Source organism: Bos mutus, chromosome 27, assembly GCF_027580195.1.
Source record: "Bos mutus isolate GX-2022 chromosome 27, NWIPB_WYAK_1.1, whole genome shotgun sequence".
NCBI classification, from domain to species: Eukaryota; Metazoa; Chordata; class Mammalia; order Artiodactyla; family Bovidae; genus Bos; species Bos mutus.
In genome coordinates, this window is record NC_091643.1 from 19,630,011 (window position 1) to 19,918,368 (window position 288,358).

At 44.7% G+C, this 288,358-nt stretch overlaps 2 protein-coding genes, 1 long non-coding RNA gene, 1 other non-coding gene and 1 pseudogene across 6 annotated transcripts in view; 1 reads left to right on the plus strand and 4 right to left on the minus strand.

Annotated features, from left to right (window-relative positions):
- Window positions 1-110,782: 110,782 nt before the first annotated feature.
- LOC138985931 (uncharacterized) lies at window positions 110,783-222,466 on the minus strand. 2 transcript variants are annotated; one of them, XR_011462858.1, is made up of 4 exons: window positions 222,332-222,466; window positions 185,235-185,555; window positions 183,332-183,398; window positions 110,783-111,257 (listed from the first exon to the last, which is right to left on the minus strand). It is a non-coding gene; the product is annotated as an uncharacterized lncRNA (long non-coding RNA). The 2 variants fall into 2 exon arrangements; XR_011462859.1 differs by lacking the exon at window positions 222,332-222,466 and adding an exon at window positions 213,681-213,727.
- On the minus strand, window positions 149,599-149,671 carry TRNAE-UUC (transfer RNA glutamic acid (anticodon UUC)). The gene has a single exon. It is a non-coding gene; the product is annotated as a tRNA-Glu (tRNA).
- On the plus strand, window positions 218,380-238,979 carry DUSP4 (dual specificity phosphatase 4). The gene is made up of 4 exons (XM_070364145.1): window positions 218,380-222,838; window positions 232,836-232,981; window positions 233,956-234,175; window positions 234,809-238,979. The coding sequence occupies exons 1-4, from the start codon at window positions 222,406-222,408 to the stop codon at window positions 235,192-235,194; spliced, it is 1,185 nt and encodes a 394-aa protein (XP_070220246.1). The 5' UTR covers window positions 218,380-222,405; the 3' UTR covers window positions 235,195-238,979.
- A 9,219-nt stretch (window positions 238,980-248,198) lies between these two features.
- On the minus strand, window positions 248,199-251,062 carry LOC102277932 (ubiquitin carboxyl-terminal hydrolase 11 pseudogene; annotated as a pseudogene).
- Window positions 251,063-261,322: 10,260 nt separating this feature from the next.
- Window positions 261,323-288,358, minus strand: part of TNKS (tankyrase) — a 157,025-nt gene continuing 129,989 nt past the window's right edge. The window contains exons 18-28 of one of the 2 annotated variants that reach the window (XM_070364361.1): window positions 287,690-287,878; window positions 285,308-285,545; window positions 284,230-284,312; window positions 277,511-277,631; window positions 275,728-275,825; window positions 273,832-273,906; window positions 273,039-273,144; window positions 272,307-272,493; window positions 270,326-270,482; window positions 263,655-263,754; window positions 261,323-263,045 (exon numbers count right to left, since the gene is read on the minus strand). In XM_070364361.1, the coding sequence (XP_070220462.1) occupies window positions 263,668-263,754; window positions 270,326-270,482; window positions 272,307-272,493; window positions 273,039-273,144; window positions 273,832-273,906; window positions 275,728-275,825; window positions 277,511-277,631; window positions 284,230-284,312; window positions 285,308-285,545; window positions 287,690-287,878 (1,341 nt within the window). In that variant the 3' untranslated portion in view covers window positions 261,323-263,045; window positions 263,655-263,667. Of the gene's footprint in view, window positions 263,755-270,325; window positions 270,483-272,306; window positions 272,494-273,038; window positions 273,145-273,831; window positions 273,907-275,727; window positions 275,826-277,510; window positions 277,632-284,229; window positions 284,313-285,307; window positions 285,546-287,689; window positions 287,879-288,358 lie in introns of both variants that reach the window. The other variant, XM_005907917.3, reaches the window with a different exon arrangement.

Consider the following 288,358-nt stretch of genomic DNA (forward strand, 5'->3'; position numbering starts at 1 on the left):
AAGGTTAGAAGTCCGAGATGAAGACGCTGACAGCATCGGCTTCTCCTGAAACTTCTCTTCTTGCCTTGTAGAGCGCCTCTGTCTGCCCATGTCTTCACATGGTCTTTCCTCCATACATGTCTGTGTCCTAGCTCCTCTCCCCATAAGCACACTGGTCATATCAGATTAGGGCCCACCCTAATGACTTCCCTTTAACTTGTTAATAATTATCTCTTTAAAGACCATATCTCCAAATAAAGTCACATTCAGAGGTACTGGGGGTTAGGACGTCAGCCTATGAAATTGTGGGGAGGGGAGGGGGAACTGTTCAGCCCATAACAGAAGGCCTCAATATAATTTTTCTAAAAATCTTCAGTTTTTCAAATGTTCTTAATTAAAGGCAAGTTAGGACACTCACTTGGCTTTGAATGGAAAACCATTTGCGAGTCTTCTAAAGACAAATGACTGCTTTTTCAAAAATGTCATTGCCAAAAAAAAAAAAATGGCATTATCAATAGGGATATTATACAATGGCTTTTATTTTGGAGTCTCTGAAGTGTCACACTTCCCCACTGCCAAATGCTCTTCACTGTACATACAGTATAGTGACAGTCATGCTCGCCAGGATCCTTTTCTCCGCCAAAGGCCAGGTCCAAGATGGAAAACAGCTCAAGCAGCAGAGAGGCTGGATGGAGGTGGGGATGTGTTTACGTGGGGACAATGCTTCTTCCTTTTAGTTTTGGAAACAGGAGCGAGACACAGGTATGCTGCTGGGCGTCCAGGCGGACTCTTAGGTTACAGATGATGGTGCTGTGACTTTAGTAAAATAGGTTGTTTGTCTCTCTGGGGTTGACTGACTGCAACTGAAGTCCCCGATTAATGGTTCCCTGTAGCTGCACCTTTTGCTTTCTGACCTCAGAGTTTCACTCTGAACCGGTCAGCCTGTGATTTGTTCTGGCCAAAAGGATGCAGCAGAAGTGGCAGAAAGCCTGTTTCAAGTCCAGACCTTAAGAGGCCTTGTGCACTTCCTTTTGTTCTCTTGAACCATTGGGCTGGGTTGCATCTGAACTTTGGCCTTACCATACAAAGGAAGCCCAGTTCTCATGCTGGAAGGATATGAAAGAAACTCAGTGAGTTTGTGTGTTTCATATCCTTGATATGAAAGGATACTCAGTGAGATGTGTGAAGGAGAGTCAATCCGCCCAGCCAGATAATCTCCCAAAATGGAGCCACCTAACTCACCCTCAACAGACCACAGATGAATGGGTGAGACCAGCTGCAAGTGCTGATCTGGAGAATCATGACCTTGAAAAGCAACTCAGTTTGGGGAAGGTTTGTTACGCAGCAACAGGTACATGAAACAAAAGCAGTGTGTGTGAATGAAGTACTACAGTAACAAAATCCTAAAATATGTGTCTTTGACTTAGGGCCCAGACAATAAACAGAAAACTGAAAACTATAGAGATCTCAAAAAATGATGACCCATGTTAAATAGTGCAAAACAATTAGTAAAGCCATTGGCTGTGGAAGACAGTACTTTGTGAACTTTCAGGTTTGAGCAATGAAATTTCCAGGCAGAACTTGAACATGTCTACTGCTGGTTAGTTTGTAAGCTGATTTGAGAGGGAACATAGAGGGTACAGAACAGGCTAGGATGGAAAAGAAAACTTTCTTATCTCCAGTGAATCAAACCAGTAAAAGATAAAACTTGGGCCACTGCCAGTAAGATAGAAGCTTAGAATAAAACACAAATCAAGTTTATAGTTATAAGACCCTTGAAGGAATTAAAGCAATGCCTAGAATACTCTCTTGGCTGGACAAAAGGGCTTCTAGGAGCTTTAAAGATGCTATCCCATAGCAGCCTGAGTGCCAGAAGTAGCTGAGAAAAGGTCTATAGAGTTGGGCATGTCTCAAAAAGATCTGGTCAAATAGAGTGGATTTCAATCAGATCCAAAGTAACCCCAAGAAAATTTGTCAAGGAATTGGGAGGTGAAATTGCCATCAGCCTGAACTAATAGGTCCTAAATCAAAGTTGTTCAGAATTGAAAAAGACCTCTGAATCCCCAAAACTTTACAGCAGGCAAAAGGCCAAGGGTTTTGCACATTTTCCTGCACGCTCATCAGAAGTGGGGAAGGAGGGTGATGGGAAAGGAAGATGTCCCAGAAGGTGGAGCCAAAAGCCAGTGCTCCCATCCCCGTGGATGGGAGAGCCAGTGCCTTGACCAGGACTTTTGCCTGGCCCCAGAGTGTGGGAACGGGGCAGCGTGCATGCTGAACGAATTCAGAATTGTCGGGGGCTGTGCCATCCAGCCTTTCCCCTCTTTAGATGTCCGTGTTCACTGTGGTTATCCTGTGCTTGTTTCTTCACTGTGTATTCAGTGCTTGGGAGGCAGATAGCTTGTACTTTTAGTTCATAAGCCTTTGGATCAAAAGGAACCCCATTTGGATCTGTTGTTAGTCCCAAGATCCTGGACATGGAACAGCATCTGATGCCATAGTTACATGCAATTTTTGCAGGTCTTTGGGAGGAGAGTGAGCATTATTCCTGTGAACATTTGTGGGCAGACTGTGCTGTACTGATTGCGAAACCTACACCAGTTCTCTGCCCATCCCTGTATCCAGTGCGAGCCTGGCAGCTCCATGCAGAAGACGTAGGGTCCAGCTCCGCAACCCTTGAGGCCAGGTTGTCACCACACCTGGGACTTTGTGCTTCTGGCTCGTTCCTCTGTTGGGTGGAGGTGCTGGGGCCAATCGGTTCGACAGCCATTTTCTAAGGACTTAAAGCCACACTTAAGGTCCCTGTTGTTCCTGGTGACACCTCACTGGTGTGAGACCGTGCCCTCTCACTCTACTGAACCAAGGTGAGGTGGGTTGTCCCAAGAGGGACAGAGTGTGGTAAGGAAGCTGAGGATATGAGGAGGCAACTAAGGCTGTGTGTGTGTGCGTGCTCATTCGCTTAGTCATGTCCGGGCAACTCATGGACTGTAGCCCGCCAGGCTCCTCTGTCCATGGGGATCCTCCAGGCAAGAATGCTGCAGTGGGTTACCATTTCCTTCTCCAGAGGATCTTCCTGACCGAGGGATCAAACTCAGGTCTCCTGCATTGCAAGTGGATTCTTTACCACTGAGCCACCTGGGAAACCCACTGAAAAACTCTACCGTGCGATTACCCTGGCAACCCCCATGGTGTTCCTAAACCAGATGCTTCTCTTATTTTGCCGAATAAGAGAAGGCAGAGCCATTCCTTATTAGCAGCATCATGTGCTGCTCTGCTCGGATCTCCACCCGGCTCCAAGGGACACCCTGGTCTGTGCAGAGCCTTTGACTGTGGGCCCTCACTCAGTACTGTGCCTGCCCTCCTCCCTGTCCTTTCTCTACCTTTGCTCAAAACTCTTCCCACGGCTAGACTCTCCTTGTCCTACTCCTCCCGGCAAACCCCCACTCTGATGAGCGTCAGCTGCCACCACCAGCTCCTTCCTCTGAACTGTGCCACCTTCTAAGACATGCCAAGACAGATGTCACTTTTCTGCTGCCATTTCTGTCTCTACCCCCATACTGGCAGCTCCAGAAAGACAGGAACTGTTTCTTTTTTTTTTTTTTAATCCCCAGAGCCTATCGGCGTGTCTAAGATTGAGATGGAACTTATCCAAATTCACAAACCAACTAAAACAGACAGTTCAGTTCAGGATTTCCTGCTAAGTCTCAATCACGCTAATCTCATCCTGCGGCTCTGACTCTCAACATGAATGGTCTAGTGCTTCCCAATAATATATTCTCTGTGACATGGAAATGGACTTTCGAATAGGAAGCAAAATTCAGAAGGGGCACACTTTTCTTCATAACTTCCCCATAACTACCAGCGTTGTAGGGAGAATTGCAGGTTGTATAGTAAACAGGAAGGTGAACATGCATTTGGTGCGTTTAAAACCTAGTTGAAAAGCGGAAAGCACTTACATGCCATTATAATACCGAGAACCTAACACAGCATCGTGCGTCTGTTAGTCATGTGGCCCTTTGCAGTTTACTGTGCTTTAACTTATGTTCTTCTCACCTGATGAGAAAACAGTGAAAGCAGAATTCATCAAAAGGGAAACCATCTGAGTGGGCCTGATGTAATCAGAGGAGCTCATTAAATCTGGGTTGAGAGACTCAGACAGAGGTTGGACACATGAAAAGGATTCAGTACAATGGAGCGTCTCCACTGCTGGCTTTGAATGGAGGTCGCCTGTTGGGAGCTTAGAGTGTCATCCTGTTGCGAGCCAACAAGAAACCTCAGTCCAACAATCTCCAGGAATTGAATTCTTGATAACCCACATGAGCTTAGAAAAAGACCCTGCACTCCAGATAAGACTGCAGCATAGACTATGCTTTGATTTTGGTCTTGTGAGACCCTGAGCAGAGAACCCGGACTTCTGCCCTAGAGAACTGTCAGCTAAAAAATGGGCATTGTTTTAAGCTTCTAAGTTTGTGATAAACTGTTATAGAGTGATGGAAAACCAATTTAGGACATTTCACCACAAATTCAGATTTGACTCATGTTTGAGCATCTTTGAGGCGCTAGGGGTGGTGTTGGGAAAGTTTGTCTATGTTAAATTAGCTAATCCTCTCTTTACTCCTTCATGGAGCATAAAGCAGTTGTACTGTTTGGATGGTATCCTCAAGACAGACAGTCTCAATCAAACAACAATTCCATGCCTCTTGTTATGGTGTGTCGACTAAAAAAATGCGCAACATGAGAGTTGTGAGTTAAGTTTTATTTGGGGCCATATGAGGACTGCAGCCCAGGAGATGGCACCTCAGAGCTCTGAGAGACTATTCCAAAGAGGCAACAAGCAAAGGTCAGTATATAATGTGATTTTGTTAAAGGGGGGAATACATTCAATCAGGCACATATTTTCCCAAAAGGTTTCTACTCGTCTCATGAAGCTTCTGTTAGTCACGAGAAACAGTCATCGCCACGAAGGATTTCAGTGCTTTTCTAAATATGAGGAGATATAAGATTTGGGCTCATAAAATCAGCTGCTGAGAATATCTAACTATCTGAAGATGTCTCCTGCCCGTATTTGGCCGAGTGGAGAGTGCTTCATTTCTGCTCTCCAGCTGAACTCCTTCAGCGTCTGCACCAGCAGATGATCTAATCCCTGTGGAGGAAGACGGCAAGCACCCATGGCAGGTGCCAATTTTTAGTTGACAGGTGGTTTGTGTAGAGAAAGATGTGTGACCCAGGCTTAGAATAATTAGTGCACGGCATTCACCCAGCTGAATGACGGTTCAGAAGTGAGCGTATGAAGTCAGTCAGTCTAGTCCGAGCCCAGCGTGTGTTAGTCACTTAGTCATGTCCAACTGTTTGCGACTCCGTGGACTGCAGCCCGCCAGGCTCCTCTGTCCATGGGATTCTCCAGGCAAGAATACTGGAGTCAGAGTCAGAGTCCACCGATTTTTTTCAGCGATTGGGTAAGAGAAGTTCTTTCTTATTCTGGGCAACAGGATGTGTAAACTGGGAGGCCTGGGACTTTTGCTGCCATTTTTCTCCTGGGACAAAAGCAAATGATAGTAAGAGACTCCAAGAGAAATACATCTGGACCCTTGATCAAACCATACCTGAAGCTTTGGCCACTAACCTAGATAGCATATTCAAAAGCAGAGATATTACTTTGCCAACAAAGGTTCGTCTAGTCAAGGCTATGGTTTTTCCTGTGGTCATGTATGGATGTGAGAGTTGGACTGTGAAGAAGGCTGAGCGCCGAAGAATTGATGCTTTTGAACTGTGGTGTTGGAGAAGACTCTTGAGAGTCCCTTGGACTGCAAGGAGATCTAACCAGTCCATTCTAAAGGAGATCAGCCCTGGGATTTCTTTGGAAAGAGTGATGCTAAAGCTGAAAGTCCAGTACTTTGGCCACCTCATGCGAAGAGTTGACTCATTGGAAAAGACTCTGATGCTGGGAAGGGATTGGGGGCAGGAGGAGAAGGGGACGACAGAGGATGAGATGGCTGGATGGCATCACTGACTCGATGGACGTGAGTCTGAGTGAACTCCAGGAGTTGGTGATGGACAGGGAGGCCTGGCGTGCTGTGATTCATGGGGTTGCAAAGAGTTGGACACGACTGAGCGACCGATCTGATCTGATACTTTCTAGGAGCCATGAGCTAAATTATTTCTTCCAATTGTTTAAGCCATTTTGAATTGGGTTTTCAGTTCTTTGGAAGTAAAGCCATCCTAATACATTACTATTTCTATTGGATGGATGACAAAATGAAACTCAAGAAAGTTATTCCCTGAGGTCACAGAGCTAGTAAGTGGCAGGATTGAGATTTAAGACTCAATCCTTTAGCTCATTTCATTATACAAACCTCATTTCATTATACAAATGCCTCATCCAACTCACCTTTGTCCCATCATAATGGGTAGAATACCTTTACTTCTCTAGGAAAAACCATGCTCATCTTAAGGATTCTGGCTTCTCCTCATTCCTGGAAAGAGACTCCCAGCTTCACAATCTGAATGCTTCTACATCTCCATTTCCAGAACCATCCTATGTCCCAGTCTTCCCAACCACAATTTAAATCCAATAAAAGCAGAACTCTTTTTTTTTTTTTTTTCCCACTCACTGCTTTTTCCTTTATTGGGTCACAACCCTGCCATCATATGGAAATAGGCATATGAGACCTTTCCATTTAGGTGGAGAATGGGGCTTAGACCAGCACAGCAGGTGAGGAAAAGCGCTTTCCTGGTCTCTAAATACCCCATCAGAGCTGGTGTCAGTCCCTGAGGAATGTCTCAGGAGGTGGGCAGTGAGTAAACAAAAGAGAAAGCCCGGACATAAATGAGAAGTCGCACTCTTTAGCAAGAAAATGTCCCATTAATCACTGTCAAGACACCCCCACCTCCCACAGGATGGCATCTGAAAGAAAATTAAGTAACCAAATACAAGGTCCTTCCTGTCAGTGGAAGGCAATATTATTAGCAAATTAGCAAACATATCCATCAGTGGTAAAAGAAAATCAATGGGTTTTGGAGTTTTACAAAAAACAGGAAAAAGCCTAGGAGAAGAGATACATCCATTCTAGAGCTTGGTGTTTCTTTCACAGGGATTAAAGCGGCCTCACAGACCACCCCCTGCTTCCTCCTCAACCCCTTTCGGGGGAGAGGGCCTCACTGCGTTCACCGTCGGCATACCGGCCAAAAGAGCCCCTCACCCTGGAGTTGGGGGTGCATTTTGGGAGCCATCATTTTAAAGTTGTTCTGGAATATGTGCTTGGGGGAGGAAAGACAGTGTGGATCTGAAGGTGCCTGGCGATATCATTTTCCAGCATTTTCCCGGCTGAGCAGTGAGTGGCTGGGCAGCCAAGCAAGAGCCTTCAGATGACTCAAGGAGCAGGAAGGGACATGAGAAGGTGTCCTGTGTTTAGAAAGGCAGGCGGACGTTTGGACCGTACAGAGAATGGCCGCCACGCAGCCCCACGCAGTCCTGAGAGAGTCCTCAGAAACTGAGACTAGCTGGATGGATATTTAGAGACAAGGTAGCAGTCCATGGGGTCGCTAAGAGTCAGGTACAACTGAGCGACTTCACTTTCACTTTTCACTTTCATGCATTGGAGAAGGAAATGGCAACCCACTCCAGTGTTCTTGCCTGGAGAATCCCAGGGACAGAGGAGCCTGGTGGGCTGCCGTCTATGGGGTCGCACAGAGTCGGACACGACTGAAGCGACTTAGCAGCAGCAGCAGCACTTTGCTTTGCCTGCTATGTTGGTCTAAGCCCAGTTCTTCACCTAACCAGAAAGGTCTTTGCTTATTTCCATATGACAGAAGGGTTGATGGCCTAATGTAGCCCCTGACCTCCATGGTATCCTGGGAGAGAGGCTCTTGCTTTATTCATGTCTTCTGTTTATTCTTGTTTTTTTTTTTCTTTTTAAGAGTCTAAAAAGAAGTGAAACAAATGAACTTATTTATAAAACAGAAACAGATTCACAGACTCAGAGAATGAATTTATGGTTGGGGGTGAGGGGTGGGAAGAATGGGGGAAGAGATAGGGAGTTTAGGACTTCCTGTAGATCACAGGGAACTCTGCTCAATGTGATGTGGCAGCTGTGGATAGGAAGGGAGTTTGGGGGAGAATGGATACATGTATATGTATGGCTGAGTTCCTTTGCTGTCCACCTGAAACTATCAACATTGTTAATTGGCTATCAGTTCAGTTCAATCGCTCAGCTCAGTCGTGTTGGACTCTTTGCGACCCCATGAACCTAATTGGCTATACGCCAATACAAAAGGAAGTTTTTGTTTTTGTTTAAAGAATTTGATAATAATTACAGACCCTATTGTTTAAAAAAAAAAAACAAACTATTTTCTGGAGATTCACACATACTTTAGGGGCTGGTTACTCCAAAGAACTCCTGTCTTAAGAAAAATCACCCTTCTCTGGAGACAGGCCCACCTGGCACTCTTCTTGATGAAGTGTGGCTAAGGGCATGAACCTGGCATTCTGCATCAGGGCGGCCCAGGTTGCTTTGAACTAACAAAGGGGCCTTAAATCATGGAAGGAGCATAGCCTCCTTCCGACATCTGGAATTTTAATGAGGTGGGATCAGGCAGACAGAGCCAGAAAGAGCAATTTCGCATCCATTGAAAAGCTTTTTTTTTTATAAGCATCTTGGTTGATTTTTCAAACATGCAACAGGCACTTTAATAAAGATTTCTGTGAATTAGTTTGTCTTGTTGAATAAATGACCATTGCTAAAATGCCTCTACCTCACCCGCCCCCTGCCACTGCAACACCAGTTTGGCTTTATTTATTTATTTGCCACTTTTAAAGCTCAGCTTAGGTTTCTGGTGTGCACATAACTCTCAGAGGCTGGCTGGCTCCCTCCACTTCCTGGGGTGTGGCTGACACAGGTTAGAGGGCCACCTGGAGCTGAGAACTGCCAGCCACTCACTTCCTCCCCTCCACATCCACCTGCGTTTCCAGAATCTTGTCTGACAGAGGGGACAAGTCGGAAGCAGGCCACTTGCCCTGATGCAGCCCCGATCCACCATGATAGAGGGGAGACGGCAAAGACGTGTATGAACCTGTCTTTTCCATCTTCAGCACTAGCGCTCACAAGGCAAGGCCCTCATACACCCAGGTCACTCTCTCTCCCACTGCCTGCCGGTGTCCCAGGCTCTGAGTGCTGTGGACTGCCTCTGCGGCAGCAGCGCCCAGAAACGGGCTCTGCTCGGTTTCCCCATATAGAACCACCTCTCTGCTCAGAACAGGCTCTTCTCTCCCCTACAGCCCAGTTGGTTCAATCCTCCCTCCAGGTCTCCTCATCCTTAGGGACTGGGGCGAGGAGAAGGAGAGCTAGCTGGAAGGGCAGTGGGCAACCCACTGGCTACTGCTCCCGGCTACCCAGGGATTCAGGAGCGGGAGCACCTTCCCCACATCCCCTCCAGGGGGCGCCCATCCCCGGTTCAACAGCGCACATCCTCTGAGCAGCGCACAACCCTGTGCCAGGGGTGAGTCAGGAGAGCTCATCGCCTTGCCTCCCCGACGGTTGGGTGTTCTGGGGACCTTTCTGTCCCTTCCCAGGTATGGGCTTCCCCACCGCAAGATTTGCACCCATTCCAGGAGTGATGACACGAAGTTTAGATAGACCTAAGACCATAGGAATCTGAAAATAACTCCAGAAGTTATCTCCCTCAAGGTCTTTATTTGAGAGATGAGGAAACTGAGGCCCAGAGTAGTTAGGAAAGTAAGTATATTTGCAACACGTTTCATAACCACTCACCTGACGTTCACGTGCTTCCCAACTGTAGGCTGCATTGCTGCATCTGAGTCTGTCCATTTTAAAAAATGTTTATAATAAGTCCATCTGCTGAAAGGACTAAGGGTTTAGATGGAGCAGTGTTAAAAATGATCTCGTATAGAGACCGGCCCAGAGTGAGAGGAGACTTCTGTCTCTCTACCACAGATACAACATGGTGGACAAAAGCAGGTTATAATTGAGAGCAGTTTAAGAATAGCCAATTAAGCTAATTCTTGCTTCAGAGACTCTGTCTGCCAGTGGAGTGTATTATATCTTTTGTATGACTAAACTGAAATCAGTGTTCTGGACAGTCACGATGAATGTAGATATTTTTTAAATAGAAATGATAACCCTTAATGTGAATAAGAACTGAATGAGCAGGGAAACTAGTTCATTCCAACAAAGATAATGTAGGTGATTGTGTCCTTTTGGGAGCTGGTAAAATCCCCAGATGAGTCAAACTAGTTCTAATATACCAGTTAAATGTTAAAAAGAAGTTTTTTTAAAAAAAAAAACTTGTGTTCAGTCACTCAGTCATGGCCGACTCTGCGACCCCGTGGACTGTAGCCCACCAGGCTCCTCTGTCCATGGAATTTTCCAGGCAAGAATACTGGAGTGGGTTGACATTTCCTTCTCCAGGGGGAGTGGGGGGGAACCACTGGAGATTTAGCTAATAGAACAATCTAATCAAGAACACAAAAGGCTCCTGAGAGCTTTCCTTTATTCCTAAGAGAGTCAGGGTCACCAAACCCACCCAGCAGCAAAGTACATTCTCCATGTCTCCACAAAGATAGTTCATCTTTTTCTTCTCACTTTCTTACCCACAAACGTGTGTCTGATTCCAGAATTTTCAGATAACTTTTCATTTTGGTCTGCACCAAGAGAAACCACCAGAAGGGAAAGGGAAGTTGGTTCTCGCTGTCCAACCCCTCAGGACACAGCTTGGGACAGTCGGGCTTCTCCACAGGGAGGATCATGGGCTTTGGGACACACTGAGGGGAAGCCTGCAGTTTCCATCCTTGACCAGCTTGGTAGTGAAGAGATGCATGGAGAGAGCGCCTCTTTCTGGCAGCCATGTGCCCCCAAGGATAGTGACGCTCGCTCACCTGACTAGGTTCGCATCTCATCACCTTGAAAGCCAACCCTAAGGTTTTTATGAACATTGCCTTTTATAAACGAGAGGCGTCAAAAGTCATCTGAAGAATAAAATGGGGTTTGCATGCTTTTGAGACATCATTAGGAGAGCTGTAGGCTAATGTTAATGCCACTCACTGATTTTATCAAGTATCAGCACCTGTCTAATACCTGCCCTGTACCAGGCACTGTGTCCGGGTCCATGAGATGGACAAAGTTCCTGTTTCCTGAGAGTTTGCAATCTAGTGGGGAAGACGGCTAGACAAGCCTGCCTTTGCAGCCTATTACAAAGGCTAGAATAAAGGATAAACAAACAACATAGGTGGTGGTTTAGTCGCTAAGTCATGTCCAACTCTTGAAACCCCATGGACTGTAGCCTGCCAGGCTCCTCTGTCCATGGGATTCTCCAGGCAAGAATACTGGAGTGGGTTGCCATTTCCTTCTCCAACATAGGAACACAGAGCAAAGACCTTCTAAGCCTGCTCTGGGTGTGGGAGCTTCTGAAGGGGATGACACTTGTCCCTGGAATGAAAAGGATGACTGAGAGTTTAGCAGACAGAGGTGTTGGGGGTGTGGGTACAGCAGGACGGGGAGGGCACTCCAAGACAAGGACACGGCACAGCTAACCCACAGACACGTAACACCGCACCACAGCAAGCTAGAACATTTTAAAAATACTAAGCCAAGTACTTACAGAGTCCCTCCCCAAAAGGAAAGCCTTTATTTAGAATTCAAAGTGAAAAGTGAGTGGTAATCTTGGAACACTGAAACATATCCATTATGAGGAAATAATGCCATTGCAGGAGTTTTCATGACTGGCCAGGAATACTGAGAAAGAGGTGCAGAACCATGGGCATTTGTTGGACTGACTTCCAGTGTTGCTGAGAGAGGACCCCCTTCCTTCTGGTCTACACTCCATCTAGTGTAATCGGGTGTATCAAGCAGTCATGACATGAACAACGTCTCACTTTACTCAGCTCTGTCTATCCACAGGGCAGCGTTCTGATATTGATTTGGCTTCTCAGATATGTTTCCGTATTAAAAAAAACAAATTGCCAATGGAAGCTTTTAAGTACCTCCTCTCGAGATCTCTTTCTCAATGAAAATGGATGATTTGTCGTTTTGGTCTTTAGGCAACAATGTCTTGGAAGTTGAGTATGAATGAACCAGGCCAGCATGAACAGATAGACTCTCGTTGAGTGAGCTGACAAAAACTTCTGCATCTTTTGATGCCACCAGGAAGCAGGTCTCCGGGGAAGCCAGCCTTGACACACTTCCTCACTGCAACACCAAGTTTCCAGTGACCGTGGGATGAATGGATGCTTGGCAGGATGTACATTCCAATGTATTTTCCCTGAGAGGAAGTGCATTTTCTGGAACATTATCCAAGAGGATAATTGGAAAAAAAACCAAACTCTTTATGGATAGGAAAGATAACACCCAACTCACGATGCTTTTTGTGAGCTATTGTTGTTTAGTCACCAAGTTGTATCCAACTCTTTTGTGACCCCATGGACTGTAGCCCACCAGGCTCCGCTGTCTATGAGATTTCGCAGGCAAGAATACTGGAGTGGGTAGCCATTTCCTTCTCTAAGGGATCTTCCCAACCCAGGGATCAGACCCATGTCTCCTACATTGCAGGCAGATTCTTTACCACTGAACCACCAGGGAAGCCCATAGTTTTCGTGACTAGCAATAGAGGATGAAGTGATAGCAATCACCTTGGAAAGCATTCACTGCTGCTGCTGCTGCTAAGTCGCTTCAGTCGTGTCCGACTCTGTGTGACCCCATAGATGGCGGCCCACCAGGCTCCCCCGTCCCTGGGATTCTCCAGGCAAGAACACTGGAGTGGGTTGCCATTTCCTTCTCCAATGCATGAAAGTGAAAAGTGAAAGTGAAGTCGCTCAGTCGGGTCCGACCCTCAGTGACCCCATGGACTGCAGCCTTCTAGGTTCCTCAGTCCATGGGGTTTTCCAGGCAAGAGTAATGGAGTGGGGTGCCATTGCCTTCTCCGAAGCATTCACTAGATAGTTACAAAGTGCCTGCCATGCACAAGAGAGTGTGAGGGCTACCAAGCAGAGACAGGCACGGCTTTCCTGCCAGGCACTTTCACTCTAGAAAAAGAAGAAAATGTGTGTAATAGAAAGTAGAAACTGATATGAACTATAGAAGATATCTCTGAAATGCTATTAGTAGCTCAGAAGAAGAAATACTCTTTATTTTATGTAAACACTTCTGTAACCCTTACTATGTACCAGGTACTGTTTTAAGCACTTGAATGTGTAATAGCTTATTGAATGTGCCTAGTACTTCGCTTTCACTTTTCACTTTCATGCATTGGAGAAGGAGGTGGAGCCTGGTGGGCTGCCGTCTATGGGGTTGCACAGAGTTGGACACGACTGAAGCGATGCAGCAGCAGCAGTAATTTTTGAAGAAGTTACTATTATTATCCTCATTTTACAGACGGAAAAAATAGGACACAGTGAGAAATTTTAAGAAAATCCTGTGGCTAGAAAGTGACCGAGCTGGGATTTGAACTGGGGTGGTGGTTTGGTCCCAGAATCTTTGTTCTCATCCAGCCCCCTGAGATCTTCTAACTGGCAGCTGGAGAACCCCAAGGAAGCGTTCATGAACGTGAAGATGTTTATCCAGAGCCTTGAAGAGGGTGGGCGGCTTTGGGCTATGCAGACATGGAAGGAAGCACGTGCCAGGCAAAGTAAACAGTGCTAGGGAGGGCAGGGAGGCTGGCATGCCTGGGACTATTGTTTCCTAGTCAGCCAACAATCACCCTACTGCCTCAGCACAAGTTCAGGTTCAGAAAGAATAACTTGTCAGAATAAAGGGCCTGAGTAAAGGGTCAAGTATGAGGGCCAAACAATGGTGGAAAATCTAGCCTTTGAACTTCAGTTTCCACAATTTCCATTCATTCTCCCGGCCTCAATCATTAGTTGAGTGACTCAAAAAAAAAGGCGTGGGTTTGATAGGAGCAAACCAACAGTAAGGTACCATAAGGAGAGCAGTTCAAATCTTATCCTGACATGGCATGGACCCAAAGGCAGGGTTAGCCATCGCCCTGAAGCCTCAAGGTTTGGTATTTCCTGATCTACAGGGAGGGGTAAGCAGACCTCATTTTATTTTCATATATCCCACAACAGAGGAGAAGACAATGCTGGGAGAGCTGGGGTAATGTTCTCTTTCTCAAGAAAAATCCAACCTTATTTTAAAGGCAAGATCTCTTCTCTTGCTGCAAGGATGCCTCATGAGGCTTTAAAAGTAACCAAATCATAATGGTAGCATCCTTCACAAGCAATGAAGTTCCTCCCCAAGTGTCGGCGCTGAGTACTGAGTTTAAGAAAGTGCATGATATTTCTTTGAACTAATTCCTGATTTCCTTCATCTCCATCTCCTGGACTGAAATTGTGATTAATAACCAGGAAGACTGAAGGGCAGGTCTGTGATCACGCAAAAGCTGAGTCAGGGCAAGGGGATGAGTGTGCCAAGGTCTTGGCCCTTGTCTTCCAGAATGACGTAGAAGAGGCTTCTTCTGATGCAGACACCAGCCTCTGGCACATGCCCATGGGCTCTGGTGGAGGCAGCAGCACAGTTAGAGTGGTTATCTGCAAGTAATTCACGTTTGAATAAAACACAGTCCAAAAATTGGATCCTCGGATTCACCCTCCCCATCCCAAGGAGCTGCCTGGGCAAGAGGAAGAGGTTGTAAGATTTGGCTCCAGGGAGACATCAGTGTAAATACTTGCTATGTAAACACATGCTAGTTGGGAGGAATTCACCCAACTTCAATGAATCTCAGTTTGCTCATGTGGGAAATGGAGATTACCACATTATATTTAAAGGGATATTTGGAAGAATCAAATACCATGATATAAAGCACTTATCATAGTGCCTGATACATAAAAGATGCTCAGAAAGAGCATCCTCCTAAGAGACCCTCAGTTCATCCACATCCTTGTAACAGCATACATTCTGAGTACACACTATTATAACCATTCTTCCTCCAGTTCAGCAAGAAGGCAACCCTGAAAATCAGGGACTCAATCCTTGTAAAAGAGAAAAGAACTGGCATGAAGTGCTAAGAGTAGAAGCAACATCAGAGCTGGTTGGAGACCATGACAGGAAACAGACAAGAGCAAGGCATTAATTTTAAAGGGTGTCATGAAGTCAGGAGAGACAAGTATTCAGGCCTCCTAAAGTCCACTGTCTGCTGAAGCAGTCATTCATGCCTCTGGCTGATGTCACTAACAAGATCCTCCCACGTGGACCTGGAGCATCAGCACCAATCAAGAAGGATGGGTTGCCTGATTCAAAAGGAGAGGAACTGGCTACTGACCACACAACTCCTAAGAAATATACGAGGTTCCAGGGTGGTTACAAGTGAGAAGAAGGCATTCCCAGGCATCTGTATCATATCAATATCTCCAAGGATTTGCTTGCCCCGTGCCCAACGCAATTGTTGCAGCCTTGCCTAGGTCTCAGGCGTGCCCTCAGAAGATGAGGCATGAGTGTAGAGGCTAGTGTGTGGCAGAACCTCCCTAATGGCCACACTAACCCCGAGGCTTTTCCATTAGACAGAGAAATAGCGCTCTGGGAGGAGAAATACCGCAGGGTTGGACCTCCTTTTCAGAAGAGGCAGCGCCCTGTGAGGAGAAAGTCAATGTTCCAGCTGACTTTTTCCAGACAAAGGGACAGAGCTGGATGGGGAGAAATGCTGGCTGTCAAGCCCTCCAGCTCAGACTAAGGATCAGCCCTCTATGAAGAAACATTACGGAGGGAAAGCCCATCTTCTCACATAGAGACAGTGCTCAGTGAAGATAAACTCTGAATGGCCGGCCTTTTTCAGACAGAGAGAAAACCCTCTGAGGAGAAATGCTGGATGTCCGGCTTGCTTTGTCAGACAGGGAGAAAGCTCTTTATAAGGAGAAATGCCAGTGGGTCGAACCTCCCCCTCCAACACAGAGACAGAGCTCTGGAGAGAGAAATACAGCATGGTCAGTGAGGAGAAACACTCTCTGTTAAACTGGCAGATAGCTCCCTATAAGGAGGAATGGCTGAGGTTCAGCCTACTCCTTAGACAGAGAGAGAGCCTCTAGGGGGAGCAATGCCCGATGGCCAGCCCTCCATCTCATAGAAACAGAGCCCTCAGAGGAAAAAGACAGGAGTTGGGAGCCCACATCTACTCAGGGACAGCGCTCTAGACTCTGGGAGGAGAGATGCTAGCGAGCCAGCCTTCCTCTTCAGGCAGAGATGCACCCTCTGAGGAGCCATTCCCAGCTCACTTTCTGGACAGAGAGATAAAGCTCTCTGATGAGAAGTGCCTGATGGGTGACCTTCTCCAACTCAGACAGAGAGACAGCACTCTAATGAGAAAGAGAGACAGATCTTTATGAGGAGAAATTCTGAATGTCAGCCTCTTTTTCAGTCATAGAAAGGGCTCTGAGAAGAAAAGGCAGATGTCCAGCTCTCTTTTTCAGACAGGCCAACAATTCTCCATAACGTGAAATGAGAGAAGATGCTGCAACGGAGATACAGCGCTGGAAGAGGAGAAATGTTTTCTGGTCGGCATGCTTTCTCAAACAGATAGACAGCCCTCCACAAGGAGAAATGCCTGATGACAGACAAGCAGACAGATAAATAGCACCTCAGACAGAGAGCGCTCTGAGGAGAAAGGCTGGTGGTAGGGTCTTCATCTCAAAAAGAGACACGGTGCCCTGTGAGGAGAAATGCCAGATGGTCTGTGCTCCATCTGAGAGAGAGAGAGCTCCCTGAGGAGATATGCCAGATGCCCAGGCCTCCTGGACCTGCACAGTGACAGAGCTCCATGAGGAGAAATGCTTGGAGGGGTGACCCTCCTTTTTTGACAGAGAAACAAAGAGACAGTGCAGGAAGAGAAGAAATGCTTGCTGGTTGGCATGATTTCTCAAACTGAAAGACAGCCTTCCACAAGGAGAAATGTCCTACAACAAACAACACCTCAGACTGGAAGATGGCGCTCTAGAGGTACGTGACCAAGACGTGTTCCATCAGCCCTTACTTCTGGACAAAGAGACTGTGTTCTCTGAGGAGACATGCTTGGTGTCAGACTCTCTAAAAAGAATAGGAAAGAATCAGATGTACTCTATGACAAAGATTATATATATATATATATATATATATATATATATATATATATATAAAATAGTTAAACAGGGCTTCCCAGGTGATGCTAGTGGTAAAGAATCCACTTGCCCATGCAGGTTGGATCCCTGGGTTGGGAAGATCCCCTGGGGAAGGGCTCGGCAACCCACTCCAGTATTCTTGCCTGGAGAATCGCACGGGCAGAGGAGCCTGGCGGGCTACAGTCCATAGGGTCGCAAAGAGTCAGACACAACTGAATCAACTTCACACAGCACATTGTTAAACAAAAGAAGCAAGCAGCAGGAAAATAGACACAGAGTCGTCCCATTTTGTTTAGATTATACACACAAATAAAGTGTCTGTCTACATGTGTTTGTATGTTTTTACAAGTCTAGAAAGATACACACAAAGCTAGTTGACAGTGTGTATCTCTGGGAAGGAAGGTAGGATTTGGTGGGGTGAGAGGAGAAAGGCAACTTCTGCCATAAATAGATAACATTGTTCAAGTTTTCTATATCTGCTGAGTTTTTGTTCATTTGTTCTATCGATTATTGACAGGAATATTGAACAAAGATTTTTCTTTTGATAGTTGTGGATTTGTCTACTCTTCCTTTCAACTGGATCACATTTTGCCTCATGTATTTTGAGGCTTCACTGTTTCACCTTCAACAAGAAGATATAAAATCCTTAGTAGGAACGTACCTAACAAGAGAGCTTTAACATACATACCTTCTTAGTGAACTGACCTCTTTACATTACATTAAGTAATGTCCCTGTTTATCTCTAACAATATTCTTCATTCTGAAATCTACCTTGTGATAATTAATATAACTATTGCAGCTTTTTTTGATTAGTGTGATGGTGCATCTTATTCAGAAAGGCTGGGAAAGGCACTTGTCACTGGTGTCAGAAGTGGAGATTGCTACAAGGACTCAAATGCAGACCTTACTGGTTTCACTGTTGTCTGAGACTTCTGCACGCCTCCCAGGACCCCTTATCATACCTTACTGAAGGAAGTTCACACCTCTGAGGATCTGCTGGATAACTTGAGGTAAGAGCCCACAGCGGTCTTTGGTGCCAGAAAATCCTGGCCACTTCTTCAGAGGTGTGAGCCTCGAGGTCATTGCACTACCGTGGAAATCACAAAATCTGATTCAAAAGAAAGGCATGAAGGAATTCAGTAATGCACATAAAATCCCCAGTCCAGCCTTGTCCTTCTCTACTGCATTAAGGCGGCGGGAGTGAAGGGCTTACTTGATGCTTACGTGGATGTGGAGATTCTTGAGTGAATCCAGGCACCAAGGCTCTGTGCAGATGTCTGTTTCCCTCCTTTGCAATTCCTAGGACTGTGAACCCAAGTAATTAGCGTGGGGTCAGCCTGGAGTGATTCTGCAATGATAAAGGGGTATTCAGTTCAGTTCAGTCGCTCAGTCGTGTCCAACTCTTTGCAACCCCATGAACCGCAGCACGCCAGGCCTCCCTGTCCATCACCAACTCCCGGAGTTCACTCAGACTCACGTCCATCGAGTCAGTGATGCCACCCAGCCATCTCATCCTCTGTCGTCCCCTTCTCCTCCTGCCCCCAATCCCTCCCAGCATCAGAATCTTTTTCAATGAGTCAACTCTTCGCATGAGGTGGCCAAAGTACTGGAGTTTCAGCTTTAGCATCATTCCTTCCAAAGAAATCCCAGGGCTGATCTCCTTCAGAATGGACTGGTTGGATCTCCTTGCAGTCCAAGAGACTCTCAAGAGTCTTCTCCAACACCACAGTTCAAAAGCATCAGTTCTTCGGTGCTCAGCTTTCTTCACAGTCCAACTCTCACATCCATACATGACCACTGGAAAAACCATAGCCTTGACTAGATGGACCTTTGTTAGCAAAGTAATGTCTCTGCTTTTGAATATGCTATCTAGGTTGGTCATAACTTTCCTTCCAAGGAGTAGGCATCTTTTAATTTCATGGCTGCAGTCACCATCTTCAGTGATTTTGGAGCCCCAAAAAATAAAGTCTGACACTGTTTCCATTGTTTCCCCATCTATTTCCCATGAAGTGATGGGACCAGATGCCATGATCTTCGTTTTCTGAATGTTGAGCTTTAAGCCAACTTTTTCACTCTCCACTTTCACTTTCATCGAGAGTATTAGAAATGTCTATTGTTAGGGCTTCCCTGGATAAGAATCCACCTGCCAATCAGGAGACCCGGGTTCAATCCTTGATCGGGGAAGATCTCACATGCCCAGAGCAACTAGGGCCATGCACCACAACTATTGAGCCTGTGCTCTAGAGACCAGGAACCACAACTACTGAGCCCACGTGCCACAACCACTGAAGCATGGGCGCCCCAGAGCTGGTGTTCCACAACGAGGGAAGCCACGGCAATAAGAAGCCCACGCACAACTGCAGAGTAGACCAGAGTAGCTCGTCACAACTAAAGAAAAGCCTGTGTAGCAACAAAGACTCAGCACAGAAATTAATTGATTGATTAGCTATATAAATATAAATGGGCTTCCCTGGTAGCTCAGCTGGTAAAGAATCCGCCCGCAATGCAGGAGACCCCGGTTCGATTCCTGTGTCGGGAAGATCCACTGGAGAAGGGATAGGCTACCCACTCCCTGGTGGCTCAGATGGTAAAGAATCTGCCTGCCATGTGGGAGACCTGGGTTTGATCCCGGGGTTGGGAAGATCCCCTGAAGGAGGGCATAGCAACCCACTCCAGTATTCTTGCTTGGAGAATTCCCATGGACAGAAGAGCCTGGCAGGCTACACTCCATGGGACAGCAAAGAGTCAGACATGACTGAGCGACTAAGCACAGCACAATTATATAAATAAATAAATTGTATAAAATTTTATATAAATAAAATTACATAAAAATAAATAAATAAAATTATATATTTTTTATTTATTTTAATTAATTTTATTTTATTTTTTAAACTTTACATAATTGTATTAGTTTTGCCAAATATTATATTTTAAAAGAAATGCCTATTGTTAGAAGAATCATATTCAGCCCCTAAAAGTTTAAGATATACAAATAATATTTAGCATTAACATACAAAGAGTTACACATTCATTTGAAAATAGACTTCTTTGAGTAGTTTTTAATAGCAAAATATGATTTTTGAGAGATTTAGTTTCATAAACCATCTTAAAATATAGGTTTTTAAATAGTATTCATTTAAAATTTCAAGTGGATATTTCATTCAGAATATGCTTCTTAAATATAATAAATATTTCCTTTTAATTAAATAAAAATTCTAATCTTAAAAAAAGGGAATGCCTATTATTTTTGCCACTTCCATTGTTACCTAACATGAATAAACTATGATAAAGACCTTATGGGGGACTTCCCACCACTTGGCCTTCAAATTCAGCAGGTGCACATTTGACCCCTGGTCAGGGAGCTAAGAACACTCATGCCTCAGGGCCAAAAACCCAAAACATAAAACAGAAGCAATATTGTAACAAATACAATAAAGACAAATGGTTCACATTAAAAAAAAAAATCTTAAAAAAAAAACACAACATTATGGACTGGGTGGGAAAAGTCTTGAATCCCACCTCCATACTTCTGTCTTAACTTCCCATGCTACCCAGAAGAACAGGGCAGAACCTCTCTCTGCTATAATAACACCAGACGGAAATGACTAAATGGAGAGAGAACACACTTGGGGTCAGGCAGTTCCTGCCTCTGACCCGTCCTGGTCTTGTTGATGATGGTGGCACCAAAGTGTACTCATAAAGAGCCGTCACCGCAGCTGCCCTCTGTGTGATGCCATCCCTTGTCCAGTTCAGTCGCTCAGTCGTGTCCGACTCTTTGCGACCCCATGAATCGCCTGTAGCAAATGATCATGAACACCATCCCCATCTTCTCTCCTCATGACTTTTATGATGGACGGTATCATTAACACAAAGACTAATTGTACTCAAAGAGGAGAATCACCAGGGATGCTGGATGAAATTGTAGAGACAGCTTGTCTCATTTGGTGTCTAACGTTCTATTATTAATAGAATGTTAGCCCACTGGGGGCAACGTGTGCCTTGGTGACCTCCCTGTGTTGTGACTGGTCCAGCAGAGAAGGGGCCAGAAGGAGGATCAGAAGGACGCCTCCGTGCAGAGGAGGGACGCCTCATAGTGGCGGCCAGAGGGCGAGACCTTGGTTGACATGGTGACTTGGGTACAGAGGAGCAGGTAGTGAGGCCACAAAAGAGAACCACAAGCCAGGGGAAATAACAAAAAAAGCAGCAGACTCACAGATGTGGACAGCAAGTTGGTGGTTATCAGTGGGGAGAAGGAGAGGAGGGACAACACAGCGGGTGTGGAAGGTGCAAGATAGATAGGCTCAAGGATGCATTGTACAACCTGGGGAATAGCGTCAATAATGTCATAATAACTGCAAATGGAAAGTAACCTTTAAAAATAAAAATAAAAAATATGTGATAGCTACTAAATTCTAGCACCATGTTAAGAATAAAGTATCGTTTGTATGCAGCTTCAAAAACACAACCCTGGCTCCAGCCAGAAGTTCAACCGAGTATGCCTTTCACTCCTATGGGGCTGGTCTGACCACTTGTTTACACTCTTTACAGGAAAAGAGAGTTTAAGCCTGTAAAAGTGTGTGCTGGTCACTCAGTCATGTCCAACTGTTTGAGACCCCATGGACTGTAGCCCGCCAGCCTCCTCTGTCCATGGGATTCTCCAGGCAAGAATACTGGAGTGGGTTATCATTTCCTTCTCCAGGGGATCTTCCCCACCCAGGGATAGGACCCTGGGTCTCCTGCATTGCAGGCGGATTCTTTACTGTCTGAGCCACCAGGGAAGCCCTTAAGCCTGTAAGCGCCACATATAAATGCTCCGCTTTATAACTTGCCTGTGAAATGAGTTTGCAATAAAGTCCCTGTTGTGTTATTCCCTAAGTTCAACAATAGGGGGCCTGAATGTGAAGAGAGACAAACCCTCACATTTTTCTCTCAGAATGGAAACCATCCACACTGGACAGTCACACACACCCTTCCCCCGCTGCCCATAAACCAAAATGTCATGTGAAGTTGGGCCACCTCTTTCTGACACGGTTTCTTCAGAAGTCGAGCCCCAAAGCGAGAATCTATCCGATGACAAAACTGGATGCAAGAGGAGGCAAAGACCACAAATCTCAGTGCTCTCAGTGTGCAGAGAATCCGGGGCCCCATCACTGGCTGGTCTCTCACTTCTGCTCCCCTGGCAGAGAGCATCTCCTTCCAGGTACCAAGGAGTGACTTTTGGACACGTGGAGGATATTGGACATTTTCAAGCACTTAGGAGGTGGTCTGGTGGCTCAGCTGGTAAAGAATCCACCTGCAATGCACGAGACCTGGCCCATCCCGGGTTGGGAAGATCCCCTGGCGAGGGGAATGGCAACCCCCTCTAGCATGCTTGCCTAGAAAATTCCATGGACGGAGGAGCCTGGTAGGCTACAGTCCATGGGGTCACAAAGAGTCGGACACAACTGAGCGACTTCATTTTCTTTTTGTTGAAAAATGACTTTTGCCTTTTACATACAGCAGCCACCTCTAGGCCCAAAGTGGGAACTGTCCTGAGAGCGGATTGCGAGGAAGAGGCTGAAATGGAAAGAAAAACTCAGGCCTTCTGAAATGGAAAATGGAACACAGAATAAACTAAGCCTCCTCAACAAGCAAATGGTTTTTTCCTGCACTGTGGCCCAAAGGCCTGCCCGCATTTGGCCACTTCTCTGGGGGGCAGGCCCAGTGACGGCCCCTGTGAGCCCTTCAGGAGAACAGCTAGAGCCAATCCAGCCTGGGTAGGTGTGGAGACACCCCATCCAGGTTGATCACACCCTCTAGGCTGGGATTCTGGAATTGCCAACAGAAGTTAGCCTTATAGACAACCAGGAGGCCAGAGAAAGGGGCCAGCTAACTTGCAGGAGAGAGGAGGAGACTGACCAGAAGACATGCCACTCAGGTGCAGCACCAAGGGTTTTCTAGTTCCTGGACCCGGGTCTTGCCATAACATGCATTCTGTAAATCACCCCGGACCCTTATAATGCCCTGTTTTAGTCATATACTTAAAAAAATAATAACAAATAACCCTTGTTCAGTATTAAAGGAAATTTTACCTGGGCTTCCATTAACTGCCACGAAAAGGATCTAAACTAAGATAGAGGGCTTCCCCAGTGGTCCAATGGTTAAGAATCCACCTTGCAATGTAGGGGACAGTGGTTTGATCCCTTGTTGGTGAGGATCCCACATGCCACAGGGCAACTAAGCCCGTGTGCCAACTACTGAGTCCCAGCTCCGTAACAAGAGAAGCCACTGCAGTGAGAAGGCCAAGCACCGTAACTAGAGGGCAGCCCCCGCTCACTGCAAGTAGGATAAGTCTGTGAGCAGCAACAAAGACAGTGCACGCTAGTGAAGTAATGCTTAAAATGCTCCAAGCCAGGCTTCAGCAATACGTGAACTGTGAACTTCCAGATGTTCAAGCTGGTTTTAGAAAAGGCAGAGGAACCAGAGATCAAATTGCCAACATCCGCTGGATCATCGAAAAAGCAAGAGAGTTCCAGAAAAACATCTATTTCTGCTTTATTGACTATGCCAAAGCCTTTGACTGTGTGGATCACAGTAAACTGTGGAAAATTCTTCAAGAGACGGGAATACCACTGACCTGCCTCTTGAGAAACCTGTATGCAGGTCAGGAAGCAACAGTTAGAACTGGACATGGAACAATAGACTGGTTTCAAATAGGAAAAGGAGTACATCAAGGCTGTATATTGTCACCTTGCTTATTTAACTTATATGCAGAGTGCATCATGAGAAATGCTGGACTAGAGGAAGCACAAGCTGGAATCAAGATTGCTGGGAGAAATATCAATAAACTCAGATATGCAGATGACACCACCCTTATGGCAGAAAGTGAAGAACTAAAGAGCCTCTTGATGAAAGTGAAAGAGGAGAGTGAAAAAGTTGGCTTAAAGCTCAACATTCAGATAACTAAGATCATGGCATTTGGTCCCATCACTTCATGGGAAATAGATGGGGAAACAGTGGAAACAGTGGCTGACTTTATTTTTCTGGGCTCCAAAATCACTGCAGATGGTGACTGCAGCCATGAAATTACAAGACGCTTACTCCTTGGAAGGAAAGTTATGACCAACCTAGATAGCATATTGAAAAGCAGAGACATTACTTTGCCAACAAAGGTCCGTCTAGTCAAGGCTATGGTTTTTCCAGTGGTCATGTATGGATGTGAGAGTTGGACTGTGAAGAAAGCTGAGAGCCAAAGAATTGATGCTTTTGAACCATGGTGTTGGAGAAGACTCTTGAGAGTCCCTTGGACTACAAGGAGATCCATCCAGTCCATCCTAAAGCAGATCAGTCCTGGGTGTTCATTGGAAGGACTGATGTTGAAGCTGAAACTCCAATACTTTGGCCACCTGATGTGAAGAGCTGACTCATTGGAAAAGACCCTGATGCTGGGAGGGATTTGGGGCAGGAGGAGAAGGGGACGACAGAGGAGGAGATGGTTGAATGGCATCACCGACTCAATGGACATGGGTTTGGGTGGACTTCGGGAGTTGGTGATGGACAGGGAGGCCTGGCGTGCTGCGGTTCATGGGGTCGCAAAGAATCGGGCATGACTGAGCGACTGAACTGAACTGTAAAATAATAAATAAAAGTGTGAATAGAAAAAATAGAAGAGAAAGTTCTTCTTCTCTGCACTTTATCTCACCCATGGGTGTCTGACTCCATTTCCTTTGTATTCGACATTGACCACCTCCACCTGCCACTTCCACATTTTGATGATGGAGGTTCCTCACATGTGAGTCACCTCTGTGTGACCTTTTGAAGGCTGCCTGGCCTCTCCGTGTCTGAGCTGCTCATCTGTAAGACTGCAGATGGTTCAGCCACCACACGACGCTGGTGGGAACCCTTGGTGAGACCTCAGGATCCTTGAAACCCATTTTCCACAGGCAGGATTGTTGCACGAATGAACCCAGTGCTTATTAAATTAGCTGCAGACTGTTCTTTCAGCCCCGCATGTTTGGGACTCTCTGTAATTCGGTTCCTTTCTCAGCACCCTGGCCCAGCTCAACAAAAGCGTCCTTGTAGGAGGGAGGTCTCGTGATCGGAGGAGTAGGTGGAAGGTCCTGCCCTCTTTGGTGGCAGGGAGCCCATTTCCAGGAGTGCTGGAGTTGAAAGAGAAGGGGGTTTGGGGTCAGGAATCCTGGATTTCAGAGCTGGCTCCAGCATTTGCTAGAAATCTGGCCTTGGGTGAGCCTGTCAAATTCGCTGAGTTTTAGTTTCCAGATCTGTAAATTCAGGGTAGAAATGATCTCCCCTGTTGTGGCATTGTTGAGAAGATTCAAGGGAACAATATTTGAAAGTGCTTTGTACGCCACAAAATCCCTTCCAGACCGTGTTGTTATTAAGTGTCATGATAGCAAATTTTTTTCACACTATGTTCAGATGTTGCAAAATAGATATAAAATCTTATTTTTCATAACTGACCTAGCTGTCCCCAGCAGTGCCACCTCTCTGGGGAACAACAGTCCCAGCAAGGACATGGATTACAGTTTGTCAGATACCAAATGCTTTCTACGTGCCCTTTATCTAATTCTCCCAGCAACCCTATGAAGTAGGTGCCAATATCCACTGCACTTGAAAGAAAGGAGACTCAGAGCGGCTTGTTAACACTGAGTCTTCTCTTATTTCCTTGTGTTTGCAGAGGTGGTCACTGATGCCCGCGGTGCCCTGGTACCTCTGTCCTTGTGCTTCTGTCCTGTGGGCCATAGCGCCCCCTGTCTGCCTGATGCTGCCAGTGCTGTGGCCCCTCTCGGTCAACCAAGCCCAGGGTCTCCGCTGCCGACTCAGCCCCCTCGGGCTCTCACTGGAGCTGAGTGTCCCCCTGACCCTGGTTGAGGACACTATGGCGCTTCCAGCCCACAGGGTCCTTCTGGAAGCCTCTAGTGTGGCAACACCTCACACAAGGCCACCATCCAGCCCTCCCCACTTGGCCAAGTCCCCCTGCAGGGCTCATGGAAATTCCTGGACGTCTTCCAAACCACATGGGGGAGCTCTGTCCGGGAGCTACGTCCCATCCATTTTACTCTGATGTAGTCACTCCCAAAATATTTACCGAGCACCTACTGTGTTCGGGGCACTGTTCTAGATAAGGGGGATCGGTGAACAAAAACAAAGATCCCTGCCTTAGCGGAGCCTACATTCCAGCAACTCCATGACAGCAGAGCAGGTGTCTGCCTAGGGGTCTCCTCCCAGAGTCCCGAGATGGGGAGCAAAAGTCCGTCTCGTCTTGGCCCCCCTCTCAACGAACATTGCCCCTCTGCTGGGGAGAGGCATACTCATCTCAACCCACTCTCCGTTCCACATTCCAGAGAGCCAGAAGGCATTTCACGTTATCGTTCTCGTTGGCAGTGACTCCCTTTGCCCTCATTCACCCCCTTCTGGGCAGTGAACAGGGAAAGGTTGAAGGGGTGTCTGCTGTCTCCTCCACTCTCTGATACAGATCCAGCTGCTTTCGGCTCTTAACAAGCCAAAGGGAAATACTTGGGATTTAGAAAAAGTCCCCTCTTTCTACAAAACCTGACTTCCACAAGTATTATCCTGATAAACAGGCAAAGAAAGTCAACTTTGAGATTCAAAGTCAAGTGGGGACCTGCCCTGCACTTCCTTGGGTGTGTCCAGCCTCGAGGTTTCAAGTCAAAGGTACAGTGTTGATAGGGAACCAAAGATTTCAGGGGAAAGTGAAAATACATGAGCAACCTCAGGGACTAACCAGGACAGAAATATCATCAAACTCATCTCACATTCTGACATATATGCTGAAGGTCAGTAACTTCGTCATGTGCTCCCTGCAACTTTCACTGTGTTGGTGGGGACTGTAAAGAGGTTCACACTCAGGAAATCTTTCCCTGAATGAACAAATGATCTATTAGAGAGCATACTTCATGTTTTTCATATCTAGGGATAAAGTCTGAGGACCCTAGACTGCAGTCAATTCACAAAACATTGTATTTCACTTCTATTTAACACGCAACAGGGAGGAGAAACACCAAGACAGTTCTTGCCTGTGAGAAGGAAAACTAGCACATGTGAGGCAATGACTGACCTATTCATTCAGGGAAGAGAGAGGCGAGTGGGGGTGGAATTCTCCAAGGTTCTTCCTAGAAGAATTTGAGATGGAGGTCATCAGAGGAAAGGAGGCAGAGGACAGGAGGAGCGGCAGGCTCGGGGCAGGAGGCAGGCTGACACAGACCTGGGTGACCAGAGCGGAGGGCAGAGGAGGCAACGGTAGAAAATGAAGCCAGATAGGGAAAGGGGTAACAGTGAGAGCCCCGAAAAATCATATAGAGGATCTTGGACTTCAAATGGTTGACACATTTGGGTCAATATTTAGTTGACCCAAATATTTTCAAGCACAAAACGAGCTTCTTCTTTTTTAAAAAATTTATATTGGATGGCTGATTCATGTCAATGTATGGCAAAAACCACTGCCGACGCTGCTGCTGCTAAGTCGCTTCAGTCGTGTCCGACTCTGTGAGACCCCATAGACGGCGGCCCACCAGGCTCCCCTGTCCCTGGGATTCTCCAGGCAAGAACACTGGAGTGGGTTGCCATTTCCTTCTCCAATGTGTGAAAGTGAAACGTGAAAGTGAAGTCGCTCAGTTGTGTCCGACTCTTAGCGACCCCATGGACTGCAGCCTACCAGGCTCCTCCATCCATGGGATTTTCCAGGCAAGAGTACTGGAGTGGGGTGCCATTGCCTTCTCCAGGCAAAAACCACTACAATATTGTAATTAGCCTCCAATTAAATAAATTAATTTAAAAATGTATATTGGAGTATAGCCAATTAGCAATGTTGTGATCCTTTCTGGTGAAGAGCCAAGAGACTCAGCCATACATATCCATGTATCCATTCTCCCCCAAACCCACCCCCCACCCCCACCATCCAAGCTGCCACATAACACTGAGCAGAGTTCCCTGTGCTATACAGTAAGATCGGAACAAGCTTATTTCTTGCTGCTATGGCTGGAAGTCCAGTCTCGTTGGTGGTGACTCTCCTCCTCAGGGTAATTCAGGGCCTGGGTATCTTCCATTTCTAAGGCTGCCATCACCCAAGCCTCCTTGCTGTCTTCTTCTAGCTGGTGCTCTGTTAATGTGTTGGTCCTTCTGTGCAGATTCCCCTGCTTGGAACTCAGTGGTTTGCTACATTTAAATACATGGGATGCTGGTAAAAGTGGGCCAGCCATGTTGCCTGGGAGAGAAAATGGATTTTTGGTGCAAGTGGAGAGGCCTCTGCTGCATGTTCTTGACCCAGTCCATTGTTTCATCACCCAAGCACATCTCAGGGAGGTTTGGGGAAATACCAGCTGAGGATCGATAGCTTGGAGATCATATGTGATGTTATGATGGCCCAGAGCTGTCTGAGGACAGTAGTATGCAGAAGAAAAGAAGGTTGAAGTAAGAACACTGGAATTGGGGAGGAGGGATCAGGATTGATATTAGGAAATGAGTAAAAGAGTGCTCAGTGAATTCACTAAATCCAAGTGGACTACAGAGTCTGTGACCTCAGGACCAGACAGGGATGGTACATGTGGCAGAAATGTGGATGATCGGTGCCAGGTTGAGGGAGCCAGTCTGGGGGAGGAGAGGGAATGAGGGGAGAAACCAAATGTCTTGCAAAAGCAATAAGAGGAGATTCAAGGAGAGAGATGCAGGCTAACTGACCTCCAACCTTCTGATTGAAACCAAGTCCCCAAGCCCGAGGACCATGGCTTCCTGTCCCCAGATGATAAAGTGAGAGGTTGTGGGTCCACAGATCTTCAAGGGCTGTTCCCAGATAAACTGGCATCACCCTGACCTTCAGACTGGCCCTCACCTGTTTTAGACAGAGAAGGTACTCATGCTTTTTCTGAAAAACGTTCCAGAAAAATAGATGCTTCTTTCACTGTGAAGTCTAACACCAGCATCCCTCTAGCTGCGTGCTTTATCTTCTGCCCATGTGCCCTTTTCAAAGGCAACTGAATTATCAAGCAGCCGTGGGGCAACACACACAGTTACACATATGGTAGACCCTCATGGATGCTTACTGATGGGCTTTCATGAATCTAAATGATCCAGCATTTATTCTCACACTATACTCGATAAACAGCCCCCTCAGGTGGTAGGTCCCCCTGCCTTCTTGGGTCTCTTCTCAGATCCCCACCATGCCCCACCCCCCTATACACATGCCCCTCGCAGAGAGGGCGTCCTCTCCCCAGGGTTCAATGACTAATGCTTGATTCAGCTGTACTCTTTGCTTGAATGTCATTTTTTTCCTCCCAGTACATCCACCCATCCTTTTCACCCCAGGTCCACCTGCGAAGATGACTCACCTGCTATTAACTATGGCCTGGCCCCTCCAACCTCCTGACTCCCCTCAACGGCTGATGGGGCTGCAGTGAGGAGCAGCGGGAAGAACATAAGAGGGGACAAGCTCCCTAAGATTCATGCAGCCCAAGCTGGACCCTCAGCAAAGAGAGAGATGAGCCTGGTGCAGGATGAGTGGCTGGGGAGGGTCTGGGAGAGGAAGGGAAGGGTCCTCAAGGGGGAGAGTTTGAGAAGAGCCAAGGTAAGAAGGGGGTGGCAGCCTGACGAAAGGCCCGAGTCCATGAGATGGGAGGAGTGTCCCTCAGCGCCCACCAGGGCCCCTTCACAACACCCAGAACATCCCAGAAGGCTCTGGACGTGATGCACGGTGTGTGTTCCCTGGATGGGTGGCGTTGAGAAGATCCGGAACAAAGGGAGAACGTTCTAACACAGCCCAGTAGGTTGACTTGGCTGCAGGAAGTTACAGGAAGGTGCAACAGAAGTCAGAATCACATGAGAGACAAAAGGCAATCAGAGCTCCGGTGTCACCTGCCTGCAAGTAAACCCGCTCCCCAGACTCAGATGCACAGGAGAAATATGGCGGCTCACCTGGGCGGGATTGCTCCGCCTCTTCAGGAAACAGCCCGCACCTGTCCTTGGAGCGCCTGGAGATTTAGCTCAATATGCTCGATAACGCAGTTTCTTTGAGTGCTTAGGACACACCAGGCGCAGAGCTGGAAGAAAACTTGGGCACCATGTCCTCTACATCAACTTATGGTGACCCGGCCAGAAGTCCTGTTCCTACTTGCTGTATCTTCACGTGACATCCACTCTGTCCCACCTTCTCCCAGGAAACTATTATATAATAAAAGAAACATGCTTTCCCAAGAAACCTCAAGATAGAAAACAGCAGAGACAAGAGGGCCAGCCATGCAGGTTGGCCATGCCCGTGGGGGAGAAGCCAGGCATTCCTGGATCTGACATTTCATTTCTCATTAAACCTAGCAGCCTCCCCCATCACTTCCTCAATTCTGCTGCAACACCACCTCCTACCCAAATTGACTGGTGTCCCCAGAATCAGGCAGCCTCCCCCACCTACTTGTCCCTTAAAGTTCAACAACCAGGGAAGGAGGAGGAGGAGGAGAATAAGCACCAGAGGGCCCCCACGTGCCCCCACGTGTCCCCACACGCTCCCACCTGTGAACTGGCCCAGTCGCAAAGGCCCAAGAAACACAGTCTCTGGATTTTCCTCTAAAGGCAATGCTCTAAGTAAGGTCTCCTGTGACCCCCAGAAGTCACCCTTGTCCTCTCTGGGTTCCTTTACCTACAAGATCTAATCAGGAGAAGACTGGAGACCCCAAGAAGGAAGCGTCTCTGCCTGAATCCTGTCCCCGTGTCTGCCAGCAGCCACGTCCCTGAGAAGACACAGATGGCTCCAAGCTCACCCGAGGACCACAAGGGTGTGGCTGTGTCCCTCTGAGGATGTGGCATTGTGTTTTTCAGATACGACTTGTGATGGGTAACATTACTTGTCAACATGACTGGGTCTGAGGGGGCCCAGATATTTGGTCCAACGCCTTTCTGGGTGTGTCTGGGAGGGATCCCACAGCCAGGCCCCTCCCTCAGTGGCAGTTAGGTCAGCCTCCAGGCCAACTTACCTGACTCCCTTAGGGGCACGAGGCTGAACAGATGCCTGGCACCCGGAAAATGGGACAACTTTCTGGGACAACATCACTGTTTCAGCCGCTGCTCAGTGACAGTTCTCTGCAGGGTTCAGGACACGCGACTGAGGTTGGTCCTCCCAGATTTGCTTTTTTTTTTTTTTAAGGGACAGGGAAGAATATTCCTCCTTTATTTATGTGTTTCTTTATTTGTCCACTCCTTGCGGCATATGTAACTTCCTTGACCAGGGACCCGCACTCACTGCAGTGGAATCACCTGGAGTCTTAACCACTGGGACCCCCAGGGAAGCCCCCAACTTCACTTTTAAGACTCCTGCTTGCCTTAGACTCCTGTCCATCCTCTGACCCTGGAATCTTCCAGAGTACACCTTCCACCATGGAATGCGGAAAGAGAAAGGTCATTTACCTCCCTATTGTAGGCCAGTTTTTATGTCCCAGTTGGAACAGTGTGACCTTCCAAACCAGGGAGACAAAGTTAGAGACAAGAGGAGGCAGACAGAAGGAAGCGGAGAGAGCTAAGAGCCAGAGAGATGAACTCAGCTCGTGCAGATGTGGGGGTCTGCCCTTTGCCAGCTCTGCTTACACAGAAGGAAAAGTGATAAACCTGCCCAGCCCTGCCCTTGGGGCCCTTGGACTCTGGTGGGGATTTGGACGTGCAGATAAACATAGTCAAACAGAACGTGCACTAGGTAAGCCCAGGAGAGTCACAAAGGCAGCAGCAAGGGATGGGGCCCGGCCGGCTCAGGGCTCCAGAGCAGGCTGCAGAGAGGGTTGACACTGAGCTAAGTTCTAAAACTCTGGCAGGTGCCTTTTCTCACTCTCTCCTTTGTAGTTTTAATGCAACAAACATTGTCTTGAGCCCTGGCTGTTGGCCAGGCACTGTTCTGTACTCTTCACTTATTAGACATCATTTAATTGTCACCCAGCTTATTTAACATATGCAGAGTACATCATGTGAAATGCTGGGCTGGATGAAGCACAAGCTGAAATCAAGATTGCTGAGAAAAATATCAATAACCTCAGCTATGCAGATGACACCACCCTTATGGCAGAAAGCAAAGAAAAACTAAAGAGCCTCTTGATGAAAGTGAAAGAGGAGAGTGAAAAAGTTGGCTTAAAACTCAACATTCAGAAAACTAAGATCATGGCATCTGGTCCCATCACTTCATGGCAAATGATTTTTTAAAAGGTATCATAGATTCAATTTTTGAACACAGAAGACTGTGGATAGATGGCATAGATAGCAAATAGATGGGGAAACAATGGAAACAGATTTTATTTTGGGGGGCTCCAAAATTACTGCAGATGGTGACTTCAGCCATGAAATTAAAAGATAATTGCTCCTTGGAAGAAAAGCTATGACCAACCTAGATAGCATATTAAAAAGCAGAGACATTACTTTGCCAACAAAGCTATGGTTTTCCAGTAGTCATGTATGGATGTGAGAGTTGGACTATAAAGAAAACTGAGAGCCAAAGAATTGATGCTTTGAACTATGGTGTTGGAGAAGATTCTTGAGAATCCCTTGGACTGCAAGGAGATCCAACTAGTCCACCCTAAAGGAAATCAGTCCTGAATATTCATTGGAAAGACTGATGCTGAAGCTGAAACGCCAATACTTTGGTCACCTGATAAGAAGAACTGACTCATTGGAAAAGACCCTGATGCTGGGAAAGATTGAAGGTGGGAGGAGAAGGGGATGACAGAGGATGAGATGGTTGGATGGCATCATTGACTCGATGGACATGAGTAAGCTCCAGGAGTTGGTGACAGACAGGGAAGCCTAGCGTGCTGCAGTCCATGAGTTTGCAAAGAGTTGAACATGACTGAGTAACTGAACTGAACTGAATCAGCAACAAGACTTCATGGTTGATATTCTTATCATGCCCATTCTACAGATGAGAAAACTGAGGCAAGGAGCCATGATTGGCCAAGAACACGGGGTTGATAAATCATAGCCAGAATTTGAACTCAGGCATTTGGGCTCCCAGGCTTTTGTTGAAGCCATTGCTCTACTCTTTTTCTGGACATCACAGGAGAGTAAGGCTGAAAGGGTCTTGAGATACCACCTACGTTTGTTTCCCACACCCTGATCCCTTCGACCACAGCAGCACCTATCACAAACAGAGATGCCCAGGTCTGTTCACGGAGAGTCAGAGTCAGGTAGTCTGTCATGAGGCCCCGAGAACAGGTTTTTTTTTAACCAATGGCCTGAATGATTTCTCTACCATTGGCCTGAATGATTTTTCTGACCAGACACTGACCTAATTTCACCTGATTTACTGCTAACTTTTATAGGTGACAAAAGCAACTTGGAGGAATTAAGAGAAGGGATCACCTGGCCAGTTGGGGCTGAGCCAACCCCAGGAGTGGTGACCCTGGCTCTTTCAGCCTCCTCCTTGCCCATCATCCTGCCAGCTGTTTGAGAGTAGCCTTCTTTAGAAGGAGCTCGAGTGAACATTGCTTTTGCTGGCTCTGACTTCCAAGGTAAAGCTGAAGAACCTCTGTAGATCCAAACAAATTAATTCCCTTTCTGGGTTGGTCCTGAGTTTGTTGGTCTACTGGTGCAGCCGGTGGTCAAACACATTCTGTGGTTTGAGGGCCTCTAAGGGACACTCGGTCACTGCCCAGTCCACCATGGTTCTGAAATTCCCGCCATTAGAGTCAAGAAGGCTCTGAAATGCAAATGGGTTACTTAGGAATGCAGGATGCCCATGGCTGCTAGGACGTTTGTTCATCCACAGATCCAAACTTTAAAGGATTGAGGTTAAGGACAAGCTATATTTTGATAGAAAGTGACAAGAAGAAGGGCCTTCCCTGGTGGCTCAGTGGTAAAGAAAGAGAGAGAAGTCGCTCAGTTGTGTCTGACTCTTTGTAACCCCATGGACTGTAGCCTACCAGGCTCCTCTGCCCATGGAATTTTCCAGGCAAGAGTCCTGGAGTGGGTTGCCGTTTCCTTCTCCAGAGGGTCATCCCGACCCAGGGATTGAACCTGCGTCTTCCGCATTGCAGGCAGACGCTTTACCGTTTGAGCCACCAGGGAAGCCCCTAGTGGTAAAGAGTCTTCCTGCCAGTACAGAGACATGGAGCCGATCATGCCATGGAGCAACAGAGTCCATGAGCCACAACTACTGAGCCTGTGCTCTAGAGCCCGGGAGCTGCAACTACTGGGCCCACGTGCTGTAACTATCGAAGCCCACGTGCCTAGAACCTGGGCTCCGCATCAAGGGAAGTCATGGCAATGCGAAGCCCATGCAGCGCCACTAGCGAGTAGCCCCCGATCTCTGCAGCTAGAGAAAAGAGACCACCCAGCAATGAAGGCCGAGCACAGCCAAAAAGAAAGAGAAAGAAGGTGAAAGTTTGAAGTCTGAGTGTTGCCCCAGAGGCAGAGCCAGATGGAAACTAGGTTTCAGGGGTTGGGAGGAAGCCACCAAAGATCGGTTACCACAAAGCATCAGAGTATAGCTTGGGACCTTACTAGCAGCAGAGTGCTAGTAACTGGTGTGTTTTCTGGTACTCGAGAAATAAATTCCCTTGGATGGAGACAGTACTGATGTATCTACTATATAATTCTCTATTGGAGTAGCTCACGCTAGAGATTTCCTTGAACAACACACAGACTCTGGGAAAGACTGACTTCAGGTTGTATATATTTTTAAGCTGAGAACTTGAGAACAATTCCAAATAACGCTTGCCTCACACGTGGGTGACAAACAGATTCAAGGGATTAGATCTGATAGACAGAGTGCCTGAAGAACTATGGACAGAGGTTTGTGACATTGTACAGGAGGCAGTGATCAAGACCATCCCCAAGAAAAAGAAATGCAAAAAAGGCAAAATGATTGTCTGATGAGGCCTTATGAACAGCTGAGAAAAGAAGAGAAGCTAAAGGCAGAGGAGAAAAGGAAAGATATACCCATTTGAATGCAGAGTTCCAAAGAATAGCAAGGAGGGATAAGAAAGTCTTCCTCAGTGATCAATACAAAGAAATAGAGGAAAACAATAGAATGGGAAAGGCTAGAGATCTCGTCAAGAAAATTAGAGATACCAAGGGAACATTTCTTGCAAAGATGGGCTCAATAAAAGACAGAAATGGTATGGACCTAACAGAAGCAGAAGATATTAAGAAGCGGTGGCAAGAATACACAGAAGAACTATACAAAAAATATCTTCATGACCCAGATAACCATGATGGTGTGATCACTCACCTAGAGCCAGACATCCTGGAATGCGAAGTCAAGTGGGCCTTGGGAAGCATCACTATGAACAAAGCTAGTGGAGGTGATGGAATTCCAGTTGAGTTATTTCAAATCCTGAAAGATGATGCTGTGAAAGTGCTGCTCTCAATACGCTAGCAAATTTGGAAAACTCAGCAGTGGCCACAGGACTGGAACAGGTCAGTTTTCATTCCAATCCCAAAGAAAGGCAATGCCAAAGAATGCTCAAACTACCGCACAATTGCACTCATCTCACACGCTAGCACAGTAATGCTCAAAATTCTCCAAGCCAGGCTTCAGCAATACGTGAACTGTGAACTTCCAGATGTTCAAGCTGGATTTAGAACAGGCAGAGGAACCAGAGATCAAATGGCCAACATCTGCTGGATCATTGAAAAAGCAAGAAAGCTCCAGAAAAACATCTACTTTTGCTTTATTGACCATGCCAAAGCTTTTGACTATGTGTATCACAACAACCTGTGAAAAATTCTGAAAGAGATGGGAATACCAGACCACCTGACCTGCCTCCTGAGAAATTTGTATGCCGGTCAAGAAGCAACATTTAGAACTGGACATGGAACAACAGACTGGTTCCAAATCGGGAAAGGAGTAGGTCAAGGCTGTATATTGTCACCCTGCTTATTTAAGTTACATGCAGAGTACATCATGCAAAATGCCAGCTGGATGAAGTGGCAAGCTGAAATCAAGATTGCCGGGAGAAATGTCAATAACCTCAGATACGCAGATGACACCACCCTAATGGCAGAAAGCGAAGAAGAACTAAAGAGCCTCTTGATGAAAGTGAAAGAGGAGAGTGAAAAAGCTGGCTTAAAACTCAACATTTAGAAAACTAAGATCATGGCATCCAGTTCCATCACTTCATGGGAAATAGATGGAGAAACAATGGAAACAGTGACAGATTTATTTTTTTGAACTCCAAAATCACTGCAGATGGTGACTGTAGCCATGAAATTAAAAAGACACTTGCTCTTTGGAAGAAAAGCTATGACCAACCTAGACAGCATATTAAAAAGCCGAGACATTTGCCAACAAAGGTCCGTCTAGTCAAAGCTATGGTTTTTCCAGCTGTCATATGTGGATGTGAGAGTTGGACCATAAAGAAAGTTGAATGCTGAAGAATTGATGCTTTGGAACTGTGGTGTTGGAGAAGACTCTTGAGAGTCCCTTGGACTGCAAGGAGATCCAACCAGTCCATCCTGAAGGAAATCAGTCCTGAATATTCATTGGAAGGAGTGATGCTGAAGCTGAAACTCCAATACTTTGGCCACCTGATGCAAAGAACGGACTCATTGGAAAAGACCCTGATGCTGGGAAAGATTGAAGGTGGGAGGAGAAGGGGATGACAGAGGACGAGATGGTTGGATGGCATCACTGACTCAGTGGACATGAGTTTGGGTAAACTCTGGAAATTGGTGATAGACAGGGAGGCAGTCCGTGGGGTCACAAAGAGTCGGACACGACTGAGCGACCGAACTGAACTGAACACACAAGGATAATAGTGACCCAACGATATAACATCCCTGCCACAGGCCTGTGTTTATTTCTTCTGTTCAGCAAGGCAGGCCCTTCTCACCCACAGTCCCCAGTGTAGTCATACCTTCCTACCCTCTGGAAGGGGTGGCTGAAACCCAGGCAGGAGATGCTCTTTCATGCCTTCATGAAAAATCACTGAGTTCCCAGTTCTGAAAAGTCATCCTGGTATATATTTTAGGAAGAAATTTCCTTCATCCTCCATATAAAATCAACCAAACTATTCAAAAGACTTATAGATTGCATCACCTCAAAGTATTCTCCAAAGGATTTGGGTTTTTGACACCTCCCTCCCCAATCCCCTTGGGCTTCCCTGATGGCTCAGTGGGTAAAGAATCTGCCCACAATGAAGAAGATACAGGAGACATTGATTTGATCCCCGGATCGGGAAAAGCCCCTGGAGTAGGAAATGACAACCCACTCCAGTATTCTTACTTGGAAAATCCCATGGGCAGAGAAGCCTGGTGGGTTACAGTCCATGGGGTCACAAAGAGTCGGACACAGCTGTGCTGCTGAGCACACACACATCCATCCCTGTGCTAGAATGCTAGTGTGACACAAGCTCAGATGCTCACAGGAGGCAAATTGGTAAAGTCATGAGCAACACAAGCCAGGTAGAGGCCATTGTGACTGAGAGTTCATTTCACATCCAAGGAAATAAAATGAAAAAACAAAATAATTTTTTTTAAAGATACATGCCCTCTGACTCCAAATCTTTTTCCTTAGGCCGGATGTATTCATTTCCTAGAGCTGCCCTAGCAAACTTCCACAGATCACAGGCTAAAAGCTACAGGTATTTATTATCTCACAGGTCTGAGGCCAGGGGTTTGAGATTTAGGTGTTGGCAGGGCCGCACTCACTCTGAAGTCTCTCCGAGAGAAAGTTTCTCGCCGCTTCCAGCTTCTGGTGGCTCAGGCATTCCCTGGCCTATGGCTGTTTAACGCCAATCTCTGCCTCCATCTTCTTTTTAACTTTTTTTCCCTCCATTTTTAAAAACTTCCTTTTTAATTGGAGGGTAATTGCTTTACAGTGTTGCATTGGTTTCTGCTGTACAGCAACATGAATCAGCTCTAAGTAGACATATTCTGCCTCCCTCTTGACCCTCCCGCCCCTGCCCCATCCCACCCCTCTAGGTTGTCACAGAGCACTGAGCTGAGCTCCTTGTGTTAAACGGCAGGTTCCCACCAGCTACCTAGTTTACATGTGGTAGTGGGTATACATCAGTGCTACCCTCTTCGTTCATCCCACCTTCTTCCCCCTCTGTGTCCACATGTCTGTTCTATGCGTCTGCATCTCTATTCCTGCCCTGATAATAGGCTCATCAGTACCGTTTTTCTAGATTCCACACGTATGCATTAATATACAATATCTGTTTTTTTACTTACTTCATTCTGTGTAACAGGCTCTAGATTCAGCATGGCTGTGTAGCTCCGGTCTCTGCCTCCATCTTCTTCTTTCTCAGGCTCCTGCTTCTCATCTCCTTCTCTGTGTGTCTCTCTCCTCTTCTGTGTCTCATGATGACAGTTCCTTGGACTCAGGGCTCACCTACATAATCAAGGATGATCTTAGCTGGAGGTCCTTAATTTGATTACATCTGCAAAGACTCTTTTTCTAATAAGGTTGCATTCACAGGTTCTGGAGGTTAGGACATGGGTTTGGCTTTTGAGGGCCACCATTCAGCCCATAACAGACCAGAGTAGAGGGGAAAGAATAAATGAGCCACCCTCCATTTGCACGTGGATCTCAGCCATGTAATTCCCTTTCTCTAATTTCTAAGAGTAATTTGCATGCACATTTGTTCTTTTACTCTTATTGGCCACATCTCTCCTTAAAACTTCTGCATCGACATCTGTGGTCAGTATATGCAAACTAAGGATTCAAGATACCTTGAGCGCTAAAGTCCTTTTTAAAAAATATTTGCTTATTTCTTTGGCTGTACCGATTCTTAGCTGAAGCATATGGGATCTTCATTGCAATATGCAAAATCTTTAATTGTGGCATGTGGGATCTAGTTCCCTGACTAGGCATCGAACCTGGGCCCCCTGCATTGTTAGCTTGGAATCTTAGCCACTGGACCAGCAGACAAATCCTAGGAAGCTATAGTCTTGACCCACAATAGAAGAAACTACAGTCTTCTGCATTGATCCTGGCATCCCTCATCACTTTTCATGTGTATGGAGCAGAACATCTTTCTGCCTTTGAGTCCATTCTCTACTCTTTCCTCCCCCCAAACTCTCCCCCAACCATTAATACCAGGACTGTCTCGTCCTCATTCCAGAAGGGCTCCTAACACACTGTAGCCAGCATCAGAATTATCAGGTGAATCTGTTCAAGCACAGATGACTGGCCTCGACTCCCAAAGTTCCCGATTCAGCAGACCTGGGGCGGGGCTGAGTGTTTGCATTTTTCCCAGGTGGTGCTGATGCTGCTGGTCACCATGCCAAGCCCTGCTCTAGCTCTGCACCATTCTCCTCTCCCTTCTGGTCATGTGCACTTATCACATCACCCCATAGGAAGTGGGTGATCCCACCCGCCATCCTCTGCTCCCTAAGGTCACTTCTTCAAACCCATCTTTTGGAGTTACCTCCACACAACTGGGCTTCCTAGGTATGCAGTGGTGAAGAATCTGCCTGTCATTGCAGGAGACACCAGGTTTGATCTCTGGGTCAGAAAGATCCCCTGGAGGAGGAAATGGCAACCTTCTGCAGTATTCTGGCCTGGGAAATCCAAGTAAAGAGGGACCTGGCGGGCTACCGTCCACAGAGTTGCAAAGAGTCAGACACAGCACAGCACACAACTGGAGCCATAATGGATCTGGCTTGCGTCCTCCACCAAGGGACTCCCACCTAACCATTTCACAGCTTCAGTGTCGATCAAAACCCTTTCCTCTCTTTCTCCACCCTCTTACTTCTTCAAGTCAAAGCTGAAGAAACCCACATATGTAACTTGGATGTATGATCGGAAAACAGGAAAATCTGGTTCCCAGCAGGGAAGGTGGCAGCCTTGGTGATAAACCTGACTTTGTTGTTGCTATTCAGTCGCTAAGTCGTGTCTGACTCTTTGCGACCCCATGGACTGCAGCACGCCAGGCTTCTCTGTTCTCCCTCTCTCCTGGAGTTTGATCAAATTCATGTCCATTGAGTCGGCGATGCTGTCTAACCATCTCATCCTCTGCTGCCCCCTTCTCCTTTTGCCCTCAATCTTTCCCAGCATTGGGGTTAGATACTCTCAATGGACTAAGCAAGTGGGCAGTCTGGGGCTGGCTCCAGCCCAGTCTGGAACAATTACAGAGAAAACATCCAACTCCATGTCCACCCCCTCTTCCACCCATGCTCCCTCTGTCCTCACCAGACCCACGTGCCCCAGAGGGCTGCAACCCGTCTCCAGGGTGAGCGTCCAGATGCCAGGAGACCGTCTTCCCAGGATGTTGAGCAACACTTGGTGAAGTATTTCCAGCATTCATGCACTCCCCCAATGGCCTGCAAGACATTTTCTCGAAGGAATTTCAACACACATAACTGGCGCTTTGTTCCAATGTGAATGAGGGTTTGTCCGGGTGCCAGTGTTTCACCATACAGGAGATTAGCAAACATGAGCTGAAGCCTCTTAGCAGCCACGTTACAGGCTTAACAATCTTTCTTCATATTATGCACAAATGTCAGATCGGTCTAGAAAAAAAGTCAAGGGTGTTGGGGGGTGGGAAGGTGTCAGTCCTTTTCAGAGAGCTCATTAATCTAGACAATCTGCTGTTATAGACCTTTTTAATGTCAAGTGCCGACCGTCAGTCAGTTTTGCTAAAGATGGTTTGAGCTAAGTGTGAACTGTGTACTTTGGTCTGAATCCTGCTAACAGTGTGTTGATCTGAAGCTCATCACACTTTCCCCTTCTGGCCACATAAGTGAAATTAAAAAAAAATAAGAAGTCAAGTGGTAATGGATCTAGTTTACATATAGCTCTCATGTGCCGAGTAGACAGTTGACTTCTTGGTGAATGGAGACCCAAGTGGAAGGGAAGCTCTAACTTGGGGCTGGGTCGATGGAGTATAAGGGACCCTGGGAGGGTGGGTTGGAGATCTGAGACAGGGCTCTCACATATAGAAGTTCCTTGTCCTGAGTTAGAAAGCTTTATTGAGGGATCTATAGTAGTTTGGTAGGGCTTCCCTGGTGGCTCAGACTATAAAGAATCCACCTGCGATGTGGTAGACCTGGGTTTGATCCCTGGGTTGGAAAGATCCCCTGGAGGAAGGCATGGTAATCCACTCCAGTATTCTTGCCTGGAGAATCCCACTGACAGAGGAGCCTGGCGGGCTACAGTCCACAGGGTCACAAAGAGTCTGACATGACTGAGCGACTAAGAACAGCACAGCATAGTAGTTTGGTAGGGCTGCCATAACAAAGTACCACAGACTAGGTGGATTAAACAGCAGGAAATTATTTTCACAGTGTTCTGGAGGCTCAAAGTTCAAGATCAAGGTTATTTCTTCAGAGGGTTCTCTCCCAGGCTCACAGGTGTCTCTGTGTCCTAGCCGTCTCTTCATATAGAGACCCCATTCATATTGGCTTAGTGTACATTCCTATGATGTAATTTTACTTAATTACCTCTTTAAAGACCTTATCTCTAAATATAGTCACATTCTGAGGACTAGGGGTTTAAATTTCAACATACTAGTTTTGGGAGGACACACTTCATCCCATAAGTGTATGATTCATTTAAAACATTTACCACACTTCATTGATTGTATGATGTATTTTGTTTCACATTTTAACATCTGGGAAATCAGGCCACATCTAACAATCCTGGTGCTCAGATATTGGTGGATATTTTTCTGTATTAGTGGTGCATGAAGTAAAGTGAAAGTGAAGTCACTCAGTCATGTCCGACGCTTTGCGACCCCATGGACCGTAGCCTATCAGGTTCCTCTGTCCATGGGATTTTCCAGGCAAGAGTGCTGGAGTGGATTGCCATTTCCTTCTCCAGGGGATCTTCCCAACCCAGGAACCGAACCTGGGTCTCCCGCATTGCAGGCAGATGCTTTACTGTCTGAGCCACCAGGGAAGCCCATGAAGGAAAGGTACACCTTCCAATGGATGACATCTTGGATTTGATGAAGTATAATAGTCCTCACAACACACCACTAAATTAGCTACTATTTTTACCCCCATTTTATAAATTAGGAGAGTGAGGTGTACAGGTTAAGCAAGTTCCCCAAGGACACCTCACCCAAATCCTAAACATTCATTCCTAATTCATTCCTGATTTCTCTTCCCTCCTCAACCCTTCTGTCTCATCTCACTCTCGGCTGATGACCTTGCTTCTTATTTCCTGAGAAGACTTCGTGTGCAGGAGAGGACCGCAGACCCTACCAACCCATCTACCTCCTCCCACATCTGCACTAAGTACCTTGCCTCCTATCTGGTGTGGATGAAGTGTGACTGGGGAGTGGGTGGCTGAGCTGGAGGAGAGGAGGTCACAGGACTGGAAAGGCCAGGGTGGGGGAAAGACCATGTATGTACAGGAACCCAGAAATCACCAAACATTCAGATGAGAGAAAGATCAAAAAGAGTAACAGCAAACCAGGAGCTAAGAAACCTAAGATATAAGCGGGAAGTGGCCCCCTTCATCCAAGTCAGCAACGATGAAGGGTGCTGAGCGACACAAGCTGATATGAAAGTCAAAGCTGGTGATCTGTAGCGAGGGGAGGAAGAAAAGGGCCTTAAGGGTCCTGGGGCATCACAGCAAACACTGAACTCTCCTCTAGAGCCGGGGCTACAAAGACTACAGGAGAAAAATAGTCAGTTCTTGAGGGGCTCCTGGGGAAGCCCATCCTCAGGGGACATTCAGGCAAAGAGGAGAGATGATGGTATGTGGGATTTTGCTGATGATGGACAAGAAATTGCGGAGACACGGTAGAAGTTTCAAGAGTTAGGAAGCTGAAAGAGACAGAGAGAGAATAGTGGGTACTCAGAACCTATAGGGATTAGAGTGTGGGAGATGGGGGATGACCTGAGAGGCTGAGGCTTCTTAGGATAACCTGGGATGCAGGGCAGGCTGAGATTAATCCTACTGGACTCAAGACAAATAGACGAAGTCCCCTACATACGAACAAGTTTCGTTCACTCCGAGAGCACATCTTAAGTCCAATTTGAAAGTCCATCAAAGTTAGCTTAGGTACCCAACTAGCACAGTCAGTTATGCAGTACTTCTTGTAATAGGTTTGGGCTTCCCGGGTGGCACTAGGGGTGAAGAACACATCTGCCAATGCAGGAGATGCAAGAGACACAGTTTCCATCCCTGAATCAGGAAGACCCCAGGAGGAGGGCAACCTGTTCCAGATTTTGCCTGCAGAATCCCATGGACAGAGGAGCCTGGTGGGCCACTGTCCATGGGGTCACCATGAGTCAGACACAACTGAAGCGACTTAGCACATAATAGATTTATAATACTTTTCACGAAAATAACACATACATAAAAACAAACCAAAAATAGAGAAAACATTTTTGGTCTTATGGTATAATACCTTAAAAGTACAGTAGTACAGTACAACAGCTGGCATACTGGGGCTGGCATGCACAGTTACATCTTTGAAAGTTTGCAACTTGAAGGTTCATATGTAGGAAATTCATTTATTGGTGATGAAGCTGTAAATATTGAATGGTGAGGAGGGGTGAGGCCATCAGGCCCCCTCTGGAGCCCCAGGATGGTGGAATAGAAGGCTTAGGGAGGCCAGGTCTTAATTCCTGAGCTTGGGGATCATTCTTAATACCTGTAAGTGACTCTGAGTTTGTATATGAAGTTCTGGACATTTGGAGAAGCCATGTTACTCCAAGACCAAGTCTTCTCTTTACCTCTGTCAGTAGAGAATGGAAGATTTGTTGTGTTTGTTTTTTTAATGAATTTTGCAAATAGTATTAACCTCATTATATCTGATGGAATCAAAAATAATAAGAATGTTGAAGGTCCTTGTAAGAAGAGGTGGAATTTCCAATGAAATTAATATAGAAATAAGAATATTAACAGTGGTGAGAAAATGTCAAATGTTGGTGGTTTGGAGACACTTTGAACTTGCAAACAACTAGATCTAAGAAGGACCTGAAAACCAAAGTGAAATAGTGGTTTTCAGGGCATGCGGGGGAGGGAGAAATGGGGAGTTGTTAAGCAACAGGCGTAGTAAAGTTTCAGTTAAACAAGGTGAATAAGTTCTCGAGATCTGGCGTGCAACATTAATTTACAGTCAACAAGATTGTTTTGCTCCCTTGGTGGTTCAGATGGTAAGGAATCTGCCTTCAATGAGGAAGACCCAGGTTCAATCCTTGGGTCGGGAAGATCCCCTGCAGAAGGAAATGGCAACCCACTCCAGTATTCTTGCCTGGAGAATCCAGTGGACAGAGGAGCCTGGTGGGTTACAGTCCGTGAGATCACACAGAACTGGACACAAATGAAGCGACTTAGCATGCACATACCATAATAAAATGAAATTCTAACAAAAGAATAACATTATAAATCTAACCTGTTCATAAGTAAAGAAACTTCAGTACACTCTGTATGTTCACTGGTCAATATTTTGACATAATACCTCCTGCATGCAAGATGCAGATAATAGAACTTAGCTATGATTGCAAGCCAACTTTAATTCCATATAACTTGCTTCTCTACATTGCTTTCTGATGTAAATGCAATAAGAAGAAGAGAATAAAACCTGTTTAGACGATAAAACTCTGACCTCCAAGCACTTATTGTCAGAATCCTACAGTGATGAATCAAAAATCAGGATCTAAGGAAATCAGCTAATCCAATGGCCTCATTCTTCCATTTCAGAGGAGAGTTTATACTCACAGGATACTTGTATATCATTTTGTGAGAGGGCTTGCCAGGTGGTGCTAGTGGTACAGAACCTGCCTGCCCCTGCAAGAGACATAAGAGACTGAGGTTTGATCCTTAGGTCAGGAAGATCCCCTGGAGGAGGGCATGGCAGTTCACTACAGTATTCTTGCCTGAAGAATCCCATGGGCAGAGGAGCCTGGCTGACTACAGTCCATAGGGTAGCACAGAGTCAGATACAACTGAAGTGACTTAGCATTTTGTGAGATCTTAGTTGTCTTTTGTTTAAATTGCAAGTACCTTCCTCTTGTTTTCTTAAGAAAGTGTTAGTTGCCCAGTCGTGTCTGACTCTTTGCAGCCCCATAGACTGTATTCTGCCAGGCTCCTCTGTCCATGGGATTCTCCAGGCAAGAATACTGGCATGGGTTGCCATGCCCTCCTCCAGGGGATCTTCCTGACCCAGGAACTGAACATGTGTCTCCCACACTGTGGATAGGTTCTTTACCATCTGAGCCACCAGGGAAGCCCCCTGACTCTGTGACACCTGTTTAGACATCCCAAGACAAAATAGCTCTCTGGTTTACATATCTCATAATAACAGTGATTAAAAATTAATTGTGTCCTGGTTGCTTTAGTTATAAACCTATAATTTTTCCCTGATAAGCTAAGGAGACGTGGGTATTACTCATATGTCTATCCCTAGCTCTTTGCCTAGTGTACAGCACATATTAGGGCTAAAAAAGAAAAAAATGCCTGTTGGCCTGAACTCGAGATTTCACAAGTAGAAGCCCAAGTAAATAAGGTCAGAACTACGTAGTGCGACTTTAGGAGGCTGCAAGTTTTCCTCCCAAGGATTCTGGGGCAAGATTTCAATACCCACTACTCGATTTATTCAGAGTATCAGCGCCAATAATACAGTTCCCCAGGAGCAGCCCAGTCTATGGGCAGGAAGGAAGGGCAGAGGCAAAGACGGTTCAACCAGAGGGAAACTTCGGAGGAAGGAAATGGGCTACAGAGAAAATAAGAGAACAACCTTGTAACTGTATTATTAACTTGCAAGTCATCTTACACCATCCTCCCCCCCGCCCCACCCAATTCTGTTGTTTAAGTCTGTTGCCCCATAATTTAGAAAATGAAATCACTTCTCACCTTGCAGTGCATTTAACACACATTTAGAGGAGGGATGTCAGGCTCTTTCATGCCAACTCTCCTTTCACAACCTGGAGATAAAAATCAGAACTCATCTCACCTTTGACTGACTTGTGCCGGTTGCTTTGAACAGGAGGCTGCCACCCCAGCGACAAAGTGACGCCCACCTCTTAACAGGAACGAGCAAAATGAAGTTCTCTGCTGTTCACATCAAGGCCAGTGTCATCGGTGCTGCATGCAGATGGATGCACCTTTCAAATAGAGGCTCCAGGGGCGATTCAAGACGTGCTAATGTCTCTGTGAGGACGGATGGCTCCCCTCACCCGGTCGCGGCTGATATTGATAACTTGGTACAAGGCTGGGCTTTTCCTTGACAGCATTGTCTGCTGTGAGAATCTAGGGCTGCAAATAAAACACCAGAATAGTTATGGGTATCTTTCCAGTTGTTTTATGTGTCCTCAAGCCTGTGTCTTCTAGACTGTGTGATACAGACTGTGGCCTCTAAAATATGTCCTCCAGCCTAGGTCCTTGAGGTTGAGACCAGACACCCACCCTTATTCCCTCTCCTGTTCTTTTCCTTCTTCCTTTCCCCCACCTAGCACCTTAATGTTTGACAAGGTTAAGAGATGAACAGTCCTCAGGTCAATCTAGTTAATTCACTTGGTGATCTTCAGACTGTGCACCTTGGCAGTCTGAAGACTAGGACCTAGGACAGCCAAGACAGTTTGCAGGAGTTTCCCATGAAATATTTTCCATCAGATGAAGATACGATTGTCCAGTAAACTCTGTTAAAAGCCATTTCCTGAGTCAAGATTCTGCCTAAGATTTCCTTTGAAAAAGAGTTGTCTACCACTAAAACATTTTTAATCCACTGTTCTAGTTACAAACTGCTGCACTAAAAATAAACGTGACACTCAATTATGGTTAAGGAACAACTCTTTAAAAAAAAGGAACAACTCTGAAGCCAGGACTATGAGGCTCTTTGCTTTATAGACAGAGGACTCACAGTTACCAATGGCATAGATTTTTAGGGATATTGATAACCTGCAGTAAGCCCCACGCTGGGCAGTGTGCTGAGAACACAAAGATAAATCTTATTTATTCCTGATGTAAGGAGCTTGCAGTCTAGTATTTTATACTTGAAGTTAAAGTTGTATTAACATTTTTTCACAATGCTTAATAAAGGTGCTCTGTAAAAAGAGCTCTAGGTTCATCATGAGGTGTTCTGAGTTCTAGGCCAACCTCTCTGTGTCCTGTCAAACCTCAGTTTCTCATTGGTGATGAGTGAGTGAGTGAAGTTGCTCAGTCGTGTCCGACTCTTTGCAACCCCATGGACCGTAGCCCACCAGGCTCCTCCATCTATGGGATTTTCCAGGCAAGAGTACTGGAGTGGGTTGCCATTTCCTTCTCCAGGAGATCTTCCTGACCCAGGGACTGAACCCAGGTCTCCCACATTGTAGGCAGATGCTTTACTGTCTGAGCCACCATGGAAGTCCTCATTGGTGATATGTGGCTAGTAACTCACTAAGTTACTGTGAAGAGCCAGTGAAACACTGATGTAAAATTACTCTGTAAGTTCAAGTGCTACGCAAGTCTAAAGCATGCTGTTGGGGACCTTCCTGGTGGTCCAGCTGTTAAGAATCCCCCTTCCAATGCAGGGGACATGGGTCCGAACCCTGGTTGGGGAGCTAGGATCCCACATGCCACAGGGCAACCAGGCCCGAGCACCACAACTAGAGAAGCCTTGGTGCCTCGTCTACTGAGCCCTTGGACTCTAGGTCCCATGAGCAGCAACTAAAGAAGCCTCCCCACATGCAGCTTGAAGACCCAGCGCAGGTAAAGACATTTTTTTTTTTTTTTACTTTACTTTAAATAAGCATTGTTTATTGTATCTTGAATTTTTCTCAGAAGACCTCAGAGTGAGGAAGCCCAGAAGGGCCTGGTTCATCCTGACTCACCCTGAGCCCAGCAGCTACCTGACCATAGGACGATGGCAACAGCAGAGGTCTCGACAGAACTCCTACCTCAGGCTCTACCCTGTACAAGCTGTGTGACCTCAAGCAAGTGATTCCCCCTCACTAAGTCTCAACTTCCTCGTCACTAAAGTGAAGTGAAAGTCATTCAGTCGTGTCCAACTCTTTGTGACCGCATGGACTATATAGTCCATGGAATTCTCCAGGCCCAAATACTGGAGTGGGTAGCCTTTCCCTTCTCCGGGGGATCTTCCCAACCCAGGGATTGAACCCAGGTCTCCCGCATTGCAGGCAGATTCTTTACCAGCTGAGCCACCAGGGAAGCCCATCACTAAACCAGGGCCTCATTTCCTCCTTAGGACACTGCTATGCAGATAAAGTGAATAATACATGTAACATGCCTGGTTCAGGGCCTGGCGCATGGGAGCTCCTGGAAGGAAATGCTGTCTGTCAGCCTCCCCAGCTCCTGGCACTCTGCCATATGGCTCCCTTCCATCCAACCTTCTACATGGTCATCCACTGCTTGGGAGCAACATCGAAAGAAGGCATCTAGGCTCTGCAGTCCAGGTTCACTGGAGCTTCTCTTAAGCCAAACTTACCACCACATGAGAATGTTTTCAAGCAGGTAAGCGATCCAGAAGATGTTCTGTGTACCCAGTTCCCTCAACAGATACTTATCAATTGCCCCCTGTGAGCCGCTCACAGGCACTCCTGGAGTGAGATCCACTTTGGGGAAGAATTGGTCATTTATTTCTTTGGCAAGAGCTTTGGAGCTCTGAGAATAGTCTGTTCCTGATAAGCCTGTCAGAAGACAGCTGTTTCCAGGGCCAAGTGGTGAGGAACAAAAGGGCACCTCAAGTCTGAGCCAGGGGCCACTGGCAGCCTCCCGGGCAGCAGAAGAATCCTGCCGGTTTAGCATTGACACAAGCAGGAAGCCAGCCCAAGCCACCGGACCACACTTAGGGTTCTTCGCGTGCCAAGAACATGGGGCATTCAATGAAATCCAGCCGTGCACCTGGACGGCAGAGGGTGACAGCACTGTGGCCGTGGCCACTGTCCCCAGGCCCCTAGCGTCCTCCATGTCTTTTATATTTAAAAGGTTTAGGGCTATTCACTCCAGGATGCTTGCCTGGGAAATCCCATGGACAGAGGAGCCTCGTGGAGCTACAGTCCATGGGGCCGAAAACAGTCAGACACCACTGAGCGACTAACACTTTCACTTTCCAAGCTAGCTGTAGGCTGTGAGAAATACTATGTAATCACCTCGGAGAAGGAAGGGGAAGCCGCCCATGTGCCTAAGAAGAATGCTGCCAGGCACTTGCTTTGAAACTGAAAGTGGACGCCTGTCAAGAGTCGTTCATCCTGGAAGCTCATCCATGCCACCACGGGGTAGACCCTGCCTGTTCTCTGTGGCCAATCCTTGAGCTCTCCAGGCCACAAACAAAGGTTATGTGATAACAGACACCAGTCTGAACACTCAGTCAGACCTCACAGCTGATTCCTTGGTCAACGAAGACCTCAGGGAGGCAGCTGGACAACCTACAAGTTCAGTGACTTAACTCAGGAAGTGACTTGAGCATCTCACTTAAAAAAAAAAGATTGGAATCAAATGAAAAGACGTTCATTCAGAATTTCTAGGAAGTTTGGATCCCTAAACTCTTATGTTAGCAGTAATGGCTTCAATAACTCAAGAAGTTACCAATTCTTAAAAAGTTGTTGTTTAGTTGCGAAGTTGTGTCTGACTCTTTGTGACCCCAGGGACTGTAACCCACCAGGCTCCTCTGTCCATGGGATTTCCCAGGCAAGAATACTGGATGGGTTGCCATTTCCTTTTCCAGGGGATACTCCCGACCCAGGCATTGAACTTGCATCTCCTGCTTTGGCTGGTGGGTTCTTTACCACTGAGCCATCAGGGAAGCCCAGTTCTTAAAAAGAACTGAGTGCAAATACAGCTAAACCGAATAATCCCTGATGACAGCTCTTATCTTGGTTTTAACCCATGTAAGTTTATTTAACGTACATGCAGAGTACATCATGCGAAATGCCAGGCTGGATGAAGCACAAGCTGGAATCAAAACTGCCGGGAGAAATATCAATAACCTCAGATACACAGATGATACCACCTTTACGGCAGAAAGTGAAGAGGAACTAAAGAGCCTCTTGATAAAAGTGAAAGAAAAGAGTGAAAAAGCTAACTTAAAACTCAAGATTCAAAGAACTAAAATCACAGCATCTGGTCCCATCACTTCATGGCAAATGGGTGGAGAAACATATATTTTTGGGCTCCAAAATCACTGCAGATGGTGACTGCAGCTATGAAATTAAAAGACACTTGCTCCTTGGAAGAAAAGCTATGACCAACCTAGACAGCATATTAAAAAGCAGAGACATTACTTTGCCAACAAAGGTCTGTATAGTCAAAGCTATGATTTTTCCAGTAGTCATATATGGATGTGAGAGTTGGACCATAAAGAAAGTTGAACGCCGAAGAATTGATGCTTTGGAACTGTGGTGTTGGAGAAGACTCTTGGGAGTCCCTTAGACTGCAAGGAAATCCAAACCAGTCCATCCTAAAGGAAATCAATCCTGAATATTCATTGGAAGGACGGATGCTGAAGCTGAAAGTCCAGTACTTTGGCCACCTGTTGGGAAGAACTGACTCACTGGAAAAGACCCTAATGCTGGGAAAGATTGAAGGCTAGAGGAGAAGGGGACGACAGAGGATGAGATGGGTAGCTGACATCACAGACTCGATGGACATGAGTTTGAGCAAGCTCTGGGAGCTGGTGATGGACAGGGAAGCCTGGCATGCTGCAGTCCATGGGGTCACAATGAGTCAGACACGATTGAGAGACTGAACTAAATTTGACACAGACAGGTTAAAACCCTCTCTTGGCCACATGGGAACCAAAATATTATTAGGTATTTCTCAGTACAATTCTACATCAACTAAGTTTTGTAAAAACCTGTGCAAAATTAATGCAGAAACCTTCATTAAAGTGCAAGAAGGAGAGAAAAATGTCATGGGTGGTGGAGATTGGGTTTGGGAGATTGAATTGTGGAACAGGATTTATTGGTGCAGATGAAGTCCTAACAAACAGTAAATTGTTCTCTTCTCCCCATTTTCTCTGAATCTCAAACTCTAGAAGGCAGCGGAGTTCCAGGCACCAGTTGCTGTATCAGGCAATCCACAACACACAGGAAGCACCCACATACCTGTGCAAGATTGATTCCACTACCTGGCAAGTGGATGTTAAGCAGTGAGTGGAGAGGTTTGCATTATTTCGAAGTGTAATCAGCTAGTGAGTGTGAATGACGTCATAAATTCTGCTGTCTCATCATCCTTTTTGTCTATGTAAAGTCTTCTCAAAATCCTCCCCCAAGGATCTCAGAGTCCCATGAGAATGTCTTTGATGTCTCTGAACAATTCTGGGCTTGTTCTTCCCCCACTGGGCATCCACCTGATCTCCACCGGGGAAAGGCTGTGCTCCCTGCCCAGGATCTGTCTTCCCATGTCTCCACACCTGCCCTGCCTCCCAGTGCTTCACACAAGAGTTGCGTTACTCTGGCCCTCACCATCTGAGAGCCAGGCTGGTCCCTGTGGAAAACAGAGATGAGGAGAAGGATGACTTTCCTCTCCCAATGACACCCCTCCATTGTCACCATCTCTTCCTTTGGTTCCCTGGGTGTCTTAGCACCTAAAACTTTCTAGGCAAGGATCCCATTCTGGGTCCTGCTTCCAGGAAAAACAACTCACCTAAGGACACCTTGAGTTTAAGCTCATCCAGGACCACTCTGCTCTAAGAAACCCAGGAAGTCCACAAGGTAAGGCAGACTTTTGAGAGGAAGTTGGCAAAGGAGATGAGACTCGAACAGGATTCTGAGGCAGAGGAGCCAAATAGGCAGAAAAGAGGATGGAAGGTGTAACAAGAACTCCAGAACTCATGTCTGTCTAGTTATTGAGAAGAGGAAAGAGGAAATGATATTGGGAACCAATAGTTCCACGGAGCCCAGCCCTGGACAAGTTCTTTCCACACGTGTCATTTCATTGACTCTACAAACAACTTTATCAGTTCCCGGTATTCATATTCTACAGAGGAGAAAACCAAATCTTTGACAGAGCAAATAATGGTCTTTGTTACACCATGGATTATACTCTGGGAAGCGCTCCTCAGAGGAGTTCTCCATGGAGGAGTCAGCGTTCTGGAAAACTCACAGGGTAGCTCCAAGCATCTCTTCTCTATGGCTAATGGGTGACTGTGGGCTGGGAGAATGGGGGCAGGTGTCTTCCTGGTGTCCCGCACACTGACCTTGGTCCACACCACACGGCTCCTTTGGGTACAGCCGAGCCTGCAAGGTCATCGTTGTTCCTTCTCAGCTCAAGAGAGGTACAAGGTGCCAAACCCTAGAGACGGAGCTTGGTGTTGGAAATATTTGACCTTCTCATTTTTCTATGAGCAGAGGTGCATGGGAGGGAAATAAAGCTACTAATGACTCCGCTTCTCAATAGAACTATTTTATGCCTCCATTGGAGCAGGTTCATAGGAGACCCCCTTCCGTGGCTTAGTTTGGATTGGTATATCTAAATTCAGACTGACAGGATTATTCAAAGCTACTTAAAGTCCTCAATTATGACTGGGAATGGAATCCTGGAATGGCAATGTACCAGTAGGTTGTGGGGGTCCTTAGCCATTCATGCAGACAACCATGTACTGAGTGTCTTCTATGGGCAGGGCCTTTCTAGGTGCTGGGCCAAGGGCAGGGGGGAGATGAGAAGATAAATAACTCAGGATCTTTCATACATTGCTGGTAGGAATATAAGGTAGCACAGACACCCTGAAAAATAATTTGGTAGTTTTCTTTAAAAACTAAACACACACTTACCATATGATCCAGCAATCACACGCTTGGGCATTTACCCCAGAAAAATGAAAACGTATATACACACAAAAATGTGTACATGATTGTTCATACCCGCTTTGTTTATAACAGCCCCCCAAATAGGACAACCAAAATGTCCTCCAACAGGTAAGTGATTAAACAAACTGTGGAACCTCCATACTATGGCATACTATATCAGCAATAAAAAGAAATGAACAATGGATAACACACCACCGCTTGGATGGATTTCAAGGATATTAAGCTGAGTGATAAAAGCCCTTCTCAAAAGGTCACATACTGTATAATTCTATTTATCTAACATTTTCAAAATTAGAGTGATGGAAAACATTTGTGGTTTGGGGAAAGTAGGTGGGTTTTAACTATAAAGAGCTTGCACAAGGGAGATTTTTGTGGTTGAAGGAACAGTTCTGCACCTTGTGTATTAGATGCATAGTCTGGCATGTGCTAGAAAGATCTAGCATACACACATTATACCAATGCCGATTTCTTGGTTTTGATGTGTTATATTTATGCCACAAGTAACTACTAGAGCACACTCTTAAAAGTTACATAGGACTTCTCCATACTATCTTTGCAACTTCCTGTAAATATCTATTTCAAAGTAAAAAGTTTTTTAAAAAACCTCAGGGTCCCTACCATCAAGTGAAAATCAGTCTTTACTTCTGTCTCCTCAAAAGAGCTTTGTTCCTGCCTCCATAAACAAAGCTTATCAAGTGACATCGTCAGAGTATCTTTCCCTCTGGAAACACTCAGCCCGCAACATTTTTCAGACTCACCCACAACTCCACTCCTATAGTCAAGTTTTAAAGGACAGGTGTACCACTGGGTTAAAAAAAAAAAAATGCCAGTGATGAAACAAGGAAATACTCAGCTGTACTTTGCAAATCCCAAGCACAGTTTTCTCTGTATCCAAATGAACACGGAAGCGTGGATGGAAACAAAGATGACCCTGTAATCCAATCCTCTCTGTGCAAATAAGAGCATGTGAGCGGGGTGGTGTGCTCTGGACCGAAACCTTTGTTTGGGAGAGTCAGGGTCGAGCCTTGGCCTTTGACAGCCGTTTTTGTTGGAGGTCAGCAGCATCTCCAGACCTGAGGAGAAGAACAAACTACTAGAAAAGAACATTACAAATGCAGGATCAAAATCAAGGCTGCTTTTTTGTGTGTGACAGTAAGTGAGAAACACCGGACCAGGGGTCAGAAGATTTGAATTTCAATCACAGCTCTGTAGCTCACTGGCTGTGAATTCCCAGGCAATGCATATAAACTCTTTGAGCCTCAGTTTTCCTATATTTAAATGAGAAGTGAGGATATTAATACCAGCCTGATGATCACAGAGCAGTACTGAGATTCTAAATATAAAATATATTGGGAACTATGCTGTAAGCTGCTTACTGCATCACAGATGTAAGAGAGTCCCATTGATATTGGTATAATATTCTCCAGAACAATATATATATTTAAAAAATTCAAGAAATTTTTTTTAATTCATGTAATTTTGATTCTGTTTGCTTCCTGCCATTTCCCTCTATTGAAGGGAAAAGTAGCTACCTGCTGAACAGAAGACATGCCCAACAGAGATGGGCAATTATTCCTGAATTCTATTAAGACTCTAACTATCCTACTTGGACAGTATCTTATGCTTATGAAATAAGTCAGAAAGAGAAAGACCAGTATTGTAAGATTTAACTTCTATGTGGAGAAGGCAATGGCACCCCACTCCAGTACTCTTGCCTGGAAAATCCCATGGACGGAGGAGCCTGGTAGGCTTCAGTCCATGCAGTCATGAAGAGTCGGACTCGACTGAGTGACTTCACTTTCACTTTTCACTTTCATGCATTGGAGAAGGAAATGGCACCCCACTCCAGTACTCTTGCCTGGGGAATCCCAGGGACGGGGGAGCCTGGTGGGCTGCCGTCTATGGGGTCGCACAGAGTCGGACACGACTGACACGACTTAGCAGCAGTAGCAACTTCTATGTGGAATCTAAAAAATAAAACAAACTAGTGAATATACTGCTATATATAAAATGGATAACCAACAAGGACCTACTGTACAGCACGTGAAACTCTGTTCAATGTTAAGTGGCAGCCTGGATGGAAGGGGAGCTTGGGGGAGAATGGATACATGTCTATGTATGGCTGAGTCCCTTCTCTGTTCACCTGAAACTATCCCAGCGTTGTTTGTCAATCAGCTATGCCGCTGCTGCTGCTGCTAATTTGCTTCAGTCATGTCCGACTGTGTGATCCCATAGACGGCAGCCCGCCAGACTCCTTCGTCCATGGGATTTTCCAGGCAAGAGTACTGGAGTGGGCTGCCATTGCCTTCTCCAAATCAGCTATACCCCAATACAAAATAAAAAGTTAGAAAATAAAATAAACTAGTGAATGTGACAAGACAGAAACAGACTCGCCGAGAAGCAGCTAGTGGTTACCAGTGGGGAAAGGGAAGTCGGGAGGGGCAAAATCAGGCTAGGGGATTAAGAAGAACAAACCATTATGCATAAAATAGGGACTTCCCTGACAGTCCAGTGGTTGGGACTTCAACTTCTAATGCAGGGGGTATGGGTTCGATTCCTGGTCGGGGAGCTAAGATTCCACGTGCCTGCGGTTAAAAAACCAAAACATAAGACAGAAGCAATATTGTAATACAGTCAATAAAGATTTTAAAAATAGTTCACATCAAAAAAACTTTAAAAAATAAAAAAAAAACTATGAGGATATATTGTATAGCACAGAGAATATGACATATATTTTATAAAATATAAAGTACAACAAAAATACAGAGTACAACCCTTAAAAATTGTGAATCATTATGCTGTATACCTGAAACTTACATAATATTGTAAATCAACATGTGTGATCAGTCACTCGATCGTGTCCAACTCTTCGCAACCTCATGGACTGTATGTAGCCTGCCAGGCTCCTCTGTCCATGGAGTTTACCAGGCAAGAATACTGGCATGGGTGGCCATGTCCTTCTCCAGGGGAATCTTCCTGACCCAGGGATCGAACCTGAATCTTCTACTTCGCAGGTGGATTCACTACCTCTGTACCCCTGGGAAGCCCAAGTCAACCATACTTCAATGTAAAAAAACACTACAAAAAATTTTTTAAATGATCATATTAACTCAATTTTAGAAAGGGAGAAATGAATCAGAAAGATGATAGAAAGTTGTAGGTTCAAATACGAGTTCAAATATTTTTCCTCTTGTATTTTCACTGTAATGATTATAGTATTTTATTTTAAAAAAGGAAACTTCTGAGAGGAGAAAGCAATATTGGTCCAGTTATAATAATTAGTATATAAATAAAATAAATTTAAAAAATAAAAATTTCTGATGTTTAAAAAAATTTAATCACCCTGCTTCCACTCAGTGTCATATTTATTGCTGTTGTTCAGTCCCTAAGTTGTGTCTAACTCTTTGTGACCCCCATGGACTGCAGCACTCCAGGCTCCCCTGTCCTTCACCGTCTCCTGGAGTTTCCTCAAACTCATGCTCATTGAGTTGGTGATTGCATCCAACCCGCTCATCCTCTGTCGACTCTTTGTTCTCCTGCCTTCAATCTTTCCCAGCATCAAGGTCTTTTCCAGTGAGTTGGCTCTTCACATCAGGTGGCGAAAGTATTGGAGCTTCTACCTACTTATCTATGTGTCTGTACATACATACAGATATGTATCTATCACCTATCAATCTTTACATATATAAAAATAACCATATGGGAGAAAGCTATTCCAAGTTTCAGGAACCCACTGACTTAAATTGTATCTGAGGCCGTAGACGTTTATTTATTGACTCTAATAGCCACATGAACTTATTCAAATGCAAAATATAATTGTTCAGATGTTACATATATGCTTTCAATATGGGCAGAAGAGCTCTTAGTAACATTATCTTCTCTTAGATTCACTATTTCTTGTTCAGAAAAGTTTAATTTTTAAGCTATCTTTAAAAATCATTCTGACGTTCTGTGATCTCCACTCACCTCCTAATTCTCCAACACCTATCTGTTATTCACAAACAGTTTTGTGTCACTTCTCGGCAGGTTGGATGTCCTCATTCTGTCTTGGTTTTAACTCCCAGTGAGTTTGTGTCCACTTGCAGATGGTCAGGTAGCTACAGTCCACCCCCAGGATGTGCGGATTCTCCGGTCGCAGCCACACTCTGCTTTTGGCTCCAACTCCAAACACCTTCTCTAATCCATTGTCTCATCCTTTCAATTGCAGATACACACTCAAATGCCTCCTGAGTATTTGCTGTAAATAATGCCTTCGGTTGGTCACCTCCCTAGCTGAGTTCTGAGTCCCCTTATCTCTTGATTTGTGATACAATTTTTTGCTGATGCAACCTTGGGTGCCTTGACTGTGTCTTTGGTCTGTGACTTTCACCTGTACTGCTGCGTTTCATTGCCTTTGTTATCAGAATCCTACTTCCCTTCAGAGCCCAGCATCCCTCTTCCTCTGAGAAGCTTTCCCTGGCCACTCACAGGCATTTGGACTCCCAGCCTGGATTTTGCTTCTACCCGGGCTTCCCTGGTGGATCAGATAGTAAAGAATCCACCTGCAATGCAGGAGACCCCAGTTTGATCCCTGGGTTGGGAAGATTCTGGGTTGGGAAGATCCTGGGTTGGGAAGATCCTGGGTTGGGAAGATCCCCTGGAGAACGAAATGGCAACCCACTCCAGTATTCTTGCTTGGAGAATCCCATGGACAGAGGAGCCGGGCTGGCTTCATTCCATAGAGTCACACAGAGTCGGACATGGCTGAAGGGACACACGCACCCACGCTCGTGCTTCTAACTGTTGTTATCTTTTCTATCTATACTATCTTTTCTCCAATAAGATGACAACGCCTGGAAGGCAAGGACTGTCCATCTCTACAAGGCACGTTGCTCTTGGTGAGCATCTCGCTGCTCATTCATAGATAACACAGGAGTCCTGTAAGACTGAGCCACTGAAATGAGCTACCCAGAGCATCCGTTGTGAGCATGCACTCTCCCATGCCTGCCTTGGTGGAAAATATTATTTCTGGAGTCCCAGAAGAGCCCTAACCACAGAATCCTTGGCTAGAAAGCTCTAAAAACCACTCCATCCTTTGGACAAACGAAGAAACTAAATCCAAGATAAGGCTTCCAGTTCACATTTGTACAGCTAGTTAACACCCAAGCTGAAACTAGAATAAAATAAGAAGCTACAACAATCTAGAACAAGTAGTATAGAGTTCGCTTCCTTACCCAAGTGTTTGGAGGGTCGAAGAACATCTTCTGTAGTATCAGTGATCACTGTCACCAATATTTACTGAGCACCTTCCAAAGTTGGGCTTCCCCGGTGGCTCAGACGGTAAAGCGCCTGCCTGCAATGCAGGAGACCCGGCTTCGATTCCTGGGTCGGGAAGATCCCCTGGAGAAGGAAATGGCAATCCACTCCAGCACTCTTGCCTGGAAAATCCCATGGACAGAGGAGCCTGATAGGCTACAGTCCATGGAGTCCCAAAGAGTCGGACACGACTGAGCAACTTCACTTCACTTTTATGACGTTTCCAAAGTCAAGGCTCTCTCCCTCTTAGAGAGAGGGCATACTGGACAGATACGGTCAAAAGGTACAAAGTTCCAGTTATAAGATGAATGAGTTCTAGGGATGTAATATACAACATGGGCAATAAAATCTACACTCCCACATATTATATATGAAAGTTGTTAAAAGACTAAATCCTGAGATTTCTCATCTCAAGGAGACATATTTTTTCCATTTCTTTAATGCTGCATCTATATGAGGCAATGAGTGTTCACTAGACTGTGATAATCATTTAATGGACTATGTAGGTCAAGTCATAATGCTGTACACCTTAAACTTCTACAGGGCTGTGTGTCAATTATATCTCAATAAAACTGGAAGAAAAATTGACATCTTTTTAAAAAGACTCTTCTGAGTCCAGGTAATGAAGGGGAGAGAGATTGGTCAGGCAAATCCATCGCTACTTCAGCAAGAGAAACAGAGAGAAGTCAACGTGCAAGGGGCTTCTAGAGCCCAGCTGAGGCAGATGTGCCTGGGGAAGGGGTGAGGGCCCATGGGAAGAGAGCTAGGTTGTCATTCGGGATTTGGTCCAAACCAGCTGTGCCATCTTGGTTTAGTCCTTCAACCACCCTGAACATTGGCTTTCTTATCTGCAGGGTGACTCTGACTGTGCTTTCTAGTTCGCATGTTCTGAAATGGCTTCTCCTTTAGTATATGAGTGTGTTTGTGTGTGTGTATGTGTGTGTGTGCACGCGCATGCATTAAGTTGCCTCAGTCATGTCCCACTCTTTGCAACCTCATGGACTGTGGTCCGCCAGGCTTCTTAGTCCATGGGATTTCCCAAGCAAGAATACTGGACTGGGTTACCATTTCCTCCTCTAGGGGATCTTCCCAGCCCAGGGTCAAACATGCATCTCTTATGTCTCCTGCATTGGCAGGCAGATTCCTTACCACCAGCACCACTTGGGAAGCCCCAGTATAGGGATGATGAGGCCTTATCCTCCGGCAAAACTTAAACTCCTGGTGGGGCGGATCTACATGTAGCTGTGTTTACAGGAAAGCCCCTCAATTCTAGGTCCAAATAAAACCCCTGAATGTGAGGAAGGAGGCAGTCACTCCTGCCTTCCTTACCCTTCCATGTTTTGCCTTAACCTCATCTATTTTTCCCTTGTCCTGGCTCTTATTCTTTCTAAGGCAGAGGGGAGATACTCAAGTGCAAAGGTCAAGTTCATTATATTTCTCAGCTCACATATATCACCATCACTGGGCCTTCATGAATCCCCTCTCCTGTCTTAGGTATTTATTCATTGCCTTTTAGCCCTGCTTCCCACTCTCATTCTGTACCCCAAGAGAAACCATTATAAGGGGCTTAATATATGTCATGTTGCTTGAATGTGCTCCTGTAAAGTGTGGACTTTTGCTTTGTGAGTATTTTTAAACTTCTGTAAATGTTATTAGGTTGTGGACCGGATGTCTATTTTGCTGGTAAAGTTGGTAAAAGAGTTCCCAACCCCAAGCCTCTTCCTCTCCATCACAGAGGATGTCTTCAAGCAGAGGAGATCTGCTAATACTACACTCCTCTCAGTGTGAAAGAGCTCATATTATTCATCTTTTCAACAAAGAAAGAGAGACAATACAGCATAGTGATTAAGCACATAGACTCTCTCAAGTCAAATGCACATGAGCCTGAATCCTGTTTTCCCACGTGTATGTGACTTTAGGCAAATTACTCAGCCTCTCAAAAATTTCCATTTCTGTCTGTAAGACAGGACAAGAGTAAATCATGAGGTTATTGTGAGGATTAAATAATATATGCTTAGAGCAATGGGGACTGGCATAAAGTCTAAATAGATGACAGCTTATTATTAATTATAATAATTATCAATAATTATTCATTTTAATTAATTATTAATAAACACATATTAGTGGGCTCACAGGTGCCAGACCCACATGTCTTACGCAGGGGAGTAAGTTTAGGATGAAAGACAGAACCTTAAGAACTTTAAAGACACAATCTGAAAACAAAGTAAATTGCATAACTAAAACTTTGAGAACCCTCCAAATCCCTGGGAACAACAGTTCCAATGTGGATGCTTACAAGTGTCCTAGCTGATAGCTTTTTACACCAGCACGAAGAAACAAAAGGAAAAGAGTCACCTTACATGAGTGGAACATTTAAAGGTTTTTTTAAAGGTTAAAATAAGTACTTTGAGGCACATGCTTTGTCTCCACCCCACTTTCCCCACCCGCAGTGAGAGTCTCCCACACATGTAAATTGCCACCTGTCTGGCATCAGCTTGGTCAAGAGTGTTGTATAAGGGCAATCTTTATTCTGAGATCTACTCTACATAGCAGCTCAGAGCCACACGGAGCTGGTCAGAGCCTGGGAGATCCTTAGTGGTCGTGTGCCCTATCCTCCTTTACACAGGAGGAACTTGAATAGATTAAGTCTCCATCCCATCACATGGTGTTGTGTAATGTGTTCCAACAGACACGTGGTGATCATACGAATAACCGCTGCAACCGAGAGTTAGCAAATTCTGTTCTTACCTCCAAGTTCGTGGACATCAGCATGGGGACGGGGTAGGGGGTGAGGGGATGATGCCTAACCTCTCCTTAGAACCAAGAAGCATTCCAGAATGATCTCTGGAACAGATTCTTCTAGGGAAGAACGCAGCCTAAATATAGCCAGTCACATGTTCCTGAGCCTCTCCCCACCGATTTAACCTTTAAAGGCCATGCCCTGGGAAACAATGATCTCAGTCAGTGCCCTTCAGCAGACTGAACTCTGGACCCTTTGTCTAAAGCAGCCCAAACCAGGTGAGTCACATAAGTGACGCCTAAAGCCACAGAGATGGTAACGCGATTACGAAAACCCCACCCTGGGGGCTTAGCTCAGGGAAGCACGTTGAGTACTTCCTCAAAGACATGTCTTTCAACGAGCCTAATGATTCATGAGTTCAGAAAATATGTTACGCTTCTATTCATACTTTCCAAACGAGCTGAACTGCCATTGTCAACTGCCATGTGCTGTTAGCACCCAGGTAAAGTATCCATTGAGTTTTAGCAGAAGGATAGATTAAGTTTCTCTCTTGCCCATTTCTCAGTGCAATGATTATGTTGCTGCTTTCAAGAACCTTCTTTTAAGTGCGCTACCAGCTTCCACAGGCATCCACCCATCAAGTTGAAACTGTACGCATAGCTAAGGCTAAATAGCCAGCGATGTCAGTGATGGACACTAACTGTCAGTGGGCTGTAGTCACAACTGGCATCAAAAGTATAAGAAAGGATGGTTTGACTTTATACTGCGTGTGTTTTGGTTTTGTCTTTTTCCCTTTTGGTTGTGCTGGGTCTTTGTTGTTTTGCGAGGGCTTTCTCTAGTTGCAGCAAACAGGGGCTACTCTCTAGCTGTCTCGCACAGGGTTCTCATTTCAGTGGCTTCTCTTGTTGAGGAGCACAGTCTAGGTCTGTGGGCTCAGTAGTTGCAGTTCCTGGCTCTAGAGCACAGGCTCGATAGTTGTGGCTCACGGGCTTAGTTGTCCCAGGGCACGTGGGATCTTCCCCAACCAGAGATTGAACCTGTGTCTTCTGCATTGGCAGGTAAATTCTTATCCACTTCGCCACCAGGGAAGTCCTTATACTATGCATGTTAAGGTGACCAGAAAGAACAAATATGTGGAATCTTGTGATTCCAGAAGACTTTTGAAAGAGGTGTGTTTTAGAGTTATATGTACTAGAAACACTCTTCCTATTTCTAGATATATGTAGAAAGTGCCCAAAATTTATCATATTTTTTCTGATGAGTTTAGGTGTTATAAACTTCTATCAAACAAACTGCATTTATTAAGACATAATTAACCTATTTTTACATTTTAATCATCTAAGACATATATAACTGCAATCACAGCTTCAAATTAGCATGATAATCAATGTTATCAAACTGAATTAATTTAATGCTAATCAAAAGCAAAAATACCATGACATTCTACTTAATTCATGCAGTTTTATTTAGGGAAATGTGCAGTTTCTGTTGGACCTTTTGAAATTAATGAAAACCACTCAAAAATCCTTCTTATTTCCTTCAAAGACCCCCTAAAGGCTCAGGTACCCCAGAGGGTGAAGCACTGACTTACAGCTTCATAAAGGGCCTAGTCAAAGTGTTAGTCACTCAGTTGTATCTGACTCTTTGCAACCCCATGGACTGTATAGCATCCAGGTTCCTCTGTCCGTGGAATTCTCCAGGCAAGAATCCTGGAGTGGGTTGCCATTCCCTTCTCCAGGGGATCTTCCCAACACAGGGATCAATTCCAGGTCTCCCACATTGCAGACAGAGTCTTTACCATCTGAGTGACCAGGGAAGCCCCAAAGAGCCCAGTAGTAGAGGTTATATAGCCTTGAATTAGAGGATGACTTACCTTTTATTTCTGTCTTGGTTTCCCCTCAAAAGGTGTGTGTAACCAAGACATAAGCACAATGCTTACCGCTTCAGTCTTTCAATTTCCCCATCTGTACCTTGATAGAAAATGGGTCTTTTTAAAAGTACACGAATTTCTCTAGAACAAATTTACTGAGACCTAAGCTAATAGTCTAGAGTAGCAGGAATGAAGAATGAAGTCAATTTCTAATGAAGCTGATCTAACAGACCAATTACTACATTCCTTTGTCTGGTCTCTTGAATTTATAGGAAGGTAAGAGTAACAATTAACTTCCAGAAATGAATGCAACAACTTCACGAAGCTTTCCAGTGTGTATGCAGGGTCCTGAAGTGACGGTTTCTGTGGGGTTACCATCATACTGAGCAATACAGTTGATATTGCTTACCCGAATGCCGGTGAGAGAAAGCCAGAAAGAATGGCGACCTCTTACAGCAAAGGGGTCTTGTTTGCTGTACACAGTAGTGATTTCCTGTTAGGAGTTTACAGAGTATGCACATTAAGAGCAGTTCCAAATTTAGGAACTAAAATCTTATTCAAAATCCCTATTTCAAATTGACCCTGGGAAAAAAAAAAAAACAGCAAAAAGCTCTTTCCTATCATGCAACATGCTTCCAAAAGATTTGTGTTTGTCATCCTGAAGCAAATTTACTGACTTAAAATCAGGAGCTGCGTCTCACTCCTTACACCAGTTCCATTTATGGTAACAGTGCATCAGATTCACATCAGGGGGCTGTTTGTTGCTTAAGCAGCCTAGTGAGTGAGTGAAGTTGCTCAGTTGCGTCTGACTCTTTGCGACCCTATGGACCGTAGACCACCAGGATCCTCCATCCATGGGATTTCCCAGGCAAGAATACTGGAGTGGGTTGTCACTTCCTTCTCCAAGGGATCTTCTGACTCAGGGATTGAACCCATGTCTCCTGCATTGGCAGGCAGGTTCTTTACTTCTGAGCCATCTGAGTCTGTAAATCCTTAGTCTGCACCCTTATAATTTTGATTCAGGAAGATTAAGGCAGGACCCAGAAATCTGCATTATTTTAAGAACTCCAAGTGATTCTGCTGTTTGAGGTTCTTAGCCACATTTTTTAAAATGCTGCCTTAAAAGAATACTCTTATTTTGGCTCACATGAAGCTAAAAAAACCTACCCTCTGCCACTTTGAGGCTAACTGGAGGAGCAGCAGAGATTCCGTCTAATTTAGAAGGATCTGTGCCGCAGCGTTCCATTACCTCCCATTTTATTCATGTGTCATTTCATGCTCGCTAAAAGAGCTTTTCAGGGTGAATATAGTAGCAACGGTACTGTCACTTGGACAAAGGACCTCCAAAAAGCTCAGATATTGGTGCCACTGAGTTACTTCGGAAGTAGAGTTAATGACTGAAAATGTAATTGTTTAAAAAGAAGTTAGAAGTTTACCTCTGGTACATTAGATTAAGCTCAAACTAAACCTGCTCCATCCCAGATAATAACTATTGGGGTGGGAAGATCCCCTGGTAAGGGAAAGGTTACCCACTCCAGTATTCTGGCCTGGAGAATTCCATGGACTACAATCCATGGGGTCACAAAGAGTCGGACACGACTGAGCGACTTTCACTTCAACTCACAGAGCAACATTTATAAAAAGCAAAAACAAAACCCATCTGAAGGCAGCATGCAGTGAACAAAAGCAGGCAGATTCTAGAGAGGGCAGGTGACATTTGGAAAAGGGGGCTGGAACAGGTTGACAAGGTGAGATTCCCCCCACATTTTTCCCCCTTAGATGCAAGGAAGTTGATCACAGGGCACAGCTGAAACTCCAATAGGAAACCTGCAGTGTTTCCAGCTTTGAAGAACCAGCAGAGTTCAGGCAACCACGGCCAGTGGAAAGTGAAGTCACCATATTGGGAAGGTCGAGGTCCATGATGAGGAGCCGTAGATTATGCGTGTAAACTCTGAATGTCTGAGTGACTCTCAGGCTACCCAGGCACAGGGAGAACTGCCAACAGCACAGCTAAAGGGACATGAAACAAAGGAAAATTCGAGCCGCCAACCAAAATTAAAGTTTTCAACTAGAATGCAACCAAGGGCTTACTAAGACAAATCAATGGGAAAAGACAGTATTCCTCCCGATTATCTACAGCACAACACTCCCAATGTCTAGAATATAATCCAAAATGATTCAACATCCAAAGAAACAGGAAAATGTGACTCACACTCAAGAGAAAAAGTAATCATAGAAACTGACCTTGACATGACCCAAATGTTTACAGTAGCAAACAAGGACTTTAAAACATCTATTATAACTATAGTGAATAAAGTAGAAGAAAATATACCTGTCATGAATGAAAGGTGGAAAATCTCAGCATATTGGAAGCTTTTTCTTTTTTTAACTTAAAACTGACTACAATTGAACAACATGGGTTTGAATCGAGCAGATCCACGTGTGCATAGATTCTTTTCAATAGTAAATACAGCAGTCCTACCTGATCTGGGGTTGGTTGAATCCCTGATGGGGAAGCACTGGATGAAGCAACTGTGTGATGGGAGGATCAGCTCTTAAGTTTCATTCAGATTGGTTGATGATACCAACCCCCGTGTTGTTCAAGGGTCAACTGGAGTGTATCTGAAATAAAACATTTCGTGGGGAGGCTAGGTAACAGAGGATGGTGATAACAAGGGAAAGCGTCTGTCAGCAAGAAGAGATCAATAGAAAGAAATTAAGTGTAAAGAGCAGAAAAAGCCCAAACAAAGTTAAGATCCCTACCGTTGTTCAACTCTGCCCAATGACTTCCCCTCCTCTACCCCAAGAGAAGACCAAAGAGGATAAAACAGGCTAAGTCTCTAGAAAGGGTAAAAAGTGGCGGGGGTGGGGAGCTTCCTCTGGATTGAGAGATTAGGCACAGTTCTGGGTGGTAGGTGGCACAAGACTGAAACCAAAATGATGAAGTAGAAATTTACAAACGGAGCATGGAAATGTTCCCCCAAACACGCCCCAGCTGCACTCCAGCTCTCTCGCTGAGAATGTTAGCAGCCAGGCTTCAGTTTTACACTTTCCAACAGAACGCTAGAGTGTCCTACATTAGGGAGACTTACCAACCCAGGAGAAAAGTCCCAAAGGTGTGACAGCCAAGGTTCTTTTCTCCAGCAAAGCCACCCAGCGAATTCCTATCTAGGAGAATATATTCCTGGATGGCTGCATTCGTTAAGAAAGAGAGCTGTGTGCGGCGTCCTTCCATCACTCAGCATGCAAACGTTCATAGAACAACCCTGTTTGCAGCTCCACCCTCAGCTGTTCCAAACATCCCTGCCAACGTGGTGAACTGGGTGTCTGAGGAATGAGGGCGACAAAGAGGCTTACTTCTACCTGTGTTCTCTTTTCTTCATAATTTTGAATTTTTAACATGAGCATGTATTATTCAATAAAAAATAAATAAAACATGAACTTTTTTAAGTGCTCGGTAAAGAGATCGACAGATAAATTGGAGGAAATAACCCCAAAGGAGCAACAAAAGGAAAAGAGAAGAAAAATAGTACAAAATTTAGAGAATCAATTTATGTAGTCTGACATCAACTGACAGTGGTTCTAAGAAAAGGATGAAGAAAACGTAGCAGAGGAAATTGTCAAAGAATAATAGAAAACTTCCCAGAACTAGACAATATGAGACTTTGGACTGAAAATAGCCACCACGTGCTCAGCACAATGCATAATAAACAATGAAGAGAGTAGGCCGGCATAAAAAGGAAGACGCTAGGAGCATTTAGAAAGAACAAAAACGGTCACACACAAAAGACACGAACTAGAAAGGCATCAGAAGGCTTGGGAGCATGAAGACAGCAAACCAATACGAACTTCAAAATTCTGGAGGAAATTGTTTTCAATCTAGAAAGAACTCTGCAACCAGCCAAATGAGGGATCAAGCGTAAGGCCAGAGGAAAGACATTTTCAGATATTCAGGGAGTCAAGCATTTTACCTGCGAAGCACACTTTTAAAATATGCTTCCAGAGGCTGTGTTTCAGAAAAGTAATCGAGTAAAATAGTATGAAGATGGAGAACACAGGAAAGGTGTAAGGAAAACCTGGGATGCAGCCGACCAACCAGCCTAATGTACAGCCACGCCCAGACTGAAGGAAGTGGATGAAGGGCTCAGAGAGGGGAGCCTTTGGGGTACAGTGGAATCAACTGCTTATCCAAGAGAGTTGATAGTTTGAAATGAAACAGGAGATGTCTGACTGACCTGAATGATCAAGTGTGTGTGTATGAGGGGCGGGGAGGGTGGGGGGAGCGGGGGAGAGGAATTAAAGAGATAAGGAAATGAAAAAGTAAGGCAATTAATTATCTCCAATAAAGGCAAAAATTTCCAAAACAAAATAAAATGCAATTTTGGCACATCACTTGGCTCAGGGGTCAACAATATATACACAATCATAATAAAGTAAATATAAAATATGATTTAAGCATAATTTGGTAGAATTGGAGAAAGAAAAGGGGAAGAGTTCAAAAGCTAAACTTGACTGCTGCAATAGAGATTCATAGGTAATGTCTATAGTTGATAAATCAAGAAATAGCAGTATTGATAACTCAAGAAGTAACATCCTTACTTAAGGAAGTACATAGCAAAGTAATCAGCTAAAAGAATAGATGAGAAGTGACTGCCTCTGGAGGCAAGATCACAGATTAATTGTAGAGATGGGGAAGCCTGATTTTCATGATTACTCTTTAAGTACAATTTGATTTTTATATATAGCTTTGATAATACGAAAAGCAGTATAAATAAATACAATAAAGGCTGAATCACCAATCTTCAGGAATATTCTAGCGAGTGAGTCTAGAAAGTGACAATAATGATGAGACTTAGATTCTGCTTACTATCTGCTATTGCTTTTCTAAGCATGTAATATATATTAATTCATTAAATCTCATAACATATTTATATTATGTTCCCATTTTGTTGTCGAAGAAACTGAGGCAGAGTGAAATTAAATAACTTGTCCTGGGTTCACATAACTGTTAAGTGGTTGAGTTAGGATTTGGAAGAAGCTTCCAAAATCTGGGCAATTTACTTTTAATTGCCCCTTTAATGCAAATATGGCAACAGACTGCCAAAATTTCTTCTAATTCTCCTCCCCGTTCCTTCTGTTTTATGCTGTATTTAGCTTCGATGATCACAGTACATATGAAATATACTAAAATAAGTTTCAATTTCCAAAAATATTCAAAAGTATTTTATTTGCAAGAATTTTTAAAAGTAAACATTTTGATGCCTACGAATTGCATACATTATAAAATGATTGCCCATTGCATAAGATTTATTTTTAAAAATCAGAAAAATAGAAAGGACAGATTACTCCTTGCTCCAAAGATTTAAGTTTAGCAGATCTCTGAAGTTGGGCAGAGAGGTTTGAAGATTACTGAAACAAAGAGCCTGGATTGTTAAAGAGCTTCGATCCTTTGAAACTGTTTCAGTGGGAAGTTATTTAATTCTTGAAACATCATCACCTGTGCCAGGTCACAATTTCATATCAACATCCTCGGCAAAGCAGGCTAGTTGTGGTACCCCGACAGACAAGTTTGAAAATAGATGCATAGCCCCCTCAAGCTCAAGTACGCTAGATTGGTTTGTTAAAAACCATGACCCTTTTTTTCAGGTTCCATATATAAGGTCACATTTTCTTTGCCTCATAGGTCAGCTGCCAACATAGCATTCTCAGTAAGAGACCTGAACTCTGAGAAGGCTCATGAATTATTGTGGCCGGCTTTCTCGCACTGTATTCCATATAACAAGTACCTTCAGGAAAAATACCTTAATGCTCACACAAATCCACTTGCCATTATACAATAAGCATGGCGAACAGTACTGTTATCCTTACTTTGCAATGAGAAGACTGAGATTCAGAGAGGTTACGCAACTCGCCTGTAGTCACACGGTGGAACCCAAATATGTGGCATCCAAATCCAGCCGAATTAACAGATTCCTTTGTTGCTCACACTGTTCTCAGTTTCTCTTATCTACAAAAATAAAGCTATAATATACTTAGGTGATTCAAACCTGTACAATATTTTTCAAATGTCAGACGTTCCTCCTTCACATGTCAGAGCAAGGGACTTGACAAGAGATCATTACCTTAAAGAATGGTTTGAGATGTGTTCAGGAGCAGGGAACGCCTTGGTTTTCATTAAAATCATGTATGCTAAAGGTCAGTCTAATGTTATGAGCTTTGTCTTGGGTTGGGAGGAGGTATTAGAGAAGGAGGGAAGAGGGTAGTGCTTAAATCATTTAAATTACCTCTTAAGTTTTCCTTAGTTTCATCATAATTCCTTATAAGTTGATAGCACATCCAGCTTTGAAGACGTTTTGCATATATTTGATGTTCTGCAACTTCCCCTTCCTTTGAAAGAAACATTAGTTATCTTCCAGAGAGCTCTGGTAACATTTCAGAGATCTAAGTATCTTTGGGGGGAAATGGTTTCTAACATAAAACATTGTCTTAAGCATTTAAAGCTGGCTCTGTTAATCTTCCATTTTTTAAAAAATTAGGACATCACAGTGACATTATAAGAGAGCAGTTGTCTATAATTTGCCTGGCTAAATTTGGTTTCCGGATTGTCAAATATGCAAGCGTATTGTTTGGAATAATAGTTAATAATAGTTTCCAAGCAAGTCGGAAATGGAGCCACTATCATTGAAAAGCTGGAGCCAAAGTGCTACTGCCTCTCCAGCAAGATAATGAGTTAATGAGGAAGACCTCTTTCCAACTGACAAACACCACCATCATTCAGAGTTATCTGGGCACCCACTACCTTGAACTCCAAGTCACTAACCCATGACAATGTGCTCACTAAGAATAGCCCCCATTACCGCCTCCTCAGCCAGGGCTTGAGCTAAACAGCTGGCACTTATATCTGGGTTCTGCAGGAAATGATGACTCCAAAAAGAATAAGGTCCTGGGTTTATAGAGCTGCTGTTAAGAACCAGGACAAAGCCGTTGGATTACAAAAAGGAGTGGATTTAAAACTCTGAGATTCTAGGGCACCTGGAATAGCTCCTTTGATGTACTGCCCAGAAAAGCCTTCCCAGATCCCCCTCGCCCAGGTTTTGCACTGACCTTGTCCATTTTTCCTTCCAAATCCATGCGCTGTGCCTTTCCATCCTGTCCTGTACCCCAGGCTGCTGACCTCTGGGGACTGAGCCCACACAGTTCTCAGGCCCCTAAGCTTCCTCTTGGTTTGGGTTAATAGGAGAAACCAGCAACTGACTGGAGGATGTGGGGACAGGGAGAAAGAGGTATGTATTCCTGGACCTGAGGCTCCGCACACTGGTTCTGGCACCCGTCTCCTTCCCCTTGCCCCTCCAGCTTGGGGCAGTGGCTTCCTGCTTTTCTGGTCCTGGTGCTTCGCCATCCCCTCTTGTTTTTCTCTGAGCCTGATCCACCTTTGTCAACGGGCCCTCCTCCACGGAACGCCCTTCTGTTACCCCTTTTGAATGTGTTGTCTGTCTCTAGTAGGACTCTGATGCTGTGTCCTTTTTTTCTCTTTGCTTACAGCTAGTTGAGGCTGGTTCTCATGAGGGAAAGATTTCAGCTTTTGATGAATACAGAGATTGGTAAGATGTACAGTCTCTGTGTCGAATGGGATTGGTTCCAGAACAGCCCGCAGATTCCAAAATCTGTACCTGCTCAAGTCCCATGTATAAAATGGCCCAGTATTTGGATAAAGCCTATGCATCTCCTCCATGTACACTTTAAATCATCTCTGGATTACTTCTAATTCCTAATACAATGTAAATGCTATGTAAATAGTCGGCAGCACTGTAAATTTAAATCTGACTTTTTGGAATTTTATGGAATTTTTTTGAATATTTTTGATTCACAGTTGGCTAAATCCTGAGCTGCTAAACCCACAGAGAGGCAAGGCCAACTGTGTAACTGGGCAGGATGCCTCACACTTGATTGTACTTTATTATTATAGCTCTCCATGCAAACTCAAGCAAGTCATGAAAACTTCACTGCCTGGTTTTTTAAAGCTCTGGATATTGAGACCCCTCCCAACTAGACATTCAACTTCCCATCCTCTAGTTCTCCTCCCTGCAGTTGGGACCTTCCTAGAACCATGCTGCCCTCACAGTCACGACACCCCGTCTCTCTCTGAATGCCTCACCTCACCAACAACATGATACCCTCTTTGCTAGTAGATGTTCTATCTCATTCTTATTTTGTTTCCATTAAAATGCAGAACACAATTCTTAGGCCATAAGAAAACTTCTCAGTACTTGTAACTAGAACACTGGGGATCAACTCAATATATATCGCTTTATATAAATTACAAAATCCGCTTATCCATGTAACCAATTTGCCTGCATGTTCTGTAGACTGTTGTCTTTTTTCTAAGGGCTTTGGCAGAGTCTAACAGGTAACGACAGCACATCCCAATAGGTATGTATGTATGTGTGTATATGTGTGTGTGTGTGTATGTATATAGATGTATCTGTGTATGTATGTATATAGATATATCTGCAGATCTATATCCATGCTTAGTCACTCAGTCATCTCCGACTCTTTGCGACACCATGAACTGTAGCCTGCCAGGCTCCTCTGTCCATGGGGATTCTCCAGGCAAGAATACTGGAGTGGGTTGCCATTCCCTCTTCCAGAGGATCTTCCCAACCCAGGGATCAAACCCAGGTCTCCAACATTGCAGGAGGATTCTTTACCGTCTGAGCCACCAGAGAAACCCAATCTATAGATATCTATATCTATGGATATATAAATTGTTAATATTTGCCTAGATGTGAGGTGCAGAAGGTGCTATATAAATAAGATGTAAATAGGATAGACTCTAAAATAAAACAGCTCTGGGTTTCATCCAGCTCCTGTCACCTTGAGCCACTTGCTTAGACTCTCAGATCCTATTTCCTCTTCTGTAAAAATGGTGATAATCCCTTCTCCATTGTAGTTATTTTGAGGATTAAATTATTTATTTTATGTGAAGTGCTTGACACTTACAAGACTCTTAACAAGTGTTTACTTCCTTCCTCCCAGAATTATGGTTTATAAACAAAGGAAACCCTGAAATTCCATGGAACTTCTGTTCCTTTTTTCCAAGAATCCTTAATCCTTTGAGTCAACCTGCTCAGAATCAGAAGCTCTGGCACTAGGAGGTTTACAGGCTGACAAAAATAAGCTCTTTGCTACAAATACCTTCAAATTAATCTTCCCAAAGTCCCTTGAGTCCAAATGTTTAATTGTTAGAAATTTAGATGATTAATAAGGCATGGTAGTGGCTGTGTTATGCTGTTAACTTACGCTGTGTTACCTGCCTCCTGGTAAGTAGAAACTCTGCATGCATGCTAGGTGGCTTCAGCCATGTCTGACTCCGCAACCCTGTGGACTGTAGCCCACCAGGCTCCTCTGTCCATGGGATTCTCCAGGCAAGAATATTGGAGTGGGTTGCCATGCCCTCCTCCAGGGGATCTTCCTGACCCAGGGATCAAACCCATATCTCCTGCGGCTCCTGCATTGCAGGCAGATTCTTTACCCCTGAGCCACCAGGGAAGCCCCAAGAAACTGCAGGAACCTCAGAGAAATATCCACAAGGATGTAAATCAGCATGACGTTAGATGTGTTCAGCCCAACTCAGTAGTCTGTTTTAACTTGAAAGTGAAAGTTAGTCACTTAGTCATGCCGACTCTTTGTGACCCCATGCACTGAAGCTCCTCTGTCCATGGACTTCTCCAGGGAAGAATACTGGAGTGGGTTGCCATTTCCTTCTCCAGGGGATCTTCCCGACCCAGGGATCAAACCCAGGTCTCCTGCATTGAGAGTGGACCCTTTACCAACAGAGCCACCAGGAAAGCCAGAAGCCACTTGTTTTAATTTAGTAGCTAATAAAAACATACAAAGGCAGGAGGCAACTTTGGAGAACAATGCCTGTGCTCACTATCTTGATTATAGTGATGATCCATGGATGTACATACACACACATGTATGCTGCTTATTATTCTATGCCAATCGTGCCTCATTAGGACTGCTTTTAAAAGTCACACAAGAAAAAATAAACTTCAAGAAGAAAAAAAATTCATTCACCTGTCCACTTAGCTTCTGTACATTTGATGGCATATGTTACACTTCAGTAAAGTACTATTTGCACAAAAAAATCAAGTTGTCAAGTAGTAAATATTCTTGCTGTCTTTTGTAGAAGAAATACAGAGCAGATTTAAGAACAAATGCCTTTATGTGTTGTTATCTAAGAGGGTTAGAAACCTAAGAATCTAATGGCAATTATCCATCCCTGTGGCCCAGAGAGAGGAAGATGCGGACAGAGGGAATAATGCTTCTCCATGCTTACCTTTGAATATCATCCTGCTCTTTGAAAATTCTGCAAAATACATAACCTCTAAAGAAAGATGAGTTACCAGGTAATTGGGGTGGGGAGTTGAAACAGGCAAGAGAAAAGGCAAATGAGCATCTTCTAAAATCAGAAATACCCTGAACATACAAACACGAGGAGCCCGAACTGGGAGATTCGCAAAGCTCAGCGACCACACCAGTCTGAGGTCACCGAGTAGATGGGCATCCACTTGTCATGTGACTTATCTCCTGCCTGGAAGTGTAAAGGTACTGCTGCTGCTGCTAAGTCGCTTCAGTTGTGTCCGATTCTGTGCAACCCCATAGACGGCAGCCCACCAGGCTCCCCCGTCCCTGGGATTCTCCAGGCAAGAACACTGCTACACTCTAAATAGGTTTGCCAGAAATACTTAAAATTAAACAAACCCACTCCACCCTAGGCTGCACTACTGCTGTGATACCAAATCACCCAACTAGTCAATACAGATTGAGAAGCCAGTACATGCCATGCACAGCCCTGGCACTGACAGGAGCCCAGAGAAAGATCGCTGTAAGACGAGGTTTATTCCCTGAGGTCTTTAGGTCCCATCACAGTTGAAATCGCAGCATGCAATTATTGTCTGCTGAATGAAGAGGTGCAAGTTCAAAGGGAATGAGACCAACCAGAGGTGGCATCAGAGATTTCATTGCTGCTGCTGCTAAGTCGCTTCAGTCGTGTCTGACTCTGTGAGACCCCATAGACATTTCTAGGCATTAATTCTTTGCTGCCCTCACCCAGGCCCCCAGTGGCTTGAAAGGAAATGAGCTTGGTTTCTGATAAGCTGGAAATCGGCCCACACGTTGCTTTGCTGTTCTCCTTGCTCACCTCTAGGCAGCACCAGGTAAGCCTCATGTGGGCTCCCCTCCCCACTTCCTTTTCTGGCTCCAACTCCAGACCCTAGCTTCAACTCCAGATCCTGGCTTCTCCCACCTCAGCTTCCTGGGTTCCAGCTAACAAGTCTCATTTGTATTTTCCTAAGGCTGCAGTAAGGCTCCCTGGTGGCTCAGACAGGAAAGAATCCGCCTGCAATGCGGAAGACCTGGGTTCAATCCCTGGGTTGGGAAGATCCCTTGGAGGAGGAAATGACAACCCGTTTCAGTATTCTTGCCTGGAGAATTCCTTGGGCTACAGTCCATGGCGTCGAAGAGTCGGACACAATTGAGTGACTCACACACACACACACACATACACACACACACACATGAGGCTGCTGTAACCAAGTACAACAAGCCTGGTGGCTTAAAACAGCAGTCCCCAACCTTTCTGGCACCAGGGACAGGTTTCATGAAAGACAATTTTTCCATTGAGCAGGGGCTGGGGGATGGTTTCAGGATGATTTGAGTGCATTACATTCTATTATTATTACATCAGCCCCACCTCAGATCCTCAGGCATAATGTTCCGGAGGTTGGGGACCCCTGGCTTAGAACATAGGATCATTGGTTTCTCACAGTTCTAGAGAATACAAGTTCAACATCAAGGTGTCAGCAGAAATCTCTAGGAGGAGGGTCCATTTTATGCTTTCCAGCTTCCAGTGGTCCCAGGCATCCTTGGCTTCTGGCAGCATAACTCCTATCTCTGCCTCCATCTTCACAGTGTTCTCCTCTGTGTGTGTTTATTCTGTGTCTTCTGTCTTCTTACAAGCACAACAGTCATAGAGGATTAAGGGCCCTGCCTACCCTCTGCTGCTGCTGCTGCTGCTGCTAAGTCGCTTCAGTCGTGTCCGACTCTGTGCGACCCCATAGACGGCAGCCCACCAGGCTCCCCCGTCCCTGGGATTCTCCAGGCAAGAACACTGGAGTGGGTTGCCATTTCCTTCTCCAATGCATGAAAGTGAAAAGTAAAAGGGAAGTCGCTCAGTCGTGTCCGACTCTTAGCAACCCCATGGACTGCAGCCTAACAGGCTCCTCCACCATGGGATTCTCCAGGCAAGAGCACCCCTCTACCAAAGAACATCACATTCACAGGGTTAGGACTTCAGTATGGTGGCACTGGTGGTAAAGAACCCGCCTGCCAATGCAAGAGACATAAGAGATGAGGGTTCAATCCTTGGGTTGGGAAGATGCCCTGGAGAAGGGCGCGGCAACCCACTCTGGTCCACTTCTTGCCTGGAGAAACCCATGCATAGAGGAGCCTGGTGGGCTACAGTCCATGGGGTCCGCAAAGAGTCAGACACAACTGAAGTGACTTAGCACACAGTGCATATATGTATTTGGGGGCGGGGGAGACAATTTAACCCACAGGGCCCCATATCTCCACATTATACGGAGAAGGATCTCTACTCTACAAACAAGTCTTCTTTGTTGTCGGGATGGTATCTCATAGCAAAACTTTGATGGGTGATTATGTTAAAAGCCTCCCTCCCCACAGCAGGGGAGAATGGAGATGAGCGAAGAGTGAAGAGGCGGAAACCCACTTCCTTCCACCTTGGGGAGGATGTGCAAAGACCCAGTGGGGAGGAGGGCAGCGCTCTCTGGAGCCCTGCTGACTCAAAGGATGGGGACAGCAGGGCAACACGAGCCTTCTAACCCTGGCCCCACCACCTCTGATAAGCTGCTTAGCCTTTTGATCCCTGCTTCTCTGGCTGTAAAATGAAGGAGATGAAGTATTAAAACGTGGCCCGGGTCCTTTTTGTGCTTGCAAATATCCTGATTTTACGGTGACATCTGGGGCGTTCCCGCCATCATGGCCTGTGGGTAACCAGACTGGGGTGTGCACTGCAACAGGCCCGGGCTGGAAGGCAGGAGCCTGGATTGGCAACGAGGAAGGGGCAGCCCCAGAACAGGGAGTAAGACAGCTCTGCAGGGCGCAGACCCAGCTCCTTTCACTCCCCAGGTGGGAAGTCATTCGGGTTCGTTCCTTCGACTCCTCCTCTTCTGCCAGCCCCTTTCCAGGCTCAGAGGGCCCTCTGTCAGAGCAGGGAAAGGGACATTGACTAAAAGTAGTCTGGGGCTTCCCTGGCGGCTCGGTGGTAAAGAATCTGCCTGCTAATGCAGGAGACACGGGTTCAATCCCTGGTCTGGGAAGATCCCACATGCCGCGGAGCAGCTAAGCCCTGGAGCCACAACTACTAAGCCTGTGCTCTGGAACCCACACACCGCAACTGCTGAAGCCCCCTACCCTAGAGCTGTGCTCTGCAGCAAGAGAAGCGACTGCCATGAGATGCCTGTGCACAGCAACTAGAGAGCAGCTCCTGCTCCCCAACTAGAGAAAAACCAGCACAGCAATGAAGCCCCTGAACAGCCAAAAATAAATGATAAATGGCTAACTAGATTTCCTGCCTATGAGCATCTGACTTAGAAGAACGTGGGCTTCCTTGGTAGCTCAGCTGGTAGAGAACCCACCTGCAATGCAGCAGACCTTGGTTCGATTCCTGGGTTTCCTAGGTGGGGAAGATCCCCTGGAGAAGGGTTAGGCTACCCACTCCAGTATTCTTGCCTAGAGAATTCCATGGACAGAGGAGCCTGGTGGGCTACAGTCCACGGGGTCGCAAAGAGTCAGACATGACTGAGCGACTTTCACACTAGAAGAACTTAGACAAGGCCTTGGATTTCCTGAGACAGGGCCTTCCAGTATCACCCCTCCCCAGCACCCCAGCCCTGCACACCACTGCCCCCGCCTCCTTCACGTGCCCTGTTGCTCCCCTGTGCCATCTGGTGCTGCTCTCAGCCCCACAGGCATGCATTCGTGCATTCAATCAGCAAACCGCTTTGCAGCATCTGCAGTGTGGATAAGACACCCTGCCTGCCCCCAGGGAGCTCACAGCACAGTAAGAGGAATTGGTCTCTCTTCTGTCTGGGCCTGCCTGTGAGGGCACGAAGAGGACAGGACTGGGGCAGAGGACACAACAGATACTGTGCCCTGCAGGCTGGGGTTGGAACTCAGATCACTGAGCTTTTCGGCCTTCGGCTTTGGGAAGAGGGGGACAGGATGTAGCAGCGTGTACGGCAAGTCCCTAGAGCCGACGGAAGGGTCCTATTCCTTAGGCCCCATCTTTGTCTCCCATGCTCCTGAATATCCAGCCACTGGATGAAAGTGTATCCATCTGTATCTCTGCCTCTCTGCTCCAGGGACCTTTTTCCTCTTGGTGTCCCCATTCTTCCACCCTCCAGTAACCCCCCAGGGGTCAGAATCGGTCCAATCCTTTGCCTCCTCCATAGTCAGGGCTGACAGACAGGGCTTACGATCACCATTGTTTCATTCCGATTACAAAATTTTTTTCCATGTTGCAACACAAACCTCTACTTAAGATTGATCCCTTCCCTCCACGGCTTCCATTTCTCAAGTCTTGTTTTTACATTGATTTCATCCCAGCAGCTTCATTTCAAGTGAATCCAAGCACATTTCCGCTTTTAACTCAATTTAGTCTTAAGGAAAACTGGTCTTCAAGTGTGTTAAAAAAGCTATTGACCCTTGTAAGTACAGAGAATACACTTTCTCCTTATTTTTTGCCTTAGTGGCCTCTGACACAATTCCACGACTCCTGTGCATTCTGGCCCGTGTTTTCAGAGTCCTCTGGGATTCCCTGGTGGCTCAGAGGGTAAAGCATCTGCCTGCAGTGTGGCAGACCTGAGTTTGATCCCTGAGTCAGGAAGATCCCCTGGAGAAGAAAATGGCAACCCACTCCAGTATGCTTGCCTGGAAAATCCCATGGACGGAGGAGGAGCCTGGCAGGCTACAGTCCGTAGGGTTGCAAAGGGTCTGACATGAATGAGCGACTTCACTTTTTCTCCACTTTTGGGAGTTCTCTACCCAGAATCTATAGGTCGAGGATGACAAGGTCACAGGATGCCTGGGATCCTGCCTGGCCCACCTGTGGCCCACTGCTCTCACGGTACTTCATAGTACCACCCACCAGCCCCTATTGCTCTAGTTACGTACTTCTAGGAGCCAACCCTCCAAAACCTAGGTGATTAAAACAGCAATCATTTGTTCATCTCTCGAGTGTATAATTTGAGCAGGACTTACAGGAAAGGTTCATGTCTGCATCACACAATATCAACTGAGGTGACTCAACTGGGGATTGAAGGATCACTTCCAAGACACACGGAACGCTGGTGCTGGTTAGAGGTCACGGCGGAGGGCCAGGGGCCTCAGTTCCTCTCCACGTGGACTTCAGCCTAAATTACTTGATGCAGTGGCAGCATGGTAGATGGGTTCCAAGAGCAAGTGACTCAAGAGAACCTGGCACTTTTATGACCTCAGAAGTCACATAGTGTCCCTTCCACCATACCCTATAGGTACAGACAGTCATAAAGGCCTACAAAGGTCTGAGGAAAAGAGACACAGACCCTACCACTGCATGGGAGGAATGTCAAAGTTACACGGCCAAAGCATGCGGAGGGCTTCCCTGGTGGTCCAGTGGTTAAGAATCCGCCTTGGAATGCAAGGGACAGCCGTTCGATCCCTGGTCCCAGAAGATCCCACTTGCCTCGGAGCACAGCTGCTGAAGGCTGCACACTCTAGAGACTGTGCTCCACAACAAGAAAAGCTACTGTAACGAGAAGCCTGTGCACTGCAGTGAAAAAAAGCTTGCGTGCAGCAGTGAAGACCCATCACAGCCCCAAAATAAATGTCTTTAAAAATAAATAAATATTTAATTAAAAAAAAAAAAGCACGTGGAATGGGTCATACTGTAGTGGATGTCTTTGGGAAATATGATCTGTCATGACACATTGTTCTCTGGCCACAACAACTCACATCTGTCCCACTTAGAAAATATACTCAACGCCTCTGTTAAAGTCCCCAAATCTTATCCCATGATGGCATCCTCCTGGGAGTCCAGGGCTTTATTTTCTAAATCCAATCCAGGTGCAGATGAGGCTCAGTTCTTTGAGAATAGATCCTTAAAACTGTTTATTTCTGCCCAAAGACCCATGAAGACCCATGTACTAAAAAGATAAATTTTCTGCTTCCTCCATCACCACCACCTACACAACCAACATGCAATAGCGGGATAGACCTGGGATAACCACTATAGACTCTCATTCAAGAAGAGGAGAGGGACTTCCCAGGCAGCCCAGTGGTAAGACTCAGGGCTTCCAATGCAGGGGGCCCAGGCTCAATCCCTGGTCAGGGGAGCTAGATCCTTATGCCGCAACTGAGTCTGCGTGAGGCAAGGGAGACCCCACGTGCTGCGATGAAGACTGGGTACAGCCGAATTAAAAAAAAAAAAAATTTAAAGATGATGAGAATTGGAGGCACACAGCATTCTCTGGAATCTGTGAAATCAGCCAGGTGTATGCTGCTGGCTCCTTGACTAGGGCTCAGAACTACTGCCTGGGAATTGTTCACTGTGGCTTTTGGCTCAGCCTTCTGGATACTTAGTTCTTCCCTGTTGATCATCCTTTTTTCCAAAAAAACAGTAAGCCTCTGCAGCTGAGTGGTTTTTCCCAACCTGTTCCTTACAAATACAAACTTGAGGACTCAAAGACAGCTTTTAATTTTGTGCTCCCTACCCCTTTTGGTTCAAGCTGGTGTAATTCACATTGTATGTAGGTCAGTTTATCAATCCACACCAGATAAAGGCCACATCCACAAATCTCTTTGAAATGAGTTCTTCTCTACTTCAGACTCCTGATGTGGCTGGTGTGGGACAACACCTTCAAGTTTTTAGAAGTTTGACTTCTTAAATGAATTGGACCTGTAAAACCTGACCCTAGGACCCTTCCAAAGGCTTTTGTCCACCTGAAAATTTTCATGAGGCATTGCCTCAAATCTTTCCAATGTCTTAACAAAGATATCTTAGAGATCCACCGTGAATCTGATATTTACCCAAAATTCATTTGTTTATTTGAGTACTCTGGAGTATTGAATACTCCGGAGATGCATTTGAGGTTGAAAAACGTAGCCCAAGTTACACAGAGGCAGCACATTTAGCTGAATCATAGGGGCCAGCAAGTCCTCCCGGTATTTGATGACACACACAGGTTTATGTCAAAGTTTGATCACAACTGGTCCAGGTCTACACTTGAGGTTTCTTAGCGCAGGTAACAGTGTTTTCAAAAGTCCTTTCCTTCCACTTAATTAGTCGTGGCTTTGCCATGCCATACCCTCCAATGTCCTGTTGGTTTGTGCCAATAACTTAATTGCTTCTGTTCTACAGACAGCCTAACTCGAGGTTTGGCTAGTTCTTAAATATTTATCATTTCACTGGTTTTATGAAGGGAAGAAGAAAGTTCAGAACCAATTAAGGCATCAAAGACAAGCTCATTATCCATGATCCGAAGGCAAAAATGAAAGGGCCAGCTGAGGACCTCATCCCTCCTCTGGCCCCCTTACAATGACAAGGCCAGGGCTTTGTGTCAACACCCCCTGCGCGCTGGGCGGATTTTCATGATGTTCTCAGTATTAAGAGCAGCTGTCCTGTGATTTGCTGGCGTCTCCAGGGAGTTGGAGCTGAATTGCTGGACAAACTGCAGCTGATGAGTCTAAAGCTCAGATGTAAAGAGAGAAAGAGACCCGGCTCTCGGAGCTAAATAATGAAGTGGATCCACTGCACTCGGACCTAATCCAAGTGAGTTCACCACTGATCCATGTCCTCAAGGGTTAATAGCTTCAAGGTTACTGGGACTTCTGGCCACAAGGAAAGCTGCCAAGAAGCGACTCTCTTCCTAACCTAAGCCCCCACCCGGTTCTTTTAATACACAACTTCCTCCAACACTTCCTCTGGCTTGAAGAAGGAGGATGCAAATTTGTCTAACCTCTAAAAAAAAAAAAAAAAACTTGTGGTATGTGCAGTGAGTGTTTCAGGCAGAAAGAAAAGCAGAGAGACCTGAGGCTGTTTCCGCCCACACGCCTCAGCTCAGCTTCCAGAGAACACCATGTGCTTTGCAGAAGCCTCGCAGAGTCTCCTGCAGATGCTGTTGGAAAAAATTTTTAAAAAACCTGGGCAGCAAATGTCATAACCCAGACCCGCACGTGGTCCAGCGGCGGCGGAGGCGCAGACACACAGCATTCACAGAACCAGACAGGTGCCAAGGCCTGAGCCCAGACTTCTGCTTGCTGTCACATCCTCTCTCTGACTCTCGCGGGGACTTCACTCCGAGGAAAGGAGGGGGTGTCTTTGGGCCCACCACACGAAGCTGCGTGGGTGGGAAGCCGAGAAATGACTGATAGTCCCTGGGCCTGTTAGAGCCACAAGCGTGCTAGCGACTCTTGTCACAGGGGTCTTTGATGAGAAAGAAAACCACTCCTGGCAGCTTTAGCCCAGTCAGCTATTTATGCCGATGGGAACTAGGGGCCTGGAGGTCAGAACACACCATTAGCCCATCTTGGCAGTGACTGCTTATTTCAGGACCCTGAAACGGTCCTCCTTTATTACTTGAGAGTTTCACTTTATTAAGAATGAACTGGCTGGTTCCACTGTAAGGCATCTGACTTCAGCCCATCTATTTAAGACGGATTTTGTCTCCTGCCTTCTCTCCCGCCTGGCTAACCCCCAGATCCACCCTGAGTGCTACCTGGCCCAGGTGAGACCACCCAGTGGGAAAGGCTGTACCCGAGGGTGGCCAGGGCGGTTTCAGACGTCCTTCCAGGCAGGAATGGGACCGGTTGTGCCGCCATCTTTGGTCGGAGGATGGGCTACATTAGCATCCCCAGAGAGCTGTGAAAATGCAGATCCCCAGGCCCCATCCCTCTCCAACTAAACTGTCTTGTCTTGAGAGGCATCTCAGAACCTTTATCATAAGCAAGCTCCTCAGGTATTTCTCACAGAACTTTGTGAAAGACTCTGTTACTACTTTAGGAATTCAAGAGATGCTTGTTGAGTGAAGAAAAGGCAACAAACGCCTGCTAATCAATCTCTCCTGACAAAGAGTAGCATTTATTTATTTATTATCTTATCACAGTATTTATTTATTACTTAATTATTTGGCTATGCCAGGCCTTAGTTGCGGCCTGTGGGATCTAGTTCCCTGACCAGGGATGGAACCCGGACTCCCTGCGTTAGGAGCGTGGAGTCTTAGCCACTGGACCCCCAGGAAGTCCCAAGAGTGGCAGTTTAAAAAAAAAATCCTGACAATTTCAAAACTGAAAATAAAACGGTGGAACCTCAGGGTGGCAGCCCCCCACACATCCCCTCAGATTGTCACGTAGGCCCTGACTTGTAGACTCACAGTTCCGCAGAGACAGACACTGCTGGTGTTGTGTGCTGACAATTTTCTCATCACCTATCTACCAGGGAGGGCTTCCCAGGTGGCTCAGTGGTAAAAAACCTACCTGCCAACGCAGAAGACACGGGTTTGATCCCTGGGTTGGGAAGACCCCCTGGAGGACAATAATGGCAACCCACTCCAGTATTTCTTGCCTGGAAAATTCCATGGACAGAGGAGCCTGGTGGGCTGCAGTCCATGGAGTCGCAAAGAGTTGAGAAGACTGACCAACGAAGCACCCACGCACCTACCAGGCACTCACCAGGCGCTTTACAAACACTACCTAAAATTTCCATCAAAGTGCAAGGTACAATCCCAATCTCTTGACAAGGAAACTGAGGCTCAGAAAGGCTACAGAATATGTACTCGCTGATATGGTTACTGGGCTTCCCAGATGGCTCATTGGATAAAGAATTCACCTGCGATGCACGAGACACAGGTTTGATCCTTGGGTCAAGAAGATCCCCTGGAGGAGGAAAAGAGAAACCCAATCCAGTAATTCTTGCTTGAAAAACCCCATGAACAGAGGAGCCTGGCAGGCTACAGTCCAAAGGATTGAAAAGAGTCAGACACAAGTGAGTGACTACGCACGCACATATGGCTATTAGGAATCAAGGCACAGATTGAAACTCATTCAGGTCATGCCACACCCACTAGAATCTATTTCATAAAGCTCAAAGGGCATCAGAGAACCATGAACTATCAGGATCCTGCATGCTGAAAGGAAGACCCAACACAGTCAAATAAATAAAATATATTTTTAAAAAAGCAACAGACATTGATTCTTCATTTTGAGAACAGTACATCTGTTCATCAACTGTAGAAAAACCCTCATGACTCAATAGTACCATAATGTGATGTCATTTTGTGCTATCGTGAACAATTAAAAGACTTTTTTTGAAACCAAAAAAAAAAAAAAGCAATAGACATCTTCCAAAATATAGAACTGCTCTGTCTGCCAGCCACATGTGGCTCGTAAGCACTGGAAATGTGGTTAGTCTGAATTAAAATGTATTGATGCTTTTGAACTGTGGTGTTGGAGAAGACTCTTGAGAGTTCCTTGGACTGCAAGGAGATCCAACCAGTCCATTCTGAAGGAGATCAGCCCTGGGATTTCTTTGGAAGGAATGATGCTAAAGCTGAAACTCCAGTACTTTAGCCACCTCATGCAAAGAGTTGACTCATTGGAAAAGACTCTGATGCTGGGAGGGATTGGGGGCAGGAAGAGAAGGGGACGACAGAGGATGAGATGGCTGGATGGCATCACTGACTCGATGGACATGAGTCTGAGTGAACTCTGGGAGTTGGTGATGGACAGGGAGGCCTGGCGTGCTGCGATTCATGGGGTCACAAAGAGTCAGACACGACTGAGCGACTGATCTGATCTGATAAGTATAAAATACATAGCAGATTTTTAAAGACTTGGCATGAATGATAAGAATGTAAAATGTCTCATTAATTTTTATATTGATTTTACCTTGAAGTGATGCTATTTCAGATATATTAGTTCAATAAAATATATTCAACAAATTTTGTTCATTTCTCTTTATTCTTTTAATGGGACTCCTAGAACATTTAAGATTACATGTGTAGTTCACATTTTATTTCTATTGGACACCATTGATAAAGAAGAAAAATTGAGGCACAGGAATATTTTTAAGTGACTTGCTCCAGATTCCACAGAGAGTTTGAACTAAAGTCAATGTCTGACAGCCTGGGTGGGAGTATACTCATCTCACCAGTTCAGTAGGACTGGTAGGGCTTCCTGGTGGCACAGTGGTAAAGAATCCATCCGCCACTGCAGGAGACAAGGGTTTGATCCCTGGGTTCGGAAGATCCCCTGGAGAAAGAAATGGCAATCCACTCCAGTATTCTTGCCTGGAGAATCCCATGGACAGAGGAGCCTGGCGGGCTACAGTCCATGGGGGTCACAAAAGAGTTGGACATGATTTAGGGACTAAAAAACAATAGCTGTTTGGCATGATTCTTTGAAAATATTTCTCTAATATCAAAATTAAAAAAAAAACTTTTTATTTTGTATTGGAGTATAGTTGATTAATAATGTTGTGATAGTTTCAGGTGGACAGTAGAATGACTCAGCAATACATGTATCCATTCTCCTCCAAACTCCCTTCTCATCTAGGCTGCCACATAACATTGAGAAGCATTCCGTGTGTTACAGTAGGTCCTTATTGGTTATCCATTCTAAATATAGCAGAGTGTACACATTGACCCCAAATCCCTAACTATCCCTTCCCCCAGTCCTTCCCACCATCTGCCCCCCCTCCCATCGATAACCATGAGTTCATTCTCTCTAAGTCTATGAATCTGTTTCTGTTTTGTAAATAAGTTCATTTGTATCCTTTCTTTTTAGATTCCACATAGAAGGGATGTCATATGATATTTCTCCTTCTTTGTCTGACTTATTTCACTCAGTATGACAATCTCTAGGTCCATCCCTGTTACTGCAAATGACATTATTTCATTCTTTTTAATGGCTGTAACACTGAGATCTTCATCCACCACTTCGTGTCTCTTGAGAAGGAAGCATGGGAAGACAAAGCCAGCCCAAAAGATAAACCAAAAGATGAAGCCAGCCCCATTCTCTATGAGTCTTGAAGGGTAAACTGAATGATCTAAGAATTTTCCATCCTTCTGTCTAGAGCACTCATCAGAGTCTTCTTTACTCCCACCACCACATCAGAACACATGTGACTCAGAAAAATAGTGAGACTTAGATGACAAATATTTTCAGTTATCTCTTCTTCATCAGCAGGAGTGTGGTCCCTCACCAAATCCCCAAATGATGTCTTCTAAGGTACTGAAAGGATTGTTATCTTGAAGAGCGACTTACCCGGGTAGAAGCATAGCATATACGTGAAAATATGAAGCAAAAATAGGCATCTTAACTGGATCATTCTCAGCTTTGAGGAGGGAAAGGTCACGTGTAAAAACAACCCACATCCGGAATGTCAAATTTCACTGAGTTTAGGGACCAAGCTCCAAGCAGAAAGGGCCTTCTCTTACCCAGATTTTGCCTGTGCCCTTAAACCCTCAAACTAGCCAGAGCCATTCAGGGAAGACCTCTGGCTCACCCTCTCAGAGTCTAAAATACCTTCCTTATCTGGAGGTTACTGTGAGACAGGCAGGAACCTTTTTACAAGAATAAAACAAAAACAGGTCTGAGAACAGTCAACAGAGCTATCAGTTAAGTTCATAAGAATCTGATTAGGTTCTTTCCAGAGCTTATTTATTCTGACTTTATAGATAAATATAACAAAGCAATTTATTAGTTTCAGTAGAAACGAGAGGGAAGAAGAACAAAAAAAAAGAAGGAAGTATTTCTTCAGTTAGACTCCAAAACGATGTGCAAGCAGGAAGAAAGATTACGATGATGAAAGACAGGCTTACAAACTAAAAGCGCAGTGCCTCGGAGCTGGTTGGTATACCTCTGCCAGTTTCAAGAGAGAATTCATAACATCAAAATAAAAGAATAGTTATAATAATTACATTCATTATACGCAGAAAATGATATCCGTATTAATGACCCAAAGGCATATAATTTGGTCTGTTTTCTACTTTCAGAGTCATTAAGATGTGATACTTAGACAAAGTCTGATTAATTTGTCTTGAATGTTGCATCACCTGCAGGGGTGAGTTTCAGTGAGCCTTCACTCTCCCAACAAAAGAGGCTTTGTTAGAGAAAGGATATACTTAGGATGTTCACGGAACATATGTCCCGGTAATCCCAGGACAGAAGTCAGTTGTCTTATGCTCAGAAAGGGCCCCTAACTAACCTCCCTGCACTCAGAGCCTGTCATTTGCTCAGTGGCCACGTGGGCCAGCATCCTGGCAAAGGCGACGCTGAGGGTAGTGGCTTCCTGCCTGCAGCCGGCACTCCTCTCCCCCAGCAGATGGGCCAGCCCTCAGGGAAAGGAAGCCCTTCTGAGATCCTCCTGCCTTCATTCTTCCCAAATGGGCTTTGCTATAAAAAGCAAATTAAACACCCATTGTTCCTTCCCTCCATGAAGCTGGCAGACCAACATCCTGTCCAATACCCAAGGCTCCCGGATGCTGGCTGCCCGGCTGCTGACGCCGGCTACTTAACTGCTTAAAGCAATAAGAAAAAATACACCTTCCACTGGCAATAGGATTTTCCTTAGGCTCCAAGCCTTCCTTTTTCATTGGGTCATTTTTTTTTTTTTGCAATGACATATTATACACAGCAGAAAAGGGCTTTCTTTTCATCGCTGGAGTTCTTCGCCATCCTCGGAGAAGTGCTTCCCTGGCTGTTCAAATAGATGAGGGTCGGCACTGGAGGTGAGCCTGAAACACTGGCCCTTAAATCTTTCCCTGCCTATCAACCTGAGATAGTTCTCAGTGAAAGACTTACTTCAGTGTTTTCAGGAGTTCTAAAATAGCAAGTAGTCAAAAAAAAAAAAGCTATGTGAAGTGATAGGGATGTGCTAATTAACTTGATTATGGCAAATGTTTGACAACATATATGTATATTAACTTATCATGTACACTTTACATATATAAAACGTTATTCGTCAATTACACTTTGATAAAGCTGGAGGTAAAAAATAAAATTGTTGCTGTTGTTTAGTTGCTAAGTCATGTTCGACTCTTTTGTGACCCTGGGGACTGTAGCCCGCCAGGGTCCTCTGTCCATAGGATTTCCCAGGCAAAAATACTGGAGTGGGTTACCATTTCCTTCTCCAGGGAATCTTCCTGACCCAGAGATCAAACCCATGTTTCCTGCATTGGCAGTCAGATTCTTTACCACTGAGCCACCAGGGAAGCCCCCAAAATAAAATATTCCATACCAAATCTAAAATAGAACACAAAATATAACCAATATTTTATAATAACTATAAATGGAATATAACCTTTAAAAACTGTGACTCACTATACTGTACACCTGGAACTTATATAATATGGTGCAGCAACTACACTTCAATTAAAAAAGAAATCAGAGAAATAAGTTTGAAAAAAATCCAACTCACATAACTTAAAAAAAATAAAGTAGAAAACAAAATATTTTCTAAAAAAAAAAAAAACCCAACAGCTGAGATGAAGAGGCTAGATATACACTGAGAGTACCTACAAAGCAGAGCCCTGGGGTGGGAGTGAGGGGGGAAATGAAACAGATCAGCAACAGCTCTTGGTCTCTGCAGAGAAAAGAAAAACTGAGCAGAAGGAAATAGGGAGAGAAACTGGAAGACAGAGAGAAAGGAGAAGCAGTCTGTATTTCTCCTATGGCAGCATTTATCAGACTGTGATGTGATTGCTTGTGTAATTCTCTCTCTCCTTACTATATATACTCCAGGATTTACATTTTAAGCTTCTACTTTCTGGTTAACTTCATCTCAAATTTGACTTTCCCTGCAATCTAACATTTATCAACAGCTCACTGAAAGCTCTGACATCCTAAAAAGGCCCACTGGCTCGTCCACGTGGGAGAGCGTCTCTGAGGCTTCTCCGTGGACCATATGAAGATGTTTGGCACTGTCTGAGGTCGTATGACTGGGTAACTTGAGAGCCCTGTTTTCACAGATTTATATGATCCTAGGAGTGCCATTAACCACGGCTCTCTCTAGCTTTGTAATTAATAACTTAGAACAAACAATTCAAACATCTGATTCATTGCACTTCAGAAACCCTAAGGCAGAAATTCAACATTTCCAATAAACCTTAAGTTGTTGATACAAGATCCTCAACACGGATGGTTCTATCAAAGGCGTTCCCGGGAATAAAAATACACCTTTAAAACCTAAGCAGGCTTTCAACCAAGAGGCTAAAATTATTCAAAAGCCATCTTTGATCCTTTAGAGTGAAGACTAGAATAGGTATTTAAAACCTAATTTCTGAAAAGCCCAGTGTACCATTCACTGGGACATTTCATGCAAACCAGTTCTCTAAACCATTACTAAACTGGGGGGTCTGTGAGGTTTCCAACGTCACCTCATATATGAAGATTTTCAAAATGAAACCTTGATACGTGTTTCCTGAACGGCGTCTCTCTGCATGGTCAAGTGGACTTGTTCTCAGAAAGTGAGAGACGCTTCTGGTAAATAAAGGACCAAAACAGGAAGTGAAGCCGCGACAATAAGCAGTGGGGAGATGCTGTGGAGGGATGAGGAAGGTTTGTGAGGAGGCTGTTTAGGGATGAGGAAGGTTCTACAGGGGTGTGGCTCAGACTTCTCCAGACAGCTCCCCTGGGGCATGGTCTTCCTCCCTTACCTCTTAGGAACAGCTGCCCAGACACGAGAGTCCTGTGGAAGCCACAAACCCATATCCTTGCAGGGGCTCATTTTCAGACTCATGGTCTATCTGCTGCTGCACTACTGACCAAGCTAGTGTTTTGAGTGATGCAAATTGTACTAGATGCCTATGGCTGCTGTGACAAATCACCATAGACTTAGCGGCTGAAGCAATATAATGTATTATCTTACGGTTCTGGAGGTCGGAGATCTGACACAGGTCTTACCAGGCTGAAATCAAGGTGTCAGTACGTCTGTGTTCCTTCTGGAGGCTCCAGGGGAGGATCGCTTTCCCCACCTTTTCCAGCTTTTAGAAACCACCCACAGTCCTTGGCTCATGGCCCCTTCACTCCATCTTCAAAGCCAGCAAAGACAGACGGAGAGTTTCTCACATCCGACCACTCTGACCTGCTCTTCTGGGTCCCTCTCCACTTCTAGGACCTCATGTTGACACAGTGCCCATGCAGATCCTCCAGGATAATCTCTGTTTTAAGGTCAGATGATGAACAACCTTAATCCCATACAACTTTAATTCCCCTTTGCCGCGTAATGAAATGTTCACAGATTCTGGGGGTTAGTGTGTTTAGCCTCTTTCAGGGACAGTTGTTCTGCCTACCACATGGCACTCTGGTGGTTGTAAAGGCAGGGGTGTAAAGAACCCGCTTGCCAATGCAGGAAATGTAAGAGACCAGGGTTCAATTCCTGGTTGGGAAGATCCCCTGGAAGAGGAAATGACAAGTCACTCCAGCATTCTTCCCTGGAGAATCCCATGGATGGTGGAGCCTGGCAAGCTACAGTCCATGGGGTCAAAAAGAGTTGGACACGACTGAAGTGATTTAGCACAGCACACAATACAGGGGCCATTGTTCTGCCTACCACACAAGTAAACCAAAATTCAGTTCAGTTCAGTCTCTCAGTCGTGTCCGACTCTTTGTGACCCCATGAATCACAGCACGCCAGGCCTCCCTGTCCATCACCAACTCCCGGAGTTCACTCAGACTCACATCCATCGAGTCAGTGATGCCATCCAGCCATCTCATCCTCTGTCGTCCCCTTCTCCTCCTGCCCCCAATCCCTCCCAGCATCAGATTCTTTTCCAATGAGTCAGGGATATAAAGTGGGGGATCACACCCTCTACATCAGCACACATGAAAATATCTTGAAAATGCTAGAAAATAAATGCAAAGTAATAGATCGGTAGTGAAGAAATAAAATACAACATCAATCTGGGGTCAGAAAGCTCACCATTTATCACCACTGAAATCAAAGCAGAATAAAGCACCCAGGAGATTTTTACTCTATGAGAACTGGTGGGACCCTCAAGAAGTCATATGGCTGCATTGCTGAGCATTCTCATACAGTAGTTCATGCTCAAAGATTTTCACAGTCAGACGTATGAATGCAACAGATGAAGATGTCAAAAGAAGTAATCTAACACTAAGCAGGTTGTCCATCATTGCATCATTTTGTGTTGTCTTTAAAAGTGTCCATGGGTTTCACACTATTTGCTTGATTCCTGCCCCCACCCCTTTCAACTCTGAGTCACTGTTGAAAAGAAGTGTTTATAGTCCTGACAGCTCGGAAAGCAAAACTCTCACATTCACCAGTTAAATAAAACACCTTTTTTTTGACAAGAGATTTCACATAAAAAATTGAAGCCCCATTAGCCTACATGTTGAACTGGATGTTGAAAAATCAAATAAATTAGCGTAAAGAAATTCCAGGAGAGCTGAAATGGAAATGCGGACAAAAATACCCCCACCATATTAGTAAACAAAGGATGTTGCAGCCAGGAAACCATCACCTACTGCAGCTGCTCCAGCTGTGCACCCCGAGGGGATTCACGATGAAAAAAGCAGGATTCTGGCCCCAGATAGCGAAGGTGCGCATCAAAGGTACGATTTTGAGGCCGCGCCATTGCTTCTTCCCTTACACAGAAAAGCGCTAAATTCATTAGTTCAGGATGCCTGGTTTTCTTTAATTAGCAGTATTATTTTGAAGTTCGACTCCCTGGGTTTTTTGGTTTGAACTCATATCTCCTGGCTCCTCCCTTACCTCTGAAGAACAGATCCTCAGAGCTACCTGAGAAGCTGCATCCCAGGTTTAAATTCTCAGCAAGTCCACCCAATAGAACATCAGTCTCAGTTTTTAGGTTGTAAACTCAACATTCAGAAAACTAAGATCATGGCATCTGGTCCCATCACTTCATGACAAATAGACGGGAAACAGTGGAAACAGTGACAGACTTTATTTTTGGGGGCTCCAAAATCACTGCAGATGGTGACTGCAGCCATGAAATTAAAAGATACTTGCTCCTTGGAAGAAAAGTTATGACCAACCTAGACAGCATATTAAAAAGCAGAGACATTACTTTGCCAACAAACTTCTGTATAGTCAAAGCTGCGGTTTTTTCCAGGGGTCATGTATGGATGTGAGAGTTGGACTGTGAAGAAGGCTGAGCACTGAAGAATTGATGCTTTTGAACTGTGGTGTTGGAGAAGACTCTTGAGAGTCCCTTGGACTGCAAGGAGATCCAACCAGTCCATCCTAAAGGAAATCAGTCCTGAATATTCATTGGAAGGACTGATGCTGAAGGTGAAACTCCAATACTTTGGCCACCTGATGGGAAGAGCAGACTCATTTGAAAAGACCCTGATGCTGGGAAATATTGAAGGCAGGAGGAGAAGGGCGACAGAGAATGAGATGGTTGGGTGGCATCACCGACTCATTGGACATGAGTTTGAGTAAACTCTGGGAGTTGGTGATGGACAGGGAGGCCTGGCGTGCCGCGGACAATAGGGTGGCAAAGAGTCGGACACGACTGAGCGATTGAACTGAACTGAGCACGTCTGATCCACTCCTAAGTCGGACTTTTTCTACTGTATTTGACTGTTGCTCATCTGATCATCCCTGGTGGCTCTGTTCTTCCTATAACATTACAGAGAAGATGTATTTCCTGGCTATTGTATTATAAACAGTATGCATGTTATCTGGATATGCAAGTTAGCGTCAGTAAATATCTCTTTCTGTCCCTCCTGTAAATTTTTCCAAACACTGAATTTCATTATTTTTAGGCTTTTTAAAATGAAATATTGCATCTATAAAACTCTGTCTCTCTGTCTCTGTCTCTCAATCTCTCCCCCTCTCCCTTCCCTTCCTTTAGAAATTCACTCCAACGTGTCACAAGCATTTTTTGTCATCAGGAAAAGACGAGTTCTCTTCCGTCATAGATCTTTGTGTAGTTCCTCATCTGGAACCACCTCATTCATTTGGCTCTGCTGCTATCTGGCCCATCAGTCTCGGGTTGGACGTACGTCTCCTTTCTCTTTTATTTTTAAATAAGAGTATAATTGCTTTATAATGTTTTTTAATAGGAGTATAATTGCTTTACAATGTTGTGTTGGTTTCTGCTGTCAACAACATGAATCAGCCATAAGTATACGTATATCCCTTCCTTCTGAAGCCTCCCTCCCTCATCCTCTCCATCCCACACTTGCCCTTTCTAATATCACTTATTCTTAGTCTCATTCCAAACCACTGGTCCCCCACCACCAATTCAAGTCCCCCTGCCCTACTGAGCTCTGCCTTTTGCTTCTTCATTTGTTGATTTCATCCACATTTTTAAGGTCCTATGCAACATGTTCCCATCGGAAGGTGTTTTTACCCACCCAGCCACCCAGTCCCCACTTCCCCTTCCCCATCTGGTAAATTCCTCTCATCTTGCAAAATTTCCATCTGTCCTACAACATTGTCCCAAGTATCCTGTTTTAATAAAGGCACATTTTCCTCTAGGGTGGCGGGGTATGTGAATAATACCAGGTAGCAGCTTTTTAAAATAAGATCCAGAGAGAAGAGGTCTGCCATTATCATTCATGAATGTAAATTCATGCAAGGAGGAAAATGCATTCATCAATGGAAGCTCCGCCTCTCTTCCTCAGAGGGATTTTCTACTCTGTCAAAGGAAAGAAAACAGGTCTTCTCAAGAGACCGAGCCACTCTTCATTCAGCTGCAGAGATTTGTAACACCTCCTAGGTGAGAGTTTTTGCAAAGGAGGAGCTTTGTTCAAAAGGCTGCTGTGCTGGAAAAAAAAAATCCCCAGGGTTCAGAAGAGCAAGTAGAAGAAGCTGTGTTGCTGAAGCCAGGCAGGGAGAGGCGGGAGCTGATCCTTCTCCCTGGTGAGGCAGACAGGTGAGGGAGGAAAGGGTTTTGTAAAGATCAGAGGAGACGGGAGGCAGTGCCTGGCTAGCACGGAAATCCCAGATTGTCTTTTGTACAGAGAGCAGGGAAAACCATCCAGGCAGTCTGTCCCTGAAACTTTATAGACTGCTTTAAACTGAGGGGTTTTATTCCATTATCTGGCCATACCAGAAGGGGTTACTGTCCAGAAGGACAAAACTATTTTGCTTCCATCTTTGCTTGGGGAAAAAATACCAAATAGGGGGCTTCCCTGGTAGTCCAGTGGTTAAGAATCCACCTGCCAAAGCAGGGGACACAGGTTCAATCCCTGGTCCAAGAAGATTCCACATGCTGTGGGGCAAATAAGCCCATGTGCTGCAATTACTGAACCCCGCACGCCCTAGAGCCCATGCTCTGCAACAAGTGAAGGCCAAGCATCCCAAGTAGAGAGTAGACCCCACTCACTGCAACTAGAGAAAGCCTGCACTCAGAAACCAAGACCCAGTGCAGCCAAATAAATAATTTTTTAAATAATAATAATCTTTAAAAAAATACCCAATGGGAAAACTGGAAAAAAAAATTGAAACAGAATCCAGGAGGGGCAAGAGCTTTACTCATTAGTTTGGTGACCAGCTCCCTGAGAAGAAAGAACAGCTCCGGAGTGTTAGAACCACACAGAAATGCTAGGCTTTTCATTATACCCAGGAGGAGAATATCTAGCATATATTTAGCAACTATGATACACCAGACATGATCTATAGTTTTAAAAATTATTATAATCCTGAAATAAAAATATTTTATGCCCATTTTACAGTTGTAGAACCTAAGGTTTTGCCAACAAAGAAGTTGGTAGAGCCAGGACTTGAAGCCAACTAAACCTTGATACCAAAACTGATGTTCTTTCCTTATTGGTGAGAATGAGAGTATTCACTGTGACTTAATATTTCCAGTAGGAAGCCCACTTATTCTAATCTTTAGGAATTAACGTGCATGACAGTCCTGATTCAAAGACTTTGCTCCATAGTCCCTTTAAGGACTGAAATTATTTTTCTTGATATTTAGACAGTCAATGCAGATGTTTCAACATTGTTAATACTCAGAATAAGAACCTCAGTGGCCAACACAGAAGAAAGGATCCTTCCAGAGAGAAATGCTCAACTGACAATTTCTGATAAGACTTCTAAAAATCACTAGTGTTCATAGTTAACCATCCTGGTAGCTCATTAGAATCATGTGGGAGAACTTTTTAAAATAAATGCCCAGGGGACTTCCCAGGCAGTCTAATGAATGGTTAAGACTTCACCTTCCAATGCAGCTGGTGAGGGTTCGATCCCCGGTCTGGAAGCTAAGATCCCACATGCCTTGTAGCCACAAAACCAAAACACTGAAAAACAACAGAAGCAATAGTGTAACAAATTCAGTAAGTACTTTTAAAATGATCCACATAAAAAAAAAGTCTTTTTAAAAATTAAATTAAAAAAATAAATGTTCAGGGATTCTGTCCCTGTCATAGGTCTAGGGCAGAGCTAGACAACCTGCACTTTAAAAATATCTGTCAGATGATAATCTGAGATTAATCTACCATAGGGGCTAGGACTCACAGAAGCATGGTGCAAACAGGCTTCAAATTTCCTCTGTATCCTGTCACTTGCAAATGCAATCACAATGCAATCAAAGAGTCACAAATCCTTAATCCAGAAAGGCTTCCAAAGCACCACAAAGCAATCACAGAATAGTTGAGTTTTTTTTTTTTTATAAGTGAAGGCCAAAACTAAGCATAACTGGAGCAGGAAACCACCAGATGTGAATATATTAAGCTTTATTTTAAGAGATGGCGATTGGAAATTTGTTTAAATACTAGAGAGTGCTGGGAGCTGACAGATGGCAAGCGAGATGGAGGAGGAAGGCAGCCTGGTCCAGCCAGCTCTACCTTAATCTCGCCCCACCTCTCCCGACACCATCACGGGAGATTCTGTATTGTGTCTTTGACATGACTGCTCTCTGGCTGTACCTGAACCGTTCCCATTTTAATTCAAACTTGATCCTTTAAAATAAAATAGGCAAGGTCCATAGAGAACAGACTTATGGACACGGGGCAGGCAGGGGGGCGGGGAAGAGATGGTGAGAAGTATGGAGAGAGTAACATGGAAATTTATATTACCATATGTAAAATAGATAGCTAATGGGTATTTGCTGTATGGCTCAGAGAACTCAAACAGAGTCTCTGTACCAATCTGGAAGCGTGGGATGGGGAGGGAGATGGGAGGAAGATTTAAGAGGGAAGGGACATATGTATACCTATGGCTGATTCATGTTGAGATTTGACAGAAAACAACAAAATTCTGTTAAAAAAATTATCTTTTAATTAAAAAATAGGCAAGGTCCAAAATACCATAATTTTAAAACTATAATTTCAATAGTAATACCCCCAAAGCATGCTATTAATTTGTCCCACATACAGTAACTCATCATTATCCCTATCATGACCACTCGACATAAAAGCATGTTTTGTTTTTTAAATTCAATATTTATTGGAGTATAGTTGCTTTGTTGAGTTAGTTCTGCTGGACAGCAAAGTGAGTCAGCTATTGTACACACGTACCCTCTTTTATGGATTTCCTTCCCATTTAGGTCACCGCAGAGCATCGAGTAGAGTTCCCTGAGCTATACAGTGGTTCTCATTATCTATTTTATGCATAGTATCAATGGTGTATATACATAATTCCCGATCTCCCAATTCATCCAACCCCCTTCCTTTCCCCCTGGGTCTCCATACGTTTGTTCTCTATGTCTGTGTCTTCATTTCAAAAGCATGAGTTTTAAACCCAAGTGCACAGACTGCTGGAAGAACAATGGGAGCATTTCCCATGGCCATGACATGTCAGGGATAACTACACGATTCCTGTCTCCTTCACTTGCTACAGTAAGTAGTAAGGACTGTGCTTCTGCACCAATCAGGCAAAGACCCAGTGGTGTGCTGGCTAATATTTGCAAATGCTTATTCCTCCCACTCCCAAGGAAGCCCTTTGCAGCACCTGCTGATTTCCATAGTATAAATAGTCTCACTATGCCCAAGTTCAAGATACTGCTGTGACATCTCTGAATGTGAAGTTGGGAAGAGATGGGCAGGATCAGCTTTCTTAAGCCAGTGTGAGTCACTGTACACACCCATCAGAGCTAAAATAAAGGACTTCCCTGGTGGTCTCCTGGTTAACAGTTTGCCTGCCAATGCAGGAGACAGGGTTCGATCGCTAATTTGGGAAGATCTCACATATCATGGAGCAACTAAGTCTATGCACCTCAACTACTGAAGCACCAAGCTCTAGGGCCCATAAGCTGTAACTCCTGAAGCCCGCACATCCTAGAGCCTGTGGTCTGCAACAAGAGAAGCCATCGCAATGAGAAGAAGCCTGTGCGCCACAATAAAGACCCAGTACAGCCAAAAATCAATAAATATTTCTAAACTGAAATAAATACCTAAATAAATAGCCCTATAGCCAAATCCAAACCATCCTGGCCCATCAGGCCACCCCAAGGGGCCTCTACTCTCATAGGCGTTTCCTTCAAAAGCCCTAGAAGAAAACAATTCTGTTTAGTGCCTGAGACCATGGAAGACTTTACCGAAAGTTGAGTTAGACTCCTTATTGGATACTTTTGCACCTGTTCTCTAAAACAGAGATCAGCCCCTTCCAGCCCTCGGGCCAAATTTGGTCAGTTGCCTACTTTTTAAGGTCTGCCAGCTAAGGATAATTTTTATGTTTTTAAAACAGTAGCATTTTCAATAGTTACAGAAGTACTTACATGATAGCCTTCATTGTTTCCCTTGCCACACAATCCCCAAAGCCTGAAATATTTACCATCTGGCTCTTTCAGATAACGTTCGCTGGCTCCTGCTCTAAAGGGTCTGGAAGACAAAGCCAGTTCCACCTCCTAGAACCTTGTCAGCAGCATGGATAACAAGTATTTTTTCCCGCCTCACCCAGGCCATCTCCAGCCTCCTGACTGGGCAGGACCCAATCAGAAAGAGCCACATTAGGAGACCACATGGAATTCTCAGGCTCCTCAGCTTCACTTGGTCCATCTGAGGCTGACCCTGTTCATCTCCTGCTGCTCTCTCCGCCACTGTGTTTGGCTGAAGCTCCAAACCACCAGATGTGAGCTCTGAGTTTCCCGGGAGCTGGGATGTGCAACCTGCAAGCATAGGGCTCCACTTCCCAGCGGACGAACCTTGACCTATGGAAACAAAAGACAGAAGAGAGCCAACAGATAAATGGCCGCTCTGTTCCGCCCACCAGTGGACTATTCTGAGCGTGATATTTCTGTGGAGCCTGTCTAGAACCATTCCAGAGAGCCGAGCAATTAGCTGTGTCCTTCACAAAGTAGCAGCCAGGTCGGCGAGGCTCCTTCTCTGCTCCAGTCTTCTGTCCTTCATTCTGGTTGCCCTGGGATTCTACCTTGTGATAGATATTAGCACTGAAGTGTGCATTAGGCTCTTTTACCTAGAGAATCTGACTAAGATATCAGATGATAAGGTGCTATTTTTGACAACCCAGCTCTATCCCTAAATAAATAAAAAAGTACAGGCATCCCTTGAAGATACTACGAGTTCATTTCCAGGCAATTCCATTACAATAAAGTGAGTATTGTGAGCAAGTGAGTCCCATGAATATTTTGGTTTCCCAGAGCATATGAAAGTTACATATAGCACATACTGTAGTCATTAAGTGTGCAATAGCACTGTGTCTAAAAAAAAATGAACTCATCTTAATTTAAAAATAATACTGTGGGAAAAACAGCATGTGCTCGATGTAAGGTTGCCGCAAAACTTCAATTTGTAGAAAATGCAGTATATGCAAAATGAGATAAAGTGAAGCACAATAAGATGAAGTCTGCTTGTAGGTTATCATGTCTTACTTCCTGAATAACTGCAAATGGCATAAAATTTTTTCTTCTAAGGAACTTTTCAGAAAACTATAGAAGACCAAAGTATCGAGTGATGCCATTGTTAAAGCTATAATATACATTCAACAGAAGAGCCTAAATAGTGTAGGAGAAACTGGAGCCTATTATACAGAGTGAAGTAAGCCAGAAGGAAAAACATAAATACAGTATACTAACGCATATATATGGAATTTAGAAAGATGGTAACAATAACCTGGTGTATGAGACAGCAAAAGAGACACTGATGTATAGAACAGTCTTATGGACTCTGTGGGAGAGGGAGAGGGTGGGAAGATTTGGGAGAATGGCATTGAAACATGTAAAATATCATGTAGGAAACGAGTTGCCAGTCCAGGTTCGATGCAAGATGCTGGATGCTTGGGACTGGTGCACTGGGACGGCCCAGAGGGATGGTATGGGGAGGGAGGAGGGAGGAGGGTTCGGGATGGGGAACACATGTATACCTGTGGCGGATTCATTTTGATATTTGGCAAAACTAATACAATTATGTAAAGTTTAAAAATAAAATAAAATTAGAAAAAAAAAAAAAAACTAAGATCACAGCATCTTATACCATCACGTCATGCCAAATAGATGGGGAAAAAAAAAAACAAAAACAAAACAGTAACAACTAAAAGAATGGTCGGAGACAATGACCCCAGGGAGAAACTAATTCAGGGAAATGTCTCAGTGGAGAATGAGAAGCTCTCACCTGGGCTACAGTCTGACGTCTAGCCAGTATGGATCTTGTTTATTAACCAGGGAAACTGAGGAAGGAGCTTTATCTGGGACTGACATGAAAGGAAAATGCAAACCCCAGGATGTTAAGAGAAATCAATTGTGGGAAAGCGGTGAAGGTGTTCAGGAGTGTCGAGTGGGATGTCAGTGATGAGACCCTGCTTGTATCTCCATACATGCTTAAGAGACATCGCCTAAGAAGGACACCATACTTTGGAGCCTGGGAGCAGCAGATTCCCAGCAATAGATTCTTAAGGGTAGAAGAAGCTCTGAGTCTATTAGCCATACTCTTTAAAAATTTTTTTTAATTATTTATTTTTTAAAATTGAGGAATGATTGCTTTACAACGTTGTGTTAATTTCTGCTGTACATCATGAATCAGCTGTAAGTATACATATATCCTCTCCCTCTTGAGCCTCCCTCCTATCCTGCTCCCATCCCACCCCTCTCGGTCATCATGGAGCACTGAGCTGAGCTCCCTGTGCTCTATAGCAGCTTCCCACAAGCTGTCTGTTTCACACATGGTAGCGTATACATGTCCGTACTCCTCTCTCAATTCTTCCCACCCTCTCCTGTGTGCGCAAGTCCATCTCTATGTCTGCGTCTCTATTCCTGCCCTGCAAATAGGTTTATTGGTTACCATTTTTCTAGATTCCATACATATGCATTAAAATACAACTCTTTCTGAATTACTTCACTCTGTGGGACAGACTCTAGGTTCATCCACATCGCTACAAATGACCCAGTTTCGTTCCTCTTTATGCATTAGTCATATTCTTTTCCATATCTTTTAGCCTTTTCCATTACTTCCCATCAAGCATTGTTTCCCTTGACCCTAGACGGATGTTGTAGAACTCAATTTGTTCTCCAAGAACATCTCTCAACTAGATGTATCAGCAGCAACATGGCAGCAACAGAACCAGCTCCCCACACTGTGGACCCACAATAAAACTTGTTCAGGAAATGACTGGATGCACGACCAGCCCTCCAATGCCCCTTTGTCCTTCTCCAGAGTGGGAAGCACGGAACGCTCTGTTGTTGCATACCTAGGCATTTTCAATGGCCTTTCCAGAGAGCCGAATAGTTTCTTCCCTTGAGAAAAAAAGTGGTGAAGAGGCTTACATATCCACCGCACTCTAGCACATGATGTAAAATTCCACCATTTGGAAAGAGTTAGTCGCTCAGCCATGTTGCCAAGATGCTAAAAAATACCTGAGACAGGAGACTCCTTGACTGCCCCTTTGCCTAGATAACCACTTGATAGGTCTTAAAATTTAAGTGAAATAAGGCTTATCAAGCATTTAGCACAATGCCCGGCACATGCTGTGCTGCTGCTGCTAAGTCGCTTCAGTTGTATCTGATTCTTTGTGACCCCATGGACTATAGCCCGTCAGGCTCCTCTGTCCATGGAATTCTCCAGGTAAGAATACTGGAGCAGGTAGCCATTCCCTTCTCCAGGGGATCTTTCTGATCCAGGGATCAAACACGGGTCTGCTGCATTGTAGATGGATTCTTTACCGTCTGAGCCACTAGGGAAGCCCTTTGATTGGCTAAATGAATGTTAGTTGTGCTGCTGAATTTTACTACTATTGTTGCTGTGGTTGTTCCTTACAGGTTAACTCCTCAGGTGTAGTAGTTCAATTAGCCCTCCCATCTTGGCCTTTTAATACATACCATCAAAGTGAAAACCTTTATAATAATCCTTTATCCAGATCTGCAGAGGCTTTCCTGAGGTGGTTTCCAAACACAATCACACAATTAAAGCTTTTAAAAATGTGCAGGATTTAGGAAGGCTTTCTATGCAACAAAAGGATTTTAGGATTTTACAGGAAATTCTTTTTAAATAAATAAATAAACCTTCCCTGAGCCCCGTACAGGGTTGAATTTTCCTAGAGAAGAGTAAACATTTGTCCACGAATGACTTGCACACCTAGAGTTCAGGAAAGAAAGACCCTCCACCGAGCCCAGTGCCCCCAACTCCTATAATCGCTTCGCCCCTCAAAACCAAACAGGGTGGAACCTACCACTATTCACAAACACTTACAAAGTCCCGTATCCAACCTCAGACTGCTCCTGGATACAAAGACTATCTTAAAACCATGCAGAGAGAGCTTAGATAGGGTCCTGACATTTTGGTCTTATTTACAGGGTGCAGCCATGAACTGGCTAAGGTTTCAGCATTCAAACACCAGAATAAAGTTTGGGATTTCCATCATGGCTGCCAATATCTGGGTCCAGAATAGGTAGTTTGCAAATATTGCATCGTTACCTCCCCAGAGGATATGCACTATCTTACTTGATACTGTCAGTCTAAGTTGATGTATGTAGGACAAGTTCAGGTAAACCCAGTGGAACTCTGCCACAGATTCTTTTTTTTTTTAACTGAAAAGATTTGACATAAAACATTGTATAAATTTAAAGTGTGCAATACATCACTTTGAAATATTTGAATATTGTCATGTAATTGCCCTTGTAGCAATATCATATTTTATAATTATAGTACATATAGTCTATATTCATTACATTGTGCATTAGATCTCTATGGCTTATTTGCTACTTGTTGCAAATTTGTACCTTGAAATAATATTACTTTCTTCAAGGTAGAATCCATGGTTTTTCTCCTCCTGTGCCTCCTCTGAAAAGAACAACAGACGTTTTCCTCTCTGGCAAAAAAAGAAAGCAAGTAAGGACTTCTCTGCAAGTCCAGTGGCTAAGCCTCCGTGCTTCCAATGCAGTGGACATGGGTTCAATCCCTGGTTGGGAAGCTAAGATCCCACATGCAGCCAAAATAAAAAAAAAAAAAAAAGAAGAAGAAAGCAAAAAGATTCCTGGCCACCTGGGCCTGAAATGAAACTCCCTTTTCTGTTGCCATCTGCTTTAATGAACACACACACACAAGACCCCCGTGGCCTCGTGCCTCACTGACATCTGAGAAGGGTAATACTATCCTTACATTGACTCTCTACTATGCTTTTGCCTTTAAGAGTCCAGCGAACCGGAGAATTCCCTCATGCCTGACTCTGCAATATTATTTCTTCCCCTCTTTTCTCCTTTTCTGAGAAGAAAGGAACTTAACTCAGCTGCAAATTCACCTGCTCAGAGGCACTGGTGGCTTCCATAAGCCAAAGAGCAACTGTCCGTCAATGGACAGGGCTCTATGAGCGGGGGTGGCCAGGGCAGCAGTTACATTGCACAATGGTAATGGTGGGGAGCTTTCTGGAGGAGAAAAGTTGTTCACCACCCTTCCACAGACCTCTGATCCTCAGCTGTCTTTCTCTGAAAGTAAAATCTGAAGCATATGCTTCATAAAGCTACTGAGAAACACAGACAATGTTTCCGACAGTTTTGCTCAGAGTGTGAGGTTCCTGGCTTCCACAGCCCATGCATGGCATCTCCTTCCCCTGCACTCTGAGAGCATCATCACCAAGGTTCATTAGTGCTTTGGAAAGAGTCAGGAGGCTTGCTTCTAAATCATCCATCTCTTCATCTCTATGTAGTCTGGGAAAAACCATCTTTAAAGGAAACAGACTAAATGTCTCTAAGGACCTTTCTAGACCAGGGACTATTCTAACATTGAATGACTGAGGGAGAGTGCCTTGGACTCTGCTTACGACCCAGATGATCATTATGGTGTGATCACTCACCTAGAGCCAGACATCCTGGAATGTGAAGTCAAGTGGGCCTTAGAAAGCATCACTACAAACAAAGCTAGTGGAGGTGATGGAATTCCAGTTGAGCTATTTAAAATCCTGAAAGATTATGCTGTGAAAGTGCTGCACTCAATATGCCAGCAAATTTGGAAAACTCAGCAGTGGCCACAGGACTGGAAAAGGTCAGTTTTCATTCCAATCCCAAAGAAAGGAAATGCCAAAGAATGCTCAAACTACCGCACAATTGCAACCCACTCCAGTTTCTTGCCTGGAGAATCCCAGGAACGGGGGAGCCTGGTGGGCTGCTGTCTATGGGGTCCCACAGAGTCAGACATGACTGAAGCAACTTAGCAGCAGTAGCAGCACACGCCAGTAAAGTAATGCTCAAAATTCTCCAAGCCAGGCTTCAGCAATACATAAACTGTGAACTTCCAGATGTTCAAGCTGGTTTTAGAAAAGGCAGAGGAACCAGAGATCAAATGGCCAACATCCGCTGGATCATAGAAAAAGCAAGAGAGTTCCAGAAAAACATCTATTTCTGCCTTATTGACTATGCCAAAGCCTTTGACTGTGTGGATCACAAGAAACTGTGGAGAATTCTGAAAGAGATGGGAATACCAGACCACCTGACCTGCCTCTTGAAAAACCTATATGCAGGTCAGGAAGCAACAGTTAGAACTGGACATGGAACAACAGACTGGTTCCAAATAGGAAAAGGAGTACGTCAAGGCTGTATATTGTCACCCTGCTTATTTAACTTCTATGCAGAGTACATCATGAGAAATGCTGGGCTGGAAGAAGCACAAGCTGGAATCAAGATTGCTGGGAAGAATATCAATAACCTCAGACATGCAGATGACATCACCCTTATGGCAGAAAGTGAAGAGGAACTAAAAAGCTTCTTGATGAAAGTGAAACAGGAGAGTGAAAAAGTTGGCTTAAAGCTCAACATTCAGAAAACTAAGATCATGGCATCCGGTCCCATCACTTCATGGCAAATAGATGGGGAAACATTGGAAATAGTGTCATACTTTATTTTTTGGGCTCCAAAATCACTGCAGATGGTGATTGTAGCCATGAAATTACAAGACGCTTACTCCTTGGAAGGAAAGTTATGTCCAACCTAGATAGCATATTCAAAAACAGAGACATTACTTTGCCAACAAAGGTCCGGCTAGTCAAGGCTATGGTTTTTCCAGTGGTCATGTATGGATGTGAGAGTTGGACTATAAAGAAAGCTGAGCACTGAAGAATTGATGCTTTTGAACTGTGGTGTTGGAGAAGACTCTTGAGAGTCCCTTGGACTGCAAGGAGATCCAACTAGTTCATCCTAAAGGAGATCAGCCCTGGGTGTTCATTGGAAGGACTGATGCTGAAGCTGAAACTCCAGTACTTTGGCCACCTCATGCGAAGAGTTGACTCATTGGAAAAGACCCTGATGCTGGGAGGGATTGGGGGCAGGAGGAGAAGGGGACAACAGAGGATGAGATGGCTGCATGGCATCACCGACTTGATGCACATGAGTTTGAGTGGATTCTGGGAGTTGGTGAAGAACAGGAGGCCTAATGTGCTGCAATTCATGGGGTCGCAAAGAGTTGGCATGACTGAGTGACTGAACTGAACTGAACTGATGCATCCTTGGGTGCCTGACCTAGATTGAGACAGCAAGACTAGAAGAAACCAATACCATGGAGACCAGGAAATAGAGGGACATGGTGACTCCATGATAGTTTCAGTTCTGTTCAGGATTTTCAGTCAATATTGAAGAAGCTCCTGGAAAAGTGAATGCATTTATTTAGTCAACCAAAACTTAATAAATAGAAAAGGGAAGGAAGATGCTAAAAACTTACTCCATCATTTTCTAGAAATGTCCTGTTCAATGGAGACTGGAGGGAAAAGGTTAGCACCAAAGGCATTGAGATCCCTGGTTAGCTCCCAGGCTTGAGATCTTCTGGATGAGCAGTGGGAGACCAAGTCTCTGTAACCACCTCTATTCCTCTATTGACTTTTCAGCTGACTCTTCAGAAGTGCTCCAGCTGTCCACCCTCCTTCCAGGCCTGGACACAGCCTCTCCCTACCTCATGGGACACACCTTGGAGCACACATCAGGGAAAAGACAACAGAAGTAGTGTTCAAATCATTCAGGGAGTGTTACGGACTACTTGTTGGTGCCCACTCCCCATTCATATTTTGAAGCCTTCATCTCCATTGTGATGGCACTAATAATTAGATTTAGATGGGGTCATGAGCTTGGGCTTCTCCAAATGGAATTACTATCTTTATAAGATAGGATATCAGAGAATCTGTTCTTTCTCTTTCCACCATGTGAGGACACAGCAAGAAGGCAGCCGTCCACAAGTCCAAAATAGAGCCCTCGAGAACCCAGCCATGCTGACACCCTGATCTTGGACTTCTCAGCCCCAGAACTTGGGAAATAAATGTCTGTTTCGGTTTCTGGTACTTGGTACCCCCAGTCTATGTTATTTTGTTATAAGCAGCCCACGCTGACCAAGACAGGGGAAACCTCTAAATAAAACAGAAGTGGGTCCGATGACCTTTGGAATGTTCTCTAAACCCTAGCAAAACAACAGCTGCCTTGTTCTGATCCAATCTAATCTTTCAGAATTTATGTTCCTAATTCTTCTACTTGGCCTCAGTACAGACAAAGGAAGTAGCATGACCTTTGCCAGATCAGCTCCCACTGCCTTGCCAAGGCTCGGGCCTGACGCAAAAGCCTGAAAGCCTATATTCCTTCAGGCAGCTATCCTATTACATACCTAGGTGTGTGGGATCCAGAGACCAGGTAGGTGAAAAGTGAGGCTGACTGGGAAGGTGGGCTTCTGAGGGTCTAGGGGGTGGGGGTGGGGTAAGTTCTCTTCTTGGGAGTCACCTGGATCCCAGAGATTGGCTCTAATGTCTTTCCTAGAATCAAAACACACAGACCATTCAATGCTCCCCAGAATACGCTATACCATGGCTACAGGAAGGTACTTTTCAGGCTTGATACAAGCTCGTGTCAGAGCGAAGCGAGAAGGATATGCTCACTTCTGGGGGCCAAACTGAACTCCAGCATCAGCCATAAAGTCTCTCCAAGAACGGGCACAGAATTAAGCAAGGTAGACCCTCATGAGCCCACTTGAAAGAGCTTGTGACCTGAAAAGGCTGCGGGTTGTGATCGGGTATAAAGTAACCCAGGCCAGAAGCAGGCAATAAACACACAATCTGCTTGGATCCAGAGCTGATTTTGAACAACTCACATCAAAGTAACCGTTCTGTGTCTGCTGCGTCTGCTCCTTGTGGCTTTGGTGAGCCCTCTGGGCCACTCAAGGCACCTGAGACCTCAAGTGCTTGGAGCAAAACTCCAGAGTTTTAGTTGGTGAGGAAATAAATAGAGCAAATTATCTCTTCTGAAGGCCCAGTCTTCTGCAATAACAGGAATTCACTTAGTAAGATGAGCACTTAATAAATGAGCACAAAATGGAACACTTTTCTTTTCTTTTTTGGTTGAGCTGAGCCTTCCTTATTGCATGGGCTTTTCTCTAGTTGCGGCGAGTGGGGGCTACTCTCTAATCGTGGTATGTGGGCTTCTCATTGCGGTAGCTTCTCTTGTTGCCGAGCATGGGCTCTAGGGTGAGCAGGCTTCAGTCATTGGGGTTTGTGGGCCCTGGAGCACAATAGTTGTGACACACGGGCTTAGTTGCACCATGGCATGTGGAGTCTTCCTGGTCTAAGGATCGAACTCATGACTCCTGCATTGGCAGGCAGATTCTGTACCACCCAGCCACCCAGGAATCCCAGGGAACACTTTTCTACATCCTTCACTGTGAAAGTGAAAGTGTTAGTCACTCAGTTCAGTTCAGTCGCTCAGTCGTGTCCGACTCTTTGCCACCCCATGAGCTGCGGCACACCAGGCCTCCCTGTCCAACACCAATTCCCCGAACCCACCCAAACTCATGTCCATTGAGTCAGTGATGCCATCCAACCATCTCATCCTCTGTCGTCCCCTTCTCCTCCTGCCCCCAATCCCTCCCAACATCAGGGTCTTTTCAAATGAGTCAGCTCTTTGCATCAGGTGGCCAAAGTATTGGAGTTTCAGCTTTAACATCAGACCTTCCAATGAACACCCAGGACTGATCTCCTTTAGGATGGACTGATTGGACCTCCTTGCAGTCCAAGGAACTCTCAAGAGTCTTTTTCAACACCACAGTTCAAAAGCATCAATTCTTCGGTGCTCAGCTTTCTTTATAGTCCAACTCTCACATCCATACATGACTACTGGAAAAACCATAGCCTTGACTAGATAGGCCTTTGTCGGCAAAGTAATGTCTCTGCTTTTGAATATGCTGTCTAGGTTGGTCATAACTTTCCTTCCAAGGAGTAAGTGTCTTGTAATTTCATGGCTGCAATCACCATCTGCAGTGATTTTGGAGCCCAAAATAAAGTCTGTCACTGTTTCCACTATTTCCCCATCTATTTCCCATGAAGTGATGGGACCAGATTTCATGATCTTAGTTTTCTAAATGTTGAGCGTTAAGCCAACTTTTTCCACTCTCCTGTTTCACTTTCATCAAGAGGCTTTTTAGTTCCTCTTCACTTTCTGCCATAAGGGTGGTGTCATCTGCATATCTGAGGTTACTGATATTTCTCCCGGCAATCTTGATTCCAGCTTGTGCTTCCTCCAGCCCAGAGTTCCTCATGATGTACTCTACATAGAAGTTAAATAAGCAGGGTGACAATATACAGCCTTGATGTACTCCTTTTCCTATTTGGAACCAGTCTGTTGTTCCATGTCCAGTTCTAACTCTTACTTCCTGACCTGCATATAGGTTTTTCAAGAGGCAGGTCAGGTGGTCTGGTATTCCCATCTCTTTCAGAATTTTCCACAGTTTCTTGTGATCCACACAGTCAAAGGCTTTGGCATAGTCAATAAGGCAGAAATAGATGTTTTTCTGGAACTCTCTTGGTTTTTCGATGATCCAACAGATGTTGGCCATTTGATCTCTGGAAGTTCAAATGGTTGGCCATTTGATCTCTGGAACACCTGGAAGTTCATGGTTCACGTATTGCTGAAGCCTGGCTTGGAGAATTTTGAGCATTACTTTATTAGCGTGTGAGATGAGTGCAATTGTGTGGTAGTTTGAGCATTCTTTGGCATTGCCTTTCTTTGGGATTGGAATGAAAACTGACCTTTTCCAGTCCTGTGGCCGCTGCTGAGTTTTCCAAATTTGCAGGCATATTGAGTGCAGCACTCTCACAGCATCATCTTTCAGGATTTGAAATAGCTCAACTGGAATTCCATCACCTCCACTAGCTAGTTAGTCACTCAGTCATGCCCAGCTCTTTGCAACCCCATGGACTGCAGCCCACCAGCCTCCTCTGTCCATGTTATTTTCCAGACAAGGATACTGGAGTGGGTTGCCATTTCTTTCTTCAGGGGGATCTTCTCGACCCAGGTATTGAACCTGGGTCTCCTGCACTGCAGGCAGTTTCTTTACTGATTGAGCAACAAGGGAATCCTTCATAATTGTATAAGAACGATCATGTGTCAACACCACACAGGTGCTTCAGAGATCTGGAAAAAGCCATGGTTTTTACCTGTAGTTTTCTGAGATAAGCATATATGGCTCTCCCATTTGGAGAAGCAATGGTCCCCACTCATGAAAACCAGCCTGACTCCCTCCTGTTAAGAAGGAGCCGATGGACGTCTGCCCCAGCCGCCTTCCCTGGTTCTGAGTTTTGTGGTGGTCATACTCTTTGCAGGGGAGGGAAACAGAATTGAGGATTGAATATTTTCTCTTCCCCTCTGGTAACTACTCAAGAGGAGTTAGAGGGTCTGTTATATTTGGGAAGGGATTTGAGAAAAGCAGGATGACAATGTGAAGGAAAGGCAATCCATCACACAGGGAAGATGCAGACATTGTTCTGAGACACAAGGGAAACCAATACCCAGATAAAGGGAAAGGAGGCAAAATACCAGCAAGTAGCAGTGAATCTCATGGGCTGGGAATCAGAAAGAAAAGGATTGGTTTTTCCTGTATGAGACATGACAGGAGGGGTCTGGCTCCCTTCTTTATTTAATATCAAATATTTTCACACTATAATGCCCTAGAATATACATTAACACATAAATACAGAAATATTTAATTTACAAGTGATACAATAAAGATACAGAGTCCAAAAATTACTTGCTCAACGTAACCCAGTAGAGATGTAATCCCAGAGCTAGTACAGGACTCTCTAAATATCCAAGACAGTGGGACAGAAATTCGAGTCATCTGCTTGGATCAGGTGAGTTCACCTGGATGTTGGTGTCCACTCACATGAGCAAACACCAATCAGATTTGCCAGATCAAATACAAGACACCTTGATACATTTGGATTTCGGATAAATAACCAATAATTTCTAGTATAAGTATCTTCCCGATATTATATGTGTCAAGTATGAGACAAAATTATATTAAAAATGCATTAATTGCCTGAAATTCAAGTTTACTGGGGCATCTTGTATTTTTATCTGCTAAAGTTTACCACCCTAACATCCAGGGCCTCTTCTTCCCTGTCCAGTGTGTTCTTCCTGCTAGAAATGTTATCCCTTGTCCTTGCCCTTATTTAAATCATGCCCATCCCATAAGGCTGAGGTCACACCTTGTCTACTCTGAAGTCTTCTCCTGACTAGTCCCACCCAAGCCATTTGTCTCCCTCCTGTGAATACCTATAATGTATTCAGATGGGAGCCTGGGAGCCAGCCTGGGGTATGCCGCTGTCCCATTCGCAAACATTTTCATAAGCTTTCACTGCCTCTCTGCATCAAGGTTTCAAGTTGTTTTGAGCAAATCATGCCTCACTCCCACTTTGCATCCTCTGTTACATCTAGCATGTGCTCAGTCGCTTCAGTGGTGTCCGACTCTTTGCAACCCCATGGACTGTAGCCCGCCAGGCTCCTCTGCCCATGGGGATTCTCCAGGTGAGAATACTGGAGTGGGTTGCCATTGCCTTCTCCAACATCTGCCATAGGACTAGGCTAAATAGTCAATAACTGATGGAAAATCATTTGCTTTTATTTTTTTTTTAATATAAATTTACTTATTTTAATTGGAGGTTAATTACTTTACAATATTGTATTGGTTTTGCCATACATCAACATGAATCCGCCACGGGTATACACGTGCTCCCCATCCTGAACCCCCTCCCACCTCCCTCCCCATACCTGGTGCACTGGGACGACCCAGAGGAATCATTTGCTTTTAGAGCACAGAGAGAAGCTGACCAAGAGAGACTGTGATATCTTTTTCTCTCTCATTTCTTTCAGGTCTAAAAAACGGCAAAAGGATGGAGAAGGAAGGTCTAGAATGCCCAAAAGATGATTTGCCCGTAAACTGAAGACAACACTTGTGCATAAGATAAGAAGGCACAAGCAAATTATGAATTAGGACAATTATAAGAGCAGTAGATTTGCATCTATGGAAATGTGCCTCCCCATATAAAGTCTCTGAAAACACTGTTCCACACCCTAAGACCTGGCAAGATCTTAGCCATTACCTGGATCAGACTATCATCATATAGGAAAAGAAACTTAGAACAGGAGAGGAAAGTCACTAATCCTTGGTCATGTAGCGGGTTAGTGACAGTCTCCTGGTCCCTGGGCCAAGGCTCCTGCAGTTTGTGGAGCTGAATCTCCAGTTTCAGGGAGAAAGCCTCCTGCCAGGGAACAGGTTTTCAGCTCCACTAATCTTTTAAAATATTATTTGCTGTATTTCTCTATCTGTATGAGGCATTTTCTTTTAGTGGAAAATCAAGAAGATACAGAAACTCAGAAAAAAGAAAGTTTAAGTTACCCACCACCCAGAAAAAAAATTATGAATATTTGATACGTTTGTTATTGATGCTTTTTCCTATACATACTAAACTATTAAGTCTGTGGCAGGAACTGAATTAATCTCATTCAACTCTACACCTTCAGCCCTTAGCACAGTGTCTGATACATAAAATGCACTTGATCCATGCTTACTGAATAAATGACAACATAAATACACATGTTTATATACCTGTGCATATAATTATGTTTATGTAATTAAAAAATTGAAGCCATACCATTATACACTTGGGTTTTTTTTTTCACTTAATATCATAATGTAAATATTTTCCCATGTCTGTAAATATCCTCCTAGAATAATGTTTTTAATAGTATGTTTAAACCATAATTTATTGACCTATCTCCAAACAACGCACATTTACATCATTTTCAAACTATTTTGAATTATAAATAGTACTATGATAAATATCTCTTGGACATGAATCTCTGAGAATCAGTCCGTGGGAAAATGGAATCTACCTTCACTAATGAAAGAAATTCAGGCAGGAAAGTGATAGTCAACAGTCTGGGGTCATCTTATCAGCTCTGTGCAGGTCATTTGACTCAGCTTCCTTCACAAATCACAAGCCTCAGGTCAGAGCTGCCAGTCTCTGACGGCAAGCATCAGATGATCAATTTAAATTTTATCTCAGTCACATCTTACATGCAAAAGTCATCCCATGTGGGTAAGATAAAAGTTATCAATCAAAGGGCATTTTAGAATTGATTTTATCAGTCCCATGCTTAGCCAAAGAGACTAACATATAAATAAAGTGCCCTGCTTTCCCCAAACAAGTTCAAAATACAATTCCACTGGGAAAGTGACTTTAAATTCAAGAAAAATAGAACAGATGGCCCACATCCAAACCTAAGCAACAAATCTCTTTTTAATGAAATCTGTGCACATAGTTCCCAGCATGACCCACACTGGGTTGAACTTTTTTTTTTTTTTTTTAACAATAGTATATTACATCCACTGACATTCAACAACCTATGAGTTCAAGCTGCCTTGTTATTTACCCTTTTGTCTGAGGCAAAGCCCATCCTTCTTCAATGGCTAGAACTTCCTGTGGTGGTGGCAGTGGTTTGGTTGCTAAGTCGTGTCCAACTCTTGCAATCCCAATGGACTGAAGCCTGTCAGGCTCCTCTGTCCATGGGATTCTCCAGGTGAGAATACTGGAGTGGGTTGCCATTTCCTTCTCCAGAGGATCTTCCTGACCCAGGAATAGAACCCAGGTCTCCTGCATTGTAGGCAGATTCTTTACCGACTGAGCTATGAAGGTAGTCCGAGAAGTTCCTGTGCGAAGATGCATAAGAGATCTTGATGGTACCATTTTATGTTCTTCTCTGAACACCAAGGTAGGAGAAAGTGCTTTTCTTCCAGGGAAGAAGCAGGGAAAGGACGTTCCTTTCTCATCAATGTCACTTGATCTTTTCACCCAAGTCCACGCTCAGCTTAGTTCCTTGTCTGGTGAAAGAACCTCAGATTCCAGGACTGGGCTGCTGGGCAAAGCAGAAACTGTTAGCAAACTTTGTAATGTGAAATGTGATTTCACACCAATGAATCTGGATGTGATTTCAGACCACACTTGTTTTAGGACTGCTCACACCCGCTATAGTATACGTTGCGAGCCAACTCATGGCAAGTCATGTAATGCCTCTCCCATATAACCTTCTAGGAGGAATGCAGCTAATGCAGAGGACTGTGGTCATTTCCGATACCCACCTTATACACTGCTGAAGATTCAGAAGAGGGTAGACTTGTTCAGCAAGAGCCTCGGTTTCTCCAATTGAAAAATAAAGAGATTGGACAAGGATAGCAAACATTTTCAATCTTAAGAGCTAATTCTAACTGAATAATGGCAACTTCTTGGAGTGCTAACTGAGGACTATAATCACCCAGAGCATAGGAAAAAATAAATAAAGTTTTTAAATTGCAGAGAGATGGCGCCAGAAAGAAAATCTAGCACGCCCAAACCCCAAGCCTGTGGTCCCTGAGAGTAGGCATTTTTCTGATTCATCCTGTAATCCCAGTGGCTGACAGTGCCTGGCACACAATGGACACTGAGTCAGAATTGAATGAGTAAACAAATACTAAAAGTCTGACCACAGAACTTATTTTAGGTTGCTATAACTGGGTGTAAACAAAAGAAAACCCTCTGCAAATAGATGAACATGTTGCCAACTCTTCAGAGTGATAAAAATGAATCTTAAAATGAAAGGTATCTCACCAGGGATCACTGGGGAATCAGAGGATGGGAAGAACAGTGGAGATGTTCTTTTTTAAAAATTTTTATTTTGGGCTACACTGGGTCTTCCTTGAGAGCTTTCTCTAGTTGCGGCGAGTGGGGATCCTCTCTAGTTGTGGTGCGTGGGCTTCTCATTGCAGTGGCTTCTCTTATTGCAGGGCATAGGCTTTAACAGCACTTGGACTCCAGCAGCTGTGGCACGTGGGCTCAGTAGTTGGGGTTCCTCTAGAGCACAGGCTCTATTTGAGCTACTTTTAGTTGATTATTTCATCTCATTTTATCAAAAACATTCTATACCATGTATACAAGTTCCATGGCTGCAGAAGGCCTATGACAGGCATGATTCCAGGAACCAACTCACCTTTTGGGGCAGCTACATAGGTCTTTGGGCTTACCAGGTGGCTCAGTGAGTAAAGAATCCACCTACAATGCAGAAGATGCAAGAGACATGGGTTCGATCCTTGGGTCAGGAAGATCCCCTGGAGGAGGGTATGGCAACCCACTCCAGTATTCTTGCCTAGAGAATCCTTTGGACAGAGGAGCATGATGGGCTACAGTCCATGGGGTCGCAAGAGTTGGACACAACTGAAGTGACTGAGCACACAGCAGCACACACATAGGTCTTTAATTCTAGAGGTGGAAGTTTCTCCCAAGAAGCCTAGGGAACAACTGATACAACCCAAGACTGACTGGAGCAGTCCATTTCACGTTGTGAATGACAAAACCAGGTTGAGGGAGGAAACAGTTTTAGAAAGAAATCATTCATAGAAAATGAAGAAGAAATTGAAATCTGCATGCTTCCCTGCTTCCTGCTCCCCAGAAGACTTTTTGAAGCAATTTTTTTTAAATCAAACATCGCCAGAGGAAAACAGATGACCTCTACTCTATTTATAACTTATGGGTGGTAATCCTGCTAGCAACAGCACTTACATTCCTATTTTCTTTCCTACTTACTATTTTTCTATGTGACTATTGTAACACATTACGTTATCAGCAATTTTCTTTGGCAAAATGAAAACAGTTCAGTGGAGAATGAAACGGAATTAGAAAAAAGTATGGTCAGCCTACAAAGGTGAATAATAGGAAGAGAGAGAGAGAAGGGAGGAAGGAAAGAAAGACAGTGTCAGGAAGAAGCAAAGAATGGAATAAGAAATAAAAGAATGGAAGGAAAGAAAGAAGAGTAAGGAAAAAAAGGGGAAAAGACTCTCCTATTACACATTTAAATACTGGAATGAAGCAAGTGATGCAAAAATAGATGGTGTGTTCTGACTAGTATTTGTGGTGCTTCTCATCACTAAAAAGACCAAAACAATCCATTAGTGGGAGGCAATGTGAGATATTGGAAAAAGTGCAGACTTTGAAGAAAGAAGACATACATCTGAATCCCAGGTATGCCTGTTGCTATTAATAATTGCAAAACTTAGACCAGCGATCATAGATTAGCAAACTACAGTCTGCAGACCAGCCACCTGTTCTTGTAAATAATGGTTTTATTGGAACACATTAGCAGCCACTGATTTACATAGGCTATATAGCTTTGAGCCGAAATGGCAGAGCAGAGTAGCTGTGACAGACACCATATGAACTGCAAGCCTAAAATATTTGCTGTTTTGCCCTTTAAGTAAGGGTTTGCCTTAGACAATTACCTAAGCTCTTTTGTGCTCAGTAGGTTGGAGAAGGAAATGGCAACCCACTCCAGTGTTCTTGCCTAGAGAATCCCAGGGATGGGGGAGGCTGGTGGGCTGCCATCTATGGGGTCGCACAGAGTCAGACACGACTGAAGCAACTTAGCGGCAGCAGCAGCAGGTTGGACTTAAATGAAGATACGAGTTTCAGAAGAATCAGTCAATTGAAGAGAATTTTGCAGAAGTTTTCCAATCTGAAGAACAGAGGGAAAAAAGATTGAAGGAAAACAATTTCAGAGACTTGCAGGAAAATATCGAGCAAACCAACATAAATGTAATGAGAGTTTCCAAAAAAAAAAAAAAGCCAGAAAGAATAGTTAAGAAATAATGGGGCTTCCCAGTAGCTCAGTGGTAAAGAATTCACCTACCAGTGCAGGAGACATGGATTCAGTCCTTGATCTGGGAAAAATCCCACATGCCACTAAGGCTGTGTGCTACAACCATGAACCTGTGCTCTGGAGCCCCAAAAAAGAGAAGCCCAAAAGGAGTTCTCTTCCACAACAAGAGAAGCCACTGCAATGAGACAGCCCTGTACCGCAACTAGAGAAAAGCCTGGGCAACAACAAAGACCCAGCACAGCCAAAAGTAAACAAATGAGAATTTTAAAAAACAATGGTTGAAATTTTACCAAATTTGATTTTTTAAAATGAATCTATAGATCCAAAGAGCTTAATGTATCCCAAGTAGGTTGAACATGAAGAGATCCACACCCACATATATCACTAAACCAAAGAAAAAACCAAAGAAAACAAGAAAATCATAACAGAAACAAGAATAAAATGATTCACCATATACGAAGGGAACAACAATGCAATTAATGGCTGATGTCTCACCACAAACCAGGGAAGCCAAAAGGAGTGGGGCAACATACAAAAAGAGCTGGAACAAAAAACTGCCAATCAAGAATTTTATACACAGCAATTAGAAAAATGAAGGCAAAACAAAAATGTTTCTCAAAACACAAAAAAATGAAAGAATGTTTTGCTAGCTGTCCTTCCAATTAACAAAGTGACACAAAGCAGTAACATGAATCCACAAGAAGATAGGAAGAACCCCAGAAATAGTAAATATGTGGGTAAACATAAATATGAAGAATGTTAAAATAGGTTTTAAGTTTTATATTTAAAAAATAAGATTGCATACAGTGATAACTATAACACTCTATTGATGAATTTATTATAAACATACAACATGGGACAATAATAGCATAATGTGCAGAAGGGAGATACTATATGAAGTTACTCTATTTTACCAAAATTATGTCAAAAATAGCCTGAAGTAGTTTGTACTGAGTTAAGATGTATGAGCAATCACTGGGAAAATAATCCTTTAAAAATGTCTGCAAAATTGACTGAAGAACCAAAATGGTGCACTAAAAAAATGTTTAACATGAAACAAGACAATAAAAGAAGTACAAAAGATTAACTATGAAGTGAGTTCACGTATGTAAAGCACCTAAACAGTGCTGGCAGATGGGGCATGCTACAGAAGTGTCATCGTCATCATCTCTGTTACGGCTGCTGCCATTCAGCTCCGGGAGAATAAAGAGCTAAACACTCTGGGCTGGAAGAAACACAAGCTGGAATCAAGACTGCCGGGAGAAATGTCAATCACCTCAGATATGCAGATGACACCACCCTTATGGCAGAAAGTGAAGAGGAACTAAAAAGCCCCTTGATGAAACTGAAAGAGGAGAGTGAAACAGTTGGTTTAAAGCTCAACATTCAGAAAACGAAGATCATGGCATCCGGTCCCATCACTTCATGGGAAATAGATGGGGAAACAGTGGAAACAGTGTCAGACTTTATTTTTTTGGGCTCCAGAATCACTGCAGATGGTGACTGCAGCCATGAAATTAAAAGACGCTTATTCCTTGGAAGGAAAGTTATGACCAACCTAGATAGCATGTTAAAAAGCAGAGACGTGACTTTGCCAACAAAGGTCCGTCTAGTCAAGGCTATGGTTTTTCCTGTGGTCATGTATGGATGTGAGAGTTGGACTGTGAAGAAGGCTGAGCACCGAAGAATTGATGCTTTTGAACTGTGGTGTTGGAGAAGACTCCTCAGAGTCCCTTGGACTGCAAGCAGGTCCAACCAGTCCATCCTAAAGGAGAGCAGTCCTGGGTATTCTTTGGAAGGACTGATGCTAAAGCTGAAACTCCAATACTTTGGCCACCTGATGTGAAGAGTCGACTCATTGGAAAAGACCCAGAAGCTGGGAGGGATTGGGGGCAGGGGGAGAAGGGGACAACAGAGGATGAGATGGCTGGATGGCATCACCGACTCGATGGACATGAGTTTTCGTAGATTCTGGGAGTTGGTGATGGACAGGGAGGCCTGGCGTGCTGCAATTCATGGGGTCGCAAAAAGTCGGACACAACTGAGCGACTGAACTGAGAAGGCTTTACTGATAGCTCAGCAGGTAAAAATGCAGGAGACACAGAATATGAGAGTTTGATTCTGGGTCAGGAAGATCCCCTGGAGGAGGGCATGGCAACCCACTCCAGTGTTCTTGCCTGGGAAATCCCATGGACAGAGGAGCCTGGCAGGCTACAGTCCATGGGGTCACAAACAGTTGGACAACACTGAGTAACTAATACACGCAGGAGGCTCTAAGGGCGGTAAATCACCAGCTGTGGAAAGCTGGAAGGGACTAGCAAGCGTAAAGAAAATAGTGTTGCTATAAAAACAACTCTCTGACAACCTCAGAATTCTTACGAAAATGTAGTAATTGCTGGGAGATAGGAGAAAATGACAATGGCAGGGCAGCTGACCTAGAATAAACCTCAAGGTCACGGACCAGGAAGATGCCTTGAAGTTTTAGCCCAGAGGAAAGACTCACTTAAAGGTGCCAGACTCAGAAAGGGTTTTTCTAAAGTTGCTTGAGTGAAAAGAACCAACTGAAGCTTGAGGCTGCTGATGTCAAGTTAAGGAATAGCAAGAAAAGAAGTCCAAACATTTCTTGTTTGTTTCTGTCTTCCAAAGAAAGGTAAACTTACAAGTTTGACTTTCCACTAAAAACTTTTCCCGTCAGTTCACTGAATCTTAAAACCCAGGAAGAAACTAATATCTCCCACTGAACAGATGGAAAAACTGAGCTGACAAAAGGAGTTCTTGCCTGGGGACACACAGCAGTTAAGTGGTAAGTCAAGATTTAAGAGCTATCTTTCTATTCTGGGGGGCCTTCCCTGATAGCTCAGTTGGTAAAGAATCTGCCTGCAATGCAGGAGACTCTGGTTCAATTCCTGGGTTGGGAAGATCCGCCAGAGAAGGGATAGGCTACCCACTCCAATATTTTTGGGCTTCCCTTGTGGTTCAGCTGGTAAAGAATCCTCCTGCAAAGTGGGAGACCTGGGTTCAATTCCTGGGTTGGGAAGATCCCCTGCAGAAGGGAAAGGCTACCCACTCCAGTATTCTGGCCTGGAGAATTCCACTGACTGAATAGTCCATGGGATCTCAAAGAGTTGGACACGACCGAGTGACTTTCACTTTCTCTTCTGGACAAAGCTACTGTCCCGGTCAAATGGAAGATCTTTTGTCTGAAACTGGAAAATATCTAGAGAGAACAAAGTGAATGAATGAGCTATAAGGGGGGGACTGGGTTGCCCTGCCTGAGTCCAGCCCCTGACACCAGCGAGGTCTACTGCAAGTCCAGAGAGAACCAATGGATTAGATTCCTGTGGCTGCTGTAACCAAGTGCCACCAACAGGGTGGCTTTAAACAACAACATTTTATTCTCTCATCCCAGTCCAGTATGCCCTCGTCTCAACTAATGACACTTTCCAAGACCTTATTTCCAAGTATTGTCACATTCTTAAGTTCTGGGTGGGCGTAAATTTGGGGGCACATCATTCAATCCAGTACAGGTGTCAACTGCAGGCAAATACAAAAGGAGTCACACTGACCGTATGAGAAAGCCAGAGGGAGGGAGCAGAGTGAGGAAAGATCAAGGCTGGGGCCAGGGGAGGGTGAAGACGCTCCAGCCACAAGGAGGAAAAATGGAACAAGAGGAGAGAGGGTCATGGAAGCCAAAGAAGTGTGGGGTTTCCAAAGAGAGGAGGTGACGAATGTTGCAGAAAATCCAAGCAATTACCCAAGCATGCGCCACTGGATTTGGCAATGAAAACTCATGAATGACCTTCATTGCCTGGTTTCAGTGAAGCAATGGGAGCGGAGGCCTGATTGCAACAGTTAAGACGGGGGTGAGGGGTGGGAGCAAGACTGCTCCATGGTATGCCTCCGTGATGGATGGCTAAGGTTGGTAATAGCTAGAAGGGGTGCCACATCAGGGGAGACTTTATGTTTATTTACTTTTCTTTTCTGTCTTCCTGGCTGCACCACAAGTCTTGCAGGATCTTAGCTCCCCACCCAGGGATCGAACTTGTGCCTCCTGCAGTGGAAACACAGAGTCTTAACCACTGGACTGCCAGGGAAGTTCTATTTACTGTTTTGAAGGTGAGATACATTTAACCACATCGTAGTAGGCTGGCATCAATCAGTACAGATTTTACCGTTTTCATATCTAGATGAAGGGGAAATTGATGACACAGGAAACCTGAGTTGCTCACCGGGGCTAAGAATTAGAGCAATTTAAGAAATAAGCCTTCAGTGAAAAAGAGGGGCAGGAACTCCCTTGAGATGAAAATTAAGAAGAAAGGTTGGGTCCAGTTTAAAGAGTGAGAGTTGTTGCAGGAGTTTAACTTGATGACTAGAGTCACGATAATATCAGTGATGGTAGTGTTACTAACGCTCACTGCAATGAAGGGTCAGATCTAGTGCTGAAGCAAGCACGGGGGAAGCCAGCCAAGCTCCCCTGCAGCCCTGTAGAAGGCCCTGCTGGGGCTGGGGATCACGAGCTTGCCATCACAGCCACCTATATATTCTCCAGTTGTGCTGCTGCTGGAAGGAATGGTTCTACAGCCCAGCGTTTGCACCCAAACCCACCACACAAGTACAGGCTGGTTCATGTATGATTTTAGCACCAGCATGTGCGAAATGGATTCCTGAGTCCATTAATGGAGTGTTTTAACTGAGCATCTGCCAATCTAAGCGCGTGGTCTGGTCGCCATGGCCGAGGGACTTCCCAGCTGGTCCGGTGGCTGGGACTCCACGCTCCCAGTGCAGGGGGCCCACGTTCCATATCTGGTCAGGGAACTGGATCTCATGTGCTGCAACTAGGACCCGGCATAGCCAAATACATAAATAAACATTAAAAAAAGGAAAAAGATGGTGCTGAAAGGTCATGGTTCATTACATTCCCTCTGCTTCAAAACACACACACACACACACACACACACACACACACATAATGACAGGTTATCTGAAGAGAAAACCAGTAAAACACAACTGGTGTCAGAAATAAACTAAACATCTCCAAGGACCAGAAACCAAAGTGATAGGTGAACAGGAGCCTTGAGCCTGCTGACTTCCGTGGTCTGAATCAAGCATTAGTGGCTAAGGGGTCGGTTGCCTCAAATAACAAGGATTAAATGTGTTTCTGCTGGGGCAGTGGCAAGTGGGCCAGGCTCACTGCTAGATACAACCCATATGAGGTAACTGAATAATAATGACAGCTGCTCATTGCCTGGGGCTGTGGCTTTATGGAGAATGGTGGCACTAAGGCATGGAAAGGATTAAGACTCAGCTCCAAGACCAGGAACTGAATGAACTGCCCACTGCCTGGGACCACTGGACCCGAGACAAAGTCCCAGGGCTGGAGGGAGCTCTCTCCCAAAAAACTGCAGATGCAGGCGTGGTCCCGAGTGGATGCATCTCAAACTTGCTGAACAGAGATGAATGGGGGGCGTTCGGGAGAAGTTGGCTTGCTTGAACAACAGTAAGGGGCCAGAGTAGGGGCAACTGAGAAAATTTGGGGACAGAGGTAGAAAATGAGATTGGAGAGCAGCTAGGGGTCAGTCATATCCTGTGAGACCCAGTAGACAGTGGCATTTAAATATGGCGTAGATGGTGCACGTGGAGCTGAACTGCAGAAAAATCGGACTGTGCCATTCATTTCCCTGTTTTGCTCTCAGATCTGTATATTCTCCATCTTTCTCTGCTCTGGTCTCCAGTCACAGGAAAAGATATTTCTCAAACTCTCTTGCTGACTTCAGGTCATTTCAGAAATGGGAGGCACGGGCCAAAAAACAGGAGGGCAGAGGAGAGGGAGAAGCCAGAGTATTTCTGCGCTTCACTCTCTGCTCCTGGGAGCATCTCCTTCAACAATTACTTCTCCTCTAGCACCCTCTTGACAACCCCTATTTCCATCCTCCCAGCTCCTACCAGGGAGGCAGTGACAGCTTCTTCTGATGGTCCTGGCTTCTGGGTCCAGCAGCCCATGGGTGGTAGCAGAGATTGCTGCGATGGTTCTTGCCCTGAGCTGCCTCCTTAGCCCATGTTTGACTTCGGTTCTCCCACCACCTGTATACTCAGTCCCCCTTCTAAGATTCCCTCTGTTGAAAATCATTAACAATGACTCTATTTCCTGACTGGCCCTTGGCTGATAAGGTGACACAGTGGGGAAACCAGCAAGCGGGAATTAGAATGAATTAGAACATTCTTTGCAGTGGGAGTGTAAACTGGCAAAACTCTATGGAGGATAATTGGGCAACATCTGTATATCTATCGGAGTTACAAAAGCCTATACCCTTTGTCCCAGAAGTTCCACTTCTAGAAATTTCTCTCATAGATATATTTGTCCATGTTTAAATAATGTTTGCACAAGATCATTGCAACATTGTTTGTAAAAGTAAAAGATTGGAAACTACCTAAAAGTCCACTGATGAGAGATCGGTTAATAGATTAGGGTACATTCATAAAGCAAAATAATATGTAGTCATTCATAAAATGAGGAAGTTCTTCATGTACAATTAAGAACAAATCCCTAAAAGATGAAAGGGCAAGATAAGGGACAGTGCATATACTGCTACCATAAAAGAAATAATTTATAAATCATATTTACTTATACTCCCAATGGTTATCTCCAGCAAGAAACTAATGATGTTCACCGCCTGCTAAAGAGAGAGACTGGGAAGATGGGGAAAGAAGCTGAGAGGGAAATTTTTCAGTTACTTTTTAGTATATTTATTTTTAAAATAAATTTTTACTCTAGTCGAGTTGCTTTACAATGTTAGTTTCTGGTGTACATCAAATTGAAACAGCTATGTGTATACATACATCCTCTCTTTTTAAGATTCCTTTTCCATTTAGATCACCACAGAGTACTGAATAGAGTTCCCTATGCTACACAGTATGTTCTCATTGGTTATCTATTTAATATATAGAAGTGTATAGATAGCAATACTAAATCTCCCAATTCATCCCACCTCCTCTTCCCTCTGTGGTAACAATAAGTTTGTTTTCTATATCTGTGACTCTATTTCTGCTTTGCAAATAAGATCATGTGTACCATTTTTCTAAACTCCACATTCAAGCTATATTATATCTTTATTATGTTTAGAATTTGATACTATATGTGGGATTAAGTATTTCAAAGATTAAATAAAATTTAATTTTTAAATGCAGTTCTATACTTATAAGAGATAACTCTAAACTCTACACATTCATGGGGGTAGAGAAAGAAAGTTGGAAATAAATGGATGGAAAAGATATATTATGAAAAAGTAAATAAAGAGCAAAGGAATGCTGGGGAATAAATCATAATCAGACAAAAATTAAAAAGTAAGAGAAAAGCATTCATCAGTTCAGTTCAGTTCAGTTCAGTCGCTCAGCCGTGTCCAACTCTTTGCGACCCCATGAATCGCAGCACACCAGGCCTCCCTGTCCATCACCAACTCCCAGAGTTCACCCAAACTCATGTGCATTGAGTCAGTGATACCATCCAGCCATCTCATCCTCTGTTGTCCCCTTTTCCTCCTGCCCCTAATCCCTCCCAGCATCAGGAGGGAGTCAACTCTTAGCATGAGGTGGCCAAAGTATTGGAGTTTCAGCCTCAGCATCAGTCCTTCCAATGAACACCCAGGACTGGTCTCCTTTAGAACGGACTGGTTGGATTTCCTTGCAGTCCAAGGGACTCGCAAGAGTCTTCTCCAGCACCATAGTTCAAAAGCATCAATTCTTCAATGCTCATCACAGTCCAACTCTCACATCTATACATGACCACTGGAAAAACCATAGCCTTGACTAGATGGACCTTTGTTGACAAAGTAATAACTCTGCTTTTCAATATGCTATCTAGGATGGTCAAAGCATTCATAGGGACAAAGAATGATATTATATAAAATTTAATAGAAAAAAACCTACCAACCATGCACATGTACATAGTTAACCACATAGTCTCAAATAAAGTGAAAACTAAAATAATCACAGAGTAGAAGCTGATTGTGCCAATGAAAAATTAATAAGAATATAGAAGATTAGAATAATAAAATTATGCTAATACAGAGAAGGCAATGGCACCCCACTCCAGTACTCTTGCCTGGAAAATCCCATGGACCGAGGAGCCTGGTAGGCTGCAGTCCATGGGGTCGCTAAGAGTCGGACACGACTGAGCGACTTCACTTTGACTTTTCACTTTCATGCATTGGAGAAGGAAATGGCAACCCACTCCAGTGTTCTTGCCTGGAGAATCCCAGGGACGGCGGAGCCTGGTGGGCTGCCGTCTATGGGGTCACACAGAGTCAGACATGACTGAAGTGACTTAGCAGCAGCAGCAGCAGCAATCATATAATAAGATCAAGTCTGATCTAACAGATATACATAGAATCTTTCATTAATGAATGGGGACGCCATGCTCTTTACAAGCACAGATGGAACCTATACAAAAATCAACCATGACCACAAGACAGAAGAAATCTCAACACATTTCAAAGATCCTTGTCATACATACAACCCATCTTCTAAGACCACATGTTGATTAGAAATCAGTAGTAAGAAGATCATTTTACAATATTTTTGGAAATTTAAAAATACTGTCCTAAGTAGCTTGTCAACATGTAGAAATCACAGTGGAAAGGACAAAATCTTTGGAATCCAATAACAGTGGAAGTATTATCAAAATCTGTGGGATGAATATTGAGTGGGAAATTGATAGCTTTGAATGCATTTATCCAAAAACAAGGAGGATTGAAAGTGAGTGAATAGACCGTTCCCCTCTCAAGGCTAATACATTTACAGAAAATGGAAGGATTCTGAGTTAGGGTGTTTGAACACATGCATCTAATTCCTGTTCCTCCAGAGACTCCACTAAATGTACAGTAAAGAGATGATTTAAAAGGACAGACAAGCGCAGCTTGGGGAGGACAGAAGAGGAGGCAACAGTAGTAAAACATGGAAGCTGGAGCACAGATGGATGAGTGATGACTGACTCAACAGACTTGCCACAGCCAAATCCTCAGATGGCGGTGGGCAGAGCTGTGAGCCAACCTGGCTTTCAGAGCAGCAACTTCACAGGCTCACATCCTGGCAGCACTGAGTAACTCTGAGATTGGGAAGAAAGGAGGTATGAAGGAGGACTTGGTGAAAGCTGTTTGTGAAACAGATGACCCTTAGAAGCCTCCTGTACACCGAATTGCATTATAACCACCTGGAAGACGACCAGAAACTCTTCTGGACTGGGCACTGCCAAGACACAACGGGAAGTAAGGGTGTCTGCCGTGATCTGAATATTTGCGTCCTCCAGAAACTCGTATGTTGAAACCTAACCCCCAAGGCAATGGTATTAGAATGTGGGGATTTGGGGAGGTGAAGGGGCCATGAGGGTGGAACCCTCATAAGTGGGATCTGTTCAGTTGCTAAGTCATGTCCAACTCTTTGCGATTCTTTGCTAAGTTGTGTCCGACTCATGGACTGCAGTACGCCAGGCTTCCCTGTCCTTTACCAACTCCCAGAGCTTGCTCAAACTCATGTCCATTGAGTCAGTGATGCCATCCAACCATCTTATTCTCTGTCACCCCCTTCTCCTTCTGCCCCCAATCTTTCCCAGCAGGGACTTTTCCAATGAGTCGGCTTTGCGTATCAGGTGGCTAAAGTATTCGAGCTTCAGCTTCAGCATCAGTCCTTTCCACGTCCGGTTCTAATGAATGGGATTAGTGCCCTTAAAGGGGACCCCAGAGAGCCCCACCCACCCCTCCCACCATACGAGGACATGGAGAGAAGATGAACTTCAGTGGGGAAGTGGTCTCTCACCAGACACTAAATCTTTTGGCACCTTGATCTTGGACTTCCTAGACTTCAGAACTGTGAGAAAAAAGTGTTTATAAGCCACCCAGCTTATGGTATTTTTGTCAGAGCAGCACAAATGGATCAACATAGTATTCTGCCCAAAAGACGGAGACCGTCTAATGTAACTTAATGCTGATTACTGAGATCCCAGCCTTCTTCCCCTACTTGGTTAAAACAGAAACTTGTAAAACTTATCTTCAGGGACTCTGATAGCCCAAGAGGAAAATTCTAAACACACTGATGTCAGGGGTTTCTCCAACAGTCCACCTGGATCACTTTACAGTGAAGATACATCTTGGCCAGCCTCAACCCTCTCTCAGTACATCCAAACAGCTTTTAAATCTCCTACTTTTAAACATGTGCAGATTGCCGAGGACCACTTTCTCCGAAAGGGAAAAATATAAATTCTCAAGAAATCTGAAGCCATGGTGTGACTTCAAGACTCTATTCTGGCAGGGGAACTTCTGCTTTCTTTGCACAGCTTGCTTTGGACTTGCTACCCAGTTTGGGGAAACCTACTTTCAAAACGTGCTAAATCGGGATACATATATAGGTTGCAGAACTGTAATGAAACAGAGTGACGCATCTCTGAGAGAACTGAAGTGAAAGTTGCTCAGTCGTGTCCGACTCTTTGTGACCCCATGAACTATACAGTCCATGAAATTCTCCAGGCCAGAGTACTGGAGTGCGTAGCCTTTCCCTTCTCCAGGGGGTCTTCCCAAGCCAGGTATCGAACCAGGTCTCCCGCATGGATGGCAGATACTTTACCACTGAGCCACAAGGAAAAAGAGGGACGGAAAACTGAGGTGTGTGTGTGTACCACGGAGAACTGGGCTCCACGTGTACCCCACGTGAATCCCTCCTCTACACTGGACTATGACGCTCTGAGTCCTGGGGAAGCCCACCCCCTACAGACTGCATCACCAGGGCACCGGCACCCTCTGGCTCACTTTGCTGCTGCTGCTGCTAAGTCGCTTCAGTCGTGTCCAACTCTGTGCGACCCCATAGACGGCAGCCCACCAGGCTCCCCCGTCCCTGGGATTCTCCAGGCAAGAACACTGGAGTGGGTTGCCATTTCCTTCTCCAATGCACGAAAGTGAAGAGTGAAAGTGAAGTCGCTCAGTCGTGTCTGGCTTGCTTTGGGTTTGACCAATAGGAAGTAACAGCAAAAGAATGGAAGACAGAAAAGAGAAGTCAATACTTTTATTCGCCCACCCCCTCTCACTTTGTCATTCTTCTTTCAGGGGCTACATCTGTTCGCTGAAGTAATTCTTATAGCTGGCCCCTTTTCCTCAGCCCCAGGTCTCACCCAGGCTCCACCAACACTGTTCCCTACCTTTACCTACACAGGCGGAATTGGACCAGTAGGAGAAAACAGTGTTCTGCAAAAAATATTCTGGGTCAACTGGTGATCTTTATGAAAAATACAATGAAATTAAAATCCCTACATCACACCACCCACAAAAATCAATTCCCAGTCAATTAGAAACCTACATTAAGGTTGGAGGGCCTGTAAAACTTAATGAAGAAAATATAGAATAATCTATTTATGACCTCTTGTGAGCAGTGGGAAGATTTCCTTAAAAAGACACACACACAAAAAGAGGACGAACCATTAAAGTACATTTTATTACATTAAAATATAAATCCTTTTGTTCACCAAAAGACATACATAATTAAAAGACAAAGCACAGTCTGGGAAAAGATATTGCACTACTTAAAACTAACAAAGGATTCTGTCCAAAGTTTATAATGAATAAAAGATAAATATATGCATGGAAGAAAAGAGGCAACATATAGAAAGAAGCAAACCACAGAAGAAAACTGAAAACAAGCGTATGGAAAACACACTCAACGGCACTGATAATTAGGGAAATGCAAATTAAGACAACAGTGAGAAAGGCTCAGATTGGTGGAAAATGTTAATATAAAAGAAAAGAGCTGTCACACCTTGAAAAGACAGGGAGGAATCTTAAAGTCCCAAGCATATTACTAAATGAAAGATGCTAATTTGCATACCGTGGATTCCAACAATGTGATATTCTAGAAAAGGCAAAACTGAAGAGACAATAGAAAGATCAGTAGTTGCTAGAGGTTGAAGTCAGGGAGGAAAGAGTAGTCAGAGCACAGAGGATTTGGGGGGCAGTGAGAACACTCCATGGGCTTCCCTGGTGGCTCAGAGGTTAAAGCGTCTGCCTGCAATGCGGGAGACCTGGGTTCGATCCCTGGGTCGGGAAGATCCCCTGGAGAAGGAAATGGCAACCCACTCCAGTATTCTTGCCTGGAGAATCCCATGGATGGAGGAGCTTGGTGGGCTACAGTCCACGGGGTTGCAAAGAGTCAGACATGACTGAGTGACTTTGATATTGTAATGATGGATGTACATTATTATAATTTTGTTCAGACCCACAGACTGTACAATACCAAGAGTGATCCCTAAGGTAAACTATGGACTTGGGGTAATTATGATGAGTTAATGTAGGTTCATCTTTGGTAAAAAAAAATTTACCACTCTCATGAGTGCTGTTGATAATGGGGGAAGCTATGCATGTGTGAAGGTAGAAGATATGTGGCAATCTCTGGAACTTCCTCTCCTCCAATTTGTTGTAAACTTACAACTGCTCTAAAAAAATTAGTCTTAGAAAATATTAATGGGATAACACCAAGGGTGGGTGGAAACGTGGAGAAATGAATCTTCACACATACTTATTGGGGCATGATTGTCAGTATTAGTAGACCCAGCAGTTCTTAGAGGTACACTTGCTAGAAAAAAATCTTTTGTTCACACACTAGGAAACAGGTACTAGATATGCAATGCAGTGTTTTGTAAAAGGCAAGAAAAAAAAAGGAAACAGCATAAATAGCAATCAAATGGAGAGTACATAAATGTTATATTCATAAAACAGAATACTATTCAGTGATATAGCAAATTAAAAAAAATCAAACAACATGGGGAAATTTCCACCCCAAAAGTGTTATATATAAAAACAAGTTATAAAAAGATCATACTGAATGACACCATGCATGTAAAAGTTTAAAAACATTCAAAACGGTGCTCTATATTTTTGAGAATACATACACATTTATTAGTGTCAATGAAATATGCAAGAAATTGAAACATTCTGAATTTGGGATTATGGTTACCTCTGAGAAGGGAGGGTGTGAGAAAGGAATGAATCAAGGGAGAAGGGGTGTATATGAAATGGGGCGGCGGGAGGGGTGGTTCCCAGGACATATCAAGTGTAGCTCTAAGATTTTACAGCAAAAAATAAAAAAGCTTTCCAGAGGGTCTGGGACCGGGTACCTAAGTGTTTATTATACTGTTCTTTGTATTTTTCTGTATGTTTGTTTCGTAATGAAAATGTTTAAACCTACTATGAACTTAGGCAAGGCAAGCCGCCCAGTCGTGTCTGACTCTTTGCAACCCCATAGACTGTAGCCTACCAGGCTTCTCCGTCCATGGGATTCTCCAGGCAAGAGTGCTGGAGTGGGTTACCATTTCCTTCTCTGGGGGCTCTTCCCGACCCAGGGATCCAACCCGGGTCTCCTGCATTGGAGGCAGACGCTTTAACCTCTGAGCCACCAGGGAAGAGTATTAATAGAAATAAGGCACCAAAATGGTAAAATAAGGTCCGTCCACTCTAATCTGTATGCGGCAGATTCCATCTGCAACACTGCATGTGTACTTAGTCCACAGATGAACAGGCGGCTGACTAGTAAGTGGAGACCGGGACCTGTCAGCCCACACAAACTGGCCAGAAAAGAAACAGGAGGGTACCTGGGAGGTGTAGGCTGGAGTCAAAGCGTTTCTGAAGTTTTACAAGCAGGGGCAAGGCCAGCAGCTCATGGAGTGTCACCGTGGAAAATGGCAGCCCACCAGTGAGCACTGTGTGCCCCACAAAGGGTGTCAGTCCAGACAAGGTTCTCAGCCTCCCCTTCACTGCAGAGCAGTTCTGGTGATACGGCTGCATCATGAAAAGAACCACTGCCCTCTCTCTGCCCAGAAGATGCACAGAGCCAAGTCTTCCAGGACTTGCCAGAAAGATACACATCCCCTTGCTGCCTGCTGAGTCCTGAATGGGATCCCCTGGTGCAGCTGACCTTGAACTGATTTCTGGGGACCTGGAAGCCCAGTAGTTGATGCGGGGTTACATGTGATCTTTCAGAGCACTGGAGTCTTGGTAGTGGTCTGAGCCCTTGAGTTCTGCATCTAAGGGCTTAGATTCAGTGATCTATGTACATGGACTGGAACTAACCAATAACACAGGCAAAGGGTTGTTTATGACACTAAGTATGATTTTCTCTCTAACATGAACAGTCAACCACATTCTCCCAATCATTTCTGATCCACTAAACATTGCAAATTAGACTCCACAGAATAAGCTAATTCCCAATCAAACAGAAGAACCAGGGGGCCCCAAATCTGGTCTCGCCCAGATGGTTGTGTAGGCACGTACTCACAGGCCAACTCACCCATGGAAAGACAACAGAACAAAACACATAAAAATAAACAAGTGACTGGATCCTGTGTCATGTGCTCTTTTGCTATTATTGTCATCATCCATTTTTGAAACAACTCAAGAGGCATGATTTGGATGCCTCACTATCTGATGGAAAGCATTCAGGGGTTTAAATTTTTGCTCTCTGACTTGGGTCCTCTTATACTGATGCTAGTTGGTTGTGTCAGAAATGCCCAGAAAGCCTGGAAGCACAACTGCAACCTTCCACGTAAGCAGATACTACCCTCTGCCAAGTGAGAGCACTACCTCGACATTACAGACCAATTTATTCTACTTGAATATGATGTCTCATTAATCTCGTCCATCTGTTGTTTATGTGTATGAACAATTCTAATGGGAAATGGGAAAGGCTGACCCAGGATTTCCTACTTGGGCCTCTGAGTTATCAGGTTGAATTTGTAAGGAGTTACTATGCCTACAGATGGGACACAGATATCTAAGAACTGTCTCTCCTCCCATCACAAAGACATTTCTGAGAATTTCCTCATGTGCTTGGGCAGCATTCCCATGGCCAGTGCCACACAGATGCTCCTGTGTCAACGTCTCCTGGTACCATCAGAAATCAAAATGGGATTTCCAAGACAAGAACAGAGGGCTGCCAATGCTCTTCTCTTTTCCTCTTCCTACTGCTGCTGCTTTCAGATCAATTCATGGTTTCACATACCCTCCACCAGGCTCCAGACAGGACAGACAAAAGTCAGTGTCGGTCAGTTTTATACTTAGTATTAGTGCAATTGAATGTGCTCACGCGAGAAGACTCTGACATTAAATTGGCTACACTCAGGACTGGGGATTACTGACAAGACAGTCTTCCAAAAGGATAATCAGCATCTTTGAGGGAAAATTAACACCTTATGAACAGCCAATCTGAAAACCCCCAGTATAATTAAATGAGGATTACTAAGTGTGTTCATTACATCAACAAATATGTGGGCGCCCAATACATGCCATGCCTTGTGCTAGACATTGGGACATTCCGTGGTAAATGAAACAGATGCCATCCTTACTGGTCTAAATTATTCAGTGTTGTTATTGGCTTGAATTGTGCTCCACAATTCAAGGGGCAATGAATTGTGCCCCCAGATTCATACGTTGAAGTCCTAATCCCCAGTATTTCAGAACGTGACCTTCTTTGGAGCTAAGGTCTTTAAAGAAGAAATCAAGTTAAAATGAGGCATTAGAGTTGGTCATAATTCAGAATGACTAGCATCCTTATAAAATGGGGAACTTTGGAAACAGATAGGCACACAGGGGGAGTAAGCCAAGAAGCACCAAAGATTGCCAGCAAACCACCAGAAAGCAGAGGAGAGGAATGGAACAAACGTTCTCTCCCAGCCCTTAGAAGGACCAGCTCCACTGACATTTTGATCTCAGACTTTAGTTTCCATAACTCAGTTGTTGTTTGTGCTCAGTTGCAAAATCATGCCGAACTCTTTGCAACCCCATGGACTGCAGCACGCCAGGCTCCTCTGTCCTCCACTATCTCCCGGCATTTGCTCAAATTCATGTCCATTGAATCGGCAATGCTCTCCATAACTATGAGGCAATACATTTTTGTTGCTTAAACTACTTAGTTTGTGGTACTTTGTAACACAGCCCTCGTAAACTCAATGCAAATGCCTTCTATGAAACGATGTCATTTAAAAAGGAAGCATTCATGAAAAACTTGAAAAGAACTTTTCCAGTTTTTCTTCTACTGTGGGAGAAGTCCAGCTTCCAGTAAACATGGCAGATTTCCATCCCTCCCAGCAACAACAAGCATTCCCAGCCATGCATATGGCCAAGACACAGCTCTAGTGCAGCCACTCTGAAGGAACCGCAGCCAGAAGAAGCGGGGGCTCCTTGGAGTCCCATGGAGGGGATCTTAGGATCAATGGAATAGGAAACTATGGGAAGGAAAGAACCTCTACAAATCTTCTCTGGGGAATCCAGGATTTTCCTGCCACCGTATTGTCTCAAAAGCTTCTGAGATGTGCTGGCTGGTTTCAAAGATACAAAATTTCTAAATTTGTATTTTTCCCCTGAATTCTAATCCCATTTACATTACTAGTAAATTCTGTGAGCTCAGGCAAGTCTTGTCTCCTCTTCGAATCTCAGTTTCCCCATTTGCAAAGCGACAGTTTAGACTAGAAGTTTTCTAGGTCCTGTCTTTAGAGTCAGTCATTAGCAAAGTGCTGTAGAGTCTATAATGGTAGTAATAATAATAATATTATGAGTATTTATTTTACCATGTTTTGTTCTATGCAATTTTTCTAAATCAATGCATTTAGTTCACTCAACTCTTTTATAAGAAGAGTAAAAGCAAATAGCTATTGGTTATTCTCAAATTTCTTCCTGTTCCAGGACTCAGTGGAATAAACAAGGGGTTTCCAGGTGGTGCTCGTGGTAAAGAACCCGCCTGCCAATGCAGGAGACATAAAAGATGTGGGTTCGATCTCTGGGTCAGAAAGAGCCCTTGGAAAAGGAGATGGCAACCCACTCCAGTATTCTTGCCTGGAGAATACCATGGACAGAGGAGCCTGGTGGGCTATGGTCCATAGTGTCACAGAGTCGGACACGACTGAAGTGACTTCACATGCATGTCAGATGAAAGGCACTGTCTGAGTCTAAGACGATCCCTCAGCATCAGAGCACCAGAGGAGCTGGCTTGCTCTGCCCTTCCTGCTGGACGGAGGGCCTGGACTCAGCCACAGAGGCCCTACCCTGGGCAAACTACCCTACACAGTGAACGGCCTGCGTAGCCCATTAGAAACCTCTTGTCATTAAGCATACACAAGGCAACTGGCCAAAAAGCCGGTGAAAGAGAAGAGAATCCAGTGTATGATGAAATCGATGTTATTGATTCCATAGAATAAAAACAAAGTTTCCTAAAATACATCTTCCGTGAAATAAAGGGGCCAAAGGTCAATATATTGTGATGGCTTCCAGGTGCTGCTTGGGGTTAATGCTTTCTTCTTGAAATGAGAAGCGAGGGGACAGATCTGTAACTTGGAGAAGGAAGTCACTAGGGTCTTCTCATTGCACAGAGAAGGCCAGTAGGACCAACTGACCAGGGACCCTCCCAGTGGCTATCTGCTACCCAGAAAAAAATGTATGAGCCCAGAAATGACACCTCTTGGACCTTTCTGTGGCCAAGCCAAGGAAGAATGTGGCCAAAATTCATGATTGAGTTCAGTCTCTTGGCCACAGGTTTTTAACTAACTCTTTGTAATGAGAGTAGCTTTAAAAGTTATACAAGCAAAAACACTTTGAAAAGTGGATTAAAAGACTTTTTACATTATATTCATGCTAAAACCAAAAGTTCAGTGTACATTGTCTTATAACAGAAGACAAATAGCTCATTTGGATCAATTTTAATTATCCATTATTAAATTTGATGCTATTTATTCACCTCTAAGAACCACTAAGTTTGTCTTAAATCCATTATTCTTTAGTTAACTTTTGGGTGGAGGGGGTAATCAAACTGCAAATTCCTATCTGTTAGAACTGAAAGGAATCTTCTAGAATATCTGATCCAACTTCCTCTTTACATTGAGGATACTGAGGTGTGGAAAGAAGTGATGTTTCCCAGATCATGTAGCTGGTCAGAGGCAGAACTGACAGGGAAACCCAGAGTTCCTGACACCAGGTAAGCCAGGAAACTGCCTTATACCTTCTAGAGGTCCCCAGACCCTTTCCCACATTCCCTCCATCACCTGCTTCTTCATTTCTATCTCATATACATGGAGGCTTGGGGCTGACCTTGCATAAAATGGAAGCATCTTTAAAATTATATTTCGAATCTAAAAATTATCATCTTAAGTTTCTAGACTTATAGTCAAATTTTTCCACTGAATACTACAACTTCCTACCTTGAATCTCATTTGCCAGACTTCCTTCCCTAATCTCCCTTCTCCTATCCTCTATTAAAAAAAAAAAAAAATCAGGAAGAAGGAACAAGGAAGAGGTTCTACATACCTAGAAGAACACAGAACAAGCCCCTGGTCATCAAGGCCTGGCTTAAGCCCAGGAGAAGGCTGAGACCAGGTTTAAGGAAACAGGCTCCTCGGAAGGTTCCCAGGCTGACAAGCAGTGGTGCGGGGTGTGAACTGAAGAACCTTTGTAGGTAAATCACAGACAGGTCAGTGAACCTTGATGGAAAACAAGGAGCTGAGGCAGCTCTTAGCCATGGCCAAATTCTTGCACAATACGGTAGGCCCTTAGCACTCTGACACTTGATGTGCTTGGTTTCAGCTGTGACATGTGATTGCACAGGCCATAACATACTCATTTATAACTGGGGAGGTACCAGTTTGAATCCATACTCTGAGTCAGCTGTAAAGGGGTAGGTCTCTCAGTCAAGTTCATTTCAGTTCAGTTCAGTCGCTCAGTCATGTCCGATTCTTTGCAACCCATGGACTGTAGCACGCCAGACCTCCCTGTCCATCACCAGCTCCTGGAGTTTACTCAAACTCATGTCCATTGAGTCAGTGATGCCATCCAACCATCTCATCCTCTATCGTTCCCTTCTCCTCCTGCCTTCAATTTTTCCCAGCATCAGGGTCTTTTCAAATGAGTCAGTTCTTCGCATCAGGTGGCCAAAGTATTGGAGTTTCAGCTTTAGCATCAGTCCTTACAATGAATATTCTTGAGTATTCAAATTACATACTTCACTGGGGTCTTATTATTGTCCTTCGGATTTCAGCTTCTAACATGAAAGCATGTTAGAATAGTATCTATCTGTGTGGGAATTTTCAGAGATCTAATATTTTCCCAAATAGCAAAGATTTACTCCGCAAAAATCTCTCTGTGGAATTTCTCAGAGGCACTGCATTGGCCTCTTGCTGAAGACTGAAACAATGCAACCCCTTGACCTACTTGCCTTGAAATTCTTTCACCATTCTCTTGGCAGGTACCTGCCGTTTCCTCTTAGTCTTCAGCTCTAGTTCTTCTCTTTCATTATGGCTTTTTTTTTTTTTTCTTACTTGTCTAACTCAATGGTCTTTGTGTTTCCACTGCAGGGTCCTTCCAGTGTTTCACTAGTGTACTGGTGGATCTCAGTTTACCAGAGCAGAGATTCAGATACATATGGCCCCTGGAGTTGGGTGATATTCCCTGCCATGGCACCCTCTGGTACCCTTTTAACTAGTTTCATCCAGAGAGAAACACCCCAGCTCAGGGCTCCGTGATGACTTAGAGTAGTGGGATGAAGGGACGTTGGGTGAGGGGACAGCTCAAGAGGGAGGGGATATATGTTCACTTACAGCTGATTCACCTTGTCATACAACAGAAACTAACACAACATTGCAAAACAATTATCCTCCAATTTAAATTTTTAATTAAAAAATACAAATATAAATAAATATTTTTTTAATAGAGAGAAGAACCCTAGGAAAAAGGTGGCAAGTGTGTCCATATATAGGGGTCAGAGGACTACAGACACATCCTGCAAGTTAGCCCAAAATGAACAGAAACCAAACTTCACCTTGCAAAGACTCTGGACTCGGGAAGGTGGCCACTGGTGTGCTGAAACTGAAAGAGACTTAAGAGATGGAAGGAAGTGGTTTCTGGAACAACACAGAGACTTTTCCCAGAATCTTTTTCCAGTTCAGCTCCCCCACCCCAACAGCTCCTGTGGAAGGCAGAGAGAGGCAGGGGAGCCCTGTCCCTGTGCATGTTCTTCTGGAGAAGAGTAAACATTGGCAATCTGGACCTCAGCAGCTGGAGGAGTGTGGAGCTGGGGTCTGGGCAAAGCAGCTCAGAGGGTGAGTATTCTGCTCAAATGAATGGCAGACCCCAGGGAGAGTGGTGATGGTGTGAGAAGTTGCCCCCTGGGATGTCCATGGGGTTCTGGAGGGGGCACTCCTACAGAGCAGTGGCAGTGGCTCCAGCCAGGTGGCCCAAGAGAGTCCCAAGGGGTGTCACCAAGAAACCAACACTGAGCGATGAAGCCAGAACTGCCAAGGGCATCGTTAAAGATGACCTCCTTTCAGTGAACTCTCAGACATTCCTCAGGAGGGAGGCAACTGACCTCGAAAGGGGCTGGGAGTCCTGCAGTCAAGAAGATGGAAGGATCCAGCAATGTTTGGGCCTGCATAGTAAACGTGATCTCATTTTTCTTGAGGTTCGTGATGTCAGGTCATAAATGTTAAGTTCAACAACACAGAGAAGGTTTCTTTGACAGATAGCTTTTAACCATTCACAGAAAGAGGGGCCCCCGATGTCTCTGTGAACCATTCTGGGTGATTAGGCATGTCAGTTCAGTTCAGTTCAGTCGCTCAGTCATGTCCGACTCTTTGTGACCCCATGAATCGCAGCACGCCAGGCCTCCCCGTCCATCACCATCTCCCGAAGTTTACTCAGACTCACGTCCATCAAGTCGGTGATGCCATCCAGCCATCTCATCCTCTGGCGTCTCCTTCTCCTCCTGCCCCCAATCCCTCCCAGCATCAGAGTCTTTTTCGATGAGTCAACTCTTCGCATGAGGTGGCCAAAGTACTGGAGTTTCAACTTTAGCATCATTTCTTCCAAAGTAATCCCAGGGCTGATCTCCTTCAGAATGGACTGGTTGGATCTCCTTGCAGTCCAAGGGACTCTCAAGAGTCTTCTCCAACACCACAGTTCAAAAGCATCAATTCTTCGGCGCTCAGCCTTCTTCACAGTCCAACTCTCACATCCACACATGACCACAGGAAAAACCATAGCTTTGACTAGACGGACCTTTGTTGGCAAAGTAATGTCTCTGCTTTTGAATATGCTATCTAGGTTGGTCATAACTTTCCTTCCAAGGGGAAAGCGTCTTTTAATTTCATGGCTGCAGTCACCATCTGCAGTGATTTTGGAGCCTAGAAAAATAAAGTCTGACCCTGTTTCCACTGTTTCTCCAATTAGGCATGTATACACCCATAAAAGGGGAAAAGACCAGGGTGGGCACATGAAACTTGTCGGGCACCACGGGGGAATGCAGTTTGCTGCAGGACAGTGACGCTCAGAAATAATCCTTCCAGCCTGTATTTTTAAATTGCGTGCAGGTTCTTTGTGATCTTTTCTCATTCTGTGAGCAGTCTTTCTGTGTATATGTGGTCTCAGACTGACTGGCTACTGACTTTGCCCTTGAGTTCACCCAAATCCCATGTGCTCTGGGACAGACTGCATTTATCAATAATGCCAAAGATTATCCTGGGAGTTCCCTGGTGGTCCAGTGGTTAAGAATCTGTCTACCAACGCAGGGGGCACAGGTTCGATCCCTGGTCCAGGAAGATCCCACACACTGCAGAGCAACTAAGTCCATGTGCTGCAACTACTGAAGCCCGTAAGCCTCCATGACTGAAGCCTGGGCAACAAGAGAAGCTCGGCAACGAGAAGCCCACGCACTGCAACTAGAAAGCAGCCACGAAGACCCAGAGCAGTCAAAAATAAACCAGTTAAATTAAAAAAGTGCGCCCTACAAGGTGATATCACCTTAACACTTCAGAGTTTGTGCACTGCCTTTCCACTGACTCAGTAGAGCATTATCTTACATTCTGAACTGTGAACATAAAGAGGCTAACTCTTTTCCTCAGGAAGGTTTTGAAGGTTGAAGGGGTTTTCTTTGTATGTGCCACAAGAATCATAAGTGCCTATTGTTATGTTTTGATTTAGTTACTGAAGTATACTTGATTTATAATATTGTGTTAGTTTCATGTGTATAGCATAGTGGTTCTGGTTTGTTTTTTTTTTTTTTTTTTTAGAGATTATAATTCCATTGCCTATTTTTTAAGAACATAGAGTACAGAAATGGATAAAAGTGAAAAAACAGAAGTTTTTACTTTTATGTTTTTCAGCTGCCCTCGCTCCCATGCAGACAATTGAGACTTTCTGAGATAGAGACTGTGAAGAGATTTGGGGTCTGTTTTGTTTTCTAAGTATTTATAAGAATACACACACATAATACACACCAAGAAATGTCATCATACAAAAGAAGTGTAGGCATCTTGCCATTTTCAATCAATACTCTATCTTGGAAAATTTTCCATGTTAGCCCTTATACACATTTTCCTCATTACCTTTTTAATAGCTGCATGGTTATTCCCTTCTATGAACCATATCTAATTAATCCACATTTTATTAATAGACATTTAAGTTGTACAGAATGCTGCAGAAAAAGTATCTTTGTGTAGATATCCTTACCAATTGCATCGATTCAGATGCTAAAGCTGAAACTCCAGTACTTTGGCCACCTCATGCAAAGAGTTGACTCATTGGAAAAGACCCTGATGCTGGGAGGGATTGGGGGCAGGAGGAAAAGGGGACGACAGAGGATGAGATGGCTGGATGGCATCACCGACTCGATGGACGTGAGTCTGAGTGAACTCCAGGAGATGGTGATGGACAGGGAGGCCTGGCGTGCTGTGATTCATGGGGTCGCAAAGAGTCGGACACGACTGAGCAGCTGAACTGAACTGAACTGATTGCTGTAAGGTAAATTTCCTGAAGTAAAATTGCTGAATCAAAGGGTACATGCAGATTTTTTTTTTCTTTTTTGATGAATGTTTTCAAGAGGTTGTACCATTCATCCTCCCAGAGAAGTGGGTTTTATAAAAGTGGGAGTATGTTATTGTTGGAGGTCTTGGTGGGTCCCAATCTTGCGCATTGACTTAGAAGTAAAATCCTGGGCTCCCAGCATGACTAAAAGGTGCTCTCCACCCTTGGAAATTCAGCACCTTTATATACAGCTCTGATGGTTTATTTATGGAAAAGGTGGTCCTCAGCAGTTGCGGGGGAGGCAGTGTTTCAGAATCACAGAAGGCTGGCACCATAAGGTCCTTGGCGAGATGACTTAATCAACCTCCTCATCTGACAGATGAGCAAATGCAGATGTGGGTGTGCGCCGGCTCTGGGTGCACAATACTAGGCCCCCACCCACCCCTCTGTGAGATGTGGCAGTTTATCAGCCATCCAGATCACTGGCGTGTTTCCAGTGCAGCCTTGGGGGATGGAGGAGGGCATACTTTTGGAAATACAGCTGCCACCAAGGCTACAAGAGGTGTTCTCAAAAATGTACGTCAACCCAGTATGAATGTATAGGATCGATGCCCAATCTGGGATGAACAAAATGATGAAAATCTACTTGCTGAACAACAGATTGAAGTATAAATCTGCCTCCTGAGTCATGACTCACTCTTCAATGAATGATCAGCAGGAGCAACCCTCTCCACAGCAATCTCCCTCTCTCAGCCCTTAAAGTCAAACCTCCTCCCTTTCAGAAATAAGAGGGAGGAACTGTCTAGGCATCTCCCCACCTCTCTCTCTTCTCATCTAAGGACAAAGCCTGGTCCATCTAAGTGGTCAGGTGGGAGAAAGGGAAGCCCAACCCAGCTCCTGTCTTGGAGGAGCTCTACTTGAAGTGCTGTCCCCCAGGGCTGCCTTCTCGGCAGCCACAGGCCTGATGCCATCAGCTCTGACTCTTCACATGTGCCCGAGGAGGGCCGAGCAAATTGACTCAGCCTCACTGTGGTTCTAGTTCTAAACTGGCTGGGTCTGGCTTATCACTAAAATGATATTTTCATTTGGCCCTTGTTTTTGATCTCTTGATGGATTCAAAACTCAGATGAACAAAGGATTTATGTTAACTGGCCATCTTGAAATCACAACATTCTCCCTCTATGACAGTGAGTTTAAAGGCTCAGGAAAGGAGAACTGGATCCAGTTATTTACCTGATAAGTGCTCGATGGCTTTCTGTCTGCAGAAGCTGCTGGACCATGAGACCCTCGTTCTCTTTTCCCTGAAAGATCAGGGATTCATTTCAGGTGCATCTCTCAAGTACATTCAGTTGAGTGATGACCTTTTCCCTTGACTGGTAGGACTGGGAGCTTAGGAACCTCCTGGAACATCAGCAGACCTGAGGGGCTTGCAAAGCTGAATAGCAAATAAGAATTGTGGGAGACAAAGAAAAAAATACACCTGTATATATAAACACACACATGCATAACAAGAGAAAGAAGAGTTAGGAAAGAAAAATATAATCGAGCCTCATCTCTTGAATTGTTAGGAACGTTCTTAATATATTGTCAGGGGGTGGACACCAAGAGACTGATTACAGACTGATACATTTACTTTAATTATATCTGAGTAACAACAAACCAAAAAGGAATCTATCTTATATGTAAATATGCATTTGCATCTGTTTGAATGAGCGTGGGCAGTAGGTAGCAGGTGTTAGCATGAGAGCTGGGAGCATGGGGAGAGATGGGACTGGAGACAGGACCAAAGGAGATAGTTTGCTTTTATTTTATTTTATTTTATTTTATTTTATATGTCTTTGCACCATTTCCTTTGTTACAGTAAGCATGTTTTACTCATATCGAAAAACATCACTAAAAAGAAATGAGATGAAAATGGAAAGAAAATGTTAGTTCCAAACTGGTATATTTCTCTGTGTTTGGGGGGAAGTGTGTTGTGTGTGTGTGAGAGACAGAGAGGAAAGCAAGGCATAGAATAGTGTGTATCACATGATCTATTTATATCAGCAAAAATGATTCATCACATATATGCTGCTGCATGCATTGACATGTCTTTCATCTTTCAAAATGTTTCACGTGTGAAACATTTGCCATGGCTATGTAGTTCTTTCATGTGTCAAAAATGTAATTATATTTATGAATGATTTATAATACAAGGAGAAAATGCATGTGATGTATTAAACAAAACAGCAGTAAACTGCTTATATGTTAAAGTTTCAATAATAAGAGGACAACTGGGGAAATTCATAGACAATAAACTAGATGAGAAAATGCCATGATGTTAAGAGTGATGGTTAATTACAGGTGACATTTGTTAAAATTAAAAACACGTCCTGTGGGCATGAGTTTAATGCTGATACTTCAGGGTTGGGAAAGGTTTTGTCTGGCTGTGGATAGAGAGAAGATTTTAGGACCACAGCATCTGCGTGGTATCCGCAGGTCCTAGATGATGCCCTTGGCCTTAGCTGGGCCACATGAGAGCACAAGAAACACAGAGCTGCCACCACAGAGAGAAAATCACCGCCAGCCCTGCCCCAGTGACAGGGTCAGCGGCCTTTTCTTTGACTACAGACAACATAATTAAAGACGGAAGGACTCCACTGGAGTTAACAGAAGTCAGGAATATTCTATGTTCAATGGCTTTCTTTTGCTAGAATGATGCTGAATATGGACTTCTAGTTACACTGCCTGGATTCAAATTCCAGGTCCACAATTTGGGTCAGCTGCAAGCTTCTTAACCTCTCCATGCTTTGATTTTCCCATCTGTAAGATGCAAATAATAACAATAACCTACATCTTATAGGATTATTATGAAGAGGCAATGAGCTAAGAGAGGGACAAATCTTAGAGCACAGCACTTGGAACACAGCACACTATAAGTATTTGTTATTAGCAATACTGGGGGCTTCCCTAGTGGCTCAGATGGTAAAGAACCTACTTGCAATGTGGGAGACCCAGTTCAGTCCCTGAGTAGGGAAGATCCCCTGGAGAAGGGAATGGCAGCCCACTCCAGTATTCTTGCCTGGAAATATCCATGGACAGAGGAGCCTGGGGGGCTACAGTCCATGGGATCGCAAAGAGTCAGACACGACTGAGCAACTAACACACACATACACACGATTCATATTATTATTATCCCTTTCACATTTAAACATGGTGCCATTACTACTTGTTTCGTCATCATACTTTAATAACTGCTAGTTTCTTGGGCTTCCCAGGTGGCGCTAGTGGTAAAGTACCCGCCTGTCAATGTGTGAGACCTAAGAAATGCGAGTTCCAGCCCTGGGTCCAGAAGATTCCCTGGAGGACGGCATGGCAACCCACTCCAGTATTCTTGCCTGGAGAATCCCTGTGGACAGAGGAGCCTGGAGGGCTACAGTCCATGGGGTTGCAAAGAGTCAGACACGACCAGAGCAACTTAAAACACACAGTTTCCTAGAGGTCAAAGTTGTGTCTGGAAACCACGTGGATTTTTTTTCCAAGGAAAGGGGACAGGTTCAAAACAAACAAGTAGTTCAGGTGAGCTGCAGAAAGCCTTTCCCACTTGGCACCCCCATGAGGGCTTGGGTTAGGGGGCCAGAGAAGAAGTTATGCATTAGAACAGGTGGTGAAAACAAAAGACATTCTCAACTGGAAACATCCCACACCAAGGTCTCAGAATCTCCCCCTAGATTTAAGAAGCTTGGTCCTATTTCAACACCTGAAGATAATTAACCAGGTTCGACCCATTCATTGTATTTTAGGACTTGGTCTGTGTGTTACTTGAAGTCACAACAGCACATTTCATTCCTGCCTTGAGCCAAAGTGGGCGAAAGAGACAAATGCTACAAATGATAGGTAACTTGCATTTCCTTGAATAAATATACAGACAAGTGACAAACACACAAATAAATGAATATATATATATATATATATGGTGAATGTAGACATATATTTTCAGGCACCATGAATTTATTACTTTGGAATGCCTACATCTTCATCTCTCAAATTCTGCCCTGGTAAATTTCTACATGACCATGTCTTCCCTTGAATGTTCCCTAGTCACTCCCAGGTCCTACAGATTCCCAGCCCTTTGGAATTCTTAAGGCATTTAAAATAATTGCCAATTTAACCACAGACTGTCTTCCATTGTTTATAGCTGTTTCATATGTGTTAATCTCTCTCATCTTGATAAACTTCCTGATGATAAATGGTGTGGAGAGTTAGACTTCCTTTAAGTTTACTCCCTTCTCCCCCTCCCTCCACCTCAGAAAAAAGAAAAAGAAAAGCTGAGCATACTATGGAACTCAACATAGAACGACAAGCTCACAGAATTTTTTAGATCTAGAAGAGAGCTGAATCTATGAAGGGACTCTTTTCCTAAATGAAGAACCTGATCTAGCATCAGCTACTGGGATGACTGTACATCTAACTCACAGACACTGCCAGGAAACACACACACACATTCTTAATACACCTACCTTCCCAGGTCTGCAACCAAAAGGCTACTGTCTCTTATGACAGAATTAAACAGTATAATTTTGAACTAACCTCTGATCAGCCCAAGAGAGACCTAAAAATTCTTTCCCCACCTGCTTTAGACAGGACTCCTGAGATTTCTGGATGCTGGTTTGTTGTTGCCTTTTAAAAATGTTTTTGCCTTACAAACGTAAAGGGAAAGCCACAAGGTTTGACTAGTGGTGCTAGTGATAAAGAGCCCATCTGCCAGTGCAGGAGACAGAGGGGATGCGGGTTCGATCCCTGGTTTGGAAAGATTCCCCTGGGGGAGGAGATGGCAACTCATTCCAGTATTCTTGCCTGGGAAATCCCATGGACAGAGGAGCTTGGCAGGCTACAGTCCATGGCATTGCAAAGAGTCAGACATGACTGAGGGACTGAGCACACACACACACACACACGCGTGCACGCACGCACACACAAACACACACACACACACCTCAGCCAATAAACCATGGACACTAGTTTCCTGGTTCTAACTGCAAAGTACTGTGTTAACATGTTGTTTAGTCATGTCTGACTCTTTTCGATCCTGCCAGGCTCCTCTGTCTGTGGGATTTCCCAGGCAAGAATACTGGAATGGGTTGCCATTTCCTTCCCCAGGGGATCTTTCCAACCCAGGACTGAACCCGTGTCACTTACATTGAGGCACTGGCAGGTGGATTCTTTACTGCTGAGCCACCAGGGAAGGCCAGTTAACATGTTACTTAATCTTATTAATCACATCAGTGGGGAGACTGTGCCTTGTTTTATAGTTAGTGTCATTCAATCACTAACTTCTGTCCGAGTTTTGCGACTCCTTGAATTGCACCATTGTTTTATGTCTTTAAGCTAATCTACCTTCATAAAATGCAAATAAGGCTAAACATTCATCCCCAAATAATGTTTCACATTATGTACACATAATGTACGTATACATAATGTTTCACATTATGTATTTGTATATATAATGTATACAAAATATAAAACTGCTGGCTGGGCACATGGGTAGGTGAATATAGACACCAGAAACCGGGCCCAGTTCTTAGTTTCCTCATCCACTAAGGAACACAATGGAACCAACCAGGATGTTGGTTCCCATGGCTTACTAGCAGTAACTCTGGGCTAAGTCCAACCCCGAACTTCCCCCCTGCATTTATAAAACACACAATAAGAAGGTGTGGATGAGGAGTGTCCCCTGCCAAACCAGTACACAAAGGACGTTGTAACGATGAAGCCACCAGCCACTGTAGCCACTTCCGACTGTGCACCCTGAGGGGATTCAGGATGGAGAAAAGCAGAATCCTGGCCCCAGACAGTTAAAGTGCCGTCGAGCGAATGATTTCAGTGAGGCCAGACTCTTGCATCTTCCCATACATTTTGTTGCTGTTGTTCAGTCTCTGAGTTCAGTCTCACAGACTCTTTGTGACCCCAAGGCCTGCAGCACGCCAGGCTTCCCTGTCCTTTACCATCTCCTGGGGTTTGCTCAGACCCACGTCCATTGTGTCGATGATGCCATTCAACCACCTCATCCTCTGTCACCCCCTTCTCCTCCCGCCCTCAATCTTTCCCAGCATCAGGGTCTTTTCCAATGAGTCAGCTCTTCGCATCAGGTGGTCAAAGTATTGGAGTTTCAGCTTCAGCATCAGTCCTTCCAATGAATATTCAGGGTTGATTTTCCTTAGGATTGACTGGTCTGATCTCCTTGCTGTCCAAGGGACTCACAAAAGTCTTTTCCAACACCACAGTTTGAAAGCGTCAGTTCTTTAGTCCTCAGCCTTCTTCATGGTCCAACTCTCATATCCATACATGGCTACAGGAAAAGCCATAACCTCGACTATATGGACCTCTGTTGCCAAAGTAATGTCTCTGCTTTTTAATATGCTGTCTAGGTTTGTCGCAGCTTTCCTTCCAAGGAGCAAGTGTCTTTTACATGGCTCAGTCACTGTCCCATACGTGGCAAGCACCAAATTCATTAACTTGAAATATCTGGTTTTCTTTAATTAATAGTATCTTTTGATATTCTGATTACCTGGATTTTTTTGGTTTGGGGTTTTTTGGGGTTTTTTGGCAAAAACTCCTATGTATCCTGGCTCTTCCCTCATCTCTTTGGAAAAGTCCCTTAACACTGTCTGAGAGGCTGTCTCCTAGGCTTAAGTCCTCAGTAAGTCCTATGACTAAATCATATTTCACAACCTTTAGATGGTATTTTTTGTTTTTTCAGTCAACAAAGGAATAAACTTTGTCCACAAACTTCTTGAGTCCCATAGGCTGACAGTTGTAAGTGCCATAAGCAAGTGGGAAAGAGCTTTGCAACTCTTGAATTTGGTGGTTAGACACTGGGTTCTGAATTTTGTTGTGATTAATCTCCTTCCTCTTTTCTGTATGCATTAGACTGTAAACTGATCAGCAGTCCTGTTATTTATCTCCGTATTCTGGTGCTAACAAAGAACATGGTGTGCACTAAGCGCTCAAAAGATATTTATTGAACTGATTTGAAACTGAGCAGTCAGCAGGTTATTGCCCAGACAGTAACTGTCTCTTTTAAAACAACATCTTCCTACTCTTCACCAATAATCACACTCCTCTTCACTTCTCCACATCTCCTGGTTGAGCAGGTTGGCCTTGAATTACAGAACAACCCCCTATGGGCTCTCCTCCTATTTAGAAACCTGACGTTTGTTTACAGATGATCCCAGCTTATGCAACGCTCCCCATTTTCCCAAAATATCATGCATCAAAATGCAGCCTGAATATAGATAGCAAAACCAACACTGATGTCCTGCCTAAAGGCCTTCCACAAGCTGCAGGAAGAATATTAATTATGTGTTCTATTTGTTTTCACAGCCTAGGGGAAGCCCACAACTGACACCAGCCCATCTTTAATCTCCTTGCCATTTCCTGTCTGGGGGCTGGGCAGGCTGATTCTTCCCTCCACTGACTTTCTAATTCAACCATATCCATTCACCTGGAGATACTGTGAGCCAGCAGCAAGCCCTCAGGAATCCAAAACCTGGTGATGAATGTCCTTTCCCCAGTACGGAGTGTGGCATTAGTGTACTAGAAACACAACAAAACCTTAAAACAGTTCTGAAGTGACTTGCTTCTCCATCTGTTCAAACAGTAGATATTTCTTCTTCCATAATGATCCATTATGATGACTATTACAATATTTTGCCCCTTTTTATCAGTTTCTGTTTCTCAAAGTTCACATAGAGCCCAGATTTCATGTATTTATTGAATTGTAGAACAACAAGACCCTCATCACAGGTACTAAAGAAATATTACCACTAATTATCTTTTTAGTTACAGAACACTGGCCTAAATGTTCTTGTGTTAATGCTTTGATCTTTCTACAAACATCCTAGGTATTTATAGTCTTATGTTCCAGTGAATGTCTGGAAAAAAGTGGAAGAGTAGCTGTACTTAGGGTTTATTTGTCAGCATTTCCTGAAATTGATTTTAACATAAATTAAGTGCGACTTAGAAAGGAAAACATGTTCAAGAAAGGACCAGATGTTTATCACCCAACTTAGAGTCTGCTGTATTTGGACTTTGAGAAAATTTTTTCATTTTTCTAGCAAACTTGGAAACCATTTCTTAAACCAATTTTTGGACAAGGAAAGATTTTCTGATTATACTCTGGCAGGCAGCAATCTCTGACAGGATGAGCCTTACGCATACTTTAGTGACCTGGCTTTTAAAACACACACAGCATGAATCCTTCCCACATTATAGTTCCTTTTAAAGAACATAGTGATATGTTTAATGCATTAAGGAACAATAAAGATTATATAAGCCAGTCAATCAAAAAGTGCCAGTGGTCCTTGCTAAGTGGCAATGGTTGGCCTAGATTTTCAGGCTATGTAACTGATGCTGCTGTTTAGTCGCTACCTCGTGTCTGACTCTTTGTGACCCCAGGGATTGTACCCACCAGTTTCCTCTGTCCATTTCCCAGGCAAGAATACTGGAGTGGGTTGCCGCTTCCTTCTCCAGGGGCTCTTCCCAACACAAGGATCAAACCCGCATTTCCTGCGTTGCAGGAAGATTCTTTATTGTTGAGCCACTGGGGAAGCCCAACTGATGCTACGCAGGTGTAAGCATGGTTGCAACCTATGTTGATGGTAAAACAGCTCTCTTTGCTGATTCTAAATGACACAGCATCCTTTCCCAGGGGCGGCTCATATTACATGTTGCTTAGCACCGTGGTCCTTGTGGGCAGTTAAATACAAACCATCACCATTGGAAAACACATGCATACACACAAACTTCATAACACCCAATGTCTTTCACTAAGGTTCCGATGACCTATTTCTTTCATCTCCACCCCAAAGGCAGGACTAGGATGTGAGTAGTGAGTGAGGTATTTGACTTGAGGAAAAAAACTTAAGAGGATGCAAAAAAACCCTCAGTTATCAAGATAAATAATGTGTTTTAATACATTATTTATAAACTAAAATTAAATGAAAAAATACACGATAACAAAATATTGCAATTGTAAATAACAACAAAATCCAATCTGCCCTTGCACAACCTTGCTCACTTTCCTTACCCTAATCCTGGCCCTGGTTCCAATAAAACTTTATTTATATAAACAAGGAGACAGACCATGAGCCATGGTTTGCCAAGTCAATTTTTTAATATAGTGCATTAAAATATTATTTATTTTGGTAGCTGAGTTTTTTGGTACCTTTTAAAATTTATTTCACATCCTAGTCAACTCTGTTCTCTCACTAGACTATATACACTGAGGGCAGAGACCAAGGGTTATTTATCTTTGGTGCATAGCAAGCACTCATTAAATGCTCAAAAGTGATTCTTAGGGCTAGTAGTTAATTTCACATTTAAATTGTTTCCCTAAATTTAATCCTTAAAATTTTTAGTAAAAAAATACATTACTTGTCCCTCAAGGAAAATAGAAACATGTAGTATAAATGACAAATATAATAATCATATTCAGTATGGCTACTTTACTTCTAGTAATTTATCACAAGAAAATAATTCAGCTAAGCAAAAAGATGAAGGTATTTAAATGTTTTGTTGTTGTTGTTTAGTCGCTAAGTCATGCCTGACTCTTTGCAACCTCATGGACTGCGGCACACAGGCTTCCTTGTCCTCCACTATCTCCTGGAGTTTGCTCAAGTTCATGTCCATTGAGTTGGTAATGCTATCTTATTGCAACATAAATAATTCCCAAGCTATGGGAACTGTTTACTATATTATGGTAGAACATAATAATATATGTAATATATATGATGGACTCATATATTAAAGAAAATAACTTTTAAAGACTATGTAAAAATTTGAAATATATGATAAAATAATAAGTAAAAATTAACAAAATACAAAGAAATAGGAATACACAAAAAGTAAGCCAGTGTATACAATTATAAATTAATATGCAAACCAAACTTCACTTAGATTATGGAATTACATTTTCATTATTTTTATTGTCTTTAATCTTGTTTTGATAATGCTTTTACTAAAATATTTGTAATGAAAATTTATCTTGAATAAAGTATTCTCAGCAGGCACAAGATAAATCCATTATCTGCAGTACATTTCTTCTCTTGATGAATATTCCAAATCTTGGTGAGAGGAGTTGAAAATCCAAAAACAAACAAACAAAATACCCTTTCTTTTACATCAGGCCAATAAGTTAATTCTTGACTCTTCATTTTTCTTACTAAGCTTTGGAAATTACCCTATTTATAAGCATGGCAAATCATAGGGGAAATCACACCAGGTGGAGAGGATTTAAATATCACAAGTTTCTGTTTCAAATGGAGATGAGAATAGAAACAAGGAGAGGGAAACGTGGATGGGTCTGGCCAAGAGTAAGAAAAGAGAAAGTGTTTTGGGGCAGAAGTTCGTAAACTAGGGATCTTGGGCCCAGATTGTAAGCTAAGAATATTGTTTAAGAAGAAAAAGGAGGGAAGAGAAAGAAGTGAGGAGAGGAAATGATAGAGACCCACACGGCCCACAAGCCTGGAGTATTCACCATCTGATTCTTTACGAAAACGTTTGCAACCTCTGCTCTAGAAGGGGAAAAAACACACTTCTGGGTGTTAGTCTACTTTGTATTTTTAAAGTTAGTACATTTTATGTTGTTAGATAAGTTTCAAATTTACAGAAAAATTGAGCAGAAAGTACAGAGTTGCCCCAGATGCCCCTTCTGCCCCACCACATATACATAGTTTCTCTCATTCTTGGCTTGCATTAGTATGGTACATTTGTTACAACTGATAAATCAACACTGGTCAATTTTTTTGGCCAAGTGGAATGTGGGACCTTACTTCCCCAACTAGGGTTCAAATCCACGCCCCCTGCTTTAAAAGAACAGTGTAGTCCCAATACATTATTATTAACTAAAGAACTAAAGTCCACAACCTCAGATACGCAGAGGACACCATCCTTATGGCAGAAGGTGAAGAACTGAAGAGCCTCTTGATGAAAGTGAAAGAGGAGAGTGAAAAAGCTGGCTAGAAACTCAACATTCAAAAAACTAAGATCATGGTATCTGGTCCCATCACTTCATGGCAATTAGATGGGGTAACAATGAAAACAGTGACAGACTTTATTTTCTTAGGCTCTAAAATCACTGCAGATGGTGACTGCAGCCATGAAATTAAAAGATGCCTGCTCCTTTGAAGAAAAGCTATGACAAACCTAGAGTGAATGAAGTCGCTCAGTTGTGTCCAACTCCTAGCGACCCCATGGACTGCAGCCTACCAGGCCCCTCCATCCATGGGATTTTCCAGGCAAAAGTACTGGAGTGGGTTGCCATGACAAACCTAGACAACATATTAAAAAGCAGAGACATTACTTTGCCAACAAAAATCCGTCTACTCAAAGCTATGGTTTTTCCAGTGGTCATGTATTGATGTGAGAGGTGGACCATAAAGAAAGCTGAGCACCAAAGAGTTGATGCTCTTGAATTCTTGAGAGTCCCTTGGACTGCAAGGAGATCCAACCAGTCCACCCTAAAGGAAATCAGTCCTGAATATTCATTGGAAGGACTGATGCTGAAGCTGAAGCTCCAATCCTTTGGCCACCTGATGAGAAGAACTGACTCATTGGAAAAGACCCTGATGCTGGGAAAGATTGAAGGCAGGAGGAGAAGGGGACGACAGAGGATGAGACGGTTGTATGGCATCACTGGCTCAATGGACATGAGTTTGAACAAGCTCTGGGAGTTGGTGATGGACAGGGAAGCCTGGCATGCCACAGTCCATGGAGTCACAAAGAGTCGGACATGACTGAGCGACTGAACTGAACTGATAGGTTGCCTCAGGGTTCACACTTGGTGTTGTACAGTTTTATGGGTTTTGACAAATGCATAATGTCATGTATCCATCATGACAGCATCATAGAGAATAGCTTCACTGCCCTAAAAATCCCCAGTGCGCCATCTATTCCTTCACTTCCTCCCCCATGCAAACTCTTTGCAACCACTGATCTTCTTATTGGCTCTGTAACTGCCTTTTCCAGAATGTCACATAGTTAAAATCATATAGCCTGTAGCCTTTCAGACTGGCTTCTCTTACTTCATTTCAATAGCAACATGTATTCAAAATTCCTCTGTATCTTTTTCTGGCTTGAGAACTCATTTCTTTTTATCACTGGATAATATTTGATTTCATGGGTGTGCCACAGCTTGTTTATCCATTCACCTATTGAAGGGCATTTTGATCACGTCCAAGTTTCAAAAATTATTAATAAAGCTGATATATTCTTTGTGTGCAGGTTTTTGTGTGGATGTTGGTTTCAACTCATTTGGGTAAATACTAAGAAGTGCCATTGCCGGATCATATGGTAAGAGCCTGTTTAGTTTTGGAAGAAACTGCTAACTGTCTTCCAGAGAGACTGTGCCATTTAGTACTCCCACCAGCAATGAATGAGAGGCTCTGTGGTTCGGCATTCTCACTGCAGCTGATGTTTCTGGTATTTTGGATATTGGTTGTTCCAATAGGGGTGTCATGGTCCCTCACTGTGGTTCTAATTTGCAATTTCCTAATGATATATGATATTGTCTTTTCAGATACTTATTTGCCATCCATATATCTTCTTCAATGAGGTATAAGTTCACATTTTTTGCCCATTTTTAAATCGGGTAGTCTGTTAGGGTCAGAGACGACTGAAGCACCTTAGCACACACATTTTCTTATTGGCAAGTTTTAAGAGGCTTTTTTTGTTTTTTTCTTTTTAAAAAATTTGATTTTGCCTCATGCCCAGGATGCAGGGTCTTAGTTCCCTGACCAGGGATTGAACCTGGGCCATGGCAGTGAAAGCACCAAGTCCTAACCACTGGACCACAGGGAACTCCCAGTATCTCTCTTTTTGTACTATTGTAGTGTTGTTTTAAGGGCTTCCGTGGTGGCTCAGCGGTAAAGAAGCTTCCTGCCAATACAGGAGACATGGGGGTTTGACCCCTGGGTGGGTAAGATCCCCTAGAAAAGGAAATGGCAATCCATTCCAGTATCCCTGCGTGGGAAATCCTATGGACAGAGGACCCTGGCCGGTTATAGTCCATGGGGTTGAAAAGAGTCGAACATGATTTAGCAACCACAAACAAGTGCTGTGTTTATATTTGAAATTCCAGATGTACATTGTTGACACATATGAAACCAACTGACCTGTGTATGTTAACCTTGTATACACCCTACAACCTTGCTGTAAATGCTTATTAGTTCTAGGAGATTTTATTATTATTATTATTACATAGAAATTTTCTATGTAAACAATTATGTTATCTGTGAACAATTTTAGTTTTCAGCTTTATTTACTCCTTCATCATCTGCATATATTTTGTTTCCTTTTCTTGGTTTATTGTATTAACTAGCACTTCAAGCATAATAATGACTAGGAATGGTGAGAGGAGGCAGCCTTCCCTTATTCCTGCTCTTAGGGGAAAGGTACCTGCTATCTCACCATTAACCATGATGAGAGTTTTTATCACAAATGGTGTGCTGGGTTTTGTCAAATGCATTTTCTGCCTCTATTAATATAATCCTATATTTTTCTTCTTTAGTCTGTTGATGTAAATGATTATATTAATTGATTTTTGAACATTGAGTGAGCCTTAACTACCTGGGATAAATCTCATTTGGGCATGCTGAAGAATTCTTTTTATACTTTGTTGGATTTGATTTGCTTAATATCTCATTAAGGATTTTTGCAGCTATATTCATGAGAGATATTGGTCTGTAGTTTCCTTCCTAGTAATGTCTTTGGTTTTGTCTTCAGGGAATACTAACCTCATGAAATCAGTTATGAAGTATGTCCTGTGCTTCCGTTCTCTGGAAGATACTGTAGAGACTTGGTTTCATTTTACCCCCTAAAAACTGATATAATTTTCCAATAAAACCATTTAGATATAATCCTTTATGTTTGGGAAATTTATTAATTATTGATTCAATTTCTATAATTGATATAGGGATATTCAAGTTATCTATCCAAGTATGAGTTTTGGCAGACTGTGTCTTTTCAAGGAATTGGTTTATTTCATCTAGCTTATCAAATTTAGGGGCATAGAATGGCTCATAATATTCCTTTCATACTCTTTTAATGTCCATAGGATCAGTAGTGACGGCCCTTCTTTCATTTCTGATATTAGTGATTTTTTGACTTCTCTTTTTTCTTGGCTAGTCCAGCTAGAGTTTTATCAGTCTTATTGATCTTTTCAAAGAATCAGTTTTTGGTTTTGTTGGTATTCTCTGTTGATTTTCTGTGTTCAGCTTCACTCCTCAGCTTTCTAATTCTTATTTATTTGCTTTTGTGTTCTTTGGATTTAGTTTTTCTTCCCCCCCGCCCCCAGTTTCCTAAGGTGGGAGCTTATATTATTGATTCTAGATCTGTCTTCTTTTCCAACACATGCATTCAACACTATTCAATTCCCTCAGCCACATTTTTTTGTTGCCTACATAAATTTTGATGAGTTGTATCTTCATACACTCCTGTGTGTTAGTCTGCTTTTTTTTTTAAAAAAAAAAGCAAACAATATCTATAGTATCATCTCCAATAAACAGATCTTTTTTAGAGATTCTTTAAGGTTAGAAAAGACTTAATGGAGCAAAAGTAATAGACAAATAGGAAAAAGCATCCTACACTGAGTTTTCCTGGACTAATTATTGTGAAAAATGACTCAGACATCTTTCTTATATGTATGCCAAGGAGCTCAGACCAAAACCAGCCACTATCTCCACTCCTCTTCATCTCACCTTTCCTTTTAGAAAAGTGATGACTAACTAAATTTTATGGTCTCAAGGGCGTGCTGGAGACAGCTTGTAGCTGCTCTACAGAGTCCATGGCTAACCTGATGTTATCCTGCAGGTGGCCATGTTGGAAGTAGTTGCACCAGAGAAACTGACGTATAATGGATATTGGGGGTGGGGACGTTGGTTCACCAGCACACCAGTGCCAAATGATAAAGCCTAGGATTTTCCCCAGCTTTCTACATTCACCGGGCACAAGTAGGAACACACACTACTGTCTGTGAAAATTAGAGGATCCAAGAGCTTTCAAAAACCATATTCCTCCAGATGCCATGAATACATCAGACCATCTGAGAAGAGGAATTCTTTCAAGCAGCAATGTAAATGTAGCTGGGCAACAGTCCAAAATAGATCTTCTAAGAACACTCAGTCATGTATTCTATAAACATGATGAAAACATTCCTCAACCAACTTTCATAGGGTTAAACTTAAGTGTAGTGATTCATCCAAATGCGCAAGCTGAAAGCAACTAAAATTGGAAGCCACAACTTGGATGGTTATTTACTCCATGGTGGTTCAGATCAAAGTCTTTCCCTATGAATCAGTAGCATCTACCAGTACCAGAATAAGGGCAATTACCTGACGTTAGGGGTTTGGAAGGACTGGGCAATAACTGAAGAGAAAAGGCTGGAAGAAGGAGAAAGTATTTTCCAATAAAGCTAAAAATAACGTAGGGTCGTATAGTTATTTGAAAGGCAGATCTCTAACATTCCATGATTTGAACAGACATAAGGCCCTACAATCTAATTACTGATAGAAAGAATAGAGATCAGTAGTCACAACTACAGTGACTACTTTTACTTACTAATAAAAACTGTACAAACTATCTCCTTTAATTACTTTGGTGTATATTTTACAAACTCATGAATACAGGCACATACACACATATACATATGAGAAAATCTATCTATATCCTTCTCTCCAAATTTCCTCTACCTCCCTACCAAAATATAGATTAATAAAAATCAGTAGGGCTATTACTTGTACAGCAGTGATGGTTTAGAAAGCATTTTCACAGACATTATCCCATTCATTTATTATTTGTTAATACTGTAAACATTATTTATATCCTCATTTGAAGTTGAGGAAACCGAGCCTCTGAGAGAGAAACTGACCTGTCCAAGGTCACACTGGAGGTCAGCATATGAATGAGGATTAACATGTAATTTTTTTTTTTCCATCATGCCTCATGGCTTCCCAGGTCTCCTGCATTACAGGCAGTTTCTTTACCATCTAAGCCACTAAGGAAGCTGTCTACTGGGAAAGATAGAAGGTAATCACCAGAGACACCTTTAGACCCTGATCAGTCCAGAGGAATCTACATAAAAAACGTTGCTAAAACTTGCCCTTGTCTTCCTTTCGTGCCTCCACATATTTGCCTTCCTACAATTTGCCAACCCTAGAAACTCAGAGTCCTTTTCCTTTGACTTGTCACTTCTCTAAAACCTTGTTTTCCTTTTAAGATGCTGTGTAAGCACAATTCTAACCACTCCTATTGAGTAGCTCCATGTGTACGTTCAATGCAGTTGCTAATAAACTTCTGTTTGTTCTTCTCTGGTTAATCTGTTTCTGTTAAGTCTAATTACAGGGCCTGAGAACCTAAGATGGACATAGGAAAAAGCTTTTTTTCCCTTGCCTATGGTGTCCTACAATAGAAATAGCCTTGGGCCAGGAATTTTCTCATAACCTCCAAGCTACAGTGGACATTAAACTGGAGGAGTTAAAGGTTTGCCCCTTGCAAGTAGGAAATGTACCTTTGTGGTGTGCTAAGTTGCTTCAGTTGCGTCCGACTCTTTGCACTGCAGCGCTATGGACTGAATGTGAGTGGGATTCTCCAGGCACAAATACTAGAGTGGGTTGCCATTTTCTGGGATCATTCCAACCCAGGGATTGAACCTGCATTGGCCAGGTCTTCCTAACTCAAGCATATCCCTTCTAAGCCCTAGGCTGCCACCCTGCTTGAGTTTGATTTTCTAACACACAGGCAGAAGCATAGAAAATGCTCAACTCAAAATGCTTTTAAAAAAGGAGATTTAAAAAAAAAAAAAAAAAGGAGCTTTCACTATGTCCTGGATTCTTTTTGGACTTTCCAATACAGAAATAGAGAAAATAACTTTTTAAGTCAAATGAATTACTAAGAATTAAGTCGTTTGCATTCCTGGAATGTCTAAATTTGCATCAATCTAGCTCATGTAATTTATCACTAAAATTTTTTTTCTTTTATTTTTCTAAAAATGAAAATGACTTGTCTAGTACATTTGGAAGGCTTTAAGTCATTCTGATAGGTCTTTTTATATGTTTAAGAATTTTTGTCTGGTTGTTATTACCATTGATTTTCATAATCTTTGTCAGCCACTTCCTATGTTTGAGACCTCATGAAAAGTGTATTATTAAAGTCATAAGTTCACATACGAATAAGGGCTGTGTGTCCATCTCAAATTCTAAGACTTTATGACCAATTCCAAGAATTTTTTTTAAGTAGTCATTTTCTTCAAGTGTTTTGAAGTCCAAAGTAGTTTTAGAAGACTGTCTTTGGATTTGAAGGTCCCCTAGATTTTTTTAATGTACAGACATAGACAAATGTTCAGGTTATAGAAGTGGTGGGGAAAGTCTAAACCAACTGGAATCATCCTGGAAGAGCTGCTCGATTAGCATCAGATTTGTCCACATGCCCCTTTACTCAGCCTCTAGTGGAGAATCTGCTTCTAATTTTAGATGCTACATGAAAGCAAACATACTATAATCAACGAGGTTCATTGGTGCCAAGAACTGCCAATTCGCTTAAAGACTGACTCTCTCCAGGTATTTTGTTAAAGTAGCACCTATCAGTAGTCTTGCCTGGAAAATCCCATGGACGGAGGAGCCTGGTAGGCTGCAGTCCATGGGGTCACTAAGAGTCGGACCCGACTGAGCGACTTCACTTTCACTTTTCACTCTCATGCATTGGAGAAGGAAATGGCAACCCACTCCAGTGTTCTTGCCTGGAGAATCCCAGGGACGGGGGAGCCTGGTGGGCTGCCGTCTATGGGGTCGCACAGAGTCAGACACAACTGAAGTGACTTAGGAGCAGCAGCAGCACCTCTCAGAAGTTGGCTGACAACTCAATTTCCAACAGGGACATGAGGAAAAGTATTTTCTAAAGCTCTTACGTATTAAAGAAACCCCGAACAGTTTAGCAGAGTGCTAAATTCATTGAACAAAGATGCTGTTAGACAGAGGTGGTTCTAATGTCTTGGCTACCTAAGTAAGCAAACCAAAACCTGATCTTATGAACACCTCAAGGTAGAGAAATCGAAACCTGAGGACAACTGATCACAAACAGCCAACCAGGCTTTGCCAAATAAGGTCTCCTAACTGCTTCTTGTTTGGTACCAAACAGATTGGAATGGATGTTTGCTCAAATAAACTCTCAAAATTCTTAATATGCCTCAGTTTATCATTTAACATGAAAGAAAGTAAATGGAATTGTGTAGCTATTTGAATTAATTTTAAAGGGCTTCCCTGCTAGCTCAGTGGTAAAGAATCTCCCTGCCAATGCAGGAGACTCGGATTCTATCCCTGGGTTGGGAAGATCCCCTGGAGAAGGAAATGGCAACCCACTCCAGTATTCTTGCCTGGAGAATCCCATGGACAGAGGAGCCTGGTGGGCTGCAGTCCCTGGGGATGAAAAAGAGTTGGATACTACTTAGTGACTAAACAACAAAAATAAGAGAATTTTACTGTTGACCTAAAATTCCTCTTTAGCTGGGATAGCATTTTTAAAAACAGACTGGGTCCTTAAATGTAAGTACAAATAAAAATTATTTTGGTAATTATTAGTACATTATTATTTAAAATTATAAGTACAAATTATTCCCTCTCTACTACCCTTTGCTAGCAAGGATTTAAGGGAGAGCAAAGGTGAAACAGTGGAACAGGGTCAGACTTGATTTTCTGGGCTCCAAAATCACTGCAGATGGTGACTGCAGCCATGAAATGAAAAGACGCTTCCTCCTTGGAAGGAAAGTTATGACCAACCTAGATAGCATATTCAAAAGCAGAGACATTACTTTGCCAACAAAGGTCCGTCTAGTCAAGCCTATGGTTTTTCCAGTGGTCATGTATGGATGTGAGAGCTGGACTGTGAAAAAAGCTGAGAGTCGAAGAATTGATGCTTTTGAACTGTGGTGTTGGAGAAGACTCTTGAGAGTCCCTTGGACAGCGAGGAGATCCAACCAGTCCATCCAAAGGATGGACTTGATGCACATGAGTTTGAATGAACTCCAGGAGTTGGTGATGGACAGGGAGGCCTGGCGTGCTGCGATTCATGGGGTCGCAAAGAGTTGGACATGACTGAGCAACTGAATTGAACTGAACTGAACTGAAAGGGGTTAGTTCTGCAACTCAACACACACCACCTACTATACTACACAGGCTGGACTCCTTGCCTATGATAGCTCAAATGACGAAAGGCCAGCAGAGCTCCTCAGAGAGCCTGGAATGGATTCACAGAGCGGGGAGATCTGAGTTCTGAGATGTTCCTGCCACTTTCTATAGAGTATTCTTGGAGAAACCCAACAATCTAAGAGAGACCAGTCAACGCCCTCCTACCCCCAAAAGCCTCAGGGCTCTCTGTTTCAATTTCTTGATGAATGGAAAAGCTCTTCTCCACAGCCAGAAATAGCCATTTCCCCTCTTTTCTAAAAGAATCAGGCAGGATACACCCTGGGCTTTCCTTTGTGTTTGATGATAGCTTGCAGTCCCTCATTTTGTTCTCAAAGCCCACATTGTGTTGACTTACTTGATTGATAAAGGCTTCATTTACAATCCAAAGGATTTTTTTAAGCAATGGAGGGAATTTAAGAAGTTAATTCCAATGGAGCTTTCTGACTTTTTTTTAACCGAGAAACCAATTACACTAATCCTGCTATTTTAACTCCCTGGGGTTCTTCCTATCTCCATTCCCTCCCCTCTCCTCACCCCTACAAACTGTAAGCAAAATTTTTGTTTTGAAAGTAACTGTTCACATTTCTTTCCTTGGGAAAGGGTGCAGAGAACTCATCCATTTTCAAAGACCCCAAAAAGAACCATCACTGTGAGGTGGAGAAATGGAAGTGCAATCAACAAAGTCTGAAAGAAGTAAATCCACCTAAACTGTGCTCAGGTGCTCCCTAAACTCAATGCAAGACCCCCTCCACCCCCAGAGCACTGTTCCATCAGCAAGGGTCAAGGCCTTTAAAACCAGCAGTCGGATGAGCTTCCTGTGGACTCCATGTGAAATATCACTCTCCTGAGACTCTGGGAGGATTTCTGGTCCTCCAGTTCAGTTTAGGTCAGTCACTCAGTCCTGTCCAACTCTTTGTGACCCCGTGGACTTCAGTACGCCTGTCCATCACCAACTCCGGGAGCCTACTCAAACTCCTGTCCATCATGTTGGTGATGCCATCCAAACATTTCATCCTCTGTTGTCCCCTTCTCTTCCTGCCCTCAATCTTTCCCAGCATCAGGGTCTGTTCCAATGAGTTGGTTCTTCACATCAGGTGGCCAAAGTACTGGAATTTCACTTTCAGCAAAACTGAACTTTTAGCTTCTGGCTCTTGGATGCAGTGTATTTCCAGGAAAGCAGTCAGAAACATACCGAGAAAAAGACAGGTAACTCCTAGCATTGCTGGTCTGCACTCCTGTATGAGATGCTTGCTCCTTGGAAGGAAAGCTATGACAAACCTTGACAGCTTATTAAAAAGCAGAGATGTCACTTGGCTGACAAAGGTCTGTATAGTCAAAGCTATGGTTTTTCCAGTAGTCATGTATGGATGTGAGAGTTGGACCATAAAGAAGACTAAGTGCCGAAGAACTAACTGATGCTTTCGAATTGTGATGCTGGAGAAGACTCTTGAGAGTCCCTTGGACAGCAAGGAGATCAAACCAGTCAATCCTAAAAGAAATCAACCCTGAATATTCATTGGAAGTGTTGCAGGAAAGGGACCCCTTCCAGGGCCCGAAACTGGGCTCTTGTCTAACACTCGGAAATGAATTGTCCGAGGAGACACATGTGCTGACAAAGCAAGAGATTTTATTGGGAAAGGGCACCCGGGTGGAGAGCAGTAGGGTAAGGGAACCCAGGAGAACAGCTCTGCTGTGTGGATTGCAGTCTTGGGTTTTATGGTGATAGGATTAGTTTCCCAGTGGTCTTTGGCCAATCATTCTAATTCAAAGTCTTTCCTGGTGGCGCATGCATCGCTCAGCCAAGATGGATGCTAGCGAGAGGGATTCTGGGAAGTGGACGGACACGTGGTGTCTCCTTTCCATCTTTCCCGAACTCTTCCGGTTGCTGCTGCTAAGTCACTTCAGTCGTGTCCGACTCTGTGCGATTCCATAGACAGCAGCCCACCAGGCTCCCCCGTCCCTGGGATTTTCCAGGCAAGAACACTGGAGTGGGTTTCCACTTCCTTCTCCAATGCATGAAAGTGAAAAGTGAAAGTCAAGTCGCTCAGTCGTGTCCGACTCTTAGCGACCCCATGGACTGCAGCCTACCAGGCTCCTCCGCCCATGGGGTTTTCCAGGCAAGAGTACTGGAGTGGGGTGCCATTGCCTTCCTTTCGACCTTTCCCAGAACCCTTCTGGTTGGTGGTGGCTTATTAGTTCAGTATTCCTTATCAGGATCTCCTGTCATAAAACAATTCATGCAAATGGTTACTATGGTGCCTGGCCAGGGTGGGCGGTTTCAATCAGTGTGCTTCCCCTAACAGAAGGACTGATGCTGAAGCTGAAGCTCCAATACTTTGGCCTGATGCAAAGAGCTGACCCATTGGAAAGACCCTGACGCTGGGAAAGATTGAGGGCAAGAGGAAAAGTGGGCAACAGAGGATGAGATGGTTGAATGGCATGACTGACTCAATGGACATGAATCTGAGCAAACTCCAGGAGATACTGAAGGACAGGGGAGCCTGGCAGTCCATGAGGTCTGAAAGAGTTGGACATGACTGAATTACTGAACAACAAAACTCCTGTATGAGACAGGTAAACCAGTATGGAAGCTGGATTGTAAGAGGCCTCTCACAATACGGGTCATATCAGTGAATCACTCAGTGAACCTGCAGTCCTGGTGGGGCAGCCGGAGGCTAGTTGACCTAGGGAGCCTCAGCAAGGATGCTTCACCTCTGTTCTACATAGTTTTGTCCTCTAGTGGGCTAGCCTGGGCTCATAGCTGTGGAAGCCTTCCACTGGAACAAGAACAGAAGGGACAAGACCTCTTGTGGCCTAGGCTTGGAATCATACATCACCTCTCCGATATTCTGTTAGTCAAAGCAAGTTACAAGGCCAGTCCAGCAGGAAGGGGTGGAGATAGATTTCATCTCTTTTTTAAAAAAGTTTTGTTTGGCTGCATCGGGTCTTCGTCACAGTATGTGGGATCTTTATTTGTGGCATGTGGGATCTAGTTCCCTGACCAGGGATAGAACCTGGGTCCTACCACTTGGGAGCATGAAGTCTTAGACACTGGACCACCAGTAAAGTCCTTAGATTTCATCTCTTGATGGAAGGACCTGCAAAGAATTTGCAGCCATTTGTAATCTACCACATCAGTAAATCCATGTAGCTTTATCATCTCTGGTACTGATGTCCTGTTGTCTGTCTGTGTTCTCTGGTGATGATATTCCAACAGGTCGGGTATGGAAAGTTTTTCCAAAAAGATTCCAACTGCCACAAGGCAACTGTAGCTTCATTACTTCCTCCGTGACTGTTGATGAGGTCGGGCACATCAAACCTTTCCTGAAACTGTTGCCAGTATCTTAGGTGGAGAAGAGACAGAATGGTCCCAATTTGCTACCCACAGCAGATTGCTAGGGAAATAACTGCTTTCTTTACATTCGAGTGTCATTTTCACAGCACCCTTGCTGATAAACTAATGTTAGCCGAAAACCAGTAACCTGGCTACATTTCACTAAGAACTGTGATCTCTAGAACACCTGCGGATAAATGTGCTAATGAGAGACTTTTCTTAAGGGCTCTTATCTCCATGATTATTCCAAGCCACAGTTGAATGCAAACATCATCAGGACAGTGTTATGCTTAATAGCCTAGAATGCTCCTGTAATACTCAATCCCCTTTACACAGATCAGCCTCTGAAATAGGAACGCAGCCTCAGGGGAGAGAGCAGCTTAATCAACAAGCCTCAGGTAGGAAAGGACCACGAAGTAATGACTTCCCAGCCCAGGGATGCTCCTATAGATTCTGTATATTTCCAGTCCAATCAAGACGGCAGCCAAAAGAATCCTTTTCCATCAAACTTCATTATTCATTTATGGGATAATTCTCTGAAATGGGCTAGCTATTTCTAACACGTCCCTGTTAGAGTAAGAAGCCAGTAGATGTCTTATATTGTGCAAACGCTTTCATCAAAGACTTGGTGCCCTTACACTGTTTATACAAACTTGATGACCAAGCAACTGGAGTTGGTTCAAGTCCCTATAGAAAGTGAAAAGTGAGAGTCGCTCAGTCATGGTTGACTCTTTGCAAGCCTGTGGACTGTTCAGTCCATGGAATTCTTCAGGCCAGAGTACTGGAGTGGGTAGCCTTTCCCTCCTCCAGGGGATCTTCCCAACCCAGGGATCAAACCCAGGTCTCCCGCATTGCAGGCAGATTCTTTACCAGCTGAGCCACAAGGGAAGTCCAAGAATACTGGAGTGAGTAGCCTATCTCTTCTCCAGGGGATCTTCCTGACCCAGGAATCAAACTGGGGTCTCCTGCGCTGCAGGCAGATTCTTTACCAACTGAGCTATCAGAAAAGCCCCTATGGGATCCATGTAATCCTTGATGTCCACTTAATAGCAGGTTTTTCTTTTTTAAATAGCAGATCTTAAACCCAGACCTCATAGCAGTTTTGCTTCTCCCTTCTTGAGTGTTCCATGCTTATCTGAACTGTAAGCAATGGTCAGTGTTACCTTAGCCATCAATTAAAGGTATCTTTCCTTTTCCTTACCTCTTGCACCTTCTTCTCACTACTCTCTTTCCTTCTATATGGTCCCTTCCTTCATTCTTCCCATGGGACTCATTACTGTACAAATTAGGATTTGGTGTTTGAAACATACTCCATTCAATTTTAAACACAAATGGACTGAATTAGGGCAGTGGTGGAAAGACAAGAGAAGGGGGCTCTTGGGTGAGTCTCGGGGTACTCCCATAATTCCAAAGAGCCAATGACTAGGAAGCTGCTCCCTGTGCTGAAATCAAGACACTGGGGACTTTCGAGGCTGCCCCTGAGTGTATGGAGTTCAAGAACGTCATCATAATTGCAATCCAGGAGTGAAGAAACAGGGATCTGAATGCCAGGATCAGAATGTCATTGCTTCTCATCACCTACAGAGCTGGACAAGTGCTCCAGAAAATTTCATGATCTTGCTTGCCTGCAGAAAATAGCCAAAAACAGCCTGAAAAATGGCCACTACCCCATTTCCTCCTTGCAAACAACATATACACAGATCTCATGAAATGAAACAATCTTCTAGCTAAAAGAGAGTCTGGGAAATGTGGTAGCTTGGGGTTTTCTAATCTCTGTAGTAAGGAGAGGCATTCTGGAGGGAGGCGAGAATGAATATAAGTGCTGACTGATCAAACCCTGCTCAAGGACTCCACTGCTTAGCTCCCCTCTTATAAAAGGAATTAGAATGTTTAAAACACAAGCACATGCCACTAGTCTCATTTTCAACATTATTCCAGCCAATGCTCATGGCACCCCATAAATAAGGTGCTATTAACCCATTTTTCTGGGTGGAGAAATGGGGGCCAGGGAAGCTAAGTAATTTGCCCAGGGCCACACAGTAATAGTAAGGCTTCCCCAGTGGCTCAGTGGTAAAGAATCCACCTGCCAACGAAGGAGTCATAGGAGACACAGATTCGATCCCTGGAAGGAGGAAATGGTACCCCACCCCATGGATAGTTTCAGGATAATCCCATGTTAAGAATAATCCCATGGACAGAGGAGCCTAAAGGGCTACAGTCCATAAGGTCACAAAGAGTTAGATATGACTGAGAATGCATGTACTAGTGGGGAGCTGGTGATCAAACTCAGGTTTGTGTAATGCCAAGGTCCATATGTGTCAAAACCAATATGGTGCCAAAGGCTACGAGCTTCACCACCAAGCTAACCCACGTCATGGAGGTGCTCTGTCCCCAGACCAGGGACTCAGCCACTGAAGCACATGAGAATAGTTTTCCATTTCCTTTTCTGGAATCTGACAAATTACACTTCATTTGCTTAATCCACTCTGACAAGCCCTGGACTGAGGAGCAAACAGGGGCAGAGGACAGCACAGACAATATTGCTACACGACACGTGCCATCTCATCACCTTTATGCCGATTGGTCATCTAAGAAAACCACCAGTATCTTCACGAAAGACTAAGAAAGCACTTAGAATGTGATGACATTTTAAAAGGAGCTGGAGAAGAATTCTTAGCTCGGCAATCATAATCATATTATGCATAATGCGCATCATTCACAAACATTAGGACAAAGAACACAGGCCCTCAGATCCACCGCTGACCCAATACTAGCCTTTTGGCAGGTCAAAATCAAGACAAGGGCATAGCCTCGCCCACTTGATTGGGTGCCAAGGGCTGTCTCAAGCCTTCTCTTCTACTCTGATAAAGAATATAATTTAGAATCAGATGGAAAAATCCCCTCCAGAGGCTGCTTGAGGAAGCTCTCTGTCATGGCTGATTATCAGACTAGTTAGGAAAACAAACAAAAAAACATAAAAATGCTGTTCTTGGCATAGTACTTTTATTCCCCCCATCATGATTTAGTCAAGATTTAAATCCTCTCAACTGAGCAATTCTTTGTTCAAAGAAGGCTGCATGAATCCACAATGGAGGTGAGCGTGTGCCCGCTGAGAAGGTCGCCTGACTCCGTACCTGGCTGGTCTTTCTGGCAACGGACAGGCCACCTCCACCCTCTAGATGGTTCCTTCTTAGACACAAATGCCTTGACAGAGCTTCTGGTTCTCAGAGGGAAATCCCTTTACACACACAAACTCATCTGCAAGAAATGCTTGCAGCAGGCAGGACCTTTCAGAATGACCACCTTCTAAAAAATGTGGCAAATGCTACCAAAAGGAGTTCTATTTATCTGAGGAGCCCCAGGGCAACGTACCTTCCTTCTTCCTCTTTCAGGATTTCTTTACCAACAGCCAATGTTCTCAATTAGCCACGAGGTGCCCTTTCTGCCTGGAAGTCACCTCAGCATATGTGGGCATTTGCTAAATGTGGATGGTGATTCATCACGGACAATGGCCAAGGTTTTGACATCATCAATCAAGAGAGGAAAGAAGTCCTTTTCTCAATCAGACGATCTTTGTATCTCAGCAGATAATAATCCAATAACCCACACTAGCACCTACACCCTCCACTCTGCATTTCCACTATAATTTGGAAATTCTTTCCACCTCCCATATAATATGCCTGTCCCAATGGGAACTGTTACCACCTTCAAATACGAGTGGCTATTTATTATAATAAAAGTCTAATGCTCTTGGGGTTAATAAATTCTATTACATTTGGCTTTTTCTTACTCTCCAACACGAGAAAGTCAGCCTTGGAACTCACCTCTGAAGTCTCTCCTACTTCCACATATTTTTTAAGGAGACTCTTTTTTTCTTTTTTTCCCAATATTTATTTATTTATCTGGCTACATCAGGTCTTAGCTGTGGCATATGGGATCTAGTTCCCTAACCAGGGATTGAACCCAGGTCCTCTGCCTTGGGAGGGCAAAGTCTTAGACACTAGATCACCAAAGAAGTCCTACTTCTGCATATTCTAATTCCCTAAAAAACTGAGCAAGTTTTGATCCTTTAAAGTCCCAAACTCCATATGTGCAAGGGGAGTATGATCTGGCCTGATAAGGGAAGAACCCTCTGTAAATAGAAGGTAAGGTTAGAAAAGGGAGGGAAATGGTTAGAGTTTGAGTCTGGGCTCAAACTGTGATGGAGTCAAAAATTTACTCCATCACAAAATATACCAGGTAGACGGTGTGCACTCAACTTTATTCCTGGGGTGAGACCAACCACAGTGACTAAAAACTCTTCCGTTTCCTAAATTCCTCTACCAGTAATTTTCTCCAGGGCCTCTCGGGTAAACTTTCCTTTAAAGTTAAATTGGTTTTCATCTAATCTGTTTTTGAGATTCAATGTTTAAATTGTTTCAACCTGATGGATGGTTAGTATTTTGCTAAAAATTTGAAACTGCTAATGGGTAGTCAAAATATACTTGTTAGGTTTTAAAAATATTTTCTCATAAAATGAAAGACAAAGAGTATTTGCAGGAAACCCCACACCCTGAGATGGTGCTCCGCTCATAATGTGTCTGCCTCTAAGGGAGGGTTGTTTTATTAAACCCAAGACATGTACTGACACAACATTCATAAAATCATCCAGCTGTACACGCACAGATTGTACAACAACATAACCATCCAGGGGGTGTGGGATAGCTAGGAATAAACAGATCCATTTGTCATTTGGGTTAAAAACAAAGGATGAGAACAAAGATGTCACCTCATATGCAGGTGAGGTGAGTATTTCACTTCAGTGACCCATGCCCTTTCCATCTCGGGGTGAGCTGAAAAGAATCACACAGCATCATTACTTTTTGGCTACTCTGTCCTAAAGACTAACAAACACAAAACCTGCGATTTTCCATAGCCATGTCTACTCAGTGTTTCCTCAGAGCTGTCATCTATGAAACCAGCTGGCTTCGTATCAAGCCCTGGAGAAGTACAACTGATGCCCCCAAAATTGATGGATGTATGTCTTCCTTTGTACTACTGGGAGGTACTAAAAGGTTATTGTTTGACTTGAATATTAAAAGTCCTCAGTATGCATTGTTATACTGTCCACTCAGACCTGTTGAAAGTAACTTCAAAAACCAGGCATTCAATACTGATGTTACCTTCTGACCTTGGCTCTCGAACTCTTCCTCTGGCTACTGTAGATCTTTCTAAAATTCAGCTATGACCAAGTCCTCCCGAACAGTTTTATCAGTGTGATATCCTACATCCTGATGCCCCTCTGCTTAAATCTGTAGTCTCTAATGCCGGCTAAACATCAGATTCACCTGCGTTGCTCTAAAGGATCAACGCCTTTGCCCCAGTCCTTAAAATTCTGATTTAATGGAAGTGGGAGCTTGGTATAATGTTCAAAGTCTCCCAAGGGTTTTAATGAGTAGACAAGAGTTGAGAACCAGTGACCCAAAGACGAAGCTTCAGTGCCTTATCATGGAGGGAAGTTCCTCTAGGATTGAGCCCTTTGCTGATCTTCTCTCTCTCTCTCTCTCTCACCACAGTGCATCCATCAGACCGTGAACTCACCCTTGCCAAGGGCACACAGGAGCACTTCCCATCAGCATCTCTGTAGCCTTTTCCCAGAAGCCCGAGCTTCTCCCACCCACACACGTTCCTGCAAGCAAACATCTCACTCTTCTTTTAAGCCTACCCTTGCCCCCCACCCCCACCCCCAGGGACCATTTCCGCCTCCCTCCTTCTTCCTTCCCCTCCCCTACCCCTGCTCTGCTGGACTTGTTTACATAGCTGCTTCTCCTCCCTGGGGACTACATACCCTACCCAACCCAGGCCGGGACCAAAATCTAATCCTAGAAAAATGAGCTACGTGAGAACAATACACGTCTGTTTTGTTCACCACTCGGGGCTGGCTACGTAATTTGCAGAACCCACTGCAAAATGGAAACGCAGAGCCCCTTGTTCAAAAATTAAGAATTTCAAGATGGCACCAGCCGAGCGTGAAAGCATAGGGCCCTTCTATCTCATACGCAGTGTGTGCTTTAAAATGTTTGTTGAATAAAGGAGTTTTCCCATCTCCTGCAGTTGGCCTGGGGGTTTGTGGAAAGAGTGTATATTCCCTGCATTCTGAGAAACACGGAGGCCACAGGAGGGGAAGGAAAGAGGGGAGGATGGGAGAGGCAGTTTTCAATTTTTGATGAAGTACATGTCTCATTTAACCACAACAGTCACTAGGAATAACCACGCAGGGATCCCCTTTATGGTCCTATTGAAGAACCTACACTGTAACAGCTTTTCTCCTTCCAGACTGGCAGGCAGGACACAAAGAAAGGGGTCTCTCCATCCAAGCAAATATTTTCTGCTTTTCACTGGGGAGCAACAGAACCAAGAGAGCTTTATCAAAGTCACCTGATCCTAGAAATAAAAACATATATATTTTAAATTTGCAAATCACTTTATTGTTCTTTCCCTTTGCTAACACACAACATGATTGTTTTTCTACCATTTCTCATATTCCTCACAGGCAGAGGGGCCGCCGCTAACCACACCTTCTACACAAAATGACTGTCACAGCTTTGGTCTTCATATTTTTAAAAGCAAATCTAAGGCATTATGAAATGTTATCCCTGCACGCGTCTCTTAAAAGCTTCGACGTTACTTCCATCCCACAATGCTGCAAGAAATCCAGAGCCACCTGCATTATCACCCTCACAAAACTACGACCATACAGCCACCATCACACCTCACAGAAATATCAACTCTTCCTTCCTGGTTCTCGTTCTGTCTCTCTCTTGAACAAGTTCTCTGGATTCTGTCTTTATTAACCTCACTGACCCATGCTCCCAAATCCTTGTGTCCTTGGGGTGGATCCTTCGTCCACTCAGAACAGACCATCTGGAGAAGTACTGAGAACACCCAGCTTCAAAAGAAGAGTGAGTCATGTATAATAGGAAGTACATGGTCGTGTCCGTTCCTGCCTTACACTCTGTGTAGAAAAGTCATAACATTCTGATTTCTGGGAGATTAGAGCCCCTGGTTTTTCGCTTAAAGAAGAAAATCAGTAGGTCAGTTAACTTGTCTCATTCTCTATTTTTAAATCAACTTTCTGTAGTAATTTCCTGTCCTGTCTCACCCTGCCCACATTTCTCCTGGTCTTGTTGATAAAGTCGTCCACCAAATACCAAGTTCAGCTCACAAACACTTCTTCAGAAAATTTAGGCTGGATTTCCAAGCACTCGGATCAAGGGTTTTCTTAATCATTCCACTCTCAGTCTTAAACGCGTCGTATTCATTATTCCATTACTGGTGAGGAATCCTCCTCCGCCCCTCCCCCTCAAGGCAAATTTGCTCCCCTAAAGTTAGGGCTTTCCACTGAGACCCATTTAAGGGAAAAGGGCATTAACATCTAAATGGACTTTTAAATATAAAATAACACTTACTTACTAACACCAAGGTAATCCTCTATAGCAGCGGTCCCCAACCTTCTTGACACCAGGGACTGGTTTCGTGGAAGACAATTTTTCCACAGACCCAGGATGGGGTGGAGGAGGAATGGTTTCTGGATGATTCAAGTGCATTACATTTATTGTACACTTTATTTCTATTATTACATCAGCTCCACCTCAGATCATCAAGCATTCGATCCCACAGTTTGGGGACCCCTGCTTTACAGAAATACTCTGTGCATGACTGAAAAATGCCATTGCAGCCTAAAGTCTAGACGTGCTGGGACTGTCAAAGGCCAACTCTAGAATACAGAATACCACAGAATACAGAATACCACAGAATACAGAATACCACAGAGTACAGAATACCACAGAATACAGAATACCACAGAATACAGAATACCACGGAATACAGAATACCACAGAGTACAGAATACCACAGAATACAGAATACCACAGAAGCAAACACATAGTGTTTAGGACCCAACACTTAAATTGTAGATAACCATGTTAACATTTATTGAGCAATTCACCATGCCTCCATTAATCTTGGAAACAGCCCTACCAGGTGTGCACCATTATGCTTATTTTAGAATACAAGTGGCTTGCCCAGAACATAGAGCTCAGTTCAGTTCAGTTCAGTCGCTCAGTCATGTCCAACTCTTTGCAACCCCATGAACCGCAGCACGCCAGGCCTCCCTGTCCATCACCAACTCCCGGAGTTCACCCAGACTCATGTCCATCGAGTCAGTGATGCCATCCAGTCATCTCATCCTCTGTCGTCCCCTTCTCCTCCTGCTCCCAATCCCTCCCAGCATCAGGGTCTTTTCCAATGAGTCACCTCTTCGCATGAGGTGGCCAAAGTATTGGAGTTTCAGCTTCAACATCAGTCCTTCCAATGAACGCCCAGGACCGATTTCTTTCAGAATGGACTGGTTGGATCTCCTTGCAGTCCAAGGGACTCTCAAGAGTCTTCTCCAACACCACAGTTCAAAAGCATCAATTCTTCGGCACTCAGCTTTCTTCACAGTCCAACTCTCACATCCATACATGACTACCGGAAAAACCATAGCCTTGACTAGACAGACCTTTGTTGGCAAAGTAATGTCTCTGCTTTTTAACACATAGAGCTGCTGCTGCTACTGCTGCTGCTAAGTCGCTTCAGTCGTGTCCGACTCTGTGTGACCCCATAGACGGCAGCCCACCAGGCTCCCCCGTCCCTGGGATTCTCCAGGCAAGAACACTGGAGTGGGTTGCCATTTCCTTCTCCAATGCATGAAAGTAAAAAGTGAAAGTTGGACTCTTAGAGACCCCATGGACTGCAGCCTACCAGGCTCCTCCATCCATGGATTTTCCAGGCAAGAGTACTGGAGTGGGGTGCCATTGCCTTCTCCGAATACATAGAGCCAGCTGAAGGCAAATCTGAGACAAAGTCTTCTTATTTGCCAAACAAACAGGACTCTGTCTGATTCACATGCATCGAGCTTTTCACTCTGGGGATGGCGCCTTCTTGCCTCTTCTTCCTTCCTTTCTCAAAACTGCATCATTTCCAGTGGATCTGAAGATGCTTGTGGAAACCTGAGATTAACTACATGCAACTGCTTATGTTTACTTGCGCTTTTATATTTTCCCCTAGGAAAAAAGGACCGAGCTTAACAGAAAACAGAAAATAAAAAAGACATTTCTTTTAAAACCCTACACTTAATTTATTAAAAAAAAAAAAAAATTTTAGCCACACTGAGAGGCATGTGGGATCTTAGTTCCCATGACCAGGGATCAAACTCACCCCTCTTACAGTGGAAACGCAGAGTCTTAACCACTGGACTGCCAGAGAAGTCCCACCCTACACTTACATTAAACCCCTGGTTGAGCAATTGGATGCTACAACCTCTGCCACACATGCACACACACACATTCCTACAGAATCCTCATACCCTTAGTTCAGTTGCTACATATGACAAATATTCCTCTAACCCAAGGGGTGTTTTCAAGACCAAGCTTGGCACAGCCCATGTAACAACTAAAAATATATCCAAGAGAGACTATGTTTCCTGGAAATGATCACCTTTAGAAATGAAAATTCAAATCAGTTGTTTAGGTGCAAATTTTATTGTGACTTCAGTCTGTTCAGGGGACAACAGTAATGAAATATACAAATGAGGTACACAAATCCCTGGCTACAGATTCATTACTGATTCAACAAACACTAATTAAGATATCTTTGCTGTCACAGTCTGCGAGATTTTTGCCATTAAAGTATTCCATCAGCAAGACTTATATCCCAGAGAGAAAATAACCACCCACCTGCAAAGCGGGAGCAGTCAAAAAGAGAAGGATGAGATTAAATCATCAGAACATGGGCCAGTGAAATTGCTATTTAAGGTGACAGCTGGATATCTGAAGGAAAAAAAAATGAACCTCATCCCCTAAAATCCTGCAGCAAAAAATATATTTTGCAAACTAAAAAATTTTAGTAGCCGAATTCACTCTTTATATCTGACTTGAAAGTGAAAGCCCTACAGGGATGTCCATGGGATTTCTCAGGCAAGAATACTGGAGTGGGTTGCCATCCCTCTCTCCAGGAGATCTTCCAGATCCAGGGATTGAACCCATGTCTCCTGCCTTGGCAAGCATATTACCACTGCGCCACCAGGAAAACTCTTATAACTGACATAATGGCCTGAAAAATCAAGACCATCCTGAAGAATGGGGAGAAACAAATTATGGGGGAAAGGTTGAGAGAATCAGCAAATAGATCAAGGATACAACATGTAAAAAACTAATGTTTCCAGAGGCTGGGTATTGGATATTAACACATGATAATAGTATTGCAGGTTTCTTATGAGTGAGATTCATATTGGTGTTCTTATGAAGGAAATGATCAAAGCTCAAGGACTGGCCTTAAAATTCTCAAAAAAAAAAAAAAAAAACAAGCAGCATGCAGGAGGGTGTGATCAGCAGAAATATGAATAATAAAACGATGACTGTCAAAATTGGATAATTTTGAGAATTCATGAGAGTTCATTATACTGTTTTATAAGAAGTTAAGTTAAAACAAAGTGACAGGGACCACCCTGGTGGTCCAGTGGGTAAGATTTCATCTTCCACTGCAAGGGGGTATGGGTTCAATGCCTGGTCCAGGAGGTAAGATATCACATGACTTATGGCCATAAAACCAAAACATAAACCAGAAGCAACATTGTAACAAGTTCAATGAAGACTTCTAAAATGTCCTCATTAAAAAATCTTTAAAATAAGTACATAAAAAACAAAGTGAGGAGAAGAGAGGAAAATCGAGAGTGGCAGCTGCATGGTCGACCAAATGCCCTGCAGCTCCCACTCCCACTGAACTCCTTTCTTCATTCCTTACACCAAACAAAAGTTATAATGGTAATACAGGCAGCACATTCTAGAAAGTAAAGGAAATGTTCAAGAACCAGAAAGAAAAGGAAAAGAAAACCAGAGATCCCAAGCTTGCGTTGAGAGCAGAACAATACACAGGTAGGTGGAAGGAGAATTAATCAGAGCAGCTGCCTGCAAAATACGCTTTACATCCTAAAGTAGCTTTGCCATCGGCTTACCAAGTCTTGAGTACTCTAAAAATTGGAGAAGCTGATGCACAAAACAGAAATTCCCTTTACACTCCCAGACACAATCAATGATAGACATCTGGAGGAGCTGAGTTATGGGGAACCTTGGTTTCCATCTCTATCCTTCAAGCCAAGGCAGGCAATATCTTGTGGTTCAGAGAACAAAGATTCAAATTGGGTGTGCCAGTCTGTCTACTGTCTTCTATAGAGGAGTGGGACTAGACATCATCTAGTAGCAAAATGGCTTTAATGCTGTGATAACAAGGTAAGCATAAATGACTTCACTGTGCATTAATGTTCCCTTGCTCCTCTTGGATGTATTCAGCACTTTACACGGTTAGGACATGAACTGAGGGATTCCATTTGGTTTGCTTCCCCCAGATCTACAATATCAGCCAAGAACAACAGAAAGGAACATCATCTGGTCAGATTCCAGCTGCCCTACCAGATGATGGAAGTGGGTTAGAAGGTTCTGCTACTCCTCTCTGTCCCCCAGTAATCACCCCAGTGGACTTCAAATCTCTATTACCTGCTCCCTAGTCACTGAGGCCCAAGTCTCCAAATCATATGAGCCGGGAATATTTTGTTGCAAAGACAGGATGGGAACAATAGTCTCCACCATTTAAGAGCGAGGGTAAGCCCAAGGTTAGCAAGTGATTAGACTTCTTGAAGCCTCATCTTCTGGCTGAGAAAGCAACTTCCTAACTGACCTACATGTGATTGGGTATCGCACAGGACTGGGGTGTTAAGAAGGTGCATTTGGACTGGAAACCATTTATTTTTAAGGGTCAGGATTGGGCATGATATTCCCTCTTACCAGGTCCCAGGGCCTTTTTATTATGGCCCAGGATGAATTCCTCATGAGATACCTAAGTCGAAACCAACACAATGACTTGAGGCATCTTTATATATGTGTCTGTGCGTGTGTGTCTGTGTGTGTGTGTCTGTGTGCTCAGTTGTGTCCAACTCTTCTCAAGCCCATGGACTGGAGCCCACCAGTCTCCCCTCCCCATGGGATTTTCCATGCAAGAATACTGGGAATAAATATATATATATATATATATATTTTTTTTTTTTTTAATTTGGCTGTGCTGGATCTTAGTTGGGGCAAGCAGGATCTTCGATCTTTAGTTGCAGCATGCCAACTCTTAATTGTAGCATGTGGGATCTGGCTCCCTGACCAGGGATCGAACCTGGGCCCCCTGCATTGGAAGCATGGAACCTTAGCCACTGGATCACCAGGGAAGGCCTGACTTGAGGCTTCTTAAGCCTAATAATCACCAGGAATCACTTATGATAAAAAGCATTTTTATATCATTCATTTCACTGGACCCCCACATCCCATGGAGGTCATTAGTGCTATTTGCCACATATTTCTGGGTCCACCCCTTTTCAGACACATGATGGAACTGCACTTCCTGGCTCCCTTGTAGTTAGGTGGGAGCATGTGATAGTTCTGGCTGGTGAGTCATGAGTGCGAGACAGGTGTCTTTTTCAGTTTACATGATTTCATCACAACACAATCAGCAACATCCAAGGTAGGAGTCGCTCCATCAGCCCAGTTTTCTGAGTGACTGCGGTGAGTGGAATCCCCCATCGCCAGCTGCAACAATCTGTGACGGACACAGAGCAAGAACAAGAAACACACCTTCACGGTTCTAAACGGCTGAAACTTTAAGGTGGCTTGTGAGCACATTACAACTGACACATTTCAATTTACACCACCTCTGGAAGGAGACCATCATTTTAATCACATCACCCTTTCATGTGCTACTTGACTCAGCAAACGTTTACTAGAAATTGTACTAGCTTTGGGTGTGGCAGGAAGTCAATTCTGACTCCATGTTGGAAACTGTTTTTCTGAACTTGCTTTTATTATTACAATCATACTTCATGGCATTCCTGGAGGATACTGCCCCTCTGCTTGACTGTAAACTAAAGTGTCTTTGTTCGGGTCCTGGAGAGATGGTTTGTCCCTGCCCACCTGTGAATAGAAGAGATTAATACAGCACTTCTGAGGGCTGGCCATTTCCTTGGAGATGTTTTGCAAGACTGAAGACCCTTTCACTTTACTCCCCCCACTGCATCTCCCTCTCTGTTCTGTCTTTTGACTTTTGTTCCTCATTGCTTCTTTCTCTCTGATCTCTAAAAGAACCTGGCATCCAGACTCCATAAGTTGGTTATTTTGAGGCGATAGCTTGCCATCTTCTCAGTCTGCCGGCTCCCTGACTAAAGTCTCTTCCTTTGCCTCAATACCTCCTCTCTTGGATTCATTGGCCTGTCCTGCGCCGAGCAGAGCAAGCTTGGACTCGGTAATGGGGACCCAAGAGTTCAGAAGGCAGACATGATCCTGTGCCCCAGGTCTGTGGCTACAGATATAAAAATGGTGTGTGCATGGGAGGGGGATAATTTATTCATTTAAAAAACTTGGATTGGCACGTCCCTGGTGGGCCAGTGGTTAAAACTGCACTCCCAATGCAAGGGGCACAGGTTTGATCCCTGGTCGGGGAAGTGAGATCCCTTATGCCACAGGGCACAAATAACTTGGCTTGTCAGTCTCTCTAAGGTCAGTTCCCTCATCTGTAAAACATACATAATACCCATCTTATAGGATTTTGGTAGATTAGCAGCAATGCCTGGCATACAAGAGGGAAACTAAGCAGCTGCAAATATTTTCTTTCATTTTCATAAGCAAATTATTTTTGCAAAGTATGAAAAGGTGGTGAAAATTAAGAATTTAAATTCTCTGGTCATCAATTGCCATTTTCACATTATTCTTGATTCTAGGATGTCTTGGTGTTGGTATTTCTTTTTTAAATTTAGTAATTGGTACCAATTGGCCCTCCAGCCCCTCTCTAGCTAGGTTCAAGGTCTATAACAAGTAGTCTAAGTTTTTTTGGAAGATGAAGCATCTTGGAGAGGCCCCTGTGTTTCCCTAGGCTGAAATTACTAAGGACAAGTATCATCTTCCTAGAAACTCTCAGGAACGCCTGTGTAGAAGAGGAATTCTGATGTGTTGGACTCTTTTCTGCACTTGGATCAGCTCAAAGGGTGGGAGAGACAGGGAGAGAAAAAAATGTTCCCAGAGAGTAGGTTGGACAGAGGGACTTGGGGTATCCAAATATATGCATATGGCCCCCACAGTCATGTTCATAAGCATGAACACATCTCTGTGAGTGGGTGTCCATGACTCAGGCCAGGCTTGAGCCCCAAAGGATTTGCACCATCTAGACACTCTCCTCAGCCTTTTCAGTGTCAAACAGAAAGTGAGAAGAGGCTGGCACATGGAAGAATTTTTGTTGAGATAACCATCATCACCATCTCAAAATAGTCCTCAACCTTGTTAGCAAGAGTGGTGACATTTGGCCCGTCTAGAAGACATGCAAAGTAGCTAAGAATCTATTTAATCTTTAGGAGGTAAGCAGTGATGGAAAAACACGTTTGGCACTCCCGTCTTGGGGAGTTCATCAAAGCTGGGGGAGCTGTTGACTAACCAGCCTAAGGAATGGGCAGTTCCAAAGGCATGAAGACAGTGCCTTCAGTAGGTTGAATTTGGGGTGTCTACGGAGGTGTTGAGCCGGCAGTCAGAATCATGGGCCCAAACTAAGATGAGATGCTGGGATTGAAGTTAAATATCTAAGCATCATCCTCACATGACTAGAAACTGAATCTTTGAGAATGATTGAAAATAATTCAGATTCTAGACAATAAAAAAGAAGAAACAAGAGGTGAATGTGAAAATCACTGAGATTACTCAGAACATCAGGCCTTCTCAACTCTGCTACAAAACTGATGAAAAACATAAAGGCGACCATTGGTGTTAGTACCGTATTCTGTTTTAGCTGTTAAAGACCCAGATATGCCACTTCTATTCATATATGGACAGTATAATAGAAAATTTAAAGTCACTAGGTTTTAAAACCAGGTAGACCAGGATTTGAATCACAATTCCCAGATTTATTATATGTATTCTCTTGGGCAAGAAATCTAGAATGAGTCTCAATTTCTTCATCTAAAAAAAATATGATAATGGTAGTATTGACAAGAAATGACTAATTAAGAATTAATTAGATGGTTCATATATATATACAATACAATGCCGTGTTAATAGTGTGTTCAGAAGATGATATATAAAAATGTGATAATGGTTAAAGAGAAAGATAGCTAGGCATCTGACGAAAAGCCAAGGCTCCCCCTTCCCTAGTGTATAATTTTTGCTAGAAAGTAGATGACCAGCCAAGGGCTAAAGTTCCTGGACTCATAGTTAGGGGAGCAACAAGAGAGCTCTGGCCAGAAGAAAGTGAGCAGAACGGATGCTCAGCACTCCTAGGTCTGGCCCGCGGAAGCCTGCCATGCAGGGTTCCCCCATGATTCTCCTCCCCTTCTCGCTGATAAAGCATCAGTCTTGGAAGCCATGTGTTGGAGACAGCAGCGCTGGTGAAGCCTGGTTCCCAGAATTACAATACAGAGGAGGGTCACACTGATGAACTGCTCAACCTCCCACTTGTTATGTGAGCAAGATATAAATTCTGAGTGAGCTAGAGCCATTACGTACTTGGAGATTTGTGTGTTACAGCAGTTGCAAATAACAAGAAATAAGGGAGGTCATGTTGATGTTTGGCAGACACCAACACAATATTGCAAAGCAATTATCCTTCAATTAAAAATAAGTAAAACTTAAAAATAGAAAGGAAATAAGGGAGGGATTCGCCTCCCCTCCTGGATATTTCAGTGACATGGCTTTTGAAAGTTGAGCGTCTATCTGAGAGGCACTGTCTGCCAGATGATAGCATGATTCTAGTGCTTACACGTTCCACTTTTGTACTTGTTAGGGTATTACATACTCAGAGATGTATGCTCCAATGTTTCGGAGGGAAAGAAGCTGATAGCGTAAGGGTTAGACAGCACAGGCTTTTAATAAGGCACCGAAGGAAGGCAAAGTAGGTTCCGAAAGAGGGCAAGGCAGTTGGAGTCTGCAGAAATGTGGTCAGTAAGGAATTTCTGGAGGCAACGTGCTAACAGGACTTTGAAAAAGATAGATATCAAATATTAATTATTTGCATTGTTGCAGTGTAAACCTCCTTCTCCCTGAAAGCTAAACAAGTTTGATATGAGTGTGTGTGCACACACACTACACCTCTATACTCTATAACCCTAAAAGTAACACGATGTTTTATAAAGATAAGGTTGAGAAGCTTTGTGAATGTAACCTTGGCAACCTAGATACAGTCTCAGAGAGGCACTTAGTGAAATCTGAGACTAAATAAAAAGACAAAAATCTAATTAACTGCATTGTGCTCAGGAGGAAGGGCAATAGTAAACGTGAAACCTGACTGGGGTAGCGGGGTGGTGGGAGCAGCATTAAAAAAAAGGGGGGTGCTCAGAATCTGTCAGTGTTCATCAGTGTCCAGGAAGAAAATCACTGGAGCTGGTAGACAAGACCATTCCTTTCAAAAGAGAGGATGTTTTACTAGAGCACTCCATGGTAACAATATCTCTTAAATCATTTGTTCATTTCAGTAGCTTTTGTAATAGCAAGAGATTATAAGCAATAGATGTGCCCATCAAATTACAGTATATCCAAACGGTGGAAAAATCAGACATCTTGGAAAGATGTATGAAGCATAATGATAAGCAAAAATGCAAAGCATAGAACAGTGGGTCTACAGTACTACAGGTGTACATATAAAATGGGAGTGGAAGAAACATAACACATTTCTACATACAGAGAATATCTCCAGAAGGAAGCATGAGACAGATAACTGTGGAGAGGGACTAGGGAACTGGGGATGCAGTGGGGAACACGAATCTCTTTTCGCTGCATCTTATTTAAATTTTTTAGCTTGTGCCTGTTTATTATTATTGGAGAATAATAGTAAATAGTAATTAAAATACAAAACAGATAATCTGTAATTCTCCTTTTTTGAAACTTTAGCAAGACTGACGCACACACACACGTGCACACACACACACTAGAGTAACAAGAGGGGTAAACAAAATTGGCTGTACATTTTAAATTCTCCTTTTCCTGTGATTCTAGCCTCTACCAAGACTTTAAAATTTTAATTGGCTTCTCAAGTACATAAATCGACAGGCAGAAGATTGACCCACCCAAAGAACTGACTTTTGCTGGTTATATTTCTGATTCTAAATTGTGTCGTTCTGCTCTTGAGAGTCCCTTGGACTCCAAGAAGATCAAACGAGTCCATCCTAAAGAAAATCAATATTCCAGTGAATATTCACTGGAAGGACTGATGTTGAAACTAAAGCTCCCGTACTTTGGCTGCCTGATGCAAAGAGCTGACTCATGGGGAACGACTCTGATGCTGGGAAAGAGGTGGGAGGAGAAGGGGATGACAGAGGATGACATGGTTGGATGGCATCACTGACTCAATGGACCTGAGTTTGAGCAAGCTCTGGAAGAAGTTAAAGGACAGGGAGGCCTGACGTGCTGCAGTCCATGGGGTGGCAGAGTCGGACATGACTGACACATCAGCTCAGACGCCTAATCAGAATATCTAGATCTGAAACTCCCACCAGAAGACCAGATCCCGGGAGGGGGATGTGCCTTGCAGGCTCTGTTGTATGGGGCCCACGTGGCAGGACATCACCAGCTGGCCCATCTGGAACATTCCATCCACCACTGGGTGGCTAATGCTCAGGGCAGAGGAAGAGCCCCGTTGCCCAAGATGCCAGGAGCTGATGCCAGGAGCCCACGTCAGCCGCCCCCGCCTCCCACCTCCACATTCTCCCACTCACCCTCCAACCAGACCTTCCTCTCACCTAGGCCGGTTCTGGAAGGAAAGAAAAAGAATAAAAATTTTTCATACTACACCTCATTTGAGGCCTAAAATAAGAGCCAAGGACCTGTCGTGAACCAAAAAACAAAACAAAACAAAAACACACCGAAACAAGATAAAAAAGCAAGCCTGGGCTATTTAGAGACCGTGTCATTAAAAATGATTTCATCAGCGCCCGGGCTCCAGAGACGTGACTTACCAGAGGCAGCCAACCTTCCCAGGTGGTGGGAACTCATTTCAAACAAATGATAGCGAGTAGGTTTATTTCGACCTGTGACTATGAGTCACTGTGTTTGAAGCTGACAAACACCATCAGAAAGAGACAGGTGACCTTGGCCATGGGACTTTTTCTTTCTGGGAAAACCAAGTGCACTTCCTGCGAGTGAGGCCCCCGAGTCTCAAATCAGTTCAGCCCAACGCACGTGGGCCGGTCAGCTGGGAAAACCAGACCCTCTGCCACGCGGGGCCCTCTCTCCTCAGAAAGCCGGGTGATTCAGCGGGCTTGGAAACCTGGTAGGAGGAACCGTATTTAAATCTGCCTAAAATGCAGCTTCGGTGGGAGAGGAGGGTAAATTACTTTGGGAGGGAGAAAAAAAAGTCCGAACCTTGTGATTCATCACTGATAATACTGTAATAACACTAATAATACCAAAGGCGCCGAGGTACCTCTGATCCGCTGGGCTGGGGAGCGGGGGCGAGGGCAGGGGCGGGAAGGAAGCGGGCAGGCTTGCTGAACCCCCATGCCCTGGAGGTAGGAGTGGTGAGAACACTGCGCGTTCTGAGGACCCCTGGACTCTCGCCTCCCACAGGCTGTGAGTTGCACAGGACACAGCTGGGCAGCTGCAGGGTGAGGGGTGCTGCCCACAGTGGGTGTCAACCCGCTCGTCCTCCGCTGCCTCCCTTCTTCCCATTTTCCCTGCACTTGTGCCTCATCTGTGAAAGTACCCATTCCATCGTGTGACCGTAAACAGCTTTTTCTAAAGGGAAGAAGAAACAGGTGTTTGGGGATCAGAAATCAATAGGAGTGGCTGTTTCTCTCCGAGCTGGAAGAGGGAAGTATGAGAAAATTGTGGGGATTAGAATCTGAACCAGAAGTCAGGCATCTTGGTCCCAAAGAAAAAGGCACAGGGTAGGGACATAGGTCAAGCGGAGCAACCCCAGCCTCACTTTACTTCCGGTCTTTGTTTTTATTTTGGCCCAAACTTATGGGCAGTGTGTGTGTATGTGTGTGTGTGTGTGTGTGTGTGTGTGTATGCTTAAATAAACAAGAAAAATCTCAGGGAAAACACTCAAGAAACTGATAACTTTGTTTCTAGGAGGGAACTTCTGGTACATTCTGAATGTTGAAGGAGGTGGATAAATTTCCTATTCAGGGTGCACATCAATGAACACTCTCCACTAACAAGAGCAAAGAGCTGGTGGCCCCTATCTGAGAATTGATGGGTATAATGTTATAAGTAATTTAACCTATCAGCAAATTAAACAGAGATGAAAGTCGAGATGGGAGGTTTTCACAATCAGGTGTACACACACACACACACACACACTTCAAATACATGGCAGGTAAAGAGATTTTAGTTTTGAGACTCAAGAATATGTAAATCTTTAATAATATTTCTAGCTTAATAGGGCTTCCCTGGTAGCTCAGCTGGTAAGAATCCGCCTGCAATGCAGGAGCTGCTGCTGCTGCTGCTGCTAAGTCGCTTCAGTCGTGTCCGACTCTGTGCGACCCCATAGATGGCAGCCCACCAGGCTCCCCCGTCCCTGGGATTCTCAAGGCAAGCAGGAGACCCAGGTTCAATTCCTGGGTTGGGAAGATCTCCTGGAGAAGGGATAGGCTACCCACTCCAGTATAGGCTAACCACTCCAGTATTCTTGGGCTCCCCTGGAGGCTCAAGCAGTAAAGAATCTGCCTGTGATACGAGAAACTTGGGTTCTCCCTGGGGTTGGGATGATTCCCTGGAGGAGGGCATGGCAACCCACTCCAGTATTCTTGCCTGGAGAACCCCCATGGACAGAGGAGCCTGGGGGCTATAGTCCATGGGTCGCAAGGTCAGACTGAGTCAGTAAGCACAACATAGCAGCACCGGCTTAGTCATTGTAAAATGGGCTTCCCAGCTGGTACAGTGGTAAAGAATCCACCTGCCAGTGCAAGAGACTCAAGTTCAATCTCTGGATTGGGAAGATCCCCTGGAATAGGCAATCGGCAACCCACCCCAGTATTCTTGCCTGGGAAATTCCATAGGCAGAGGAGCCTGGCATGCTACAGTCCATGGGGTCAAAAAGAGTCACAATGACTGAGCGACTAAGCACACGATTGTAAAATATCACATACCAAATGCAGAAAATATGGAGTATTTAAAGCAACAAAACTACATTTGGGGACTTCCATTATGGCTGAGTGGTAAAGAATCCACCTGCCAATGCAGGGGACATGAGTTCCATCCTCGGTCGGGGAAGATCCCACATGCCGCACAGCAACAGAGCTCATGCTCCACAACTATTAAGCCTGTTCACGGAGCCGGGGAGCCACAAATACCGAGCCCATGTGCTGCAACTACTGAAGCCCGCATGCCTAGAGCCTGAGCTCTGCAACAGAAGAAGCCACTACAAGGAGAAGCCTGCACACAGCAACTAACAATTTTTAATAAATAATTTTAAATGTTTTTAATTACTTTTAATCCCGCAGTCAGAATGCAGCTTCAGTGGGAGACGAGGGTAAATTGCTTTGGGAGGGAAAAAAAAAAGTCTGAACCTTGTGATTCGTCACTAGTAATACTGTAATAACTAATAATACCAAAGGTGCTGAGGTACCTGTGATCCACTGGGCTAGGGGGAGAGGGCAGTGGGCGGGAAGGAAGGGGGCAGGTTTGGGGAACTCCTACACCCCGGAGGTGGGAGTGACAGGAACATTCAACCATTTCAAGCACTCATTCGTGCCTAAGGGAGTAGAGCTGAGATCACAAGGCCACGTGATCATATCTGACTACACTGAATACAGAATTGGCCCAGAAAGAGATTGATCATTAAAAAATCAGCAACCCAAACCCACTGCTAGATTTTTAAAATATTTTCCATATACAATCTTTCAACAAGAAGGATGATATTTTTTCTCTCTTGAGGGAGTCATATATCTGATTCCAGTAGGATGGATGCTACTCTAGGATCTCTTCAGAAAATATACTGGCTTTTCCTAATCTGGGTAGGCTAAGGTTGAGCCTTTCCAGAAAAGAAGAAATGGGCCACCATCGACCATAAGTTCCAATCTTGAACAAGGGCAGCTGCACCTCTTAACCATTACTTTTTTAATTTAAAAAATGTATTTATTTTTTATTTTGAGTTTTCATTGCTGCTCATGGGCTTTTTTCTAGTTTGGGGGAGCAGAGGCTACTTTCTAACTGTGGTGCGTGGGCTCCTCACTGCTTCACCACTTTAGTATTCACCCAACACACCCTCTAAAGAAATAAAAATGTAGCTTATTTTACTGCCGTGTATGCCTTTAGATAAACTTCCTTTGCAGGGCTAAAGCCAAGTGAAGTAAATTCAGAGATGCCACAAACAGAAGCGATAGAAAGTGTGTTGTTTTGCATTGTTCAGAGGTACAGACCCTCAATATGGCATGCAGAATGTTTACATTACGTGAACATCAGACTCACTTTCCTGTTTACTACCGTATGGTGGAGTACATCAGTTAAAAGTAGGGCTTTGGAGTCAGCCAGACTGGAATCCAATTACTGGTGCTGCTGATTGTTTAATTGGGATTTGGGGCTACATTTTTAGTCTTTTAAGTCTCTATTTTTTCATCCGTGAAATGAGGATAACAATACCTCCCTCATGAAGTATTTGTGAGGTTTAAATGAGAGGATACAGAAAAAAATAAACCCAGTGCATATTACATGACACACACTGAGTCAACACTCTCTGATACCATTGTCCACACATTGTGGAAACAAGAGTGCCTGTCTCACGGGTGAGTAAACACTGCTCAGAGTTTCCAGCGACCTAAACTTTTACAGTCTATCTCTTTGGGTTCTAGAGCCCCTGACGTTTCCGGAGTCAGAAAAGTCATGGCTGATTGCTTGGGCTCCATCCAGTTTCATTCCCTCCCCCAATCCCTCACCCCTGATGAGTAAGCAAACGCTACATTGTCATAAAGACATGGATTTTTATCATTTAGGGTTTAACCCACATCCTAGGTGAGCTGTCTTTAAGAGAACTCTGAACAATAAAAAGTTGACAAAAAAATTGGGAGAGGGGCTTCCCTGGTGGCTCAGTGGTAAAGAATCCTCCTGCCAATGCAGGAGACATGGGTTCCGTCCCTGATCTGGGAAGAGCCCGCAGGCCGTGAAGCAACTAAGCTTGTGCGCCACAGTTACTGAGCCTGTGCTCTGGAGCCTGCGAGCCGCAACTACTGAAGCCCACGTGCCCTGGAGCCCATGCACCCCAAGAGAAGACACTGCAATGAGAAGCCCGAACAAAACTAGAGGGTATCCCCTACTCACCACAACTAAAGAAAAGCCCACACGGCAACAAAGTCCCAGCACAGCCTAAATAAATAAATTAATTAAATTATTTTTAAAAAAAACTAAAAAATTTTTTTTAGATCTCAAACAGTCTGGAAAGCTTGGCAAGGAGAGGGTAAACATTTTTAAAAATCCCCCTGGTCCCATGCAAGAAGCTTACAAAGTCCACTAAGAGCAGCAGCCAGACCGACTTCTCTCTACAGGAAGGGAGAAGCCCAGCTGCTAAGGACAGAGCAAGGGACTTCGAAGGACCAGAGAATTCCCAACCCTTCTTCCCAGACCATTTGTGCCGAAGGTCTCGGGGTCACACAATTTGGAATTTTAAAAAATGACGACAAAGCACATTTTCTATATCCCACAGCACTGAGAAATGTCAGCGTATAAGGCACTTCTATTCAAAACGAACCCTTTCCCACCGATACAAGGACAGAGCCATGCAGACTGGCTTAGTTCCAGAGTGCTTGATGTGGTCTGTAAATCCCTGCACTGTGTTCCTGAAAGGAGTCCCTGAGAAGATGTGCTGTATCCCCACGGCTCTCCCGCTTTCCCCCTCACTCCACCCCTACCATTCCACCCCACCCCTACCAAGTAACTATAACTTTAAAAAATTAGTAAATGAGATGCCTCACGTTTTTGTGATAAGTTTTCCTAAAGTAGGCTGCATCCTGTTTATTTTATGCGTAGGGAAGTAAGAGTGAAGTCACTTGGGCCATTCACAGAAGGCGTTATTGTACTGAATAGAACAAAGGCTATAGGAAGGAAAGTTTAACCCTGCATATCTCAGTATTGAAGAGAACTATTTGAGCAGGGTGAAAAAAAAGAACACAAAACCAAAAACTAGGGCATCTAACCCTAGTAAGTGCCTCCCTGGTAGCTCAGCTGGTAAAGAATCTGCCTGCAATGCAAGAGACCCCAGTTCGATTCCTGGGTCAGGAAGATTCCCTGGAGAAGGGAACAGCTACCCACTCCAATATTCTGGCCTGGAGAATTCTGTATGTAACCCTAGTAAATAATATTTGTTAAAAATCTAAATTAACACGAGTCAGTAAGCTAAGAGTCTGTCACCTATAGGAAACCAGTTGAGAAGGCAAAGCAGGTAGTTGGAGAAGGGGACTCTTGGGTACCTGGAAAGGCTTATATCCCAGAAATAATCCCAGAGGCTTTTTCCCATCAGTGGGATGATCATTCATTCCAGGTTGACTGACATTGTGGATTGTAGCTCCAGGTTAAGGAGAAATAGCACGTTTTTTTTTGGAGAAGGCAATGGCACCCAACTCCAGTACTCTTGCCTGGAAAATCCCATGGATGGAGGAGCCTGGTAGGCTGCAGTCCATGGGGTCGCTAAGAGTCGGACCCGACTGAGCGACTTCACTTTCACTTTTCACTTTCATGCATTGGAGAAGGAAATGGCAACCCACTCCAGTGTTCTTGCCTGGAGAATCCCAGGGACAGGGGAGCCTGGTGGGCTGCCGTCTATGGGGTCACACAGAGTTGGACATGACTGAAGCGACTTAGCAGCAGCAGCAGCACGTTTTTTTAGTCCCCAAACTGTCTTTGTTTGGATGATAAGTTATATACTCACCCTATCAACGGGGGACATTGTAAAGGCGTCAAGTGACCCATAGGACATGATAGATGGAGTTCATTTCCTAGAAGGAGAGAAAAAGTATAGGTGAGTCGATACTCTACAGAGGATGCTGTAAGGCATAAATATCAGTAGAGACGAGCTGACATTACACAGAGGAGAGTCAAAGAATATGACTGTCGCACAAAACAATGTGATAGCAGGTTATAATTCTGGGTCCTTTGAATTCCCTGTGCCTGCTGTGCTTGTACCGCTCTTGCCATTTATAACATTCTGTCTTACACTATAGCCACATGTCTATAATACATACAGAATATTTCTTCTACTAAGATGTCAATGTATTGAATTCTTACCTCTGTGCTGAATGATGCAGGAGCTGTAGAGATAACTGAGCTACAAGTCCTGCCCTTAAAGAATTTTAAATTAATAGGAGAAATAGGATAAAGCCATAATGACATAAGATGGAAACAGAAGAACATAAAAGGCTCTGGGAGGCATTAAAACAAAGGAGGAATCCTACACAATAAAGAAGGCAATCAAAAGAGTAACCCAAGAAGAATCGTCTTATATTAACCTTTATAACATTCACTGGAGATGCCAACATCTAAAAATACCAGAACTGTAGCATCAAGTCCTCTAGGAAATCTTGCTCCATTAATCAAACTCTCCACTGAATCCCCCAGGATGTAAGACTTTAAAAACTCATCCCAAAGGCTGGGCTAGTTACTTAAATGCTATTATCCTGAGCTTCCTATTTTCCACATCCTTGGCAAACCAGAAAAAAAATTCATTTTTCAATCAAAAAACAGTTACACATGCTATTTTTGTTTTGCAGGTGTTATTTCCCCCATTGTCTGTAGGTTTAGGGTATCTCTTCTACATTCTAAAACTCTTCAGTAACATCCCCTGTGAGTGGAAGTTAGCAGTACCATGTGGAGATGTTTTGCCCTGTTATAACTGTTTCTAATAAAAATGACTAGGGACTTTCCTGGTGGTCCAGCAGTTAAGACTTCACCTTCCATTGCAGGAGGTGTGGGTTCCATCCTTGGTCAAGGAACTAAGACCCCTCATGCTTCATGCCAAAAAGCCAAAACATAAAACAGAAGCAAGCTTGTAACAAATTCAATAGAGACTTTGAAAATGGTCCATATCAAAAAAACATTTTTTTAAGTTTCTTTAAAAAGAAAAATTAATTTAAATGACTAGTCTCCTAACAGCTCACATGCAGCTAACAGGGGAACTGTCATACTTGTCTTCACATCTAACTCACCAGAGAATCAGAAACAGGTTGGGAAGAACCTGATCATTTGTGGGCACCCCTTCTTCCAGCCAGATTTCGGTCAAGCGATCCCCGAAAATGGTGCCTGAAGCAGGTGAAGCTGACATGCCTTTCTGTACCTTTCTCCTGGGTCTCAGTGGAATCTGTGACCTAGGGGATTGCTGCTGCTGCTGCTAAGTCACGTCAGTTGTGTCTGACTCTGTGAGACCCCATAGACGGCAGCCCACCAGGCTCCCCCGCCCCTGGGATTCTCCAGGCAAGAACACTGGAGTGGGTTGCCATTTCCTTCTCCAATGCATGAAAGTGAAAAGTGAAAGGGAAGTCACTCAGTCGTGTCCAACTCTGTGTGACCCCATGGACTGCAGCCCACCAGGCTCCTCTGCCCATGGGATTTTCCAGGCAAGAGTACTGGAGTGGGGTGCCATCGCCTTCTCCGACCCAGGGGACCAATACTTGAAAATGTGACCAGTTCTTCCACAGCTCTCGGGCTGCAAGCAACTGTGGAATGGGAATCTGTTCCACAACTTGATTGAGAAAAGGCCAAAGAATAGTAGACAGATTGACACGCTTTTGAGGGTCTGGCGTCCCTCACCCAAAGGGCAGCAAGCAGCACCTGCTCACCTTCTAGTCAGACAATATCTTCTACTCCCAGATGGTCATTACAGTCTCCCCTAGTCAGGTCCCCTCCAGAAATTTCTGTCCGCGATATATTCCAGGCAAGAATATTGGAATGATTTGCCATCTTCTCCTCCAGGAGATCTTCCTGACCCAGGGATTGAGCCGGCATCTCCGGTTCAATCTGAGCCACTAAGCCACCAGGGAGGTCCCCTCCAGAGACACAACGGCAGTAAACGGAGTCTCCCAAAAGTTGAGGGTCTGCTGGGCTGTGTCTCCACAGAGACGTCTGGTTATCCAAGAGCTTTGCAGGAAATCATTCGTCAACTGAAAAAAAAGGCACAACTTAAAAAGTGAGAATTCTGTTGTATTCAGCAGACTTACTGAAGACTTAAGCTCCAGACACAGCATCTCAGGTAGCTCTGAGGGATTCTTCCAAAGAGATAGGGAGCAGTCAGGAATATAGGCATTTTTTTGCACAACAAACAACAAACAAAAAAACCCAGGTAGTCAGAATATCAAAAGATTACTGCTAATTAAAGAAAACCAGACATCTCAAGTTAATGAATTTAGTGATAAGAGTCTAGGGCAGGTATTCTGTTTTTCCCTCTGCTGAAGCCCCTCAGGGTACACCATGGGGGTGGCTGCAGAGGCTGGTAGCTTGGTGGCAAGCAAGGATCTTGCATCTTGAATTCCCCCCCTGCATCTTGAATTCCGCCCCCTGCATCTTGAATTCCCCTCAAGGTGCACCATTAGGGACCACGATAGTGGCTGATGATTTGATGGCTTCAATATCCTTTTTCTTATTGAAATGGTAGGTGACATTCTTTGTCAGCACATTCATTCACAAATACTCCTCAGCACCCACTAGGTCAGACTTGTGCTGCTAAGCCTGCAGGGACTGACGTAAATAAGGTCTGGTCCCTGACATCTGGGATCCCTTCCGACCCACAGGGTAGACAGATAAAGGAAGTCAGCACAAGGCTAAGAGCTACAGTAGCTCCAGGCTCAGTTCCAGGGTAGTGCTAGAGGAGGAACAGCTTTTGAGCTGTTTTTAAACTTAGGTAGAATTGCAACAAGGAAGGGGGCCTTCTTGGCAGAGCAAAGAACATGAAGGGGATGGCATGGCATGGCACTTTTGAAGAAAGAAGTTTAGCATGATAGGAACATGATGGGGGAAAGAGAAACAGATTTGCTCCTGCCTTCTACAAAGACCTATTAATAACTTGGGGGACTTCCCCAGAGGTCCAATAATTAAGAGTCCGTGCTTCCAATGCTGGGGACTTGGGTTCAATCCCTAGTCGGGGAAGTAAGATCCCACATGCCGTGCGGCAGAGCCAAAAAATAATGATAATAAAAAAGTTTTAAAAATAAAAAAGGGAATTGTAGTTTAAAAAAAAAAAAAGAATTTTCAACTTGGCCTTGGGGATACAACAGAGAACAAGATAAAGTTTAGGCTCATGATCTCACCTTCTCACGCAGGAAGAGAGGAAACAAGCCAACAAATGAAAACTGTAAAAGAATTTCAGATAAGGGCTAGCAAGAGAACAAAACAGGATGAAGTGATGGGGAGGGAAATGGACTTTCTTTAAAGAGGTGGTCAGAGACAGCCCTAAAGTGCGGAGAGGACGCTGGGAACCGAATGTGATGGAGACAGGCCCAAGGAGAGGGGTTCCGAGAGAGGATGCAAAAGCAAATTTGGAGACGGTGAGGGGACCACTTAACCTTACCCACCAAGGTGATGGCTAAGACATCAAGTTTTTATTCACCACTGATTTTGAAGTTCTGTTCAGGGGGTGATATTGCAACATACCTAAAACATAAGTACATAATCCCTGACAGAGTTAAACATCAACTCTTTACACCAGTGTTCTAAGGTGTTTATATTAAGATCTTCTGAAGAAAATTGATTTACACCACCACCTATCTAGTTCCCCATGAAAGGGTGTTACCGCATCCAAGCTCGCTCTACAAAAGGCCAATGAATCCGAGAGATGAGGGGTTGAGGCAAGGGAGACTTTAATCAGGCTGACCCAGAAGATGACAGGCTAGCTCCTCACAATAACCGTCCAGTCAGGGCCTGTTTGCCAGGTTCTTTTATAGATCAGAGATGGGGAGGAGCTGAGGAAACAAAGTAAAAACACTATTCAATCCTTGCCAATCCTTGCAAATGGCTCCTAGAATGGCCAGCCTTGGGCAGCAGGGAAAGTGTTAGTTTCACTTCCTTATAGCCCTTCACAGGTGGGCAGCTCAGGTTATCTCCTTGTGGCAGGTCATTATGTATAAGAAAAGGGTTAAAGTCGAAGGGTTAAAAGGGTTAAAGTGATCAGTGCAAAGAAATAGAGGAAAATAATAGAATGGGAAAGACTAGAGATCTCTTCAAGAAAATTAGAGATACCAAGGGAACATTTCATGCAAAGATAGGCTAAATAAAGGACAGAAATGGTATGGACCTAACAGAAGCAGAAGATCATTAAGAAGAGGTAACAAGAATACACAGAAGAACTGTACAAAAAAGATCTTCATGACCCAGATAATAACAGTGATGTGATCACTCACTAGAGCCAGACATCCTGGAATGTGAAGTTAAGTGGGCCTTAAGAAGCTTCACTATGAACAAAGCTAGTGGAGGTGATGGAATTCCAGTTGAGCTATTTCAAATCCTGAAAGATGATGCTGTGAAAGTGCTGCACTCAATATGCCAGCAAATTTGGAAAACTCAGCAGTGGCCACAGGACTGGAAAAGGTCAGTTTTCATTCCAATCCCAAAGAAAGGCAATGCCAAAGAATGCTCAAACTACCGCACAATTGCACTCATCTCACACGCTAGCACAGTAATGCTCAAAATTCTCCAAGCCAGGCTTCAGCAATACATGAACCGTGAACATCCAGATGTTCAAGCTGGTTTTAGAAAAGGCAGAGGAACCAGAGATCAAATTGCCAACATCCACTGGATCATCAAAAAAGCAAGAGAGTTCCAGAAAAACATCTATTTCTGCTTTATTGACTATGCCAAAGCCTTTGTGTGGATCACAATAAACTGTGGAAAATTCTGAAAGAGATGGGAATACCAGACCACTTGACCTGCCTCCTGAGAAATCTGTATGTAGGTCAGGAAGCAACAGTTAGAACTGGATGTGGAACAACAGACTGGTTCCAAATAGGAAAAGGAGTATGTCAAGGCTGTATATTGTCACCCTGTTTATTTAACTTCTATGCAGAGTACATCATGAGAAACGCTGGGCTGGAAGAAGCGCCAGCTGGAATCAAGATTGCCAGGAGAAATATCCATAACCTCAGATATGCAGATGACACCACCCTTATGGCAGAAAGTGAAGATGAACTAAAGAGCTTCTTGATGAAAGTGAAAGAGGAGAGTGAAAAAGTTGGCTTAAAGCTCAACATTCAGAAAACGAAGATCATGGCATCCAGTCCCATCACTTCATGGGAAATAGATGGGGAAACAGTGGAAACAGTGTCAGACTTTATTTTGGGGGGCTCCAAAATCACTGCAGATGGTGATTGTAGCCATGAAATTAAAAGATGCTTACTCCTTGGAAGGAAAGTTATGACCAACTTAGACAGCATATTGAAAAGCAGAGACATTACTTTGCCAACAAAGGTCCATCTAGTCAAGACTATGGTTTTTCCAGTGGTCATGCATGGATGTGAGAGTTGGACTATCAAGAAAACTGAGGGCCGAAGAATTGATGCTTTTGAACTGTGGTGTTGGAGAAGACTGTTGAGAGTACCTTGGACAGCAGGGAGATCCAACCAGTCCATTCTGAAGGAGATCAGCCCTGAATATTCATTGGAAGGACTGATGTTGAAGCTGAAACTCCAATACTTTGCCCACCTGATGCAAAGAACTGACTCAATTGAAAAGACCCTGATGCTGGGAAAGATTGAAGGAGGCAGGAGAAGGGGACAACAGAGGATGAGATGGCTGGATGGCATCACCAACTCAATGGACATGAGTTTGAGTAAACTCCAGGAGTTAGTGATGGACAGGTAGGTCTGGCATGCTGTAGTCCATGGGGTCGCAGAGAATCGGAAACGACTGGGCGACTGAACTGAACTTAACTGAAAGCCGCAGAAACAGATCCAGTGTAAATTTAAAATTAATCCTTCCCAGTTACAAGGAGGTCAGGGTTGACCATTTATAATCCAAAGAGGACTAAAGAAGAAAATTATAGCTTCATATCCAGAGTGGAAAGGATCTTAAAAGTGGTCTATTCTAACCCTCCTCCTTCATCCCATTTCACAGATGGAGAAGACAAGAATCATACTGGGTCATAAACTAAATCAATGGCAAAGTTGGAGCCAGAGAGAAGCCAGGCCTCCTGACTTCCAGGTTTAACGGTTTTGCTAATTTTGGGTTTTTGTTTTTAAAAGAAAAGCTCAGGCTTTTAGCCAATATTAGTCTACACAACTGGACTAAAAATGGATATTCACCATTCTCTTCTATTTCAACTTAAACAGAATCACACACAAGAGAGGGACAGTTACACAAGTGAACACTGAAGAGTCTTGGTGTCTATTAAACACATTTGTAACTGTCTTTTCTCGGCCTCAATTCCACCTACCGGCTCAGAAACAGCCCTTGCTGTTGAGGCCGTTTCCTGTATATGCAACTTCAGACTTGGAAAAATCAAACCTAAAGTAAATAATTATTGTGCAATGGAACAGGTGACCTTACTGTGGAAGTACCTCTTACTCTTGGCCAAGGAGTCTGCCCATTTTTCTTCATCAGAGCACAGTAGCCATTAGAATGTATTATATTTGCCTTGAAGGAGTTGAAAAACCTTTCCCACCCCCTTTCCATATGGACAATGAAGAAAACATTTTGCCTTGAGAAGCTTCTGGCATTTTCCTATTCCCGGTTGTGATCCACACAGCCAGCCTGAGAAAAGCTAGTGTCAGGCAGACTATTTTGGTATCTCTAATCCCAGAGCTGAAAAAGGCACAGTTACATCAAGTCAAAGGAGAGAGACTGAACCACAAGTTGTATTCCAAGTGGGTTCCATCGAATTTTGTGGTGGAAAGTGAGTCCCGCCTCTTACACAGGCTTTGTGGGTTAATTCATAAACGCTACCCTTCCAAGCCCTGGAGCTTTCTCCGTGTGATTAAAGTCACCAAGAAGTTTCATGATTGAAAACTCCACTTTGCCCAGGATTTATTTAGATATTCCTCTGACAAACTCTTGCTGACTCTGCAGCTCCGGTGGGAATTGTATGAGGAAATTTACCCATAAGTCACAAAGCCAAGCTGATATGACAAGCGGAGGAGAGCCATCTGGCAAATTGTTTGTAAGACACTTTCCTTGTGTTTGTTAAATCCTGTTTCTTTTTAAGTCACTTACCAGGAGACCTAACACACATGGTCTAACCAATTCTGAAAGTCCCCCAAAGCTTTCTGAGTGGGTATAAAATGCAGACTTAGGAAGGAAAACCTAGATTTTTTCAAATGTTAGAATTCTTGATTGTGATGTTATGCAAAAGACCCAGGCATTATGAAACAGACTCAGAAGCTTCCATTACTTCCAATAATTGACACACAAAAAACCAAACAGCTTTTCTTTAATTTGAGCCAAAATGCTTTCCTTAAAGTTTACAAGAGGTTGAGAAGAAGGGGAAAGAGAGAGATACACACACCTACACACACAGAGCTTTATGAGGGCAGAACCAGACTTCTAAGATGGTCATCCTACAGTACATCAGTTCACCTGGGATGATTTTTATTTGTGAAAATTGAAAGGGCTCAGGCTTCCATTCCAGCTGATAGGGGGTAGGGAGCAAAAACTATTAGGCAAAAGTCTAACCAGGCTCAGAAGCATCTTTAATTAGTACTCCATTTCATTTCATAGCACAGTTTACCTCTCTCTGGTTGTTCTCTTTGGGCCCTGGCACTATAAAATGCTAAAGGACTTTATCTAACAAGGTCATCTGAGATTTCCCAGTCCTTCTATCTCACTTGGGTAGGTCTCACGATGACTTCATTAGCGAAGGTTGGTCGTGTTGACTCTTCGGGTTTGGAAGAGCATCACTGAGCTTCACACCCCACTCTACAGCCAGCCCGCCACCCCCCAGGGCCTGTCCCTTTCTTTCCCTGCGGCTGGTCCCCTCCCCACACCAGGACTGCAGCTGGGGCCCCTCCCAGGCTCAGCTGCTCTTACTGACTGCTCAGCTGCTGGTGGGGAGCTGGGGTGTTGACAGCTGTGGTTGCCCAGAGCTCCTACAGAGAGATAGAGATGCCAGGAGTAGAGACCTACAAAGCAGATGAAATGCGTTTTAGCAAACCGAGGTGGTGTCAGATGAAGAATTTACAAAACAGGAGTCCCCGGACCGAGGTGAAAGAAGGGTTTTAGTAGAGTCTCCAGCATCCATCTGTCCCCCACGTGCAGGAGGCTCCACTACCTCACTGCTCACTCTGACTCTTCATAAATCTCCCCCACTCCAGGCTGATCCTCATGAGTCCTTTAGCGCTGGGAAAACAGTAAGAAAAGATGCTGGTTATATCCTCAAATACCTACTGGCCAGGATCTCCGGGGGGAAAGTCTGGTCTCAAATCAGGGACTGTACATTTTCTTGGACTTCTTTTGTAGCTTAGTTGGTAAACAATCTGCCTGCAGTGCAGGAGACCAGGGTTCGATCCCTGGGTTGGGAAGATCCCCTGGAGAAGGAAATGGCAACCCACTCCAGTATTCTTGCCTGAAGAATCCCATGGACAGAGGAGTCTGGCGGGCTACAGGCCATGGGGTCGCAAGACACGACTTGTGACACGACTGAGTGACTAAACCAGCAGCACCACATTTTCTTACTTCACTTGCTCTATCTTTTCAATGAGAATAGAGCCCGCCCACATCTCCTGCCTGCAATTTTACTGCACTTGCAACCTTAACTTTAGAGAAAAAGAATTTGTTTATTTTTAAAGAAAGATATCTATAAATATGATAAATTAGATGAATTGGGGCTTTTAAAAATAGAATCAGTTTTGTTTCAAATAAAATAACCAAGACCTAGATTTTTGTTTAACATTAGTGTTTGTTTTTCTGTTATTTTATTTTATTTTTTTTAATTTATTTGTTTAGACCACTCCAGGCAGCTTGTCGGAGAAGGCAATGGCACCCCACTCCAGTACTCTTGCCTGGAAAATCCCATGGACAAAGGAGCCTGGTAGGCTGCAGTCCATGGGGTTGCTAAGAGTCAGACACGACTGAGCGACTTCACTTTCACTTTTCACTTTCATGCATTGGAGAAAGAAATGGCAATCCACTCCAGTGTTCTTGCCTGGAGAATCCCAGGGACTGGGGAGCCTGGTGGGCTGCCGTCTATGGGGTCGCACAGAGTTGGACACAACTGAAGCGACTTAGCAGCAGCAGCAGCAGCAGGCAGCTTGTGGGACTGAACCCACATCTCCTGCATTGGAAGTGCAGAGTCTTAACCACTGAACCACCAAGGAAATCCTAAGACCTAGACGTTTTTATGCAGGCCCCTCAAGACAGCTTGGGTTTCCCTGGTGGGTTATATGGTAAAGAATCTGCCTGCAAGGCTGGAGACCTGGGTTCGATCCCTAGGTTAGGAAGATCCCCTGGAGAAGGAACTGGCAACCCACTCCAGTATGCTTTGCCTGGAGAATTTCATGGACAGAGAAGTCTCACTGGCTACAGTCCATGGGGTCCCAAAGAGTTGGATGTGACTGAACGACTACACTTTCACTTTCAAGATAGCTTGGTGCCTACAATGCATGGTGAAAAGTTATTTTTCCAGCAGCTGTGTGCCCTTGTATAGTTAATTTTTTAGTAATCTATGTTGGTAAGGGCTAGAAATAGTCTGATGACCTAAATTCTGAATTTGTTGTATTCTACCGGTGCTCTCACTTATTTTCAAAGCAAATAAATGTCATCCCATTTGCTCCTCTCATCCGTAATCTGAGGAGATCAAAAGACTAAACTGAAACCCAGGTGTGGTCTGTCTCACAGGAGTGGTGTGGACTCCAGTTTTCTGTTTATTCAATGTTTACAGTTTCACTGGCCTCCCACGGAGACGCTCCAGGCCACTTTCCCAGCCACAAAATTCAAATCCCAACTACATCCATTCACAGGAGATGCTGAGTGACCTCAAGGTCAGAAGCTTTTTCGCCCCTGTGTTCCCTCTCAACCCCCTGGTCAGGTCAAAAGAGTGAGTCCGTAGAAGATAGAAACAGGAACAAGAAGAAATCAGCATCTCTCTGCTGGGTCTTCCCCTGGTTCCGATTATGCCTGTCCCTCCCAGCCCTCCCCTGCTCCACCGTGTCCAACCCCAAATGATCAGTTCTCAACAGATCAGGTTTTAAGAGGTAGAGCAGAACACTGACTCCCAGAGTAGGAGGGCGACGAGACCAGACAGGTTACCGACGCGGTGGTCACAGGTGGGAAATCACAAGAGCGCCAACACTCGGTGCTTCTTCATTCTCGGAATTTAGAGGAAAAAAATTTACATCACAGAGTGCTCCACACACAAAGCCGTGATGTTACAGGTCCTGGTAAGTGATACGCACGTTGAGAGAGGAGGGTTAACGCTGGAAAAGGAAGCAGAGCTCGCCTCCGAGGGCTGGTCCCGTCTGCCTGCAGTCCCCCCATCCCCCACCTCACACACGGGGACCTAGCTGCGTGGTGACCTTGAAGGGGTCTTTAGGAAGACAAGTATTTAAACTTGGACAGTGGGATAAAGAAACATTCGCTGTTTATCCAAGGCATTTGTTTCTTTTTCCTTTACTTTATACCCAATATAACAGGCCCCTGAAGTAGTTGGGAAATTTATACAAAGTGTCCAAAAACAGGTGAAATTCATGATAAGTGTTGGGATGGAAGGACAACTTGGAGAATGATGGTACTCCCAGCAATCCCAGGTCTAGAGGTTCATCCTAAGATATAACTGGACAAACATGTATCTGTACCTTTGTGTCATTTATTTATATAACAGCAAAAAAAAAAAAAAATCAACAAAACTATGAATAAGACAGAAGTTAAATAAATTGTGGTATATCCACAGAACAGATTACTATGGAGCCATTTAAAAACATCAGTGTTAATTTTTTTTTTTTTTAATAAGAGACTTCCCTGGTGGTCCAGTGGTTAAGACTTAGCCTTCCAAGGCACGGGATGTGGGTTCGATCCCTGATCAAGCAGCTAAGATCCCACATGCTTCACAGCCAAAAAACCAAAATGTAAAATAGAAGCAATATTGTAAAAGAAAAATTTTTAATAAAAATAAAAACAATAGTATGAAAATGACATTGAAAATTTACCTAGTGACAAGGTTAGATTCTACAACATATACATTTTAAAAGTAATAGCATTTATAGTATGACTCCATGGCCAGAAAAATAGGCACATATGTGTATGGTTAAATGTTTTCCTCCCCCAAATGTACCCATTATATTTATATTGAAAAGGTTAGAAGAACACATACTGAAATGGTAATGCCAATTACGGGTAGGGGTGGGATTCTTCTTTATATGCAGAATGTCTTTATTGTCAACTTTTTGTATTGAAGCATATGCGTGGGTACAGACAAAACCGATTTTCACTGGTAAGACAGCGGGACCTGGGCTTCTGTCTGAGGAGTCAGTGGCATCTGTGCTCCAGGGCACACATGCTGTGCAAACCTGCTCACAGGGTGGGGGCGGGGGGGACACGTGCTGGTCCTCTCTGAGCAGCACGCGCTGACTCCTCAATGCCGGGGAGGAAGGAGGTGCCCAGCATTTGCTACTGTCCCAGCTGCTTTATGGGACAGATGTCAAGATTTGTGATTCTGGTCACTCCTCAGAGGGAAATAAAAAACAGCAAATGAGTCAGAGACACTGCTACCTGCCAGGACAAAGACAATAAGCCCCCAACCTCAAATATACTCCTCTGCACTTGGATGCTGTATCACTTTTCCCTGGGGTCAAGTTCAAAGCGATGAAAGAGATTCTGAAGATTACCCCTGGTTTCCGAGGTACAAAGATCAGATAAAGCATGGCTGTATGTGAGTAAAAACAACAGAAAAAGAGAAAAGGTTGTCTTGTGACATTTTAAGAGGACACGGCCTTCCTTTTCTTTCTGTCTGGACGCCCCCACCTCCACCAAGTAGTTTAAATTAAGACCATCCTGTTTTTATTATTTCTTCAAGCAAGGACCAGACAGGCAGATAAAACCTCTCCAAGGTGGTATAGGACGTTGGGGGTGGCTAGGTGAGGGAGACATAGAAAACAAAGAGAAACAAGAACAAAAGGAAAGACAGACCCTAGTATCCAAGCTAGGTTGGGAGCGTTTATTTTATTCCGCTGAAAAGTGCTAGGCTCCAGTTCTGAAAGCCTGGTGCATCCAAGGGCTTCCCCAGTGGCTCAGTGGTAACGAACCTGCCTGCCAATCCAGGAGACACAGGAGACGTGGGTTCGATTCCTAGTTCGGGAAGATCTCCTGAAGAAGGGAATGGCAACCCACTCCAATATTCTTGCCTGGAGAATCCCATGGACAGAGGAGCCAGGCAGGCTACCATCCATAGGAGTCAGACATGACTGAAGCCGTTATACACACATGCTATGCCTGGTGCACCTAGAACCCACAACTTAATAAGAAAGAGGGGACTTCCCTGGAGGTCCAGCAGTTAGGACTGCGCTTCCACCGCAGGGGGTGCAGGTTTGGTCCATGGTTGGGAAATTCAGATCCCACATGCCACACGGCACAGCCAAATAAATCAATAAAGTTTTTTTTAAAATAAGGAAGATGGAAGGAGAGAGGGGACAGAAAATCAGTGTGTGTCTCCGGGGGAGTGGAAAGCAATTAACTCCACTGGTTTAACGGGGTGTGAAAGAGACTTGAAGAATCATCCAGACTCCACGGGGGAGGGGGCAAAAGATGGAAACAGAACTGCCCTCCAGACCCTCTGCAACAGAGGAGATGCTCTTTCTGGAAGCCAGGCAAGAGATGAGAATGCTGCAGGTGAGGCCAGGTCAGGCCCTGGGGAGGGTGTGGTCTACCTGGCTGGTGGCGGGGAGGGGGCTGGAAATGGATATTCCGACATCAAAGGCTGTAATGTGCTCAAGGACAGGACCACATAAAGGCCTTTACCTCTCAAAAGTCAGAGAGAGGGGATGGAGGGGGAGGAAGGTTGGGGGTGGGGTGGAGGGGGATTTGGAGGCAGTAGCGGAGATGATTCAGGAAAGGAAAGAGGCTAACAGCTGCTCATCACTCTCAATTTCCTTTCCTGCTCCCTATGCGCATACACCACCCTAAGAAACAACTTCCTCTCTAAATGGCTCTCTTGACCAGGGGCCTTATCCAGCTCGCTGACATGATTTTATCAACATTTTAAAAATCAGTTTCACAAAAGAGTGCTTGGACAAACTCCATCTAGCAGTTTATGAAGTCACACATTTCCCCCCACCACACGCTACCATCCTGCAAAGCATGTTTTATTAGCCCTGATTTTGACCGGAAGACCTTAAGGCTCAGAGAAGTTAAGGAGCTTAACCAGGTCGCAGAGCATAATGAGGGGTAGAGCTGAGTTGTGAATCCAAGTCGTCACGTGCTCTGACGTCCTTGGTGAAGTCATAGGGTCTTAAGGTTAAAATCCGAAAGGCGAGAAGAAGTGGAGATCGCCAGTATACAGGTCATAATGGTCAGAAAGTCTTTTGAAACCACCTCCGTGTAACCCAGCCGTAGTCACTTGGGCGGCCAATATGGAAAAGTGGAGTCTGTTCTCTTAGGTCCTTCCCTGCAAACAAGTTTTGCCATATGAATGCACAGAAGGTCTTCTATTTTTCTGATTGTGAAATGAACGTATGACACATTATTTCAATTGAGAAAGCAGAATCTTTTTAAAGTGTAATAATTAAAAAAGCATTTTAAAGCAGCACTTTGTTCATTTATGAAATGCTTCTAATAAAGTGTCTGCTTCTTAGTTAACATTATTATATACTCAACCCCGCAAGGTTTTGTTGCAGGAAGGCGGACCCCTTTCAGGGCCCGAAACTGGGCTCTTGTCTAACACTCGGAAATGAATTGTCCGAGGAGACACATGTGCTGACAAAGCAAGAGATTTTATTGGGACAGGGCACCCGGGTGGAGAGCAGTAGGGTAAGGGAACCCAGGAGAACTGCTCTGCCGCGTGGCTCACAGTCTCGGGTTTTATGGTGATGGGATTAGTTTCCGGGTGGTCTTTGGCCAATCATTCTACTTCAGAGTCTTTCCTGGTGGCGCACGCATATCTCAGCCAAGATGGATGCTAGTGAGAGGGATTCTGGGAAGTGGACGGACACACGGTGTCTCCTTTTGACCTTTTCCGAACTCTTCCTGTTGGTGGTGGCTTATTAGTTCCGTATTCCTTATCAAGATCTCCTGTCATAAAACACCTCATGCAAATGGTTACTATGGTGCCTGGCCAGGGTGGGCGGTTTCAATCAGGGTGCTTCCCCTAACAGTTTGATGATCACGAATTTGTTGCGGAGGAAACTGACCAGTCTGGAGAGGCCGCTGGGCACCTTTCAGGACGAGGGCCCTAGAGATGATACCCGCTGTGTTCTTCCAGGTCCCTGCTGATCTCTGAGAAGGCACACCCCACACCTCTGAGCAAACTCTCCAGGCAAGGTCGTCTCGAAACAGGCTGGCTGGAAAGGTTCTATTAATACAACTGTGTTGTGCCAATGTGCTAATAAACCTTTGGCTGCTTGGCAGGATTTAGCCTAAGACTGGCTTTCCTTGTCACTGGGACACCACTGTGGGGGCCCAACCCACTTATCTCTGCTCCCCAGATTCTCAGCATCCTTCGAGGTCATCCTGCCATCTGCCCCAGTGGTTAGCCTGGCTTCAGTACATCACCAATAGTCCCCTGACACGGGCGGGGGCGGGGGGGCGGGGGGTGGGGGTGGGGCGGGGGCGGGGTGGGGGGTGGGGCGGTGGCAAAGTCGGAATCTGGGGCCAGATCCCTCTTCTCCAAGCCCTCGACCTCTAGAAAGAAAGGACGAAGGCCAAAGTGAACAAACAGACCAATGGTTCTGTCAGTCAACAAGTAGGGAAAAAGCCCTTTTTATTGACTGAACTATCTTTAATCCTCAGGATCTTCCATATAGTGAATCCTTAGAGATCCTCCTTTTGCCGTAACTTCTTTAAAGGTCAGGCTGAATATGTATGCCACTGTAAGTCTGAACAGGAAATAAAGGATGTTCAGAGTATGTACTTATGTAAAACTCAGTGCTTGGCCCAGAAAATGGGGCCGGGGGGAGGGGATGGAAACCACGGACACAAGTTTCTCAGTGTTCCTCTTCAAAAGGTCAACTTTATTTTAACTCTGTGTCCCTGGGTCCAGCCAGGGAAACGCACCCTCCTCGTTCACGTGGTGGAAGACTCCAGGCTGCTGCCGTTTCAAGCAGTCAGATTGTCCCGATCATCTTTGTTGATTTTTAGCCCTTTGCTTATTTTTAGCCCTGAAAGGATGAGAATTTCCTATCCCTCCACCATCCTCTCAAGGCGGTGGGGCCTTGTTTGTATTATCAACAAGGATAGAAAGCAGAAAATCTTTCAGAGTTTTTTTTTTTCCCATCTACACTGACAGTTGACTAAAAGCATTTCCGAATTGGACCCTAAAAAAAAACATCACGAGCAGGAAAATCGCCTTGATAGGAACGTTGCTGTCTTTAAAACATGCGTGTGAGTCTTCAAAACACAGGAACTCGATGCTAGAGATGGCTGTGAATATTTCCCCTCCATGCATTTATAGGGATGAGACTGGTGGGTAAAATAGATAGCTAGTGGGAAGCTGCTGTTCAGCACAGAGAGCTCAGCTCGGTGCTCTATGACGACCTAGATGGGCAGAATGGCTCAGGATGCAGGGTGGCGAGGGAGATGGGGCGAAAGTTCAAGAGGGAGAGGACATATGTGTACTTACAGCTGATTCAAGTTGTACATCAGAAACTAACACAGTATTGTAAAGCAATGATACGCCAACAAAAATGAATAAATAATATCACGATAAGAACCAGTGGGATCAAGGTTTTGAACTTGTGATGCTAGAAGCATAGGTTTTGGAGCTGGAAAGGCGGTGCTTAGAGATTGTCTAATCCAGCATTCTCATTGCACAGGTGAGGAAACAGGCTCATCGGAAGCCCTATGAATAGCTAGGTGCACAACCAGAAGGATTCAAGAATTTGGAATCTTACATCATTTTTCCACTATGACTTCCTGGAAACTAAAGTGCCTGTGGGTTCTAGGACAAGTGAAAGAGTTGGGTCATTACAGGCCCAACTCTAGATCCTTAGATACTAATCCTCCTGTGAGTCACAGTAGAGTCAGAGGACCCAGGAAACATCCTTTTGCCCAGCCTTCCCTTGAAACCTTTTGTTCCTGCCTGAAAGGACTTGAAGTTATGAAGACTTGCCATTTAAGGGAACATATTTATCCCTGCCTTGGGACAGACCCACTGAACTGAGGACGCGGTTTCTATCCCTTGTAAAATCAACTTTCTGTCAATGGGCACGTGTTTGGTTTCCTGAAGAGCTGAGCTGTTGGAACCCACGGCTGGGGGAGAGGAAAAGCTCTCCTCCCGGCTCTGCTGGATACCTTGAAGGACGAGTGAGCCTGAAGCAGCCATGGAAAGGGAGGGGGGCAGGGCATTCTAGAGGCGGTGGGTCCCTGGGGATCTCCAGGCAAATTTCTCAATTGTAAATGGGTGGATTCCTGTGCTTGGGTCTACCAGGGATGAAAATGAAAGAGCTAACATATAGGGCCTGGGGGCAAGAGCTAGAAACCAGCTTATTTTAACTTTCTTCTGGAAACTCTTAACCTCCTCATCCTTATCTCCAGGCCTTCCCAGTGGACCTTGCTCTGCGTTTTACACTGACTCTTTGTCCCCGTAGCCTGGTGAGTGTGTCTTTCCAGGAAGCAAGTTTACTGTGGAAGCCAGGATGGTCCAAAAGGAAGAGAAGCTAGTGACTGTCACTCCAGTGTGTTTACTTCTTTTCATTTGTTCGACATATATATTCTGAACACTTAGCCTGTCCTAGGAGCTGAGCTTAGCACTGTGGCTCTCGGATGAACAAACCCCATGTTTTCCCTGCTCACATTCTGTCTTATGCCTGGTGGAGCTGATCAGGGGTGAGCATTACCCCTCATCTCTTAAACTAGGCTCAGAGACTAGGCTGCACATTTCTTCGCCTTCCACCCATTCAACAAAGACTTACCAATTCTCTCCTATGTTCAAACCACTGCAGTGGTCCCTGGAAGAATCAGGGGGGCATCCTGTCCTCACTGTCTTTGAGGAAAGATGATCGTATCAAAATAGAACACTCATCTGGGTTGTTTCCAGTTTGAGGCTATTATGAGAAAAGCTGCTATGAATATACTTGTGGGATTCTTTTCATGGACATACGTCTTCATTTATCTTGGACAAATATGTTATGGGAAGGTCCTTTACTGGGTGAACAGATACACTGTGGTATCTGCATCTCATGGAATATTACTCAGAAATAAAAAGGAATGAATTACTGACACTTACGGTGTCATGGAAGAATCCAAAAAATACATAACGATGAGCAAAAGAGGCCAGCCACGAAAGAGTTCATTCTGTATGATTCTATTTATAGAAAGTTCTAGATCAGGCACAATGAATCTATGGCGAGAGAAATCAGGACAATGGTTGCCTCTGGCGGGGGAGGATGGACCGGGAAAGATACATAGGAGAAAATTCTCCAATTTGTCTGGGGTGGTAGTTCCACCTATGTACACAGTTGTCAAAGCTTACCACACTGTACACTCAAAATCTGTGTACTCTGTATACGTAAATTATGCCTCAATAAATATTTAATTTTAAAAAAGACCCCACAAATCTGCAGAGGGAATTCATTTGTATCCAGAATAAACATGGCAAGAGGCTAAATTTGACAGTTGGTGCTGGTTACATATACGTTTGTCAGTTATTGTATTACTTGTGAACTTTTCTGCATGCTTGAAAAATTCACAGTAAAAATATTTTTTTTAATTAAAAAACAAAAAAATAGCTATAGAATAATCAAACCCCCAAGTGAGAAGGGATCCCAGAGGTCATTTAACCCAACTTCCCACCTTGAACTTGGATCCCCTTAAAACATCCCTGTTAGATGGTCTCCCAGACTCAGCTGGAGCACATCGATGGAGGGAGCATGTGTACTGCCTCCTGGGGCAGCTTGTTCCAAAACTGCAATGATGGGTGCAGCAGCCAAGGAGGTAGAGAGACGAGGTGTCTTGGACATTGAGAGGGCAAAGGGAGGGCCCCCAGGAGAGCCCACCCTCCTTAGGAGCCGGGTCATTCGAGAATGACCATCCATTGAGCCCTTCCTCAGAGCCTCCGTTGGAGATGCAACAGTGAGCAAAACTGGCCACACTCTTGCAGGTTGCAGAGCTGCAGCCAATAGCTTGGTCAGACTCGGGTTCTTTCCTCTCTGCCATACACTCTCCTTGTCTGCTGGTACTGACTCAGCTCCAGGGCTACTTGGGTGAGCTGATTTGGAAGAAAGGGGCAGGGCAAGGAGGAAGACAGAAGACTTGGAGCCTGGCCTGGAGTCAGAGCTGAGAGGCCAGGCTGGATGCTGGCCACCTAATGAGAGAACCTCCCTCCGCTCCACCCAGGACACAGGCAAGGTGAAAAGAATCTTCTGGAACCCGCTGTTCAAAATACGAAGGTGTTTTCTTCATGCCACCTAGAGCATGCAGCAGAGGGGCGGGAGCTATTTTGGATGGAGCTCGCAGTGCAGCTGAGCGACTCTGCTAGCAGCACCCTCCTCTCTCAGCCGTCTCTGGGGAAGGCAGGGTTCTAGGGACCCTGCGAGCCCGACTGGTTCTGTGTCAACGTCTCCCTGCCCAGAATCAGGTTAAGGGACAGCTGCAGGCTACCTTTGCCATCACTTAGAGTTCTAAGGTTGCCAGCAATGGAAGACAACTCCAGATAATCTAGGCAAGAAAACCAGTGTATTGGAGAATACAGAGTGCTTCCCAGCATAGGAGAAAGAACTGAATAATCAAGCAGGAAAAGGACAGGAACCAGGGCCACTTGGGATGTGAGTACCAGAATCCTATCAACAAGCCCACTGGGACAAATCCACACGGCTGATCTCACGCGTACTCAAGAGAAAGGCGCTCTGAGAAGCCACCTTGATGTGTCCATCACAGGCAGGCAGCTGGATTGACAACCCCACCACGACTGAGGGAAAGCTCATTTCTCCAGACAAAAATCATGGTGCTGTGGCTGAAAGAGGAAACACGGGGACGGTGAGATGCCTGGCCTTGTTCCACCATCATCTGCCGCAGGGCAACTTCCAAGTGACAGCACGTTACGGAGCATCATCGTCCGAAGGCACCTGCCAGCCCTCAGCTTCCCCCATATCCCCTCCCCTGTAGTCTCCCAGCTTGGACCTCAGATAGTAAGCACAGGGAGTAGACAGTGTGGATTCTGGACTGTACCTTTCCCCAAACCCACCAGCCAAATGATGCTCACAAATGTGAGTTTCCCAGGCCCCCCCAGTTTGGATGAAACTAAATTCAAGTTGATGGGGGGTTGTCCCTGAGCATCACTGGAATGAGTTTCCTGAGTTACCTCTGTCTCGCATGGCCGGGAGAGCCTTAGGGAGGTCTTCTGTGCCTCCAGGAGGCCGTGGTGGGGGCTTAGAGGGTCGAAGAGGCCCACGTTCTGCATCCAGGCCGACTCCCAAGATGAGCAGGATCAGAAGGTCGGACCAGGTTGGGGGAGGAGACAGCAGCAGGGACTGCAGGACACGGATGACGGGGTGTCCAGTGGGGCCAGATCAGCTTAGGGCTGGATTTCTCCAACAGCTGGCTAAGCTCATTCATTCACGTGCTAAGATGTGAACTCCTGAAGGGCAGCTTCTCCAGCGGGCTTTGTTAACTGCTCGGCCTTCACCACCTAGAGCAGCACCCAGCCCGTTTGGGAGACAGAAGTGCTTATAGCTTCAAGGGATAACACTGTGTTGCCTCCTTTGCTTGGGATCCTCTCCCTCTGAGGCTGGGGTGCCTGTAAAGAGGGGCTGGAAAGGCCATCAAAGGCGGCCCAGGGACGGGCCCAGGCAGCCGGCCAGCTGCTCTGCAGGCTCAGGGCTGGATGAGTCAGGCGCTCGGCCTTCAGCACTGAGCCCAAGAGGCTGTGACGTGGCCCGCCGGCCCCTCTGGGCAGCAGCTCGCAGCAGAAACATGCACACAGACGCACACGGGAGCCCGGGGCTGAAGCCTGCGGGCCGGAAGGAGAGCGGGAGGCTTATGTAAGAGACGAAGGACGGGGTTTGAAGCCGCTGTCCCCGGCCACTACGCCCAGGCTGCCTTTCTTCCTGCCACTCCAGAGGGTGTGATGAAAAGGAGGGGGAAAAAACCCTGTGGCTGAAAAAGCTTCACTCACTGAGCTTGAGAGACAAATGCTCATATAACTCAAGCCCCCCTCCACCAGGGCTTCCCAGGTGGCATCAGTGTTAAAGAACCCACGTGACAATACAGGAGAGGTAAGAGATGTGGGCTTGATGCCTGGGAAGATCTCCTGGAGGAGGAAATAGCAACCCACTCCAGTACGCTTGCCTGGAGAATCCCGTGGACAGAGGAGCCTGGTGGGTCACAAAGAGTCAGACTGAAGCGACTTGGCAGGCACACCCCTCCCCTAGGCACTAAAAGGGACCTCCCACTGCACCCAGCCGGGCTGATGGGCCTTAAAGCCACTGAGTCTCCTTGGAGATGCCCTTTGCAGGGACTGATTCCATGCTGGTGTCCTGTGCAGCCCTGTTTGCCAGCCTACCCCCACGGGTGTTTGGGGTCTGCTGATGCGGTCCCTAACGCAGCCCCCTCTTGGCTTTCTTCCTGTTGCTTCTTCCCCGCCCCCGCCAGCTTCTATGCTCAGAAAGTGTCTCCCCTTGGCAATCAACTGTCCAGAGCCAGGACAGCAGCCGTCAAAACTGTCCCCCAACAGCCTGGAAAACTCCCCCACTTGGCCCAGCGTGGTTCCTCTGAGCCAGGCAAGGGGGCTCACTGAACCCCAGACTCCCTCCTGAGCCCCACTTGGCTGCTCATTTGTCCCCCTCCACCTGTGTGCACCAGGGTCAGGAACGAGGAGGGGTTAGCATAGGACTCTGGGGCCAGCGCGGGGGTCACAATCCTGGTTCTGTGAGATCCCCCCGCCCCAGGGAACCTCCGGAAGCGCTCCAAGTTCTGCGGGCCTCACTGTCTTCATCTGTAAATTGGGCATAGTCACAGTACCCCCGAAACAGCTCCTGGCAGAACAGCTCCTGGCACCAGCTGCTGCTTGATAAATATTTATAATTATTATCACCCCTGTCCTAATCCCACCTACCTAACCCTCTGGGCCCAACTGGACATCTCGGGAGGAGGGGTTCTTTTTCTTCTCCAAACTCCCACAGAACATCTCATCTGAATCACACGATATAAACCTTATTTCACAATATATTATCAATGGGTTTTACTCGGGTTACTCATCGGCATGGTTCTCTCTGCCTCTTGGGGAAATGGCGAGCACCCATCTCAGTGAAAGTCCCCTCGTAGGTGTCAGTTACATCTAAGACATGTCCGCGGTCTCTAGGAACTTAGACCTTCTATGCGTGGGTTGCAGCAGTGTGTCCTGATGTCCTACAAGTTGATTTAAAAACTCTCCTTTAGGTTTTTCATATTTAAATTCAATAACCAAGACAGATTTTTCAGGCGTCTATGATGAAAGAGCTTCATCAACCACTGTTTGAGGCACTGTCTGTGCCCCCGTTTGAGGCACAAACTTGGAGTGATGTCTCCCTCCCCTGAGTCTCCATCGCAGGCCATCACTCCTTCAGTTATTTTCACTGCAGAGGTCCCCTCCTGCACCTCCTCACAGCATCGCCCTAATCTGCTCTTTCTTGCCTTTGTTATTGTTGATTAGGTGCTCAGTCATGTCCAGCTCTTTGTGACCCTGTGGACTGTAGCTCACCAGGCTCCTCTGTCCGTGGGATTTCCCAGGCAAGAGTACTGGAGTGGGTTGTCATTTCCTTCCCTTATTTTTTTCTTAATTTCAAATTTTTTAAAAAATTGAAGTATACTCTTGATGGGAATGCAAATTGATAAAACCACTGGAGAAGAGTATGGAGATTCCTTTAAAAACTAGAGATAAAACTACCATGCTACCCAGCAATCTCACTCCTGGGCATATACTTTGAGGAAACCATAACTTAAAAAGACACATGTACCCGAATGTTCACTGCAGCCCTATTTACAATAGCAAGGACATGGAAGTAACCTAGATGTCCAGCAACAGATGAATGGAGAAGGCAGTGGTGGTATATAAACACAATGGGATATCACTCAGCTAAAAAAGGAATGCATCTGAGTCAGTTCTAATGAAGTGGATGAACCTAGAGGCTGTTATCCAGAGTAAAGTGAAAGAGAAAGATAAATACCATATATTAAAGCATACATATGGAATCTAAAAAGATGGTACCAATGATCCTACTTGCAGGGAAGCAGAGGAGCCACAGACATAAAGAACAGACTTCTGGACACAGTGGCAGAAGGAGAGGGTGGGATGATGTGAGAGAATAGCATTGAAACATACACCCTGCATAGCCAAGAATAATTAATTTTAAAATAATGTTAAATATTCATATTTATTTATTTATTTGGTCGTGCTGGGTCTTTGTTGCGGCAAGAGGACTCTTTAGTTGCAGCATGCAAACTCTTAGCTGTGGCCTGTGGGAAATAGTTACCTGACCAGGAATGGAACCTCGGCTCCCTGGGAGCTTGGAATTTTAGCCACTGGACCAGCAGGGAAGTTTCTAAAAAAAATTAAAAAAAAAAAAAAAGAATCCACAGTCCAGGAATACTCAGCTGGTATTCTCCCAGAAAAGGCCTCACTCCTAGGGTGCTATTCCAAGAATTTCTGTTACCCCCATCTCAAATCTCCTGCCTGCAGTGTAGGAGGCCTGGGTTCGATCCCTGGGTCAGGAAGATCCCCTTGAGAAGGAAATGGCAACCCACTCCCGTATTCTTGCCTGGAGAATCCCAAGGATGGAGGAGCCTGCTGGGCTACAGTACATAGGGTTACAAAGAGTTGGATACACCTGAGCAACTAACACTTCGACTTTTCTCAAGTCACAACCAACACTTTGCTGATGAGTTCATTAAATTCAAAAGGTAAGTTTTTCTGGTAAAGCTAGCAACATATGAAGCAGCCAAGCAATAGTGCTTCTATTAGTAAAATTAAAGTTTTATTTAGGGGGATTGGTTTGATAATTGGATGCAATCATTTAGGGACTTGGGCTTCCCAGGCAGTTCAGATGGTAAAGCATCCAACTGCAATGTGGGAGACCTGCGTTTGATCCCTGGCTTGGGAAAAGCCCCTGGAGGAGGCCATGGCAACCCACTTCTGGTCTCTTGGCTGGAGAATCTCTGTGGACAGAGGAGCCTGGTGTGCTACAGTCCATGTGGTCACAAAGAGTTGGAGTTCCTGCTCTGAGCCATACCCAGAGGTTGGTTTAGAGGGATTTGTGAACCAAGATCCTGACCAGAAGGCACAGACCTGGGAAATACGAAAAGTCGATGGGAATCCAGTATAGGTTATTTGAACAATTTCAGATCTGCTTTGTGAACAAAGTATTTGATTAATAATCGTCATAAGCAGAGTCTGGTATGAGCTGTACTTTGATTATTTCCTGACAGTGACATTACAGGGGAACGGCTAACCCCCACCTACCTCGTATTTCTCAGCAGCTGCCGCCATCTACCAAAAACCCCCTAAGAATTGAGCATATCCAAAATGGCTTAGGTCAAGTTTATAAAATGTTTTATTTAAAATTTTTAGCATCCTACAATGTTCTGTATCTCTATCCTTGCTTTATTTTTCTGCATGACCTATCAATATGTAACACATTATACAAATTACTTCTGTGTTTTTATTGTCTTTCTCTGTATATGATATAAGTTCCATGAGATCACGTTTTTTAATCCTTGTCTGTTTTGTTCACTACCATAGCTCGGGGCAAGCAACAGTGTCTGATTATAATAATAATGCCTGGGTATCTGTTAAATGAATGAATAAAAGAAGATAGGGAAACAGAAAAAATGTTACAAGAGCTAGAGAGACAAGAAGATTACTTTTGGCTGAAAAATTAAGAAAACACTGACTAGGTCTTTCATGAAACAAAGACAAACAAAGTGGCCTAAATGTACAGAATGTATTGTTTGCCAGGCAAAGAGAGCCACGTCCTTGAAGGAAGCTCAGTGAGCCTCCCCGAACTGAAAGTGAAAGGGACAGACATCACGCAGAAGTTCTGTCCAAATTTCCAATTGATTAATAAGTGAAGTTCAAAGTCTCTCTTGAGGGCGTTATGACTCTGGTTTTGCATCATTTAGGCATGGGGCAATTCTCAAACAGACCAGGGGTAGCTTGCATAAGTCTCTGGTGAGAATGGGCTGGGGATCACATGAATGGCAGATTCGGATGTGCGTGCTCAAAGCTCAGAGGCAGGATCTTTCTTAAACTGTCTCAAGAGTCCCAGGAGGAGGGCGTTGGGGCACAGAGAACAGGGCAAGGAAAGAAAATACAGAGCACATCCAGGAATGACTTGGGGCAAAGGGTGATTCCAGACGAAGGGTGGACATTGGGAAAGGAGATGGAGGGTCCACTGCAGACTCCATGAAGGTGGACAGAATCATAAACATTTGTAATCAGGATATATGATCAGAGCAGCCTCGTGCGTAGGGTTCATGCAAGCAGGAAGAGACAGGGCAGGGGCCTGGGATGGGGCGGGTGGGCAAGTAAGGAGGCCAGGGCAGTAACCCAGATGGGAGGTCATCCAAGTCAAAAGATTCAGAGAAGTGAGCCAGATGAGCCAGCTGCCAGGGAAGTGCTCAGAGAAGAGACTGAGAAAAGTCGAGATGGCTCTGGGAGGGCCCGCAGAGGGTCCACAGCCCACTGCCACATGTACCTCTCACATGGACACTCCCACAGATCCCAGGGCTTGCAGGCTCAGCCAGGAGGCACGTTTGACCCCACAGTGGCAGCCAGCGGCCTGGAGGGATTAACCCTGGTTGGTTTCGCTGCTCACTGGGTCGGGGAGGAGGGGAGGACAGGAAATGTAAATCCCCGTGGTCAGCGGGGCAGCTCCAACTCACCGCAGCTGGCGCCAACATGCCAAGGGGGTCACTCACGGGGTGCAGGGCCTTTCAGTCCAGCCAGATAGAGCACATCCCGCTCCCATCTAGGAAGTGGGGCTTCAACAGGCAGCATCTAGCCCCAGGTGGGAAAGGCCTGACCGCCAGACTCAAGACCGCAAGAGCCCAGGCCCAGGACAGACGTGGAGCCAAGACCAGGGAATCGTGGGGAAAGGCCAGGCCTGGGCTACACAGCCAGCCCCCGGGGCTGCCAGTCGGTGGGGAATGGGCTCCTAATACCCAGCTAGACTTGGGGGAGGGACTTCAGGGCTGAGAGGCGTCTGTGTCTTCCTGGATAAGCTGGGGAGCCCGGGGAGTCCTGTGCCCATCTGATCTCTCCTCCCTCACCCCCAGCAGAGCTGCAGGAAGACACTGGGGCTAGGGCACTGACTTAAACTCGTGTCTGTTTTCTGTTGCTCTGGGAAGAAAGGGGGTGCCTCTGAGCACACAGTACCCACAAACCCTAACTCGGCTCCCCTCCTCGCCAAGCACAGCAGACCTGCTTCTCTGTGACCTCTCCCCGCCTCTGCACCATCTGGAGAGATGCGAGCCAGCCACGAAGGGCAGGAAAAGACAACAGGCAGAGAACGGGGCCACCAGCAGGCCAGCCTGTCCCCGTGCAAAGCCTTAGCGGGGCTGGCCTCCCCCCTCTCTCGTCATTTCTCTGCCAGAGGCTGCTGTGCCCCTTGCCCAGAGCCCCCCTGCTCCTGCCCTGAGCCCCCTGCTCCAGCGGAGCCCGCGGACCAGGGCGGGAGGGGTGGGTGTGGCACTGGGATGGGGCTGATGACAGCTGCCCTGTGACACTCTTGATTGAGAAACTTCGTCCCTGAATTCAGAGCCATCCTCCACGCACTGCTTTCTCTCCCAGAGAGTCTGGTCCTCTTCCTGCCTCCTCTCTCTCCCCCAGTGCCCTAAGCCATTGCTTCCCACCCTCCTGGACAAGCGACAGGTCCCCTTCCCGAGTCTGGGAAACTGCTAATCACTGGAATCTGACAACTGGTACAAGTGGCTTTTGCCTTGGCCCTGATCCAAGCCTGGAGCCTTCTGATTTCAGTCTGCGTCCCCTCTGGAGTCTAAGCCCCGCCCCCTGCCTGTTTAGGGACAGGTGGCCTTGGAGGTGAGACTCTCTAGTCTGCCCCCACCCCCAAGCCAGACCAGGAGCCCTGAGCAGGTTCATCTGAGCCTGGGGGACCCAGGAAGAGACAAGGCCCCAGGAGATGGACCTCCTTCCATGGAGGTTCCGAGATGGGCATAGTGATGGGCCCAGCCGGCACCTGATAACACATCACAAATAAATGCATCTGCTTCCCTGTGGATGGGATGTCCTTGGGGACCTCAGAAGGGAACAGAACCAAGAGGAAAGAATGGTAGAGGATTTGGGTACGGAGACTGGTACCAAGTCAGGCCTGTGTGTATTTTGCCCCCATTTCCCAGCAGAGGAAACCTGAGCTCAGAGATATCAAGTAACCAACCTAAGGTGACACAGCTAGAAAGGATCCAACCGGAGTCCAAGTCTGACTCCAGAACCTACAAGAAGCTACCTCCTGGGGAGACAGGGTCAGGAAGAATACATTGAGGGGATCAGATCTCCTCCTGGGAAAAGTTCACAGCAGTCCCGTTACATAACCAGAATTAATAAGTTAACGTCCTAACTCCCAGGACCTCAGAATGCGATATAGTTGGAGGCGAGGGCTTTAATGAGGTACTTAAGTTAAAATGAGGACCTTAGAGTGGGTCCTAATCCAGTATGACTGGTGCCTTATAAGAAGAGGCCATGGGGGCACAGACTCACAGAGGAAAGGCCATGGGAGGACACAGTGAGAAGACCACCATCCATCCATCCACCAAGGAGAGAGGCCTCGGAAGAAACCACCCCTGATCTCGACTTCTGGCCTCCAGAATTGTGTAGAAACAAATATCCGCTACGTAAGCCACTCAGTCTGTGGTCCTTCATCACGGCAGGCCTAGGGAACGGGCCCCTGGTACCAGTGTTTGTTTCCTGGCCCCGATGCAGGGTATTTTATATGCGTTCTCTTCAGAGTGGAGTCCCACCCATCCAGGGGGTAGGCAGGAGGTTGGAGAATCACAGGTGTCCACAGGCACCCTGAGCTAATGGGGTACCTTGGCTACAAATTCGGCACACAGTCAGTGCCTCCGTCAACCACCTTTCCATTTTAATTATCCTGGCAGCGACTACCTCTGTCTCCTCTCAGAACAGGACTTGAAGGAGCACAGGAGGGAGGCAGGTACCCAGACACAAGGGGACCCCGAGGTGTTGACTGGGGGTGTGTAGCCGAGCCAGCGTGAGCAACTACTCTCCTCCTCTGCCAAGATGCTGACTCCCGGGGGAGGGGGTGGGTAGGGAGGGAGGGGGAGACCCTCCCCCGCCCCATCCTCGCCTGTCAATCACCACCCAGGGAGGGCTGCTGACCTTTTAAAGTGAAAACTTACTAAACCTGCATCGCAAGTCAGAAAACGCACATTGGGGGTGGAAGAAAAACCGGTCTCTGAATTTTGTGAGCATTGAATTTGAATACATCCTGTCACGAGTGTATATGAGTTAATAGCAACACAGAGTGGGAAGGAGAAAACCCCTTTTGCATTGCAAGGGGTGGGAAAGGGATAAGGGGATTTTACGAAAATGAGGGGGAAGTTGGAAATGGGTGTTTCAGGAAGGAAAAAAATAAATGTTATACACACCTGTGTGTATATGTACACGTGCCTATGCATACATACATATATGTATGTGTGTATATATATGCACACACACACACTTCACCTCTGCCATGCAAGGCCATGGGGAATTTAATACAGGAAAAGACCTTTGCCAGGGTTGCCCTACAGAGAAAGTTCAAGCAAAACATTTTCCTTCATTCTTCAGTCAACTGGAGAGAAGGCGCAGAAACAGGAGTCCTCGTAAGATCCAAAAAAGAATCTATATTTACAGCACTCTTCAATTTGATATACTTCAGACTTGATAACTTCCAAGTGGAAAACTTGATCATGTTTAGATAATTATTTAGATATTATATAATATTTAGATATTTCCGTGTTTTTCCCAACCCATAGATGGAAGCTACAGCAAGAGGCACACAGTCTAATCCCTTGCCTTTCTCTTTAAATCACCAACAAATACCCCAGGGAAAAGTCCACTCTAGCACTGCCTCTACTGACACGTGTGTACAGTATTCAACGACAGGCTTTGCTGACTTCCGTTTTCATTCACATGTATAAAGCAGACGGGAAAACCTCTGACTGACCTAATATTCTAGAAGAGAATATGTTCTGACCACACTTCATTACAAGCATGAAAAGCATCCCTTCTGAAAGGAAAGAATACATACGTGGTGTTTATGCCTGGGGCCAGGAAGTGCGTATGTACCCTCCAGCGTGGGTTTAGCTCTGAACAGCCATCCCCACACATAAGCGCATTTCAGTGTGACTGGGTTTGTGAGCCTCTGGTGAGCGGAAGCAGTCTGTCTGGTCAGAAGTTGCTGCAGAGAACTCGAAAGGATTAAATCTGCCTTTTCAGGAGAAGACTGGAAAAGCCCTCGGGCTGTTGGTGGCGCTGAGGGGGGCCGGGGCCAGTTGGTTGGGTGGACTAGCCAAGAAGTGGAGGCTCCCTGTCCAGGGGAGTGAGCTGTGGCCCTGGGTACCCACCCACTGCCACTTCCACCCCCTACCCCTACTTTCACCCCCTACCTCTCAGGCAGCAAACATCTGAACTACATAAAAGGAGCAGGAAGTGGAGGTTAGAGAAGGCAGCCACAGGGACGGTGTGGAGAGCAGGTGAATCCTACAGCGTTTGAAAAAATGTAAACAGCACTGACAGTGCAGAGAGGCTGGTGGGAGCGCAGGACAGAGGCGTGGAGGACTCAGGGCTTTTTTCTGAGCACAGCCCTAGCAATTAATAAATTAATACATCTCGGATCCAGGCATTCTGTGTTTAGGTCTGGCCTGAGGACTGTAGAAGTTTTGTCAAGGTCCATGATCAGATCTGAACCGTGTTGCTTGGCAGGGGTTGTAATTAGAATCGGCTGCAATACCTAAGATGACTCAATTCTGCTACAGAAAATGAGGAAAACTAAGTAGAGAATTGTGCTGCAGACTGAAAGTTTGTGTCCTCTCAAAACTCATGTGTTGGAGCCCCTAAGCCCCAAGTGATGGTATTAGATGTGGGGTCTTCAGGTGGTGATTAGCTCATGAGGGCAAAGCCCTCAGGGATGGGGTTCATGCTCTTATAAAAGGGACCCCAGGGAACTTCCTTGTCCTTTCTGCCATGTGAGGTCACAATGAGAAGATATAACCAGACAGCAGATCTGCCAAAATCTTGGTCTTAGACTTCCCAGCCTCCAGAACTGCGAGGAACAAATGTTTGTTGTTTAACTTATGAGACATGTGAGCTATAGAAAAGTAAATAGAGCATATGAGTATCAAACAGATAAAAAAAGATGAACCTCAAAGAATTAAACAGAGAATTACTATATGAGCTAGCAATTCCACTTGTAGGTATAAACCTGAGAGATTTGAAAGGCGGGACTTAGCAGATATTGTACACCAATGCGCATAGCATTATTCACAATAGCTAGAAATAACCCATATGTTCATTACCAGATGAATGGATGAAGAAAACGTGGTCTATGCACGTCTATGAAATACTATTCAGTCTTAAAAAAGAAATGAAATCCTGATACATGGTACAATATAGACCAGTCTTCAAAGCATATCTTCAATGCTGAGATAGATAAATCAGACATAAAAGGATAAATATTGGGACTTCCCTGGTGGTCCAGTGGCTAAGACTCAGACCTCCCATTGCAGGAGGCCCAGGTTTGATCCCTGGTCTAGAAAATAGATCCCACATGCCACAGGTAAGAGTTTGGATCCCACAACTAAGAACGGGCACAGCCAAATAAATAAATATTAAAAACAAAACAAAACAATGCTGCCTCATAGACATCTGTTAGCTTCTTTTTAAAAAGTTGTTTAAGAAAAGGGAATAAGAGTTGTTGAATAACATTCCCAATAATTAGTCTACATGTTAGTAACATTCCCACTGAAAAGATGAGGAAAGGGGAAATAAAGACTTACCTAAAGTTCCCCAGCCGCTATATGGCAGAGCCAACAACCCACATTTGCCTGGCTCCAAAGCCTGGGTCTGTTCTCATTGCAGAGAGGGCTAGAGAGGATACAGCTCAGACTCAGGCAGGGGCAGCAGGATGGGCCTTGCTAAATGGGCCTGGGTCACCTAGAAGAGAGGACAGGCTTACCTGGTTCAGGACTATGTGACTCAGACCACTCAGGAAACTGGGAGTCTGTGGGGGGAGGGGGAGGAGGACCACGTTAGATTAAAAATGGAGTTGGCTGGTGCTAATTAGTTAACCTCTGATAAATGGGATAAATAGCAGGATGTAATTAACCACTGCTTAAAGAGAGCCCTGGGTGTTTCTTTCAGTGAGTAAATCTCTGTGGATTGTTATGCTAATTCCAACAGAAAAGGTAGACAGAGACTACAACTCTTACCTGGGAAAGAATGGATGGAGCACATTTAGCTGTATTCCTTTGGCATACTGACTCTGGACGGCCCAAATAATTTTTTTTTTTTAAAGACAGAAATCGGATAGCCTGGACAATTAGATCACACAGAGGAAATGCACACAGTCTGAGGACAGCTTCACCGTGCAGGATGATGAAGGCAAAGGTGGGTCTGGGGCCCTTGAGCAGGTGGGCTGTCCTTCTGCCCTTCTGGCAGTTCACTGAGAAGCCTGAGGTGGCCGGTGGAGCCCCTTTGCCCCGCCTCCCTCTGCTTCTTTTGTTCCTTTCCAGGGTTGTTGATCTGAGTATCCATCCAGCTGGGAGAGGCTGGTCCTGATTTCAGATGATTTCAACCAGGGTGAACTGAACCAATGATTTATGAACTGATCATGGAGTATCCATGGCATTTTGCTTTTTGTTAAAATAGTTCCATCGACTGTGGATATTTTTCCTTTAGAAATTGTTGCTTCTTGGCCCCTTCCTTCCATCTGCCTGAAAACTCAGAAGTAAGGGCTTTAGCTTCTAAAGGGTTTCTAAAACCATTAATGGGCTGAATCATTCAATGATTCACTGATGGGCGACTTACTCATCATTCAAGCAAGCCTCAAGCTGAGACTCTGGCATCTCTCTTTGCCCTGCCCAGCCCAGCATTTGGTCAAGCTTCGAGATGGTTCTGAAGGGGATCACAATGTGCCACCCCCAGAAATGCTGTATTAGCATAAAGACTATTGTCAGCTAAAGGCAACTGAGAAACAGATGTGAAAGGAGCTCTCTGCCTCCCTACTTCCCATCTGCCTAGAAGCAGGGCATGAATTCCACCGCCCACCACTCCCCCCAACCACCCCCGTGTAGGTGCCTCCTTCTCCTGCTCAGGGGGAGGAGAATGACCCTTGTCACCAGAGACAGATACGGTACCTAGATGAGTCTGCGCAAATAAAACCTCACTAAATAACCCTGAAAGTGAAAGTCGCTCAGTTGTGTCCGACTCTTTGTGGCCCCATGGGCTGTACAGTCCATGGAATTCTCCAGGCCAGCATACTGGAGTGGGTAGCCTTCTCCAGGGGATCTATCCAACCCAGGAACTGAACCCCGATCTCCCGAATTGCAGGTGGATTCTTTACCAGCTGAGCCACAAGGGAAGTCCTAAATAACCCTAATCTACCATTATTTCCCCCACTTATTTCCTAATCACCTTTCCATAATTTATCAGCCCTAGAAGCTCAACTTCTCTTTTCTCTGTCTAATTGCTCCTCTACAATTTATCAGGGCTTCCCTGATAGCTCAGTTGGTAATGAATCCACCTGGAATGCAGGAGACCCCAGTTCAATTCCTGGGTCGGGAAGATCCCCTGGAGAAGGGATAGGCTACTCACTCTAGTAATTTTGGGCTTCGCTGGTGACTCAGGTGGTAAAGAGTCTACCTGCAATGAGGGAGACCTGGGTTTGATCCCTGGGTTGGGAAGATCCCTTGGAAAAGGGATAGGCTACCCACTCCAGTATTCTGGCCTGGAGAATTCCATGGACTGGAATTCCATGGGGTCACAAAGAGTTGGACACAACTGAGCAACTTTTGCTTTCACAACTTATTGCTCTTTGTTAAAATGGCATATAAGCCTCCAAGTCTAACTACTTCTTTGGGTTTCTTTTCTGTGAATCCCTTGTACATGTTAAAAAAAAAAAAAAGTATATGTATATATTAACATCAACTAAAATTGTGTGCTTTTTCTCCTGTTAGCCTGTCTTTGGTGGGGAGGGGTGGTTCCCAGGTGGCGCTAGTGGCAAAGAACCCACCTGCCAAGGCAGGAGACATAAGAGACTTAGGTTTGATCCCTGGGTCAGGAAGATTCCCCTGGATGAGGACATGGGAACCTGCTCCAATATTCTTGTCTAGAGAATCCCATGGACAGAAGAGCCTAAAGGGCTACAGTCCATAGAGTCACGAAGAGTCAGATATGACTGAAGTGACTGAGCGCACACGTGCACAGCCTGTCTTTGTCAGTTTAATTTGCTCCACGTAGAAAGCTAAGAGAGTTGAGGGAAGATATTTGGTCTCTCCTATACAGTTAAGAAGAGGATGAACCAACCATTACGCAAAAAGACTTGAATTAGGCCAAAATGTGGAAGCAAAGTATAGCTAAATCATCTGAAAGGCAGGACACATACTCCCTTTGTTACATTATTGGGCAGGAAGGATTGCATCCGGGACCCTCTGCAGAATGATTATGGAGACTTCAGTGGATAATGATGACAAGGGGCTATGATAGAAAACAGGTGGCATGACAGGGGTCTTCTATAAATTTTGTTTCCTCTACTGTTTCACCAATGGGGCTTTCTAGGTGGCTTGATGGTAAAGAACCTGCCTGCCAGTACAGGAGCCTCAGAAGACGCAGGTTCGATCCCTGGGTTGGGAAGATTTCCTGCAGGAGGAATGGCAACCTGCTCCAGTATTCTTGCCTGGAAAATACCATGGACAGATGAGTCTGGTAGACTACAGTCTATGGGGTAGCAAAGAGTCAGACATGACTAAAGTGACCAAGCACACACTGTTTCACCAGTGAAGAAATAATGCCACAAAGTCTCAGGTTTCCTGTGATAGTCTTAATTTAGGGTTGTTTTATTGCTTTCAAAAAAAATTTAGAAAATACATAAATGTGATTTAATGCTTAATTCTTGGTAAGAATTTTTAAATTATATATATATATAATCTCACAATTCCAAAAATCTTTTCTGACCACTTATGCCAATATTTTGGAGAAGGCGATGGCACCCCACTCCAGTACTCTTGCCTGGAGAATCCCATGGACGGAGGAGCCTGGTAGGCTGCAGTCCATGGGGTCGCTAAGAGTCAGACACGACTGAGCGACTTCACTTTCACTTTTCACTTTCATGCATTGGAGAAGGAAATGGCAACCCACTCCAGTGTTCTTGCCTGGAGAATCCCAGGGACAGAGGAGCCTTTTGGGCTGCCGTCTGTGGGGTCGCACAGAGTCGGACACGACTGACGCAACTTAGCAGCAGCAGTAGCAGCATGCCAATATTTGGTTTGGAAAAGAAGTTCACAGCAGGATTCCTGGGAAAGCGATTTAGATATTTTGCTGTCCTGAGAAAAGTAAAAAGTCCATTATTTTCCCTACTTCTACAGATGGTAAAATTAAGATGTAGAAAATTGATTTGCTGAAGAGGACAGTGCAACCTAGAGTCGGGCCCACACTTGGGTCACCTTACATCTGGGTCAGCTCACTGACCATGGACTCTGTCCATGGCAGAGATTTTCTACAGAACCTTTGCATCATCTTGGCTCCCTTGTAGCTTCAGACCAAGGGCTCATCTATTTTCAGCAGGCAAACCCACTGGGGAAGAGAGAAGTTAACAGATGAAAGGAAAAGACACAAGTCACAAGGACAGAATGAATGTCAGAGGTGGAATAAAAGCTTGGAAAAAAAAAAAAGAATAGGGACCAACCAAGAGAAATCAAGGATAACATCTAAATAGATGAAATTTATTTTATTCATGATGGCCTTTTTCTTCCATTTCCCTATGGATTTCACAAAACATTTCAACCCCTTTCTTGTCTGAATCCCCTTGGCATTGTGTTTGTTCTTCCCTAAAGATATTTGATCCTGCCCTGCAGTAACAAACCATAACAATCACACCCTGACTAAACCAAATAGATCATAAACTCTTTGAAGGCACAGTGTTTGAGACAAGTTTGTTTCCCCCACTGAGTTTAACATGTGTGTCTAATAAATGAATATGAAAATATTCACAGCTGGAGTGAACCCCCCAAAAAATCTGAGCCCACTTTTTATCTCCACATAAAGTACTTTATGTGGAGTACTTGCTTTCAAAATTTGATTTTCAAAACTTGAAGTTTTGATAAGAAGCTTGGGACATTAGCACTTGACTTAACATATAAATCAAAATTACCAGCGTTAAGCAAATGAGGGACAGGAAGGAGGCAGAGACTGTGCTGTGACTTGTGGATTTCAGAGTGCCTGGCTTTGAGAGAAAGAAGGTGGTTATTTCAGGCTGGCAGAGAGCTCTCCAACTCAGAATCACACAGGGGTGGAAATGAACTGGCTCTGACAAATCAATCATGCCCAAACTCTTCATTATGCAGATGAAGAAACTGAACTCCAGGGAGATTATCTTGCCCAAGATCACTAAGCTAGATGCTGGCATAGCCTAGATTGAATTGTTTTTAAAATAAAGTATCGGGAGGCAATGTATTAAAACCTTTCTGTAGAGACCCTGGATTAGAGACCTAGCACTTTAAATCATCAGCAAGTGCTACAGTACTGTGGCTAGGAAAATAAATGGAGGTTACTGAACAAATCTATGACAAAGTCAGGACTGAAAAAAGCTTTCAGGTTGCTTCTGAGGCTGTTTGGTGATGTTCATTCTCACTCAACACTGAAGGCTTTTGAGTCCTGACTTGATGAGCAGAGGTGGGCAGGAAAGGACAAGACATTCTTCAATTCATCTATCTATACCTGTTACCTAAGAACACACAGTATATCCAGACTTCTTCCCTTGAAGAGCATGAAACAGCCTCTCAGTTCTTTTGAGCATTCTCATTACTAGGGTGGAAGCTCCCCCATCAGCTGATCTAAGAAACCTAGCCAACAGCTCAATGTCAAAAGGACCACTTCTGTTCCACTTGAGAGTAATAAGCAAGGTGAGAGGGATCCACTCAGTAAAGAGGAATCCACAGAACTCTGCTTTTCATCACCACTTTAATTCATTAGTGATTTTTCAGGCAAGCTTTATTCAGGCACTTGGAGACAGCGCAGTGAGTCAGAGGTTGCCATCAAAACCAGAATAGAAGCCATAGATAGTCCTCTCAGGGGATCCTGCTCTGGGCTTTAAATTCCCAGATCACACAACTTCCTAATTGGAAAGAAATGTTTTTAAACAAGAACAAGGGTTTTGCCAGGCCTAACAGTGACTAATAAGGTCGGTCTGAGGACTACCTGGTGAAAGAGAAGTTGGATTTACATGTCACAGTGAATGTTTAAAGTATTTTCACCCGGAGGTTTCCTGCTGAGTATAAATAAAATCTCTCTCCGTGGGTAATCCCATTCCAGCTCCCGCAGAAATGCCTTCCTTAATCAAATTAACTTTGAAATGACATTCAGTGTCTTCCTTCCAAATGCCTTTGTTTTCTCCAAGATCTTTTAGACAAGCTGTTTCACGAGGTTCTCCTGTACACTGATTAAGGCTCCCCCCCACCCAACATCTCTGGCCCCGCCTGCATACTCACTGGAGACAAGTTCTATCACCTCTATAGCCAGGATCGAGGATCCCTTACATTGTATTTATTTGGGTAGCACATGACCCACACACTTATAATACCAAAAATTACAAAAATTATCTAGGGTGCTTACAGAGAACCCGGATAAAAACAAAATTTAAATCTTGCTGGCTGAAATTCACATAACCGAAAGCTAATTCCTGACTTGAAGGGAGAGGATTTTTTTTTTTCCCAGTCTTTTTTCAAATATCAGGCATTCGCGTTGGTAATGCAAAAGGATCTTGGCTTAAGTACTTGAATTGGATGCTGCGGCTCGCCTCCAGGTTGCGGGCGCGCAGGCGCGGGCGGGCACACGTGGACATAGAGACACACTCACACGCGCCCGCCCACGCCCCCTTCCGTGTGAATTGCCTGCGGGATTTACGGGCTTTGCCACCGCGGATTACCATCAGGTGCAGAAAGCAAGTCTTTGTTCGGTGGGCATTTTCCTGCCTCCGGACCTGTTATTTACGGGCCACGTGAGGGCCGGGCAGGGGGTCAGGCGGACGCGGAGGCGCCCCCGGCTTATGCCAAACAAAGGCTAGCGGAGCCCGGCCGTGCCGCCGGGGGACGTCCCCCAGCTCTTGCGACACGTGTGCAGTTCGCCCGGACCTGCCTCCGACTGAGAGGCTCTTCCGAGATGTCCAGCTGAAGTCCTTGTAAAGGCATCGGCGTTTTTCTGAAAGCGGATTCCAGTGCTGCCCAAGAGCGTCCCGGGAAAGCCGGGGAACGTGGGCGCGCGGGGGGCTCCTTGGAAAGGGCGAGCTCCTGGTGTGCCAGGGAAAGCGAGTCTTTACACAGAGCCTCACGACCACCTCAGCACGCGAAAAACCGGACAAAAGCCTTGGGAGGGAATACAGTCCCCTTCCCAGCGGAGAAGCCAAGCAGCAAACCTTTGACCGCTGACCTCCCCTCTGGAGTGCCCCGCGGCCTCACTGGGTCCTCAGTGGTGGCCGCTCCTCGTGCGCCAAATGTCGAGGGGAACCCGAAATTGAGTAGTCAAAATAAATAAAGTAGTGGCGTAAACAATTAAAATTAGTGCCGCCTCCCCACAAGTCCACGATGAATAAAATAGTAAATTCTAAATAGAGACGGGACCAGTACATCGCAGAGCTATTTTGGGGCACTCAGCTTGGGCCTGGGGTCCGGGAGCCCGGACGCAGCGGGAGGGGATCGAGGGCTGTAGATTTCGGAGATGGAGGCCGCCGCCGAGGCCGGGCTGGGGACTGAAGGGGTTGCCCTGGGGCCCGGAGTCTACAGCCCTGGAGAGCCGCTCCACGGGGAACAAAGGCGGAGCGGAAGGCTGAGTCGGGGGAGGGAGCGGGTTCACCGACCCCTGTCGCCTCCGCCAGCCAGGAACAGAAGACTCGATCCCACTGCCACCGGGGCCCCGAGCGAGTCCCGTAATTCCCTGTTCGGTGGTTAATTCTCACTAACAAGACTTGGCAAGATGTCGGACGCATCATTTTTGGCTTCTGTCGTGTCCCCCACCGCTGCGCGCACGCACCCCCTGCCAAAAGTGGCCTCTGGGAAATAAAATGCATAAGTAGAAGCGGGGGCGGGGGAAATGAGACCGGACCGGGAAAGAGGGACGCAAAGAAACCCGAATCGGCCCTGGGACGTATTAAATTCTTTACCCGTCAATTTCTCGGGGTCTAGTTTCGCACCAAATGTGGACCCTAATTGTCATTTCCTGAGAGACAATTCACACGAGTACGAGAGGCGTGAGGACTTTTCCAAAAGCCGAAAATGTCCTCCCCCCCCCCCCCCATCAGGGTTAAATAAACATCTTTAGGAAGCGTGGAAGGGAGTGGCACTCCGCCTTCCTCCTTGGGAACAACATTCCGGATCCAATTAATGTCTCCCTCTGGGTCATAAAGCAACAAACTCAACACTTCACTCCTATTACCGGGCTTCGGGGCGCGAGGGCTTTCTCTTTCATCTCCTGGATTCGGGTTTGCCCACGTTCCTCGGGAAGCTATAAAACTGATTTATACCTTAAGATGAAAATCGATCAGGCTAAGGCAGAAGCTAAAGTCTGAGAAACTGCAATTGAAAAAAAAAAAAAAAACCAACAACAACCAAAAACGCCTGGCGGGCCAAACGCGCTCCGTAAGGCTGGGGCGAGGAGGGCCTGGCTGGGCCGGCTGCGATGCGGCGTTTCCCAGTCCCCTTGGGTACTAGGGGCCCACCTGCGGGGCTGACAAGGGGGAAGCGCGGAGGTAAACCAGGATGAAAGCTCAAAACAGAGTCCGGCCCTCCGCTAGGCCAGCTTCTCGGCTGGCGATTTTTTTCTGCGTATCATCGCCGCCACCACCGAGGCGGGGGTGCAGTGGCTGCAAGGCAACTCGGGTCGGGCTGGACGCGAGCGGAGGCAGGGGAGAGGCGCCGCCACGCTCCATTCACAAAGTCCCGGCGCAGCCGCTCGCCTGCGGGTCGGAGGCCTCCTCCCTTTTCCTCTAGGTCTCGGTTTTATGAATGGGCCTGGCGGCGACCGCCGCGCTCCCTGTTTACTCCGCTCTTTGTGACGTCGCGTCCCCGTGACCAGGAGCGAGCGGCCGGCACTCCATTCACTCGCTGGGGCGTGCGGAGGAGGTGGGGCCGGAGGGGCGGGGGGAGCCGCCAGGGGGCGGGGAGCGGGCGCGGGGGGCGGGGCAGGGCTCGCGGCCCAGAATGGAAAGAGGCGGAGCCTCGCGAGGTAGTAATGCATCTGCCCCCTCCCGGGGGAGAGCCGAGGAGCATTAATAAATCTATACGCCGAGGAGAGGAAACTCTGGCTGGGGCAGAGCGCGGAGCTCCGGCAGTTCGTGGGGGAACCGCGGCCGGAACGGCAGCGCAACGGGCGAAATACAATAGAGGCAACAACAGAAGGGAGCCCTCGTACCTCTCCCGTAAACACACTCCACTCCACTACCACCCCCCCCCCCCTTGGCATCGTGCTGCCCGGCGCCCGAGGCCGCCCGGACTGCTATGTAACCGAGAAGCTGCGGGAGAAAGGGGAACCCGGGAGAAGAGATTCGCCAGTGAGAGCCCCTAGGGGCCAAGTTTGCGTCCGCTTTTGCTCGCGCGCGCCCTTTCGTAGACCCCCGCTCACCCCTTCCTGGAGCCCAGCTCGCCCGGGAGTCCCTCGCCTCCTCGGGTGTCCAACAGACGCGGTTCCCGGCGACCATGGTGACGGTGGACGAGCTGCGGGAGATGGACTGCAGCGTGCTCAAAAGGCTGATGAACCGGGACGAGAACGGCGGCGGCGCGGGCGGTAGCGGCAGCCACGGCGCCCTGGGGCTGCTGAGCGGCGGCAAGTGCCTGCTCCTGGACTGCAGACCGTTCCTGGCGCACAGCGCGGGCTACATCCGAGGCTCGGTCAACGTGCGCTGCAACACTATTGTGCGGCGGCGGGCCAAGGGCTCCGTGAGCCTGGAGCAGATCCTGCCCGCCGAAGAGGAGGTGCGCGCCCGCCTGCGCTCCGGCCTCTACTCCGCCGTCATCGTCTACGACGAGCGCAGCCCGCGCGCCGAGAGCCTCCGTGAGGACAGCACCGTGTCGTTGGTGGTGCAGGCGCTGCGTCGCAACGCCGAGCGCACCGACATCTGCTTGCTGAAAGGTAAACGCGGGCGCCGGGCGCGAGCTGGAGGGTCGGTGCGGCGGGACTGGGCGGCCTGCGCGTTAGTGGGCAGAAGAGGTGCCTGGGGGTGACTCGTGGCTGCGGGATGCCCCCCGAACGCTTTTTTGTGCGTATTTGTGCTCGCGCTGGTGTGCAAGGCTTTTGTATATTTGTGTGCAAGTGCGAGCTCCTGAAGTCCTCAGAGATGGTGAGGGCTCAGTCACCTGCAATTTCCGGACCCTTCCCGGCGATTCTGCATTTGTTTACACCAACGGTCTGGCCTTGCGGGAGAAGCGACTCAGCAGCTTTTCCACCTTCGAGTCCTGGGAAGCGCTCTCAAGTGCCACTACGCGGGAGGTGGGGGACAGGTTAGGCCTGTTGGTTTGGCATGGCCGGGTCCCGCACCGAATCCGATTACGAGATTCCAAGACGTGGGGAAGAGAGGGAAGGAGGGTGAGCGCTGGGGTGCGATCGGTTCTGCGGCTCCTGCTGGAAACCAACCGTTCATAAATGCAAAAACGAGGGTCAGCTTGCGGGCTTGGTTGTGCCGCCCAACTCCGAGCTCCACCAGGAAGGGTGGCCAACCCCTCCCGCCTCGGGCTAGACCTAGGCTCCGGAGACGGAGGCTGGAGGTCCGAGTATTTGCTGGGGTCGCCAAGGGGGACGGGGCCTCTTAAATGAAGGCAGCTGAGAAGTAACGACCTTTTGTTCAGACTCAAGACTCTCAGATGGCGGCGCGTGCTTAAGTGCGAAACTCCAGGGAAGGGGAGATCTTACCAAATCTAAACTCCGAAAGGGCCGAGGGCTACCCAAGTACCTGGAAGGACCCGGGCGCCGGCCGCACCTGCCCGGCCAGGCCGGGAGCGGGCAAGTCGCTGGGGCCCTGCGGCGCTGCGCCCCTTCCACCCGCGCCGCATTCCGCGCATTCCTTAGCCCGCTGCGGGTCCTGGCCGCCCCAGGACCCGAGGGAGGCGTTTCGAACCCCCGCCATCAAAGGGCCGCCCCTTTCCCTGCCGGCGCCCCCGGCCCCCTCCCTCCTGCCCTTCCTCTCCGGTCCCGCTCACAGGAGAGGAAGGGAGATGGGGCGGGAGGCGCGGCGGCGGAAACCTCTCCCCACCGCCCCTTCCAAAAGGCACGACCACACCGCTCGGTGCCGGCGGGTCGGGCTGGCCCCTGTGAACAGCGGGGGGCTTTGTTCTCGGCAGTTGTTTCCTGGCCATTTGACCTGTCAGCTGCTGGGGAAATGCTGCTGTTGACCTTTGGTTGAACCACTAAGGCGATTTTGCTGATTTTTCTTTCTTTGCGAGGGCGGCCTTTGGCACCTCTGATTGGGCCCAGCGTTCCTCCCTTCTCCTCCCAGCGCTTTAAGGGAAAGTGCCAGGAAGGGCCTTGCACCGGAAGGACCAGGCGCTAAGCGAGGCGACCTGGGCGCAGGGGCCCTGGGGCCCCGGGCGCCGAGGTGTGCCGGGAGCCCAGTGGTCCCGGACTGGGTGGAGCGCGGGGATGGGGTCCCCGAGGTTGAGCACATAGCTCGTCCTCTGCGTGGTGCTGGCGCACGTAGGGACAGTGAGAGAAATTTCTCTGGGACGAAAGCCCCTTCGAGTGGCAAGGGCTGACCGCTGTGTTCTCCGAGCTGTGCTCACCTCGATCGCTCCGGATTTGGACCCCGATCGCACGCCTGCCTGCTCGGCTTCCGAACCCGGGACCCTTCTCAAGGCAGAGCGGACGCACGTGGCGTCTGGGTTCGTTTTGTTTTCTTTTTCTCCTGGAAGAAATCCAGAGAGGACCGCCCTAGGGTTTCCGGGCGCGCACTTAGGCCTCGCTATTGGAGAGAGAAGGAGATTTTTAAGGTTCCCTCCTCGGGCTCACGGCACCTGCCTGGTTCCCCCGAATCCCGCCGGGAGAGCCCGGAGCCAGATCTGTACCGAGAGCCGCCCCGCGGGCCGGCCGCCGGGCGCGAGGCAAATGCTAGTCTGTAGGGTCGGCAGTCCCCTGGCGGTTGGCGAGGTGCCTGGCCGAAGGAAAAGGAGTGCTTAAGGGCTGTTTCCTCCCGAGGCCTGCACTGCCTCCTGTTGCCTGACCCGGCGCGCGCAGGGGCGGACCGCTCGCTGCCTCTCCCAGACCGCATCCTCTGAGCTGGGGAGGGTCATGGCCTGGGCGTGGGGTCCAACTTCTCTTCATAGGCCCTCCCGGGAGGGGCCAGGAGAGGTTCAGCTGGGTCTTTCTAAGCAAAGGGAGCCTGCCTTTGGACGCAACTGCCGCCTAAAATTCAGAGTGTGGGGAGGGAGGGTATTTCCTTCCAGCTTGTTCTGCAGTGGTGATAGAACATCTTTGAGGTTAACTGGTTCAAATTCTATTCAGCTCAGCCTGTTTTCATTTAGGTGCTAAACAGAGGCGGTCTTCACACAGTTCCTCTTTCTTTTCCTTGCCTTCCCCTGCAAAGGAATCCCCCAGTGAGGGCAGAAGGAAATGGGCTCCCTTGGCGCTGCGGGGAGGTGCGCCTGGGGGCGGACAGTGCAGAAGCCAGCGGAACAGCAGGAAACGTGGGTTCCTCGCAGGAGGCCCTGGGGGCAGGAAACTAAAGGGAAATGAGAGGAGACAAGCCCCTTAGATTTATCTTTAGTAAATACCTGAATTGGTTAGGTGTTGGGTAATTTGGATGATTCCACGCCCCCCCCCAGTTTTTCCTTTATTTTGCAGCCAGTGGGGCCTTCTGTGCAACCATTCATGTGTGGTGGTGGGCGTGGAGTAAAAGTGGTCAGACATTAAGCCGTGGAAAACTGTTGATATCTGCCATCCTGGGGGGACAGTAAAAACAGCCGGATATTTTTAGAGGTTCTATTACCCTTCCTGGTCACAAGCTATGGACTTTTACCAATTAACTGTGTTTAAACAGCTGATTTTTCTATTTATGCCACTTTGAAGGGCAGTTGGTTATATATTACAGGTAGTTAATAACTAATACCACAGGCAAGAATTCATAGCTTTACTTAAGATTAAGGCAGTGCTAGCTGGCCTTTACAATTCCTAATAATACCCAAGGTTTGCTAAAAGCAGTAACCCATATCACTACATTTTCTGGTCCTTTGGCTAGTTAATCTTCCCACTGGGGTAAAACTCATTTTATTGAAAACCCTGTAAGGCATTTTGGGACAGTTTAGAGATTTCAGCTTTTCAGATTTAATTATAGTACACATCTCTTTTGAAATCCCTTTCTCTTTCTTTCATAGATCCTTGGTTTAGGGTTTTAGACCCCCTCCCCCCAGTAGAGAAAGACAAAAAGAGCATTTTTCTTACCTTAATAGACGTCATTCTTTACTTCCCACATCCCCCCAATAAGAGATCAGTCTGTTACACAGAAGATTTCAGGTATAAAAACATTATCTTACTTTTTCTTCTATCTAAAGTTCTTCTCAGCCTGTGACCTTTGTCAGTTCTTACTCAAGTTCTGATTTAAAAGCCGTCCTGGAGCTGTTTTGAGAAATTGGGAAGATCAATATACTCCAGCTTCTCCTTCCAGGTCGGAAGTCTCATACCCAATGGTCCCCAAGCCTGATCATAGTGACCTGACGTGATAGCTTCCGTGTGAACAGCGACTAAGGCCCATCCTGAGAGCTATGGGCAGAGGTCAGGTGGCTGTGTTCCATCTTTTCTCTTTCTGTGTCCATCTGCCCTGCCCATCCTCATTTCCAGGTCAGTGGCACCAAACGGCAGAATCCTGGGGGATGCTAAGGGCAGCTCTTTCACCCAAAGGCAAAAGGACTGGCTTTTCTCCTTGCAAACAGGACACGATATACCCATGACAGCGGAGAACTGTTAGAATTACAAACATAAAAATAAAGGTAGGCCTTAAGGGAAATTCCTAACCCAGAGTGTGAGACTTTAAAGAATTATAAAGAATTAGGCAAAGTCACTACTCTTTGCATCATCTGCACTGGATGGTTCCAGTAGGTGTTGACTGAGAGTGACAGCCTGATTGTCAGGAAGTCCATCTCAGCTCCCTTACAGGAAAGGTGGGCTTCACCGAGAACTCAGAGAGGAGAAAGGGTGACCTTTTTAAAGAGCCAAGGAATTCCTTACAAAAAATCAGAACATCTGAAACCAGATAGCTGGTTTCCTTCCTGGAAGGCAGTTCCCGTTTAACAAAGAGGAAGTTGGGGAGGAAGAAATGAAGACTAGACGGAAGCCAGATTGCTGAAGGGAGCAGATGGCAGAGAAGTACCTGGAGGGGCTGCAAGCGAGATCCAGCCTAGAGTGTGACCTCGAGTGTCCAGCCAGCTGCCCGGGACACCAGAGGTAGCAGATCCAGGACCCAGAGATGAGGAGCCCATACATGTAAACTGGAAGTCTTGGAAATTCTCAAAGCCAAAGGACCTTCAGATGTCCCCAGACTTTGCCTGCTGGGCAGTGTTTGATATTGATAAGATGTCCCAGGACAGCAAGGCCATGAGCCCTGTTTGTTAACAGGTTGATATGAGAGTGTAGAGAGAGTAACAGGGAAAAAGTGGCAGCCACATTAAGATCCGCGACCATCGTCACCACCAAGAGGCTGTCCTTCCCATCACAGACCCCATTAAGAGTCCTATTATGGCGAGATGACGGGCATCACAGCAGCCTGCCCTTTCAAAGGACTTCTCACACATCTCCCCCGCCCCACCTACATGAGCAGGGGGCCAGCCAGTTTCACGGTTTCTGTCAACTTTGAAAACTGCCTCCCTGTCTGTGTGAGAAGACGAAAAGAACACAGAGTTGAACCGTAGGCGTAGTTATTCCTCAAGGAAGTTGGGTAGAAAATTATAGTCCTTTCTGCCCCGCTCCCCCAGACGCTCCAGTTTTAAAATTAAGATGAGAAAATGAGAGCTTTAAGGCTAGAAGGTATATTATTAAATAAGAACATGGGAAAAACAGGTCAAAATTAGTCAGCCTATCTGTTACCGAATTACATGCGACAGGACGTAGGAAAAAATAAAAGGGAATTCACTGGCGAATGTGTTGTGAGATTGTGTTCAGAAGGTGGAAATACACAGGTCTGATGGAAATATATACCTGCTGTCAGTTGGTAGTCGGCAAGTCAGTTCATGACCATTCAGGAGCACAAAATGTTGGAACTTCAAGATAGTGTCTGGAATCCTTGCATTCTGAGGGTGGAAAACGGGGCTTAGGAGGGGATGTGTCTCTTCCAGCTCCCACAACAGAGCTGGGGCTCCTCTGCACCCGTCTGCCTACCCCCTCCCATCCCGCATAGCTCCAAGGCCACAGGATAGACGTTCTCCCATCCCACCCCACCGTGTCTACAGTGGCAATAAACTTTCCCTCTCGTGAGTTCTGGATAAAGCTTGGAGATCTAAATCTAGCTCTTGAGACTTCCGTGGTGGTCCAGTGGCTAAGACTGTGCACTCCCAGTACAGGCAGCACAGGTTCTATCCCTGGTCGGGGAACTAAGATCCCGAATGCTGCAGGATGTGGTCAAAGATAAAAAAATACAAGTCAATCTCGCTCTTGCTGAAAGGGTCGTGGCTATGGTACCTGCACAGATGTGAGCTGGGGAGGCAGGCACTGAGGAGAGAGGCTGGGAACAGTCTTCTTCCCCGCCACCCACCATAAGAAACTGAGTTTCGTTTCCATCAGGACCTAGTATAGGGCTACTCTATATACTTCTAGAGGAGCTGACCTTTTTTTAAAAGTGAAATGATCCATGTGTTTATTACGTAATTTGAGCTCTTGAAATACACTTTCCCCCAAGAGATGTAAGACATGAGTGGTGTCCTGCAACAGCTCACGGCCAGGCCAGGTGTCTGTTGCCCTGTACTGGGCTCGTGCCCCACTGCAGCACATGCCGTGTACAGTCTGGGAGAAGAAGAGCCAGCAAGTGCCTTTAAGTGCCAGGGGAGTCCCTGTGATGGGGACCATCACTGTGAAACCAGAGTGCCATGAAATCACACCCTCTATACATGCAGTGCGTTCAAGTTGTTTTTATTCTGTTTCATTAAATTAAAAAAAAAAAATGCTGGTCACGACTCCTCCATAACTACCTGGAGTTCGAAAAGCATCGGAGAGAAGCAGAGTCCAGTGAAACGTCAGCAGTGCCCTGTTGACATTCTTTCTATTTCCGCATCAAAATTCTTTCCTAGAGTGATGAACCACTGGGCGGGTGGTCGCTGAGAGAAGGGCTACTGGAGAAGCAGTGGTGGGGAAGCACCAGGATGGGTCCTGATGACCAGGGTCCAAGTGACTTTGAGGCCCCTTCTGGAGAAGGCAGTACTCCACTCCAGTACTCTTGCCTGGAAAATCCCATGGACGGAAGAGCCCGGTAGGCTGCAGTCTGTGGATTCGCTGAGTCGGACACGACTGAGCAACTTCACTTTCACTTTTCACTTTCATGCATTGGAGAAGGAAATGGCAACCCACTCCAGTGTTCTTGCCTGGAGAATCCCAGGGACAGAGGAGCCTGGTGGGCTGCCGTCTATGGGGTTGCACAGAGTTGGACACGACTGAAGCGACTTAGCAGCAGCAGCAGCTGTGGGCTGAATGCCCTTACATGGGGGCCGCCATGAAATTCAGTTTTCTCTTCTGTTAAATTTGGGCTCAGCACGCCTTCTTCCAGGGCTGCTGGTTGGATACCGGGGTGGGAAGAGCCTGACACGTAATGAACATTTCCTTTTAAGAGGGTCTGTCATTTTTATTAACCTGGATCGGAGTGTGATCTTTTGGGGTGTGGACTGAATGGCCCCTGACCTGCACTCCTGTATCTGCACTGCATCACTCGGGAGCTCCCGACCCCACAAGGGTGTGTTCTACTCATCTGAGGTCCTGGCCTGACTGCAGCTCCTGGGCCCCAGAAGGAGGTCCTTTGCTGATGCTCCTCGTAACTACCAGCCACAGATCCCACCACAGCTAATGATGGCTCCGGAGGGAAATCCTTTCCGTTGCTCCCATGTCAGGGACTCCACCCTCCCTTTGCTCCTGTCTCCAGAGCGAAAGAACTTTTCAGTAATCATTTTGCCGCTTCATTGTAATGGTGCCTTTTCCTGACCACTGCTATCTCTCTGTCCTGTTATGTGCAGCCTTGGGGAGATGACAGATAGCCCCCGCTTTCAAGCCTGGTCTGGTCTCTGGGCCTGCCTGCGCCCTCCCCCATCCCCCACACCTGCCACACCCCCAGGGTCAGCTGCAGGCTGGGGACCCCTCCAGGGTTCTGCTGCTCCCTGGGGATTGACTGATGGTCAGCCCTGGAGGTAGCAGATGTCCTTGACTGGGCAGGGGATGTGGGATGCAGGAAGTGCCTGGTACCTGTTCTTCTGCTGCCTAACTACCAGCTCTCCAGATGCCCACTGGAAAAAAGAAGGAAAGCCCAGGAGGAGAAAGCTGTCCTGAGTGTGAGAAGTTGTGAGTGAAGCTGGAGTCCCCTTAGGTACTGAAGAAGGAAACGTTCATTGAGTGTCTCCCTGGGGCCAGGCACAGTGCACACTGGCTGTTCCAGTCCGTCCCCACTAGAGACTCCCGGCCTGGAAGTTTCATTACATTTTACAAATGAGGAGGAGGCTCAGAGAGGTTCAGTGATGTCTCCAGGCTGCACAGCCTATGATTCATTCACAGGGCTGGCATTTCAACTCAGAGCTGTGAATCTGACTGCAAAGGCAAGGCTCTTTCACTTCCGTCTGATGCCCTGGTCTGTGCCTTCTCAGCAACGGGAAGAACGTTCTTTCTACCACTGAGTCTCCTTGGCTCCTTCAGCCCTAAGAGCTACTGGTTCTCTATGACCTTGGAGCCTCGCCCTGACCCTCCTGTGACTGCTGGCCTGCCCGTCCAGGTGATGAGCTTTTGGGAGGGCACCCCTCAACGTCTTGTATCTCTGAGATGTATTTTAATGTTCAAATTATGTAATAAACACACAGATCCTTTCACTCAATTTTTCAGATCCTCTAGAAGTACAGAGTAGCAAGTGATGGTGTTTCATATAGACACTCAACATTGGTTTGTGGATGGACCCACTTCTTTTACTTTCTCCAAAGGGCAGCATTTGCCGAAGTTTCCATCCCAGAGGCCCATCCCAGGGGGCTTCAGCTAAAGGCACTTGCCGGCTTTCATTGCTCATAGCCTGCGTTGGGGGCGGAAGCATTAGCAGGTTTATAGGCGAAAGGGAGGGCTGCTTCTGACAAGAAGTCCACTCAGGCCACTAGCACCTCTGAAGAGGGCAGGACTGGGCCCTCCAGCAGGTTTTCCCTCCAGGGAGGCTGGTCATTATGACTCAGCAGAGTGAGGGCCTGTGACCAGAGAAATGGCCATTTATAGCCTGGGGGAGGGAAACCAGGAGCCTCCCGCTCAGAGAGGAAAAAATGTCTGCCCTGTTTCTGGAAGCCTTATGATGTGGCAAACGGTCATTTTCTTTCCTCTCCGAAGCGGTAGTGTCAAGGGTTGGGATTCAGGGCAAGGAATTGACTAACCATCACATGTTGGAAAACTGCTTTGAATGGTCGGGATAGAGAGCAATGGCACCCCCCCGTCACTTAGTCATAAAGGTGTAGTGGGCCAGCTGCCTGCGTGACCATCCGTTGAGTGGTTGTTCCACAACCTGCAGACCCTGCTGAGTTCATTTTTAGTCTATTTTTGGTCCAATAGAAACTGCAAAATAAAAATACAAGCAGGGGGACTTCCCTGTTGGTCCAGGGGTTGGGACATCACCGTCCAGTGCAGGGGGCGCAGGTGTGATCCCCCTGATTGGGGAGCTGAGATCCCACCTGCCTCAGGGCCAAGAAACCAAAACACAAAACGGAAGTAGTGCATGCATGCTCAGTCGTGTTCGACTCTTTGTGATGCTGTGGACTGTAGCCGCCAGGCTCCTCCATCCATGGGACTCTCCAGGCGAGAATACTGGAGTGGGTTGCCATGCCCTCCTGCAGGGGATCTTCCTGACCCAGAGATTGAACCTGCGTGCATCTCCTGCACTGCAGACAGATTCTTTACCACTGTGCCACCTGGGAAGCCCCCCAAACACATCCAATCAAGACTCCAGAAATGGTCCACATCAAAACAAAAACCAACAACAAAAAATTTAAAAAACAACACAAAAAAACCCAAGCAGGGCCAAACTTTGACAATAATAGATGGTAAGTTTCCCGCAAAGCAAAGTCCCAGAGTGCACAAGAAAATCAGAGACACAGGCTGACTGTCTCTTCTTGGTGTGTTTCCCTGCCCGCCTCCTCCTGCGTCTCTGCCCACCCCTGCCCAGCCGCCTTTGCCTGAATGGCACTAACGCTACTCCACAGAAGTTGGCCATTTGTCTCCTTTTACTTAAACGACCTTCCTTCCCCGGAAGATGATTCCGCAGAGAACCATTCCAGGGCTTAGCAACTCTCAGGTCAGGAAATCCTCCCGTGCCCCAAACCTGGATAAGGCAAGAAGGATTTGTTTAGATTTAAGCCCGTTTCCTCTCGTTTTGGCCCCTTGTTGATGGAACAGCTGTTCATGAGGCTGTGTGATTGGCATCTGTTCTGTTGCTGAGGTCCAGAAGGCCTGGTGCCAGGATAATAGTTTTTTTATTCTCTCCCACACTAGAGAACCTCTCTAAAAGAAGAGCTGGAGTTGGGGGATGACAGACATCTTTGTGGGTCCCAGGACTCAATTGTGGCCTCATGGAAACCCCTAGTGGCTCTTCCCTCTTTCTTTGTCATCACTGTAAAGAAAGCGTTCCTTCTTCATCTCCCCCTGCACATCCTCCTTTGTGTATCTGCATTCTAAACCGAAGTCTTGTCCCTAAAGCTTTTCTTCCAGCTTTTAAGATGCGTTCTTCCCCAAGGCAGTCTTCCCATCTCTGGAAGAAGGGCTCCTTAACCATTATCTCTGGGCCCACAGCGCCACCCAGTGGCCAATATAGGTGCAACCAGCCCTAGCTTCCCAACAGCTCTCCTCTATGAAGGGTAGTGTTCAAGTTCTCCCCTGGTTTGGTTTCCTGGTTGTTCAGTGACCCCATTAACCCGAGCATCTTTCTCCTTTACAGGTGGCTATGAGAGGTTCTCCTCCGAGTACCCAGAATTCTGTTCCAAGACCAAGGCTCTGGCAGCCATCCCACCTGCTGTGCCCCCAAGCACGGCGGAGTCCTTGGACCTGAGCTGCAGCTCCTGTGGGACCCCACTGCATGACCAGGTGCGGGCTGAGATCAGACTTCTGCTTAGAGAGGCTCAGGACTCAGGGCCTCAATGCTGGGTGAATTGATGAACCCTGAGTGTTGGGATGTGACCTTAGGTGAAATCCATTATTTCTTTGAAATTCTCCCCCTTCCTTCTCTCGTTACCCTTACATAAAAAAAGAACGTAAAGACATAAGTCCCTGACTTCTCTCCCAGAGTTATGTGCAGACAAGCAAGGAGCCCAGAAATGTGTGGGCTGCTCTGTAGGAAGCTGAGACCCCAGCCCTGGCTCACAACAGTCAGAGCTGTCCACCCCCCATACAAGCTAATGGTAAATGCTAAGTGAACATCAGTGGACAACCAGCCCTTCTAAGAAAACCAGTTCATGCCACTGTTATTCTTAACAAGCACACCCCTTCCAGCCCTCTCCTTTACACAGAGATGGACTAAATTGATGGGGTCCCGCAACTCGGCTCCGCAAATCCCACATCACTTGTGTTGATCCGTCTCAGAATCATGTCATTAGCAAAGCCAACATAACCTCCTTTTGCCAGGATCCCTCCTCTTGTCTTTGAGGTTGCTGTGGCGTCTGTTTTTGATCTGCAGCAAGTAGCTTAGTGGTAGCAGGTGTAAGCTCCTCACATCACAAACGATGGAACAAGGCCAGTGTTGTGTCTTCCGCTTCATTGGTCACGGGGGGTGGGGGGAGGTGGGCTGCTTGAACCAGAGAGGGGGGCCCAGCATCAAGGCAGAGCACAGCATCAAGGCCAGAGAGGTACCACTGAGCGCATCCCTCCCTCCTGGAGCCCCAGCAGGACACGGGGAGACCTGGAGGGGCTGTGTCCACAGGCCATCTTCCCAGGGCCCGTGACAGCACCCCCCACCCGCCCCAGACTGGCTCCCCTTTCCCTGTCCCACCACCCTAGCCCTCTCCCTTGCTGTCTTACACTTAAGATGTTTGGGGGGGCCCCTTTGTTCTCCCCTTCTGCAGGGGGGTCCGGTGGAGATCCTGCCCTTCCTCTACCTCGGCAGTGCCTATCACGCGGCCCGCAGGGATATGCTGGATGCCCTGGGCATCACGGCCTTGCTGAACGTCTCCTCCGACTGCCCGAACCACTTCGAAGGACACTATCAGTACAAGTGTATCCCGGTGGAGGACAATCACAAGGCCGACATCAGCTCCTGGTTCATGGAGGCCATCGAGTACATCGGTAGGCTGGCCCTGGCCGGGGCGCCGGGTTCAGGAATGGGGCGCTGGGTGCAAGGCTGGCAGAGACAGGAATCGAGGGAAGAGGGAACCACTTGGAGCTGGAGTGTTGAAGGAGGGACTTAGAAAGGGCCCTGCCAGAGGGTGCCTGTTTTCCCTCTTTCTCAGAAGGAAGGCTGACCCTTGGGGTGTTGAGTTGCCCAGGGGTAGGAAGATGGACTTACACAAACCGTAGGCATTGGTAGCTGATAGAGCCAAGAACTTTTGCCTTGGATGTCCCACCTGCCAAGCAGATGAGACTTAGGGGTGGGGAGGAAAACACAGAGAGAACTGGGTCATTGTTCTCCTGCAAATGAAAACCCCTCCGTGTGTGCTGGCACCGGGCTTTAGCATGTGTATTTCCTAAGCCTGGCACATTTGCTTGGTTAAGTCTCCAAAACAGCCTAGAACCGACGGCACTCCCTGGCCCCGTGGGTTTCCTCTCTCCCGGCGTCAGCCTCGGAGGGCTGTTCCTTCTGTGGTTCTGAGGGAGGGCTCCGACCGATGCTTATCAGATCCTCCCCCCAGCGCCCTTGTTCCGCCCGCGGGAAGGACGGGGACTTGGGGACACTAACGGGCGCGTGGCTCTCTGCCCCAGATGCGGTGAAGGACTGCCGCGGGCGCGTGCTGGTGCACTGCCAGGCTGGCATCTCCCGCTCGGCCACCATCTGCCTGGCCTACCTGATGATGAAGAAGCGCGTGCGGCTGGAGGAGGCCTTCGAGTTCGTCAAGCAGCGGCGGAGCATCATCTCGCCCAACTTCAGCTTCATGGGGCAGCTGCTGCAGTTTGAGTCGCAGGTGCTGGCCACGTCCTGCGCGGTGGAGGCTGCCAGCCCCTCGGGGCCCCTGCGCGAGCGGGGCAAGGCCACCCCCACGCCCACGTCGCAGTTCGTCTTCAGCTTCCCGGTCTCTGTGGGGGTGCACCCGGCCCCCAGCAGCCTGCCCTACCTGCACAGCCCCATCACCACCTCCCCCAGCTGTTAGAATCCTTGGAACGCCCCCCCCCTCCCCAACCGACACCAGCCCACGTTGGGTGGGGCCCTGTGGCCAGGCAGCAGGTCCGGACTGACCCGTAGGGGGCCTGGCAACCAAGCTCCTTCCATCCATCTCTCTGGCCGACCGTGGGGCCAGCTAGAATGGCAATAAGGACCTCGAATACATATTTAAACGCAAACAAAACACTCCAACTTAGAGCAATAACGGCTTCCTCGGCAGGCAGGGAAGACCTGGGGCTTGGTTTGTGTGTCAGTTTTAGTTTTCAGATAGGAATTTCTTACCTCATTTTTTTTTTTTTAAAGCAGTAAGGCTTGAAGTTAGGAAACCCACAGATCCCGGCAAATGTGCCCTCCCGGTTTTATTAGGGGGAGGGGGGTGGAGGGGAGGCAAAGGGCCGAAAACAAGTTGACCAGAAGTGCCTGCTTCTGTGTGCTTGGTCCTTCTGTATGTTGTAGTTACAGGAATTTTTTTTTTTTTTTTGAAGAAATCTTTTAGGACATGGTTTTCCTTTTTAAGTCACCATCAACGGGTGAATACTTACGCTTAATAATAAATAAAAGTATTTATTGAGAGTTTCCTCAGAGTATGTAAGTACACAAAGTCTAGGGACCGTGTCTTTAGAATATGTTCATGTAGGTGTGGACCGGCGAGCACAGCAGCGTGCAGACGTCAGTGCAGTGAGGTGGTGTGTTCGAGATGGCATGACGATCAGCTTGCATTTGCTTTCGCTGGGAAGGGGGCAGGGTGGGAGGAGGAGAAAGGGGAGGGAGGGCGTTTTTAGCGTTGACCCTTGGTATCTGGTAGGTTGGTTCCAGCACCCCCTCCTTCCATCTCGGATACCAGAATCGGGGGTGTGTACATCCACAGATAGCGCATCCTTGAATATGGACTGGAGACTGTCTTTGAAGTTGGTTTTTGGGCACATGGACCACCGAAGCGATTTGAAACCGCAACCATGCAACCTTTTCGGATGATCAGTAACTCAGTTTGGCGGTGGAAGCGTTTTTCTCCTAGACCTGCCCGAGGACTTATATATCATCTGTGATAAATGCCATATCGTGTAAGGTGCTCCTAAAATTAAAATTGGGTGCAGTTCAGATTTTCCTGCAGCGAATCATTTGCCAAGGTCCTTGGGGAACCCAGCTAATAAGAGAGAGACCCGAAAGGGAAGTGGAAGCACCAGGTTTTTTTTTCCTCTTTTGCCTAAATCAGAGATTTTAATTTTAGGGGGTTTGCTTGGAATGAAGTATGCCAACAAATTCTTGTGATCTTAAAAGATTCCTGGTGTAGGTGGATATCTGTAAAGTGAATAGGTGAATAAAAAGGGCGTGGACACCTCACTGGAGGTCTTGTGGAAGATTAGGACAGCAAGACAGCGTGAGTGAGGAGTCAGGCAGACTCTTTGCAGGGAAGCTGGTTTCTGGATGGGCATTAGAGTGCCAGAGTAGAATCCTTTCTTGAGATAATGCCGTTTTCAGGGGGCCTTTCCAAATAGAGGAGTGGCTTTTGGAACAAGGAGCAGGTGGGTTGGGCTTGGGGGGAGGGAGGAGGGAACTAACCACGGGTTATTTAACTTATAGTATTGTGGAACAGTGTTGTTACCCATGCCAGGTTAGCAGTAATTCCAAACTTGTCTAGAAATGAGAGCATGCTTTAGGTTTTGCTTTTTGGGGTTGTTTTTGCCCTCTGAGAATCGAAGTGCTGCTCACCCATTAATAACTTCAAGCCTCGATGTCAGCATAGTGTCGGAATGCTCCTTCTTGTCCCCACGTCCCAGACAGGACCAGGTTCCTCACATTTCCTTCCATGAACATGAACCTGGCATCATTTGTCTTACCTTTGTCAAGCCCTGTCTTGGGTGTGGCCAGAGTTCTCACTTCCTGTTTTTAGAAAAGCCCGAGGCCCCCTCCTTTCCTGGGAGCTGCTTGGCTGAACCCCTCCTGAAGACGTGGAGGGGTCGGGTTCATGACACTGGGCCTACTGAGAGAGCTCAGCTGGACGTTCCCTTGTCTTCCTTGATTCCTGGAAGTTGCTTCATGTTGTGTGATGAATTGAGGTCGAATGGGCTCCACTGCTGGAAAAGTGTGGGTTCCCACAGACAGATAGGTTCGCAGGAGGGACTGCTTGAAGAGGGAGGGAAAGTAGCTTAGAACAGATTGACTTTTTACAGAATGAGTGTACATTTGCCAAAATCTGCGTATCGTGCTTTCCCAGACCGGATTCCTGCTGCCCAGACAGTCGGAGCCCAGGACCCGCCCTGACTGGGTCTCTTCCCTGCTTTCCAATTCAAGTCTTGTGTCGCAGTGTCAAACCACTATTTATAAAGCCATTTTCTTTGTACTTGATAACAGTGTGAGTCCCCAAACCCTTAGAAATCAAATAGGAAATGGGCTTGATTGGAATCGGGGATTTGGGGTCACTGTCTACTTTTACCATCAGAAGCCTCTTTGATGACTTGCAAGAAAGAGCTCTAATGAAGACGGAACCATGAGGTCCCTCCAAATAGCCACTGGGTTTCAACAGGTGTCTCTCCCATGAAGTGATTTCTGGTGACATGCAATTTCTGTCGCAGTCAGAAAGCTTTGCCACTTTGATCCATGGTGACCTGTGCTATTGACTCACTGGATCATGTATAGAGACTGGAGAATGCTGCTGTTCCCTCCAGTGTCTTTGTGACCCCAGGGTGTGGGTGGAGCCCCCCCCCTCCCAGCAGTATTATACTGAAGCCACTTGTGAGCTGGTGGCAGGGAGCTCCCACCCTTAGTCTTGGCCTCTGAGGCCATTTTCCTCAGATGTCCATTCTAGCCTGATTCTAGAGAGTTGATTCTGATTCTATATGAGAAAAAATCCAAAATCCTTGGGAAGATGGGCAGAGGGAGGTGGGATGGGTGATTTCAATGTGAGGGGAGGGGGCCGTGAGATCAGAGTTTGGCCGCCAGCCTTTGTTGGTAAAGTAGGGGTTTGCCTTGGCTGCCCGTTAGCCCAGACGAGGTACACCAGGAATTCTGGAGGAGGGACCTGGGCATCAGTAGGTTTCAAAGCTCCCCAAGTGCTGTCCTTGCATAACTGAGTTTGGGAAACTTAACCTTCTGGATGGCAAGGTGCTGTTGGAGGCCGGGGCTTGATAACACAGAGCTGGCTTGTGTGGCAGAAACCACAGCAGACAGTTGTCCCTGGCCCTGCGTGGCTCCAGCTCTGCTGAGGGACAGTATGGGTTCTGTCAGGAGCTCACGGGGCCTAAGACCTGGATGAGGTCCCTTTTCACGCCCCTTGAAAGCTGATCTGTAGTTGTTAAGGAACTGAAGAACGTCTCTGGCTGTCAGTGCTCTTCTTTGCAAGTTTGTTTGTTTATCAAGAAGTATGGAGAGGGACTTCACTAGCAGTCCAGCCCCGTGCTTCTAATGCAGGGAGTGTGGGTTCGATCCCTGGTCAGGGAACTAAGATCCCACATGTCGCATGGTGCAGTCAGAAAAAAAGGATGGAGAGTGCCACCTCTTGGAAGAGGACCCTGCTCTCCCTTAGAGCTTATGAGTCATGCCAGAAATAGGCTTCTTCAAGACAGCAATGCAATACTTGTAATTTCTGTAAATAGCCCCATCTTTCAGAGTGATGTCATTTCTACATTTGATATGCTTGTATTTCTGTAGGGTGTATATAGTTTAGGGGGATTTTTTTTGTTTTGTTTTGTTTTTTTTAGAAAAGTCAACATGTCTGTTTTTATTTATTGCTTGAAACAAAGATCATTTGAAGAAAAATAAATACATTTTCGACCACCTCTGGCTTGGTTTATCCTTTCCCGAAAAACTGCCAATATGATGACTTGGAAGGTCTGAATCATTTATGGTAGTCTTGTGGAGACGGGCCACTCAAATCTGTGAGCTCCCTGAACACCACGGAAGGTGACAGGTGAAGGCAGAGAGGAAATCTCTGAGAACTGGATTTTTTAGACAGAAAGAAGTGAAGGGTAAGACACAGATGTCCTCATCTGAGAGTCTGCTTTCTTTTTAAAAAAATTATTTATTTTAATTGGAGGATAATTGTTTTATAATATTGTGCCGGTTTCTGCCCTCAGTTCAGTTCAGTCACTCAGTCGTGTCGGACTCTTTGCGACCCCATGAATCACAGCACGCCAGGCCTCCCTGTCCATCACCAACTCCTGGAGTTCATTCAAACTCATGTGCATCAAGTCCATCCTTTGGATGGACTGGTTGGATCTCCTCGCTGTCCAAGGGACTCTCAAGAGTCTTCTCCAACACCACAGTTCAAAAGCATCAATTCTTCGGCTCTCAGCTTTTTTCACAGTCCAGCTCTCACATCCATACATGACCACTGGAAAAACCATAGGCTTGACTAGACGGACCTTTGTTGGCAAAGTAATGTCTCTGCTTTTGAATATGCTATCTAGGTTGGTCATAACTTTCCTTCCAAGGAGGAAGCGTCTTTTAATTTCATGGCTGCAGTCACCATCTGCAGTGATTTTGGAGCTCAAAAAATAAAGTCTGACACTGTTTGCACTGTTTCCCCATCTATTTCCCATGAAGTGATAGAACCAGATGCCATGATCTTCGTTTTCTGAATGTTGAGCTTTAAGCCAACTTTTTCACTCTCCACTTTCACCAACTCCTGGAGTTCACTCAGACTCATGTCCATTGAGTTGGTGATGCCATCCAGCCATCTCATCCTCTGTCATCCCCTTCTCCTCCTGCCCCTAATCCCTCCCAGCATCAGAGTCTTTTCCAATGAGTCAACTCTTTGCATAAGGTGGCCAGAGTTCTGGAGTTTCAGCTTTAGCATTATTCCTTCCAAAGAAATTCCAGGGCTGATCTTCAGAATGGACTGGTTGGATCTCCTTGCAGTCCAAGGGACTCTCAAGAGTCTTCTCCAACACCACAGTTCAAAAGCATCAATTCTTTGGTGCTCAGCTTTCTTCACAGTCCAACTCTCACCTCCGTACATGACCACAGGAAAAACCATAGCCTTGACTAGATGGACCTTTGCTGGCAAAGTAATGTCTCTGCTTTTGAACATGCTATCTAGGTTGGTCATAACCTTCCTTCCAAGGAGTAAGCGTCTTTTAATTTCATGGCTGCAGTCACCATCTGCAATGATTTTGGAGCCCAGAAAAATAAAGTCTGACACTGTTTCCCCTGTTTCCCCATTTATTTCCCATGAAGTGATAGGACCAGATGCCATGGTCTTCGTTTTCTGAATGTTGAGCTTTAAGCCAACTTTTTCACTCTCCACTTTCATTTTCACCAAGAGGCTTTTTAGTTCCTCTTCACTTTCTGCCATAAGGGTGGTGTCATCTGCATATCTGAGGTTATTGATATTTCTCCCAGCAATCTTGATTCCAGCTTTTGTTTCTTCCAGTCCAGCGTTTCTCATGATGTACTCTGCATATAAGTTAAATAAACAGAAAATCAGAGGAACCAGAGATCAAATAGCCAACATCCGCTGGATCACAGAAAAAGCAAGAGAGTTCCAGAAAAACATCTATTTCTGCTTTATTGACTATGCCAAAGCCTTTGACTGTGTGGATCACAATAAACTGTGGAAAATTCTGAAAGAGATGGGAATACCAGACCACCTGACCTGCCTCTTGAGAAATCTGTATACAGGTCAGGAAGCAATAGTTAGAACTGGACATGGAACAACAGACTGGTTCCAAACAGGAAAAGGAGTACGTCAGGGCTGTATATTGTCACCCTGCTTATTTAACTTATACGCAGGGTTTCTGCTGTACATCAATGTAAATCAGCTACAGGTATATATGTCCCCTTCCTCTTGAACCTCCCTCCCACCTCCCACCCCATCCCACCCCTCTAGCTTGTCATAGCACCGGGTTGAGCTCCCTGAGTCATACAACAAATTCCCACTGGCTATCTATTTTACACATGGTACTGGATATGTTTCAATGCTACCCTCAATTCATCCCACCCCCTCCTTTCCCCACTGTGTCTGCAAGTCTCTTCTCTATGTCTGCATCTCCATTGCTACTCTAAGACTAGATTCGTCAGTACCATCTTTCTAGATTGCATTTATATGTGTTAATATACAATCTTTGCTTTTGAGAGTCTGCTTTCTGCCAGACACAGGATGGAGTGATAAGGACGGCTCTCAGGAGAGGTCTATCTTAAACAGCTTACAGCACAAGTGATTAGGGCTACAGCAAAGATTGTACAAGGAGTTGCCACACCCTTCCCCAACAAGAGCAAAGGGACCTGGCTCCCAAAATCTTAGGAAATTTTAGAGACCTTGTGTTCCCTCATGTTCTGTTGGGAGCATGGAAATAGCAATATGCATCGAGGCCAGGCTGAAGAAGTAAACGGATGAAGGTGATATAAGGCAGTGGTTCCCCAGTGGTCATTTGGGGATTGGTTCTATCAGATTCAGTTAGTACAAATGTCCCAAAGTGTAAACCAAAGCTATGTTAGTAAACACGTATTTCCACTGTGTCATTTTTATCTAACATTATTTTGGAAGCACTCAGTTCAGTTCAATCATGTCTGACTCTTTGCGCCACCCCATGGACTGCAGCACGCCAGGCTTCCCCCCGTCCATCACCAACTCCCAGAGCTTGCTCAAACTCATGTCCCTCGAGTTGGTGATGCCATCCAACCATCTCATCCTCTGTCATCCCCTTCTCCTCCTGCTTTCAATCTTTCCCAGCATTAGGATCTTTTGTAATGAGTCCCTCTTCGCATCAGGTGGCCAAAGTACTGGAGCTTCAGCTTCAGCATCAGTTCTTCCAATGAATATTCAGGACTGATTGCCTTTAGAATCGACTAGTTTGATCTCCTTGCTGTCCAAGGGACTCTCAACAGTTTTCTCCAACACTGTAAGCAATGCAATTAGCAATGCAATTTGGAAGCACGAGTCAATGTAATTAGCAAGTGAACGAAATGAGGTATACGGTTTGAAAAATGGGAGGCCAAATTATTTGCAGATGATATGTATCTGAAAAACAGGAATCAACTGAAAAGCTATCAGAAATGAGAGAATTCAGCTAGTGGTTGATTGTATTATGAAAAAAATCAATAGCTTCCCCATATGAAATATCAATTTAAAATAGATGTAGTAGATTCCGTTTACAATATCAGCTTAAAGATAAACTGCCTACAGTAAATTTTACCAGAGATAGGCAAGACCTAGCTGATGGACCTGCTAAAGCATGACTAGACTTCCCTGGCAGTCCAGTGGTTAAGACTATGTGCTTCCAATGCAGGGGGTACAGGTTCAACCCCTGGTCAGGAACTAAGATGGTACGGTGTGGCCAAAAACTAAAAAAATTCTTCAATGAAAAAAAAAATAAAGTCCTACTAAGGGACATAGAAAAAAAAAAAAGTCCTATCAAGGGACATATAAGAACACTTAAAAAAAAGCTGAAGGACATACTATATTCTTGGATTAAAAGACTCAGTATTGAAAAGATATTATTTCTCCATAAATTAACCTATCCATTTAATATGATCTCAATCAAAACACCAGCAGAATTTGGGAGGAACAGGGCAAAATATTCCTGATTTCACCTGAAGAGACAAATATGCAGAAGTGTGTAGGAAAATGGAAAAAAGAAAGGAAGTCATAAGGTTGGAAGGGGACCACTTGTACTGTCCATCTATCACCACTGTGATAAAAAGTTTTAAATTTTTTTATAGATTATTTTAAAAATAGAGATCCTTGGGGCCATCTAAGACATTGAGTCAAAGATTCCACAAACTCCTACAAGTGATTATGACCAAGCCACCAGGGAAGCCCAGGGAATCTATTTTTAACTAGAACAGTAGCTGAGGGAACTGACTCTCCACTAATTGCCATAGAAAAGTTCAGTGGTTAAGCTCCTGCACTTGACTTTGGGGTTCCAGGCATCTCCACCAAAGTGCTGCCAAGCTGACTCTGTGTGACCCCTTGGGGTGGTTGTACAACTCTTACATTTAGTAAATTTATGAAAAAAATCTTGTACACTTAAAATGGTAAATTTCACAGTATGTAAATTACATCCCAATAAAGTTGTTCAATGATTAATACACGAAAATAAATACATATGTTCACTGCCACAAAATTCAAAACTGCAAATACAAAGAACAGTGAAAGTTCCTTCTGCATATCCTTGCCTTACATCCCACTCTAAGAAATTTTCAGTAACCAAGATGAGCCATTGGGTGTAATTACTTCAAGACTCTGATTTATGCATTTTATAAATTCAAGTGTTTGACAGTGCAGGGGAGCAAAACTGGCCATCCCTAAATGTCTTTTTGGCATGCAAATTATTTCAAGCTGAAAGTAAGGAAGGAACAAAAGGCTCAGGAAGAAACTTTGACCTTCCTCTTGAAGAATGCAGACAGAGGACCTGCTTCAGGAAGAGAACATCACCTTAGATAACCTAGCCTGGACCAGGTGTGTAGACCGGGAGGAATCCAGCAAAGTCTGTTAAAATTCCTCCGTCCCATTGTCTCCGCAGGGCCCAGCAAATATTTATTTACCAAACATTTGCTTTTCATCTCCATATAAATTGCCTTCCTTTCCTTTGAAGTGCCAAATCACTACCCCCAACATCCTCTTTTATCTTTAGCCGAAGATGGTCTTTAACTGGAGGGTTTCAGCCGTTTTGAGTTACTCAGTTTTCCTGAGTTTCTTCCACGGATACATGTCATTCAACTTTTGTGGGCTTTTCTCCCGTTTATCTATACATATCTCATGCCAATTTAATTCTTAGACCAGTCAAAATAACGTAGAAGGGTAGCGGGAAAATTTCTTCCTCCCAGACAACAGGAAAACATTTGAGTTGTTAGCCAAGCCAGTTATTTTAAATAGACATTCAGAGTGTACAGTCTCTGCTTTTGTTCTGTTGCTAAAAATCAAGTTAGTTAAATATGATATTCAACACCCTGATATTTTCATTTTTATTTTGTCAGTTTCTTAGAGGAATGTATTACAAATATGAGGAGGATTTGATAAACTCCGAATCACAGTGTAAGACTTTAACAGTTTGTGTTTTCTATTTCAATGATGCCTCGCACGCATGAAGTTGTGCTTTATACAACTTCTTGTGGTCAGCAGCTGGGCTTCCCAGGTGGTGCTAGAGGTAAAGAACCCGCCTGCCAATGCAGGAGACATGAGACAAGGGTTCAATCCATAGGCTGGGAAAATCTCCCGGAGGAAGGCACGGTGGTCCACTCCAGTATTCTTGCCTGGAGAATCCCCATGGACACAGGAGTCTGGCGGGCTACAGTTCATAGGGTTGCAAAGAGTTGGACACAACTGAAGTGACTCAGCATGCATGCAGCACGTGGTTGATAGGTAGGTGATGTTTCTTGTTTTCCATGTATGTAAGGCCATTCTATTGATACGTTGGAATCAATAATACCATGTCTACGTTTGCTTGGTCACCTCTTGTCTGGTATGTCTTTATACATCTCCTTTTCATTTTAAGTAACAGTTGGGGATTTATTTTTTAATCCTAGAGAACACATGACCATTGATAGAAATATGACTGTAGATTTATAGGTTGAATTCTGTAGTTAGGGTGAATGCGGATTCTGGATATATGCTTACAACAATGTTATTCCTTTTAAAATATAACCCATGGCTTTGAAGGGATCCAGTAAGAAAACCGAAGTGATGTTTCCACGCCCTTTTCATTTTCATCTCCCAGTGGAAATGATTTTCTTCCAACATTCTGAGCAAACGGGCAAAAATAGCAGAGATGCTAGGAGAATCGCACATTTATGGTTCTGTCGTCATCGTCACAACTTTCTTCATTTCTAAGATGATTGCTCCTGCTTTTAAGTTTTCAAACAGAATGAAGCACTTCACCTGGAAATCAGACTGTACATTTAGAGGACAGGCCTTGAATTACTGAGCCACATGATGTAGAAAACATGTATTATTCTTGTTTCAATTTCTTCCCTTCCCACAGTTACACAGTTTTATTGAAAAAGTCAAACACATCCAAATATTAGAAAGCAAAAAAATCTCCTGAAATCCTGTATCTCTGAAACACTTACCCTCAACATTCCATGACCATCTTTCTACATATACATGTGTATATATACACACATACATATATACATGTGTGTGTTTTCATGTTCTAGCTCATGAACAAAGAGTCATGATAGTTATGTTTTCTTGTGGCTTGCAGGTGATATTTCTTTCTTTGTTCTATGTTCCAGACAGACATAAATATATATGCACACCCATTTTTTTCTTTCAAAAATGTCAGCCATATTGTTAAAAAATATTTTCTTTTCACATGTCTCCCTTCACCAGATTCTGCAAACCACCACTGTTAACCATCACATGTCCTTCCTTTTCTCTCTATCCCCACAGAGTCATACACGATATGATGTGTTGTATTATATGGTATAAAAGTATAAAGTGCATACACCATGTATCTATATGTTTAACTACATATAGGGATTTTATTGGTATTTGTTTTATAAAAACAAGATCATACAATACACAGTTTCTGCATCTTGCTTCCCTTGATGTATTGTGGAAATCGCTTCAACCCAACGATAAATGAGATGATTTACTCCTAATTTCTTTCTTTTCAACATTTTTTGGCTGTACCGCAGGGCCTGAGGGATCGTAGTTCTCTCTGACTGGGGACTGAATCCAAGCCCCTTGCAGGTGTGAAGTCTTAACCACTGGACCACCAAGGAAGCCCCACTCCCAATTCTTTTATGTAGATAAATTATTCACATAGATCAATAATCTTAAAAATATAGACACCTATATAATAAAATGCCTCCTTTTCAACTAAGTCACCTCACCACCGATTTACCAATGTTATTAGATTTAAAAAAAAATTGTTGCCAGATTTTGACATATTCACCAAGAAGGTATTCCAGTCATTTGAGTAAGCACATGAAGGTATAGTATGTTCATATTTTTGTAACTTCTCTCCCTATCCACTGCTTTTATACCCACTCACTAACACTTGTTATACAAATCCCTGAGTTTTGTCAGTCTGAGAAGTAACTTGTGTTAACTAATTTTAATTTGCATTTCTCTATGAGATAGAGCAATTTTTACACATTCAAGAACCATTTGTATTTTTCTATGAACTGTGTGTTTATAACTCTGATCTGAATTTTTTTTTTTAGGAGCACACTGGCACTTTTATTTATTTATTTATTTTTTTCCTCATTGTTAACACTAGCAAGCGGGTATTCTTTCTACCCCTTTCTGATGCCTATGTCAGAAGCTTTCTCTATCTCCTTTATACTTCAATAAAACTTTATTACACAAAAGCTCTGAGCGATCAAGCCTCGTCTCTGGCCCCGGATTGAATTCTTCTCCTCCGGGGTCCAAGAATCCCGGTGTATTCGCGTGGTTCAACAACAACCTTTCATCTTCAAGAAGTGTGATTTCCAGGACATATACTGAGCTCCCCAGCTGAAGTCCTGTACTTGGAAGACAACCCCCCAGAACTGGCTTTAAAGTTCAGTAAATCTTACTTATAGGAAAGTTAGAGAGGTATAAGAATCAAAATCAGCACATATACAATCCTCATGCTCCAAGTTCTAGTGCAAAAACAGTATTTTGAAAAGAACCTGGGTCAGGCCCATTGCTGACCTTGGAGAGTCTCCCAGAGTGGCAGGAGGTAGCTGAGATGCTTTTGGGTGTATGGAAATTGGTGGCAGCTATTTTGGGGAACTCATTCTACCATGAGGATGCTGATATTAGCAAGCAATATTTTGGAATCCTCCCTCTAGCCTATTAGTGCCAAGGGTTTACCCACCCATGAGAGGGAGAGCACCAGCTCTGGATAATCTAGTCCCCTACAGATAGCCATGTCAGCACCTGGTTTCACCTAACCATAGACTGGTAGGATCTGGCCCCAGGATACCCAAAGCCATGGAACCAGTCATTCTGGGAGTCAGCCCTGCCTACCAGCAGGTTGGTAGCCAACATAGGAGCTGGAAATTGTCAGGCAACTAAGCTAGGAGCAAGCTCTGCGTACCAACCCACAGTAAATGTCCCCAGTACAATAGAAGAACCCATGAAACCCACATACACTCACCCCAAGAGCATATAGCTCTAGTGACCAGAGGGAAGAGAGCTCCTGGGACCCATAGAATGTCTCTTACATTCTTCAGCATTGGGACACATAACCAAATGGCTTAGTACATAGAAATAAGGACAGAGAATTAGGCAAAATAAGAAGACAGTTGTCTGAGGAGGCCTTACAAATAGCTGAGAAAAGAAGAGAAGCTAAAGGCAAAGAAGAAAAGGAGGAGCTTATGGGGGCTTTGCTAGGGGTCGATTAGATTTTTCTTGGTCCAGTGGCTGATTCATAAAAGTAAGAGATGAGAGCATAACCCTGGAAATGATGGCGAAGTCTTGAGGTGACTGTAAGAATAAGACTGAAAACCAGAGGCAGGAGACTTACGTCCAAATCCTGAGAACACCAGAGAACTCCTGACTCCAGGGAACATTAATCAGCAGGAGCTCATCAAATGCCTCCATAATTAGGCTGAAACCAAGCACCACCCAAGGGCCAACAAGTTCCAGAGCAAGACACACCATGCAAATTCTCCAGCAACACAGGAACATAGCCCTGAGCTTCAATGTACAGGGTGCCCAAAGTCACACCAAACCCAATGACATCTCAAAACTCATTACTGGACACTTCATTGCACTCCAAAGAGAAGAAATTCAGTTCCACCCACCAGAACACCGACACAAGCTTCCCTAACCAGGAAACCTTCACAAGCCACCCATCCAACCCCACCCACAGTGAGGAACCTCCACAATAAAGAGGAACCACAAACTGCCACAATACAGAAAGGCCACCCCAAACACAGCAATATAAACAAGATGAAAAGGCAGAGAGATCGGCACTTTTATATACACAGTGCAAGGTACAAGGTCTCAGAAAGAAAATACATTCTGTTCAGGTGCACCCCACCCCCACCCCCTGAGAACACCCTGGACTGAGGACAAGAAGGAAGGGGAGACTCATAAATAGAGAATAGAAGGGAAGGTTGATGCTCTGAAGGGCAAACACGGGTGGGGAACACACTGCTGGAAGGAGCCATGAGCTCTTTTTCCCTGGGAGAGAGTGATGTAGCAGCACAGGAGAACAGCAGCCACGACTAAGCCTGCGACGCCTGGTGCGGGGCACCTAACGGGTAAGAGAACGGGGTGGCTTTGGGAAGGAAGAGAGCTGGGACAGCTTCCTTCCCTCTGGTGGGGCCGGGGCCCCTCAGTTTACATCCATGAACCCCGACTTGGGTGGTGCATCGCAGGCAGAGGATGCCGGGGGGTTCAATGAGCCAGCCTGGGGTTGTAGACGGCGTGCCACATCCTGGCGCTGGTAGAAGAGGACATAGGCTGCCTTGGACTCAATCTGATTCTCCGTCACAGGCAAGACGCTGTTGTCATCGAAGTAGTGCCACTGGCCGCTGTCCTTGTTGCAGGCAAACGTCGTGTAGTGTCCATCCCGCAGGCCCCCATAATGGTTGGAAACCGCGATGAGGTCATATTTGTAGAGCTCCGGAGCTAAGTTGTCCTGTGGCTTGATGACAAACTCAGAGAAGTCCAGGTCCCGGATAGGAAACTCCACAAGGGTGTCCAGCTTTTCGCGGGAGAAAGTGGTGTAGGAAAAGCGCTTCAGGTGGATAATGAGTGTCTCTGGTAGCATCCACAAGTCCAGCTTCTTGGTGGCCGGCTGGTGCTGCTTGCAAGTGGGGCAGTACCAGGGGTTTTCCTTCTCCAGGGTCTCAACAGTGGTGAAGAGCTCAATGCATTCCTGAAGCTGCACTGGGGCCTTCTTCAGCATGTACCCGACACAGTTGTGCTTCACGTAGCCCTCAGCCTCCACCTCGTCATAGTAACGCTTCTTCATCTCTGGCTCCCAGTCAATGGCAATGTACGGCTGCGCCTGGGTATCCTCGTTGAAGGTCGAGCGGTCACTGGTCCCATTGGAATTAACCCTTTGCAGGGTGAAGAGGTGCTTGTGCCGCACCCTCTGGGGCCAGTGAGATGGCCCAGGAGAGGTGTCCACAGGGCCCGGACTACCGCTCACGACTCCAGAGCTGGACCCAGCCTGCTCCAGCCCAGGGTCTTGGGAGCTGCCCCCAGACCCATGTCCAGGCTGAGGGAGGCTGTCCTTACCCTCCAGGTCTTTCTCATCCCCATCTTCCTCATCATCCCAGCTGGGTCTGGTCACGTAGCGTGAGAGGCGGTACAGCAGGATGTGATACAGGGCGTCCCACGAGAGCCGGTCTCGGGGCACCGACACCAGAAGCGGGTGCCCGAAGAGCATCAGGCCATAGTAGGAACCCTTGTAGTCCCGGGCTGGGGTGCGCTCCCGCAGGTAGACAGGAAGCACAACGTCCTCTCTGGAGTTCTCCCCACGGGCCGCCCTGCCTGACACCTCGTATATGAAGATATCGTCTCGGTCCAAGATGCTGCTCAGAGACTCCTCCACTTGGTAGATCTTATAGAAGCGGTGACTGAAGACATCCGCCACCATCATCCTTTCTGGAGAGACACCGGTGTGTTTGGCCAGAGCCACACACAGATCCGAGATCTTGCCTTTCTTGGGGACCAGGAGCTGGTGTTGCTCGGGCTTGCGGCGGGGGTCCATGGAGACAAAGAAAATCTCCATGACCCTCTTGTGGCTCACAGGCAGTGGGACACTGAGGTAGCAGAAGGGGTCGAAGGTCACAGACACATTGCCACACTCAGGGCACACCAAGGTGGACTTGAAGAGGCCATGGAAAGTGTCCACAATCACAGAATCGTTCCACCGTTTGTGGTTCTGCCAGGCCTCCTGAGCCACCTCCTGATCGGGCCTCCCAGCAGCGTCGCACAGCTTCACGTATTCCTTCTTCTTGACGCGATTGAGGTCCTCGTGAAGTCCATCCAAGAGGAACGACAGCAGCTCCTGTGAGTCATGCAGCTGGTAGCCCAGGAACTGGGACGCAAAGTGGCTGACCTTGGTCTTGAACACGTAGGGCACGATGGAGCGGTGGTGGCCGGACCACGCCTGCTTCACCAGGTCGGCATAGGCCTCTGCAATCTCCCCCTTCATGCCCAGCGGGTTGCTGAGGTTGAGCTCCTCTAGGTAGCGGTTTTGGAGGAAGTACTCGGTGAGCTGCGGCACGTTGCTGAGGCACTGCAGGGCCGAGTTCATGAAGCACGTGTTGCCCAGGTTGGTGAGACCACAGATGCCCGGCTGGCCTTGGAAGTCCTCACCCTCCTCCGACGCTCCGCTCGTGGCCTGTGGCCGCGCACTGGGCCAGGCGCCATCCTTGTTTCGGGTCTCCATGACGACCACCTGCTCAGTCTCGAGAGCGGGCGTCAAGCACTGTGACGCAGGCGTCGCACAACCTCTCAAAAGGGCCCTCCGTGTTCTTGAGCCACAGCCGGGTCTCTTCCTGGGGTGCCCCGGAAACTGCTCTCAAGCGGTGCGCAAAAACGAGGTCACTAGAATCTGCGGGGCTGAGATGAGACGTGGCGTTGTGTCCGTATCACTGAGCTGGACAAGCACCAGTTCTACTGGGCGCACTTCAACCTTGTGGATGCTGGGCAGTTCCACGACCTTGCGTTCCATGCGGGGCGGGTCATGCTCTAGAACATACCAGTTGACCAGGTAACGCTGAGCAGCCATTGGGAGCAGCACATAGCCCTTACCTTCCGCCAGTCCCTTCTTGAGGCGTCCGTTTACCTGGTCTTCAAAGACCTCAGCCTTGTTGATGCAGCCAGGGAAGATGCTGGAGTCTTGATCGCCTCCCACTGCTCGTACCCGTGCTGCCCAATGAGGAACCTGCACTTTCTTCCGTCCTGGGAAGAAGAGCTCGACCAGAGACAAAAAGCTTGCTGCGTCACAAACTTTGCTCATTTGCAGGCGCCATTTTTTGCTTCACCTGATTTTTTTTTTTTTTTTTAAATAATCTTCCAGGCTTTTAGGAACTCTCTCTGTATGAAAGAGATTAGCCCCCTTCTACAGTAAGTAATGTTAGTCGCTCAGTCGTGCACGACTCTTTGCGACCCCATGGACTGCAGCCCACCAGGCTCCTTCCTGTCCATGAGATTTTCCAGGCAAGGATACTGGAGTGGGTTGCCATTGCCTTCTCCAGGGGCTCTTCCCAACCTAGGGATGGAACCCGGGTCTCCTGCACTGCAGGCAGATTCTTTACAGACTGAGCTACAAGGGAAGCCCTTCTACAGTATGATTTGCAGATATTTCTCCCAGTTTGTTATTTGTCTTTTGACTTTGTTTATAATAGTTTTAAAAAAAATATGTTATCTTTTTGAGTCTTTGCTTTCCATTCTTTTTGTATACATTCTCCTGTCTTATTTTAAAGAATATTGAGACTGAGAACACAGCTGCTTACCTTATAGGTTGGTCCCAGTGCTGAGCAAGGAAACATGTTTTATTTCAACATCATAGGTTGAGTCAGTGCCTGAGAGATGGGCTTGCTTGGGTTACTGTTCTCTCTTCCCAGTACTTCCCCTGGGTCTGAACTTTGGAGCACGGGTGTACAAAATCAGTTCCTCAGTTCGAAATGGCAGAAACATAAAGAATATTTGAATTTACCCTCTCTCTTCCCCAGTTTTAAATGAATTTAAAACATCAGCCTTTTTTAAAATACATGTTCACACTATTCACCACCTTGAAGTCAAAGGAGAATTAGGTTTAAATTAATTATTTTTTATTTATTATTTATTTCTTCATGTGCATCTCTATGTCTCCTCTCTAAAAGAGGAAGTTTTGATGTATACATTATGCTTGTACATGTGTTTCTAGCCTGCTCTCTCTTTATAAAATAGGTTTAATTTTTTTTAGAGCAGTTTTGGGTTCAGCAAAATTGAGCAGAAGTTATAGAGATTTTGCATAAACCCCTGGTTCCAGTTGATAAAAGCCTCCTCCATTATCAACATCCTCTACCAGAGTGGTATATTTGTTACAATTGATGAACCTATGTTGACACATCAAAATCACCCAAAGTCTACAGTTTGCAATAGGGTTCACTCTGGGTGTTGTACATTCTATGGGTTTTGGTAAGCGTGCAGTGACATTCATCCACCTCTACGGTATCTTTGAAGGTATTCTCACTGCTCTGAACATCCTCTGTGCTCCACTTAGCCATCTCTCCCTTCCTGACTGCTGGCAACCACTTCTCTGTTTGTCTCCATAGTTTTGCCTTTTTCAGAATGTCATATAGTTGGAATCACACACCCTGTAGCCTTTTCAGATCAGCTTCTTTTGCTTAGCATTCACGTTTCTTCCACGTGTTTTCATGGCTTGAAAGTTCATTTCTTTTTAGCGCTGAACAAATATCCCACTGTCTGGAGGTGCCAGAGTTTGTTTATCCATTCAGCTACTGAAGGGCATTTGATTGCTTTCAAGTTTTGTCAACTGTGAATAAAGCTGTTAGAAACACCTGCGCGCGGGTATTGGTATGGACCTAAGTTTTAACACCTTTGCATAAATATCAAAGTGCACTCTTGTTGGAACATACGGTATGTTTAGTTTTGTAAGAAATGGCCAAACTGTCTTCTGAGGTGACTATACCATCTTGCATGCCACCAACAATGAGAGTTCCTGTCGCTCCGTATCCTCACTAGCATTTGGTATCAGTGTTCCAAATTTTGGCCAGAGACAGGGATCAAGACCATCCCCATGGAAAAGAAATGCAAAAAAGCAAAATGGCTGTCTGGGGAGGCCTTACAAATAGCTGTGAAAAGAAGAGAAGCGAAAAGCAAAGGACAAAAGGAAAGATATAAGCATCTGAATGCAGTTTCAAAGAATAGCAAGAAGAGATAAGAAAGCCTTCTTCAGCGATCAGTGCAAAGAAATAGAGGAAAACAACAGAATGGGAAACACTAGAGATCTCTTCAAGAAAATCAGAGATACCAAAGGAACATTTCATGCAAAGATGGGCTCGATAAACAACAGAAATGGTATGGACCTAATAGAAGCAGAAGATATTAAGAAGAGATGGCAAGAATACACAGAAGAACTGTACAAAAAAAATCTTCACGACCCAGATAATCACGATGGTGTGATCACTGACCTAGAGCCAGACATCCTGGGATGTGAAGTCAAGTGGGTCTTAGAAAGCATCACTACAAACAAAGCTAGTGGAGGTGATGGAATTCCAGTTGAGCTATTCCAAATCTTGAAAGATGATGCTGTGAAAGTGCTGCACTCAATATGCCAGCAAATTTGGAAAACTCAGCAGTGGCCACAGGACTGGAAAAGGTCAGTTTTCATTCCAATCCCAAAGAAAGGCAATGCCAAAGAATGCTCAAACTACCGCACAATTGCACTCATCTCACACGCTAGTAAAGTAATGCTCAAAGTTCTCCAAGCCAGGCTTCAGCAATACGTGAACTGTGAACTTCCTGATGTTCAAGCTGGTTTTAGAAAAGGCAGAGGAACCAGAGATCAAATTGCCAACATCCGCTGAATCATCAAAAAAGCAAGAGAGTTCCAGAAAAACATCTATTTCTGCTTTATTGACTATGCCAAAGCCTTTGACTGTGTGGATCACAATAAACTGTGGAAAATTCTGAAAGAGATGGGAATACCAGACCACCTGATCTGCCTCTTGAGAAATTTGTATGCAGGTCAGGAAGCAACAGTTAGAACTGTACATGGAACAACAGACTGGTTCCAAATAGGAAAAGGAGTACGTCAAGGCTGTATATTGTCACCCTGCTTATTTAACTTCTATGCAGCGTACATCATGAGAAACGCTGGACTGGAAGAAACAAAAGCTGGAATCAAGATTGCCGGGAGAGATATCAATAACCTCAGATATGCAGATGACACCACCCTTATGGCAGAAAGTGAAGAGGAACTAAAAAGCCTCTTGATGAAAGTCAAAGTGGAGAGTGAAAAAGTTGGCTTAAAGCTCAACATTCAGAAAACGAAGATCATGGCATCCGGTCCCATCACTTCATGGGAAATAGATGGGGAAACAGTGGAAACAGTGTCAGACTTTATTTTTCTGGGCTCCAAAATCACTGCAGATGGTGACTGTAGCCATGAAATTAAAAGACGCTTACTCCTTGGAAGGAAAGTTATGACCAACCTAGATAGCATATTGAAAAGCAGAGACATTACTTTGCCGACAAAGGCCTATCTAGTCAAGGCTATGGTTTTTCCAGTGGTCATGTATGGATGTGAGAGTTGGACTGTGAAGAAGGCTGAGCACTGAAGAATTGATGCTTTTGAACTGTGGCGTTGGAGAAGACTCTTGAGAGTCCCTTGGACTGCAAGGAGATCCAACCAGTCCGTTCTGAAGGAGATCAGCCCTGGGATTTCTTTGGAAGGAATGATGCTAAAGCTGAAACTCCAGTACTTTGGCCTCATGCGAAGAGTTGACTCATTGGAAAAGACTCTGATGCTGGGGATGGATTGGGGGTAAGAGGAGAAGGGGACGACAGAGGATGAGATGGCTGGATGGCATCACTGACTCGATGGATGTGAGTCTCAGTGAACTCCGGGAGTTGGTGATGGACAGGGAGGCCTGGCGTGCTGCGATTCATGGAGTCGCAAAGAGTCGGACACGACTGAGCGACTGATCTGATCTGAATAGGTGTGTAATGGCATGTCGTTTTTCAAATTTGCATTAACATCTTTTCCTATGCTTATTCGTCATGTGTTTACCTCCTTTGGTGAGGTGTCTGTTTAAGTCTTTGTTCTATTTTTTACTCAGGTTGTTGATTTTCTTAACATCCAGTTTTAAGGGTTCTTTGTATATTTTGGATAGTAGTGCTTTATCAGATATGCCTTTTGCAAATATTTCTCCCAGTCTGTGGCTTATCTTCTCATTCTCTACCCAGAATCTTTTGCAGAAGTTGTAAATAAAAATTTAGCTTATCAGTTTCTTTTATAGATGATGCCTTTAGTGCTATATTTTAAACAGTCATTGTGATCTGGGGGTTCTAGTTATACATGTAAGGAACTTGGAAGGTGTAAGTCCTAATAACACGTCAAAAGCCAAACAGAGTGAAAAATCAGCTCTCCTAGGATATGTAAGAGAGCTAAGGACACAGGGGAAATTGTCCCCGAGACTGGAGAAGTTGACAGGCAAATACAGAGAATAACAATTTACTGGAGCTGAGATTCATGAGCTGAGGTTGCTCGGGGAACCAGTACTGAGCAGGAAAACAAGAACTGCAATGAACTGCTAGAGGCTGAATGTGGATAACCCTGAGAGCTCAAAACTCCAGCGGGACCCAGTCATCGGGGACTGTGACAATTCTGTGAGATTTACAGGAGCTCAAATAGGTTCTCATAGTAAACACTGGAGAAAAATTTCCTTGTTCTTTAGGCAGTAGGAGAGAGAAAGGAACCATTTTGAAATAAACCACAACCTCTGTTCTTAACAACCTTCCCTTATGAGAACTAGCTGACCAGGGTCTAAATCAGCAGGCGCTCACCGTGTGTCCAGGTCTACTCTGTAGGAGCTCAGTTCCCATACAAAACTCAGCAGAAAATGCTAGTTTTAATTCTTACAGCAACTCTATGAACTTCTAGTAGTAGGAGACCCATTTTATAGTCTTTATTTTTAGCTGAACTGTGGGGCATGAAAAGTGAAAGTCGCTCAGTTGTGTCCAACTCTTGGTGACCCCATGGACCCCATGAACTGTGGGGCATATGGGATCTTAATTCCCCAACCAGGGATTGAACCTGTGCCCCCTGCATTGGGAGCATAGAGTCTTAACCACTTGACCATGAGGGACGTTCCACTGGAGCTTATTATACAGAATGAAGTAAGTCAGAAAGAAAAACATCAATACAGTATACTAACGCATATATATGGAATTTAGAAAGATAGTAACGATGACCCTATATGTGAGACAGCAAGAGACACACAGATGTATAGAACAGTCTTTTGGACTCTGTGGGAGAGGGCGAGGGTGGGATGATTTGGGAGAATAGCACTGAAACATGTGTATTATCCTATGTGAAATGAATTGCCAGTCCAGGTTCAATGCATGAGACAGGGTGCTCGGGGCTGGTACACTGAGATGACCCAGAAGGATGGGATGGGGAGGGGGAGGGGGGGTTCAGGATGGGGAACACATGTACATCTGTGGCTGATTCATGGCAATGTATGGCAAAACCACTACAATATTGTAAAGTAATTAGCATCCAATTAAAATGAATAAATTTATAAAAAAAAGAAAATGAAGGGACTGAGGCACTGGGAGGGTAAGGAGCTTCCCAAAGTCACGTGGCTATTAATAGTAAGTGGCAGAGCCAGGCCTTGAACTCCGGCAGTTTGAGGTGTCTTCATCCTATACGGTCTTTCAGCAAACTTGCTGCACTTACAGACTACGTAGCCGGCCAGATTTCTTGTTACACTTCTGCTTTCTCCTAGGACCCCAAGAGCACTTGAAGATCTTCCGAATATTCCTACTAAATAACTTTGGCAGAAATTATTCCTACTTGGCAGATAGAAGAGACCCAGAGCCCCCGTAGAATTTCCTGGGGGTTGTGAACCAATCTGGTGGTCCACAGCAGCCATGGTTTCCTGAAAACTCCAGCCTCTTCATACCACCATGGATTCAATCCATGGTTTTCTTCTTTTTAAACTGTTTAAAACAAAATTAAGTATAGGTATTTTACAATGTTCTGTTAGTTTCAGGTATACAGCAAAGTGATTCAGCTTTATATATAGATTCTTTTGCATTTAGGATATTACAAGATATTATAGTTCCCTGTTCTATATTTTTGTGTTGTTCAGTCACTCAGTCATGTCTGACTCTTTGCGAGCCCACGGACTGTAGCACACCAGACTTCCCTGGCCTTCACCATCTCCAGGAGTTTGCTCAAACTCATGTCCATTGAGTCAGTGATGCCATCCAAAAGTAAGTCCTTGTTATTTATTTTATATATGGTAGTTTGGATCTGTAATTCCTAAACACCTAATTTATCTTATGCTTTGTATAACATTCTCCAGACTTGTAAGCAGAATTATCAAAGTAGAGATGAATAGAATTACTTTTCAAATCAGCCTTTGACCAAGTAAAGTATGCCAAGAATCCTATTAAAAAAATGAACATGTCACCTACATATTGTCAGACGTCTTATTCATTGTTAGCTCTACAGGACAGGTGGGGTTTGGCCAACTGAAGTCCTGCACCATCCCCTTCCCCTTGTTCTAGACGCAGATCTTTAGAGCAGATGCTAAGCTGCAAATCTGGCAGCCAGGTCTCAGCTGAATGGGAACTGATCACCTTTTATATTATTTGTTTGTGTTGGATCTTAGTTATGGCCATGTGGGCTTAGCTGCCCCGTGGCATGTGGGATCTTAATTCTCTGACCAGGGATCGAACCTGCGTCCCCTGCATTAGTGGGCAGATTCTTAACCACTGGGCCACCAGCAAAGTCTTTAGATGACCTTTGTAATGCCAGGTGCTCCTTCAGCTTAGACGCCCACTGTGCTGTCTTATGATTATAAAATAACAAGGAAAAATGAACCGTGCCCAATGACAAAGGGTCACAAGTGCTATTCATAGGGTGCACTTTCTCTAGCCTGAGTCACAGACACCAAAGCAGTGCCATCACAAGAGGCAGGTAGTCCACTGGCTCCTGTGCCCCACACTCCCACGATACAAGGAGGGAGTGAGGTCCGGAGCCATACCACTTTGCCGGCCTCCCAGCTGCCTTGGGAGCCAGAGTGAAGTCTGTCTCCAAAGCGCGTGCCCCGTTGTTGTGAAGATATTTCTAAAAGGCAGCTGTGCTTCTGCTATTGCTGTACCTACCTCAGTGACTCCCATGTGGGCTGCGAGGTGAGGATAAGGCCCTTCGTGCGGGTCTCATAGAGACTTGTCCGAAGATGAGAGGGAGCTGTTGTTTGTCTTTTCCGGCAGTTTTAGGGCAGTCGCATTAAGGTTGGTCAGGTTGAACGGAACAAACAGGGAAATGAAAACACTTCAGAGCTAACTGCTACCCACATACCGTATACTTTAAAAATGTTTTTATTGAATATTAAACAATTACAAGTACTGTAAGTTAGACATTTAGCCAAAGCACAATTACAGGTTAAATATAATCATAAAGATGTCTTAAATAGAAACCCACCATGCAGGCAGGTTGAGTTCCTTGACGCTCTCTTTTGGAAAGAAGAGGGTGAGGGGGAAAAAAAGGTCCTCCAATCCATGTGAGAGTGAAGTCTAGAAGAATTTACATGCTGTAAGCAATTTCCTACGACCAAATCAACAGGGTTGCCAGATTTAGTAAAACGAAACAAAACAAAGCCCAAAAGCCCAGGATGTTAAGTTTGAATTTCAGATAAATAATAATTTTTTACAGTAAATATATGCCAAATAATGCAAACCATACTTAAGCAAAACATTTATCTGAAATTCAAATTTAACTGGGTGTCTTTTATCTGGCAATTCTACAAATAGACAAACGTAAAACAGGACAGGAGAGTGAATTGAACTCCCTGCCATTGGTGGGTCACAGAGACTACAAATAAAAACATTACCAATAATGATAACCGAAGAGTCACTACGTTGGTTATGTACACAGACCAACATCACAATGAGAAGATACACTTACTACTTCAAATGCTGTTGCCAGGAAACACTCTTGATTTCCTCAAAGCTGGTTTTGTAAATGTTTTTGAGAAACCTTGATATAAGTACCTTTTAGTCTGTAGGTATCAAAGACAATAGACAGGGTGAGCTTGAAACAATGGAAGCAGAAGCAGGTATTCTATGCACATGAAGAGTTTAAATATTCTGTGTCATGAATAGAATGGTTATATAGTCAAGGTCGGCTTCTAGGTCTAGGCTATTAGCCTCAAAGATTTTGGTTCCTTTCCAATTTTTATTGTGTTTTCTAGCTTTTCCTCCTGAGCCTTGGGAGGGGCTGGAGGCATGTAAGGGACCTCCCCCCGCTCCACCAGGGTTTAACTGTACTTCTCTGCAAACACAAAGAGACATCAAGGGGCTTCAAGAGCTGCCTGCGGAAAAGGGCAGGCTTATGAAGAATAACCAAACACTCTAGATCCTAGAGCATGAGAAATCTGTTTGAAAAAGATGGGTGGTGGGGTGTGTATGGAGATGTGAAAGTGTAAAGCATAAAAGAAAATGTGAAAAAATGAAGAGTCAGAATGCAGTCACCTCTACCGTGTGAATATTCTCTCAAAGGAGTTAACAACCTCTGCAGATGTTTAAAACTGGTCACTTTGTGAGCATATTTGGTCTTGGGGAGTATGTAAAATCTTAGCTTCCTACTGCTTGTCACTTATCACTGGTTTATATTTTTAAATGATTCAAAATTAGCTTGTGCAACACTCAAATTCTACATGGTATCTATCACTTCATGAGTTGCTGGTAATCCCTACATGCACAAAACTTCATGGGTTTTGAAATCATTTCCTTCAACCAGAATGTTTGATAGCTGAGGAAGTTCAGCTGCAGAGGAATGGGGGATGGTTTGATTCTCTCAGCTCCTCTGCAGATAAAGGAGGATTCCTTAGAAAATAGATTCTTGTCAACTAAGTTTACCAGGTGTGAGATACATGGAGATACACCCAACATGCTGACATCTTTCACATGCTGAGAAATGGAATTACAACTCTGTGTTTATTAGGATATAAAAGATGAAAAGTTCTCTGCCATAGCTAAGGCTTTCTTAAGAAATTTTAATTGTCTATTAATTTCAAAATGCACAAGGTATCTGAAGTAGTCTTACTTTTTAAGTTTTTTTTTTTATGCATTTCCTTTTCATATGCTAGACGTATCCAGCCAAAGCACAAATATCATCTTCACAATTACTTTCTTTTAATTTCTCTGTCACTGATTTGACATCAAAGTTTAGTCTTTAAATTTCTGACACATGAAACCCTATCTTAATGTTAGTTTTGAGCGCTGCCTGAATGATTAAAATCTATAGCTCTATGTCAGATAACTGCCCAAAAGAAAAATACAGAAAAAAGGCTGTTTATCATAGATTATCATACAAATAGGATCTGGATATCCTAGGGGAAAGGTGCTTAAAAGTACACACCATTTCTGTTTGAAAGTGTTCACGGAAATCCAGAAGGTACAGGTGTTTAAGAACGAGGGTGAGCAGTGGCCAAGTGCAGCTGTGAGATAAACATAGACAACTTATTGCATTCTAATGCTGTTTTCTAGCGTACACCAAAATTTTATTTTTTGAATAGAGGCTATGATATTACTCTATATTACTTTATTTGCCACATTTAGGCATTTCTCTGCACGTATCAATGCACTTCGCTATTTGGAGAGCAAAGAGAAATTAGTGTAGCCACTAATATCAAGCTCAAAGGAGCAGGATGTCATCTCACACAAACGTCCTAGTGTTGTTTACTTATGTCACTGAAAAGCCAGGAATTCCAAATTCCAAGAAGAAAAAGATGAAGGAAGGATTCTGGTTGTACTGCTATTATTCTGCACAGAATCAGAACTCTGGGTTCCACGCTGTCATCTGTCAACAAAGTGGCCGAATCTTCTAGGCAGAGAACATGAGGCCTACTACCTGACTCTGGTTGTGAACTGGAAACTGAGGTACAGTCGCTGTATGTATGCAAGACTCAAGACAGAGAAAGGAGGCAAATGAGTGGGGTCAAAGGTAACTGCTGGAGCTAATCCTAAATCCGGATTAGCAATCTGGGGAAAAGGGAAGGAGGCCAAGAACAAGGAGAAAAGTGCCCAGTCCAGACCACTTAACTGATGCCAACAGCTAGCAAACCGGGCCATCAGGGCTAGAAGCCCTTTGATGTCAGACGTGCAGTGGGCTGGAGGGTCTGGATTCTCTCTTCTCTGTGGTTTGGGAAACAAAGGGGCCACTCAGGGGCGGGCGTACTGGCAGCCCTCACTTGCTGGTGTTTCTGTAGAGCGTGTACAAGAAATTAACTGCATCTCAGCCTAGCCGAATGCCATGCTTTTAAGACCCACTACTATGGGTGGAAACTCCAAATGCAATCAATGTCTGCTAACTTGAGACGCGCTCAGGGTAACCTTTGGTTTTCAAGTTTTGAAAAAATGTATTTGGCTCCTATGAGATACTGATTACCTCATTCTCTTCAGCAGATGAGTAGTATGTACACATTCCTTCAAGAACTACTACATACTCAAATCATTACAAGACAAGAAGCACAGCAAATGTCTTCCTTACACAGTACCTTTACTCGGCACACAGAATGTCAGATATAACATTGGCAGTTTAAATACCGAACCACGGTTTAGCTTCTCAAATATAAGGCTGAAGTTTCAAACTGGCACATCCGTTAACCTAGTTAGTGTGACGGAAACGACATATAACCACAGTTGAGTGGGTAGTGGCTTCTGTTTTTAATGAAGCTATAAAGCTTTTGAGATCCATACCATATTCATCCTTTTACTTAACTAAAAATCACAGCTGTGTTTACCATTTTAAACTATATCTAATTGGAGGCAAGTAGTATACACTTTCACAGCTACTGAAAACGACACAAATGCCAATTCCTTCAACCCACTGTTACAAACACAGCAAAAAAGAAGGAAGGGAGGAAAACAGCCCTCTTCATGAATATCAAACTTGGGAGCTCTGTGTGGAATTCTAGTGCTATTAAACAAGTAGCCAAGACACAAACACCCAGCTTGGGTCACTAAAACTTCAATAGAAGCAACAACTGAGGCTAATTCTTGATTTAATTTTGAGGACCCATGCAAGATTCAGCTATAAAACTCAAAACTAGTTCCTGATGCCTAGTTCTAGCATTGGACTCAAGCCAAAAGGAAAGCAAAATGTGTGTTTTTAAGACCCTATTCTAGAATCTTTGCATGTAACCATTTTATTTTTCTTTAGGAGATTAAATGAAGTCACAGCTTAATCAACCTGCATTAAAAAAAACAAACAAGCAAATTAGTTTTCAGGACTGTAAATTGAAATGGCAAGTTTGCATCACACTGTTTTTCCTTTTTTTCTGCCACATTTATATTACTTTGCTTCGAAGCTGAGTAGACACACAGCATGTCCATGTAAATATGTTAATGCACTCAATTCAATATTCAGTTAAGATGAAAAGGACCAGTGTGAGAACTGTCACGGATAATTTTTTTTTTTTACAAGTGTCAACGTGCACTTGACAAATGTTGAGGGAAAAAAACAAAGCAGTGATTTCAAGAAGAAACAGTACGACTATTTCTCTCATTTAAAAAACAACCGAAAGAGCTTTGGTTTCCATTTTTGTTCTCATCTATTAAGCAGTTTGAGACAATGGTTCAAAAATTTAGTGCAGGGACCTATGTAAACTATCTGAAGCACCTCACTCAAAATAAACCCCAAATCTGGAGCAAACAAAAGAGTTCTCCCATTTGTGCCTACCCAGTGACTAAACAGGATTTGAACCCCAGCTTTCTAAACTAGAGGAACAATCAAGTAGTATTTTTGTGTTTCTACTGGAGTATGGTAATTCCACCGAATTGGGAAGTAAGGCAGCTGCTTCTGGGGCGACAGTTCTGGTGGTGCGGGTTAAGTGAAGGGAAGTAGTGTTATCTTGGAGAAGTCCTCGTGGTCCTCTTCTGCTGCCGTATTTTCGCACCTCAGGCCCCTCACGCGTCTTAACAATGCTTCTGGATTCACAGGCCTCCCCGGCGGTCTCCCCTCTGAACGTCACCACAGCCTCTCACCGGCTGGGCTCTTCCTGGCCCTCCAGCACCGTCCTGAACGCCTTGGAGGCAGGCCTGCATTGGGAAGTGCGAGCGGCTCTCATGGGCTTCGACTTGCTCTGAACCTGGGAGTTCCTAAATCAGGTGGATGCTGGGTGCTTTTCCCTTGTAAGACTGGCCAATCATAAAAGGAAACTGAAATGTGGCGTTTTTCCTTTCCATCTCCGTTTATGCTGATAAGAGGTACAGATAAAAAATAAATCAGTGGGGGAAAAAAAGTGGACACTAAAAGCCTTGCTCAGCCGGAAGCTCGGGTTATGTCACTAGTGATTTTAGTCAGTGTGACTGTGCAAAATATCCTCAGGAAGGCTCGGGCTCATTTTCAAAGTAAGCAACAACAATGATAGCAACAAAAAGTGGATGATAATGCTCAGAAAAAACTAAAAAATGAGCCTGTCATATGTGTATATTTATTATATACACGGGCCATATGTAGAAAAGCAAATGTAGTGTGTGAATTGTGAACATTTGGGAAAAGTATTGGTTATGTTGTCTTTTTTCCCATTAAGTCTAGATCGAAGTAGTCCTGTCTTAGCGATGGATAACTGCAATGAAAATGAGCCTGAGATATATTAAAAGGCCGCCCCTGTAAACATTTCCTCAAAGGGAACAGTAGCAGTTGAGTATGTATCAGTTACTCATACTATATTCATCACTATCGCAATGCTTTATAAAAGACAAACAGCTTATTTCTAGGCTGTCAGGGATTTACAGAATATTGATTTTGTTGAAAACAATCCACTGTCATCCAGGCCCGGGCTGAAATCCGATCCGGCCTTTACCAATGGGCGTTCACTAGGTCTTCTGTTCTGCGGCTGTCGCGGTCTGTGAAGGAGCTTCCGGCTTCATGATCTGGTATGTGATCAGATACTCTGGGTATGCCTGGAAAGGACAGGAAGAAAGCATTATCATCCTTTGGGCAGGTAAGATACTGAAGCCCAGCTTCACGTGGATGCTTCAGAGGCTGCTGGTCATAACCCATACTCTACATACACCTTGAGAGCCTGCAAAGGCCAGCTAATTCATAGGTGCCTGGACAGTGAGGAGGTCCACATTCATCTCTGTACGTAAACCTGTGTAAACCCTGTAATCCTAGAATTGCTATCATGTTATTTTACCTCTGAATACTGTAAATTCGTCACACCACATTTACGCCTCCCTAGAGTCACATGCCATGGGAGAAGGCAATGGCACCCCACTCCAGTACTGTTGCCCAGAAAATCCCATGGATGGAGGAGCCTGGGAGGGTGCAGTCCATGGGGTTGCTAAGAGTCAGACACGACTGAGCGACTTCACTTTCACTTTCCACTTTCATGCATTGGAGAAGGAAATGGCATCCCACTCCAGTGTCCTGGCCTGGAGAATCCCATGGACGGAGCAGCCTCGTAGGCTGCAGTCCATGGAGTTGCACAGAGTCGGACACAACTGAAGTGACTTAGCAGCAGCAGCAGCAGAGTCACGTGCCAAAAACCAGAAAACTAAGGCAAAGAAAAATCTTTCTCATGTCACCTCATCGATTGCTGTCACACAGCATTTTCAAGAAAAGTCAAAGACAGAATAATTCACTGAACTGATTTCAAGTTAATCATAGATGATGAGGTAACCCACTGAGTGAGGTGGGGGGGGGAGGCGAGGTGTGCGGGGTCACCAGTAACCTAGAGGCAAGAGTTTGGAGGTCATTTTGACAAGCTGACTAGTGAAAGGCAACTTTGACAGGAAAGAGAATGGCTCTGAAGATGAGCCTCTACCCCTGTCTTCTATGATCCTTTGTGTGATACATCCTTTTGCTTGTAGAAAAGTTGCTTAAGCAAAGGAATCGGTAACGCAAGTATTTGAATTTGGTAGTATGGTATTTTAGATTCCCAACACATGTAAAATTTAGGCAGATTCTAATGGTATGAATGACTTAAAGATCATTTTCTGAGTGCTTCTGGTTCTTACTCACTAGGCTACTGAATTGCTTCTGTGTATAATGGCAACCCACTCCAGTGTTCTTTCTGGGAAAATCCCATGGACAGAGGGGCCTGGAGGGCTATATAGTTCATGGGGTCGCAAAGAATTGGACACAACTGAGTGACTGAGCATATAGTTTGAGATAGGAATTAATCATATCAAAGTCCAGAAGTAGGCTTTAAGGCAAGGGAATTAATAAACTTCAGGACCAGAAGGGCCCAGGATAGACCAACAAACATTATTTCCTGTCAAGTCTTACTCTAAACCCAAGCTGGTTCTAAGAGCATACAGCATATTTTTTTAAGTACTTAGAAGAAAAGATTCAACAATCACTTTTAGAAGCCAAATTCCCTGATAGCTCAGTTGGTAAAGAATCTTCCTAGAATGCAGGAGACCCCAGTTCGAATCTTGCATCCGGAAGATCTGCTGGAGAAGGGGTAGGCTACCCACTCCAGTATTCTTGGGCTTCCCATGTGGCTCAGCTGGTAAAGAATCCACCTGCAATGTGGGAGACACTGGGTTCAATCCCTGGGTTGGGAAGGTCCCCTGGAGAAGGGAAAGGCTACCCACTCCAGTATTCTGGCCTGGAGAATTCCATGGACTTTTTTGGTGTTGCAAAGAGCTGGACATGACTGAGTGACTTTCACTTTCAGGAAATTCTTCTTAACTCAAATCCTCAATGCTATAATTTAAACTCAAGTGTTTATAGTTTATTCTCCACTGAGATGAGGAGGCATCATGCTCCCTTGAATGATTTTGTATGTTTGAAAATCATTCTACAAATCGTTCTGTTCCGTTCTCCAGGTTAAGTTGCTCTGCATTGTTCATATCACTTCAGTAAAACAGGCCACATCTCTGTAACTGCCAATGACCAGAGAATACTTCCTCTATGTCTAATTAATGTGAGGCTTAAAGTACAACATACAAAAACGTTCCTGATATTTTAAGTCTAGTCATATACTAAAATTGGAACTATTTTTCTTTCAAGTACAGTGCAGTTAATTTTCAATATATCTTTTCAATTCTAAAGAAAGAAACAATCCCACCAATAATATATAATGCTCCTCAGATCAACCCTCTGAATAAAACATTTACATGTTCTTAGAAATGTTGATACTAAAGGTGAAATATGATATAAGGTATAACTAAGGGGAATGAAAGAAAAGTTGGCAAAGGAAAACTACCATAAGTCAGGAGAAATTGCTCATGGGCAACGACCCAATTAGTAGACATTATAATTAACACTGTCCATGTGTTTACCCGCATAGGGAAGCACAGGTGTGCTCCCCTGAAACAACAGAGTTTATCCATTTTTAAGGTACTTTTTTTTTCTTTCAAATATGATGTGGACCACATCATTCTTTAAATGTTTCTAGCAAGAGAATTTCAACAAGTTATCAAGTCAAAGTACTTGGGAAATGGTTAAAAGATCAGCAAATACTAGACATGTTATTTCTTCCCACCCAAATGTGAATGAAATTCTATTTCCCATAGCTAACTTACAAGATCTGGAAAAGTGTTCGGTAGAGAAAACTGTAATCATCTATAATCTTAATACCCAGAGATAATTGCTCTTATGTTTTGGTTGATTCTGTTTAGCAAATACCATGTAGATATATTTTTAAATCACAGGCACACAAATATACTAACATTCATTTAATCGTTCCCTTTTTGCTAAATATTTAGTTTGTTTAAAATTTTCATTATGATAATCGAGACAGCAATGAACATCCTTCTAGGCGCTTTTTGGGGGATGTGACTGTCACTGATTTTATCTGAAACAGATTTCTGAAGGTAGAATTACTGAGTCAAAGTGAAAATATTTTTTCTAGAAGCTGGGCGTTTCTGATTTAAAAAGAAAAATCTGATAAAAGTATTCTGTGGTACTTCAAAAACTCTTTATTTGTAAACAACTGCAAACTGGCACATTAAGTTCAAAAGTCTCTCAGTCGTGTCCGACCTTTTTCAGTTCAGTTCAGTTCAATAGCTTAGTAGTGTCCGACTCTTTGCAACCCCATGAATTGTAGCACGCCAGGCCTCCCTGTCCAGCACCAACTCCCAGAGTTCACTCAAACTCAGGTCCATCAAGTCGGTGATGCCATCCAGCCATCTCATCCTCTGTCGTCCCCTTCTCCTCCTGGCCCCAATCCCTCCCAGCATCAGAGTCTTTTCCAATGAGTCAACTCTTTGCATGAGGTGGCCAAAGTACTGGAGTTTCAGCTTTAGCATCATTCCGTTCAGTTCAGTTCAGTCACTCAGTCGTGTCTGACTCTTTGCGACCCCATGAATCACAGCACGCCAGGCCTCCCTGTCTATCAGCAACTCCCAGAGTTCACTCAGACTCACATCCATCAAGTCAGTGATGCCATCCAGCCATCTCATTCTCTGTAGTCCCCTTCTCTTCCTGCCCCTGTACAGGAGACAGGGATCAAGACCATCCCCATGGAAAAGAAATACAAAAAAGCAAAATGGCTGTCTGAGGAGGCCTTACAAATAGCTGTGAAAAGAAGAGAAGCGAAAAGCAAAGGAGAAAAGGAAAGATATAAGCATCTGAATGCAGAATTCCAAAGAATAGCAAGGAGAGATAAGAAAGCCTTCCTCAGTGATCAATGCAAAAAAATAGAGGAAAACAACAGAATGGGAAACACTAGAGATCTCTTCAAGAAAATTAGAGATACCAAGGAAACATTTCATGCAAAGATGGGCTTGATAAAGGACAGAAATGGTATGGACCTAACAGAAGCAGAAGATATTAAGAAGAGGTAGTGAGAATACACAGAAGAACTGTACAAAAAAGATCTTCACGACCCAGATAATCACGATGGTGTGATCACTGACCTAGAGCCAGACATCCTGGAATGTGAAGTCAAGTGGGCCTTAGAAAGCATCACTACGAACAAAGCTAGTGGAGGTGATGGCATTCCGGTCGAGCTATTTCAAATCCTGAAAGATGATGCTGTGAAAGTGCTGCACTCAATATGCCAGCAAATTTGGAAAACTCAGCAGTGGCCACAGGACTGGAAAAGGTCAGTTTTCATTCCAATCCCAAAGAAAGGCAATGCCAAAGAATGCTCAAACTACCACACAATTGCACTCATCTCACACGCTAGTAAAGTAATGCTCAAAATTCTCCAAGCCAGACTTCAGCAATATGTGAGCCATGAACTTCCAGACGTTCAAGCTGGTTTTAGAAAAGGCAGAGGAACCAGAGATCAAAGTGCCAACATTCGCTGGATCATGGAAAAAGCAAGAGAGTTCCAGAAAACATCTATTTCTGCTTTATTGACTATGCCAAAGCCTTTGACTGTGTGGATCACAATAAACTGTGGAAAATTCTGAAAGAGATGGGAATACCAGACCACCTGACCTGCTTCTTTAGAAACCTATATGCAGGTCAAGAAGCAACAGTTAGAACTGGACATGGAACAACAGACTGGTTCCAAATAGGAAAAGGAGTACATCAAGGCTATATATTGTCACCCTGCTTATTTAACTTATATTCAGAGTACATCATGAGAAATGCTGGGCTGGAAGAAGCACAAGCTGGAATCAAGACTGCCGGGAGAAATATCAGTAACTTCAGATATGCAGATGACACCACCCTTATGGCAGAAAATGAAGAGGAACTAAAAAGCCTCTTGATGAAAGTGAAAGTGGAGAGTGAAAAAGTTGGCTTAAAGCTCAACATTCAGAAAACGAAGATCATGGCATCTGGTCCCATCCCTTCGTGGGAAATAGATGGGGAACCAGTGGAAACAGTGTCAGACTTTATTTTTGGGGGCTCTGAAATCACTGCAGATGGTGATTGCAGCCATGAAATTAAAAGACACTTACTCCTTGGAAGGCAAGTTATGACCAACCTAGATAGCATATTGAAAAGCAGAGACATTACTTTGCCAACAAAGGTCCATCTAGTCAAGGCTATGGTTTTTCCAGTGGTCATGTATGGACGTGAGAGTTGGACTGTTAAGAAAGCTGAGCACCAAAGAATTGATGCTTTTGAGCATCAAAAGTGGTGGAGAAGACCACTTCTCCAAGGTGGTGGTGGAGAAGACTCTTGAGAATCCCCTGGACTGCAAGGAGATCCAACCAGTCCATTCTGAAGGAGATCAGTCCTGGGATTTCTTTGGAAGGAATGATGCTAAGGCCGAAACTCCAGTGCTTTGGTCACCTCATGCGAAGAGTCCAACCCTTTACCTACACCCAAATATTGTTAAGGTTTTATTTATCCTATTTGCTTTATCATGTGGACTTTCTCCCTACTTCTCTATATACTAGACAGACACACAGAGAGATTCAGATATGTTTCTCCCTGAGTCATTTCAGATTTAGTAGTATACCTTGTCATGGTTTTTTTAATTCCTAAATATGCCAGTATTTATTTCCTAAGAATAGGGATATTCTCATATATAAATTTTATACGGACATATTACGTTTTTTAACCTACCATTTATATTTCAATTTTATTTGTAGATCTAATAATGTCCTTTCTCTTCTAATACCAGATCTACTTTGGGGGGAGAATCTGCAGTTAGCTATCCTGTCTCTGGGGTTTCATTTAACCTGAAAGCTTCCTTCCTCCCTTTCTCCCTTCCTTTCTTGGTTATCCATATGGAATCATAAATTCCTATTCTTTCCAATGGTATAAAATTTATTACTATACTTATTCTGATGTTCAAATTATCTCAGATTTGGCCACTGGGAGCCACTCTGAGCTGACTCTGTGTCCCTGTGACATGCTCCCATCATTGTTTTTGAGGACTTCATTCCTTTCTGGTGTAACAAGTTCCTAATCTGCTCCAGCCCTGGAATTAGCTGTTTCTTCAAAGATCCTTCTATGGGGCATGGTATTACAGGCCAAGATCTGGGCTTGAGGAGTCCTCATTGCTACTGGGTTTTGTTTTTTTTTTGCTTTCAGCAGACAGTGCTAAGAAATACATGCACATATGTACTCATATATATATATGTGCCTAGCATATCTCTTGTTCATAAACCCATACATGCATATACTTAAATGTGTACAAACATATACACATTTACTAGAAACCATTCGTTCCTATCAATACCTCCAATCTCTGTCCGTCCCTAGAGTCATTCTCACCTTCCCTCATTCCATATTTACATCTCTTCTTCCACAGTGAGAACCCAGTTCCCCAAATCAACACATCACATATTTACTCATTTGCTTAATCCCAGAATACACCCTGAAAGAGTTTTAAATCTTTGCCCACAATCAACAGATCTAAATGAAATCCAGAATTTGTTTGCAATTCTTCACCCTACTCCACACCTCACCTGGCCCAAGACTGTTGGCATATAATAAAACATTGTTTTCATGTATATAGTTAATCTATTTTTTCTCCTTTTCAATCCACTTGAAAATTCAACTAAATTCATATTTACATTATTACAGTAAATGGTTTTAATTCTTATGTGGTCTTCGCATTTTGAATCCACTGTTTACAGCAGCCTGGGCTCGCTCATCTCACGAGCACCATACCTGCTCTCCTCTGTAGATGACGTATTCGGCGTAGGCCAGCCCATTCACACTTGGCCTCCCAATGACAGAGTGATGGCCTGGCGGGGCGTGGGCCATTTTCATGGTGCTGAACTGCAGAAAGGACTTGCCAAGGGTCACTCTACAGAAAAGCATTTGCCTGAAGAAAAAAGCAAAGCAATACTATGAAAGAAGCTTTAAATCTTAGAATGGTATAACTGGTAGGTTTATTGATTTTTTAAAAAGATAGTTAATGTAAGGCAAGCTAATTTAAATGTCATTTTTAATTTTGTGAGTAGGAATAGGATGAGATTTGAAATACTGATTTACTATAAGCAGTTAGCAGGTTCAATAGTTCCACTTAAAGTTTAAAGTGGTTTTGGTATGGTTTAGAAATCAATCACAGATTAACACCTGGCAAGTTCTGACTAGTGGAAAAAGACAAATACTGGTGAAACTGCATTCTGGAAGAATGAGTGTGGACAGATAGGAGGAAAGTGAAGAAAATAAGCAGATGGCAACAGCGTCTGAAGTTAAAATTAGGTTTACTCATTATGAAGACGTAAAGTCTGAGAGGAGATAAAGAATAATAATAAAAGTGGATTATATATAAAAATATTTAGCTTCAATATATGGCCAGAAAGTTCACTACCTGAGTGAAACATGAATTGAGGCAGTTGTTAAATATTATGGAGGAAAAGAAAGATTGATTGGGAAGAGAGTGTATTAAATAAACTAGGCGTTGGCAAACTATGGGCCAAATCTAGGCTGCCACCTGTTTTTGTAAATAAAACTTTATTGGAACACAGACACATTCATTACAGGCTGGCAGTAGCTGCTTTTGTACAAGCACAGAGCTGAGTCACTGTGACAGGGATCCTACAGCCTGCAAAGCCTAAAATATTTACCACTGTGGCCCTTTGAAATAAAAGTCTGCAAACCCTTAATAAATACTTGAACATATTAATAGACATCTTAACTAAGCTATAAGATTTGGTCCTACTGTTAACTGTAAATAGTTATTATTCAGTCAAATAGTTTTAAGTAATGAAGTATGATCTGTGCATTATGACTAAACAAATATTACTGTGAATCAAAACTGTCCTAGACCCAGTTTAATTGAATCCTGCCTGGGCTGGCTTTTTTAGTGTGATGCTACTGGTAATGTTGGCTTGGCATCAACTGTATCCTCTTGTAGGTCCCAGAGGAAAAGCTTTGGACTTGCATTAGAAGGAAGCTTTTCGAGCTCGATTTCCACACTGTGGTGGCACTACTCAGAGCAGGCTGAGACTCTGCCTGATCAGCCTGCTGGGCCCACTGCCATGCTATACCCAGTGTCCGTATGTCACATAGAGTGTGACCTGACAGCCCTCGCTCCTGCCTTCTGCCTCCTGCCCCAGGGCATCCTTGTTGCTATGGAGACAGGAGAAGATGCAGGCCCTGCCTGGCTGGCTCATGTCTGCTCACCAGCTTGCCTTGTGCCTGTGTGCGGCCTGCAGATGCAGTGGTCCCAGTGTGGGATACCAATACCCTGTGGGGCAAACGCTGACCAGGAACAAATGAAAGATTCTACTTGTTTAGAGAAGTTATGTGCTCTAGTTCAAATGTGATTAGTGCTAGAGGTTCCTTGTTCTCCAGAAATAATTCTCAATTTTGTCCTGAATCTAAAATAAGGAGAGTGGAGCCCAGGGAGAAAGCCAAGAGTGGAGCCCAGGGAGAAAGTCAAGATGGAGGGAGCTTCGCTGTAACCTATGAATGGCTTTTCCCAGACAAATACCTGGCTTTTACCACAACTGCTGTCAGCTCTGATGTCATTGCTCTGATTAGGGTAGGGGCAGATCAGCTATTCCTATCTAACCTTCAACACGGTCTGATTTGTTAGGAGTAAGAGTGAGAATGACCTGTGACTTCTGCAGAGCCTGAGAAACTAATCTGGTCCATGACCTGAGGGTAGCAACCCTTACACAGAAGGCATGATGCTCACCTGTGACATATATAACATGACCGGTCTTTGTGCGTGGGACAGCCTGTTCCTCCTCCGATTCCATACACATACTGGTTGCTTTTAGAAGAGTTTTCAGCAAAATAAATCCCAGCACCAAACATTCCTCCTATATATGCATGTCGCTCATCAAACCCTTTATGAATAATGGCATTAATGAAAGGAGAACCTAAAAATATAAAGACAGATCAGTTTTGAGCACTTTCTAGAATCTCTATTATCTACATACTATTTGCACTTGGCAGAGTAACACTAATAATGCTTACATGAAAAGTTTACTCTGTAGGATGGTCTACGATGCATAAATTACTATCATGTACTAGAATTTTACCAGGGACTCATAGTGAGATTTTAGATAGCAAAGTACAATGTAACTTTGAAAATACAGATTATTTTACACCCAGTATTGATTTAAGCAAAAACAGATAATCCAATAAACTAAAACAATTCTGCTGAACTACAACAAAAACAGTGTTTCACCATCTAGATGGCTCAGCATGCAATTTAAATTCTGAGACAATTTCAGATAAGTTATTTGCCTTGTACCTGCCTTGGAAAGCCCATACATGTAATGCTTTAGAAAGCTGGTACCAACATGTAATGAAAAAGATAAATAAAAACCATTTTTAACACAACACGAATACAATCAATGCCACAGGCTTTTCACCTTCCTGGAGTTCGCAAACACAGAGCTGATGACCAGCGGGTGCTCACCGTGAAACAACATGCGCTCGTTGTGGTGGTTGTGGTTCTCCTCGGACACTTCCTTCTGTCTGTGGCAGAACCGCTCTCTCAACTTCTTGTTCACAACTTTCTGAATCTTTAAAGATGAGGAAGAAAGAAGCGAATCAGTGAAATGCATGTTAACTGGCAGTTTATAATTTAAAATCAAAAGTATGTTTTTCTTTAGGGAGGTTCAATTTTTGTTTCATTTGCTTAAAACCTTATTTAAAAACAATACAGTTGCCAGGTCACTATAATTCAGTTAATACTCTGTTTTTAGTGACAATTTTCAGCTACACTCTTTGTTCGTTATCTACACCTGACCTGGCTATACTTCAGAATCACTTGAGGACTTCAGGTTGTAGGGACCTATAAATCTGTACTTTCAGAAAGCTCCCCAGGTAATTCTGATGTGTACTGGTGTAATGTCAATAGGTCCATTAACCCAAAGGGTTAAACCATTTATCAACAGATTTTATTCATCTTTATGACACCCCTCTGAAAAAAGCATATGGCAGTCAGTCATTTATTTCATGTTATGAATTAAAATACTGAGATTAAGAGATGTATGCATTCTGATATAATCACTGACTCAGTCAGATTAAAAATCGAGGCCTTTAATACTACTTTGAAATAGTGAAAACAGAAATTACAGTCCAAATTTGTGGGGGAGCTGGTAGTCTTATCAGCATACTAGTCTCATGAATGTCAACTGATCTAGCTATATCTGATAGTCAGGCAAGCTGTGCAATCCAGTCTTCACCCTGAAACGCTCCAAACTTACTCGAATGACGTTGTATCTGTTGAAGACGCCACCCGCATTACCACCATCTCGGTGTTCTCGAATTGTACTTTGCATCTACAGAGCAAGACAAAATAACCTTCTGAAAATATGCTGGTGTGGAATTCGGAAGATAGTCCTCCTGTTTTCAACATTTTAATTCTATTGTATTGTTTCGCTAATGAGTCTAAGACTCAGCACTAGTAAGTAAATAGGAGTTCACTATAAATGAGTCAACAAGTTTAGTGAGTAAGTATTTCTGGTGAGAAAATAGACATAAATATCAAACTTTTGCACTTTCTATTTATTTTGTAATAAAAGCTTTGAAAAGTTTTCCTGCAAATGTCATGGGGTAAAATACCATAGTGAGTCATCCACGTTACTATTTTTTGTTACTGAGGAGAACCAACATTGTGATTGAGTCTAACTAAAACTCCTAACGTTGAACTAATACCCCATTGCACTAATGCTGAAAATAAACACAAAAAATTGATAAAAATCAATAAATTTTTGTCCCTTAGGTGAAAAAGTCCATGTCATCTCTTTGCTCTGGGATCTCAAAGTATATTTGCACAGACGGAGGAAGCTGGGTATAACACGTAAGTGGAATAACTATCTTCTGAACACTACTTACCCTTCTTCTACTCTCCAAATTAAGAATTATGATAATTTGAAAATTAAGATGTTTTAAATTCCTAAGGTTCTCAGAGAACTGACTCAAAGAGTTGATTCTCTATCTTACTGCTCCCTTTGTGAAGTTAGTCACTACAAATTTTTGACCTTATAACCAGAGTTTAGTTCCTACAAGGAGAATGATTACTCAGTAAGACAGGAGAAAACAGGATGCTTTCCTGATAAACTAAGAATGAGCTTTAATGCAACCCTGGGGTCAGGGTCCTGAGACCCTGGGGTGGGAATCATATCAGCACTAATTAAGACGGGGAAAACAAACAAAAATATAGGCAGGCCTTTCTCTGCAAAACGGTGGAATTAGTTAGGAAGCTTATTTATTATGATAATGCCATTAGGCACTTAGTGATGTACAAGCTCAGTGAGGCATAAGCCATCAGGAGCGGGGGCATCTCTGTGGCATCACATCTACCAGGAGGTTCACACACAGTCCGACTCTGGTGCTTTAAAATAACTGACTGTAGAAATGAAAGATGACTGGAGTTATGAGGCAGGTTTCCTGAGCACACATTATCTTATAACCACATTTAAAACTTTCATGAAAAGAAAGATGCTGCTGCTGCTGCTGCTAAGTAGCTTCAGTCGTGTCCGACTCTGTGCGACCCCAGAGACTGCAGCCCACCGGGCTCCGCTGTCCCTGGGATTCTCCAGGCTAGAACACTGGAGTGGGTTGCCATTTCCTTCTCCAATGCATGAAAGCGAAAAGTGAAAGTGAAGTTGCTCAGTCATGTCCAACTCCTAGCGACCCCATGGACTGCAGCCTAGCAGGCTCTTCTGTCCGTGGGATTTTCCAGGCAAGAGTACTGGAGTGGGGTGCCATTGCCTTCTCCAAAAGAAAGATGAGAAGATGTTTATTATTTATGAGACAAGATTCTCACTCCATATTATTTTTAGGTAGCATTTTATCAGTATGAGAAAATAGTTCTATAGGGTGTCTTTACTTCTACGAGTTTCAGCAAAGTCTCCAGAGTAAAGACGCACGTGTGGCCCACCCACTGGAAACCCGAGCGGTTCCGACGGGCCAGCATCAGCGCCACGTCTACAGTCCTACTCTCATGCTGGCAGCGCGCCACCACAACGGCCAAAGGAGACAAGACGATGAGCGGGCACGGACCATCGGTCAATACAAGGCAAGTTCACCTCTCTCGGAAAAAGAGACGTAAGCAGGGATTTCAGGAAAAGATAATGACAAATTTTGATGTACATTACCTCCTCTTCTACTGACTGATACTCTTTATCTTCTGGAGCAAGATCCAGCAAAATGGTTCCCTGATTAACACAGTGAAAAGTCAAGTAAGGATTGGTGCCTGCCGGAAGAAAAATTAACATAGTAAGCAAAGGTCTACACTATCCAGGCTCTATTTTATGGAAAACTCTCATAAATAATTGACATTATGGAACAAGTCTAAGCTATTTGCAACTTGAACCCAATATATAAGCTTATATTAAACAAACACATCCAAAGACAAGAAAAAAAAAATGGGAGATGTGTTTGGGGTTCAATTTGCTCTGTTCTTACAGTTCCCTATATCCACAACAGACTCAACAATTATTTGTTGAACTCAATCATGAACATACATGACTCTGATCCAAAAGAGAACACTCTGTAATTAAATGCAGTCAGGTCTAAAATGTAAGAATTATCTTCTAAAAGAATTATCATCTGTGAGACAGCTTGAAATGGTCACTTATATAATAAGTTTAAAGTACATTATTCTTGTTGAGTTCGTACAGCTAAATAAGCAAGAGTCAAGATCAATACCTGCTAACATTTACTTTCATGTCACTCTTGAAATTTTACTGTCTCTGCAGACTAATTCAAATTGTTTCTTTTCTCTCTCTTTGCTTTTCTATAGTGAAAGCACTTCTAACAAACAGAGAAATGATAAACATGGAGGTATACAAAAAAAAAGACAAAGATAGGTGTGTAACAGCAATGCTAAGTCGCTTCAGTCGTGTCCGACTCTGTGCGACCCCAGAGACGGCAGCCCACCAGGCTCCCCCGTCCCTGGAATTCTCCAGGCAAAAACACTGGAGTGGGTTGCCATTTCCTTCTCCAGTGCATGAAAGAGAAAAGTGAAAGTGAAGTCGCTCAGTCGTGTCGGACTCTTAGCGACCCCATGGACTGCAGCCTACCAGGCTCCTCTGTCCATGGATTTTCCAGGCAAGAGGACTGGAGTGGGGTGCCATCGCCTTCTCCGGTGTAACAGCAAAGTACAACAGAAAAAGACTGCACTGATGTTGAAGGAGGGAAAGGACACAAGGTAAGACAGAAAGGTCAGATTATGAACAGTCATGTTATGAATGTTTGATTTTATCCTAAAACCAACAGTGCTCTGTTGAAGGATTTCAAGCAGCGGAATGATACGATCATACAGTCATCCTGAAAAGAGTTTTCTGGTTATCACCTAAGGAAGGTTCGGGGAGCCGGGTGGGGGTGGGAGGCCGCAAAGGAGACTGTTGGAGATAAGCTGGAAGGTGGTTGTGTCAGTCCAAGAGAGAGACGATAGTGATGTGGATTAGGTGACAGCAGTGGGAAAGGACCGAAGTGCAGATTCCAGGGATATTTAGGATGTAGTGTTATCGGGGGAGAGGGAAGAGTGACTCTGATTTTTAGCCTGAATGACTTGAGGGAGAGCAAGACTGACGATGGAGACGGACAGGCAGGAGACGCCACAAGCTGAGTGCATAAGCTCTGGGGTCAGGCCACCTGATTAAATGCCAGGCAGGACACTTACACTTGGCTTCCCCGGTGGCTCAGCCGGTAAAGAATCTGCCTGCAATGAGGGAGACCTGGGTTCGATCCCCAGGTTGGGAAGATTCCCTGGAGAAGGGAACAGCTAGCTACCCACTCCAGTATTCTGGCCTGAAGAATTCCATGGACTGTATAGTCCATGGTGTTGCAAAGAGTTGGCCATGAAATGAGCGACTTCCACTTCACAGGACACCTTATGACTAATTTCTGAAACCTCTTTATTTTTCAACAGCTTACCTTGTTGTCCACCTAAGAGTCTTTCTACTCCCTTGATTAATTTATGGCGGTGTCCATATGCATTGATGCCTATTTCTTTTAACTCTTCATGACCCATATCAGCCAACACATCTAGTGTAATCTGAAAAATGAAACAAAATTGCTAAACCTTTAACAGTTCTTCAGATGATGAAAACTCTTCCCTTTGTCTTCAGTGTTCCAGTATCCAGTCAAATTAATAAAATTCTTGTCTCCTTTATCAGCATGAACTTAAACCTTCTTAAAGTTGCCTTCATAAACTTACCAGGTTTTGCTCACTTGAAATACTCCTTGATTTGCTTTCAGTCCATGGAGAAGGAAAATGGGAGAAACAATGCTATAGAAATATAAAATGATCACTGCCATTTTTCCTTTTGATTACTTCATTCTACCACATTTTGCTTGCCTCAAGCTATAAGAGGAGACAACCAGCAGCTTGAAAATGGGGGAAATACCACATCTCAATATCCAGAAGGAGGCAAAGATGAATGGTAGTGGAAAGAGGGGCTCAGCACAATGAAACAGAAGAAACTTTAGGGAATGGGATTTATATAAAAATAAGAAAGAACTTCCTGGTGCTAAGAAGTATTCAAGCATGGAAGAGGCTGCCTGAGAAAGTAGCAAGATTTATATCACAAGTGTTTAATTAGATTACAAACCATCATATATAGAAACTATATAAAGAACTCCATTTTGGAGAAAAGAGAGTAGGTAGAATTTTAAGAGCTTAAAAGCCACCTAACAATCCCTGAAGTCTAACATACATTTTATTTTTGTTCAAAACAGTGGTTTAAAAGTTTTGGTCTTTTTTTTTTTTTTTAAGTTTTGGTGATTTATCCCTGTAAATGCAGGTGGTTCGCTTCTACAATTCAAGATCTAAGGTCTCTAGTCCTTTCTTTGTTGACTAAGAGTAACTGCGCCTCTACCACCACCCAGTGGTGGTGCTCTGAATGCACAGGGTGAAATCAGCAGTGGCATCTCCTGAATTTTCAGCTCAGAAGCAGCTGGTCCTGTGACAATCCAAATACTGCTTTACAAGATTAGCTTTTGATTTTCTTTTTCCTTGGGAAACCGAGAAATCCGTTGATAAACACTCTTTTCCAACTCAAGATATTTTTATCTATGGCCTTCTCTACCTTTATACTTGCACATAACATTAAAAAAACCTAACAAATTAGGTCTGGAACTCTGATGATTTTTACTGTCAGAATAAAATGAGTCTGATCTTCTCAGAGCAAAAAGCATACATCATTCACTCTTTGGAAATAATCTGCTATATTGCTCCTAAGTGGCCATTTAAGAAATAATCTCTCCGTCGCACAAAATGGGCAATTCACTTCCAATCACCCAAAGGAAGTTTTCCGCAGAGCTTGTAAAAAAACCACAGTTCTGAAATGTACATCTTTGAGACAGTATAGTTTGAAACATAATAGGAGTCTTTACATTTTTAGCTAGACGTGATTTTAATATAATTTGGAAACCATGTACAAGGTTTACTACATTATTGATATTCCACTTTTTTCTTCTAAACTTCAGATCAGGTAGACATAAAAACAGGATCTCATATCTATGTGGCAGCTTCAATTTAAAGAGTCTTTTAGCTTTTCTAAATTGATACGTATATTGTAAGTCTGAAAGAAGCAGAAACCAGGCCAACAAAACATAGTATTAGGTTCCAGAGAAGAAATGGAGAATGTTTGATACGTTTGTTCATTATGTGATTCCAATCGTGAAATGAATACCTCATTTCATCCTCATAATGACCCATGATATACTATTACTGTCTTTATGAAGAAATTCAGGCTCAGTGAAATCATAAAAATAGTATACAGAAGAGCTGAAATGTATTGCCATATTTGTCTTTCCCTTTGCTTATTTGTCTTAAAAGGGATGACTAGAGAGCTAAAATAATTAAATATTAAATTTAACTGCTCTGAGTTACATGGTATTCAATTTGTCCTTATATTTATTGGTATTGGGACTGGAAAACCTTAAATAACTAGCTACTGAATTTACATTTATGCTCGCTTGTTCATTCATTCATACGTAATGTATTTAATAAGTACCTTCTATATGCTAGGTATTTCTCAAAAAGTGACTAATTAAACATTTCATTTAATTCTAAAATGACCCATTACAGCTCAGAAAGGTAAATAGCTGGCCCCAGTTGGTAGTAAAACAGTGGAGCCAGAGAACAAACAGAACACTAGCACTACAGGTCATGACAGTTCCTCTACCAAGGAGCTAAAAAGTAAACACAAATATTTGGTAAAGGTCAGTAAATGTTTTGGAGGAATCCCACAGGAACTCTCAGGAAGGTTACTGTGTTGAGGTTATAAGTGGCACTGGGAACTAAGAAAGGAACAAGAAGGGGATCAGGAAAGGTTCTTAAAAGAAGGTAATAACTCAGCTGAGGAGGAAGACTTAGAGGAAGAAAGGAAGGGTGTTTACAACCAAGGGAACACTATGTACAAAAGGAAAACCAAGTGAATATAAAACATCTGTGACTCTAGTATCAGTAATAAAGTTCAAAACGGTTAGTGTGCAATGTATATACAGGAACAAAAAAGTGATGGACACAGAACAGTAGGCTAAGAGCAGGTCTCTATGGGTCTTACACCTCAAGCGAAGATAGTGTCCACAATGTCCAAGGACACCTTTTCAGCAGAGCAATACAAACTTGTATTTCAGGAGGACAGTGTACGAAGTGCAGATCTGGAAGGGAAAGTGACTGTGAACAAGATGACAACGGTGGGGTGGAGGAGACTGGAAGGGGTGAATTGGAGAGCAACTTCAAAGGGCCTGGTAATAGAAAAGGGGAAGGAAAAGAAAGGCATGGGAGTAAAGATTATTCCAAATTCTGATGATGAGTGAATATGATATTACTGTATTAATAATAAAAGAATTGGAAATATCTGGAAGGTGGATTTTAGACATGTTCCTCCAAGATTCAAAGCTTTTATACTGCTAGAAATATTTTTCTGAAAATTATCTTTAACTCACTTAAGAAAAAAAAACTTAGTTACATCTAGGAAATTACAAGTTTGTTGGGCCAGTTATTTATACTCAGCATACATTAAAACCAAATTATAACCTTTAACATAAAGATCATCCATGTGTCAGTTAAATCATCTTGCATATAAAGCAAATTTCACTTCAAGAATGTTACTTTAAGAGCTGCCTCTTGTTTCTAAGATTTATTTATTTTCTCTGGGGTGAAGGCAGAAACACTGGGGTTTTAACAAAAAAGGCCTTTCTTTTATGTTGTTAGGTTGCAGGCTACAGTAACAGATATTAGAATTAACTTTGCAATCATGTTCATAATGAATTTACTGAGTCCATGCCTTTGTCTTTAGATTCTGAAATAAAAATTGATATGGTCACTTTTCATATATATATGTGGACCATAAGTATGTTCACAAGGAGTCTTCTAAGTCATAGCATTTATGTCCAGGAATTGCAATGTACATCAAACAGCCTTTCCCACAAAAAAAGTATCAGTCAGGAAGCTAGGTTACAGAGAAAGGGCCCGAGTGACATTGGTACGACACTGAACTATAAAGGAATAGGTATATGTTACTTAATACAGAACTTGGCAAAAACTATATGACAAACAAGCTAGCTAAGAGACTTCTGAGAGAATAAGTGAAGGTAAGAGGTGGGGTGATGATGCTCTGAAGGAGGAGAAATAAATGATCTTCCTCCCCCACTCCACTGGGAGAAAAGTATCTATCAGAATAGAAGTAATACTCTGTTATGTGTCAAAGCATCTCAGGAAACAGAATGACTGGCTCAAGATGAGTAACAGACAAGAACTAAACGGGTGCAACGCACACACACCATCACTCTTGCCCTCGCCTCCTGAACGCCTCGCCCTCATCACAGTCTACTGGACTCATGTAGAATGTCAGTGGCAGAAAAGTCCTCTGGATAAGTTATGGAAAGGGTTACAAACTTATTACTCTAGAACTAAAGGCTAGTCAAGAAACAAATATAGTCAAAATAAAACTTTTGATTGCTTGAAGACTGGGCCAGAAGACAGTCACACACAGTTCCATACAGAGAATGATAATATTATTTGTCTGTAGGGAAGGAATTAGGCTAGGTAATACACGTTAAATGGAAGCATCAACATATTGATTAAAAAAAAAGATACAGAAATTACTCTGGAAAAAGGAAAATCAATGGAACCATTTACTCAGAACAAAAGTGCAATGAAAAAGATAACAATGAAACTGATGAAACTACGATAAGCTGTCAACAGGACCAACTGTAAGATTAAACTATTAAAAACAATAAAATAAGTATGCCACAGGGTACCATTACTATAAGAGAACATATAAAGTAAAAAAAAAAATTATGATGCAAACTGACTATAACAGTAGAGGCTGAACTCTTGAAAAATGGCTAACTGGAATGATTTGCTTGAATTTGGGTCTTTGTTTTTATTAAGCAAAGCTATGTGAAATTTCACAGTTATTGTGGATATGATTTGGGAAGAAGAGAAATGGCCAGAATATGGCTGTAGCTGAGGATACTGCTTTTAAAACAGCTTTAATACCTTCAGGGAGAGGATAAGGGAAGAAGAGTCTTACAGTATAGGATATTCCCGTAAGAAATCTCCAAGCCAGAGGGTGAATCAATGGCAGGTGAAGCTTAAAGGCAAAGGTAATTATTATAGCATTTATAAAACCCTTACTACCAGACAGAAAATACAACCATTGCTTCATTAAAGCATATTTTAAAAACTGAAAAAAAAAAAAAAAAAAAAAACTGGCACAGCAGTATGAGGCTGGGAATTTTAATTATCTGGACTTTTGAAAGTGTTATATTTTACAGGTAAGGCGAGTGATAGGTTAAATGCCTTAATCAGAATCAAGGTCTTTTTTCAGTCCAGTGCTACTTCTACCCAACCGTTTTGATCATTAAAGATCAACTACAATGTATGGCATAAAGAAATTTAGCTAAAATGAAAGACATTAGAAAATCTTGACATAAAAAATCTTTCATCATTGATATGAAAAAGACCTGGAGTTTTAAATTTACTCTGAACTGACTATACGCTTACAAAGAAATCAGAATGGGCCAGAGAGGCCAGTCATGAATTTGGACACTATATCCATAAAAAGAATACCTAAAAAAGAAGATGAACTTATTATGCTAAATTAGGAGAAACTTTGTAGGGGTGGGTAGTTGATTAGAAGGATAAATCCACAATAAGTTTAGTAGGTCTTAGAAATTAAGAAGGGCTATAGTATGTTGCAGCGAGCTGAATGGTGACCATCAAAAAGATATGTCCAAGTTCTAATCCCCAGAACTTGAGAAGAACCTTATCTGGAAAACTTTTTTTTTTTACAACTTTGCAGATGTAAATTTAGTTAAGGATCTTGAGACAAGGAGATCATCTTGGACTAGGTGAGGAGGGCTTAAACTCAGTGCAAGCATCCTTACAAAAGACACGCAGAAGAGAAGACAGACACAGAGAAGGCAGGTGAAGACAGACACAGAAACTGAAAGGATGCGGCCAGAAGCTGAAGGGGCCGAGCAGCTAGCAGAGGTGTGGGGCAGATTCTCCCCTAGACCCCCTGTAGCAACTGAAGCCCTGCTGACACCCCGGTTTTGAACTTCAGGCCTCCAGAACTGTGAAGGAATACCATTCTATTGTTTAAGCCACAGGTCTGTGGAAATCTGGCAAGGCAGCCCAATGAAACTAATGCTAGTCTAATAGGCAGAAAGGGGTGAGATTTCTGTGCAAAACAGTGTAAAGATAAACGGAAGATTAACAGATTAAACATGGGGCAGATGTGGGTGTATTTTAGATTAGAAGCACTTCATTATACCTGTCCAAATTGTAACAAGATATTGTTCCACATCAATATAAAAAGGATAATTCCTATATCTGGGAGAAAGACTTACTGATCTCTAAAAAATTTTCCCATTCTAAGATTCTGTATATTGATAATACCCAAGTTAAACTCAGGAATTTATTACTTGATGTTTAATGGTAGTAAAATCACATAGTGATAAGTTAAAAACTCATTATTCCATATAAAAACAGACTGACAAACAGAAGGATCTTAATTCATAAACACCCTAATGATGACTTCATACTAAGATCTTTACAGGCATTTCAGATCTGTCTGAAAACAGTCTAAGTCTTTAAGCATATGGCCAAGTTCCGGTTCAACATATTTCAGTCTCTAGCTAGACAGTGGAAACTTCATAAAGGAGCAATTTTTAAAGGTACACTTGCCTAGGAATTATTTTGCTTTTCAGTTTAATGGACAACTGCTGCAGGAAGATTTTGCTAAATAGTTAACATAAAAATTTCTTACTAGTTTTAAATGAATCCAGTCACATTAGTAATAAAATGAGGTGAATAAAGGCTAATAACTTTTTGGAAACAAAATGAGGGAAGATTTTGAAAACATTCTTTTGAGGTGGTTTCATGGCCTAAATTTTGACATGTAATAAAACATATTGAGCCAGACTGCTTATGAAGATACAACAACATAACGTTAAAGACTCTCACCATCTGTTAGACAATTTTGCAAAGAAGCGTAATTAGTAGATGCCCCTAGCTTCTTCACAAATCTGTTTTGAGTTTTAAAAGAGTGGTTAAGAAGCAAAAGAAAGAATAACTGGCAATTAATAACTCCTAGTATTTAACTGAAAAGACTGGACAATATATGAGAGCTTACCTGTTCTGTTTCAAAGATGTCCCGAAGATGTTCAAGACCAAGGCTTTTTAGGAACTGGCTAATATTCATGTCAAGACCCGCAACTAAAACAGACACACGTTAAAGTTTTTCAGAAAGAAGTACATCAATCTAAAGGAAGTTTCAGTGTTTATTTAAAGCCATGGCTCTCTGACACACCCTTGGTTGTGCAGCTGCTTCTACAGAGCATAAAATGATCTGAATTACATAAATTTAATTCAGACACTTCAAGTTAACTCTGAATTTTATGGGGAAGTAAAAGAAGAGTTTATCTTATCAGTAGTATTTATATTAATATTTTAAAGCACAATATAATTATTTTAGTGAAATATTTAACAGTGGAATTTAAAAATCAAAATATATCAGCTGTTGTTTCAGTTTTCATTTCTTACATAATCTCTCTTCATTTTTCTGATATAATTTCAGTAACAAGACTCACTCAGTAGTTCAGTAAGATACTATAGTTGGAATAGGATGTATTGGGATATACGTAAGAACAATGTAGATGTCAAGGCATTTATGCTATGAACACATTTTTTTTTTTTTTAAGAAAACATCTTATTTTATATAAATGCTAAGATTTCCCCTCTTGGGGAAGCTGGAGGAAGGCATAAGCCCAGGCCAGCCCTTAGTTCTTCAAATATATTATTCATGGCAGGGAAACTCATGGCAGACAGGCAGGAGGGCCATACAAAGGATGGAATACACTTGTTTAGACTTTTCTGCCATGAGTTGAGCACAGGAGAAATCAAATGGAGGACACTTTTCAGTAGAGTCAACAACTGATTAAATAAAGAGTGTGTTGCAAAGTTTCAGGTACCTGGACAGCAGAACATGGGGGAAAGAGGGTAAGACCGTGAGGGTAGGGGCCATGGCTGTCTGATTCTGGTGCCCAGAACAGTGGGAATTTATGAAGACATGATTCTTACGAACTGTTGTGTACATGAAAACTCATAGACAGGATGTCTTTAAGTGAGGTGTTCAATAACTACCAACAGAAAAAAGGGAATCTGTTAATTTAGAACACCAAAACCAAATGGGCGTTCAGCGGTGTACTTGCCTTCTCCTTCCTTCCTTTCTGCGCCCGCCGCGCCATCCCCAGTGTTGGACGCTCCTCCCACTGCCAGTTCGGCTAAGGGGCCAGTGAGGTTGTCTATGCTGCTAGCAGCAGACAGGCAGGAAGGGGTGGATGCTGGTGAGATCAGAGAGGCACTCACGACAGTAGCCTGAGGTTTGAAACACGTAGGTAAGGCCTCTGGGGGCATGGCATCTATCAGCAAAGCTCTGATGTCATCAGCCTAAAAACCAAATAGATAAAACACACACACACAATATTACATCTTAAAATAAGTTTCTCACTAAGGACCGAATGCGTAGTGAATTTTTTTCTTTCATTGATGCTCCATTATTCCCTATTAGTTTTTGATAATTCCTTCTTCTTTCCTTCTCTGATCGACAGCTCCAAAGAGTCCCAGTAGTTTCAGTAGGTAGAATTGGAGAAACTATTCAATACTAAAAAAATAGTATCAAATTTTTTCGAACTATTTCAAAATATTTTTCAAAATATTTCATTTTTTGAGGATCTCATGTACAACCTGTGATGACAGTTAATAATATTGTACTATATTCTTGAAATTTGCTGAGAGTAGATCTTGAGTGTTCTCACCACAACACACACAGAAAAAAGTTCACTGTGAAAAGAATCCAAGAATGTGAACTATATTGATTCCCAGAAACACATTTTTTAACACTAAATGAAAAGTACGCACACAGCTGTTCATACTGATTACCCATGTATTCAAAGGACAAATAAACTAACAAAGATATGAAGAGTTAAAAATTAAAATATTTCATCCTTTTTCTAAAAAAGAGCACTTTTCAGAACACTGACTCTCAATCTCTTCTTTAGAAGGAGTTCCCATACTTACTATGTTTATGCTTAACAACTATGATGATTTTTGTTCATTTAGTGCACATTTAATTAATAAAAACCTGGTAAAATCTTAAAGGGACAGCACTTTGGCCAACTTATTCATGAACTCTTCAGTCTGTTAGGTACAAGTGCTGTTAGAGTATGTGCGGAAATCCCTTCCTCCGTGTACATCTTGTACCCCTCCTCCCATCAAGAGGTGGCACCTATATCCCTTCCTTTCAATTTGGGTTGCTTGTGAGTTGCTGTGACAATTAGAATGCAAAGGAAGTGGTGCTCTGAAGCTTTTGAGCCAGGCTTTAAAAGGACTGGTGGCGTCTACTTTTCTCTCTTAGAAATTGTCCTCCGATGCTATAAAGAAGTGTGGACTAGATCACTGAGTCTGAGATACTATGCACAGAGAGGTCCTGCAGGATTTAAAGCCATCCTGGATGCTGCAGCCTCAGCCGAGCTCCCAGCTAAAGGCATTGCACAAATAGCTGGACTGCCCAGCTGAGCCCAGTCAATGCACGCAACTCTGAGAAATTCTAAGTCATCGTAGTAAGTCACTCATTTGGTTTTGGTTAAGCTACTACAGGTTTTGAAATTGTTTAATACTCAGTAATAGATGTATAAACCAGAATGTGGCTTAGAGAAGGATTTTTGGTTAAAAAATTCTAAATTACGTGACCATACAGTAACTCCCTGATTTCCAGAAAGTTCAGGAAAGATGTTTCTGTACTGTGTTTAATTCTGTAGTTAAATAACACATTTAATCATGACAATTTAATTTTGAAAATATTTCTATATCAGTTTACTTTTCCATCTTCAGAAAAATGATATACTGCTTAGAAGATCATTTTTCTTTGATTATCTCATCCCCTCAGGTAAATTACCATAAACACCAAATGATCCAGCATACTATGTGAAATGCAGAAGGTGATAAGATAGCTTACTAAGTATAATTCTTTGAGAATACAATCTCTACACAAGTTTTCCTATGATTCATGTTTTCCCTCCAAGTATGGTCAAAAAATGTAACTTACTGCTTAGTTTGTTTTAATAGTTTGAAATTAAAGCAACAATAAGAAATTCTCAAGTTTCCAGAAGCAAAGAAACTTGTTCTTCTCCTAAGGGATAATCAGATCAGATCAGATCAGTCGCTCAGTCGTGTCCGACTCTTCATGACCCCATGAATCCCAGCATGCCAGGCCTCCCTGTCCATCACCAACTCCCGGAGTTCACTCAGACTCACGTCCATCGAGTCAGTGATGCCATCCAGCCATCTCATCCTCTGTCGTCCCCTTCTCCTCCTGCCCCCAATCCCTCCCAGCATCAGAGTCTTTTCCAATGAGTCAACTCTTCGCATGAGGTGGCCAAAGTACTGGAGTTTCAGCTTTAGCATCATTCCTTCCAAAGAAATCCCAGGGCTAATATGCACCACTAAAGCAAACCTGCTAATAAACCCTGGGATTTACTGTCATCCCTGGAATTATAAAAAGCAATTCTAAATATTCTGAAGTGAGGACTTACTGTTGCCAGATCTAAAGGGGTCTGGCCTTCCTGGTTCTTCATCGTCGGATCCGCACCGTGCGCTAGGAGCAGGGCACAAAGCTGCGTCCTGCCTTTTTGGGCTGCTTCGTGAAGAGGGGTAAATGCCCACTTGTCTGTTGCATTTACGCATGTGTTGTATTTTATCAATAACGCTGCAATGTCCACATGCTGAAGAAAAACAAGAGGACACCAAGAGGTAACAATGAGATTATCTGGTAAAGCTCCTTCAGGTACACTTGTTTTTATTTAACATTTCATTGCCCCTACATCTCTATTCTCCTAAACATCCTTAACAGAAGTATCTTTTATAAAAAAAAAGAATATTCATTGTACCCTTCCACCTGTATTTTGGACTTCATCATTTTTTCTTGCTTCCTCCAAAATATCAATTTCGTAATTATTCTGCTGCTCTGTAATTCTTCACGGGAGCTTAAAAAATTTTTTTTATTCAGTCCTATAGCATATTCAGACCTACCTTAAATTCTCTAACCCATTGCAATCTGATCTCTGTTTATTGAAACACTCATCTCAAAGATTCTCAATGTTCTTTCTTTAGCCTTTGGGGAAGTAATGTAATGTAACAAAGCAACATTCTACAAAAACTAGTCTGTCATGCCAAAGTGACTTGGGGGTGGAGGAAATGCCAGC

Excerpts from the sequence above, each read along its gene's own strand:
- DUSP4 (XM_070364145.1), top strand. The coding sequence starts at position 222,406 with ATGGTGACGGTGGACGAGCTGCGGGAGATGGACTGCAGCGTGCTCAAA. Across the intron at positions 232,982-233,955 it reads GGACCCCACTGCATGACCAG|GGGGGTCCGGTGGAGATCCT; the intron begins GTGCGGGCTGAG and ends CCCCTTCTGCAG. Across the intron at positions 234,176-234,808 it reads GGAGGCCATCGAGTACATCG|ATGCGGTGAAGGACTGCCGC; the intron begins GTAGGCTGGCCC and ends TCTCTGCCCCAG.